The sequence below is a fragment of the Carassius carassius genome, chromosome 22 (assembly GCF_963082965.1).
Source record: "Carassius carassius chromosome 22, fCarCar2.1, whole genome shotgun sequence".
In the NCBI taxonomy this organism is placed as follows: Eukaryota; Metazoa; Chordata; class Actinopteri; order Cypriniformes; family Cyprinidae; genus Carassius; species Carassius carassius.
In genome coordinates, this window is record NC_081776.1 from 10,635,557 (window position 1) to 10,923,914 (window position 288,358).

The 288,358-nt window shown below is 37.7% G+C and overlaps 16 protein-coding genes and 1 long non-coding RNA gene across 45 annotated transcripts in view; 6 read left to right on the top strand and 11 right to left on the bottom strand.

Annotated features, from left to right (window-relative positions):
* Positions 1-1,155: 1,155 nt before the first annotated feature.
* Positions 1,156-7,542, bottom strand: LOC132098918 (protein BTG1-like). Its single transcript, XM_059505205.1, has 2 exons — positions 7,147-7,542; positions 1,156-2,038 (listed from the first exon to the last, which is right to left on the bottom strand). Exons 1-2 carry the CDS (start codon positions 7,289-7,291, stop codon positions 1,635-1,637), a joined length of 549 nt encoding a protein of 182 aa, XP_059361188.1. The 5' UTR covers positions 7,292-7,542; the 3' UTR covers positions 1,156-1,634.
* Positions 7,543-36,310: 28,768 nt separating this feature from the next.
* LOC132098919 (caprin-2-like) lies at positions 36,311-45,843 on the bottom strand. Its single transcript, XM_059505206.1, has 21 exons — positions 45,665-45,843; positions 44,270-44,513; positions 44,119-44,181; positions 43,951-44,037; positions 43,642-43,880; positions 43,072-43,154; positions 42,295-42,432; positions 42,168-42,208; positions 41,812-42,063; positions 41,337-41,378; positions 41,131-41,250; positions 40,902-40,986; positions 40,495-40,547; positions 40,297-40,407; positions 40,111-40,197; positions 39,812-39,928; positions 39,534-39,708; positions 39,200-39,310; positions 38,736-38,842; positions 38,370-38,430; positions 36,311-37,518 (listed from the first exon to the last, which is right to left on the bottom strand). Exons 1-21 carry the CDS (start codon positions 45,667-45,669, stop codon positions 36,956-36,958), a joined length of 2,784 nt encoding a protein of 927 aa, XP_059361189.1. The 5' UTR covers positions 45,670-45,843; the 3' UTR covers positions 36,311-36,955.
* Positions 45,844-48,839: 2,996 nt separating this feature from the next.
* LOC132098920 (SIN3-HDAC complex-associated factor-like) lies at positions 48,840-54,670 on the bottom strand. Of its 2 annotated transcripts, none has more exons than XM_059505207.1 (6): positions 54,472-54,670; positions 51,961-52,088; positions 51,642-51,741; positions 50,415-50,538; positions 50,146-50,296; positions 48,840-50,039 (listed from the first exon to the last, which is right to left on the bottom strand). In XM_059505207.1, the coding sequence occupies exons 2-6, from the start codon at positions 52,086-52,088 to the stop codon at positions 49,793-49,795; spliced, it is 750 nt and encodes a 249-aa protein (XP_059361190.1). In that variant the 5' UTR covers positions 54,472-54,670; the 3' UTR covers positions 48,840-49,792. The 2 variants fall into 2 exon arrangements, with proteins under 2 accessions (XP_059361190.1, XP_059361191.1); XM_059505208.1 differs by lacking the exon at positions 54,472-54,670 and adding an exon at positions 53,388-53,767.
* A 2,609-nt stretch (positions 54,671-57,279) lies between these two features.
* LOC132098929 (DENN domain-containing protein 5B-like) lies at positions 57,280-91,326 on the bottom strand. 5 transcript variants are annotated; one of them, XM_059505225.1, is made up of 24 exons: positions 90,950-91,326; positions 80,906-80,965; positions 76,400-76,509; positions 73,690-74,422; positions 70,612-70,799; positions 68,157-68,732; positions 67,846-68,077; positions 66,020-66,170; positions 65,720-65,810; positions 64,835-64,942; positions 64,312-64,443; positions 63,022-63,174; positions 62,853-62,931; positions 62,286-62,367; positions 61,935-62,063; positions 61,624-61,745; positions 61,099-61,244; positions 60,170-60,211; positions 59,673-59,791; positions 59,406-59,593; positions 58,944-59,026; positions 58,733-58,859; positions 57,981-58,155; positions 57,280-57,880 (listed from the first exon to the last, which is right to left on the bottom strand). In XM_059505225.1, exons 1-24 carry the CDS (start codon positions 91,056-91,058, stop codon positions 57,697-57,699), a joined length of 4,119 nt encoding a protein of 1,372 aa, XP_059361208.1. In that variant the 5' UTR covers positions 91,059-91,326; the 3' UTR covers positions 57,280-57,696. The 5 variants fall into 5 exon arrangements, with proteins under 5 accessions (XP_059361208.1, XP_059361204.1, XP_059361206.1 ...); XM_059505221.1 differs by lacking the exon at positions 64,835-64,942 and having other exon boundaries at positions 90,950-91,325; XM_059505223.1 differs by lacking the exons at positions 64,835-64,942; positions 80,906-80,965 and having other exon boundaries at positions 90,950-91,325.
* On the top strand, positions 58,298-113,340 carry LOC132098936 (short transmembrane mitochondrial protein 1-like). Its single transcript, XM_059505246.1, has 4 exons — positions 58,298-58,308; positions 112,424-112,555; positions 112,754-112,807; positions 112,986-113,340. The coding sequence occupies exons 2-4, from the start codon at positions 112,541-112,543 to the stop codon at positions 113,055-113,057; spliced, it is 141 nt and encodes a 46-aa protein (XP_059361229.1). The 5' UTR covers positions 58,298-58,308; positions 112,424-112,540; the 3' UTR covers positions 113,058-113,340.
* Positions 94,967-104,583, top strand: LOC132098922 (plakophilin-2-like). The gene is given in 14 exon segments (XM_059505209.1): positions 94,967-95,169; positions 95,171-95,384; positions 96,108-96,181; positions 96,503-97,113; positions 98,102-98,246; positions 99,379-99,586; positions 99,772-99,949; positions 100,930-101,047; positions 101,503-101,667; positions 102,533-102,709; positions 102,804-102,957; positions 103,042-103,234; positions 103,347-103,434; positions 104,390-104,583. Coding segments are annotated over 14 exon segments (2,457 nt in total). The 5' UTR covers positions 94,967-95,106; the 3' UTR covers positions 104,459-104,583.
* On the top strand, positions 105,595-112,144 carry LOC132098934 (T-complex protein 11-like protein 2). 3 transcript variants are annotated; one of them, XM_059505243.1, is made up of 11 exons: positions 105,613-105,713; positions 106,329-106,406; positions 107,419-107,603; positions 108,047-108,175; positions 108,418-108,538; positions 108,623-108,846; positions 109,175-109,311; positions 109,585-109,772; positions 109,881-110,062; positions 110,193-110,365; positions 110,678-112,144. In XM_059505243.1, exons 3-11 carry the CDS (start codon positions 107,428-107,430, stop codon positions 110,947-110,949), a joined length of 1,602 nt encoding a protein of 533 aa, XP_059361226.1. In that variant the 5' UTR covers positions 105,613-105,713; positions 106,329-106,406; positions 107,419-107,427; the 3' UTR covers positions 110,950-112,144. The 3 variants fall into 3 exon arrangements, with proteins under 3 accessions (XP_059361224.1, XP_059361223.1, XP_059361226.1); XM_059505241.1 differs by lacking the exon at positions 106,329-106,406 and having other exon boundaries at positions 105,595-105,713; XM_059505240.1 differs by lacking the exon at positions 106,329-106,406 and having other exon boundaries at positions 105,595-105,713; positions 107,419-107,599; positions 108,043-108,175.
* Positions 113,341-115,891: 2,551 nt separating the features above from the next.
* Positions 115,892-120,502, top strand: LOC132098923 (vesicle transport protein GOT1B-like). 4 transcript variants are annotated; one of them, XR_009422994.1, is made up of 6 exons: positions 115,892-116,021; positions 116,345-116,436; positions 116,882-117,060; positions 117,342-117,423; positions 119,727-119,788; positions 119,941-120,502. XR_009422994.1 is itself a non-coding variant. In XM_059505211.1 (6 exons), the coding sequence occupies exons 1-5, from the start codon at positions 115,997-115,999 to the stop codon at positions 119,733-119,735; spliced, it is 387 nt and encodes a 128-aa protein (XP_059361194.1). In that variant the 5' UTR covers positions 115,892-115,996; the 3' UTR covers positions 119,736-119,761; positions 119,941-120,502. The 4 variants fall into 4 exon arrangements, 3 of the variants coding, with proteins under 3 accessions (XP_059361194.1, XP_059361193.1, XP_059361195.1); XM_059505211.1 differs by having other exon boundaries at positions 119,727-119,761; XM_059505210.1 differs by lacking the exon at positions 119,727-119,788.
* Positions 120,503-121,107: 605 nt separating this feature from the next.
* LOC132098935 (spexin prohormone 1-like) lies at positions 121,108-123,273 on the top strand. Of its 2 annotated transcripts, XM_059505245.1 has the most exons (5): positions 121,108-121,789; positions 122,023-122,103; positions 122,247-122,304; positions 122,411-122,473; positions 122,670-123,273. In XM_059505245.1, the coding sequence occupies exons 1-5, from the start codon at positions 121,784-121,786 to the stop codon at positions 122,768-122,770; spliced, it is 309 nt and encodes a 102-aa protein (XP_059361228.1). In that variant the 5' UTR covers positions 121,108-121,783; the 3' UTR covers positions 122,771-123,273. The 2 variants fall into 2 exon arrangements, with proteins under 2 accessions (XP_059361228.1, XP_059361227.1); XM_059505244.1 differs by having other exon boundaries at positions 121,108-122,103.
* On the bottom strand, positions 123,022-140,915 carry LOC132098933 (glycogen [starch] synthase, liver-like). Its single transcript, XM_059505239.1, has 16 exons — positions 140,604-140,915; positions 139,626-139,807; positions 139,066-139,257; positions 138,658-138,843; positions 137,409-137,553; positions 137,200-137,317; positions 136,978-137,098; positions 136,758-136,864; positions 136,451-136,510; positions 136,051-136,129; positions 132,979-133,092; positions 132,637-132,763; positions 130,578-130,673; positions 128,969-129,132; positions 128,792-128,872; positions 123,022-123,964 (listed from the first exon to the last, which is right to left on the bottom strand). Exons 1-16 carry the CDS (start codon positions 140,722-140,724, stop codon positions 123,779-123,781), a joined length of 2,079 nt encoding a protein of 692 aa, XP_059361222.1. The 5' UTR covers positions 140,725-140,915; the 3' UTR covers positions 123,022-123,778.
* An 8,673-nt stretch (positions 140,916-149,588) lies between these two features.
* Positions 149,589-156,145, bottom strand: LOC132098924 (L-lactate dehydrogenase B-A chain-like). Of its 2 annotated transcripts, XM_059505213.1 has the most exons (8): positions 155,877-155,893; positions 154,237-154,372; positions 153,796-153,913; positions 151,782-151,955; positions 151,388-151,561; positions 151,087-151,204; positions 150,345-150,468; positions 149,589-150,208 (listed from the first exon to the last, which is right to left on the bottom strand). In XM_059505213.1, exons 2-8 carry the CDS (start codon positions 154,363-154,365, stop codon positions 150,041-150,043), a joined length of 1,005 nt encoding a protein of 334 aa, XP_059361196.1. In that variant the 5' UTR covers positions 154,366-154,372; positions 155,877-155,893; the 3' UTR covers positions 149,589-150,040. The 2 variants fall into 2 exon arrangements, with proteins under 2 accessions (XP_059361196.1, XP_059361197.1); XM_059505214.1 differs by lacking the exons at positions 149,589-150,208; positions 150,345-150,468; positions 155,877-155,893 and adding an exon at positions 156,084-156,145 and having other exon boundaries at positions 151,083-151,204.
* A 4,462-nt stretch (positions 156,146-160,607) lies between these two features.
* On the bottom strand, positions 160,608-164,748 carry LOC132098925 (solute carrier family 25 member 3-like). 2 transcript variants are annotated; one of them, XM_059505216.1, is made up of 8 exons: positions 164,464-164,748; positions 164,197-164,341; positions 163,263-163,390; positions 162,962-163,141; positions 162,635-162,816; positions 161,878-162,050; positions 161,622-161,732; positions 160,608-160,979 (listed from the first exon to the last, which is right to left on the bottom strand). In XM_059505216.1, exons 2-8 carry the CDS (start codon positions 164,324-164,326, stop codon positions 160,816-160,818), a joined length of 1,068 nt encoding a protein of 355 aa, XP_059361199.1. In that variant the 5' UTR covers positions 164,327-164,341; positions 164,464-164,748; the 3' UTR covers positions 160,608-160,815. The 2 variants fall into 2 exon arrangements, with proteins under 2 accessions (XP_059361199.1, XP_059361198.1); XM_059505215.1 differs by having other exon boundaries at positions 164,197-164,344.
* Positions 164,749-165,411: 663 nt separating this feature from the next.
* On the bottom strand, positions 165,412-177,947 carry LOC132098926 (lamina-associated polypeptide 2, isoforms beta/gamma-like). The gene is made up of 6 exons (XM_059505217.1): positions 177,658-177,947; positions 173,712-173,829; positions 172,201-172,350; positions 171,976-172,118; positions 167,181-167,284; positions 165,412-166,211 (listed from the first exon to the last, which is right to left on the bottom strand). The coding sequence occupies exons 1-6, from the start codon at positions 177,892-177,894 to the stop codon at positions 165,863-165,865; spliced, it is 1,101 nt and encodes a 366-aa protein (XP_059361200.1). The 5' UTR covers positions 177,895-177,947; the 3' UTR covers positions 165,412-165,862.
* A 619-nt stretch (positions 177,948-178,566) lies between these two features.
* On the bottom strand, positions 178,567-183,126 carry LOC132098928 (serine-threonine kinase receptor-associated protein-like). The gene is made up of 10 exons (XM_059505220.1): positions 182,915-183,126; positions 182,632-182,756; positions 182,368-182,503; positions 182,183-182,264; positions 181,537-181,609; positions 181,328-181,427; positions 181,044-181,181; positions 180,797-180,933; positions 180,518-180,667; positions 178,567-179,270 (listed from the first exon to the last, which is right to left on the bottom strand). Exons 2-10 carry the CDS (start codon positions 182,741-182,743, stop codon positions 179,209-179,211), a joined length of 990 nt encoding a protein of 329 aa, XP_059361203.1. The 5' UTR covers positions 182,744-182,756; positions 182,915-183,126; the 3' UTR covers positions 178,567-179,208.
* A 1,723-nt stretch (positions 183,127-184,849) lies between these two features.
* LOC132098927 (ethanolamine kinase 1-like) lies at positions 184,850-201,625 on the top strand. Of its 3 annotated transcripts, XM_059505218.1 has the most exons (8): positions 184,856-185,095; positions 192,504-192,763; positions 193,540-193,680; positions 194,718-194,860; positions 198,218-198,301; positions 198,392-198,552; positions 201,012-201,085; positions 201,182-201,625. In XM_059505218.1, the coding sequence occupies exons 1-8, from the start codon at positions 184,949-184,951 to the stop codon at positions 201,252-201,254; spliced, it is 1,083 nt and encodes a 360-aa protein (XP_059361201.1). In that variant the 5' UTR covers positions 184,856-184,948; the 3' UTR covers positions 201,255-201,625. The 3 variants fall into 3 exon arrangements, 2 of the variants coding, with proteins under 2 accessions (XP_059361202.1, XP_059361201.1); XM_059505219.1 differs by lacking the exons at positions 201,012-201,085; positions 201,182-201,625 and adding an exon at positions 196,504-196,598 and having other exon boundaries at positions 184,851-185,095; positions 198,392-198,528; XR_009422995.1 differs by lacking the exons at positions 201,012-201,085; positions 201,182-201,625 and having other exon boundaries at positions 184,850-185,095; positions 196,504-198,301; positions 198,392-198,457.
* Positions 201,626-232,765: 31,140 nt separating this feature from the next.
* On the bottom strand, positions 232,766-234,754 carry LOC132098373 (uncharacterized). Of its 2 annotated transcripts, XR_009422893.1 has the most exons (5): positions 234,648-234,754; positions 234,492-234,547; positions 234,010-234,106; positions 233,235-233,318; positions 232,766-232,869 (listed from the first exon to the last, which is right to left on the bottom strand). It is a non-coding gene; the product is annotated as an uncharacterized LOC132098373 (long non-coding RNA). The 2 variants fall into 2 exon arrangements; XR_009422892.1 differs by having other exon boundaries at positions 233,235-234,106.
* A 22,682-nt stretch (positions 234,755-257,436) lies between these two features.
* Positions 257,437-288,358, bottom strand: part of LOC132098931 (transcription factor SOX-5-like) — a 219,239-nt gene continuing 188,317 nt past the window's right edge. For 8 of the 13 annotated variants that reach the window (XM_059505235.1, XM_059505234.1, XM_059505232.1 and 5 more), the window contains 9 exons: positions 285,542-285,668; positions 283,205-283,269; positions 277,474-277,623; positions 272,594-272,765; positions 269,142-269,314; positions 261,486-261,588; positions 260,703-260,876; positions 259,300-259,516; positions 257,437-258,818 (listed from right to left, as the gene is read on the bottom strand). In XM_059505235.1, the coding sequence (XP_059361218.1) occupies positions 258,524-258,818; positions 259,300-259,516; positions 260,703-260,876; positions 261,486-261,588; positions 269,142-269,314; positions 272,594-272,765; positions 277,474-277,623; positions 283,205-283,269; positions 285,542-285,668 (1,476 nt within the window). In that variant the 3' untranslated portion in view covers positions 257,437-258,523. The remainder of the gene's footprint in view (positions 258,819-259,299; positions 259,517-260,702; positions 260,877-261,485; positions 261,589-269,141; positions 269,315-272,593; positions 272,766-277,473; positions 277,624-283,204; positions 283,270-285,541; positions 285,669-288,358) is intronic. The other 5 variants (XM_059505238.1, XM_059505227.1, XM_059505230.1 and 2 more) reach the window with 3 other exon arrangements.

Here is a 288,358-nt window from a genome sequence, read left to right on the forward strand (position 1 = left end):
ATAAAGGGACAGCAGTGCATCGACAACCCGCCGTAACCAATGGTCCTCTAGAGTCGAATGTATTAGCACACATTGGACTTATTATCAGCACCTTGTCTCTGCAGTTTAGCGGCTAAGGCAAGAGCAGTCCGTTGCACACATACAGGCACACAAAGCCTGCAATCAGCTTATTTCCGCACCTCGTGCCAATGTAAACAGAATCGGCCAGAACCAGGAGCACACCTTATGTCTCTTCCCGTCCCAACTCATCCCTGTACGTAAGGCTCAGTAGGTTTTGGAGTGCGCTCGGTATGTATGCTGGCATAAAAACTCTCCTGCAGACTGCAAGAAGGGGGCCGGATAGGATTGTAGCTGCCCTGATGTGAGGGTCCTACCCCCTCCTTTGACATGCTTAGAGAGGGAGGTGATATGTTTTGACTGCGCACTCCTAGTTAAGACTGAGACCGGTGACGAAAGCTGGAAAGTGAGTCGGGAGACCCTCTGTAATAAGCGAGCATCACTGGCCCTGCGATTCTGCGAGAAGATGGGCAACATTGGTCCGTTTTTTTGATGCCGTTTCTTGCTGGTCGGTTGTCTATTGCCATTTACTGGCTTTAAATTGAGTCCTACAGATAGAGAACTAATTTCTTTGTGCAGAGCGCAAACATAGAGAGAGCGAATTACGACAACTGAATGAGAAGGTATGCATTGGAATGCAGTTGGGTCGAATCGAAATGTCATCCCACACAGTCTAAAATGTCAAAGTGCATTCAACGTCCTTTCTAAATCAAGCAGAAAGTAAAGACCACATCTGCTCAAAGTAAAAAAAAACAACAACTTTGCTGCATCTTTTATTTTGGTATGTCGAGGGGTTTAAATAATTCAAATGTTTAGTCTGCATTAGATTTTTCTCTCTCTTTTTTGTTAGAAATTACATTCGTCCAGGAGGGAGCCCCAGAAAAAGCTACAAGCATGAGAACCTTTGCATCACAATGCCATCAACGGCTAGCGCAGGTAACAGTATGACACAGGTATTCCACCGCGGCAGTGTACAGGACGGAGGCTGTTTGAAACTGGTTCATGTCGACCTGAAGCTCAAAATAAGGCCCGGTTGCATACCAGACAATGAGAAGAGTGACAAAAGTGCTGCTTTGTGTTCCAAAAAAGTGATGTGAAAAAAAAAAAAAAAAAAAAAAAAAGGACGCTTGTAAGCGGATACTCAAGGCTGGCACAGTTGCCGGTGTGTCTGGGCTTCAGCTCGACAGTGAACGGTGAAATGATAAAACAGGATTCTGTGACTAATTCCTTAACATTTTAGAGGGAGTTTGCGTTTGTGCGATAACATAAACAGTGAAAGAAAAGTGCAAAGTCAACATCGGCAGAAGATGGTGGAAAAAGCACCCCCAGGACCGCCAACATGGGAGTGAGCAAGTCTCTGTGAGCTGGGGGGCCGGGCGATGTTTCAGGTCTTCATTAGCTGCCCCAGGGTCAAGCCTCTGGTAGATCCAACACAATAACAGAACAGACAACCAAACGAGTGAAAATTAAACCTACGAGGTTTCCATCACCTGGATGATAGGACACATCCTGTTTTTTTTCTTCTCCTCCTTCTCCTTTCTCTTTTTTATTTTTTAAAAATGACTTCTGTGACCAATTTAGCTGGACACAGTCATCAGGTAGGGTTTAGTGGAGCTGGTGCGGCCCATAACCAGTAGTTCCTCCTTGCAGCTGATGTGACTGTCCACCATTGGGGATACCTGGGTGACAGAAGAGGCAGGGTTGCTGTTTCCAGTGGTGATGCTGGGGTTTCCGTTGGTGCTGGGGTGTGACTCATAGAGCACACAAATCGAGCCGTCCTCTCCGATGCGGTAGGACACTTCAAATGGGTCGACCCACAATGTCAGCTCACTGGGAAGCAGCAGGTAGAGTTGCTGGATGCTCAGGCCAATGCGCTGGCCGGCCTGTCCTACCAGAGGGTCCATCTTGTGGTTGATGCGTATGCATCGATAACCAGAACCTTTGTTGGGACGGTCTGGGAACCAGTGGTGCTTGTATTGCTCTGTAAGAGAGAGATGGAGCTGTTTTTGTAATCTTGCATATATGAAATAATAAATAAAATGCATTGACAAATAAAACAACAAACAAAAAAAGAACAGACAACACGTATAATAACATTATAATATAACATATAATAAAACTCATTTGTTTGACTGAAATGCTGTTTTTTTTACTCTGTTACAGATGCACAGACATTAAAATTTTGGATGAAAATCACGGCCAGTATTACGCTCCTGTTAGTTTTTGTTGTTGATGTTCTTAAAAACCATTTGAACGATTAAATAAAAATTATTAATTGTAATGTACATTAAAAGACATTAATTTTAAGATCTGTTAAAAAAGATGTTATTGAAGAACACTATTATCAAGTTTCATATTTGATATAAAATATAAAAGCAAATACACTTAACTCCGTTGAGGACGCACCAATATTAAAACTGGCTGAAAAGATTATACTAATATTTATGTCATATAGGCATCATAAAAAAATCTGTCAGTTTGTCTCAATGATTTAAAATTAAATCAATTGTTTTAAATTGTCAATTATAATCTACATTACATATTCATTTTTTATGTTTAAGTAGATTAGACTAACTTGAGTATAATTAATTATTAGTGTAATTAAAAGCACACTATCATTAACTAAGTGCTTGCTAGATGTAAAATTAAGTGGAAACGAACATGCATTTTTAAATATCCAATATCAACCAATAATATTCAGGTATTATTACTAACATTGGCAGATAGGTGACATGTCCAATAAACAAATATTACAATTTATGTAGTCGTTATATGCATCCTTAACTACACTAAAACAATGGTTATAGTTTTTGAATCCATCAAAAATTAATTTGTTATTCTAGCAATAAAAGTAAACGTGGATGCAATGCAAGTAAGGACAGACGAATTATTGCATTTAGAAAAGGAAAACAAATAAATACTACTTATCTGCCCACACATACCATAACCATAAATTAATAAATTAAGCATGGTTTAAAAAAAGAAAATAAAAATTCTGATAGTTCGGCCTTGTATTGCAGCAAATGTAACAGTAGAAAAGGGACGAGGGTCTAGAAAGTAGGGCTGGACGATTAATCGAAAAGTAATCGAAACCGAAATTTAGAACCTCTAACCAACGTAATTTTCCCATGTCGGTTATTTCGGTTATTTCCTGTTAATACTTCCCCCTTAAAAGCGTGTGTAGCCACATGATTCTGCCAGTCAGTGGCATAAAAGCAAAACACGGAGGTGAACGCCGGTTCAACACATAGTGATGGCGCGCGAGCGGTGAGCCTTGAGTCTTCACTAAACTTTGTCAGTTGTATTTGTTTTATGGTTTGGACGTTCAAGCGATTAGACGATCGGATGTGTATTATTTATATCGAGCTACCATGTTCACGCCAGCTGCATTGTGGCACGAAAACTCATAGCTGTGAAGATCGCGCGCACAGAGGAACGCAGTTGTTAGCGCTGTCCTGTGATTTATCACTAAAGTATCTTAGAATCTCAAAACTTTTTATAGCATATTTTCCTACTTTTGTAGGAACTAGGCTATTTACAACCCCCAGCTTCACAATAATATATAGACGGTATGACTAATTCACACACAATCACTCGTACTGGTACTGTTTACCTTTAATCTTTATTTATCTCTTACACCGAGCAATAATATGTAAGAAATGTTACGAACATAAATAAAATAACTGCTGATAGTGAGCTATGATCGCTCTTTCAATAGGAAATAATATCCCACCTTTAATAGTCGATCTCAACCGTCTGGCTGAGGCCAGTCTAAAAAGACGCTCAGGACAGTTGACAGAACGCTGCTGCGTCGACACGAAAGCGTATCATTTTCACGTGTTATTAAGCCTTGCCACTTGCAAATGTAACCATTCAAAAGACTTTAAAGCATTCAAAACATTCAAGCGTTACTCGCACGCTGTGCTCGGTGGGCACCCGGAGAGAGAGCCGCGTCTCAGAGAAAGCAATACTGAACCGACCTCTCGTTTGCAAAGTTCTCCTTTAAGTTCCTCCGGCACCTCAACGAACAAAAACAAATCGCAGTTTAAACAAACAGAAAAGGATGTGTAAGAGCCCACTTCAGCACCGCGGTGTTCTGGTGTTCAGGGCTCACGCAGAAAGAGGTGTCTCAAAACACTTGAACACCGAATTTGTCTGTTTTTGCTCTTATACCGACAAGTACATGAAAAATATGTGAAAATACCCGTCTTGGATAGGATGTTCGAAAAAACTGTCAGTTATGTCTTAAGTTAAAGTAAACAGTTGAGAAAAAAATCGTATGTGTATTATATTGGATGCATTCATTGTCTCTTAAAGTGACCGCGCCTATTAGGGCTTGGTGGCCGCGTTGCATTCTTGGACGTGGCGGGCATGTTGATGAACAAATAAATAGAACGAACATACAAATTAAACACTTTCAAACAGGGCCCACTGGTACAACCTTCACCGGGGCCCCGCAAACCCCAACTTTGGCCCTGTTTACAGTACAAACCTTGTAAGTGAACTATTAGGGCAAAAAAACAAAACAGAAACAAAATAATCGTTCATTAATCGTAATCGAGGTAAAATGTCCAATTAATCGAGGTTTTGACTTTAGGCCATAATCGTCCAGCCCTACTAGAAAGGATGTTTTTCACAGAGTGAAATGATAGTTGGTAGAACGCAGATAAACAACCATTAACCATCTGTGTCAGAGGCCTACGTGACAGAGAGAGAGCCAGAGAGAGAATCATTTGATTACACAATCCCCTTTCTGACTCATAAAGTTTTCAAACACAACGAGACCAAAAGGGTGAAGTCCTGGCAGACCATCTAGAGGGGGAGGGACAATCCTCTTAAAGCCAAAGTGTCCCATTTAGGCAATATGATTTCATTATTTCATGGGTCAAATGGATCAGCTTTGCTTTTTGCAAGTAGGTGATGTTTTTTGTCAATATCTTTTGGGATAATTCATTAATAATAGTGGCGACTCCAAACATCAAATCATGACTTTTCAAAAGTGCCAAGTTACACCCTGCACAAAGGACTCGTCTTCCAAAAAGAAAAAGACTTCTCGCAAATGCTTTTTCGTTCCCTTCTGGCTCTATTGGGTGACAGGTGGAGAACAGGAGACAGAAGGATGGGTCTCAAGCCTCTTTGTGCGGCTCTGAAATAGGCCAGGCCCCCGCAGGCCACCTGTAGACTTAGATAATGCCGCCTGTGATGTGACGTCCCATTCTCCTGGAAAACCACCCACAACTCTGGACTGAGCCCAAACCGCAACAATGCACGTACTTCACATAAAAATGTTCAATGAAATGAAAATGTTGGTTGTCGTTGTCCAAATAGCCTTTTGGTCGCTGTATTATAAAGTCTTATTTGTGAAACAAGGCCTGCTGTGAGGTTAAGAAAATTAGGACAAATCCATGACAAACATTTATTTAGTAATGTGATTAGAGAACAGGAAGCAGAAAAACTGATTTTCAGATTGATCTTATACAAGAACTGTTTTCAATGTGGCAGTCCTTTCTCAAATGCACATTTTCATTGTGAAGAAGGAACTAACCCACTTTTTTCTACCCTATGGGGATTATGAGCAGTCTTTGTTCTATTGTGTGGACATATGTTGGGCTGAGAATGCTGGGAAGGGAAGGAGAAAAACTAAACACATCCTCTACAACAGTAATATGCGATGTGAAACTAGCACATCCTCCCTTCCACCACTGACGGCCATTTTGTCGGACTGGGGCCCCAACTCCATTTGTTTACAAACAGCATTTAGTGACTGCCTGTTCCCATCAAAAATGGGAACTATAATACTATACTATGTTATAATACTATAAATATATACATAATCATAAGTTGGATTGTTATTCAACTGCTTAACCACATCATTTTTATTCTAATTCATTGTTTTTGTTTTCTGAATCTGAACAAAGGGCCTAACAAAATGCTGGTCCATAAAAGAAATACGGAAAATGATGGGTGGTTAAAACAAAACCAGGAAAGGACAACAACATTAAAAGAACAACGGAATAATAATTAATTGACTTCACTTCTGTCTTTACACCTTTTTTCTTTTATATGATTACATGCTTGGTTAGTAAAAACTAACATAAAGTGTAGAGGCCTGTGATGCAATTAAAAATGATTAAGTGAAAATTGTATTTTAACACAAAACAGCTTAAACGCTATTCAGTTGTCTATTTAATTTGTGGCGGTCATTGCTAGTACGCTGCGTACTTACATGTTCATTATAATGATGCACAGGCACAGTGTGCATTACATGCACTATTACCCGTATGCAAAAGAGATGAAACATCAACCCTAGATCTGATATCTTAGACATTCAGACTTGCTGTGCATTACGTAATTTACTGCCTACACCATATGGCAAGCCATTTAAACATTCATTCCATAAAACTATTTAGTATCTAACTGAATTACTACCAATCAATTTAATATTAATTACATTTTCTCAATTTCACTAGTAACCAACAGTAGTAGTAGTAGAATAGGTACTAGCAACATAAAATACAAACTAAAAAACAGTCTATATAAAACAGAAGAACATGACAATAAGATTGCTTACAAGATACTAGTAAGTTAAGAATAAGTAATATTGACTTAATAAATGGAGACAACAATACTGGAATAATTGTTAATGAATAGTAGTCACTCTTAGAATAGTTACTAGTTAGATAGCATTCACTACGTGATGATATACATAATTTTAATGGGGAAAAAACGGTAGTTTTAAGGAATTACGGCTTGCCACTTAAAATCCATTTATTTTTAACTACACTAACAACCAGTCAGTTAACTGGACGTTTAATTACGAGATCATGTAAACGATTACATCTATAAATATCTATATATTTTGGCATTTTTTCCGTTTTCTTTTAGCATCGCTGTTTTTGTCGAAAGGTTTCGACTGTTTATGTTTGTGCGCAACGCTTCCGCGCGCTTCCGCCTATGTGGCCAAGCACATACATTAGCTCGTAAACAAAGAGATCGGTGTTTTCCCACATTTTTAACAAACAAACGATACATATAAATAGAAAGTGGATATAACGAAGTTCATATTCTTCTGTAAATACTGATACTTACCTGCCAGGATGTCCTGTAGAGTCTGGTTGAACGTCTGGAGCTGTCTGTCGTTCATATGTCCTTTAATCCGCAGGAATCTCGACAGAAACCCGACGGCGGCGCTTATCTCTGGTTTCATCGTTCCTCGGGCACAGAGGGTATGCATTGAGAAGCTCCGTGCTCTGTATGGCCAATGCGCTTTTGTTTCCGTTTGCAAAATGATCCTTGTTTTTCGCGTGTTTTATTTCTCTGATCCCTATGCTGAGCATTTATTTGTCGAGGCAGGAAAATTTCGGAGAGTACTACGTTTTCCAGGACGGTTTAGTGCTATGACTTGGGTTGTTTCGTCCGAGAAGACACATAGAGGTGTACTCCACCCTCCTCCGTCACTGTCCTCCAGTAAAGTAGACCGTTCCGAGAGCGAGCAGCGATTATGTAATGCCCCCTCCGCTACCAGCAGCAACAACAACGAGCCAATCACGACGCTGAGACGAGGTGACGTATACGCGGAGGAGTGGGCCCATTACGTCACAACTCTAGAAATAAACAGAGCATGTGAAAAAGAGGCTGGATGAAGGTTTTTAACCCTTTCATCAGAAAACCAACAACGTTACAGAGAGGTCAGTGTCATGCACAGCATTGATATACAGACGTATAATAATAAGGGCTCGCGCTGTCATTTAAGAAATGTAGTTACTTCTGCATTCCGTATCCTCTGCACTGATATTTGGAACCTCCCGCTCTCTTCAAGGGGAAGACCCGAGGTTTAGTGTACTATTAGTGGCTTTATAAACTCACACATGAACATCCCACACAACCACACGTTCCTGACCAAACAGAATGTGTTTTTTAAAGGAAGATAATATATATTTAAAAAAATGATTTGTTTTTTTTGCACAATATTTACATGAGATGACACTGGCTTTTGAACACTGTTGGGAACTATGCAGGGGCGTAGCCATCTTTTCAGAAGTGAGGGGGACAGAAATTACACACACACACACACACACACACACACACAGACAGACATATATATTTCTTTAAATTGATCAAAAGTGATGATAAAAGACATTATTTTATATATATATATATATATATATATATATATATATATATATATATATATATATATATATATATATATTAGCAGCAAATCAGTATATCAAAATTATTTCTGAAGGATCGTGTGACTGGAGTGATGATGCAAAAAAAAATCAGCTTTGAAATCTCAATAAAGTACATTTTGAAATATATTCAAATAGAAAACAGCTATTTTAAATAGGCTAGTAAAAATAGAGACTTCTTTAAAAATACATTAACAAGCTTACTGTTCAAAAACATTTGACTGGTAGTGGATACTATAGGCAACTTAAATTTTTCTCTAAATTCTAACTTTTAATTGGCTTACAAATATATAACTGCTGGACAAATAATAATGATTTGTTTATATACTACAGACACTTTTTATCACATAATAAGGCAGAATAGTTTATATACTGTAATACATGCTATGTCAATTAGCACTGCATTGTTCATATACTTTATTTATCACCTGCTGGAGATTTTTTTGGACTTGGAAAAAACAAACCTAAAAACAACTGTTTTCATACAGCAATAGCTGGACGCAGTTGTCCATATTAGGAGTTTCCTGGTATGACTTTCTGCGCGAGAGCGCCCTCCGGCTTCGAGTATGAATGAAACACACACACACACACACACACACACACACACACACACTGCAGGAGAGTTTAGCACTCCGTGATGTTCATTTCGCCTTCTGGGTCCGAAAAAAACATCAGGTCATTCGCAGACTATCCTGTATCTTTGAGTTTAAATCTATATTCACACCAGCTCTTGAAAACCTCTATACGAACACACCTGCCCGAAAAAGTGTGGGGGACGAATTTCCGTGATGATAAAAGTGGGGGGGACACGTCCCCTGCGTAATCTACGCCCCTGGAACTGTGTGTGTGTATATATATATATATATATATATATATATATATATATATAGTGGGAATAAACCGCGGTAAGGTGTTTCAAATGGACTACAAGGAACACCCTGACCTAATTCTGTTGCTTTTTCTGTTGTGTCCAAAGGCAAATTACCTCTGAACTACCATGTGCTGACTCAAGGATCAACATGACCTGTCCTGCGCACTTATTCAATTACCCTGACATCTTGGTTGCTCCAATAGCTTATATCAGTATTAAAGTAAATAACTATTCCGAGATTGTTAGGTCTCAGGCATGGTCAACTCTACGAATCCCTTTATAACGTCAGTGTCAAAAAAATATGTGCATGTCACTGTTTAGTTGGCAGTATTTAGGAGGCACTTTTTGAACATTCTTCTCATTTAAAACTATAAAAGTAGCATTAGGCCCCGTTTACACTAGTGTGTTTCCGTTTTAAAATGAAAACGATCTGTCTACACTTGCATTTTCACTTCATTTAAGAAATTATCTCGGTCCACACTACACAACCAAAAACGCATGTCACATGACCATTCATACAGGTACAACCATAGATATATATATACGTAGATTCATCTGTTTATATAGGCCGCTATACGTAAGACGTTTGCCATATTGGAATGGTCAACTTGATGTTATTCACCGTAGCAATCAATGAATATTTGAAAGATGCCACGATCCTGCACAGAACGGCTCAGCGGCTCTGTGTGATCCTACAGTAAGGTGAATGACGTCAAGTTGACCATTCCAAGATGGCGGCTGCTTCTATGTGCCTGGATCGGCAAAATGGGGCATCTATCCGTATCTATGGGTACAACAATAAACATGTATGTTTACACTGAAATGCAACCCCAGAGTTTTCAAACTAAAACGGGGTCTGCAGCATTTTTGAAAGTCTCCGTTTTCGAGGGTCGAAAATGCTGGAGTAATGTAAATGACATAACCGTGGCTAAAGTTATGTGTTTTAAAACGAAAATGCACTAGTGTAAACGTAGCCTTAGGCTATCATTTAGACTGGCTCAAATGAGCAAAATATGGAAGCCTGACATTCTCACAATTATGAGTTCATATCTCATCATTCTAACTTTCTCACAATTCTGACTTGCAAAATATAACCTCAGAGTTGTGAAATAAACTGTCAATTCTAAGAAAAAGTCATAATTGCGAGTTACCAACTGTCAATTGTGAGAATAAAAGTCAGAATTGTGAGATATAAACTTGAAATCATGAGAAAAAAAGTCAGAACTAGGATAATTTGTTTAATATAATTAACTATTATATTATTATTAATATTAATATTATAACTGAGTCAAAATTGCAAGATTTAATCAGAACTTTGGGGGGGGGGCAATTTCAAGATATAAACCCGGATTTCTGAGATGTAAACTCAAAATTGTGAGAAAAAAAAAAAGAATTCTAAGCTGCTGTCATGCAATTATGTGTTCAGGACTGCAAAAAAACCTGAATTGTGAGGAAAAAAAGTTGGCTTTTTTATATACTTTTATTCCATGGCAGATACAGGCTTCCCTAACTTCCATAGGCTATATTTGAATCACAATATGTTAAATTAAGTCCATGAAACCTTATTTCATGGTTAATAATCAATCATTCTCCAGGGGTGTTTCAGAGTTGACCGAATTGAAGCCTCAGGTGAACACGGCAGCCAGGCAGAGCATAGCGGAATCAACATTCTCATATGATGATTTATTATCAATCTTGGAAACAGTAAATCCTGAAAAAGTATCAAAGTTACCCAAAAAAAAAAAATTCTGCTTTGCCACCACAGAAATAAATGATAGTTTACAGTATATTAAAACAGGAAAATATTATATTAAGTTGTAATAATAGTGTTCATTGTTACATTTTTTTTCTGTATTTTTGATCAAATAAATGCAGCTTTCATGAGCATAAAAAACAATACTGAAACTATAAAATCTTACCAATAGTGAACTTTTAAACAGCAGTGTAATATAGCAGATTATATATATATATATATATATATATATATATATATACAGCACTGTGACTGCAGTGGAGTCATTCAGGTTCCTAGGCACCACTATCTCTCAGGACCTGAAGTGGGACATTCACATTGACTCCATTGTGAAAAAGGCCCAGCAGAGGTTGTACTTCCTTCGCCAGCTGAGGAAGTTTAACCTGCCACAGGATCTGCTTAAACAGTTCTACTCCACCATCATCGAATCCATCCTCTGCACTTCAGTAACTGTCTGGTTCAGCTCAGCTTCTAAATCTGACCTCAGAAGACTACAGAGGGTAGTCCGGACTGCTGAGCGAATTATCGGTACAACCCTCCCATCTATTCAAGAACTGTACTTATCCAGAGTGAGCAAAAGGGCTGTTAAAATCACTCTGGACCCCTCACATCCAGCACACTCCCTCTTTGAACTGTTGCCATCTGGTCGACGCTACAGAGCACTGAGCACCAGAACGACCAGACACAGGAACAGTTTCTTCCCTCAGGCAATCCATCTTATGAACAGCTGATAATAACTGTGGGACACACTACACTATTTATATTTATATACACTACACTTTTTATCCAACACACATACTTAGCGTACACTTAAATCTTTTGCACATAATATACATGTACATACATGGAACACACTACACTACTTATATTTATATTTATATACACATACACTTATTTATCCAACACACATACTTAGCGTACAGTTAAAACTTTTCCACATAATATACATGTACATACATAAATGCTCATTTTAATATACCTGCCATACATTGTCAATTTGTATATTGTCAATCCTTACCCACCTATTTGTATTTTTTTGTATTTTTATTCCTTATTGTGTTTTTTGTTCTGTCGCTGTTATGTTGCACTGCGGAGCTCTGTCACGAAAACAAATTCCTCGTATGTGTGAACATACCTGGCAATAAAGCTCATTCTGATTCTGATTCTGATTCTATATATGAAGAGTTCAGATGCAAAAGCCTCTACGTGCCATCTGAAATTTTCATCTAAAATTAGGATTTTTATCAAGCTCCTATGCTTAGATTGAGTCATTTTACTTTAATGGCAATGTGCAGGTCCTTTTCCAGGCTATTAAAGTGAAATAACTGAACATAAATATAGGAGCCTGATAAAAATCCTAACTGTAGATGAAAATTTCAGATGGCACTTAGAGGCTTTTGCATCTGAACTCTTCATATATATATATATATATATATATATATATATATATATATATATATATATATATATATATATATATATATATACACACACACACACACACACACACACACACACACATAACTGAATGACATTTTAAATTAAACACACTGTATTCCACAGCCATCACACAGACACATATTACACACATTACACATACAGAGTATAATTTTCATTGGACTGAGAATGACTGTGATGTTTGGGCTGTGTCTCTGATTCATAGTTCTGATTCAAACTAGAAACACACTTGAGAGAAAAAAAACATACTAGTTTGCACACTTAATTGATACTGTTGATCATTGTATTTAAGTCTCTTAGGTAAAAAAAAAAGAGTGTTAAAACTGGCTTATGAATAAACTGCTGATGGTATATAACTAGGTGTCCAAATAAAACCTCCAAACCCCTCCATGACTCATCTCCCTCTCTTTCCTCTAGTTCTAATCCAGGAAGTATGGCAGTGCTCTTTTTAACGGTTGGAAGTAAAAAACCCAACTGTGTGGTTTGGCCATGGCTTCCACATGCAGAACATTCCACTGGAAATTCAACCTCTTTTTTGGCTCAAAAACCTTCACACACTTCCCATTCATTTCCACAAGCTCTAAAAACACGTTTTTGAAACACTAACAGGAAACGACATTCAGGAACAAATATGGTATTTTATAAAGTCACATTAATGTGTATGGCCCTTGTTAACCTCCAAACTGATCCTAACCAACCTCACAGGCCTTGGCTCTATTAATAGGGGTGTTAATCTGTGCTCCTCACACTCCGTATCTGTCCATATCTCCCATAGTTGCCAGGCTGGTATGATTTTATTTTTAGAGGTGAAGGAGAAGAGGAACCCATTCAAGAATTTCATCAGAAGCCCACGGCTCCATCAGATACTCAGGAATAAAATATTGTGTAACTTTGCTGAGACATACATGCTGGGCTTAGCATTTTTACAGTTTGTTGGTTGGTTAGTTTTTTAGCCATCATGTCTTTTGAAAAAGAAATCCTTTGAATTTTGTATTTGGCCATGCCATATGCACGTGATGCACATTTAGCCATGATGCACATTTCGATCCCATCTTTATTGATTAAATTAAAAAAATGCCATTTGTTAACAAACATTTTCACTGACAAGATCAACTCTATCCTCAATAGAGTCGTCAGAGTCAACAGATTTTGTTGAACTAGAAATCTACCACCTACACCAAATGCAAATATGAAAATATAATTTTGTGAGAAGCCCATAGGGAGGTAGGGGGTTTGAGGAACATCAGCAACATTCTGAGCTGTACTTCTGCGGTTTTGCCTTAAATGAGGTGTAGCAGAGCAGGGCTGATCCAGCTCTCTGAAGTCATGGAACATAGTCTGGCGGTGGGAGGAATGTTACGGGTTTAGGCTTGAAGTCACTTCAGCTGCTTCGTACATATGCTGTGGGTGTTATTTTAATCACACAACCCAGCATCATATCAAAATGTCCATCCTTGTTCAGCCTTTACCAGCCTGCCAAGTGTGCGTGTGTCCGAGTCCTTGTGGTTTTGCCAAGTACTATCTGTTTCTTTGTGAGTCTCTGTGTGTGAGGACACCTTCAAGAGCTCATATGGACGTCTTCCAGGTTTTCGTCTCAGCTGAAACACATATTCACCATCCTGTGAGTCACATCCGGCTGCAGGTCTGTGTTTGTGTGCATTTTAACATGTGCCTGAACACACTAAAAACTCTCTCTCCTGTCACTGAATTCATAAAGAGAGTTCTACAGTAATGTATTATTTCGATTTTTTATTTGATTTGATGTGATATTTCCATATGGTTATTGTTATTATTAATTCTAAAATAACATATAAAGTAATACTCAAAATACAATAAGACGACAACAAAGTAGTCGTAGTAGTAGTAGTATACTGAAATAAATGTCCGGAGATATGAAAGAGCATCCTCTAGCCAATAAAATTTTCATATCAGCCCCGAGATTGATTTGTCTTGTCCAAAATACAGTTTTTAGAAAGTATGGATTTTTATATCATGCATTTTGCAAGATAATTAGGATCCATCTCACATCTAAAAACACAAAATGTCACATTGAATAGCACACCACCAGAAAAAAATTGTCATAACAGTGCAAGCAACTCCAGTCTGCTCTGTACACACTGATCTCAGGCACGTCTCAGACTACAAATGGCAAATAGATGACACAGCTCCTAAGGATTTAAAAGGGTGTGTGTGTGTGTGTGTGTGTGTGTGTGTGTGTGTGTGTGTGTGTGTGTGACAGCTAACAGTGAGTCATTCTCTAACCAGCTCAGCAGTTGCTGCCTTATCAGATAAGGCAGAAACCCGTCACATATGCACAAGAAACAAACATTCACTCACAAACAACTAATACCTGTTTTACAACTTTCTATTAAAACGCTACTTCATTAAAACAGACCATATTTTATTTCCTGGTACATCTGAGGACGTTTTCTGCTTTTCTGAGTTGATAGTAAAATAATAACTTAATTATTACAAAAAGGAAAATATCCTCCTTCCAGAATCACTAAACTCGTAGTATCACAAAAAATAAGTGATGACATTAAATACAGCAGATAAGACAGACTGCTACCTGTCTGATTATTTATTAATCAAGGATAAAAAGTCATTCATTATCGAACATTGATGCATTTCCAGGGTCAGCTTGAGGTCAGGGTGTAAATGGACATGATAAAACTGGGTTTAATATATGTCTACAGTATTTAAAGGGGTCATGTGATGTTGCTAAAAAGAACATTATTTTGTGTATTTGATGTAATGAAATGGGTTTATGCGGTTTAAGGTAAAAAAAAAAAAAAAGTACAGTATTTTCCACATACTGTACATTATTGTTTCTCCTCTATGCCCCACCTTCTGAAACGTGTCGTTTTTTACAAAGCTCAACTGTCTGAAAAGCAAGGTGTGCTCTGATTGGCCAGCTATCCAGTGCTTTTGTGATTGGCCAAGCGTGTGATGGAAATGTTACGGCACTCACCATACTGTGATGCGTGTCCTGGTCAGAACACCGGGGTGACAAGACAATAACAATAAAACACATTAGAAACCAGGCATTTGTTGCATTCAGTGGGGACATAATTACAGGTTATAATGACTTAAACTGTTTTTTTATGCATTGCATCGCACCGCGTAAACAATGTTTGCATTTTTGATCAGAGATTGAGCGGTTCTAAATTCCAGTCCTCGCACCCCCCAGCTCTGCATATTTTGTATGTCTCTCTTTGTTGACAGATTCATATAATTAATTTTAAATAAATAATATTTAAATTCACATCTCGCACACTTCAATGCACTTTGATATACGTTCCCTCGAACTGGAATCATGGCAGAATATCCTGTGATGTCCACTTCACAGGGCACTTACATTCGAATATGACAAAAGTCTGAAGGCTTAAGAGAAACATACAAAATGTGCAGATCAGGGGAGATCGAGGACTGGAATTGAGAACCACTGCTCTAAACTGATCAAAACGTGCGTTTGAATCATCAGTGGCAAATCCTTTCAATATGAGTCAGAAGCACTGGCATTGTAATCTTCTCTCCCAGGATCAGGAAACAGTCCTCCATAAAATGTGCTGAACACATCTGAATATTTGGGTTGAACTGTTCTGGAACAGTGTTGTAAAAACAACTTAACCACTGATTTCTAGTTGTGTCCTCTTCTGGAAGGCCAAACAAAGTAGTTCCGTTTTCACAATGAAACGGCGTCTCCACAACATGGCGCCAGCGGTAACAGCGAGAATCAAAGGTTACGCCTTCTTTCTTTGTGTGAACATTTGGGCGCTGTTACACAAATCTTCCCACATCAAGACATAAACATGTAGGGGTGTTTTTAAAAGATGCACTTTTGGGGGGCGTGAACGAGTCTTAACTTTTATAAAGACTATCTCTTTGGTTTTGAGACTTTAGTCTTTGCAACTTTACAGATCTTCTTTATGCACCAAGACCTTGTAACACTCCAAAGAGAAAGGAAACATTTTAATCGCATCATATGACCCCTTTAAGGCTGTGATGTTGGTTCGATGTGTGTTGACTCTTTGCTTAAGGTTGCGTTGTGGTTGCAGTTTTAGAGATTAGGCCTCTGATCTGTTTTCAGTAAATAGGAGCCGCTTTCACACAATCAAGAGACACACACACACACAAAAACAACACTTTCCCCACTCTCGACCTCCTCACATCCCCCTCACAAGCTATTTAAAGACCCGTCTTGCAAATATGTAGGCTATGTGTTTGTGTGTTGGGGGAGTTTGTACAGAAGCTGATGCTAAAATAATCTAAAACAAGAAAAAACACTTAAGATATGTAATATGTACAGTGTCCATCACTGACACACTAAATCTGACATACCAGTGACAAAATTCATTATAACAGGTTAAGATGTGCTCATTAACTGTTATAATTGTTATAATAACTATTCGAACATGGATTACTTTTATAATTTATTTACATCTAATGTGCACCTATTAACATTTCACATAGGATTAAATTATGTAGTAATTTAAAATGTATTTCTAAAAGTAAAAACATTACATTCTTTTGAAATGGCTGATAAAATTTTTACAGTAAAAAAAAAAAAAAGTATGTTCTCCTGATTGATTTATCTTGGGATATTTGAACCATGAACTTATATTTTACCCTCAAATTTGGCAAAAAGATTTGAATCGATAATTTACAATCACATCTAAATCCCACTTCCAGGCAGAATAAATAAAACTAAAAGAAATCAATCAATAAAAATTAAAATTAAAATAAATTGAAAATAAATACATACACACAAAATTTAATCCACATGCAAAGGATCATTCATTTACAATGTACAATTAAATATATATTTTTAAATGTTATATAGAGTGTATTTCAATACATGTATAATGAATGTTAATGCAAGTATTTTATATATATCATTTATTTTATTGGTGTTATGTGAGAAAAACAAAGACATGTTTTTCTCAGAATTAAAATAGCAAAACATATCTGTAAACCTCAACCTAACGTCCTCAGGGGAAACTAGTCCCATCCAACCAGTGCAGTAAGTCAACGATCACTCAGACGTGGGTATTTGTTGGGACATGTACCTGTACCTAAAATGGCTGATGTGAGGTGAACTTAGTGACTTCAACAGCCAAACAGACAAGAAACTCTAGTCAAACCTCCACAGGTTTATCAGTTTTCACTTAATCCTCATCACCTGGAATCAACAGATGCTCAGGAGGCCCTGGAGCCTCATGCCAATTTTAATAACTGGAAACTTTATTTATTTTTAACAGTAATTGAGAATGCTTTACAAGAAAATTAAATTCTAAACCATTTTTTTTTTCAGTCTACAGAAAATGCTGCCTATTGCCAGAGTCCTCGGAAAATACAGCAGAAAACAAACTGCTTGAGTGTGGAGTGCTTGTTGCTATGGCAATCTTGAGGTGATCTTGTCAATGGGAGTAATGTATAAATTGTGTACGCTGATGGGGAAAAATGGCAGCTTTAAAGATGTACACAATATCACTAAGGTTCAGTTGTATAAACATTTTTCTAAAAGTAAAAAAAAAAACATTCATACTAAAAGGTATATTTCTCACAAAACGATGGAACAAAACCTGTTGAACAGGTTTAAGATGACTGGCAGAGAAGATCCACACTGATGCCATATGTATGAATAAAGCCATACGATTAACCTTTTGTGCTCGTTATTGTCCAAAAGAGACAGTCACAATGTTCTGTTTGGCTACAAACCTGTGACATGGTTAAGAAATGTATATTATGTACATTTTATTTTGGAAAGATATGTTTTGACATTAGACAGGACCTAAAAAATAAATAAAAAAGCACTTCTCTTCATCTGTGCGGATACACATATTAATTAACTGGATTCTATTAAAAGGTTCTATCAGTCTTAATATATGATTCTTTATGTGTGTGGATAGACAAATTAAAATTATGTTCTACATTTTAACTGGAAAATTAGACGGGATATGCAATAATGAGGAACCTTAAAGGGTCTGTTCCCTCTCCCTCATGTCGTTCCAAACCAGTAAGACCTTTGATCATCTTCAGAATACATATAAAAATATTTTTGGTGAAATCCGAGAGCTTTCTGACCCTCCATAGACTGCAACACTACTGACACATTCGATGCTTAGAAAGATAGTAAGTACATTGTTAAAATAGTCTGTGTCATCAGTGGTTAAACTTTCATTTTATAAAGCTATGAGAAAACTTTTTTTTCTACATAAAGATAACCAATATAATGACTTTATTCAACAATTTCTTCTCTTCCATGTCAGTCTTTGGCACGTTCACGAGAGTAGCACGACGCATGCCTGTGGTGCTGCTGACACAGGAGCCTGCTTTCTGATGTAGAACGTCCATCTTTCCTAGTTCATTATATTCTGGTTCGAATAAGTAAGGCTGGGCAGAAAAAATTGCCATGACAAATGTTGACAAAAGTCATCTTCTGTCTTCAGACAGGTTTACGGAGACGGTTTAAATGTACAGCATCCGTCTTCCTCTGCCTGTAAACAAGGCGCAGCACATATAGACAGACAGTGTGTCCCACAAAGTCACACATTTCTTTAGCTCAATTTTCAACAACAGCACTCAAGAAATTACTACATGCACAGACATGTGTGTATATTTGTGTGTGTGTGTGTGTGTGTGTGTGTGTGTGTGTGTGTGTCTGCTTGCCTGTGTCTGTCTCTCTGTCTGTCTGTAGAATAGATGATAGAGTTGAGCCCTTAAACCCAGAAGTTTTAAATGAAAGCCCATCAATGCATATTGTTTCGAAGCATCATTTAAAATGAGATGGCACTATGCTGAGGGGTCCCAGAGAGAGATAAGGCTGACTGTGGGAAATTCAGCTGATGTCTGAGATAAAGATAGCAGCAGAAACACAGAGCGCCTACTACATACATAATCAAACATCTGTAAGATTCATATCTCCCTTCATAGACAATCTCAGACTAATGAGGACTCAAAACACCCACGAGTGAAACACCATCAGAAGGACAGAGTGAAAAGGGAGATGGGGGAAAGATAAGAAGAATGAAAGGGACTGAATAGAGAAGGAAGAAACTAATGTAATTTAATCTTGAAATCTTATTTCAGATTGGATCTTCACCCAGCTGAAAGTAGAGGTGTGTGTTTGGCTCAAATCAGATTTCAGCTGGTAAATTGTTCTTTGTTCAGGCACTGTTCTCAGTCTAACAGCTGCCCAACAAAGTTAACTGGCTGTTTTGTTTTAATGCTTCATAATAAGAGCTTAATTTGTCTGTGTCCTTTGCTTTAAAGGGTTCATAGACAACGTTTTATATTACATTCTTCCCCAGTAGGTTCACATTTTTGTCATTATATAAACTTTATTTGGTTTTCATGACCAATTTCCACCCTCTCGCTGACCCTTTAAATGTAAACTTTTTTGTGGGTTTTTTTGCTTTAAGACGACAGGGCTACATATATGGTTTACAAGATAATTTGCATTAAAATGTGTCATTCACACTGCTAAAATTGGACTGAAAAGACCACAGTTTTGTTTTTTTAAATCTGCGGTCCTTCAGAATAATGTGCAGAGCTGTAGGGGCTACACACACCCATTAACAACATAATTCACAGACTTTCCAACACTTTAATGTTAATTTTAGTTGTTCTGTTGTACAACAGTATTTATCCTGTATTTATCCTGCTTCTACTTTACAACTTCATCATGACTGCATGGGCTAAACTCTTGAACACTCAATATGCATCTTCTACGTTAAAATGGTTATGGTATTTTGATAATGTTCAGTTGTCTGAATCAGAACTTTTAGCACAATGAAGACAGTAGTGGTAGTCTGGCATAAGCTGTCTATGCAACTTTTCAACTAAGTTTCAAAAATGCTCTTTTTGGACAGGACAGGTGTTCAAAAGTTCTTATAATTACAGTATGCTTCATAATAAATCAAGTTCTTTTATCTCAAAATGTCAAGAAATTAGACTCCTGATGATAAGGAGGACCATGCAATATTTTTAAAGAGAGGACGGTCACCTTCTCTTTCTAGAAGTGGAGTTTTGTATGGAAGGCTACTTCAGCCCTATTGTAAAAAAAAAAAAAAGAAAATAGAAAATTTATTATATTAATGATAATGATAATAATAAGTTTGACGTTGTATCTCACAGTCTTACTTTTCTCATTATTACTACTGTAGAACTCCAAAAATAACTTTTTTTTTTAAGTCAACATAATTCAATTACCTTTTTTATCTTTTACTCCGAGGCGAAAACAGGCTTCTATAGTTTTGCATTCACCCTTCAGACAGTAATCTCTCATGTCAACAAAAAATTTAACTGAAGGATATTTGAGGCCAAGAAAACAAATTAGATGGCCTAACAGGGAAAAAAAATGGATTTAGGACCCCACAGCCTGCAGCACTTTTGGTCTTTTGTTTCATGTAACTGCTACCTTTCTCTTTTTCTCTCTCTCCTTTTATCACTCACACATTGTTCTTCTCTCTGACCCCAGCCCACAGGAACCCACCCAAAATCCTTAAATACACCAAAAAGGTTAAAGTTCCTACATTATGGTGCTTTTGTTCCAGAGTTTCGTGAGAAAGAGAGTCGTGGAAACCAGGCTGGACACGTCAGATCAGTGTGTATGCCGTCACACTGACCTCAGGTCAGCACTAACGAGAGGTCAAGCCTGGCTGAGGAGCCCTGCCTGTGGCTCAATCTGATTACAAAGAAGGGAGAAGAGAAATGAGCTCCAACATGTTTTGACCACAATGGCCAGTAAAGTGCAAGTGGCATTACTATCAGAGATTTGTATATGAGAAGAAAGCCAGTTGTCCATTTAATAAAATATATGGGCCTTCTGGGAAGAGTTTAGTATGGTTTAAACTAAGATAGCATTGTCAGCTTCTTATAGTTGGGTCAATGATGTGACGCTCATTTTTTCTGGACTTTTTTTTTTGTTGGTTTAATATATATATATATATATATATATATATATATATATATAGAACCCCCTGCTAGATGAACTTCTTTTAACATGCTAACTGAAGAGGGCTTTGAAGATTAAGAGCTGTTTATGGTTAGATTGTGTGTTGGTTTTGCTCTGGGTTTGATAAAGCTCTCATGGTCTGCTAAAACAGGAGGTAGCCATGGCTTCTTTGAAGATATGTGGGCATACCGCTTATCAAAGTCAAAAATAAGATTCAAAAGAAGTACTGGCATTCCTGGTAAAATTACAATGAAAGGGTGCAAGATAAAGGCGGGAGGGCAAAGCAATTCTGTGAAATCAGATTCAAAGGATGGAATTGTTTTGGATTCTTGTAAGAGGATAAAATGCAAAGCAGCACTTGATGAGATTATGGGGGGAAAACCATGATTTCCAAATGCCTCGAGTCTCTCTGTGGCACCAATCTGAATATTATAATACACAAAACCCAATCCTTCAGCCATTCAAGACCATTCATAATTAGAATTCATTAAAATTCAGTATTCAGCTCTGATATCGATTGTCAGCTAAAGAGCTTTTGTCATTTCAAAAAAGCCAAAGGATTTCCATTTGAACCCAATCTATTCTGGTTCATCATACCTTACAAATTATTTTGTAATTATCAGTTTTTGTACTTTTAGGTTTTCCATCTACTTATATCGATGACTTTTTAACAAAATGTTATAGGTATTTTGGCAGGATCTTACTGGTAACAGGTAACACACTCATTCACTGTATCCCATACAATCACTAGCACATATGCTAACTCAGTCATTACCAGTCCAACTGAAGTTTGTTTAGATTTTCCCTTGTATTGGATGCATACAATTAGGCCACACTATGTGAATAACTAGCACAAGCTGCCAGTGATATCACAGTTGAAGCTAGACATTCCCAAGAGTACTATGTGATAATGGCTTGTTTATGATGGGTACCCTGTTTTTATACAGTCTATGTGGGTATCCCATTAATTGACAAAAAATTAACTCCTTTCCAACTCTTCATACTGGACCGTTCCACTTTTTCTGTTCTGTATGAATACTGCCAACTTATCAGACATCATCAGCTAATGAACTGCTAAACATTGTTCATTTAATATCAGACAAAGCATCGAATCAAATGCTATAAACACAAACACAATGATCTCATGGAGGAACTGTGATCCATTCTGCTTGAGTTAAATAACAGAAACAAAGAAGCACATGTTATTAGTATTGAGCCTCTCTTCCACTTGCACAATGCAAACACGTGCATAATATGAATATACACGTCCATAATAAACAATAACACAGTATATTTATCACTTATGTATATTGTGTATCATGAAGATACACAAATTCCTACAGAACATGCATCCACTGACACAGGCAAACAAAGCAGTGACTGACATGTTAAAAAACATGTTTTGAAAATGCTTGTCCACCGTATTTCAACCCAAATCAAGCCACATGTTCCGGTGGAACTGAATTTCGAGGTTAAAGTTGCTGAAAACTATTTTTCTTTTTTGAATACTATTCATGTAATGCCATAACATCCAGGTCAAAAATGTGAAACATATGGCTTTAAAAGACTTGGAATATAGGGCATGTTGTTTAAAATGCTTTAATCCCTTTGAGTGTTTGACAGCTCCAGTCACCATTCTCTATAATTACATGGAAGAGTGCATTGTGTACATTCTTCACAATATCTTCTTTTGTGTTCCACAGAAGAAAGTCAGTCATACAGCTATGGATTGACAGTTAGTTTGTTTTCATTTATGAACAAACTAAATGTAAATCTAAAAGAGATACTGAAAAACAATCATCCGTCCTATAAAAACACACTCACTCTCACATTGTCCCATTCCCAAAATGTCCTGCACAGGAAATGCATTAAAGGAGACAGTGATGTCATGCTGTGGATCGATATGATGGAGGTCTTAATGTAATTCAGCTGGAATGGTACACGTAGCACTGAAGGGTGTATTTGACTGCAGCTGCAGCGTTCCCATTATTAAAACACACACAAACACACCGTCTCATGTGCCCAAAGCTGGTCGGGGTCATGTATCTGAGTGCAGTGGCCTGATTGCTTGATGATTTCAACTCTAAGGTCTTCAATAAAAGATAGCACAAAGAATGGTCACTGAAGTGTGGGTGTGTGTATTAGCATGTGGGTTTGGTGTTTCAATACACCAGAGTATTAAAAATTGCATGCAATCCAAAGCACTTTATTCTACCGTCATCATAAAAGACACTGGTTATGGCAAGTGCATACTCTCTTACTCATCCTCTCTTGCTCATCATAAGATCACCTACTTCAAATATTTATTAACATGTTTGTCACCATAGCCAGCAACCAGCATACATCTGTAAAAGAGGGACTGTGTCAAAGTAAAAAAGTACAGAAAGCAAAGCCAAGTTAAAAATCATATTGTTTGTGCTTTCTATTTGAAAGAGCTTTCGTTTCAGCAGTTTTCGATGCGCAACATGCTGTCTATGTAAGTAGCTCACAAGCTTTTAAAGCAAAGCAACTGTTTATGGAGTAGGCGTTAAAGGAATAGAAAAAGCAGCATGTGTTCTTGCTTTCGGCATTAAAAGATTGTGGTTTCTCTTTCATAGCCATTGCTTACCTGATTGCTCCGTTCCAGTTGATGCACCCTACATATAATACGCTTTCTCATGCCATTTACATTAGAGGAAAACCGTAGGTGGAGGGGTGGGGGGGGGAGGGTAACTGGAAATGAGCTTCATGCTGTCAGGCAGCAATAAGACAGCTGCTGTTTTCCATAGCACAAACATAAGCTGCACTACAGATAAAACAAGTCATGGCGCTCCATAAAATTTTGTATTGAGTTAGGAAGTCAAAATTATGTTGTCAGGTGTCTTGAATTCACTGTGATCAGAGCAAGACGGTGATGCCTCTTTACTACAGAAAGTACAGCAAGAATTGTACTTCTACAAAATGATGACTAAAGAATGTGCATCGGTAGTTTTTGAGCTTTTTCTATTATTTTTATACAAAATTCATGAATGTGCTTTGCACTAAATTGCTGGATTATTATAGTTCAAAATATTGTATTTTGTACACGCTGCATGGCTAGTTTTCTTGTAAATGAAACCAAACTGGAGAACTCTGGGATCATGAAAATCCTGAGTTAAAAAAATTACGCCGTTCATTTGCATTTAACTTGATCTTCTTGTCATGACGTGAACGCACCATTAAACCAGCTTAAGCTTGCAGGTCTGGAGACTGGCTAGTTAATAAGTGACCAGCTTAAATGGGTTTAAAATTTTGATGTTGCTAAACTAATAAATAGTAAGGCTAATAAACATGCAAAATACACTCATGAATACTAGGTAAAAGTCTAAGTTAAATTAAAAATGTGTAAAACATTACAGATATAAAAGCATAGGACCAATATGAGAGCATATTATTTAAAGGCCACATCAACTAACATTCCAGCTTAGTTGTTTAAAATGTTTTTTTTGTTTTTTTCAGGATGGATTCAGCCGGAGCTATAAACATTTTTAAGAGGGGTGGCTGATGGTCTTTGTCATCGTCCTCAAAAGAGATCTCGTGCCCTGCCATTTGAAAGCACTTTCTTCAGCCAGTGGCAGGAGAAACCATGTCTGTGTCACATCATTCTTCCCTGCCCAAAAGCCAGCTCTCAACTCAACAAGCCTTGAGCCAAGAGACATGAAAAGACCCTATCAAAAGAACAGGGTTACAGTCCAGAGCATCAGAACCTGCTAGAGGTTTTCATTGACCATTGCAGCAGACAACAACAATGACTGTCTGTTACTCCAAAACACCCTCCCCCTTTCTTTTACGGCCTCCACATTTGCGTAGTCCATGTCCCCGAGCGCGTGCACACACACATCTGTATTAACAAAGACTTGCTTTTCTCATGGCCCCCACGTTTGATTGCATCTCTCAATAGCCTGGTTATACCAGCAGCCAAATACCAACCTCCAAATAGTACATTCACACTCACACACACACACACACAAACAGCTGTCTGATAACCCAGCACAGCTGGCACTCGGGAAAAAAATCCACAGGCATGTGAGACCCTTCCCACCAAAATCATATTGTGACTAACACACAAAAAACTGAGAGCAGAACAGCCTACTCATCATCATATTAGCATTTGGGATCAGGAATTATTCATGAAACGGGATGAAAAAAGAGAAATACAGAGGCAGAAAGCTAATAGCTAACAGCTAACCATGCTAGTTCTTGTCTCACCTAAGGACACTGTAAATTTGAAGATTGACAAAAACTTCTCTACAAAGTGTATAGAAAAAGTCAAGCTCGTTTGCAAGGGGAATTAAGACATAAAGCAGATACTTTCAGTTCCTTGTTTGTCGTTACAACATTCACGTGAAGAAACACAAACCTTAGCCTTAGCATAACAAAAAACGTAGAAACCTGAGATCTAGGGGAGTGAACATGCACATTAACTGACATTTGTTATCTTTCCTTGTCATCCCAAACCCTGTGTTAGCTGACTTGCGTTAATGCAAAGTTTGTTTTGGCTGATATTATCATCTCTGTTTGCATCTAGGTCAAGACCTGCAACACAGAGTTGAAAAAAAGCCTGAGGGCTTCAACCACAACCCTGTTCCAAACACACCCACTCGTACGCTTTCTACAGCCCTACAGAATAAACAACATAATAATAACATCTCCATAAGAGGCAGAAAATGGTGAAAAACACCAACTTTCAGTTATTGAGCCCACACAGGCCTCGTCTTAAAGCAGAAAATGCAGTTATTTGTTTGGTGCATAAGTCACATATGGCCCATATTGAGCACATTAAAGGCTCATCCCTGCTTAAAAAAAAACATGCTTAAACCAGCCTAAACTAACCAGTTTGTTAGTCTTATCTGGTTCTAGATGGTATAAGCTGGTCTAAATATCGTAAAAGTGCTCCCAAAACTCTAAAACCAGTTGGCAAACACGTTTACGCTGGTTTAGATGTTTATTTCAACAACATAGTTTTTCTGGGCATTAGCTTTTCTTTTTTTCTCATGCATGTCCATACGATAAGTATAGCACTACCAGGATGTAAGGTCATACAACAGGTCTTTTGCAAAAACAAGCCCCTAAGGACAAACACCACTATGTGAGGACTGCACATCTGTTGTGAGTGTGATACATTTTCCAGATTTTATTTTGACATACAAAAAGCTGCCTAAAAACATCATCAGATAATTGATAGCCGAGCTGTCTACGTTTCTTGTGTTGCCTGGACACTGTGGGGTGTGGTAGCCCTGTCTGTGCTTGTATATCACAAACCAGAGGGATGAACAGGGATGATAAATGGGTTTGCATAGCTCAAACAGTTCTGCACAATACAAGCAATACAAAAAAATTACAGGAAGATATGTGTTTTTTTCTATGGGATATTTTCAGGGTGTTAGAGCTGCTGAATTGCTTTCTGTGGAAAATGTAAAGTTTCAGAGGTCTGTTGATCGCACCGGCCTTCCTCCGTTGTGGACTAGTTGCTATTTAAAGTGGTGGTGAGGTGAGAAGACTCTGAAAGTATTTTGAAGATGAAAATATCCACCCCCGAGTGTGAGTCATTTCAGATGTGTGACAGACAGCTGGAACGAGCAGCTGTTCTTCCAGGAGCTCTGCAAACTTATTCATGTGGCTGTGCACACACACATACGAGCTCCGTTCTACTGTGGAGCTACAGTTTTGTTTTGTTGCAAAGTGTCAACTTGCAATTTGTCACCTTTAAAGAGCTACTGCTACTTTGATTTAACCCATAAAATGTAGTTTTGTTGTTATAAATGAATGCATTAAGTTTCCTTTTTTATGTTATTTATTTATTTATTTATTTATTTTAAGTATAGAGATCTCATGCCTCAGAGTTGGATGTTTATTATTACGACATGTCTTGCATTTAAAAGTCGGACACATAACCTAAAGTGAAGTAGCCTAAATAACAGAAATATATTGTGAACAATATACCCAAATAACTATATACATCTGAATTCAAAATGATGAAATTAACTTTACACTTGTTTTCTATTACTGTAGCTGTTCAGTATGTCACACCTTTAATTAAAGGACATGTCAAAGGACATGTATTTTAATTTACTACAGAATGGTTTTTCGCTCACTCATCTCTAGATTATAATATAGATATGACATTATCAATAGATCAGTGTTTGCACAATGCTTCAAATCAGTGGAGCTTTTTTTGGCAACTCAAGTTTGATCTAGAATTCCTTGTTTCCCCACTCATAAATATGACTTCACTCAGTCATGCATGTGCTTTGAACTCATATTATGATATTTCCGACTACACTTGAATGGCATACGTTTCGAACCTATAAAAGTTTTGAAAACCACACAGAGGTTTGCTATTGGTCAGTGCTGCAAATTTGCTTGTCAAATTTACCTACTTAAACAGACACAAAATTCATACAGGGTAATTTCTTTGCCACCACAAATCCATCAGATAAAATGTTAATTGTGACAATTCTTATCGAAACTACTATATTTAACTCACAAACGTGATGACAACTTAAGACAGTATCCTAACTAAAGTTAATCAAAGGCGATGCTCTGGATTGCTCTAAATAGGCAGCATTTTGAGCGCATCTCCCTGACTTTAAATAGGGAGTGGTCCAACTGAACAGAGACACTCTCAGAGCCCTGTAAGATGACATTTGACCTTCTGCAATGCTGATAAAGCAGAGACTGCTTTGGTAAGTTATCTGGTAATTACCATTTCACAGTACTTGAGAGAAATGCAGGGCGATAAAAAAAATGTATGTGGAAAAACACATTCAGCAAGAAACTAGTAAAAGTTTCCTTTATCAATACTTCTGGCAGGCACATTCATAATCGTTCAACTCCACAGCACACAGATTCAGGTCTAGAGATTTTGGGGCTTTTATATCACATTTCACAATGTGTAATGAGGCAACCATGCACACTTGTAATAAATTATTGTTGTTGATAGAGTGTGAGTAGTTTGTGGTTAAAACCACCTAAGTATTTATAGTCACACATATTTTCTTACAGTTATAAATATGATGATAACAAGAACTGGCCATCTCCCCAATTTTCTAGTTGTTATTACTGCTAGATAGAACTGTACTTTTCCAATCTGCTGGATGGATCCTACTCAGACTTGACACCATTCTGTTGTGCATCAGCACTCAGACATGCTGTGAACACACCTGTCATGACTGCTCCAAAACAGAGAAAATAAATGTAAGTGAATCAGCACGAAGGCAAGAAAAAAGCATAAACATCCTCACATGCAAGCAAGCAGACCTGCTGGAACGCCGACATGCCCTCTTAGCCCCAGACGATTCCAGGAAAACAGCACTTCCGGGCTTTGTTGCTACATCACTTAGATGGTCCATAGCCTCTCCCTAAACTGGCCCCAAAACAATTATAATACAGACAGGCACGCACATACTGGTCTACAAGCTATATTTATTTTATGCAACTCTTTGCTTAATGGGTGCAGAAGGTATTCTGTAGAAATACTACAATTGAAATGTACAAAATATACAGTTTAATAAAATGTGAGTATTAAAAACACTCAAGTTACTTATACAAAAGTAAAATATATACTTCATACAAACTTCTTTCATAACATATAGAAAATCTGTCTGTGTTGCCATTTCACTGCAGGGCTCAATACGATAGATAAAAGATGAATGCAGGAGCTAATAATCATCAGCCGTACATGAATGCATCATAAAGAAGTGGCTTAGAGACGGGACAGCTTCCATTTGTTATTCAGGTCATGCAATATCACTGTGTGGCCTCCGATCAGTTATTTGGGCCTTTGTGGGGAATTTTTTTTATATTAAGTGTTTATATATACACATTCAAACTAAATATTAAGGCTGTATGTTTATAAATACACATACACATATACATACATGGCAGTGGCCAAATTTTTTTGATGACATTTAATGATAGCACACCTTTCTTCTGCATACACCATACACACAACAAAATCCATCTGTAAAGTCAACTGCAGTCCAGTAAACAGCTCTTGCACAACAGATTTAATGCTTCAGTCACCATAGTGAGGTACAATCCGCAGAAGTTGTTAATGGCTGCAGTAAGGGTGGGGATGGGTGGTTACAGTTAATAACCGGGGAATGGTTTACATCGCCTACAAAAGCCTATACAAACATCCCAAACTGATATAAAAGGTGGTCCTTTTTTATTCTTCCTTTCTTTGTCTATCTTCCTGCACCTGGTGTGCCTAATATAATGCTGCTATGACATGGGACACGAAAGTCACAATCAGCATCAGATGCCCATATGTTTGTTATTGTTCACTGGCCCTACAAAAGCCTCCAGCAATGATTGATTGGATAATAAAATAAAAACAGCTATTCTCAGTTGTCTTGTTTTCAAGGTCAACAAAAATAAAACAAGGTTGCTTAAAGTCTTAGCGGTAGCTTGTATTTCTCTCCACACGGCCAACTGGATCAAACATTAAAGGATGAAAAAATATATATATATATCCAAATTTGAACCAACAGCTGAAACCCTATCATTTTGTTATAACCATCAAATCATCAAAACGGTCCACACTATTCCTACTCATCCCTCAAATCATGAGCCTGTCTTCAATTACAATCAATAAAACACAAATATTTAAAAAAAAAAAAAAAAAACACTCAAAATAAATATGCTGTCATATATAACAGCTTAACTTATTTTCATGAAATTCATTGAGGGGACAATAAGAAAGCACTGTGGTACGAAGGTATCTGTTACATGAACAGCAAATTTAAAGAATGTATTATCACAATACATAATCCTGGGGTGAACTCCGATTCATCATGAAGCAAAATGAGAAACTTAAATAATCTAAACAACATGAAGTGCAGCAGCCATACCAGTATGATATGGGCACAAACACAATGAAAAGGAATGTGCAGTTGTTTTTCAGCAGGTTTCGACAGCGCCAAACTATTCCTGTAAATTTCTGTGTGATGCAGCGTGGTTTGTGCCAACCCCCTGAGAAAGAGATGAGCTCAGAGGCTTTGTGTGCATGAATGATTAACATCGGTTCTGGATAATTTACACGTGATAAACAACTATAATGTAAACCAGTCTGGCCCATTGCTGTGGTTCTGAAAACTCTCACGCATACATCTCCATACACACCCCCACGGCTACATAAATCCCTAAAGGACACAGGCAGCACCTCGTCCCTTGCATTACATAACACACTCAGAGACACAGACTAATTTAAGATCAAGAAAATGCAGATTTCACATTGCATAAGGCTGTTAGTTTGAGATGAACTGTTTAAATTGTCAATGAATATGGAATCTATTCCACACTGAATGTATTGGAGAGAAGAATGCAGAACATGGAAACATCTCACCATTCAGACTAAAAGAACTTGTTTACCTCACACTTTCTCCACACAGCATAGCACTGTTAGTGGGCCCAAAGGGGCCTTCATGGAGGCATAATTTCCCAAAAGCTATAATTATCCTTCTAGTGCAGCAAATGATGAAAGAGAACAAGATGAAGACGGAGCAATACTTCAATGAATAAGAAATGGAGGCCTACAATGACAAACAAGGCATTCTGGAAAAACTACTACAGTGTTAGCATGTTAGCCAAAATGGAATTTGTGTTGTTTTATGTAAACATTACCAATTAGTTTCTTTTTAACATGTGAAAACATAATGAGACTTGTCAGCCTTCTCGGTGTGTTCGAGGTTAACATTGCTTAAAGAGAGATTGACAGAGACTGTAAAAGGTTGTCATGTTCAGAATGGAATGTTTATTTACTACTCACTGCATACTAGGCTGTATATAATGGATTTTGTGTTGTTGTACATACCTCATACCTGTATTCAGTACAGTGTGATCTGCTGCATATTACATATTTAAGCAAATGGGGTCATCTGGGTTTACTTAAATTTGCAAACTGTGCACACAATGCTTACTATACACTGTAGTAGTAAGAATAGTATGCTATTCTGAACATAGCAAAGACTGAAAACAAAAGGACAAGTCAAGAGCATAGTATTAGTAGGGCTTCCATTCACATATTTTTATGCAAATTTTGATACTACAAAAAAATAGTGGATGGATGGGGATAAAAATAGGCATGCACGTACAATACAATGTAACTAGCTGCATATTTGGATAGAAATAAGGGTATTCTGCGCATACATTCAATTTGCATACTAGGCACACAATACATTCTATATACTGCAGGTGTTTTAAGCATAGTATGCTAATCTGAATTTAGCAAATAAGACAGCATAAGTCAAGTTTCCATTCACATGTTTTTATGCAAATTTGGATTTTGCATAAAAATGCTGGATAGATGGATTAAATTTCCAAAATGTGCATAATTTATCCAGTGAGATTATATAAATGTGAAATACAACAGAACCACATTAAAACAAATTCCTAGATTTGATTTTTTTTGTGTATATATGCATACAGTATATGTATATATATATATATATATATATATATATATATATATATATATATATATATATATATGGCATTTAATATAACCTATAGAGAGCATCTGACATGTCACTTCCAGAAATATGGCAAGATTAGTTCACTGCAACATGAAGTGTTTTTTTTTTTTTTTTGCACACTTCTGGCTTCTCCAGCAACTACAGCTTCCTTCTTCATTTTGTATCAGTTTCCCCTGAATTGAAGATCTTGTTGAAATATTTTATATTTTGGCAATATTCATAAATTATTTGTATTATTAATATAAACACAGCATACTATTATATACATTATATCTTGGTAAATGTTGTAGTTCATCTATACTGCCACTGGCATGTTGATATTGAATGGGGGAGTAAGGAGGATGTTTAGGGAAAAAAAGTTTAGGGAAGAAATGATAGGGTGCAGAAACCTCTGAATTCTGTCCCAGGAATGAGAAAACATTCACTCTGTTGGCTGTTTGGGCCTCTTTTACATTCTGCATGAGTCTCTGCAATAGATTTCTGCAGATCCCCATAAACTAGCAATCCAGATGTTTTCAATTTACTAGTTGTTATGAGAAGATGTTTATCGGTGGGATTAAAACAACAGCGCAGGACTGGCACAATCAGACACAAATCTTATCACAGCCCTATTGCTGCTTACGGAGTTTAATTCCTGGGTGGAAAATAGGATATTTGTCACATCCCATCATGCACTGCAGATTGCAACAATGCAAGACTCCCTGTAAATGTGTTGGACTGGACTTCTAAAAGGGGATTTCCTTATATGTTATGCTGAGAATTTATGCCGCACTATTTTGCACACAGCCTTTCCCTGCTAAGGAATTGTTTTATTTTTTGAGAATGTCAAATGATGAGAAAAGAGAAGTAAATGCAAAATAGTAAAATGATAAAAGCCAACATGAATTATCTCTAAATTCTGACAATAGGAGATCCAAGTAATCTTAATTCATCATCCACAGTGAACATTTTTTACAGCAATATAACATCTCTAAATATTACAACAATACTCTGTTATATATATACAATAATATATACAACAATACAAGTCTGTCACCAGTCCAACCAACAACACAAACTTATCAATTGACAAGTCCTTTTCATGGAAAATAATTCTAAAATATCCCTTATTACACAGAGGCAAGTCACAAAAAGTTGTTATGATAGGAAACGCGTAAAACATTGCCACAGTTTTGGCAAGACTATGGGCACAGTGTTTAGGACTTTAATGCAAAACTATGACACCACACTCAGATCAGGGTGCAAATACGCAAATGTTCATTTTGCTGTTTTGCCGACACAAACAGTCAGTTTGCAGTTTTTGCAAGTCAAATGCTACGCATGCATTAGCCTAATAACAAAAACCAGTGCTAAACATATTCATTTTTCAGTCAAAAACAAGCGAAAGAATACCATGGCAATTCACAGTCAGACAGCAGACTGATGGGGTCTGCTGCATGAAAGCTGATTTATTAGGCTACTGATCTGACTGGAAAGACATGATCGCTTGTGAATGTACATCAATTTAAAAAAAATACAAAAATGTAATTGCTAATCATTTAAGGAGTAATTAAAAAGTCTATTGAATTACATTGTCAATATAAATGCTTGAAACAGTAGCAGGAGCGTCGTACGAGGACAGGCAGGCATTACAACAACGACCCATTTTCATACAACTGTTGTACAAGATGACTAAATACATTAAAAATCTCTGCTAAAGACACGGTCACCAGCCCTTTTGTTCTCAAGCTACACCTAGTTTCTCTCAGAAAAGATATTATGGCAGAGGACAAATCACCAGCATTAAGTTTAAAGGCAGGACATGACTCAAACATTTAACAGCTTGTGTGAATACACCATTTAGCTGCTGTCTTACACAGATAAATGGCTTCCAGGTATTATTTTGAGGGGATTTGCAAACCATGCAGACCACTGTTGGTAATTTCACTGTTGTCTTTTAGTTAGGCTATGCCAGTAATCTCAGGGATATAACACAGGATATGGTGTCTTCCCAAACCAACGCTTTCTCTGAATATGACTCATGATCTCAATATTATTATGAACTCAAAAGCAGAAAAGCCTCATGATGAGCCTAGAAAAAGAGAACTGGGAATTTTATACTTGGTATTTACACTCCAAGACTCTGTTCCCCATAAAAGCTAAAAGCAAAGTGACAACATGTTTGTTAAGAACAGTTTGTCCAAAGGACACAATAAACAGTATAGTCTGCTTTTCCAAAGTTCAGCAAAAAAATAAAAAATTCTCCAGACCATGGCATGCAAGAAGACAGCTGACCATCCCAGCCATCCTGGGATATTTGCAGAAAACATGAGGTGGTGTAAATGTATCAAGGAGGAGCAGCAGTGGGTTTACATAGGACATGACCTAATAAAGGGGGGTAAACTAGGTTTAATAAGGGGAGGGCAATATATGAACAAATCTGGGCAAGTCAGATGCAGACAGACTTTCCCTACAGACCAGCAGGAGGTTACAATTAATTCTCCCAGAATTTTGATTTGCTTCCAACATGTCAAACTGGTCAGACTGAATCTTTCTAGATCAGCTCAACTGAGGTGACAAAACAGTCTACAAAGAAACATATGTTTGCAAAAGACCAATATACAGAAAGAGGTCAACATATTAACCAAAGTTGATATTTCCATTTCATTTTATTCCATACAATTGAAGCCGATGCCTACCTTTAACATTCTTCAAAACATCATGGTTTGTGTGCAACAGTAGAAAGAAACTCGCCCAGATTTGGAACGACTTTTGGGTGAGTGACGTAGCCTAGCTTAAATAACAGAATTTTCGTTTGAACTGTTCCTTTAAAAAGCTATCGGGAAATAGCATTATTTTCTGGCATTCACATTAGAAAGGCATTCACAGAAAGCCAAATGAACAAACACTCTCGGCTGTTAAAGATGAGCAGTGGAAAATAAGCATTTGTGCATTGTGACATTCATCGCCACTGCCAGGCCTTCTTATGTTAGCTTACGTGATCCAAGACAAGTAGAAGCCCTCGCGGGAAATCCTGCTGAACGAAGAATATGTCCGTGTTTCCATTACGCTGCGTAGCCTGAAGTGATCAATGAGTAGGACAACAGCGGCCTCTTGTGTTCATCTCAAAACACTTTAAAACGACTTGTTCAATGTCCTCTCGATTAAATTGAAAACAACAGATTTTTTTTGATTTTACATGTCAAGGTGACACAAATATCTTGCTTTTTAATTTGCAAGCGACATTCTCTTATAACATAACGGAGTTTCTTTATAACTTGTATGTCGCAGACAATACATTTTAAACGAAGTCTTGCATAAAAACAGGAGTTACAAGTTTAAATGCAAGATTAATAAATCTGTTTTTGCTGTATTTCTACTAAAGCTGTAAGTGTATCATATAATTGCAATTTTATCAAAGCGTTAAAATATTTTGCATATAGGAATGATAGGTCTATTCCAAAAACGTGTTTAAAATGTGAAATATATTCCAATTTATTTTTTTAAGGCACAAAAACACTTTTACAAATCAGTTACAAATCACTTGAAATGTGATAAATCGATTTTTGTTTTGTTTATATAATATTTGACAACTAAAATCAAATTGACATTGACAACAAAAAAAAAAAGATTACCACCTTACCTGAAGTGTGTGGACAGTTCAAGAAACACCCATAAAGACCCACGCACCAACATGTTCTCTTCAAAATTAACATTTTTATCAGACACCTAGGCTTCTTCGTATGTGTTTCTGTACAAGTACTGTACTTCTAAATGGGCTGAGATCTAGCTGGTTTGAAATTATCAAGTATTTGTGTAGATTACGTAGAGAGAATTCACTATATAGATGTCGTTAGCTCAGGTTTAACAAATGTGACTTTTAGAGGTTTTTGTATCAGACGTGTTGGAAGTTTTAGTTTTTTTCAGAAATGGCCCATTTTTATTTAGAACCACAATCATACACACAACCACACACACCATACATTTTGCACACATATCCCTGCACTCATACAGTATATGCCTACACTTTATGACCCAATAAATAAATATAGACTAACCACTGAAATCAAATCTGAAGACTAATATTTATGTTTAGTAAAAATATTTAAGGCTCACAGTTTTAACTAAAACAATCAAATCAGGGGACTGTCTCTCGATGTTATATACACACACACAATAGACATAATATACCCTTTGGTACATTACGTCCTCTGGAGTAGACAGATATTTTCTTAAAAATAAAAAAAAGTGTATCTGACATCCTATTTAGCTGAAATTTCATTTTTCACTTGTTTGGTTTTCTGAGAATAAACGGATTTTACATTCATTCCTGAGGTAACTGGTTCATCTCTTCCCTCCGCCTTTTTGAATTTATGATGAGTTCTTAAAAAAAAAAAAAAAAAAAAACACAATTAAATGGAATCGTAGACCGTGCTTTGGGGGTTCACCCATAGACGGTTCACCACTTGACTTTCCAAACATCAGTCCACTCCAGTGGACACCATGCATGAAATGGTTAATGCACAAACGACACAATCACAGACGTTAACTGCACATTTTTATTTCAGGCACAAGAGGGAGCAATTTAGGCCTAAACGCCTTCTCTTCAAGAGATCACCACTCACAGTATATTTCACAGACAAACACAGATTAACACGCATACACCCCAAAACCCCAAGGCGGCCACTGAGTCCCTTTTTTAAAGTGCTTGACATGTCAAGTATTACCAGAAAATAAATCTTCCATTCCATTCGTGTTCAGCAACCCCACAAAAAAAAAATAGAAAGGCACCATTTTGCGAACTCCCACATGGCTGGAAAACCTCTCTCCCTCTCATCTAAAATTAGCAGATGAGCAACAGGGCCATTAACTGAACACCAGAAGATGCTTCTGAATGTTGGGTTTTCAATTTAGTGCAAACTAAATGCAGCTACTTTGGGTTAGAGGTATCCAAGTACACAGTAAATACTCTCAAAACTGAAAGGAAATTGGAAATAATAAAAACCTTTGTAAACTTTCACCAGCAAACATCTAACATTAGCTTTAACACTGACTATACTATTGAACATGATCTTTCCAACATGCAATTGCACCATGCTTAACCGAAAGCGCAATAAAGTGCAGAGTAACTTTCAAAAAACATCCAAAATGCCCCATTCTCCCTTTTTGTGCCCATTTAGAAATAGATGTTCAGTCCTGGTACAACAGGAAACCAGAAAAGGTGCTGTACTTCCAGCTACTGCCATAGATGGCTCCACGGTGCAGTCGCAGCCACACTTGGTCGCCCTGGAACAGCTGGAGGATAGCGTGATTGCTGCCGGTCTCATGGTCAGGAGCACCATCGTTGGCATAAGCAGACACCATCACCTCTTCGTTACGCATGAGGTTGATGTACAAGGGTACGCTGATGGCTAGCTTCAGGATGTGGAAGATGAAGACGTAAGCACCGGCAGCGGGACAGGTGAAGCGCCCGGTGGTGGTGTCAAACATGTTGCCAAGGTTGGTGTGCAGCAGGTCAAAGGAGATCGGCTGATCCAGAGTGCCGGGGGCGAAGTTCGCCGTGCGGGCGGCAGAGAAGGCCACGCGGAGTTGGGTGACCGGGTACAAGTGTACGGGCATCAGAGTGTGCTGGCCCTGGGGCGTGATGGGCACTTCCATTGACGGGATGGAGAGTGTGTCACTGATTCCTGAGTCGAGGGGATACGCACCCTCCCGGTCTGGGCTGCTCACCTGAGAGGAGTCACTCCAACCCGCTAAAGAGGTGAGGAGATACAAAGACCGACCACACAGTTAAAGGGATACTCCACCCTAAATTAAAATTGTCATTAAATCACTTACTCCCATGAGAGTACCATGTCGTTCCAAACCCGTAAAAGCTTGTTTGTCTTCAGAACAATGCAAGATATTTTGGATGAAAACTGGGAGGCTTGTGTAACTTACTTGGCAGTCTATGAAAAAGTCCAGAAAAGTATGTAAGGCGTCATTAGAATAGTCCATCTGCCATCAGTGGTTCAACTGTAACGTTATGAAGCAACGAGAATACTTCTTGTACACGAACAAAAGTAACTACTTTATTCAACAATTCTTCTGTTTCTTTCCACAACCAACGGCGCCACTTTTTTCAAATACACCAAAAAAAAAAAAAAAATCCTTGTGGCACCGCTGATATGGAAGAGAATACGCTGCATGTGTTCAGCTCATAATCTCCAAAATGGTGCTATGGAGATGTGGAAAAAAAAACAGGAGAAGAATTGATGAATAAAGTAGTTACTTTTTTCTTTGAGTACAAAAAGTATTCTTGTCACTTCATGTTATAGTTAAACCACTGATGGCAGATTGACCATTCTGACAATGTCTTTCATATTTTTCTGGACTTTGACAGTGTAACTTACTTGGCAGTCTATGGGACAGTAAAAAGCCTGCCAAAACTTTAAGTTGTGTTCCGTAGACAAACAAAACTTTTAAGGGTTTGCAATGACATTAAGAGCCATTCCTCATCTTAACTTGTTTTCAACCGAGAACATTCTTTTTAAAATAAATATCAGTATTATAAATAGTTTTATATATATATGTATAATATATATGAATGAGTGATGGCTCATACCATTGCTCCTTTGAGTTGCTGTGCCTCCACCTCGTTTGAAGTTCTGGTGATACCCGTTTTCCTGTTGGCAAGAACAAAAAAAAAAAAAAAAAAAACCCACCTGAAAATCTAGTCGGTATTTAAAATCTAGACAATAACACTAACCCAAAATAATATACATAAATAAAGTGACAAACCGTAAATCTGATCTACTTAAAGCGCAGAACTGACCAGCTTTTCATTTAAAGCTAAATGAAAACATTAACTCAATATAATGTAACCGAATACCTAAAACGCTTGATAAATATAAAATTAAAGAAAATAAATACACACTTAGTGACATTAATCAGTCAAGTAAACCAATAAATGAAGTAAAAACAAACTTACTCTGGACACATAGAGGGCAGATCCAGGGTCTCGGTGTGGTGTGTGGGTCTGGGATATGAAGCCTCCTCCTGGGGAACGCATATTCACTCTGTATGCCTCATAACCACCTGTCAATCGGCAAAAAAAAATATATATATATATATATATATATATATATATATATATATATATATATATATATATATAAAAATAAAAATACCCCACACACGACTAATCAAGGTCTTCTCCAAACCGCAAAATGCAAAGATCCAATAGCACAGGTTAATACAGTTTGTGCAAGGACGACAGTACACCGTATGTTTCAGATGACCAAAAATAAATAACACCACTATAACGTGATCGGCACACTATTCAAATGTAAAGGTGAAAGATTAACAGAAAGTGAAGGAGACCGAGGAAGATACCTCTGTAGCCACCAGGTGATCTGTATGAGTGACCCAAACCCCTGCCTGTACGCGTCATACCTCTCGCTGTACCGCGGGGGAAGCACGACTGACCCAGACGAGACTGTGGCTGAGTGCCTGAAAACACGTGACCACCTGCACTGACCGGACACTCCAGCTGGTACTGGCCTTCTGCAAAGACACGCAAGAATAAGAGAGAACAGGCCTTTTTACCAGAACATTATGAAACTTACCAGAAATTATAACTCTTAATTTCATATCACCATTCGGAAAAACATGAGAAACTGATTATGAGTGTGAGGGGGAAGTTTGCCTACATTTGATTGAGGACTAAACAGAAATAAGTGACTTTTCTTTTTTTTGGAATAAAAGTAGACGCTGGTGCTTGTTTTACCAATCTGTTGGTCATCTTCGGGTAGGTTGAGCTCAGGAGGTGTCTGGGTGCTGGTGGTGGAGCAATTCTGGGTTTTGGCTGATGTGTAACTCAGATGCATGGACTCAGAGAAACCGCTTTCATCTGACTTCATCGCTGAGCTCTCACTGATGGGCAAAGATGCCATATTAAACACCTGATGAGGAGACGGAAGTTCAGATCATATGTTCTGCATTAGGATTTAAATAAGTGGAACTGATGTTAGGGACTTTGGATGCATGAGGGCAAAACATTCTCACAGAGTGAATGTTGTGGAAGGCGTTTTCTGCACTGATGGATCGGTGACTAGGTGGGGTGGAAAACGTCTGTGCAGACACAGTGGTTGATGCTCCATTGCATAACATTTGCTTTCCTGCCTGACACACAAACAAAGTCAATCCCAAACACATGGTTTTAAGACGCAGGATAACAAAACGGGCATTTTCTCCAGTAATTTCACTTTCCACTTATAAAAGCTCACGGTCACAAAACGAGCTCCATTTATGCATGCAATTAAAAAAAAAAAAAGTTATGTTTTTTTTTTTCATCCAGTACATACCTGTACAGTGCTCTGGTTTTCTAATGAGACTGAGATGGAGGATCCCCTGCGGTACAGTGGAGGAGAGTTGAAGCCCTCACCTTGTTTCTACAAACAACAGTTACCATTAGAGAATATTTATTACAAGCTTATGTGAAAGCTGCTTTTGGCAACATTAATACCTGTACCATAACAAAAAAACCTTACGTGCGGCTTCTCTTCATGGTGTAGATCAAGGTCCGAGGTGTTTATGGAGCGGTCTCCATTCGACAGACAGCCTTTAGCCTCTCCAGACAGCAGAATCCGTAATGGAGTGCTCTACCATTAGACAGCCACAGGAAAGAGTGACCACACGGTGTTATCCATATACACAAAATAAGCTCTCATCAAGTCAAACATACTCACCTGCTGGGATTGAGGCAGAATATCTGATGGGCTTTTCATTAAGTTCCTCTGTGCTGCATGTTGAAAGAAACAGACTGTCAGTCTTAGTTTAAAAGGAATGTACTTAGCCTCAGGCCATCAAAGGTGTATATTCTTCATGGGAACAGATTTCAGAATTTATATCACTTGCTCTCCAATGGATCCTCTGCAGGGAATGGGTGCCATCAGAATGAGTCCAAACAGCTTGTGTGAATTGTGATGTTTTGATCATCTGTGGTTTGGACTCATTCTGAAGGCTCAGACTTATTTAAATCTTGTATAGCCTCAGGGTTATAGGGAGTTGTTTGATAAATTCTAATTTTATTAGAAACCATTTAAATGCCATTCTACACTTAGTGTAACTCATTTAATATGTAGTACTCCTGTACCAAGAGGAGTAGACGAGCCTGGAGATGGACGGCATCTCTTTGTTTGACTGGTTATGGGTGATGTTTCTCCATCCAGAAGAGACTCCTGCAAACAGAAAAAAAAAAGTTCTGTAAACACTTTCTGAAAGTTCTGTTTTGACAAAAATAGGAAAATTAAAAATTGTACTACTGCAATTTAGTTGTATTGTCACAATTTATTTCTTTTTTGCAAAACTTTTAAAATGCATGCCTGCATGAAGCTGAAGGATCCTGAGATCTGGTCCATCAGAGACTCCAACTGCTGTTTGCGCTGAACAGGGTCTTTTGGTAATGGAGACGGAGAGCTAAAGACTTCCACTGCGACAGGCGTCTTTAAGTACACAGCATAAAAAAAAAATTTACAACATTTTTACTGCTTTGATATACTAAAGAGTTTACGATGAATGTATAACCCACCGGTTTAGAGTCCTGCTCCCCCTTGCTCTTTCTTTGACATTTCTAGAAACACACAACATTAATGTGAAGAGAGAAAAACTGGCCTCATTACATTTCAAATGGCATGAAATTTAAGTCATTTAAGAGATTTTAAAACTAGGGACCACAAGAAGGTACTAGGAGTATACAAATAAGAAATTGAATGTGCAATGCATAAAATATTTTGTATTATAAAATTCTAATATTGGATTGGGGGGGGGGGGGGGGTTGTACTTTGTATGGTGTCAGTATAAATGAAAATGCTGCTTTTAAAAAAAAGGTAGCTCATCATATTTGGGGGTCCTTGAAATAAAGAATAAATGAATACAATTAAAATAAAAAAGGAAAAATGTAACAATTTTTACAAACATCTTGGGAATGACATTGGAAAATACCCCAATTTCCTATTCCGGTCTACTGAAATGGCACTTGGGGTGACATGTTAGAGACGTTTCACCTCCTTTGGGTCAACCGTAGGTCTCTTCGCAATGTCTGCAGTCTTCGGAATCAATCCTGCCGCTCCTTTCCATGGCTTCTGTATGGGGGACTGAGAGGATGCAGGAGGATCAGAAAACTCCATTTCCCATGAGTCTGGCGGCTCCCTTTCCTTCATGGCTAAAAACTCCTCCTTCCAACTACGGGGCGACGCGTTCTCATCCTGTCTGCGCTCAGTTACATCCGTTTCAGGCAGGTATTGTCTGTTAAGAAACTGCCATCATTCAGAAGTTACTGAAATGCTTGAGTTTCTCCAAAACACAGTTTATAGCACTTGATGACTTAAAGATCATTGTGTTTGAGACGTCACGTTCTTACCTCTTTGGAAGGCACTTCTTTTGAGCTCAGCTTCACCAGTGCTTAAATGCAGAAATATAAATGACACATTTAAGTAAACTAGCTGCTTTTTAGACAGATTTGAAGTTCTATTTGAATGAAATCTCACTGGATAGGCCACAAGGCCTAGATTGAGGGTCCGCCTTTAGGGTCTCAGTTTTCTCTTGACAGTCAACTTTAGGAAGTGGTATGTGATCAAAAAAGCCACAGTCCACTAGCCGAAGTAGCTTTTCCTTCATGTGCTTATCTGTGGAAGAATGACAGGGGTCCAATAAGACCGTTTTTGTCTTTGTATCCCATCAGTAGGACTCAATCCCTCATCACCAAAATAGAAGTGGGATCCTTTTGCTTAATTTCCCCAAAAAGGGCATACATATAAAACACACATTTTTATTTATTCTGTAATGTTTGCCCTTGAATAATAATGATGCATAATGTATTAGTGTAATATATTTATAGAGTTACATCTATTGTTCATGATACAACTGAAATGAAAGGGCATACATTACATAATTCTAATACCTATTTACATGCATTTGTTATCAATATAAAAAAAAATTATAAGAGAAAATTACATTTACTTTGTGAAATGCATTAGGCCATATTGTATTTGTTTTACACATTTCTCTTTACATGCATCTCAATACAAAAAAGGGCATATTGGATTTTGTTTAATGTATTTATACATGTTTGTGCTTAATATAAAAGACATTACAATTATATATTTAGAATTATTACTCCTACATTTGCAGCAAATGCATCTATAATTGCTATATAATGGTTAACCTATATAATATTTGATGAAAAACAACAACAAAAATCCTAGCTCAGATAACTGTAAAGCTAACAAATTAATTTCACAACCAAAGAAACTCTAGAAACTCACATGTCGAGCCAGCAACTGGGCTTTCGTTCCCTTCCAGAAGCTCCCCGTAAACAATAGCAGCCTGTTCCATCTGATCCTCTAAACTAGTGCATGAAACACAAAAGATCATGCCACATCAACAGGCTAAAAACACCAAATACAGCAATGTAAGAGAATCAAAAATAACAAGCAAGCACCCATGCCAGGGACAACACAGTTAGCAATTATTGCAAAATCCATCAGATCTTTTGGATCATTCCAAAGGAGTTTGTTTTTGTGATCCCATTTATCCCACTTACATAATTTTGCTTAGGTGCGTAATATTTCCCCATCATGTACATAAATTACTGAAGTGCTATAACACACAATGCAATGTAGGAAATCAGTACCACTAATTTTAAAGTTAGCAAAAAAACTTTAAAAAAAACAAACAAACAGAATGTGTTTGACCAATCAGAAGAAAGAATTCCAGACAGCCATGTAAAATGACACTGACAAGTCCTTCATAATAAAAATGAAACTAAATGTACAAACACCATAAAAACACAGACCTACTACGGCACAGAAGACCGTATCAGGTGCAGCACAAACCTCATCCTATGGTTTCTTTTGCATCCCGATAATGAGGCCAGATCCAGCAAGCTCTCAATGTCCTGTGTGGACAGGTAACAGGAATGTTGTCTTGCGTTGCAGAAGTTCCTCCGGACGTCCTCTCTCTGCAGACTGTGGAGGACATACTGCACCTGGAGTATCAAGCTCAGACGTTTCCTCTCTTCTTCAATCCTCATCAACTTCTCTTGTCGAGCAGCTTTCCGCTGAGCCTTCAATAACTATGGAGAAGATCTAGTGAAATATGCAGGACTAATTTTGCACTGTACTTTATCAATGCATGAACCTTACATCTTGTGTGAGGGCACCAATGGTCTTCTGGAGCTCTTTGGCAAATGTAAGATTGTGGATCACCTCGTCATACTTCCCCACAGCTTCCTACAACATTACCACACATCTGTCATGCTGAAACGATCCCCATTTCCCAAGATTCGGCACATAAAATAAAAGAATGATTACCAGTTGGTCTGGATTTAGTTTGTCCCCCTTCTTCATCCTCTCACTGTAGCTCTCCAGTTTCAGCTGTATGAATAAAAAGTAGCTTTGTTTTACACACACAGACAGGAGTGAAGCACATTAGGGTTCCACCTAAACAACATAATAAAGGCACCTTCTTTTTCTCAATGTTGCGGATCTTGTGCTTGAGGCAGATGAGGCTATCCTCAATGTATTGCTCATAACCGTAATAGGTGGTCGTGGTGGTGGGGTTAAAGGTGAGCTGGAGGGCTGTAAGCACTCGAGGGGACTCCGATTTAGGGCTGCCCTGGTCATCTTCCTTCGCCACGGTCAACTCTGACGGAGTTAATGTCTCTATAGTCCGAGATGGTGACAGCTGAACCATGATCTTAGTCTCTCTGAAGCAGAGGGGAAAATGAACAGAAAGGTCACACTATTATGGAACTAAAAATTTTTATAGCCATGCTCAAGACAAAAGTATATAATTCGCGTTGCAATTAAAAAAAAACAAACAAAACAACTTTCCATACCACAGTAGTCATACAGGGACACGAACTCAAATACATGTGCAGGTATCTTTAAAAGTAATTCCACAACCAAAAGAGTCTAATAATATGGGGTCATGTAATGAAGCGACTTTCACTGGGCAATGTAGAATAAAACTACCAGTAGCTAACGCTAAATTTAAGATTACCAATTAGGTCCAATTATAAGTAAATATTTTTATATTATGCTTTTATTTTTATATAGGCCTAATTATTTCCCTAAACACTTTTCTATTTTTTATGTGATTTAAAGATATACATTTAAATGTCGATTTGCTTTTTATATATTAAATTATATTATATTATATTATATTATATTATATTAATACACACCTGTGCTATATAAATACTTCCTTCGCCTTTAAGCTAAAAGCATGCATAAGGCATTGGACTGTATCCTGGTTCAGTTCAGTCAACAAAACTGACAGTGGCAATTAAAGTATCTCAGCACAAAAGGGATGAAAAGAAAATCTCAGCACACATATAGGCTACTGTAAAGTTAAACAAAAAGCACAGCCTAAACAGTGATTAGCTTAATTATATAAGCTAAAATCTTCCCTTGTGTCTGGACATTCGCCAGTGCTCACCATGACATGGCGTTTACATGCTGGAATACAAATGCAACATTAAAAAGCGAATTAACCGCAGAAATCACCATGTAACATTAAAACCGTAGTCGTGTATTGTCATCCATTTACAAATGACGTCCAAAGCAATTCTGTCGTTCTTAAACATCGGCTATGCATCAAGTTGATCTTCAAATGAAGCTATAACAACTTGCATTTGAAAAACAGCAGTTAAAATGCAACTTTTAAAGACTTTATCCGACTCGAGTTTAATGCCTTTCAAAATAACCCTGCCCAAACAGCGTTGATGCGGTGCCACCGCCCAAAAACACGCGCAGAGAACGCAAATATGTTGCTAGAGGACGAATAAAGCCACAGATGCATGTGACAACATAACACAGGTGCACTGAGCAAAGCATCCGCAGAAACCTCACCGACCTCATGCGTCTCTGGCGGTGTGTGTGTTTGCTGCGTTTCAGATCGTTAAGATGACTTGGGTGGCAAGGCTTCTCATTTAGAGTCAACGCAAACGAGGTAGCCTTTCGATGAGCTGGTGGAAAGACGACATAAAGCGGCGGGGAAACAGAAAGGACAGACCACAGCCGCCTCTCATCTTTTTATGCCCTCAGAGCACAGGAAACCCATCAGCTGGCGAGGCAATCATGACGTCACAGCCAAACACAGGACAGTCCCCGCGCGCAGCCTCAGCACACACACTCTCTCTCACGCTCTCATCTATCTGTCTAACATTTACATTACAAAATAATATATTCAAATAACTTTTCCAGAATTGGTAACAGGGTTGAATGAGTAACAGGGTTGCAAATTTAGTCTGTCATTCAAGGGGCTTACAAATGTGGTACTAAATAATGGTTTTAATGGTTAGTAGTTACTGAGAATATGTAAATGATTCAGCTTGACGTTTGCAGTTTACACTACATTTTCGTGTAAAAAGTGAGAATTTAAATTGGTAATTTCATGGTAAATAGTTCATTACAATAGTTCAAACATGTCTAATAGGCATCTAATAGGCAAAATAAATAAATAAATAAAACCACCTTCCTGAACAAACATTTTGTATTATCTGTTAAAAAGATCTTAAAGTCATAGCCTTATATGTTGCATGCACTGCAAAAAATTATTTATGCCTTGCTATTTTGAGAAATTATGTTTAAAACAAGAACAAATATCTGCTGATGGTGTCAGAAAATTAAACTTGTTTTCCCTTTGAATTAAATGTATTTCTCTGAGCCCACTGGCAGATATTTGTTCTTGTTCACTTCATTTTAAAGAATTTCTTTGTGTCCCCTTAAAAGTCTTTAATTTACCTTCATAAAAACTGCAGAAAACCTCTTATTAGTATATGCTGAAAACAGACGTTTAATATTTTTGTGAAAACTGTGATAATTTTGTCAGAACTGAAAAGGTCAAAAGAACAGCATTTACTTGAAACAGAAATGTTTTGTAACATCATAAAAGTGTTTACTGCTCAATTCAATGTGTCCTTGCTGAATGAAAGTATTAATTTCTTTTTACTGACCAAAAAAATGGTAGCCTATTTTTCACCCCTAGGAATTGAACCCACAACCTTGGTGTTGCAAGCACCAAAAACACCAGCCATTCTCTATCTATTACTCTATATAGCTCATTTAATGTGCTGGCATGACCTAACTATGTGCATGTTCCTGTAGCTCAAACAGAATCATGGCACTGGCCATAGGTCATAGGTTCAATTCCCAAGGATAGTAAAATATTAATGCATGTGGTTGTCAAATGCATACATATTTACACCAATGCACAAAACAAACCATCACAAGTTACATTTATTGAGGAACAAGTAAAAAGTACAATATGTAAAAAAATACAAAACCTGCTTCATATATCTCTAGTAATGTGAATACAAAGTGCATAGCTACCATACATGCCTGTAGCACTACAACTAAAGGACTAGTCTAAGGAAAGGTATTCGGGCATTAGAAACCTCAAACAAAGGTAAAAAAAAAAAAAAAAAAAAATCAAATAGCTGTACTTAACATAAACAAAAAAAATAAAACATTTAAAAAGTCTGTTTTTACAGCTGTCCATTCCTGAAGTTCTCCATAACGTTTAGTACATCTCGGTTGACAATCTGTGATGTGTAAAAGCGTTTTCAGTCCATATTGCAGTGTTGTTAGGACAGTTTAGTCCTAGATGAGACTTTAAAAGAAAAGACCACAAGAAAAATAAATATAAAATAAATAAGAGTATTCATAATAACTGTTGTTCAGACTTAAACATCTTATATTTACAAAAAAAGGCCGTCATAGAGATGACACAAATCCCCATGTAGGCGATTCACCTGAACAGATGTTACCACAAATACAGTAATTGTTCATGGCATTCTGCGATGTGGCATATTTACACTAAAGCCACAAGCTGCCACCATCAAAATACCAATTTCTAAATGGAGCATATATTAGAGATAAGAATTAAAATTCATGTACAATGGAGTATTTTCTGTGAAACAAATGAGCTCTCTAGCGCCACCCCTTGGAATTAAACAGAAGTATGTGTGCGTCAATGTCATTTCTACAATCCAAGACAGCCAAGGCTATCATAAACAACAAAATTATAAAGAAACTGGCAGGACACACTATCTGAAACAAAGGGGAAACCTTGGGATATTTAGTATGAATACTCCGTATATGTAGATTTATTCTAGATTTATAATGAAAATGTACAAGCTGACATTGGTTTAGACTTTCAGTTTTTTAAAAATGTTTTCCCTTGCATAAAACGGCAAAAGGCAAAAAAAAAAAAATGTAAATAAAAAAATAACACCAAAAAATTCAGAACATGTGCTAATTTCTTTAATGACAGTTAAAAAGGAGTAGTATCGGTCATTGTGAAAACACAGTATTTACACATGTATATAAGATGATTGAATAAATAGCAAAAATGTTGGGCTTTTTGGCTTTGAATGAGACAATATTGAAAATATCCAATTTTTAAAAATAGCTGAGGACAAGTAAATCCCTGTATTAATTAAAAAACACTGACATCTTGAGATGTCACATTGTAGTCAAAGCCTGATTTCATTTTTGTTATTTTCTTGCATTTATCTACAAAAATATATTGTGACTGTCTCAAAATGTGCCTTAATTATTATTACATTATGTTGCAACATGGTTGCAAATCAAATAAAAAATAAATAAAAATCTTCTTAAAACGCCATGCAAAATTCATGCAAAATTTCATCAATACGATAGTTTCCTTAGCGTTCATGCTCTTTTCCATAAACCTGGAATCAAATCTACACTTTTGGATATCTACATTAGTACACTGAATACAGGAGTGTTGATAGCCAGGCATTATTTTTGGTTGGCCATGCCCAGTCTGCCTCAGCACCACAGAATGCTGTCTGGAGAAACGTTTGCAGTAAAATACTATAAGTTGAGTTAGTTGCCTATTAGAGGCTGAACACAGACAACAACTGAAATCAGGGTTTAAAAGTGACAGTTCACCCTAAAACAACAAATCTGTTGTCGTTAACTCACCTTCACATCATTACACTTCACTTTCCTTACATAAAATCAAAAAATTAGTTTTTCCAAGAATATCATGCAGTATCTTTTCTGTATTGTAAAAGTGAAGGGGACCTGAAGCAGACAAGCTCCAAAATGACAAAAAGCACTGTAAAAATTTCTCAAATGTAGTCCATATGACATAAACTTTGGTTTATCGCTATCATATGGCTATAAAAGACTTGGAGCTTAGAGCAAGGCTCAATTTTTAAGATACTTTTGGGTTGCTTTAGTGACTTTGGAGCTTGACAGCTCCAGTCCCCATTCACTTCCATTATTTTGAATAAAGCAACTAGATGATCTTCAAAAACTAACTTTTTTTGTTCCACAAAAAAAAGAAAGAAATTGAAAGAGGTTTGGAACAGCATAAGGGTTAACGACAGAATGACGACACTTTAAATAAAACCGAGAGGAAAAAATCAGAGTACACCTTAACGATAAAGACAAAGACAGAAAAAATAAATATATAAAAGGCAAAGATCTTCCCTAAATAATGGTTATATCCCAGCAAAGTGGGCTACAATTTAGCAGATGCCGCTTGCTGTACACTAAATACTGTACACTAAGTGCAGAGAGACTCCCCTAAGGAAGGGCAGAATGGTGTTCAAGGAGTGACAGCGTAGCATTGTGGTCACTGTCTAGATTTCTATGCATGATGTATGTAGATCCAGCATTCTGTGTTTTGAGTGGGATAGCAAAAAATGAAACTAATTTTCTCTGGTCTACAAAAAAACAAAAATCCTCATAGGAAAGGGAACAGTGTGGTACCAGGCACTGGCAAACAAGGACGTCAGTTCAATTTGATAAATAAAGGTTGATTTGACTGTGGAGGAAATGAAAGAGACACATTCTCAACAAGGAAGAAGGAAACAGGAAAATGAACAAAGATCCAGCTGCTCTTGAATCGAAGGCAATCCGAGAAAACGTCTTTGAGAGTGTCAGAGGGGTTTCGACTCTCGAAGGCTTCCTAAGAATGCCACATCAGTACTGTGGGAATGTGGCATCACCACTCCTCGTCTACTTCCTGCTCCATTTTTATTTGAGGAGAGGAGTCCGGTTGAATGGACGAGAGAATTTCTTGACTGCTCTGCACCTCCTCTTTCTCAAGATCGCCGTCCTCCTCCTCTTCCTCCTCCTCCTCTTCTTCCTCTTGCTCCTGTTTTTTCTGACAGCAGGGCTTGTAGAGATGAGGGTCAATCAGAACCTCCCCAAAGCGACCTTTATAGATGATGCCACAACATACCCGCTGCCTAGAGGGAATTGTAAATGAACTCATTTAACTTAAAAAGTATAAATTATGATGAAAAACAAAAGATCAAACTCATAAATCAGACCAATTTAAAGTAAGGTAAAGACCTTTTCCAGTATGTCAGGTCCAAGAAGGAAAAGACTGGAGAGCGGGCGGAGCCAGGAGTCAACTCAGAGTCAGAGCCTTCATCTGATTGGTTACTGTAGCTGGGTGACTGGGCGGGGCTTGTGCTGGATGTGGTGCTGTGAGCATCTGAATCTGTTAACAGAGACATTTTGCCAAAATGATCATGTTAAAGAAATTATTTAATAAGGAACATGTTAAGAACATGCAATTCATGTTGTTTTGTAATTGAAGTATGTGATTGTGTCCTCACTGTGTCTCTTCAGTTCCTTCTGAACTCTGCTGAGCTGGTTCGGTCGGATCCGTGTGGACAGGGATTTGACTTTCTTTGTCTTCACTGTAGTTTTCAGACTGGGTCCCCCTCGCGCATCAACCACCTGATAACAATTGATAACAATAATAACCCTCAGACTATGATGGAAATGTATTTGTTTATAGTTATGTAATTTATTTTCATATAATTTATTATATTAGTTACAAGCAAAGCAGTAAATATATATTCATTTATCTATAGATATTATAGGGCAGGTTCGTTGATTATTCATTTATTTATTATATAATTGATTTTATATCTGTTCTAAACAAAACAATAAATGCATTTACTGTATATTAATTTGTATTTTTAGGCAATATATTATATTAGATCACAGGTCACGTTTATAACCATTGTTATTTATTTACTGTCATTTAATATAATGCCTAAAACACAAATTAATATAAATGGTTTTGTTTAGAACTCAAAAAAATATATTATATTGGTCAGAACTGAAGTTTGCATTATTGATTCTGTTGTTTTGCTTTATTACTATGAAGCTGCTTTGAAACTATGTTTTATAGAAAGCAAGACTTTAGCCATTTACTTATTATGTGTTATATTATAAAATACTATAGGTCAGTTTTATAATTTGTTATGCATTTATTGCCATATAATACAATTTATTATATTAGTTATAAACAAGACAATAAATAATAATGATGATAATAATAAATATATTATTAATATTAAATTGTATAAATATATATTATTGTATAATTGTATAAATATATATTATTCATATAAATTAATTATCTAGATAAACCAATACAGGTTATCTGTAATCAGTGGGCCCAAATATGAACTGCATTAGCTTTCATTCAAAGTAGTGACTACTACCATATTAAACTATGTAGTAATACTATTATTATGAATACTGTTGCATCTGTTTAAATAATTTGTGCATGTATGACATTGTTTAAATATGTTATTCTGAGGATGCGGGCTTCCCCAGATGGTCCTCAGTTCCTCCAAAGGTTTCCTCCTCATCTACTTTAACATCTTAGGGAGTTGCCACTGCAGCTACAGTTCACTTGTTCACTAAGGGTGTTTCTGTGTAAGGCTGTTTTGGAACAATGTGTATTGAACTGAAAAGACTTCACTGTGCTAAATAAGAGGCTGTGTGAGTGTGCATATGAACAGCCCGGTGAATTTGACGTGGCTTACATGATTCCAGTTCTTCTTGGAACCGACGGGAAGCTTCTTCCAGCGTTTGACCAGCAGAACACAAGCATTGCAGATTTCACCAGAGCGAGTCTCCCCTAAACTGCAGAAGTATCCCATTGTATATCATTGTAATAGGAGAATGCATATGAAGTTCTCACATTAAAAAAAGCATTATTTCTTCCACTTTATTCTAAAAGAAAAAGTCTGAATGCTTGACTAGAGATACATTATACAAATCCTCACTGTTATTGGACCGGGCAGATGTCAATATCATGTTATTACAGAGGAACCACAAGCACACAACGGATACCCAACTCACCCAAAGCAGCTCTGAAAGTCTCTCTCATAGCGTTTGCTGTCAGTGAAACGAGAGCTGGAGGATTTTGCCCTGCAGATGCAGCATCCATCAAGGCTGCGGTACATCTTCGGCTTATGAAAGCCAAACATCTGTAACACATAAATAACACAGAAGTAAAACTACTTTCTATTTGGTACTTCTGCTGGTTCAATGATTTTACACAAGATTTAAAGCGCATCTGGAATTTAATTTGCCGCAAAAAGTATACCATGGTAAGCACAAACAACTTCATTTACCGATACACACAGTTCTAATGATAATAATAAGAAGAAATGTTCCTTGAGATAAATCAGCACATTAGAATGATTTCTGAAGGGTGACACTGAAGTAATGGCTACTGAAAATTCGGCTTTGCCATCACAGGAATAAATTACACTTTAAAATATATTTAAATTGAAAACAGTTATTTTAAATTGTAATAATGTTTCAGAATATTACTGTTTTTTTATCAATTAAACTCAGCCTTTGTGTGCATAAGAGACTTCTTTCAAAATCATTTATGAAAATATTGACTTTTTAATGTTCTGTCATTTTAATCAGAGTATTTTCATAATTGCTCTTTATACATTTTATATATTTGTATACACATACACACACAGGCCTTTAGTAAATTTATAGTGTTAATACGTGGATTACTTAATATTACTTACATAACTAATAGGCTAATAGATTATATTAGAGACAAGCGCGAGAGCGAGAAATTAAATATGGGTTATCAATCATCATCGCGTCAGTGGCATAAAGCATAATGGAAACAGTGCTCGGTCTTATATAAGCTCGGTGGTGATAGAGCCCGGACACCGGTGGCCTCGCGCGTCGACACTGATCGGTGACAGCAGCGGTGCCCTCGCGAGGCATCAAATTCATACATTAAAACTGGGTCAATACAGAAGGCACATCTGTCCGATGTCTATCGGAAGCCTCTGGGTTTTCATTTTTAATTACAGCCTATACATGTACATTAATATTTCATCATATTTCTAAAATTATGCACTGTACATAGTGCGAGAGTTGAACTTGCGCTTATATATTCTGCCTCTGACGCAATTCAAATATGGCAACGCGTTTGAGAGGAGAGGAGGGGCAGAAAATGGGGGCAAGAAAGCAAAGCAATGCCATCTCGGAAACAGCGACGATGAGTGCCATTAACACATCTAAATGTGTCGTCTAAAGTTATCCAGATGACATTATCAGTGTCACGCGGTGTTTAAATGTTCAGCCGTTCGCACACTGCGGTGAAATGGTGCGTGTCCCGCCGTATTCACCGCCCACCAGCTCGCGCGGAAGCATGGCACGCCACATTGCATCTTTTAAACAGACACATTCAGCATCTTTTCCTCGGAGTTTCACCGAAAACGACTTCCGCTTGGTGCGAGAAACTAATTGACCCGTTTTCGTTGATGTCAGTGGTGCTCATCGAAGAAAGACGGTTGCATTTAGTCGAACTGCTCGTCCGCTGCTCTTTGTTTTCCGCGCGACTCTGCGTCAGAGGCTCGTGCGACTCCATGCTTTGCGCTCGAGACTGTAAACACATGCTATCCGCGCAACAACTTCGCTCAAGAGCGTTGAGCCTTACAATTTTTTCTTAACGAGGCAATATAAGACACTTTTAAAACAGTCCACAGGAATACTAAAATAAAAACATCGATTTTATTAGCTCCGTGTTTAAATGCGTCAGTGACACCGCCTCCATACCACATGCAATGGGATCTTTTTACAGCAACACAGCTCTAATCGTTATACAAACGTTGAACTTCTGGAGTTGGTGAAGCAGAAGTTTGAAAACGTTGAGGGGCTTGTGAAAATGCGCGTTTGTTTTGAAGCACACCCACCAACAGCCGAGTTAAGAGACCACACACGGTCAAGATGGACAGCCCATTACCGCATGCTCAAAACGAGAAGAAACCGCTAAACTGGGGTTCAGTGCATGCATATAACACCAAATATACATATAAATGATAATGCATGTTCCCTATCATAGTTTTCACCATTATAGTTATCACCTAGGGCTAGTTCAACCAGTTCACGAATGCAACTTGCTTAATTTAAAATGTAAAATTGATAATTTCTTTTAAAACACAAGTGTAAAACGCATTTTAATTTACGTCTGCTCGGATAAGTGTAATAGAAATCTATTTCGGCTTCAAATGAATCAATTCTGTTATCAAACACTTATCAGCGATCATCGGCAAAGGATGCGAGCGCCCTGAAATGTGATGCGCTGTTTGAGGAGCAGCCTCCTCAAGTGTAAACTTATCGCACGCTTTTATACTGAAGTAAAAATGTAAAACAATTTCAACAAGCCTCAAAAGTGATCTTACTGCTACGTTTCTAACGAATGCGACAGCTTCCAGCCGGGCAGCGCACTGTCACACAACTTCTTAAAGGGGCATTTCGGAAGGCGAATATAACATCTTCTGCACACACAAAAACTGTTAAGTCGCTTTTAAGAAAAAGCCATTTTTTTCTTACCTCGACTTGGAGCAGTTAGAGTCAAATCACACAGCGAAATCCAAGAGTTACAGGCGTTACTCATTTAACAATGCGCCACTCGTTACTGTCTCACTTTCTGTCTGAGTATAGTAAAATGTTTACGCATGCGCCGAGCCCCATCCACCATTTTCTGAATTTCTTCAATCAACCTCATTTGCATACGCGACTGACGTCGGACTGCGTCTGGCATTCTATTGCCCATATAAGGAAGAGAAAATTACGCGGGAAACGTGGGCGGGTCCGTTTGCCAGGGCAGCAGCCCTGCGATCCCGGTGGGCGGAGTCACGCTCTACTACTACGAGGACAGCAGATGTCTGAACAAACGCAGCACATCTTCTTTGCTCCCTGTCCGTTAGCCATGAGCACATGGTACTTCATCATGGAAATAGTTCGAGAGAGCCGTTTTGGGGCCCCCTGTAGAATACATTTAATAGGTTGAAAAAGATAAACGACATTAGACTTTATAAATGTAACATTTTAAACCAAAATTTAGATCGGTAAACGTTTAATTGCCTCACTCATATTTATAGGGAAAACTGGGAAGTGTAATTTTTTTATTTAGTTTGTAGCTCCCAGTCTCCCTCAAACTTTGATGTAACATTCCTATATTTGTTCGCTACTAATTAGAAAATGGCATTGTCAGATAAGTAGCTTTTGTTTCACCACTAAATTGGGTGGGTTATAATACTGATAGAAAACATGGACAATAGAAAACATTAAAATGTTGTACATTAAATGATTGTTAATCGAGTTTACTTTTATTTCAACTTTACATTTTGTCTGAAATCACTGTTATGCCATCACAATCACTAACTATAATTTCATGTTTAGCTACTATTTGTCATAATTATGAAGGTTTATATAAAAAAAGGGTCAATGTATACCACTTTAATTCAAAACCAGAAAATTAAATGGGAAGCCATACAGTAACTGTAATTTAACTCTAATTTGGAATCACAAAACAATATAATTTTACTCAACTTTTTGCCCTGTAAATCCTTTCTATTTTTGCAGCTTCTGCGGTCATCTCAGGAGCTTGGTGCTTATACTTTTGTCATGGAAAAAAATAGATACAAAATCTGTTTTCAAAAGATACTAATATCATTTAATAAGTAGACTGTAGGTAATATGTAATTTTAAGGTAGGACTACTAATATGCACTCTATGTGGGTAAATAAGGTTTTTAAAAAAGGTACTGCTTTTTGTACCTTTATTTAATGAATGAACAAGCTAGTTTGTAACTGGTTAAATTGTCATATTACAACACTCCCCACTTTCTGAGAAATCTCAGGTTTCTACTATAAAAACACATAATTGACGCCGATGTCTGTGAGTCATTTGTTTCACAGATGCCATCAGCATGTCCCTAAACTAAAAATAATGCTCTGTGAACAGTGACTCTTCATAGAGGAATGTTCTCTAGGACCTGAGCGCTGTCCTGGAATACCATTCATGCAGACCGCATCTTAAAATAATGTCCCGTCTGCACACACCGTTCACAAGATGACAAAAAAGTTCACAGAGGACACAGATATGGACGAAGGGAGCTATTTTAATGAGTCGCTTCACAAGTATAAACATGGAGGATCCAACTCATTTTAGTCAAAGAGCTTTTTATAACATGACCGATATTTAGAAGCTTTCATTATAGGAAAAAAACAGATGGAATGAGACGAGATCTAGAAGAGGAACTAATTCATTTACAGCAACAGTCCTTCTCCAAGATCTAAAACATGTTGCATGCATCAGAACCGCAAACAAAGGGACAGTTCCTGCGGTTTCCTCATCTTTCCAGCGAGAGTTTTCTGGGATTTCAGCAACTTTTGGCGTCTAAAACGAAGTCGACTTTTACACATGATGGACATTCCATATTATACAAAGCTTGAAATCAGATTTACTAAAAATAAATAAATGATACAGTGTCAGCTAACTGCATAAATCACCCCAAGATTGCGTCAATCCAAACTCAACCAGTGTCACAAAAGCATCATCCTAAAATAAATACATACAAATGATCCGAGTCAATAAGAAAGAAAGAAAATACACAGGTTGACGAGCTACCATACACAGCTTTTAGATTAAATGCTGAGAGTCTTAAAAACCAAAACTTAAGTAACATTAAGTGATTCAAACTGTGTTTATCTGTAAATACTACTTTTCTCTCAGCAGGGTTTGTTTTTAAAACTGATGCATGAAAGAACAAACATAAAGGGTAATTTAAGGAAAATACTTAAGCAACGTGCAAGTACTGCAGTAATCAGACATGGCTTTACAAAGTAATTGCTGCATTTAGACCTTCAATTAGTGGTAAAAACTAGGGTTTAAACTTTATATTTAAAGCACCCCCACAAGTCACTGTAAGGATTAAGATTTGAGAGATTTTAACGGTGACTATTTATTGCTTTACGTCGATTTCCAGTGTTTCTTTCTTAAAAGTAAAAAAATGAAATCAAACATGATACTGAATTAAGTTAATACTCATTGGAAAAATAAACATCTTCCCAAATGTTAATCTGATAAACCAGTCACACACACGCAACATTACTATCACACATAAACGCGTCTTGTAACATACAACGATTCGGATAATGTTGGAATGTCCCTTTTCTCTGAAAATTCATTTGACAGGCTTTTTTTAATCTAAGAATGTTTCAAATTAATCCAGTATCAAGAATCTTTCTTCCAAACTGACAGCCAATCAGAACACTGATAGCATTGGTTTAAACACCCAGACAAATTCAAGTCATTAGAAACACTTGATGTCTAAATACGGTAATCATTTTGCCTGTCAAATGATGGTTGTTGCATCTGTTGGACATTTAATCTGTCAGTACTAAAGCTCCTCTGTATCTCGACACACTTTGCAAAAAACAGTGCTTTCTAAAGACAACACATGATCTAAAGCAGAAATGTTAGCAGATTAGACGCCCAGACGGATGTCTATGGAAATGACCACAGGTTTGGAAGCAAAATCCACAGGAAAAAAAGTTGAAATCTTCTCAATGAAGCCATCAACGCCTTCGTTAGAAAGAGCACAACTCCAAATACTGCTACAAAACAGACTTCTGAGTTAATTTGTGTGGAGGTGCAGGAGTCAGTCATGTTGAGAGGTGCTTTGATAAGTCCTCAGTCATTCCCTGGCCAGCTTCGGCCCGGAGGGTGGCAGCATGGGGAACAGTCTCAATTTGACCTCAGGATGAGGAGTTACAGCTCAACACTTTTAGTTAGAGAGCTCTCCAGTGTGATGGGGAAGTCATGCAGCGTTTCCAGAACTGCGATGAGAGAGCTGACGGTGAGTTTGTCTCGCAGTAACGCGTTCTCCTCATACATGCGTGTGATGATGGAGCATTCGGCCAATAGAGGGAGCCACTGCGGCAACAACCGGTCTCTGTTAGAGTGGGATACACATGCAGACAACTCTTGAGCACATTTGGTTTATTAAAAAATAAGAAAATAAGCTTTTAAGAAGCATGTGTGTGTGTTCTCACCTCGCCCCGAGGCAAACTAGCAGCTGGAACTTGCCATCCTTGCCAATGTTGCGTGGCATACTGTTAATGGCGTTGACGTATCGAAAGAAAGATTCACTATTCAGGCCTAGAGGCTCTGGTGTTTCTTGCAGGTCTCCAAACTGATCTGCATTCTCCACAAATGCTACTGCCCTCTCTGTAAAACACACAGACATTATAAACTTATATTACATTATATATTTGAAGAAACACATTTTATATATTTTTAAGCAGCATAACAATAAAACGGTTGTTTTTTATCACTTGTCAAGTACTGTTGGTGGACATAAGTCTGTTTCCTACATTGTTGATACATCAGCATATTAGGAGGATTTCTGACGGATCATCTGACACTGAAGGCTGGAGTAATGACTGCTGAAAATTCTGCTTTGCATCACAGGAATAAATTATATTTATAAATATTTTAGAATAGAAAACCCATTATTTTAAATTGCAATAATATTTAAAAATATTGCCGGGGGGGGGGGTCCTGTATTTTTGATCAAATGCAGCCTTGATGAGCATAAGAGCATGTTAAACATATATCTTAGTGATCCAAAACTTTTGAATGGCAGTATATATATATATATATATATAGATATATGTATATAGTAATTTTTCATATTGTGTAAGATTTAAGCTCTATACGTATATTAATGTGTATAAATAAACTAGATCTATACACATTTCTCTCTTTTACTCTAACAGCGAAACATTTAATAAGCTAAGCTTACCATAGAAATCCCATACAAAGACATTTTTCTGGAAGATTCGAGCTGAGCGGAATCCATGATGAAAGAACTGCTCCAGAGCCCAAACAAGACCACCTTCTCCACACAGCAGGACCGTAAGACTGCCCCTCTGAAAACACAGACAAATCTTTAGATTAAACAAAGCTTACAAGGATAACAAAAGTGACAATATTCATAAGAGGGCATGTCATACCTCTTTTTCTGGTTTGTGGAAATGCTTTATAATATTGTTGACTGCTTCACCGATGGATTCCTGTATCTGTACGGTTGTTGGTTCTGAAGAGAGAAGGATTGCATTCAAAACATTTATTCAAAAGATACACCTAATTAAATTAATATGACATTAAATATCCTTAAAAAAAAAGTTTATAATATACATTCACATTAGATGAAGGCAATCATATCCAGTAGCCTAATAAAAGCTGATTTTAAATACAAGGGTCTCTTCATGGAGGCGGAATTTTTGAGATCACATTATGAATATAACCCACAATATCAGACACTTATAAAAACGGTTACTGAATACTAAGAGCATTTCTACAATGTCACTGACAACTAAAAACAATGACATTTGTGCAGTGTCACATTCTAACCACCAGGTGTCAGTTTAAGTCCAAGATGACCGCCAGCAACAAATCAAAACGTGGAAACTTACTGTTTCCACGTCCTGTAAGCGATGTGATGCTGATTCGTCGAATCTGGGAAGGTGATCGCTGAAGGGGCGGAGTCCTAGACCCTCGGCCTCCGTCATCATCACTAGACGGAACTACAAACTCCCCAATCAGGACTCGCTCAAGACTGCCATCATCCACACCCTTTCCCAACCATCTGCCGCACGGGAACCTGGAAAGGACGACGAGTAAATAGCAAGAAAACCATAAAAGGAACAAGATGAATGGCAAGAGACTAAAGTAGGCTGTACTTGTATGTGTGGCCGGTGATCTCATTGCGGACCATGACACAATCCACCAGCCACTTGGCAAGCAAGCCAGAATTATCATGACCCAGCTGCACTGTGGTCAACTTCCCGAGGTTCTGGCGCTGTAAAACACGCATACAAAACAGAGGCATTAAGAGGCTGACTGAGAATAACTGAACAACACGTGAGGGTGTGAGCATTGGAAGGACACCAAGACAGTGAAAGTCTATAATACACCATCGCTGGTTTAGACCATAGTGAACCCACGGCTCTAAAAACATCCTAGAATTTACCTACTGTAAATGCAAGTGAACAAATAGTCCAAAATTAACACCATATAAGCTCCAAATACTAGACCTGAACCATCAAAAATCGGAGGAACCCAGGAACCCAAAAGAGAAGAAGAGAAGATCTCTCCAAGTACAGAAGTAGAAAAATAGAGAGATGGATGAATGGAGGGAGTGGGAGGGAGGAATAAAATGGAGGGATGTGCACCTAACCTTGAAAGTGATGGAGATGTGCGTGTGAGGCCTAAAGGCAGACTGCGAGAGGACACAGAATGAGTTAGAACATGATGGGTGATTGACAGCAAGACAAATGACAGTGACTGGATCTATGAGGAGGGATGTAAGAGTAATATCTCCTTCCTCAAAGTTATAGATTCATGGAAGTGCATAAATACAGAGGTTTTGATCACTCATGCATGAATCACCATTTCAGTTTGGGGCGGAAAAAAAAGAAATAATCTGGACATCAAGAGAATCATTTCAGTAGTGAGAGAAGAGAGACTAAAGCAAAGAAAATTTCACAACCGTTTTTCCCACTCCAAAAAAAAGAGAACTTTTACTTAAAAATGTTTTATGACGGTTTAGATATTGCGCAAATATTTGCAATTTAATCATTTTAATAATTATATTAATAATTTAATAAAATATGTACAGGAGATTATATTTATATTCCTCAAATCTTAGTGCAAAAATTTTAATTGTCAACAATGTATACTTTACAGTAGTATTTTGTTGTACTGCCTCTCTAAATTTGCGTTGTCAGTTGAAATAAAGGTCACAGTTTTACAAGTACATAGTATTTATTCCATTAAGCACAATATGTTTGGATGAATTATGGTAATGAGAAAAAAATGCTTAAAATATTACTATAAAAGATTAAAATATAATGTGAAAATGTGACAATGTTATCTTGAGATTTATCATTTTTTTTCCCTTAGATATTTTGTTCAGCTACTGTAGATTGCTGTCATTTCCATAAATAGTTTAGCTCTAACAGATGTACGAAAGACCTGCAAGCACACTCAATCATGCAAGTGGCAGGATGGATGATTTTTTTAGTCGCACAGGGAAAACAAACTCAAAATAAACTGCCGTATCAGTTTCGGAGCAGAACAGCTGGAGCGTGATGTCATGGCACTCACGTCAAACGTCATTTCCAGAACGTTCTTCGTGATCTGCAGGATGCCAGAGTCGCCCAGCTCACCCGACACACACAGCCAAGGGTTGGACGTCGTCATTGCGTTACTAAGCTTCTTGATGGGAATGATAACGGCCCTGTATGGAATCACTTAGAGAAAAAAATGTATCTAATTAGGCTGTAACTAAACAGCATTATACAGAAAGACAGAACATTTTATTTATAATGAATAAAAAATATATTCTAAGATGCTATGCATCATCCTTGCTGTGCAGCATAAATCTGAATTTTTCATGCCTTGGTGAATCAATCAATCTGTCCCACAGCATCAAATCAATATCAAGTACGGGATTATGCTGGCTGCAACGAAATGCTCTTCCCTGCTGTTACGTACAAGCGTTTTTACACGTTACCAGATATCCAAGATTTGGGGGAACAAATGCAACATTTTAACCCACATTAACTCTATAGATACAGTCCCGATTTGCATATCTGCACATCTGTGCGTCTCTCTTTCTCTGGGACGTACTTATGGTGGTGAAGACGCTGGTAAAGCAGAAGTAGTCCACGGCATTCAGGCTCAGGAGATGAAAGAGAAACTGCTCTTTTTCCTCTTCGCAGCGCAAGAAAGCATAACGCTTGTACAGCTTCCTGTGGGAACATCACATACTTAATAACAGGTGCGCTTACTTGAAACGGGTCAGTGTGCGTGTGCTTGTTTGCAACACTCATCACAATTCTTGTAGTTCTTTTAGTGTGTATGTGGGAGTCTGAAAGCCTGCAGGTGTGTGTGTGAGGGTAGATGGGAGTATGGATGTGTGTGTCAAGTATTGCACGTACTTGGTTAAAGCCTGGTTAGACAGCAGCTGTTTGAGATGCTGGGAAAGTAGTTTTTTCTCTAGGGAAAGACGGATCCAGGCACGTGCTCGACCTACATCTGTTTTAATCTCTCCCATGTTCTGGATGTGTCTGAGAAGTCGAAAGAGAAAGGATGATGAAGAAAGAGAGAAAATTAAAAGCAACAGTGTAATTCTCTTTATGTGGGTTGAAGAGGCCACAAGCAATTGAACCTTGTGGGTGTAAATCAATCTCTTTTTTAAAAAAACACAATCGTCAACTGAATTATTATACAACCAACAAAGTACGCACTACTGTATACAACATTTCATGGTCCTCAGGCAATAAACACACCTCATATCCTGTATGAGTGATACAGGTAATGCAGAAAGACCAACACTTGATTCTATCTTGCGTTTTTCCTGGCCATTAGACACTGCGGAGCAAGAAACAAACAGTTTTAGTAATTAAACAGAAGTTTTTGAAGAAAGGAAATCAGAATTTCAAATCCTTTCATGAGGCGCTGTTAGCCTGTTATCATACCCAAAATGATGAAAAACAAAAGCTTGTGGTCTTAAAAAAAAGCATATTGTTTTTTGCGTACAAATATATTTACACTTCAATGTGATTCTGTAATGTTAAATGTTAGCAATACCATTTGCAATCAGTATCAAGCAAGTACTTTATCAAATCCTACCTTGATCACTTTACATATGATAAATAGATCGCAAACAAGGTTTAGTATTTTGTTTTTACATAACTGAGTTCAGCTTACTGTGATAGAGGCACCAAGTGACAATTTATGTTGTGCGAGATGAGCCTCAGCTAAATGCAGCCTTATAGAAACTAACACCTCTGAAAGTCATTCTAGAGTTGGCACAGATTTGATTAATGTAGTTTCTGGTCTTATGAACTCTTTACCTGGAGACTCTGACAGCTGTTCGTTTTTCTCTTCTCTCGCCTGGTAGTGCAATAAATGAGACCACAGAGCAGACTTTCCCTACAAACCAGAATGACAGCACACATGATTCCCAGCGTTAAGTTGTAGGTATTATAATGTTAAATCCATTTCAATTTGTTTATGTCTTACCTGTTTGACCTGTAGACCGTGGCTCCATATTCTCTCCAGCAGATCACACAGACTGGCTATGAGTGTGTTCTCCTCCAGGCCAGTGATGTTTGCCTCTCCATGGCCCAGCTCAACAGCCTCTCTGCCCATTTTCTCCACCAGCATACGCTTGGTCTGAACATCCATTGATTGACATCATTAAAAACTACATTTAAATCTTGTTTGAGTCTGAAGTCGGGTCAGACTAGTAATTATCCATGTACTAAGAACCGGGTTCCCACACTTCTTAACCAATGCATCTTTATGATTTTTACATGACCTGTCCATTGGTTCATGATTACTAGAAAAGGATATTAAAATTCATTACACAGATTGCTGGGGCAGATTTCTATTTGTGTGTCAAGTATCAAGCTTTTGAATTAATAAATGCATGCAATTATACTTCTTAATTTACAACTGTCTCCAATGAGACTCTCTGACAGACTGATATTATGACAGTGGCCGGCATTACAGAATATAAAGAATAATGCCTAATCAAGTATGTGTTATGCCTTAGCCCATAACCAATAAATGTCCAATATTATGATTTAATTATTGTGCCATTATGAATTTTTGTTTTCAATTTTGTCATTTTGTAAAACATTTTTTTTTTTAATGCTAGTAAATTGAGGCATCACAATATTATAACGCACAGTATCAAAAATGGTTCAATTCATTTGAAGATTTGCTAAATATGAAGGATTTAAAAACACTGTAAAATGTAGCGTTTTTAACGAATAATTTTAAGTGATCTTTAAGAGATCAAAGCAAATGTAACTGAATATAAAAAGACATGAAATTAGCTTATGTAATTAAAGAGCCAATATCATCAATGCCAATAAAAAAACAACAACAACTCCTATATCAATTGAAAAGCCACATTCTTAATTTCCAGGTTTTCCCTGGCAGCAGGAACCTTATTAAAACACACTAACACACACACACACGTTTGTTTTTGTGAAAAGTGGGTTCATCCCATGTATATTCTATCGCCCTACACCAACCCTACACCTAACCCTCACAGGAAACTTTGTGCATTTTTACTTTCTCATAAAAAACTCATTCTGTATGATTTATAAGCGTTTTTAAAAATGGGGACATGGGTTATGTCCTCATAAGTCACCTTCTCCTTGTAATACCTGTGTCATACCCATGTCATTATACAGAGTTGTGTCCTGATATGTCACAAAAACAAGAGCACACACACACACACACACACACACACACACAATTACAAATACATCCATCTGTGCATATTAAACTCATCCTGACCTTCATTTTGCATTCTTTCAGTAAACCCTCCACAAACTTCCAGTTGGTCTGAGCGATGACCGCAGGGGACAGGTCTGATAGTTTGGGTTGTCTCAGGTTCTTCCCCAGGTTGCGGGCCTCCTGCATGTACTTCTATACAGAGAGATCAGGACACAGACATTTAAATAACAAACACATTTCAAAAGGTTTGAATACAGCTTGCTTGTTTTACTGTGTATCAACTCATTGTTTTTAACAGAAAAGCAAGATTAAATTATTCCGCAACAGGGGGTTTATTATAAAGCAAATGTTTATTTTTTTGGTGGGGTTCTGTGGGGTTTATGATTGCTGAGTGACTGGGTCGGTAAGCACTCTCTAAAGAAACTCTGCTTTATAAGAGCGTTTGGGAACATCCAGGGGTAGGATTGTGTGTGGCAGTGTTCAAAGGTCACTGTGTGTCTGAGAGGAGGGGCTTCGAGGAATTCTGACATCTGGTAGGAGTTTGTTAGGAAAGTCAGTCATATAATGGCAGGCCTCCACATACCAGACAGCAGGCTGAGAAGGACTTTTTAGGTGGTTTAATAGGTGGGGGTGGCACCTGATCCCACTCCCAGAAAGCCATAGAGTTCTGCAGGAGCAGACACCCCTCCACCTGACGTGAGGTGGTACAGCCCACACAGCACACAAACACAAAGAAACGATGGAGAAACAATAGTAAAGGAAAGAAAAAAGCAGCATGCACATGAATGTGAGGCAGTTAGACAAGAAAAGGAAAGCGAGAAGACACTTGAAGAAAACGCAGGCTCAGAAGTAAAAGAAAACGGAGACAAATTAAGAAATGAGAACAGGCATTGAGCATGATTCATCAGGAACCATTTACAAGTCAAATTTCATGTAAAAAAATTGTTTTCATCTAATATTTATATTTTAGCTTTATTTCAATTACTGAAACTTTTTTTTCATAGTTCTAAAATTTATTTTTTGAACATTTTTGTAAAGAGTAAAAAAAAACAGCATTACAGCATTTGTTACTTTTATGGTGTTTTTTGCACAGTTTAAGCTTTAACATGTTTCCTATTTATTGTAATTGCATGGAAAAAGAGCAACATCGTCTTTTGTGTTCCATGGAAGAAAGGAAGCCTTATGGTTTTGAAACAACGTAAGGGTGAGTTAATGAAACTGAAACATTTTGGGATAAACTACCTTTTATTTCCTTTGTGATCTGCCAACAATCAGCTTAATCTACCATCTGACAAATAAGGTCATATGAAAGCACCAATATAAACGAGATGCTGCAAGAAAAAAAAGACTCAAGATGGAAGGAATTACATAAAAAAGTCTGAGCTAATCAAGGGCTGCACACGGAACAAGATGAAAAGAAAAAGAACGGAGGAGAGAAGCTGAAGAGGAACAAATGCTGCAGTCTCACCTCTTTGAGCTCATTGTCCAGCACAAGATGGTCATTCTGCGGTCTGTGACGGTCCACTCTGCGCTGAGTCGAGCATGTGCGATTGGACCACCTGATCAGAGGGTTTACATTATTAGATCTTTACACAATCACACACACACACACACACTGATACAAGCTTTAAAGAGTTTAATTAAGTGGGGTTTTCTCTTGTCACAGAGTAAACAAAGCTTAAACTACTACTGCCACTAAAGTGTTACATGTCCCACACTGAATGGTCAATCTCTCATAACTGTGTCATGTGCCATAAAGAGGACTCACTTGTTATTGGTGGGCCCTGAGGCGAGCACATCAGCCTGCAGTTTGGGGAAGAATCCCTGCTGGTATTTTCCTTGGCCAATCTTCATATCCAGCAGGTGAGGATGGATGGCTGTGTGGTCGATCTTTCTCAGCCGCTGCTCTATGGCCTGTGCTGGAAAGGAGAATCACAGCTCAGGTGAGAGGGGTTAGACATTGTGTCCTGACTGCTTGAGACTTGAGTCTTGAAAAGTGTTGAATGTTCAATGTTCAGCAATAATGGAGCAAAAAGCTGTAAGCTCGAGGCTAGACTTCCACAACAGTAAAAGAAAAGTAGTTGATAATAAACTAACGTAATTTTTACATGGATTATTTTAAGAATACAATTTTACAAATGAACTTCAAATCATGAAATCTGAGCAGCAGAGTGATAATAAATGAAATAAATTTAAAAAAATTAAAAAACCTGCTCCATTTGAAAGCAGGTGATGGCAATTTAGCGGTAATCACGGAACCAGATTTACTCACTAGATGTGCATGATCATATCGTTAGATATATCGCCCAGCCCTTCTGTGCAACAGATATAACAATTACATGTCATCACGTCCATAGTGCATTTTGTTTTTGTTTTTTAAATGTTGGGCAACTCATATAAGGCATCTGTGGGCAGTGTGCCATTTCAAAAGCAATTTTTTCAAGCCAGCAGCATCCATCTCCTAATAGTGACCTTCAGTGTGACAAGAGGTTATGGACCTAACAATGGCACTGAGGGCTTAGCGAGCAGACGCACACTCAACAATATTCAGCACACAGACACACACAGGCTTCCCAAGATGGCACAATACAGCGCCAGGCGCCCGTTCTTTACTTTTCAGCATTTGGCAGCCTTTCAAATGCAATCCATTCATATGACACTCTTCAGTTCTTTCATTCTGTGCTCCTCTCCTCATTATTTAACCACTTCTGCTGTTTCTCTTTCTCCCCCCATCTGCCCTCTTGAACTGTCACTCTCTATAATCATCTGGGAACATAATCGGCAGCATTTTTTTTTTTTTTTTGACACAGGCTTCATTAAAATTGAAACACACAATTTGGAGTGACAGAGCAATGACTGGGGAATAACCATCGGTTTAGAAAAAGAATGATGAAAGGTGCTCTGCTGAGGACGTGATTGCACAAAACTCAGTAAGGCATTAAATAAGACATTTTCAATGCAGCAAAACACAATGATTTCCGAAATCCGTTTAAAGAGGCAAAAACCACCAAACACAACAAAAACCACCCAACAGTAAAAAAAAAAATAATTTCAAAGACCTCAATTTAAATTTACATAATGAAGATGCATTAAATTGTTTAAAAGTGACAGTATATACATTTATTTTACAAAAGATTTCGATGTTAAATAAATGCTGTTTATTTGAATGCCATTTTCTACATTGAAAATGATCATTAATATTTCTTGAGCACCAAATCAGCATAGTAGAATGATTTCTGATTACATCTTTTATAATTTGTAATAATAGTTCTGTTTTTTTAAATACAGCTGTGGTGAAATTTCTTTCAAAAACAGACAAAAAAAATCTTTGTGAAGTCATCCATATCTTACCACTCCATACAAACATTTTCTTTGGAATGACATTTTGAACAAATTCAGAAAGTAAATAGGGTAAATTTTGATGTCATGTTACTTCGAAAGCCTGGGCCAAGTAAAATGAACTTTTTTCCATAGCAATGTTTTGACTTAACTTAAAATTTCTTAAATGACATAAACACTCTGCACATTAAACTGCAATAATACATTAAATACATTTTACTATATTATGAAAAACAAATCTCAATTAAGTCTTACCTGATTCTTTGAGAAAAGTGCATTTCTGGTAAACAGATGAGCGCAAGCTGGGTGCGCGAACATTGTAGAGTCGGGCCTTCTCAATGCGTCCGTCAAACACTCGTAGGAGGGTTTCTTTCTCCTCCCACTGAGACATGATCTTGTTGTCGATGAAGGTGGCAAACATTTGCGTTTCGATGAAATGCGACAAGAAGGGCAAGTACGGTTCCGGCTGATCAGAAAGGAATGAGGCCTGAAGAGAAATCAAATGAAAGAACTTTTGATGCAACCCCTTGAAATCTGATTTGTTAAGTGTTTAACAGATCAGTTACCTTGTCAAAGTTGTGCATTTGCTCTCTATTGGTCAGCCAGGACTCCAAATCTGGAGAGTTCTGAATCACAAACGACTCGTAGTCTGCAAACATTGTTGCGAAACGCGCAGCAAACACCTCCCTCAGCTGCACATTCAGTTTAGCGTTCCTCAGCTCCTCTTCCTCAGCTGGAGACCTTCCTCCCACACCCTCCTCCACTAAAGCCTTCCGCCCTGCTGCCAATGCCTCCAAACGGGCCACTTTCACCCCAGTCCTTTTGGCCAGAGCCTGCAGACGCTCCAGAGTCGGGTTGCCCTGAAGAAGCTCCAGCACGTCCAGCGCCTCTCCACCGAGGTTGCCGTTCCTCCTGTCATCCACTAACTCACTCAGTGATGTGCTCTTCAGCTCCTTCTCCAGCGTGGAGGTCTGCAAGCTCACAGCTGGTTCAGAGGAGGTGCTGCCCCCCTCAGGAGACAGACCAAAACTTAGCAATACCTCACTGAGTTCCTGGATGAATTCGGTCTTGTTGGGGAACTGAGGGAATTCTTCAGGCAGCTCGATGCAGTGGTTGTCAATGTCAACAAAACACAGGTTCGCCTGAGGAGAGAAAAGAGCCATGCAAATGAACTTTTTTATGCTTTAAGCCACACATTTAAATCTGAAAAGGTAAGATTCAGGTTTTTCTGCACAACACTTTTGTTTTATTAAATGTCATCAGGCTGATTTTTGTGTAAGTATACTTTAACCTGTAGAAGAACTCAATAACCAATAATGCTGTGACAAAGGATATTTATGTTTGTGTTTGACACATATGTTGGTTTTAAAAGCAGAACATTTCGGATCTCGGTAAAAAAAAAAAAAAAAAAAAAAAAAGTAATCCAAAATAATAGCCTAGCAAAATAATCACTTCATTAACATGTAGATTACATTATAAGCCAACTTCATTCTGATGTGTCAAACAAAGCACTGGTCCAAAACACAAATTAATGCAGGGAAATTATTAAAGTAATCAAACACACACGCACTGATCCAAAGCTGCAATAGCATATCATCAGCTGTACTGACCTAATAACCAAACCCAATATCTGGAATCAGGTCAAATCAATCCAGTGTATCATCACAAATCTCAGTGTGTGACACATTTCTGTTCAGTCACATGCAGTGCAGCTCATACAGTGAAAATGCCCTCCAGAGAGAGTGTGTGTGAGCGTGACCTTGTTGCTGTAAAAATAAATCAGTCAAGCAGATCTAACTGTCCGTTCTGTCAGGCCACAATGCTGACAGCCTGTCAGAAAGAAGCATTTAGGCCAGCATGCACATGTTTGACCTAGCTAAATAAAAATGACATCTTTTTTCCTATTAATTAACAATTTGGGTTCGTCTTTACAACTGTCTTCATCTCATATGAGTGCATGTAATTTTAAAATGTGTGTCTGATTTCTTTCATTTTTTAATGTCTGCTTTAACACTGCTACAAAAACATGAGCAAGCCCATACGGGTTTGTGCACATGCACGTCTGTTTGTGTTATACTGCATACACCCATCCAACACTCATTACATACTAATAGCTACGGTTCCCGGTCAGAAAGATCCTGATCTGAAATGGGCAAAGACCATGGACAGGAGCTGAAGCATAATAATTTAACTAAATATCACTGTGAGCCATCCTCGGAGTGCTGTTATACAAGGCATATACATATTATTTATAATCATTTATTATATAACTCAATATGTCTGTGCTGTGCATTTTAAAAGTTTTATTAGAGTATTATTTCTAGAGTTTCTACACTACTATTCAAGTTTGTTTTTAAAGAAAGAATTTCATACTTTTATTAAGCATGGATGCATTCAAATAAATGCAGCCTTTGTGAACAAACATTTTTTCCAAAAATATTTTAGAATCTTAGGGACCCCAAACTTTTAAACATTAGTTTATATACACAAACAGAAACATAATAATGAATTCAGTAAAAAGGAAACCCCTGCTGTTTTTCCAAAATGAGCCATCTCCTCTATTGTTCCCCTTCGGCCTCGCTCTCGTTGTCATTAGTCTTTTTTTTCTGGGTCAGAGTGACTTCAAAGAGAATGCATAGCGGGGAAACTGAATGTTGAGTTACGGAAAATGGGATTTAGAGATGAGGATATAGGGAAGCCTTGCAGCATCCAGACGGACAAACCATGAATAATTCACCTCTGCTAAGAATTCTGATACAGCACGACACAAAGAAACGAAGGCTCTGAAGCTAATGATACAAGTCAATCATGGAAGCACTGTATTCCTGCATCCCTTTAAGAAATAAGAGGGAAACCAGGATTGTAAAAGAAGAGCCTCATACTGGTCAGACTGTTTTCAGCAGAGGCCTCTGGTGCTTTTTTAAGGCATTGAGGGTGTTCTCATATGCAGATGATCCATCGTCACGAACCAATCAATCTAAGTGGCTGTGACGAGATAAAATGTGTGAATGTGCAGATTACCTCTTGAGGCAGCTCTAGCTTGGAGCGGTCCGTGCCCTCTTTGGACTGCAGGCCCATGAGATACGGCACAGGGGCGTCCAGGAAGTGCAGAAGAGAAGCGGGAAGGATGGGCACGAACACATGCTGCCACTGGAATGGGAACAGCAATGTTGTGATTCCCTCCGCAACCACCATGAGCCTCTGGTAATCTAGCCATACACCGACAAAAAAAAAAACAAATATATATATATATCAACAACTTCAATTGACAAAATAAATGAATATAAGAAATCATTATACGAGTTTGTTGAAATGAGGCTGTAAAATAACATTTCTGCCACTTGCAAGTTAATTATTTAAACAAAATGTACCTTAAAAGTCTTAAAACATTAAACAATTAGGTACTATGGAAAAAGAACAATAAAACAAATATAAAAAATATATATATTTGTTTCTAAAGCTACTTTTGGTAATAACTATTTGAAGCTTTTCTCGTGTAACGTAATAATGGCTTTTGTGGGTAATATCTCAGACAGATCTGATGTGAGATTAATTTGTGATTAATTAGATTAATTAATCACCAAATTGTGCAATTAATTAGATTAAATGTAGTATTAATACAGCCCCACAGCCTTAGTATAAATATTTTATTTTTGTCAATATAAAAACTTAATTATCTAGTTGTCTTTCCCTACTATACTTGCATACATATATGAAACACATGAGTGAAGGTTTTAATGAACCAGACATTTCAACTTGCATTTGGCACTTCACAATGGTTCAATTTGGATCCTGGGATCCAAGTTAAGTTAGATGAAAGGCAACGTATCACGTAATACTGTATGGTGGACTTACTAAAAGAGGGCAATGTGATTATTAATAGATGTTTCTCAGAAATCTCATCATTTGTTTATATGGAGAACAGTCAGAGGAATTAATTAGCAGGTGTATCAGCTTGTGTTTGCTGAAAAGCATATGTGCTGCAGCAGGGTAATGTAATATTCATTAGGCTCCTCCACATTCATTTAGTCTCCACATCAAAGTCCCTGCAAAGATGCACTTTCCAGCATCAGAACTTAAATTTAAATGCTTAAATATGAGCATTTCTGCATAGTCAAGACTGAAGTCATCAGTGGTGCAAATTCAAACACAAATAGTCTGTAAGCTTGATATAAAAGTAGGGCTTGTCAATCGGTTAATACATTTAAAACTGCATTTGATTAATTATTAAACCACAAAATTATTGCATTAAGACATTTAATCATTAGATTAGAAGGCATTGCAATTCCAAAAATTAAATATATTGTTTGGAAACACTACATTACTGTAATAAATAAATATATATTTATTTCTAAACATATTTGTATTTGCTTTATAATTGAATATTTGTAACAAATAATACAAGCAAAAGTGAAACAAACAAGAAAACACACTAGGGCTGTAGCTATCAAATATTTTAGTAATCGAGTATTCTACCAAAAATTCCATTGATTAATCGGATAAAATGTGTTTTTGCCTAATTAAAGTGCAATATTAATTATGCAAGAGAAAATAAAATGAACAAATAAAGTTTCCTTTTTTAGAAAAAAATATTTTTACTTTTTAAATGCATAGAATGCAATGCATACATCAAAAATAAACATTTAATTATTACCCATTGTTTCTCTGTCTGTACTTACTGTGCACAATGACAATAAAGTTGACAGATGAATTAAGTGCATTTAAGTGCCATTCAGTTGGGGTTTTAAATAAAGCATTTTCTGAGATGCACATTAAACATTAAACACATAAAACATTAATTTAATTTATCTTTTAATTATTGAAAATTAAGCAAACTTAACTTTTTGGTAAACAAAGGGGATTTACTATTAAAAATAAAACATAAGAAATGTTGTGTGATTAAACTTAAAAAAAAAAATAATGTAGTAATGTAGTAGTAGGCTATGTACATTCTGCTGAACAATAGTAATACATCTCTGGCAAATACTTGTCTTTAAACTAAACCGGACATTTATTTTGATGGGTTGACGTAACTTTACAGTTCTGTGTATGTGATGCTAGTTTTACTCCAATCAAACGGTCAAATGCTCATGAAGTGTCTGTCAGAGCAGTTCTGGAGATGTTGTTCATGTGTTCACGTCCTTATTCAGTGAGACAGCAGAAGCTGAAATCACCCGAGCGTCAACCGCGCTTCAGTATGTGTTAATAAAGGAAGACGCGCTTCTGCTCCATTCATTAACAGAGACACGCAGAACATGCAGGATTCATATTTAAATAGACTGTTCCGGCTCAATATTTACAGATATTAGTCCATATCGTGATTTGATGTAAGTGCAATGACCTATTTTTGATTAATTCATTCATAATTTGGCAAATTTCCGCGCCATTTAACTGTAAAACCAGTTTTTATGACTGGATTCCGCGATTCCTTCCATGTTTTCTGCATCGCGGAAATCATAGGGCCCTAGTAGAGGTATGCCAGCTCTATCTTGCAATGGACACACGCCATGACGTTCTCTTTACGTTTGCCCGCGCCCTCAAATCAAAACACTGCTGACTCCTTGCAGTATGCGATCTCTGAGGCAGCGCTTGTGTCTCCTTCCGCTTTGTGGGTGACGTAAACGAGTTGTGTCACATTAAAAAAAATCATTGCGAAAGAACCTGACGTGAGATTTAAAATAAATTAAAAGAGGCTTGGAGGCAGAGGAATTTGCCTCGATCATTTTTTGAAATCGAGTCACTCGTGGAATCGTTTCAGCCCTAAAACACACCCAAGCGAAACCAAATGAATATGAACAAAAACTAAAGCAAACGAAACTGAAAAACCAAACAAAATACCAAAAAGTGATTAAAGCTAAATCAAACGAAAACAAAGCCAAGCGAAACAGGCAAAACCAAAAGAAAGCAAACAAAACACAAACGTGACCAAACAAATACGAACAAGACAAATTAAAAGCAAACAAAACCAAAATGAAACAAAACTAAATGGAAGCCAGCAAAAGTGGATTAATCTGGACTAGGCAGGCACAAACAAAAAACAAAATGGAAAAACAAAAACAAAAACACACATTTCCCAAGCTAAAATTCTAGATTTCTTACCCTGTGAGTAGAGGAGGATCTGCATCTCTAGTAGGACACAAGTAAAAATCTGCACCAGATTTTCCACTCCCAACAAATGGAAGGCTTCACTCAGAGGGAAATCAGCCAACGGCAGCTCCCCGACACCAGGCCTCTGGCACAGGACAGGTTCATACACTCCGTGGAACTTTAAAGAGCGTCCGGGCGGGGGCAAAGGTACTTCATAGAGGATGTTGTAGATGTAGCTTTCCAAAGGTAGTGGGGGCGGCTGATGGGAGATGACAGCACGGTGTACTTGGGACAGGAATCTTTTACAGGCGTGCATGAAGGGCATGGGCGTGATTAGACACATAGCTTTGGACACATACAGAGTGTCGCGAACAGAGTCGTAGCCTTCGCCAGAGCAGCCACTGCTCCTGCGGCCCCCTTGTGAGGAGGAAGTTGAGGAGGGAGACTCAACTTCATCCAGGCTGCTGGCTAAAGAGTCCATACTAGAGGAGGAGGATGAGGATGAGGATGAGGATGAGGACGACGATGAAGGGCAGTTGTGGGCAGATGCATTATGCTCCGCTTGGTGCATCTGGTGTAGCGTCTGCATGGCGGAGCAGATCTGAGGGCTGGTCACCTCCTCGTAGTAGGTGTGAACAAAACCATAAGTGCGAGATCCATCTTCTCTTGTGATGAGGAAAGAGTGGAACTGTGGGGTGCGATTGTCACGCTGTGTCCGGAATGACAGACCTTTGGGCATGCAGAGCTGGAGAGAAAGAGAGAGAAAATGACTTATTGCTTCAGTAACTACATATTTCTTAATGTTGCCTTCATTGTGCAATTTGATATATGTAGGGAGTCTATTCTTTACATTTCCAGCAGCCACATAAAACGAAGTGAACCGTAGCACTTTATTTTCCTAGACTTATATTTGTAATATATGATCTCCAACATTAGCCATTAAATCAAATCAATCATTTAAATGTCATTATTATTTTATTTGAAGAAGCTGTTGGCACTAAAACAAAAGATAGACAGACGATCATATTATATGCTCTGGATGATGGCTTTTTCTCTTACTCTGAATTACTTTAATGAAAGTACAGTGAGAAATGACACGTCATAAGTTGGATGTTCAATTTGTTAAAAACATGCAGTTCATTCCTCAAGATTTTACACACATTTAGATGAGGGAAACGTTTTAGTCAGTCACATCATATGTGGCAGTATGATTTGAACTCCAAAGTGCATTTGACCTGACTACATTGATTTAAACTGGATGGCTTAATGATAAACCACTGAACTTTAACTGTTCTTTTGACATCTACTTAATAAACAGACAGATTCAAAGATGCACACACACAACTGATATACGCAAAATAAATACCAGAGGAAGAGAATACAGCCTATTTTAAACAGATTTACGAAACAGAAAGTGTCTACATGCATGCAGAGCATTTCACTTTATTATTTACTATGTAAAAGATTATAAATGGCAAAATATTGTGTTGATAAATAGGTGTACAGTACATTTTCAGCACGTTTCCTACACTACCGAATGCAATGCACCTATGCTTCCACTTTGCTCTTAATTTATGCAGCACTGTGCTGCCTGCACATGCATTATGAGTTAACATGGTCACCAAAATAAAGTGTCATTAGTGTGCCGTCTGGAAGAGTCGAGTTATGAAGAGAGATAGAAATGGAGGGAGAGAGAGAAAGGACAGAGAACAAAAGAGTGCAGGACTGGAAAGATGATTAGCCAGAAGTGGAATTGAAAAATGAAAACAATCACTAGGAGAATTTAATCCAGGCCAAGGAGGATTGAGAACTACTGTAAAATGGAGTTCTTCTGTGATTGCAAGCTGTCGTTCAAGCACTTCTAATGTGTGTGGGTGGATATTTTTATGTGCACATCTCTGCAGATAAGAGACTGGCCTTGAAAATGACTCAACAGAAACGTTAATGTTTTAGTTTTTTCCTCAAATGATGTGATGGCATCATGACTGGCAGCGCTGAACACTTCAGGTGTTTCTTTATAGAGCGAGAACACAAACAATGTGCCATTTCCATGCCGAGGTAAGCAGAGAGCCAGGGTTAAATAATTGATGCTGGTGTCACTACCACTAAGCTTCCGTTTACGTTTGCTGATGGAAAAAAAACTACTTTACAGCATGGGAACAATAGGTCAGAGGTTTTCGTTATCACTGCATGCTCTGGGACGGTAACACAAACCCTTCAGCTGATCACTGCATGCAACCACAGAGTGAGTGAGAGGCTGCATGTACACTTTATGGCACTCCAAATCAATACAGATACAGATCTAACTTATGACTAATATGAGAAACAGTGAGACTGTGTGGAAACATTTATTTGAAACGGAAATCAAACAAGTTTAGATGTTTTGGATATGATAAATTTGTCATAAAATTTCACCCTAGTCATCAAGCCTCAGCATGCTCCGAAACGTCTCAAATACACTTCAAACAAAAGCCAAAAAATTAAACAAAACAAAAGCACAACACAACAAAACAACACAAGTGCACAAAGCATATAAACAATACAAAACTCAAATCAAAATAGAATATAAACAAAACCTTAAAACAAAAGAATGAAAAAACACAAACTAAACAAGTGCAAAACAAATAGAATGATACAAAAAAGAATTATAAAAAAAAAAAAAGGTAATAAATCAAAGGTGTAAACCAAACAGGTAAAAGTGTCAAGTATTGAAGTCACTTACCATGTTAACAGCATCCTGGTCAAACGGGCTGCACTCGATGTTCTTTGGGTAGTGGGCAAGCACTTTGGATTTGAAGGTCCTTTTGAGAGGGCTCTGATCAAAGTTTTCTCCTGCAGAGAGGAAAGGAATAGGTATTGAAAAGAGTAAAGGGCTGAAACATCTTTTAAAATATGCATAAGCTTTAAAATACAAAAGCATCTATGACTGTCTGAATTTTTATTCATGGTCATAAATAAGAAGAGGTTTGTCACGCGTCTCACTTACATTGCATTAAACTGATAAACTGAGTAACTCGAGGCCTTTTGAGAGGATGATACTGTACTATGGAGGCATCATGTGAAAAAGTTGCAAAGGATTTCAGTCTTTACATCTACTTCGTTGTGATGAGACTTTCTGTTAGATGTTTACTTAAACAGTTCATTTTTTATTCACAATTTCACACCTTCCTTTGATAACTTAACTTGTTAAAACAAACATTGCCGTGACATGATTACTACAACACACCCACATCTGGGTTTGTTCACTATGTTCAGCAGCATTCATTTACCCCCTCATACACCCCAAAATAAGAATGTCATGATTGACTGACAGACAGATCAATCAACTAAATACATTTTAGTAAATGTGTAAAAACGGATGCACAATGTTTAGGATATCATTCTTTTGAGATATAACATTTATTTTAGTGAATCACAAGCAGGGAATTACTTCAATAGTTTGTGGTTTTGCTTTAATAATATTGAATATTATTCATATTTCAGTTTTATACTTTGGTTATCCACTTTATTTTTCACGTTAGAACTTTATTCATTCAATTTATTCATTTATAATGTGTCTGGCTTCTGGTCTCATTCGCTTATTATTTTTTTAGCTGTACAAAACAGCTCGTTATGCTGCTTGAAACTGCAAACTGGTATTTTTTTTCCATATTATTTCTAGATCTTAATCATAAAAGCACTGGTTTGTAGAGCACAAAGTTTTTACTGTTCACTGCACTTTGATATTCTTCTTGTCCCTATAGCGGCTTCTCAATCGGATGTCTCACACGTTCACAGAAACGTTGAACATTCTACATTGTTACTCAATTAAATCAAATAAAAAAATGATTGATTGATTGTCAAAATAGTAAAACTGGGATTTTCACACTTTCAAATCATGAAAGTCACGATTCATTTATAAATGTTGGCACACAATGATGGGCTAAAAACAACAGGGAGGCATTGTGTTTTGTGTTGCTTTCTACCATCATGAATGCAACAGTTTCTTGAGACACAATTGCTTTTCTGGCTCAGTGCATTTTAGGGTGTCTCAAACAGGCCAACACATGCAAAATGAACACAGCGTAGCTTTGACAGCAGAAAACACAAGCTGGAACATAGATTGGAAAAGTGCCATGAATGCCACAACAGTGCAGATTACAGGAACAGACAGTATGTCATGCAGGATTTGGATCTGAAAGTTAAAAAAGCAGATCTAAACTGAATGGATGTGAAGCAAACAAGATAAGACAACTAACTGATGAAATTGATGTTACAGGTAAGATGAAAACAGCAGTCAGTCACTCTGAATGAGGCAAGGTAATTAATACAGAGTCTAATTAACCATCTAGCTCATGTTTTGTCATGTATGAAATTGTTTTACAGTGGGAGTCTGTGCTGTGGGGTGAACTAGCAGTGATTTGGCAGGAGAGTATGTGACAGCCCTAGGCATTAACTAACAGGAAGGGACAGGGAGGAGGAGAAATCTACTTAAGCCCTTTATAACACAGAGAATCTGAGGCCCCAGGCATACATGTGAGAAACAGAGAGAATGAAGCAAACAAGGGATAGCAGGAAGACAAGGAGGGAATAAGAGCCAGTGAGGGTTGCAAGTGAACAGAAACCGATTTAAAACAACAAGCTGGGGCAAATGACCCACATTTAACCAGGAAAAAAAGGGAGGAAGTAGGACTGAAAGCTAAATGAAAACAATGTTTTCTGTCTTGCTTCATTCTGATATGTAGCACCATTTAATCTATCCTTGATGGATATAATAAGTCCCGTACATTTTTCATAACTGAACAGCCCATTTCCCTCAGAAATACATCAAATTAAAGAAACAAAATAGCTTGCAATTCACATTAATTTATTCTAAATTATATAAAAATACTATTAATCAAACATTTAACATTATATAATTAAATACTTAATAATAATGAAATAAATAATTTTAAAATTCAAAAATGTTTTAAATTGGGTAAAAACGTTAAAAAAAAAACTTTTCTAAATCATTAAAAAGAAATATACATTTAATCAAATACTACAATAAAATAATATTAAATAATCTTTACAATTCAAACTGAAATCTTAAAATAATTAAACTAATTTTAATTACAAGTGAATTTAAGTGACAGTATTAAAATGTACACCATGAAATGTGGATATTAATTTTGAGATTGTGACTAGTTTAATATCTGGTAGAGGTTATTAGTTGTTGGTAATCGTTTTCACTTTTTTGTGCTTTATCCATTATGCAGTAATGCACTGATGCAGTAAGCATTGTCACAGAATCAGAGACCCTCTCCTCAAAATCTATAGAAGTAGACACAGGGGATACATTTGGGAAGCATATAGAGCATCACAGTGACACCCACAGCCCGAGAGAGCTTTGGTGCCGGAAGTAAATTTCCCATTCATTTCTCCCATTGACTTTCGGAAAAAAATCTGTATCTAAAGAGTTTTAGAGCATGTCTGAGGATAACCAGCTACGGCTGAACTCATAAGCATATAATTTCTATATAATATAACATAGAAATATATATAATATAATATCATTTCGAGTGAAAAAATTAAGAGAAAATCCAAAAAAAGTAAAAGATACAAGACCGTGTACATCTTTTCATTTAGAGCAAAGGAACTACTTATCCCATAAACCCCCGCGCCTCTGACTGAAGCCACAACCGCGAACGAGCCTTTTGAGCCAATCTGACTTTGCTGCATCCTGGAATTGAACTACTGGCCCCCCAACTGAGCCTGGTTTCTCCCAAGGTTTTTTACTCCATTCTGTCACCGATGGAGTTTCGGTTCCTTGCCGCTGTCGCCTCTGGCTTGCTTAGTTGGGGTCACTTCATCTACAGCGATATCATTGACTTGATTGCAAATAAATGCACAGACACTATTTAACTGAACAGAGATGACATAACTGAATTCAATGATGAACTGCCTTTAACTATCATTTTTGCATTATTGACACTGTTTTCCTAATGAATGTTGTTCAGTTGCTTTGACGCAATGTATTTTGTTTAAAGCGCTATATAAATAAAGGTGACTTGACTTGAGCGACTTCCAAATCTGACGACGACCGCGTGAACTTTTTCCTCCAGTGAATCTTATTTTATATAGTGAATGTGCCGTAGTAGCAGTTATTTCAGTATTAATTGTGTAAATAGTGTTTTATATTGGTATTGTGTATTGATTTTTATATTTATCATCGTGTATTTTATATATTGTGTGCGCGTGTGTGAAAGCGGTCAACGATAACGTCAGCAACATGGTGCAGTGCTTTGTACTTGACTGCAATCACCGCTCAGTCGTCAACACATGTCGTTGCCATTACACAAATGTTCAGTAAATGCACAAAAAGGTATGCCTAGGCTAAATATTGTTTTGACAGTGGCATTATAAAATGCTTGATATGACTCATACCGTATGAAGGCTACAGTAGCCTAGCTAAAGTCGACGATAATGCTAACTAACGTTACCAACCTCCCTGCAAAACTCACCAAAACTTTGTAGGTCTTGTCCCTCATGCTGGCCCTTACAAACCCCACAAGCTGACCCTCGGACATGCTACTCTCAACTAACGTTACATGACCCTATCTGAAGTGGTTTTCACCCCTTTGAACACTTTTGTTTTCCTCCTTCAAAAAAGCCATTATGGCAGCCAAGGAGATCATGACTGCACTGATAAGTCTACCATGCAAAAACGCAACAGGTTTTTATTTTATTTTTTTATTAATGATCTTCAGTCTTCACTGACCTTTGCGGGGTTTAACCAGACGGTTACACGAGTTCCACCAATCAGATGCATCACTGTGGGATTGTTCAGGATTGTGGGTAATGAAGTACTTATCCAAGACATCGCTAATAAAAAGCATTTATCTCAAAACAAGGTTAGTGCCCCATGAACCTTTGGCGTTTATATGAGCATAATATACTATTGCATAGTACAGCCGTAGCTGGTTTTAAGTCTACCATGTATGGTTAAGTTTTTATGGCTTATACCCCAACTGTGAATGCAGAAATTGTATTGAATTTTTACTTCCGGCACCGGCTGTGGGCGTGACTGTGATGCTTTTTAAACATGAGGTTTAAAGAGCAATCCCTCTTGCCTGACCGCTTGAGATCAGATCATTTGAGGTGGATCTTAATACCAGGTGTAATCAGGGCCAAAAGAACGAAGGACTGGAAATAAAAATGGATGAATTTAGGGAAGCTTAGCAGTGAGGGAGTTAATGATGATGTTTACCTGCTGCCACGGCTTCTGGGTCCCTGCCCTGACGATCGGCCTCTAGCCATAGGTACAAAGCTGAGATGGCAAACACACGAACACATGAACAGACAAACAGAAAGCAAAAATGTCAAACCAAACAGAGAAATGGAGAAGCAAACATGGATGCATGACTGAATCCAAAGTGCAATGGCTTTGCAGACACAGACAGGCTGAGCAGTGATGGAGGTGAAGTGAGACATGTTTCACAGCCTCTACTTTGGTGAGCAGCTTGACTGTAGGACACAGTCTCTTCTGGGACGGAGACATCACGTTGTGCATGACCTGAAAGCCCTCAACGAATATCTTATTGGTGGGTGTTAAAGGAACACAACGAGGTGGGTAAGAAATATCTACATGTGCAACCCACACACACAGGCACATACAGTACACACACAGCCTTCAATGCCTGGCTAGCAAGTCATCTTCGATTTGGCCTCAAATAGTCTGGATCATCAATGCTGGATGTAAGTTTGATCCATTTCTTAGACAAGACATTTAATAGACACTTTTGAAAATCATAAAACCCTGTCAAAAACTTGTTTGGGTCTATAAATAAAAGGCAATTTTTTTACATAAAAAATATGAATATATAGGACAAGAAATAATTACCCTTTCTCCCCTCGCAGCCTTCAATAATAATAATAATAAATAAAAACAAAATACAATTTGTACCATATCCCAGTACTTTTTGGGTAAAAAACTAAAAGTAAATAAATATACAAATAAATAAATAAAAACACCACATTAGATAAGTAATATACTTAAATGTCATGTACACAATGTTAAAATGCAATAAATAAATAGTTCTAAGAATATGTTTATTTTTTTATAAAAAAAATATACATATTTATTTTAGAGAGAAAAACAAGCCAGACATGCAGTTCTTGAGATTCACCCACACAGGAAGCGACTGCTGTGTGTGCACTGTTATGAACTGTATTTTCAGGATGACTCAGCCGGTGAGTTTCGGACAAACGTCACTGCTGGCTGAACAGGAATCGAACACTCTTTAAACTAAGATCATAACTACCTCTGCAATCTGTTAAATCCAGCACCTGCCAAAGTCTTCCTCACTTAATTAACCCATATCACACATTTCCAAAGATGGTGAATGTTAAATGCAAGTCTGCTACTTTAACTCCTACAAAAAGGACCACGCCATGATTTTTGTTCCACGATATTTCTGCATCTTCGAGTGCCAATATGCTAATCGAGTTCCATATTGTGTGTACTGCATATTAGAATCAAAATCATCGATGCAGCATTTTTCAAGTGTCCATAAAAACAGACCTTTTTCTCCATTAACCCCTGGCTGCAGCGGATAAGAGTATTGGATTTGTGATATTGAGCTTCAGAGATCAAAATCACTGGCCTTGCTCTGAGCACCATTCATTTTCAAAGTGCTGATGGAAGACCGAGAATAAGCAAGGGACACCACACAATGTCTCCTGGAGAGACTTTGTCCATCCTCAACAGCGTTACGTAACTGAGCTCTAGCGATGTATTTGTGTGTGTGTTTTAAATGCTGAGCGAGCACATTGTGAGCACGAAACATTGGGGTCATTTTCCTTCTCGCTGGGTTTGGGCAGTGAGCACAGCTCCACTGTCAGACTCATGACACATTTATAGCACAGCTGTAATCCACAAGTCCAGGCTTGAGATCTTACTGCATCATAGAGTTAAGCAAGAAAAACATTCACTTACATGGTTAGGTATCGAAATTTTGCTTGATACGAGTTGAAAGCAAGCGAAAGGATGGAACAAGTAGCAAAACATGAGTCTTTCATCTTTAAGTTAATTAATAAGATGATATCAATGTTTTATTAAGAAGAGAGCCTTATAACAGAAAACAATCATTCAAATACGCACAAACAACAAAGCAGACTTTTTCAGGGCATGACAAATGACACAAGGCTGTCAAGATCATTTGTAACTCATATCAGCCTGTAGCAGACATTCAGGTCAAAGTTCACCGAGAACAAAACAATTTGTGTTTTTACGTTCACTTTAAAATTTCTAAATCTGACTAAAATCATATCAGTCTGGTTTTTGTGAAATCGGACTATAACAGACAATTATTGTGATCTCATTCAGACGATTTAGAAACAAATGCTACTACATACATCCTGGTGTACTAAACTTCTAAAGCACAGTTTATGGGATGACAATACTGATATCTAAAAGTGTAAAACTGTATAATTACTATAAAACACTACCATTAAAAAAGTTAAACTATCAAATGAGCCTTCATATTTAACATACAAATCTGAGCTAAAGAAGCATATGAATCACACTTAGCTGAAATCAAACAGTCACATGGTGTTTAATAAATCTTATCTGAGGGCACAGGTTACCGATGAGCTGGAACTTAGTCAGTGAACAAAGTCAACATGACCGTTTCATGGTCTCATTCGTCGTCACACACATAGTGAAGCAGATTCAATTGAACAACCTTTTTGAACAGTTTGAGACCCTAGATCTGCATTTCAGCCCGTCTAATGCTTGCAACGATACCTTTGTAGTGGAGAAATTCAAAGCAACCAGAGACATCACATATCCAGAGCTGCATCCATCTACTCTCTGACTATTAAAAGTAAAGCATTTATATAATAAAAAAACACAGCTTTTACTTTAAAAGCTGCACACCATCTATTTTGCTCTGCAGTCCACACACACAAAAACATACATTTACATGATGAAGGATTCTGAATGGCCCTACCTCAGTTGTAATTCTATTAGGATGAAGGCCACGTAGTAAAGATGTTACGTAACTGGATTTTGCACCTGTGACATAACTCAAAAAGATGACAAATATTGCCTATTTGGCACTATGCAAGCTTCTATGCAGAGTGCTTTAAACAGCTCTCATCTAAAGCAATGATACTTATGATATTCACCCAAAAGATATCACCCCTAATGCCTTTAAAAGTACTTGACTGACATAACTATACCATATATGAAACATGCATGAGCATCGGAATCACTGTATGTGGATGGGACAACAAGACCCACCCTCTTTTTAAGACCAATGATATTGGACCCACTCCCTTTTACCATCTCTTACTTTTCAGAGCACCAACAGTCAAATAAACCCAAATAAACTAAACTCCATTCCATGTTTTACCTACAGCCTTGACTTGCACACTGCTGCTTCCTCAAATCCATTCCACTTGGCTCATTCAGAGTCCACATAAGGAGTCCAGTGACAAACCAAAGTAAACTAAGCATCTTCAAAAAACAAATTAAAACAAATGTCAATGCATCTAGAAAATATTGTAAATGTCACCACTAAAATATTTTTACACAGTGCAATTACAGGCTAAGATAATGATTACAGGTAATTACAGTACAAGTGGTGAAAATATGAGTCTTGTGTTGGCATTACACAGCACTACACTTGAAATTAAGTACTGAGTCTCTGAGTAGATTACACTAACAGGCTTACAGACCCCCCGCCCACAATCTTTGATAATAATAAGCAGTCTAAAACGTCCTGGGGAGAGTACAAGACTTTGAACTGCTTCACTTTTTTCTAAATAATGCATGATTAAAGAGTAGATAAAACATTAGAACCTGAAAAGTAGGCATATGAAAATGATAAAACATTGAGAAAATACCCAAGCCTGGACAAAGAATTGAAAAAAGGGACGGAAGAGGAAAGGTTCACCTACACAGTACTAGCATTCGAACCGTTTTCCCCCAATTCAGGCTTATTCAGAAAAAGAAAAAAAAAATCATTTGGAAGTGTTGCGACATTGGCATAGCCACGGTCCACACATCCCCACTGGTGCTCACAGACAGATGGTCCAGGAACCAGTGCCCTTTATGGCTGTCCACTAGTGCCGTGTGTCTCTGACTGCAGTCACAATACGAGCTGGCCAGCGTCATTAAGAAACAATGAACTGAGACATGTCATGCAGCCAATGTAACAATACACCTCTTGACGCCCAGGTTTTGGAAGTCTTGACACTGTCGAGACACTGTCAATTCACTGTTAATGCCCCTTCAAGGTGTAAAATCCTCAGTAAATTAAGGTAATTCAAGAGACATATCCCCTCTTTAGGTAGAGGTGTGAATGATGGAGACAGGCTAGTACATCAAAGATTGAAATATCTTCCACTGCCAAAACCGGAAAACCCATTTTGTTGATGCATGGCACATCATGTAAGAAATGAGATGAGATAAAGGTCTGTAGGCACGGCATGGCACGTTTTGTAGGGAACTGAAATCATGATAAAAGTGCAGCGCTTAAAGATGTGTGCGTGTGCAAGACTGTGATTCAAATCTTGTTTCACGTTTTCATTTTCACTGGTTATTTTTGTTCAAAATCACAATACGACAAATACAGAGGGAACTGCATGCAAAGCAATTTCTTTCTGACATGTAGCAATCCTGTTCTCACAAGAGGCCTGTTTACAAGCTTTATTTTTATCCCACTGAGAGGACATACATGTCATCCTTAGGCCTGGAATATGTGCCTAGAAAGTGTTTGACAAGCCCTCTAAGAAACTGAAAGCAACCAGAGTTGAGCAAGATGGGAGAGAGACACTGACTAATGAGAAAGAGTCAGAAAAATAAACAGAGTGAAAGATGGCCAGTAGTGCAGCATTGTTGTGAATATATATGAAGACATGAAGCTGAAGTATGAGATAAAAAGTCATAAACTATAAGAAATAAAGTCACTCTGTGATATGAAAATCACTTTGCGTGATAAGTCACATCATGAGATATAAAGTTGCAGTTATGAGAAATAAAGTCACCATGCACAATTAGGAGAAACAAAGTTGCACTGCAATGGATAAAGTTCCAATTACAAGACAAAAATGCAATAATGAGAAATAAAGTTACAATTATTAGAAATAAAGTCACCATGCACAATTAGGAGAAACAAAGTTGCATCACAAGTAATAAAAAGTCGCCTTGCATTACAAAGTCACATGTTGAGAAAGTCACATCTACAAAAAACAAGTTACCTTAAGAGATATAAAGTTACACTTACAGGAGATAAGTCACATTGCGAGAGATCGTTGCATCGCTAGAAAAAAAAGTTGCAATTATGAGAAGCCTTCAGGTCACCTTGAAGGTCACACTGTGAGATACAGTATAAAGGTCCAAATAAAAGAAACAAAGTTGCCTTACGAGATGTAAAGTGACAATTATGAGATAGAAAACTGCACTGCGCAAAAAAATCACTTCGCTAGATAAAAGGTTGCAATGCAAGATGTAAGGATGTAACGAGAAGATACAGTCACATTGTGAGATATAAATTTGCAATTACGAGAAATAAAACCACGTATGCTGCAAGACATAAAGATGCAATAACATTCTTTTAATATTGTGAGGTGGAAACGGTCTTCTATAATAGGATGACAAGCTGACTCAAAAAATGGCAAATGCAGTAATCAGTGGAGCACAACCACCTCATTAACAAGTCTCCGCCATCAAGGAAAGTAGGCATGTCAACTCAAAATGACACCAATCGAGGGGCCACAGTGCATTTATGTGACAAAAGATCACTTCAATTAACCTTGACACAGTCAAAACAACCTCTTAAATTAAAACAAGAAACAGACAGTACACAGACAGTCCAGTGAAAGGGCAACCAGCAGTGATGATTATGCGGAAAAGCCCAGGGAAGGGGGAGATCGGTCGTATGAGCACAGGGCTCCTCTGGGATTGGACGGCAGTGCATTCAGTCATGCAGAAACACACGGAGGTATCCAGCAGGAAATGGGTGTTTTGAACAATGGAAGCTAGGAAACAGGGCCAGGAATATATCAGGAATACCATCTCTCACTCTTTCCATCTTCAAATGGTTTGAATTACAAATGAGTGTTCTCATGTACTTACAGGAGGTGCAACCAAATCTAAACTTTAGAAATTAGGCCAGCAGAGAACACAAGTGCTATGGGGAGGGGCGAGTGGGCTGTTCAAAACACTCAACATTGATCGAACATGAACAGTAGGATAATCTTCAACAATGTTGTACATGGATCTCACATTAAGCATCTCACAATGCTACACACAGTGCGAGTTCACATGGCTTATCTGAGCAACCCGGGGAGCTGATAAGATCTAAGCCCTCGTGACACTGGACAGACACGCTGGTAAATTAATCAAGCTCAAATGGTTTAATCATGATGAACTTTATCTGGGAAACCAGACCAGTCTCACAGTGAAAAGTTTAACATTTTCTCTGAACAATTATTGCAAACCAAATATTTAGATATTCTTGAGTGGTGCTACTATGATTTTAAGATGCTGTTGCCAAGGCTCCAAGGTGTCTAATCCGAAGTCAATAGGTGTGTCTCAATTGTGTGGTAAAACTATTACAAATAATTATCTTTAGAGGAAATAAGATGTAATGAAATGAAATAAAATATACATATTAAATGAACAGCTTAAATGAAAATTATAGGGGTGCACGATGAATACCGGCCGATAATTAATGCACATCACAGCAGTAAAGCCGGTTCTCTAGTCAGTGGTAAATTTAGTCAGGTGTGTGATTTCACGTTGATAATGAACATGGATAACCGGCTTTACTGACGAGATGCGTATTAATTATCGACCGATATTTAACATGCACCCCTAGAATATAACTAAAATAGCATCAATTGAAGTTGGCATACTAAATTTACTTAAACTGTGAAAAATGAAAAAACTAAGCAGGAAAAGGCTTTTTTTTTCGTAATACAAATGTGAAAAATCACCTAAAACAATTAACATAAAATGAAAAATATATAAATAAAAGAATATTTAAAATGATGACTAAATTACATAATAGTATTTAAATTATACTAAAATAATATGGTCTCAGTTTCCAGCGTCTTTTTTTTCTTTAATACTGGTCAACTTTGGATATTAAACTGTGCATAACCTCTTTCTGTTTTTACTAGGGGTGAAACGGTATCTGTATTCGTACCGGACCATTTCGGTACAGGGCTTTCGGTACGGTGCACGTGTGTACCGAATGCAATATTTTGTTTGTGGAACATAGGTACATTTTCGTGTTTCCACACGAACATATTAAGTGGCGGAAGTCTCCACGTTCAGTGCAAATCCCGCCTTGCAGCTGATTCTAAAGTTTTCAAAAGGCATCGCGCGAGTGTGAACATCACTACAACTAGTAAAAAAAAAACGACCGTAATTCAAATGCAGCTGCCGTCGGCATTTAAACAGACCTTTGCTCTTAATTCCGATCGGGCCAATGCTATAACGAAATCTGAGCATGTCTAAAAACTGAAACTGTTGTTGCTGCACTTTACACTTTGGAAAAGTTATATATATATATATATATATATTAAATATGAGCAGGCCTACAAGCTGGGATTGGTAATGCTGCACTGTAATCATAGTTATTTATTTATATTTTTCATTATATTTTATTATGTGATATTGTTTTGAGACGGAGTATTTTATTTAGTGGAGAACTTTGCAGCAATATTTTATTTCCTATTCTTTTTTTTATTATAAAACATTAAATATTTTATTGTATTTTATTAAAAAGAGTTAAAAAAAAAAGTGTAAACAAATTGTTAAGGTTTATAGTAATAAACAACCTGCAGTTTAATGTTTGCATTTCTTTCCCTTACTGTACCGAAAATTAACCAACCGTGGCTTTAAAACCGAGGTACGTACCGAACTGTGATTTTTGCGTACCGTTACACCCCTAGTTTTTACATTTATAATAATTATGCCATCATCTAATATTCAAAGCATTAAAACCTAGGCGTAATCTTTAAAAACCATAACACTGCTAAATGTAACCTTTTAGAAAGTCTAAAAAAAGAATAATGTACATTATTATGTTGCAATGATGCTATGATTTAAAACACTTTAGTTTTAAGTCTTTTTTTAATATAAAGATACACACAAAATAGTACAGAATTTGATTGTTGGCCATTAATCAGTTAGCCCCTGATTGTTTTAAGTATTATTGTATTAGCCACAACTTCAACTTTAACTTCCAGGACGGACATTCCTTTAATTGCACAGGCTTATTTTATAGATTTTTACAAGCAGAACTAAACATCTCTCTTAAAATCTCTGTTGAAAGCAAAAATTGCTCCTACATGGCCTGCTCTGCACTCTCTCAGTTTAAAGCAACACATCTAATCCACGGGAGCATCACGCACATGCAGAATAGCTCTTGGCACAGTTCACCAGTAGTCTGTTAAACTGTGCCAGGCCTTAAAAAGGTAGAGCAATCAGAACATCTGTTAAAACAAGGTCAGACAAAGATTGGGGGGAAAAAAACAGGGTAAGAACACACAGACTGGCTGCTGGGATTACAAGTAGTTGTTTTTGGTAGCCGTGTTTTCTCTAACAATAACACTTATCCTCTTGGCAAAAGCTTTTGTGCTTTCAAATCAGGTAACAAGAAATGTGCATATCGCATATGAGACAATTAGTGCAAACACAGCGCTCATGGTGCCAAAAACACCACAGCACAACCTACATAATATCATATACAAGCCAAGCAGAACAAGACATCTGAGAGTCATCTGTTGATACCAATCACAGTACGAGTGATTGAAATCAAAATGATCAGTAGTGAAAGCCACGTGAGCTGGCCAGCACTGATTGCTCAATGCAAGCTAACATGTGGCACATTGAGCTGCGGTGCACTGTGATATCTTTTAAAACCTTTCAAGTTCAATAACCTATAAGATGAATGTCTGTTATGAGACCAATATGATAATGTCAATCAAACCAACCACCATCTCTCAAAAACACAAGTTTACATAAATAGTGTGTATGTATGTATATATATTTTTTGAGTCCTCAAACCTGTCGGTTTTAGCTTTCTCCCCTCAGTGATCTCTCTATTCATTCATGTAAAGCTACATCAGATGCTCCCACACGATGCCAGCAAGACAATTAAGCCAATAAATACAGAAATAAACAGATACCAGGCCAGGATCTGACACCACTTTCAAACATTCAAAATTATGCAGACAATCAATCAATAGACGAGGATGATGATGATGATGATTGTTTTTATTGATTCTTTGAGGCTCAATGCTGATGACTCCATCTTTAAAAACAGAATTGATCCGAACCCTCCTTTAACAGATACAGCGGGTTTCAAAGACCATTGGGTGATCGGGAACAGAATTGATTTCACATTCTTTTCTTAATTTAGTTAATCAGGTAATAAATTGACTTATCTATAATCATTCAGTATCATCTATTGTACATCCATCGGTCTATCTATCTCTACATAAATCTGTACCTAATTAAATATTATGATATTTCTGTGCTGTTAAATAAGGTTAAACAGACTTTCTCTTTCATAATTGAAAGTAATTTTGCTCATATTTTCTGTCAGAACCAACAAATGTCAGCCCTGTCACACAAAATGCAATATTTGGGATTTTAAATACTTTTCCTCATCTTCTAGCAGCCAGCAACATCAGAAAAACAAAATGGCTTCTGCATTTAATAAATGTGTGATAAGTAAAAATTATATTTTTATTTTTTTCAGCAAGCCTTGTCTGATTAAATGTGGCGAAAATTCAATATGAAACCACCTTGTGGTCTCAGTACATTGCATTACATTTGTCAGCTATAAAGAATGTGGCACATTATTGTTTTTAAATCTTCTGATTAATTGAGTGGTTATGTGCTAGGAAAAACACAAATCTTATAAGAAATCTGAAGATTGAACACAAACTCCGGTGAAAACCTCTGAACATGTTGAACATATTAATCCAATACAATTCTCTGATATAAACACAAGAATCTGTAGCATGTTCTGTCCCATCATGTCTCAAAAAATCAGTGCAATTCTCTAATTTCCGATACTATCTTGTCAAATTCGAGCCTGCTGTTCAAAACCAAGTATATTAACACACCAAATGTATTTGAATGCCTAATATTCAGAGGATAATGGGATTCAAGCAGTCTGGCTTATAAGAAAATCAGTGCATGCACGCCAGCTCGTGTTTATTATACCTGCTGCCAGTGCGTTTACAAATCAAGCTACAATGTCTAATACACATTACATAGTCTTACCTGCCAAAGCATCGGGCTCTAGACCCGTTTCGTTGTCTATTCCGCATATAACGAAGTAATGTGCGAAGCGGCAGGGCGCTGACCCAGAGCCACTCATATTCGCGCTCATCTCGGCTCGAGCTGATCCGCTTTGTCCGCGTCTGCTATACAGACCCGACCAGCTCCATATCCAGCAGCCTCACGCGAATGAAATAAACCAAAGCGCCGTTTTAATAAAAGCTGATTGCTAAGATTTCGTGCAGTGAGCCTCTGAGAGCGGTCTGTGTAGAAATGATTAGGTTTGAAGAGCGTTAGCTGCTGTGGTCGTGAGTTGTAGCAGCTTTCAGGAGCTGACTGACGCAGCGCTTCAGCTGATCACACTCAGCCAATCGAGACCTAGCAAACCTTTCACAACTGTTTGCTTGAGATGGAGCGTGCATTGATGTAAGCCGTGTCTTTTAAATGGTGTCATGATAAATAAGCAAATATTGTCGTACATCAAATAGGATTTTAGAAATATTATTGCTTCAGATCGTCTATGAAAACCATTTAGACTATCAGCTGTTTTGTTTCCTGTCCATGTCTGATTGGTTTCACAATAATTACAATAAATATGTAAAACTGTTTGTTCATGCTCACGATGGTGAGATAAAAGCAAATTAAGTTTTAATTAAACAAAATGCCACATACAAATATATATATAGTAATAATCTTAGTTGTGTGAAAACATTTTTTTACCATTCACACAAATTAGACATTCATTTTCTACTGCTTATAGTTATAGTATAGCTGTTATTGATTATTTTATTATGATTTTTGCTGTGATATAGCACGCTTTGAATATCCTTGTTTAGGTTTAGTTATCAAAGCAGCATATTGCAATATCCCCCTCTGTTGGTTCATCCTATGTATTGCTAGTGCCTCTGTATTTGTGTGTTGAATGATCCATTAAAGTGACGTGACATACAGCCAAGTAGGGCATACTCAGAATTCGTGCTCTGCATTTAACCCGTCCAAAGTGCACACACACACCGTGAACCCGGAGCAGTGGGCATCCATTTATGCTGTAGCGCCCGGGCTCCAGTGGGCTAAAACTAATTAAAATTATAATAAATGAAATAAAATTAAATCACAATATATAAACTCTATCACTGACACAATCAATAAAAAAGCACAAATATAAATAAATAAGAGATAAATAAATACAATTTTAAGTGGTGAACTCTCTTCAGGGATACCTCTCAATTCAATAAATGAATGTACATGGCTTTTCCAGTCATACTTGATTTACTGGTTAAGAATTAAAAAGAGATAAAGATAATCTTTAAATAAAGATTAGGCGTATATATGTATGTATATATGTGTGTGTGTGTGTGTGTGTGTGTGTGTGTGTGTGTGTGTGTGTGTGTGTGTGTGTGTGTGTGTGTGTGTGTGTAGACATCTGACAGCAGTTAGCGCTAAACTGAAGAAGAGGCAGCAGTTACCCTGGAAACCACATAAATAAAGCAGCTGCACCACTTTCTAAAACATATTTCAATAATTTTAAATAGCCATTCAGATTTGAGTATTCACTATGGTGTTCATCACAGCGCCAAACACTTATGCTATTTATTGTCAAACTTTTTTTTTCCCATTTCAATCTGGACTATAACATGCCCTAGATATTGTAAAAGTGTTTTGAATATTTATTGTTCATTCACACTTTACATTAGGGCTTCATTAGTTAACATTAGTTAATTCATTAGTTAACATAAACTGCCAATGAAAAATTCTTCTGAACATTCATTAATTTCAGGTATTACAATATTTAACGTTGTGAAAGTTGCAGCTGTGTTATTTAATGAGCTAACATGAACTAAGACTTGTATTTTTTAACAAAAATTAATAACTTCTGTAGCAAATGTAGCTATTGCTCATTGTGAATGTTAATGCGCTAACTAAGGTTAACTAATGAGGTCTTATTGTAAAGTGATACAGATTGGTCTTTATAGTTCTTTTGCACTTTAATCTGTGTAAAACTTTTAACTATATATTTTTCTGAATTTCTTTAATGTATTTAAATGTTGTTATTTTTGTTATAAGAAAAAAGTTATTTAACCTGTTATCCTGTATTATGACCACTTTTTTAAAACTAAATATCAATATCGTGATATATACAAATTAAAATACTTCATAAGACCAATAAAAAAAAGTAATAAAAAAAAATTGTGAATTGTTGGCCTTCTGGAAAGTATGTTAATTTACTGTACATGTACTCAATACTTGGTAGGGGTTCCTTTTGCTTTAATTACTGCCTCAGTTCAGTGTGGCATGGAGGTGCTCAGTTTGTGGCACTGCTGAGTGGAAGGGCTTTCTTTGACAGTGGGCTTCAGCTCATCTGCATTACAGCATCTTCAAAAAGCTGGTCAGCAGAAGGAAGCATGAAGTGCTCCAAGATTTCTTGGTAAATGGGTGCAGTGATTTTTAAAAAACACTGTGGTAACTTAACACTTGACTTCAAGCAACTTGGGCTATGAGCTTCTGCACCCTTCCTCCAGACTCTAGGACCTTGGTTTCCAAATTAAATACAAAACTTGCTATCATCTGAAAAGAGGACTTTGGACCACTGGGCAACAGTCAAGTTCTTCTTCTCCTTAGCCCAGGTAAGACGCCTCTGACATCTGGTTTAGGAATGGCTTAACAAGAGGAATATGACAACTGTAGCCAAATTCCTTGACACGTCGGTATGCCTTGATCCCAGCCTCAGTCCATTCCTTGTGAAGTTCACTCAAATTCTTGAATCTATTTTGCTTGACAATCCTCATAAGGCTGTGGTTCTCTCGGTTGGTTGTGCATTTTTTTTCTTCCACACTTTTTCCTTCCACTCAACTTTCTGTTAACATGCTTGGATACAGCACTCTGAACAGCCAGCTTCTTTGGCAATGAATGTTTGTGGCTTCCCCTCCTTGTGAAGGGTGTCAATTATTGTCTTATGGACAACTGACAGAACAGCAGTCTTCCCCATGATTGTGTAGTGAACCAAACTGAGAGACCATTTTGAAGGCTCAGGAAACCTTTGCAGGTGTTTTGAGTTGATTAGCTGATTGGCATGTCACTATATTCTAATTTGTTGAGAGTGAATTGGTGGGTTTTTGTTAAATGTGAGACAAAATCTTCACAATTAAATGAACCAAAGACTTAAACTACTTCAGTCTGTGTGCATTTAATTTATTCGATACTGAATTACTGAAATAAATTAACTTTTCCACGACATTCTAATTTATTGAGATGCGCCTGTATGTATGTATGTATATATATATATATATATATATATATATATATATATATATATATATATATGAACCACATTTTGTTGCTTTGCAGCCTGAAATTAAGGCTGTATTTTCCAGCTGTATTTACTCAGTTCAGCATATAACATCCAAGTGAAAGATGTAACACAAACAGAATCTTTTCTATTTCCACTCTATATATAAAGATAAGGATTAATATATATTTATTTCAATTATTATTTTTATACTTATTTCTATTTATATATAAACATTAGGATATATATATATATATATATATATATATATATATATATATATATATATATATATAGATATATATATATATATATATATATATATATATATAATACAAATAACAATTTTAGAGCTTGGCATGACTAGAAAAAAAATATTCTTTATAAAAATGCATGCCCATGGAATTTTACAATTTTATTCAGTTTACATTTTAGAGGAACTTAATTAAAATATTATATTTAATTAATTATAATTAATTAGATCCACGCATAACAATATTCAGGACAACAGCCATTTTTTGTTGTTAGTAAACCATAACAGTGGATAATAAATACCGTATCAATAAAACTGTGGTATAACAATAACTGCTGAATGTTGGCAGAAATTGTTACCATGGTAGTATTTCACCTATACAAACTTTCAATTATGACGTAGCTGTTGTGGGAGGAGCGTTGTGGGACCTTGCGATACAATTATTAATATAGTTTTTTTGCGCTACAGTGAAGAATGCTGAGTCAACACTTTCCCTACCAAGAGTCAACCATTCTCCAGCTTTGGGTCAGTCCCATCCGCAGTGAAAGTGTTCGTCCACCTCCACGAGCGCAGGTGCTCAGCTGATGAAAATACAGAAACACGATCTGTGTGAGGTGACGCATGTTAAAACCACACCCTGAACACAAAGAACAGCGCTTCTACACGCCCAACAGAGACTCAAGCACCTGACGCTTCAGCTGCACGAGTCCCGATGGCGGAGGAGGCAGACTTTATACGCTCTGTGTTGCCCGTTCACGGCGCTTTTCACTCGGTGGATTCATCTTTAGCTCTACCGCAGGCGGACAAGCTCGCTCTCGCGGACGCACACCGGCTGAAACGACTACAGCAACAAGTGCAGCTCACTCTCTCTCGGAAAAGAAAGAAACCAAAACCGACAGGTATGTGGGATGAAACTGCATGAAATAAAATATTAATTTTTTTTTTTTTAAAAACATTGTAAAAAAAAAAAATACAGATAGAATACAGGTGTAGGCTATTAGGCAAAATGCTTATATTTCTTGAAAAATTACAGGATCTCAGTCAAATGTTTATGGTCAGCTTTCATTGGTCCTTTGTTCTTAACTCTGTCCTTTGGTTATTTTATTTTACATTTTATTTGTGTGTAAAATAACATGCAAAAACATATTTATTAATTCCTTCATTTTTTAAATATATATTCTTTACAAAAATAATTTGGTTCTACCATAGTATCAGTGTGATATCAAAGTGACTTTGATGTATAACACGGTACTGAATAATTATTATACATAATTTATTTTCATGTAGCATAATATTTACATAGTACTTCTAGGAACTTCAAACAATATCTTAAGTCGAAATACCTATACATATATATATATATATATATATATATATATATATAGATATAGATATAGATAGATAGATTAAAAAATTATATAATATAATAACTATGTAATATAACAATGTTACAAATAAACACATTCGGTAACTTTTTGTGAGTTGAGAAAAGTGAACCCTTCCTTAGTTTGTCAGAACTCATTCAGACCTATTTTGTAGGATCTGCAAGTGATCATGAAGAGTATGCTTTCCATTGTGTTGTATTGTATGCAGTCCAACTGTGTGTGTTTTGGGCGTTGCAGAGTCATCTCTCTCAGACAGTCTATCCAGCTGTCATATTTCAAGTAGTACATCTTTAGGAAGTCTACACCTGAAGGTAAAAACAATTTTCCAGTGGGATAAATTTGTTCTTAATGCAAAATTTTTAATTCTGTCATCATTTGGTGCCATACAATGGAACTGAATGGTAACTAGAGCTTTCTGGTTTCAAAAAAAATGACAAAAGCACCTTACAATTTGTATAAAAGTATTTCGTATGATTTGTGCCCTATATTGTATGTCTTCTGAAGCTGTTTGATGGGTTTCTGTCAGAAATGGACTATATATTAGTTTATATCCATGCTTTTTTGGGTAAACTAATCCTTTAATATTTCTAACTTGATTCACTTGAGATAATGGTATACGTCATACTTTGCAGCGGACGTTCACTGTCATTCATGAAGCCACAAGGTTGTCACGGATGGTTGATCGATCTCAGTGGTCAAGTACCGAGCCACCTCGATTTCACAGAGGCTATGGAAGCTTTCGTTACAACACTAAACAGCTGGCTTTATGCTGGGGGTCTACTTCTCTCACTCTCCCCTCTGTCCCTACAGTCAACCGTTTCCATATGAACAAACAAACTTTACATTATGCCCACTCCGAGGTTTTGCGAAGCCCGAAGTTCACAGGCCTGTCGGCTGTCACTCAGCTCCCCATTAAGCCTGTGTATGAGAACAATGACATAGATGATACAGATGACGTGTTTTTACCCAACCCCCTAAACAATGCAGAGAGAAACAGGATGGAGTTACAGAAGCACACCCTTCAGAAGACCCTCTGCAGCCCGAGAGAGGGGGGTTTTGGTGTTCAGGAACAATCAGAGAACGTGTCCTGGCAGATCCGAATACGGAAGCCAAGCCTGGAGTTTGTTGCAGGAAGACGACCCTCCCAACCTGGCTCACTGATCAGCATGCAGGAGCAGTCTGGAAGTTTAGGGAGGATAGAGAAGCTGGAGGTCACACAACATGCAAGGACAGCATCAGCAAAGTATGCCAGTAGTTTATATATTTTAGCTGCTTAATCACACTTAATCACCCATATGGTTTGACAGGGTTATTGAACCATTATTATGTTATTTTATTATCACAGAGAGATTAATTTAGTTTGTTGTTTGCAATTTGCACTTCATAATATAAATATGTTTTATATATATATATATATATATATATATATATATATATATATATATATATATATATATATATTGACTGTTTTAGTCATACTTTACCTAGTAGTCATAATAAAGTATAAATACACACACACAAGCACATGTGTGTTTATAAAAATAAAAAAATAAATAAATTGTAAATAAAGATAAAATTTATAATTATATAGATTGCATATATTAAATTATTAAATTATATTAAATTAAATTAATTATATATTATAAATAGAAATTATATACATTTTATAGCATTTATACAAGTATTAGTTTGCTAGTAATTATACTTTGCAACAATGACATTAGCTATAGATTGCCCTAAAATTTACAAAAATCTTTTCACAATTTGGTTCAATTATTATTATTATTATTAGTAGTAGTAGACTTAAATTATATAATACTGAATATAAATTAAACCTACATTAAATTAGTGTTGAAATAGTATATTATACTTTACAAAGATTGGCCTGCACTCTAAAATTGTTTACATTTAAGTTGCATTTCGGCTATCTGACTTCATCAGTTTAAAAATTCTTGTTTCTCAATGATTATATAGAAAACGACAAGCATCAGGTGACCATAATCAGTCCACAGACTCCAGTTTAACATCTGAAACAAATTAATGGGAGCAATAACAGGCAAAAAATTTTGTTCTTTAAAATTGTACCCATAATAAAAATGGATATGGAAAAACATTAGACATTAGCTTATACATTGGTCAAAGACATACAAAAGTTTGGGCACAACTTGGTCTGAACTATTTTAGATGGAATGAACTCTGCTATATTTCTGCTGTTTGTCTGTTTGTTGAAGGAAGGGCAGACAAACTGAACTAGGTCCAGGGATGACACTAAAAGAGGCTGTAAATCTCCTTGAACCAGATAATATGGAAACACAAATCACCGCGGCCAACTTTATACAGAACCAGTGCTTTAACAGTCCTGATGCCAAAAAAAAGGTAAGTAATACTTTACTCTCAAATGACTAGAATGAAATGCTGATATGCTAGTATGATCCACCCCAAAATTATGACATATCTCGCACAGTCCTCAAAGTCTAGCCTCTATGGTTGCATTGATAACAAACACCTTGGGCAAAATGAAACAATGAGTCATAGTACTACATGGTGAGCTGGCACTTTAATTAAGTGGAAAACGGCTGTGGAAGAAAGTAAGGAATGTATTTAGTGTTGTATTTACAGTGCAGTCGAACAGTAAATTATTAGGATGACAACATTTCATTTACTTTTTAAGTTACGTTTCTGCTGTTCATTTTCCGTAGTACTTGACCTTCACAAATTTGACTTTAAAACATTACAACAGACATTCAAAGGAAAATTCATATAAAAAAAGGAGTGGTGTAATGTAGGGGTTTAAGATACAAGCTAGACAATTCATGATCTATCACCACTGAATCCTTGAGCAAAGGCACTTAAACACAGGAAGCTCCAAGGGGATTTCCTGCATTCACTTTGAACCCAAGAATAGCCGAAATTAAAACGGTATCTGAATAAATACAGCCCAAATCCACCCTTATCATTTCTGAAAGCTAACCTGCAATTTATTCTGAATGATCGTGGTTGTGACATTATTACTGTTAGCACATGCACACATGGCCGCCCATGTTTACATATCAACAATGATTCAGTGCTCAGCAACTGTCCTGCGCCTGTCCTGCTGAAAGACGGTGTGAACTGGTATCCAGAGGTTAACCAATTATAAAAGGTCAATTACATATACCACCATTCAAAAGTTTTGGGTCAGTTAGTTAATCCTGAAAAAAACAAGGTTTCTACAAAAAAACAGCACAAGTGTTTTCAACATTGATAATAATAAGAAATGTTTCTTGACCAAATCAGCATATTAGAATGATTTCTGAAGGATCATGTGACACTGAAGACTGAAAATACAGTTTTGTATCACAGGAATAAATTACATTTTAAAATATGTTTACATGTTGGTACAAGAACCTCGACTACACTAACAGAAATGGACTTTACGGGGAGAAAAAAAAAGAAAAGATACAAAATTCTAGAATATGACACGTTTCAACGTTGAAGTTCCTTATTTTAGCATGTTCCATCTGCTCAGGTACTTTATCTTCAAGGCATCCCCAAATTGCTGAAGCTCATGCAGAATGAGAGCGAGGAGCTCCAACAGGCTGCTGTCAGCGCACTCCGAAATATTGTTTTCGAAAACAATGAGAACAAAATGGAAGTCAAAGAGTGTGAGGGGCTCCCAGTGATCCTAACACTGCTCAAGAAAAACCGAGACATCGAGACCCGACAGCAGCTCACTGGTAAGGCATCCATTTAGTGTATTTAAGCTTTGCTGCATTTACATTTCATTACTCAGTCAAACTTGACTTCACTTTAGCTGATCCAGCTAAAACTCAAACCATGTCTCCACCTAAAAAACCTTCCAGATCTTGAACGTGTGATCTCTAGCCTGTCGCTAACCTTCCAGATGTTATTCTCTCTCCAGGGCTGCTGTGGAATCTGTCTTCTCATGACCTCCTGAAAGAGCAGCTTGCTAGAGAAGCGGCCAAACCTCTCACAGATAGTGTGCTGGTGCCCTGCTCAGGCATTTTGGAAGGGGAAGACCCCAAGTTGGAGATCCTTGCTGACCCTGACATTTTCTACAATGCTACTGGTTGCTTGAGGTATTATGAACGGAAAGAGAAAATACAACAGGTTTTAAATGCAGATTTATTTTGATAATCCAAGCCATCCTTAGAGCTACAAATGCCGAAGTTATACATATACATTATTCTAATATGTGACCATGGACTACAAAACCAAATTTTATGTGTCAATTTTTTAAAATTGAGATTAATACATCATCTGAAAGTTGAATAAATAAGCTTTACATTGATGTGTGGTTTGTTAGGTTATAACAATATTTGAAACAACTATTTGAAAATCTGGAATCTGAGGGTGCAACAAAAAATTGAAATAATGAGAAAATCACCTTTGAAGTTGTCCAAATTAAGTTCTTAGCAATGCACATCACTAATCAAAAATGAAGTTTTAATATATTTGCAGTAGGAAATTTACAAAATATTTTAATGGAACATGATCTTTAATTAATGTCCTAATGATTTTGGCATAAAAGAAAAATCAATCATTTTGACCCAAACAATGTTTTTTTGGCTATTGCTACAAATAAACCCCGGCGACTTAAGACTGGTTTTGTGGTCCAGGGTTACACTACAGTTCAAACATTTGGGGACAGGTAGGTTTTATTTATTTATTTATTTATTTATTTTTTTTTATGAATACTTGTATTCACCAAGGCAGCTTTAAACACATATATACAATTACATATAATATTACAAAAGATTTTTAAAAGATTACCAAATCAGCATATCAGAATGATTTGTGAAGGATCATATGACACTGAAGACTGGAGTAATGGCTGCTGAAAAATCAGCTATGTCATCATAACTGTTTATATTACATTTTAAAATATACTAAAACAAAACATGGTTATTTTAATTTAGAATAATATTTACAGTTTTTTCTGGTTTATTTATTTATTTTTATTAAAACCATTGGTGGGCATAATTGAGTAGATATTTTTATATTTATCTTGCATTGCATAAATAGTGTTATTAAATAAACCTTTTTTTTTATTTTTTAGAAATTTAAGTTCAGCTGGTCCAGATGGACGTAAAGCCTTGCGGGACTGTGAGGGTCTCATTGAGTGCATCATCTATTATATCCGTGGTACCATTGCAGACTACAAACCTGATGATAAGGTAAAGAGCTACTCACATTAAATCCCCATCTTTATCAACAGCAACAGTAAGTCTTTCATTTAAGTCTAATAATTAAAGGAGTCATATCACAAGGAATCAAATGTTCCTTGATCTTTGAAGAAAAAGAGCTTGATGTTCCTGTACAATGAAAACTTTTAGATAGCTTTCATAACACAGAATGTCCTTCCCAGTGAGGAAATAGAAAGTTTATTCAAACTAAGCTCTTAAAATGACTCATTCTAAATGCTCAGAACTTTGTGACACAGATAAAATATGTAAGGGTGTGACTGTCTACATTTACGTCAGTGATACCTATTGGGTGATAAGAATCTGTGCTGCTCAGCCTCCTTGGGGTAGTTAAGAGAAAGCTGTTATATTATCTAATATTATCCGGAGTGATTATTCCGACTGGTGAACAATTCATAATAATTGAATTATTAATTCTTATTTTCCAGGCCACAGAAAACTGTGTGTGCATCCTGCACAATCTTTCTTATCGGTTTGATTGTGAGTTACCTCGTGTGGATTCCCCGGTGGTACAACAGCCCATACAAAATCACAATGCAGAAACTAGCAACCCTGGCTGTTTCATCCTCAATAGTCCCAAAAACACTGAGGAGGTTAGTGTTACACCGTAAATTGAGTTTGCACCCTCAGGCCATCCAAGAGGTAGATGAGTTTGCCTCTTCATCAGAACAGATTTAGAGATGCATTGCATCACCAATGGATTTGGAGAAATGCAGCATTATATCAGTTGTTCCCGAATGAATCCTCTGCAGTGAATGGGTGCCGTCAGAATGAGAACCCAAACAGCTGATATTACAATAATCCACAAGTTATTTAAATGACTCCAGTCCATCAACAAGCATCTTGTAAAGTGAAAGGTTGCATATTTGTAATAATGAAATCCATCATTATAGCATTTTAACTTTAAACCATTGCTTCGAGTCTATAATCCATAATAACACTTCCTCTAGTGAAAGAGTCCATCTCTTGTTGTTCTCTCACATCCAAATACACTAATTTATTTGGGCAGTTATTTGTAAATGTGCTTGATCTGCGCATATTTCTCTCCTTATTCAGACAAGATTACTTTTTTTTACTGGAGAAAGCAATATTACACATAGAGGACTTTTCGCTTTATTAATGGATTGGGATTGTGTTGAATTGGTTGTGGATTATTGTGATGTTTTTATCAGCTGTTTGGACTCTCATCCTGACGGCACCCATTCACTGTAGAGGACCCAGTGGTGGGCAAGTGATGTAATGCTACATTTCTCCATATATGTTCCAGTGTTGAATCAAACTCATCAATATCTTGGATGACTTGAGAGTGGATGAATTATAAGCATTTTGTTTATTTTTTGGTGATATAATATTCTAGCTGATTCCTGTTGAGTTTTCAGACTGACCAAAAAGCCATCTCTAATGCAAATGTAGTGGTGTGGAACACAAATTGACCTCATATGTTGTGTCTCACCTCAGGAAGCAGATGCAGACTATCCCTTACTCGAAGAGAACGGAAGCCCTCACGATGTGGAGTGGCTCTGGAGCGCCATTACTGTCCGCATGTATCTCTCTCTCATTGCTGTCAGCACAAACCAACACACAAAGGAGGCATCCATTGGAGCACTGCAAAACCTCACAGCTTTCTCTGGAGAGGTATATATATATATAAAAGCAGCATTGGCTTCAAATGACATTCATGCTTAGATGAATCAAAATGACATGAATTAATGTCTTTTATCTCCATTAGATGTCTCAAGCAATCGCACACTTCATTGTGCAAAAAGAGGGAGGCCTATCTCAGGTGAAGAAGATGCTACAAGAAGGAGAGAAGGAGGGGATTAGAATATCTGTGTCACTGCTTAAAAACATTTCTCATTACCGAGAACTGCACAAAGATATTGGTAAGCTGCCAGTATACACAATAACAGCATGGTTGTGTCAAGGCAGAAAAAGGGAGTAAACAAATGTGTTTTACATCTCTACAGTTAAACAGGTTTTACCGGAGCTGGTTGCCATCCTGCCAAACTCTGACCGAAGTGTAGAGCAGCCTATAGAGGTCACCGTGACAATATGTCGCATTCTCATCAATCTGAGCCATGCATCTGTACCCAACACATGTGCCATCATAAACCAAGGAGCGTTACCCAAGATCATCAGCATTAGCACTAAAGACAACGGGTATGGTTTCATTTTCAGGAACTTCCAGTAATGGGGCGTCTAATAAAACTCACAATAAAAGTGATTTATGTGGCTTATTTAATTCATACATTTAATTATCATTTCAATCTAGGTTTGGCCCCACACGGGCGGGCCAGGCGGCTTGTATTTTACTTCATACCCTATGGAGGCATTCAGAGCTGCATAGCAATTTTAAAAAGGTGAGATGTTTTGCAATATGTTTGTATCCTTCAGTCATGAAGTAATAAAGTGTTATTACTTACTATTTTGGGGGACAGATAAATAAACAAGCAGTACATTATCACCAAGAGTCAAAGATGCAGGTCAGTTTAGGGCAGCTACTCAAGATATTAAGAGTGTTAACAAAGAAGTAATTAATGCAGTTAACTGTGGGAAGGCATGAAGAAACTAATAGAACAAAACTTTGTAGTTAGTGTTCATATATGTTGATTTGTGGCACTAATGCAGTGAAGCAAATTTGTGACCTTACACATCATTTCCTGATCTCATTATTCTGCCTCACCTTCTCCTGATCATTTGTGCCTCATTCGCTCTCTCTCCCATAAAAGTGGCAAAAAGGCCAACAATTAGATAGTACGTGTAATGTGAGAAATGGTCAGAAAGACGCAAAGATTGAATAATATTAGAAAACATTTGAACACAATAACAACAAAAGTGCTCCTATATATTTTTGAAAATGTATTGATTTATTTTTAATCAAGTTCTAGCCAATAAAATATTTTATAGATAGGCATGATTAAAAAAAAAAATTATATCAGTAATAAAGATACCTATAATTAACAAAAATATGGTGTTTTATTATATAATTAATTTGCATAACTTTCCCAGGTCTGGAAATAACTCTTTTAACTCATATATCTCAATTTTCAATGGGAAACCTGATTTTTCAAAGGTGTGAGGGAGTGTGTTAAAATTGGAAATATTTAGATTTTTATTGTTTTTGTTTATTTTTAAAGCACGTTTTGTCTTAAATAATTTTAAATCCTCATGTAGCTTCCTTGGAATTTTGCAGACTCCAGGGTTAGAACTACTGATCTAAAGTACTCAAAAACTAATTCACATGTTTTAGAATTTGCTTTCATTGCATGCATATTAACTCTTGTCATTGTTTTTTTTTTGGTAAATCTATGGCAGGCCGGTTACAGGAAAACCGACTTCATTAACAACAGGACAGTAAAGGCTGTGAATTCAGTTCGTGATTAATGGGATCCAGAAAAACACCACGATGATCAAGGCTTTTCACCTGCTTTTTTAGGATATATTAAAAAATGGTGCTAATGACATGGCTTTGGTCTGTGCTTGTGTGTATGTATATATATATATATATATATATATATATATATATATATATATATATATATATATATATATATATATATATATATGCCATTTTGTCTTAATTTAATGCTTTAATAATTGACTTTGTGTTTTAATTAAATTATAATAGTTATGTCTGTCAAAGTATTTATTTTTCACTGAACTTTTTAATATTGTTACTTCCTCGTGTCTATTTAAATAGCAATATTAAAGCATTTTCATCAAAAAATATATCTTTTTGTGTATTTTTTTATTTATTTTGCAGTGAGTAAAGCCACTTCCTAGCATTGTGTAGCAAAACAGTGTCGATTTTTTTCAAATAAACTACAGTATTTTCTCCCGTCGCTGCATGTTTATTTATGTTTGTTTAGTTACCATGGTTCTGTTTGAGTACAGTCTGCTCTCAACGCTCTACAAACACGGTTTGAATTTAAAGCATATAGCATTAATAAAAACCTCAAAGGAAATTGACATTATACTTTAATCGTGATGTTTCTGTAATTTGAGAATCACGCTAAAGGTCCACGAAATGATTTGAAATCTTTTGAATAATAACAAATAATCATAATTCTCGGTGGGAGGGATTAAGCGAAAGATCGAAGTCCCTTTACGTTAGCGACAGAATCAAAACGCTCGGATGAAACAGACACATACATTCCTCGACAATATATTACGAATGTTTTATGCTTTGTTACTTTTTACAGTAGCTCGCTTTGTCCAGAAAGCATGTTTTAATGTTATTTTACGTCACATCCGTAAACAAAGAAGCTCATGAGAGCTGGACTGTGCCATTGTGTTACAAGGGGGTAATTGATAATCCTGTACAAAGCATATTGTCGACATTTTTTGTAGTTTTATAATAAAACAACAGTTTCGTTTCTATTTTATATTTAGACATCTCTTTGCGTCAGTTATGTGTTAACTTCTCTTATTAGCTTTACTTCGTAAATCCAAGGCAAAATATCGACACCCCTATAACGGGGGAATAATAAATTCTCCCTGTTTCACAAAACACTAGCCAAGTGTTGTTTTAAAGAGCCCTTTAAAGTCCTAAGGAAGGAAGTAGCATTCTGCAAAACGAGGATAAACTCGGTTGTCCACTGTTGTTTGCCAAGTCCTCACTTTCGAGGACTTGACTCAGGTAACTGTTACATAGTTTTAATCGTCTAGAGTTTATAAATATATATAAGTTATATATAAAGGTTATAAATATATATATTGGAGAGCATGACATTGGTTATGTTTGCATAATATACTCACTAAATGAATTGCATGACTAAACAATTTATTATAAGACACTGGAAAATTAAATAGAACACGTACGTCTTTGTCGTGTTCGCTTTATTAAATGTGCTGGCGCGCGCTCACTGTCTTATTTATTAATATTTATGTTACATCCGAATCATAAAGTGACTGTTTACTAATTTAACGTTGCTAATCTTTAAACGGGTTGGGGGTTGCATGATCTAGAAAGTCCAGTTCGGCTGCTCATTTGCTTTGACAGTTTGCTCGTGTTTTGTCCTTGTTTGTGTGCTGAAGATAAGGTCACGTGTGCAGAGCAGCTGAGCGCTGTGTGTGTGTGTGTGTGTGTGTGTCTGTTACAGCACCTCCTTTTAGGGCCCAGAGCTGCAGAAGCTGTAACCAGTGCCAGTGGTGCTGTTATCTGTCCTTCCTAATTTAAACCTGACTGAAGATGTGCATGTGCATGGGTTTCTGTTTTTACCACCACAATGCTTTTTTCCTATCCTCAACATAGACACTCTCTTCTGGGAGTAACAAGAATGGAAGGGCTTGAACATGTGGTCTTTCTTTTGTAACCAGGCTCCAAATACAGGTAGAAATACTGGTATTTGTAACTGCTAGAAACTGTTCGTGGGCAAGTTGAGGTACACAGTTCATAGTAGTGCCCTATCATGCATAGTGAAGTCAACATTATTGTTTTTAGAAATTATAACAACACTAAATAACTATAATGTTGAATAAATAAAGCCAAATGTGAGCATTTGAATGCAAAAGGAAATCTTTTTTTTCCACACAAAGTAAATAGTGACTGAGATTGTGTTCCACAGAAGTACGAAATTAATACAGGTTTGGAACGACCTGAGAGTGAAGAAATTATGAAAGAATTAAAATTTTAGGTTTAACTATTCCTTTAACTCTCAGAATGTGCAGAGAATCAATGCGATTTCAAATTCTTGTTGTTTTCAAGTAGCACTGGGAGAAAAAAGTGATATTTCTGTTGTGACAGATACTAATTACAAGATAGTTTAAATAAACAAGCAGTTTTGTCAGAGCATTAAGAATAATAGGTAGGATTAGTTGCTAACTTACTATATGAATGCATTTTTATTAATTAATGAAGGTCATTGTTAACTTTTTTTGTTACTGATGCTGACTCAACTTCCTGAAAGACAAGCAGTTAGTCTGTTACATTAGGAAACAGGTGTGTAGTGAAGCCTATAAAGGCAGAGGGGTGTAACGAGATAGGTTTGCTTTTAAAACTCACGCTGCTATCTGGTGTTATTTGTTACCCAAGAGACAGCACCTAAAGCATTTAAAATACAATGTCCCTTTGTGGGTCACATGAATATCATTGAGGCCTATTGTTACCCATTTATTTTCCCCCTTGTCTTTGCAAGTCAGTTTTCTTTGTCAACAAAGCTTTATGTCCTTGTGGAATTTTCCAGTACGGAAAGTGTGCCAGCTTTTAACTTTATCCTATTGTCATGTAAGTGTTGCCCCATTTCCACTAAAAGCATCAGCTTTAAGTTTGTCTCTAAAAACAAAACGTAATTTTAGACACAAGATTCTCCTCAATACCTTTTTTTTTTCATAATCAGCACCAGCCCCTCACAATGCCACGGAACGATGAACGTCCCACCTCCACATCTACGGTGGCCAGCGAGGACCAGAACAGTGACACCGAGTCATCGGAAAGGTGCGACAGTTTGACCTCGTCTAGCGATGTGGACTGTTCTCGCCAGAGCTTCACCAGCGATTCATCCAGCAAACACAACTCTCCTTCTTGTAGGTGTCCTACTAACATGCAAATGCAAAAAAAAAAAAAAAGTAGTTTAGCATTTAATTCAGTTAGAATATAATATCATTTTAGTATCATTTATATGCAATTGTAGTATTTATTAATAAATAAATAATGTTATTATTTGTTAACATTTTAGTTATTTTTATGTGGAATTATAAGTCATATTTGTATTGATTTAAAGATGTATTCTATGTAGTTTTTAATTTATTTTTATTTTGGTTTAGCAATTTAGTACAACTTATTTTACTAAAGTTGTCAGTAAAACAACATGTCAAGTTTTCATTTAAGTCTTTCTGTGTTATTTCAGATTTATTTCAGTGAACAAAAACAGTTTTAATAGTTAACAGTAACAACCCTTATCTAAACATATTTAGTTGTATTGAAGATTCTGTTGGTCTTTTAATCTGTATTGCTACTGTATTCTCAGGCAGCCCACCAAAAACCCTAACGCTTGATGAGGTCATGGCCTCGGCTCGGGACCTTTCTAATCTGAGCCTGGCTCATGAGATCGTAGTCAACCAGAACTTCCACCTAGAGCCTCCGGATCTACCTCAAAATAGGTACTAAACTGTTGTTAAATAATTGCCATCTCTAGATCTGGGTCCCACTTGATGTCCAGTGTCCTTGGTAACTGTTTATAACTATAGACATGGGTCAAGAACAAGTTAAGGGTGATGATCAAGAAAAGATATACAACTAAAATATACAAAAGACAATGTTTAGGCAATTTGCTTTCAATTTTGCTTTTTTACTTATATATATATATAGCACAATTGAATCCAAACCATTTATTTTTTTCAAGCCTGGAGAAGAAAGTTAAGGATATGGTGCACAAGGCCTTCTGGGACTGTCTTGAATCTGAGCTGAATGATGACCCTCCTGAGTACAATTATGCCATCAAACTTCTGGATGAGATCAGAGATGTAAGTTACACATTTAATCTGACACAATGATGAAAAGCAGTCTGATGGCAAATGACTTCTACATCTTTTTTTCTATCATCAAAGACCCTGCTGTCCTTCCTGAACCCCGGGGCCAATCGCCTGCGTACTCAGATCATGGAGGTTCTGGACATGGACCTGATCCGCCAGCAGGCTGACAACAATGCGGTTGATATCCAGGGCCTTGTGTCTTACATCATCAATACTATGGGCAAGTTCTGTGCACCGGTCCGAGACGATGAAATCAAGAAGCTCAAGGAGAACTCGGCCAACTTAGTGACACTGTTCAAGTACGTTATTAAGGTTTCTTCTTTTATAGCTTTGTAGAACTACATCAGTTTCACTTTAGCACCCATTGGCTGATGCAGTATCATGTAAATAATGCGGTTCATTCTCATTCAAATTTGTGCATGAAATCTGTGTACAGGTACCAACATTTTTTTTAAAGGGGAAGTTGTCTTGTTCATACAAATATGAATAATCCAGTCAATTATTAGTAAATGTGATGCAGTAATTGAGAGGGATGAGGGACACAGATCTTCACTAACAGCCATTTGTTGCGAACAGTCACCTGAGGCAAAGTATTTGACTTGGAAATGATCACTTGTGTGTGAACAGGGAGATCTTCCGGGTGCTGGACCTGATGAAAATGGACATGGTGAATTTTACCATCCAGAGCCTCAGGCCAGAGCTTCAGAGGCAGTCAGTAGAGTATGAGAGAGCCAAATTCCAGAGCATTCTGGAAAGAACTCCCAGTAAGTCCACAAAACAAAATTCATAAACGAAAATCATTGAAAATTATTTCACATAAATTTCTTTCACCCATTTTCATACTGTGAAACACAAATGATGCTTAGACTGTTTTTGTTCAACATTGGACACCACTGAAGTTAATTGTATTGAAAAAAAAAAAAAACACTGAGAAAGATTTTCTGAATATCTCCTCGGAAGTAATAAAGTCATACAGGTTTGGAATGACATCAGTATAGTTCAACCAAAAGTATCTGGACTCTTTTTAATTCTCCCAGGTGCTTTGGACCACACAAACGAGTGGATCAAATTTTCAATTGAGGAGGCCACTCAAATCATGCCACCATTAGACAAGAGCAGCGATTCTGGGCAGAGCGGCAAACCCTTACCGGGCCCAACGTTGGTGCTAAATACAGCCTACATCAGACTGCTCACTTGGGACGAGAGCAAGGGCCCGTTGCCTGAGGTTGGAGAACACACACATATTTAAACTCAATCTGAGCTTTGATATCAAACTCAAAATGCACCTTTAAGAGTGTTTTATGACCTGACAGTCCCAATTTTGCACTTGCAGACCCTGATGACGGATGAAGTGAGGTTGCAGGAGATGCAGCGGTCTCTTCAGCTCTATCAAGTGGTCGCGTCTGTTCTGCTGATAGTCTACAGCTCAATAGGAGGGGCTGTGTCAGGACTGCCCACTCTTGTTGAGCGACTTAAGAAGATGACAGCAGTGCTGCTGGAGGGCATGCACAGCGCGTACGTCCTATCTCTGTCCTTCTCTGCTCAGGCTAACCCATGCACATGTCACACACATACTTCTACATAAACATAATAATGAACATCTGTCGGCTTTGTTTTCTTTTTTTTTCCCCCGTTTGGCTTACAGCGATTTTAATCTCACTGAAGCTCTTGGAAACATCAGCGCTCAAATCTGCTGTGAGGTCAACAAGTCTCTGGCTGAAAGAAACTTCCCAGCTCTCCCGGCTGAACTGCAGGAAACCTTAAAGGGCCAGATCTGCGACATTACCCAGGAAAACAACCCAATACGCACTCTTGTTGGTAAGGAAAATGCAAAAGAATATTAGAGTCCAACAGCACTTGCGACACTGCAAAAAATGACTTTTTTTTATTCTTTTTTGTCTTGTTTACCAGTACAAATATCTAAACAAACATTCTTAAATCAAGACACAATTACCTGAGAAGCAAAATGGATCATATTTAATAATATATATGTTAAATTCTTGTTTTATGCAGTGGAAATACATTTCTGTGATAATCAACATTATGACACAAATGCCGTCAGTTGAACTTACCTAGTACTGAACTCGTAATATTGACTTCGTGTTTTAATGTCCCTTTTCCGTCCCACAGAAGGGAGGGTACAGCAGTACTTTAGGGTGGTTCTGGCCTCTACCAGCTCTCACAGGGCGCCCCCTCCCGTACCACCAGGCTTGGGTCTGATTCAGTCAGAGCTCATAGGGCTTGGGGTCAGTTTTGTCAACCTTGTCAACTTCAACAAAAAGGTTTACGGTCCTTTCTATGTGAGCATCCTGAAGAATCTACTTTTCATCGACATGCCAGCGCCAGCTCTGCAGAATGGGATCGTAAAGGGGCCACCCAGCAGTCCACTGCAGTCCAAATAAACCAGGATGCATCATTTACTTGATCCATTACTATCACCAGACATTTCACTCATGTGTTTCTCTCGTATGAATTATTTGAGGCTTGATTCAAGGGAGTTACTACAGTACGAAGAGGACTGAAGAACAACAGTGTGTTATGGTACTTAAAACGGGAAATTATGGATTGGGGGGCGTTGTTGCTGTTTATAATGTTTCAAAGAATCTATATTCCATGCCAAGTAATATTTTTAGCATCTCTCTAACTGTGGTTTTCACTTGACAGTGTTACTGCAATAGAAATGCAGTCATTACGAACAGTATATTGACCATGTTTAGGTGCAAGGCAGAAACTTTTCTATATTTACAGTTGTTAAAGATATAGCCAAAAATAGGCTAATATATTTACATAGATCATTTACATGACTTTTGAGAATATGTTCTATTCGTGTAGAGATATATCAGTGTTGTTGTTTCCCACGCCAATTTTCTAGATCATTAAAAAAAAAAAGTGTTCATTGGATCATACTGAAATCCATCAGCAACAAAGTAAAATTGTGCTTTGTTTGCTACACATTATTTTGAAAGTATTGTATTACAATTGTTGACTGTATTTATACGTAAATATTGTCTGTTTCGTATTCATCATAATTTGGAATGTCAGGAACGTGAAATTATATAAAGAGGGAGAAAAAGAACTCCGGGAAGATCAAAATGAACAATATTTTTACATTATTTTTTTATTTATTTTTTGGTCCTGGTAGTGCATTTTATATGCCTATAGATATGACTGGAGAATCATCTGTTGTCCTTTTTTATTTTTAAGAAATCAAGATTTTTGTTAGTTCTGTATGCTGTTAGTATATCATTGTGCTTTGTAACAGGCATGTTTGTTTTATTACTGTTGTTAATGAAAATTAAGGCAATTGTCTTAAATAATGTTTGTGCTCTAACATTGAGTTATATTAATAGTTTTATTTTAACTGTTACCAAACCGCATAGATCACGCCCCTTGTTTTGCTGGTGATTATTTTTTGCCGTTGTGACAAGCGAATGAATCACATCTTTGTGTGGAAAGCCATTGTTTCAACATGACAGACCTTCAGTTTAACCGTTTTGCAATAGCCTATGTGTTGTTTGTTTCAAGATGTAAGAACCCTTGTAACAACAAAATATGTGCAGTGTGACACTCACTAAAAAAATAAATAAATAAAAGAAAGTATGAAAACTAGTTCATTTTCGTTTCTTTTAAACCTGTTTCTGCATTCAGTATTTCAATATTAATTTGTTACATTTAAAAAAAAAAACTATTACATTTTAATTTAATTACTGTATATGGGATAAAATTAAAGTAATAGCTACATCACAAACTGGTCTATAATTAATTTCTCGTAGCGCAATTAATCTGTGCCCTTTACTTCATAAACAAGACTCTTATTTTGCAAGAACACTACTTCCGGTGTGTGGCTGTCACACTGATGTAATATCAAGCTAGTTCAAGGCTAGACGTGTGTTAAACCAAAGTCCTCTCTCTGGTTAAACTCACAAGAATCCTAGCTTTCGAGACCTGTGCCACTGTTATTTAGTTTCTTTTCATCATTTCAAAGTTTTAATCATGATGCAATTCATAGTAAGTACATATATATATATATATATATATATATATATACACCTGATCGTGAGATTGTAAACGTGCGTTTATTCGCTTGCTAAGTAACGTTAACTAGCTGATCAAATGGTTTAATTTGAACTAAACAAACATTTAATATAGAACAATGTATCTATATGTCATATAAGTTTGTTTATAGAGCATCTCGTGTTTTTGCAGCTCGGCTTCACTCTGGGGAATGTGGTTGGCATGTATCTGGCACAGAATTACGAGGTTATAAAAACCATATTTATTCACATATTAACTGATTTAATCTGTGGTTTGATAATAATTTAACTGATTTAGATTTTAAGACTGAAATAAATAACATTAGTCTTGAAATAAGATTCAACAGCTCTACTGTTTAGCGATCAATGTCTGAAATAATTTCTTTGTTTACACCGTTTTCAAGGTTCCCAATATTTCAAAGAAAATCGATGCCATTAAGAAGGACGTGGAGGCCAAGAAGAAACCCCCAGAATGAGGGACAGGAGACCAGCCCTGTGGGGAAATATGGATAGTTGTAATTAACTAAAGATGGACATTAAAGAACAAGAATATGTAATCTAATATGTGTTAAAATATGGAAATTAGCCCTCAAGGTGCACAGTATATTCCTTGTGTCAAATAGTGCTTCAAAATCTAATTGTTTTGAAAGTTGACATGTTATGCATTTTGCATTGTACTCTCTCTCTCTCTTTCATTCTAACTCAGGGTAAATTTGTTTACACCTGATTTATTTGCTGTTAGATTTGGGATATATAATGGATTATTGTTTTTCTCTTTTAGATTACATACTAATAAAATGTCTGTTTTAAGTTGGGTACCAATATTGTTGTTTATTGTTAGAAATACTTACTAAATAAATGCCACATTTAAATGTATCAACTGAAACAAAAAGCTACACATGCCATTTGTGTTAACTAAATTTAGGTAAGACTCAAGAGCTGCAATGATCAAAATAAAACTTTATACTTTCATGCTATATATATATAAATATATACAAACCCGATTCCAAAAAAGTTGGGACACTACAAATTGTGAGTAAAAAAGGGATGGAATAATTGAAAAATCTCATAAATTTACATTATAATAGAATATAGATAACATATCAAATGTTGAAAGTGAAGTGAATGTTGAAATGTCATGCCAAATATTGGCTCATTTTAGATTTCATGAGAGCTACACATTCCAAAAAAGTTGGGACAGGTAGCAATAAGAGGCTGGAAAAGTTAAATGTACATATAAGGAACAGCTGGAGGACCAATTTGCAACTTATTAGGTCAATTGGCAACATGATTGGGTATAAAAAAGAACCTCTCAGAGTGGCAGTGTCTCTCAGAAGTCAAGATGGGCAGAGGATCACCAATTCACCCAATGTTGCGGCGAAAAATAGTGGAGCACTATCAGAAAGGAGAAAAATTGTAAAGAGTTTGAAGTTATCATCATCATCTTCAGTGCATAATATCATCCAAAGATTCAGAGAATCTGGAACAATATCTGTACATAAGGGTGAAGGCTGGAAAACCATACTGGATGCCCTTGATCTTCGGGCCTTTAGACGGCACTGAATCACATACAGGAATGCTACTGTAATGGAAATCACAACATGGGCTCAGGAATACTTCCAGAAAACTTTGTCGTGAACACAATCCACCGTGCCATTCGCCGTTGCCAGCTAAAACTCTATAGGTCAAAAAAGAAGCCATATCTAAAACGCAGGCGTTTTCTCTGGGCCAAGGTTCATTTAAAATGGACTGTGGCAAAGTTGAAAACTGTTCTGTAGTCAGACGGATCAAAATTTAAAGTTCTTTTTGGAAAACTGGGACACCAGGTCAACCGCACTAAAGAGGACAAGGACAACTCAAGTTGTTATCAGCGCTCAGTTCAGAACCCTGCATCTCTGATGGTATGGGGTTGCATAAGTGCGTGAGGCATGGGCAGCTTACACATCTGGAAAGGCACCATCAATGCTGAAAGGTATATCCAAGTTCTAGAACAACATATGCTCCCATCCAGACGTCGTCTCTTTCAGGGAAGACCTTGCATTTACCAACATGACAATGCAAGACCACATACTGCATCAATTACAACATCATGGTTGCGTAGAAGAAGGATCTGGGTACTGAAATGGTCAGCCTGCAGTCCAGATCTTTCACCCATAGAAAACATTTGGCGCATTATAAAGAGGAAGATGCAACAAAGAAGACTTAAGACAGTTGAGCAACTAGAAGCCTGTATTAGACAAGAATGGGATGACAACATTCCTATTCCTAAACTTCAGCAACTTGTCTCCTCCGTCCCTAGATGTTTGCAAACCGTTATAAAAAGAGGGGATGCCACAAAATGGTAAACATGGCCTTGTCCCAACTTTTTTTGAGATGTGTTGATGCCATGAAATTTAAAATGGAATCGGGTTTGTGTATGTGTGTACATACATACATACATACATATATATATATATATAGCTCTATATATATATATATATATATAGCATATATATATATATATTATCTTAGCTGATAAATTGTTTGTCTAAAATACACCAGAGAAACATAATAAACATAATGGGACACAGACTGACACCTTATTAATGGAAAATTCCAAAAACATCCACTTAAGATTATTCATTATATATGAAAGTATACATTAGATAAAAGCTTACACTTAGGCTGATGATACACTCACTGGGCAACTTTAGGCAATGTTGCAGTCAACGGGGCAACCAGGTGAGACACGGGGCTCACAACCGATCTAAAGTATCCAGATTGAAATTTGTAATCCATAAAGCAAAATAGCTTTAAAAAAGTTGCCAGGCAACATTGCTCAAAAAGTTGATGCAATTTTTTAATTGATGTGTGAATGGTGCTGGTTAAAAGACGGACCTCTTTGCCTGTGTGCACAGACTGAGCGTTTATGTATTTACTGGGAAAGTCGTTCCGGTAATTTTACTGCAATTTATTGGTTGTGTCCTGTTAAAAGTGTGCAGTTGTAAGTAAGTTTTGACCGGCAGGTGGCACACGGAAATAAACAACTTTATCCGTACGTTATTCCAAATTTTACAGTTGCATCTGTGTGTACATTTATCAAGGTTATTCTGGTTAAAATTATGTATGTAAAATAATACATATTAACAGTTACTATATCTTTTTTGTATATGGTCTAGTATTTACTAAAGTGCCTTTTATTACGTCATCACTGGGCACGCAAAAACAAATTAAATGTCTTAAACATGCTTTAGATTTGTTAAACGTAACGTTAGTACTTATTCAAAAAAGCAATTATTCAGAATATTAAATCAATACGAGATGTATCAGGTTTGTAAAAGTGAATCGGGGAAAGTTTCTCCGGAAGCTGAAAGAGAGTGTTTCCGGTACGCGTGGCCGCCGCTCCGGTGTCAGCTGTCGAGCGAAACAAGCCAAGATGATCTCCCTCACCGACTCCCAGAGTAAGATCAACATAACCTGTCCGTCTCACTGACAGCGTCTAGAGTCAGTGCTATCACAAAACCTGCGGTCTTTATTATTTCGCCTCTCTTCTGTGTGTTTATGCGTTTATATAACGTTAACCCCCACTTTAATTTTGACAGTGAACTGCACCAGACGTAATGCATAAAGACAGAACAGTCCTATAAACACAGTTTCATGCTTCCGATCATCATAATCAATAAATCACATATTCGCATGCTATTAAATGCATTTGTGTGTGTGTGTGTGTGTATGTATATATATATATATATGTTTAATTTTATGGCTTTCCATCTCTCAACAGAAATTGGAATAGGGCTAATGGGATTTGGTGTATTTTTCCTGTTTTTTGGGATGATCCTGTTTTTTGATAAAGCTCTCCTTGCCATAGGAAATGTGAGTGTTCTCATGTTGTCATATATATATATATATATATATATATATATATATATATATATATATATATATAAACACAGATGTATACACATTCAAATGTATACATTTTAATATTCAAATATATTCCTATCTAAAAATGTCTTAAGTATTTAATTTATGTATCAAAGTTTAATAATGTAATATATTTACTAGTTTCTGATTAGTTTCTTTTGTTGTAAATAGAATCTACACATTGATTTACTACGGATTTCTACTTACATTTTCATCATATTCTTCATTATGCTGCTTCTACAGTTTCCTGCTATCAAGTGTCTTCTCGTAATAGCTCAAGCTCAATTTTTATATAAATTTATAGCACAAGTGCACTGAGACACATAAGCACAGATGCCTCCACCCAATGCCAGATTTCCTCTCTCACCTCTCTCTTGGTCTTCATTTGTCTCAGATCTTTTTTGTTGTCGGGCTGGCATTTGTGATTGGGCTGGAGAGGACCTTCAGGTTCTTCTTTCAGAAGCACAAAATGAAAGCCACAATCTTCTTTCTAGGAGGTGTCTTCATAGTGCTGATTGGGTGGCCCATCATCGGAGTGATTCTAGAGTTTTATGGCTTCTTTCTGTTATTCAGGTATTGTTGGAAAATTATGCAGCTATACATAGCTCTAAGTAGAGATGTTAGATTCAACTGGTTTTTAATAGATACAGATTGGCTAAAGGCAGATATAGATATTATATACGCATATACAGTACAGATAAATTATACAATTTAACAGTAAATGAGAAATTTAAATGAACTATTTGACACAATGTTAAGTAAAACGATTATATTATTTAAATATAAAATGTGCATTAATCTCAAAATGATTCCAGTAATTCCTAATAATATATCTTGTTTCTCTTCATGTGTAGGGGATTCTTTCCAGCGGTCGTAGGCTTTATCAGGAGGATTCCTGTGCTGGGATACTTGCTGAATCTTCCCTTTATTAGTGGGGTAAGTTTTACTCAGCAGGGTGATGAAGAAGAGGAGATCGTGAGCTGGTCTTTTTATTTCCATATAAGGATCCCCTAAGATTGCAGTGAAGTCAACCCGTGTCCTAACCAGGCATTATGCAATAAATGACAAATAACAAACATGGAAAAAAAGAAGAGTGTAAATGAGCTGTCAAACCATTAAACAAGTACGTTCTGATTGAATGTGATTGTGTTAACATTTGCACTGTGATCAGTGTGAACAGACACAATACTTATCAATATCAGCTTATAACATCATATCTGTTTAGGACATGGTCTTAAAATAAATTCAAAAGCTTTTGCTTCTTTAGGAGCTATGAGACTAACATGCTTTTCCACTAAATGGAATACAAATCAAAAGAGGCATCTTTGAAAACATGTCATACGTTTGTTCAGATATATTCGGAAATTTAATGTTAATATTAAGAGCTTTGTGAAATAGCAGTATTTTTCCTTAGTTTTTACAAATATCATCCTAGTACAAGCTAATTCTATTTATTGTAGAATAAAACTGAATATCTGAAATGTACAGAGGTTCTAAGCGGCCATGCATTATTATTTTTTTCCTTCTTATAATGATAATGAGAAAATTAAGTCGCTATAACGAGAAAACAACTTTCGTTGTCGAGATAACAAGAAAATTAAGTCATTATAACGAGAAAACAACTTTCGTTATGTCGAGATAATGAGAAAATTAAGTTGTCATAACGAGAAAACAACTTTCGTTATGTCGAGATGAGAAAATTAAGTCGCTATAACGAGAAAACAACTTTCGTTGTCGAGATAACAAGAAAACAACTTTCGTTATGTCGAGATAATGAGAAAATTAAGTCGCCATAACGAGAAAACAACTTTCGTCATGTCGAGATGAGAAAATTAAGTCGCTATAACGAGAAAACAACTTTCGTTGTCGAGATAACAAGAAAATTAAGTCATTATAACGAGAAAACAACTTTCGTTATGTCGAGATAATGAGAAAATTAAGTCGTCATAACGAGAAAACAACTTTCGTTATGTCGAGATGAGAAAATTAAGTCGCTATAACGAGAAAACAACTTTCGTTGTCGAGATAACAAGAAAATTAAGTCATTATAACGAGAAAACAACTTTCGTTATGTCGAGATAATGAGAAAATTAAGTCGTCATAACGAGAAAACAACTTTCGTTATGTCGAGATATGAAAATTAAGTCGCTATAACGAGAAAACAACTTTCGTTGTCGAGATAACAAGAAAATTAAGTCATTATAACGAGAAAACAACTTTCGTTATGTCGAGATAATGAGAAAATTAAGTCATCATAACGAGAAAACAACTTTCGTCATGTCGAGATGAGAAAATTAAGTCGCTATAACGAGAAAACAACTTTCGTTGTCGAGATAACAAGAAAATTAAGTCATTATAACGAGAAAACAACTTTCGTTATGTCGAGATAATGAGAAAATTAAGTCGTCATAACGAGAAAACAACTTTTGTTATGTCGAGATAATGAGAAAATTAAGTCGTCATAACGAGAAAACAACTTTCGTCATGTCGAGATAAGAAAATTAAGTCGCTATAACGAGAAAACAACTTTCGTTGTCGAGATAACGAAAAAATTAAGTCATTATAGTGAGAAAACAAGAAGGAAAAAAATTATAATGCATGGCCGATTAGAACTTACGTAGAAATGACATACACTTCTGTTTGAAAGTTTGTGGTCAGTATTTAAAAAATAAACACATAAATAAATAAGCAAGGATGCTTTAAATGAATCAAAAGTGACATTAAAGACATTTATAATATTATAATATCCTGAAAATATTCAAATATGTCACTAATGTTTTTTTACTAATAATGTATTAAGCAGCACAACTGTTTTAAGCATTGATAATAATATTAATAATAATACGTAGAGGAATAGTCTCTTGAGCACTAACTCAGCATATTAGAATGATTTCTGAAGGATCACTTCAGTGACACTGAAGACTGAAGAGTAATGATGCTGAAATTTCAGCTTTGCCTTCACAGGAATAAATTATATTTTATAATGTATTTAAAAAAGAAAACGGGTATTTTAAATAGTCTTTCACTGTATTGTTGTTTTACTGTATTTGTGAGCATAGGAGACTCCTTTCAAAATCTTTTGAATGGTAGTGCATCAAGAACATAACCTGAACTGACGGTAGCACTCAGCTAGTGGCTAACACAAACATTTAGATGAACACTTGGATTGCCACCTGTTTTCACCTTTCAAACGGTCTCTTGCAAGTGTCTTTCAACATGTGTTTGTTGTTCTTTTAAAGCCTTCCTAAGGCTGAGTGGACAGTCAGCTATCTTGGTCAGTCACTGCTAATTCTGTGCGCATGTGAGCATGAATCATGCCGTCCTTTGTGCACTAATTATTTTAAGTGATAAATGTATCATCAATCAGATTAGATCTAATTGTAATTTCATATCTATAAAAATCTAGAAAATTCCTTGAAAGTGTCCTAATCCTTTTTTTTTCCGTTTCTTTAGTATGTGGACAAAGTGAGTGAAAGCAACAACATGGTTTAAAAGACTCCGCTTATTTATGATGTTTTTTCTAAAGCATTACTATAAAACAGCCATGAGAAGTATAGAGGTCGTATTACTGAAGCTTTATATTCAGACATGTTTCCATTGCAAGGAGGTCTGAGTGATATTTACATCAGTGAGAAGCAAACTGTGCAGCGTGGAAGAGAAGCCACTCCTTCGTCAGCCGTTTGCCAAAGCAAAGCCATCTATAGAGCTGCGTCACAACATCCAGCATCGCTGAAGAACTGTGGCCTGCTTTATATATACGCAAACTTCATGAAGTTGAAGAAGAGGATCCTCTCATCAGGAACGTTTGTTTGAATGTGTAAAAGCGACTTCTGAAAGTCTATTCTGTTACAACATTACCTTTTTACATGGTTGTGTCTATATTTGTATTTTAAAGCGGGAGGAGAGCTTGATGACTCTTAATTTCTGGATTTTTTTTTTTTATGACACCTGCTGAAGTGTGATATTAACACTTTCTGGTAAAATTAAACTGTTTTTAATCAGACTGGCATATAGAGATGTTGTTCTTGTTATTAGTATTATTATAATTATTTATTATTATTATTATTATTATTATTATTATTAAATATTTTGTTCTTTTTCTGTCTTCAAAAATGTATCTCAATTTCTTAATCACTGTCAGATTGCACTGGAATTTCAAAATGGTTCTGCTGCCACAAACATTTAAAAATATATTTAAAAACCTGATATGAGGTCAGTGTCATTATTATTATTAGTAGTAGTATTATTGCTTCATTAGGTACTGAGGGTATAGAGTAAAAATGAAAAAAAGTGCAATAGACATTTTTTGGGTTCCTCAAAAAGGGTATTTAAAAAGTTTTTTTTAAATATAATATTACAAAATAGTATTAAAATATTTTAATTCATTTTATTTGATAAAATATGTATGAATTAATTATCACCAAAAGCAATAATTAATAGTACATTTCTATCTATATGCACACAATTTCTATAAATTATTTTATATATTATTCTGATAAAAAAAATGAGATTTTTATTGTTGTTCTTGTTGATACAAATAATTTTTTTATTAAATTCATTTTATTCTTTTTTTAAAATAATTGTTTTATACACACACACACACACACACTGCATTTTTTTGTTTGTCTTTTCCTCTGTTGACCTGAAAAATGACAAACTATGTCTCAAGTATATTGAGGAATTGTTTTCTTCTTCTACCTAATTTTTACTCTGCCATGATTTGTTTTTTTTGTAATCTATTTCAGAGGCCATATGCATTTAAGGCTGTTTCTTATCCATTATTCCCTTCGAGAAGTGACATAAATTGCAAGTAATTTAGAGGCAGAGCCCAACAGGTATTTATATATGTAGAGTTCATTCACTGTTCATTCATAAAAAACGATTAGCTGGTGTATTTGAGACGCTTCATTGCTGAAGGTGCAAACATATCAATACTTTCCCCCCACTTCTTTTCATTAGTTAGCTATTAAAAGTGCGCACGAATGGAAATTTCCCTTCAGTAGTGCTAGAACGCATCCTAGCTAACAGATGTAAATGTAACCAGCCCTGCGAGTGTGTCTTCAAACGTCATAGCAGAAAAGTAGCCTTATTATTTTTAAAGGAAGGGTTAACTAATAGCTCCGAAAGGTTCATGGTCCGGCCCCGTTGTGAATCAATGGGACTTGACCTATAGCCGAAGACTAATTCATTCAACATTCCCCCACCCTGATGATTATAAATATCGAGGACACACTTCACAGTCTTCACTCTTGATCTCGCCTCTGAGACTCAACAGTTGAAGAGAACGTCTGACACTATGAAAGTAAGTCCACGTTCATGCCTTCACTGACTAGACAGAATAAAAAAAGAGAGAAGCTGATGTGACCACCAGGAATTTAGTCATTTTAAATAGTAGAAATCTTGTTTAGATACTTTTGTGCATAATGTAATTAACAATGAAGAGAAAAGAGACTGATATACAGTGTTGTAAAAGGCTGATTGCAATGCTCTTGCACATGGGAAATGATATATTTTAACATGACTTCATCTTTTCAGGATTTAAGGACTCTTGCGGCTTATGCACTTGTGCTGTTACTTCTGGCAACATTTGTGTCCCATTCCTGGTGTGCACCCAAGGTATGATTTAATATTATTTGTTTAAACATTTACTATTTAAAAATTTAATTATTCGGAATTATTAGATATTTTAATAATGTTCTATATCAACGTGCAAATAACTTTCTGAAATCTGTTCTTTTTTCTTTAATATATAATTAAAGGGCAGTTTTCAGCGTCGGAATTGGACGCCTCAAGCCATGTTATATCTGAAGGGCACACGTATGTTCCTGCTGTTTGTCAACCATATTTGTGTCTAAAACTGCTTATATGATTACTTTTGTTCTGTACAATTTTGAATGAAGTAGTTTTTTATTGTTTCTAATAGAGGGACGGCGCTTTGTGACAGAAGACAGAAATGACGGGGACTTGTATGACACAATACGCTTGGGTACGAATTAAAAAGAAAATCTCACAGTTTTTGACTTTTGTACTCTAAACCATTATTTATGCTAGCTGAGACTTTAGTGTTCATATTGCATGCAAGTGGGAATCTATTTGTTTAATACTAAGGAAGTGTAATACTAATTGTAAGCTTGTAAACAGATATTAGTATTAATATGTAAACTCATATGTAAACTCCACAGAGTCACGCAGCCAAAACACAGAAAACCTGAGGATCTCTAAAGCGGCTGCATTTCTCTTAAATGTTCTCCAGCAAGCCAGAGACGAGGATGAGGCTTACTGAAACTTGCTCAAAGAGCGCCAACAACTCCCTCTTTCATCTTCCTGCTTTGTGAGCCATTTGGAATTGAATGTTTTCAAGTTTTCATCCTCTGCAACAGTGATGCCCGTGTTTGAGATCTCTGAAGGTTCATCACTTACTGGTCAACACTATTACAGTCAGATTTGAGTAATGTAGAGTTATGTGTGTCTCCAGATTGTTTGAATCATTCCACTTGGACTGCTCATTTAAAAAACAAAAGACTGATAGTAAGATATTTTTATTTCTTTTATTTCTTTCAGGGGAAATAATGGGTGTTTTTTTCAAGACATATCATCTTGGAAAAGAGACTATTTATGATGATTGGAATTCTGTGTAATATATAATTAACTGTACAGATTTTTTTTTTTTTTGTCCTTTTAATTTTCTCATGTTTAATCAACATGTGAATTGACTGGTCTGTAAAATACATATTTGCGAATGTGTGAACATTTTCTCAATTAATTAAACTGAATTTGCACTGATAACCGCTACTGTGAGTGAGACTTTTTAATAAAACATGGATATAGGATACATATTTGCACATTATGGGGTTGAACTTTGCTAATCATTAATAATTGTTTTTCAACATTAATACACAAATTAATAATATATGCCAAATTTGATGTCTAATGTGGTTTAAAACACCAAAAGAGATGTGTTTTTAGTACCAAATTTATATCCAAAAGTCTACTTGAGTCAAACTTGATGAGAGTGTCTTGAGCTTCAACAAAAGCTACAATCATCTGTACAAATGAGTCCACATGGTTCAGTTATCATTTAGTTTAAATGGGTTATTAAATCCCAGATTTTCAGGATCATCTTAGACTTTTGAATGCCACTATATGTTATCTTCTCATTCATACATTGAAGATACTTCATCAATAATCCGTCCAAAGGCTGCAGGCAGATGAATGTAGCACATTCTCAGAGGGCAGGGGGTGTAAATATTTCTGAAAGAGTCTGAACTACAGCAGCAGGTGGTTGCAGATCTTACTTCCCTTTTTTCATTTCACCCAGAGTGAATGGTGCCTTGATGTTCTGCCTGTCCCTCTCAGCCTCCTCCTCTTCGTCATAGCTGTCGTCATCTTCCTCATCGCTGTGGTGAGGGGTGGAGTGGAGGGAAGCCGATGGGGATGGAGGGACGGAAGAGGGTCGGGGGTAACGGAAGCCTTGTGTCTGTGGAAACATAAAGATTTCGATTTAGTCACACTAACTCAAATAGAGTCAGAATTACATTAGAGACTTCTTTATTCATTTATTTCATAAAATGGCAGGTTTATCTGTCACTTTAATTTTATTTGCGTGTGTGTGGTTTTAGTAAAGTGTATGTGTAGATCAGCTGTGAGTGAGACTGTGGGGATCCCCACAGTTCGAATGGAAATCAAGTCATCTTCCTGTGCATGTAAATGTTATCCTGTCAATTAAACTCGAGAACGAAGCTCAGTTCATCCTCATCGCTCTGGAGTGTTACGTCACACATACATTCAATAACACTCGGATTAGGAAAGAGATGAGGTGGAACAAAGTGGATAGAAAGTACTTGCTCCACATCAGCATGAAAATTATTTTATTTATTGTCTTTGATTTCTATAAATTATGTCATATAAACCTGACTTTCAGGACAAGGTGTATTTGAGTGATTTTCTATTTTTATGGAAAATGTTTTTTAAAGAAGTCTATTATGCTCATCAAGGCTGCATTTATTTGATCAAAAATAAAGAAAAAAAAATAATCTTGCAAAATGTTATTTCAATATAAAATAATGGTTTCTATTTTAATATCATTTAAAATATCATTTATTTCTGTGATGCAAATCTGAATTTTCATCAGCCATTACACAAGTATAAAGTGTCACATCCTTCAGAATTCATTCTAACATGCTGATTTATTATTAGAATTATCAATGTTGGCAACAGTTAAATATTTTTTTGGAAACTGCAATACTTTTTTCAGGATTCTTGAGAATTAAAAATTTAAAAGAACAGTATTCAAAATATGAATCTTTGCTGTTGCCTTGTTTTAAATTCAAAAAGAATAAAAATGTACTCCAAAATGGACTCCAAACCTTTGAACTGTAGGGTATATTGTTAGAAAATATTTTTATTTTAAATAAATGCTCTTCTTTTTAACTTCATCAAAGAATCCTGAAAAAAAGTATCATAGGTTCCAAAAAAATATTTAGCAGCACAGCATGTTTACAGCGCTGTTAATCAATCAGCATATTATTAGAATGATTTCTGAAGGATCATGTGACACACTGAAGACTGGAGTAATGATGCTGAAAATTCAGCTTTGCATCACAGGAATAAATTAAATTTTAATGTATATTTATATATATATATATATATATATATATATATATCTCCATCCATCCATCATCCTCCGCTTATCCGGGGCCGGGTCACGGGGGCAACAGTCTAAGCAGAGACGCCCAGACTTCCCTCTCCCTAGCCACTTCTTCCAGCTCTTCCGGGGGGACCCCGAGGCATTCCCAGGCCAGCCGGGAGACATAGTCCCTCCAGCGTATCCTATGTCTTCCCCGGGGCCTCCTCCCGGTGAGACGTGCCTGGAACATCTCCCTGGGAAGGCGTCCAGGAGGCATCCGAAATAGATGCCCGAGCCACCTCAGCTGGCTCCTCTCGATTTTGAGGAGCAACGGCCCTACTCTGAGCTCCTCCCGAGTGACCGAGCTTCTCACCCTATCTCTAAGGGAGCGCCCAGCCACCCGACGAAGAAAGCTCATTTCGGCCGCCTGTATCCGGGATCTTGTCCTTTCGGTCATGACCCACAGCTCATGACCATAGGTGAGAGTAGGAACGTAGATTGACCGGTAAATCAAGAGCTTTGCCTTACAGCTCAGCTCCTTCTTCACCACGACAGACCGGTACAGCGACCACATTACTGCAGAAGCTGCACCAATCCGTCTGTCAATCTCACGTTCCATCCTTCCCTCACTCGTGAACAAGACCCCAAGATACCTGAACTCCTCCACTTGAGGCAGGAACTCTCCACCAACCTGAAGTGGGCAGTCCACCCTTTTCCGAATGAGAACCATGGCCTCGGACTTGGAGGTGCTGATTCTCATCCCAGCCGCTTCACACTCGGCTGCAAACCGTCCCAGTGCACACTGAAGGTCCTGGTCTGAGGAGGCCAACACGACAACATCATCCGCAAAAAGCAGCGACGAAATCGCATGGTCAAAATCGAAATCGAAACCCAAACCGGACACTCTCCGGCCCTTGGCTGTGCCTAAAAATTCTGTCCATAAAAATTATGAACAGAACCGGTGACAAAGGGCAGCCCTGCCGGAGTCCAATATGCACCGGGAACAGGTCTGACTTACTGCCGGCAATGCGAACTAAGCTCTTGCTCCGGTCGTACAGGGACCGAACAGCCCTAAGCAGGGGGCCGCCGACCCCATACTCCCAGAGCACCCTCCACAGGATGTCGCGAGGAACACGGTCGAATGCCTTCTCCAAATCCACAAAACACATGTGGACTGGTTGGGCAAACTCCCATGAACCCCTCCAGCACCCTGGAAAGGGTATAGAGCTGGTCCAGTGTTCCACGACCGGGACGAAAACCACACTGTTCCTCCTGAAGCCGAGGTTCCACTATCGGCAGAATTCTCCTCTCCAATACCCTGGCATAGACTTTCCCGGGGAGGCTGAGAAGTGTGATCCCCCTATAGTTGGAACACACTCTCCGGTCCCCCTTTTTGAAAAGAGGGACCACCACCCCGGTCTGCCAGTCCAGAGGTACTGCCCCCAACCGCCATGCGATGTTGCAGAGGCGTGTCAGCCAAGACAGCCCCACAACATCCAGAGACTTGAGGTACTCGGGCGGATCTCATCTACCCCCGGTGCCTTGCCACCGAGGAGCTTTTTAACTACCTCGATGACTTCAGCCCGAGTGATGGACGAGTCCCCAGCCACTGCTTCCTCAACGGAACACAAGTCGGTGGGATTGAGGAGATCCTCGAAGTATTCCTTCCACCGCCCGATGATATCCCCAGTTGAGGTCAACAGGTGCCCATCTCCACTGTAAACAGTGTTGGTAGGGCACTGCTTCCCCCTCCTGAGGCGTCGAACAGTTTGCCAGAATCTCTTCGAGGCCAACACCTCCCGACCTCCCGTCTTTCTCCATGGCCTCACCGAACTCCTCCCAGGCCCGATTTTTTGCCTCCACGACTACCCGGGCTGCAGTCCGCTTGGCCTGCCGGTACCTGTCAGCTGCCTCCGGAGTCCCACAAGCCATCCAGGCCCGATAGGACTCCTTCTTCAGCTTGACGGCATCCCTTCCGGTGTCCACCTCCGGGTACGGGGATTGCCACCTCAACAGGCAACGGAGACCTTACGGCCACAGCTCCGAGCAGCCGCAGCGACAATGGAGGTGGAGAACATGGTCCACTCGGACTCAATATCTCCAGACTCCCTCGGGATCCGGTCGAAGCTCTGCCGGAGGTGGAAGTTGAAGATCTCTCTGACAGGGGGCTCGGCCAAACGTTCCCAACAGACCCTCACAGTACGCTTGGGTTTGCCGAGTCTGTCCAGCTTCCTTTCCCCGCCATCGGATCCAACTCACCACCAGGTGGTGATCAGTTGACAGCTCCGCCCCTCTCTTCACCCGAGTGTCCAAGACATATGGCCGAAGGTCTGATGACATGACCACAAAATCGATCATCGACCTCCGGCCTCTGGCCTAGGGTGTCCTGGTGCCACGTGCACTGATGGACACCCTTATGCTTGAACATGGTTTTCGTTATGGACAAATAGTGGTTAGCACAGAAATCCAATAACAGAACACCGCTCGGGTTCAGGTCAGGTGGGCCGTTCCTCCCAATCACGCCCCTCCAGGTGTCACTGTCACTGCCCACGTGAGCGTTGAAGTCCCCTAGTAGAACGACGGAGTCTCCAGTCGGAGCACTTTCCAGCACCCCTCCCAGAGACTCCAAGAGGGCCGGGTAGAGGACCCCCTTTCGTTCACCGGGGTGAACTCCAACATATGGCGGCTGAGCTGGGGGGCTATAAGCAAACCCACTCCAGCCCTCCGCCTCTCACCATGGGCAACTCCAGAGTGGTAGAGAGTCCAGCCTCTCTCAAGAAGTGTGGTTCCAGAGCCCAAGCTGTGCGTGGAGGTGAGCCCGACTATCTCTAGTCGGTACCTCTCGACCTCCCGCACAAGGTCAGGCTCCTTCCCCGCCAACGAGGTGACATTCCACGTCCCTAAAGCCAGATTCCCTGTCCAGAGATCGGGTCGTCGGGGGTCTCGCCTTCGACTGTCGCCCGATCCACTATGCACCGGCCCCTTATGCTCCATCCTGCAGGTGGTGAACCCACAGGAGGGCGGCCCCACGTCACTTCTTCGGGCTGAGCCCGGCCGGGCCCCATGAGGGAAGGCCCGGCCACCAGGCACTCGCATACGAGCCCCAACCCCGGGCCTGGCTCCAGGGTGGGGCCCCGGCTGCGCCATGCCGGGCGACGTCTCGGTCCTTGATGTAAATGTTAACATGAGGGGTTTGTGAACTGTTCTTAGTCTGGCCCGTCACCAAGGACCTGTTTACCTTGGGAGACCCTACCAGGAGCATATAGCCCCAGACAACATAGCTCCCAGGATCATTCGGGTACTCAAACCTCTCCACCACGATAAGGTGACAGTTCAAGGAGAGGCTTATATATATATATAAAACTTTATTTTACATAATAAATTTCACAATATAAGTTTTTTATCAAATAAATGCAGCCCTGATGAGCAAAAGAAACTCCTGTAAAAAATCTTTCTGATCCCAAATTTTTGACTGGTAGTGTATATACACACACACATATATCATTTTACATTTTATTAATGATATATTAACATCCTTGCTCTAGGGTCATACATTGAAAATAAGCACACAGCTTGCATGGAGTGCAGCACTCCATTGAGTTGTCATTGTCAGTGACAGAGGGACATGACAAGCAATGAACATGCATCTGAGAGAGTGTGAGTGTTAGCAGGGCTCACCGGTGCAATGTTAAGATGGTCCATTTTGAATTTACTAGGGAAGGATCTGCTGAGGGACAGATGCCGGGCGTACATGTAGAACTAAGCAGAGAGAAACCCAGGTCAACACCATATTAACCAAATGAACAAAAGTGAAACACACCTGAATGCTCAGAGAAAAGCTGAGATGACACCCACCCGTCCGAGGTATCTCCAGTCTAGCAGGTCAGAGAGTCTCTCTGTGCGGTTGCGTTGGATTATTTGCTGTCTACGTGACTGCTGGCAAAATGAAAACAGGAACTGAGTCAGCTGGTTACACGACCCCTCCGCAGAACGGAACCGCCGGTCCAAAATGTAGATTCCTACAGCACATATGGAGACAGATTCAATGTGTTATATCAAATACACTCCTGAACAAAATCTTAAGACCGGGGGATGCGTTGCAAGTTTTACACATTTCACACTAGTGGATCATAACTGGGTTGTAAGTGCTGCTTCAAAATGCCAAAAGAAGAAACAGGAGCAAGAGACAAAAAATAGAGTATAGGTTATTTATTGAAAACTGCATTAAAACTCAAACAGGCTGTTCATCAGCTGATCCACTGATCCACGGTCTGGAACTGACGTCCGTTTTTGTAAACTTCCCTTGCCATCCATCCCCAAATGTTCTCAATGGGATTTAGATCAGGGGAACACGCAGGATGGTCCAAAAGAGCAACGTTATTCTCCTGTAAGACGTCCTTCGTCAGGCGGGCGTTGTGAATTGCAGCGTTGTCCTGTTGAAAGACCCAGTTATTAGTGCACAGACGGGGGCCCTCAGTCAAGAGGGATGCCCGCTGCAACAGATCCACATAGCCAGTCGCCGTTTGATGCCCCCTGCACAATCTGAAGCTCCATTTTCCCATTGAAGGAAAAAGCACCCCAGATCATGATAGAGCCTCCTCTGCTGTGCCGCGTAGAAAACATCTCAGGTGGGATCTCCTTGTCATGCCAGTAACGTTGGAAGCCATCAGGACTGTCCAGGTAAAATTTTTCTCGTCAGAGAATAAAACTTTCTTCCACCTTTCAATGATCCATGTTTGGTGCTCCCTTGCAAATTCCAAACGGGCAAGCTTGTGTCGTGGGAGGAGACATGGCCTTTGAAGACGTTTTTTGAAGCCCTTCTCTAGCAGTCAGCATCAGTAAGGGCCTTAATTTGGGTCGAGGATCAACCTGTGTCTTCACGGACAACCCGTCGGATCCTGCGGCTCAGTGCAGGTGAAATCTTTTTGGGTCTACCACTTGACTTTTTTGTCCTATAACTCTCAGGATTTTTAAAGAAATGTAAAATGACTGTCTTACTACGTCCAACCTCAGCAGCGATGGGGGGTTGCGAGAGGCCTTGCTTGTGCAGCTCAACAATCCTGCCACGTTCAAAGAGAGAAAGCCTTTTTGCCTTTGCCATAAGGAGATCTTGACAGTTTGACTGCTTGATGAACAATGACATGAAAGCCATATTTTTGTGTAGATTTGACCTTTTTGTGGCTATGGTCTTAAACTTTTGATCAGCTGATGAACAGCCTGTTTGAGTTTAAATGCAGTTTTCAATAAATTACCTATACTCTATTTTTTGTCTCTTGCTCCTGTTTCTTCCTTTGGCATTTTGAAGCAGCACTTACAACCCGGTTATGATCCACTAGTGTGAAATGTGTCAAACTTGCAATGCATCCCCCGGTCTTAAGATTTTGTTCAGGAGTGTATGAAGTGTAATTGAAATAAAGTGATAATGCAAATAAATAAATGATTAAGCAGTGACTTATTCACTCACCATATTCAGAAGGGTCAGATACATGCTCCTCCATGAAACAGCCAAACCCAGACAGATTGGTGGTTACGCTGGGGATGCCCATGACGGTACACTCACCTGAACACATCACATTACAAAAAATGATCACTAAGAGTCGCATAACGCAATATACATGATGCAAAAATTATATTATTTCATTATATAAGATCATAGATCCTATGCATAAAAAAAATCTACATTTTAAATAACATTTATTTATATGTATATATATATATATATATATATATATATATATATACAGTCATGGCCAAAAGTTTTGAGAATTACATAAATATTGGAAATTGGAAAAGTTGCTGCTTAAGTTTTTATAATAGCAATTTGCATATACTCCAGAGCGTTATGAAGAGTGATCAGATGAATTGCATAGTCCTTCTTTGCCATGAAAATTAACTTAATCCCAAAAAAACCTTTCCACTGCATTTCATTGCTGTCATTAAAGGACCTGCTGAGACCATTTCAGTAATCGTCTTGTTAACTCAGGTGAGAATGTTGACGAGCACAAGGCTGGAGATCATTATGTCAGGCTGATTGGGTTAGAATGGCAGACTTGACATGTTAAAAGGAGGGTGATGCTTGAAATCATTGTTCTTCCATTGTTAACCATGGTGACCTGCAAAGAAACACGTGCAGCCATCATTGCGTTGCATAAAAATGGCTTCACAGGCAAGGATATTGTGGCTACTAAGATTGCACCTAAATCAACAATTTATAGGATCGTCAAGAACTTCAAGGAAAGAGGTTCAATTCTTGTAAAGAAGGCTTCAGGGCATCCAAGAAAGTCCAGCAAGCGCCAGGATCGTCTCCTAAAGAGGATTCAGCTGCGGGATCGGAGTGCCACCAGTGCAGAGCTTGCTCAGGAATGGCAGCAGGCAGGTGTGAGCGCATCTGCACGCACAGTGAGGCCAAGACTTTTGGAAGATGCCCTGGTGTCAAGAAGGGCAGCAAAGAAGCCACTTCTCTCCAAAAAAAACATCAGGGACAGATTGATCTTCTGCAGAAAGTATAGTGAATGGACTGCTGAGGACTGGGGCAAAGTCATATTCTCCGATGAAGCCCCTTTCAGATTGTTTGGGGCATCTGGAAAAAGGCTTGTCCGTAGAAGAAAAGGTGAGCGCTACCATCAGTCCTGTGTCATGCCAACAGTAAAGCATCCTGACACCATTCATGTGTGGGGTTGCTTCTCATCCAAGGGAGTGGGCTCACTCACAATTCTGCCCAAAAACACAGCCATGAATAAAGAATGGTACCAAAACACCCTCCAACAGCAACTTCTTCCAACAATCCAACAACAGTTTGGTGAAGAACAATGCATTTTCCAGCACGATGGAGCACCGTGCCATAAGGCAAAAGTGATAACTAAGTGGCTCGGGGACCAGAATGTTGAAATTTTGGGTCCATGGCCTGGAAACTCCCCAGATCTTAATCCCATTGAGAACTTGTGGTCAATCCTCAAGAGGCGGGTGGACAGACAAAAACCCACTAATTCTGACAAACTCCAAGAAGTGATTATGAAAGAATGGGTTGCTATCAGTCAGGATTTGGCCCAGAAGTTGATTGAGAGCATGCCCAGTCGAATTGCAGAGGTCCTGAAAAAGAAGGGCCAACACTGCAAATACTGACTCTTTGCATAAATGTCATGTAATTGTCGATAAAAGCCTTTGAAACATATGAAGTGCTTGTAATTATTTTCCAGTACATCACAGAAACAACTGAAACAAAGATCTAAAAGCAGTTTAGCAGCTAACCTTTTGAAAACTAATATTTATGTAATTCTCAAAACTTTTGGCCACGACTGTACAGTACACAAATGAACAAGATATTATTAAATATTATTAAGCTAAGTAGTCATTTTATTCCTTTTTTTCCCCTAAACCCTTTAAAATTGGACCCACATTAATAAATAATCCATCAAATCAAGTTCAAAATTTTTATTAAAATTGAATATGCTGAGAAGGTAATAAAATGGAAATGTGTGTGTGTGTGTGTGTGTGTTTGTGTGTGCATGCGTTCTGTGTGAAACCTGGAGTGTAGCCCCATGGTTCATAGTAGGATGGAAACACTCCCAGATGGCAGCCGCGCACAAACTCCTCATATTCCATGGGCAGCAAGGGGCTGGTGGAGGACAGGAACTCCGGATGGAACACAATCTGACATAAAAACAATGAATGCATTCATAATTTATCATGAGAAATTATAATTCGATTAAGTAAAGTACATAATTTTTATGCAACAGTGTCATGGTAAAACATTACAAATCTTAAATTCAAATACAACTGGGCAAATGTGAAAAAAAGATTTTAAAAAAAGTAAATAGCTGCTTTTAATTAAAGTATACTGGCATCCGCCATAGTAAACTACACACCTTCACTCTGTCATTGCGTCCATTGAAGAGGCCGATTCTGCGGATGTTGCTCAGGATGGGGTCTGTGGAGTCGTCCAGCATGTTGTGAGTTGTAACTGGAGGAAGAGAGTGTCTCTGTGGAGAACAAACGCATGGATGTAATTACATGCGAGTCTATGACAAAAGGAACTGTACTGAAAATTGGAATAATAAAAACAGCAATCCATAAGCAGTCGTTTAATGAAAAATCATGAGATTAAAAATGTAATCATGTATTTCCATTCCATTTAATTTCAGTAATAATAATAAATCCTAATCTTACTATAGAAATTGGCTGGCTGCTCTGCTTCTGTGTTTCTGCTTGCACAATTTTAACGCTTTCTATACATTACTTTTGCCATTAAATTCCAGAGTCTAGGTCACTCATATGAAAAACGTAAATGGACTTTCCCTTTAGAAATATTAGACACATTTCTTACTCTTATTCCTTCTTATAAACAAACACCAACGCTAACAGATCAATATCTCTCCCCGAAATATTGATACCCAGATAAATCTAACCGGAGTAGCTGTATATTGACTGGCTGCTCATAACACTGCCATTAAAAAGCTGTAGAATAAATCTCAGTAACACATTCAATCGATTGACTGCAGACAGTCAGCAAATGCAGTTAAATACGTCACTAAGCTCTGTAACACAAGTAATCCAGCAGAGCGATGCAGGGGTTTCCACCTCAGATTTACAGAGGCGTAGTATGTCAATATTCACTACAACCTAAGCCTGACCTTTGATTAGAGCCTATTCATAAAAAACCATGCAGGGGAATGAAACCCCCCTGAGAATGCTTATTTATTAGTTCTGAGATGTTCATCTTCAGACCCATATCCTCGTTTGACGTGTAGCCAAGTATGGTGGCCCATACTTGGAATTGGTGCTCTGCATTTATCCCATCTAAGTGCACACACACAGCAGTGAGAAGTGTACAAGCACACACACACACACACACACACACTGTAAACAAACACCTGGAGCATTTTGGGGTCCGTTGCCTTGCCCAAGGGTCTCACGTCAGTCATATTGAGGATGGAAGAGAGGGTGAGTGTGATTTCAACAAGTACAACATGTTCCTGGATCAACGTTCCAATTGACCAATCAGAATTGAGATATAACTTATCAGGAAATATCAGTTTTAGGCTTACAATCTGGGTTAGGTGCTTCTTACACCCTTGTTAATGAGCTATCATTTCCAACTGATTTTAGGAATAAATTATTGGTAGGGTTATGTTTAGGGGTAGGAATTAGGTTAATTCTATATTTTTGGACATTAACGTTGGTTCATCAAAAGATGTTGCTTGCTTGGCAAAATCACGGTGACCGAAAGAGAGCACTGTACATTTACTCACCCTCACCTACAATTCCAACCGATACCAAAACTAAAACCCGCAACCTATAGTTTACAAATCTGACTCCCTAACCATTAGGCCACGACTGCCCCAAAGAGATGATGACAAAAAAAGAAATATTAACTAGATTTTATTTTTATCACATTCAATAAAAACTAGATGTTAACTAGTATGTTAAGTTTATTACAAAAGGGATAACGAAGGGGTTACAAAAAATATATTAATGTAATAATTCAAAAATAAAAATGACATAAATATGAATTTACTTTACTAGTTATAGCACAAAATAAACATGAATGAACATCAGAAGGTATCTTGTTTCAACCACAGAAAGACATAAATACACACGTCTTCACGTGATGCGAATTTGCAGATCAGAGTTAATCAAACTTGAACTTTGGAACGCAGCGAAATGTGAAATTTTTGGCATGAGGGGGCGGTCACAATGCACTTTTCGTTCCATTTACTTCCATTCATACGCATACGAATGCAAGTGGATATAACTGCAGACCGGAGATCTCCAAAATGGGGCGTTAACTCCAAAAGTGGGCAGAACCTCCAAAATGGGGCGGGTCTCCTTTCGCAAAGACTTTCACCATTGGTTGTGGCTTCAGCCAATAGTTTCTGACTTACATTTCAAAATAAAACTTTATAAATTAAACATTGTTTCTAGTTCATCTAAAATAAAATATGCTACATTAAATAACTATTCTCCATTAGAGCAGAGCCCAAAGCCTGTGGCCAGTGGGTATTTTACTCTTATCGTTTTATTCCAAGCAATGGGGCCGTCCCGGGACACGAAATTCGCAGGCTAGGAGGGGGTAGATATGCATATCGCATAATCTTATTAACTGTTTATCTCCTGAACTGCAACTTTTTTACCACACTATTCAGCACCAATCCCGCCATTCAGTCAATTTCACTGGTTAATGTAAGGTGTGGGGTAGGGTTGGGGGTTAGCATTTTTTTTGTTGCATAGTGTAGGAAACTAACTGACACAACCAATAAAAACAGAATCAGAATCAGCTGTGGGGCGGAGTTTGCACTGAAGTGGAGGGGGGGGTTGCATGTGTGTCATGCGCCTGTTTGTCAATGAGAGGAAGCCACGCCCTATTTTGGAGCTCCCACCCCATTTTGGAGTTCATGCCCCTATTTGGAGATCTCCAGGCTGCAGTTATACCCTTCTCTACAAATGTGTCAGACCGGAAACGCAAGCTCATGCGAAAAATTTTGCATTTCGCTGCGTTCCAAAGTTCAAGTTTGGTGAACTTAGACCTGTGAATTCGCATCATGTGAAGATCTGGGACCAGTAGAACATTGATACGTCACTATGTGACCTCTCTATAGAGAGATTCAAAATTTAAGTAAGCACTAATTTTAGCCATAGCGCAGCATCCTATTTTATATAATACACCTTTAAAAGATTATAAAAATAAAATAAAAAAAGAAGCTGCATGGTTCACAGTGTCAATGCAAACAGGAACAGATGGTACATTTGAATGGGGACACATTTTATAATGCCGTTATGATTGGTCAGATCAACTGTCAATTTTTTTATTTTTTTATTACAAATTGCATTTCTTTTAAAAATGCCCTTGAACAGTTTAAATGTAATAACTATTTTTAAATATGTCTATTAATTAGAAAAGTAATTTTTCTATGTAAATTTTTTTTTACATTTTGTCTAACCTGTGTTGCAAAAATGGCCCTCTTCATGATTGTGAAAGCATCTCTGTCCAGGATTTTGCTCATGTCTGGGATCTCACCCCTGTGAACGCAGAAGAGCTTCATTAGAGGAGATTCTATCTGAATATAAACTCAGTTTATATACTCAAGCCTCAACTCATGGGAAATGACCCAATGACATCACACAATGTCATTATGAATATCCTATAATCTGACAACTCCCTGGGGAAGTGCAGCGCACTCAATCAACACCTGGATAACGCTGTGAAATATCAACACAGCCACTCCAGTTTATGACATCAGATTTTCATACTTCCTGTTCATTAACATATACTGACAACATTTACTGTCATATCAATTTTGAGCCCTGTTATGACAGGTCTGAATGAGGAAAATCACCAACCTTAACAAACTCTCATAAAGCCTTTTGCCAAATTTCTCCTTCACGAACTGAGCAGTGTCCCTAAGAAACAGACGAAAGACATTTTTAAGAAGTCTTATACACTAAAGCCATCTAAAAATAAGAGCCATTTCTGGATCGGGGCTTCCTTTCATTGCTTAATATACAATATTAGTATAGCTAAGGAAACGCTGATCCAGTATTAGGGCTCTACTAGTTGTACATATAAAAAAATTAACAAACAAAATGAATTTCATTAATATCCTGGAGACTTGTAATGCTAAGGTTATGCATTCAAGCAGTTACGCACCACAGCTGCTTGCGTACAGCCTGTCCTTTAAGAGACTCCACGTTGAAGTTGTTGGTTTTGGCAGGCATGATGAAAAACACAACCACTGTAACATCACTCTTATGAACCTAAACACACAATTACATATGAAAATCTTTGCTTTGATTGTTGCTAGATTATTATTACATTTTATTAAAAAAACTATAAGTGTTTTCTTAAGTATAGCAGTGACTGTTCATACCCTCAGCAAGTAGTTTAATCTGGACAGAGACTCTAGCAGCAGGTCTGCTCCTTTATTCGAAAACTCATATCGTCCTGCGGTGAAAAAGAACAGGGTCTTTTCCAGATTGAAGTCCAGATGGCTGCCAATGAGAACATTTTTTTTATTATTATTATTATAACAAGTACTATTTTTTGTAAGTGCACAAGTATGTGTTATTGTGCAGACAGAGATAGCTCTAACCCGTAGAAGTGACCCCTAACAAACTCCTGGATCTTGGCTTTGTTCATGGAGTGGAGGTTCTGGAACTCATGCATGGCTGAGAACTTCCTAACATTCAGGCCGTTTGGGGTGACGACATCTGCAAAGGCCATAAATATAAACATGAACTTTTAACGTGATATATCCAGAAGTCAATAATTAGAAGAGGTGCTTTGTAATGCAGATGAAACCTGGTTGTCTATGGACCATGTGATTGGCCTCCACAGCTGTGATCTGTGACACTGTGGTGAAGACATGTGCACAGTGTACCGCAGTTCTCTCCAAACAGTACCGGTGGTAGATCTGTCTCTCTCCTGCCTCTCTGTCTATGTTAAACTGCATGAAATAGAGAATAAAAATGACCAGTTTGAAGGGAAAGACTATGGACTAATGTTATTCAGAGTTCATTTTTTCAACCTTCACTTTCCCTTATCAGCAACTGAAGGAAGTCTCTGTGGAACCAGAAGGCAATCGCATCAGCTGGTAAATCATAAGTTGGTGTCAATTACTCTTCAATCAACCCCTGCAACCTTCAGGCATGATGACCTTTATGCTCCTTACTCCAGGCCCAATTATCACTGCATGCACTCACACCTGCTCAGTTCCACCTATAGGTGTTCACTACACAAGCCAACTTGACTGATTTCTGTGGGTCACACTTTAAATAGTAAAAAATGTGGGATGTTGTCTTATGTCTTTTAAATTGTAATATTTTGTAACATTGACCCCCACCCCCCAATTTATAAAATTTTTATTTTATTTTAGACCATATATATATATATATATATATATATATATATATAATTTTTTTAATTTATGTGTATTTTTAAAGATAATGATAGGAGGTGCAGGATGGCTTATGTTATACTATAATTAATCAAATAATGAATTCACATTATATATTAAATACATAATAGAAATATTATGCATCTATTAATATTGTTATTAATAATAATATATATAATATATATTTTTTTTCAATATTTTTACATTTTAAAATGCTAAACAAAATCTAATAAAATCATGAAATGAACCGAGAAATCATATTTACCCCTATATCTATTCTTTCTTTTTTTTTTGAAGTGCAAACAGTTCTTGAAACTTCTGAAATGAGGTTAAATTAATCCACCTATATCAACACCTATATATCCTCAGGGATGGGCCATGCATTTGTGGGGCCCCAGGCAAAATCATTAAATCAGGGGCCATTTTCATGATCTTATCAATACTGACATTTAATTCACACTACATAACGGACGCAAGCATGAATAAAATCACTAAAAATAAGCAGACTGTGGGTTGATGACAAACATCCTGTATGTCCTGTATTCAGGTTTTGTATATTCTAGGCATATAAAAGTAGTAGACACAATATGTAAGGGGCCTTTTAATATTGTTGGACAGTGAGGGTACAGTGTACAGCATCAAAACAATCTTCACCTTTTCCAGGTTGTTGTAGAAGTCTGCATTGCCAGCACACAGGTACCGCCCCAGTAGGGTGGCATGTGTGGTAAAAATGGTTGCCAAGGGAATCTTTTGGGAGCGGCTTAGTAGAAGTCCTGTCCCAGCCTGCCACTCATGGAAATGAGCAATTATGCTCTGCTTGTCCTGTAGTTGGTCTGTTAACTGCAGAGGAAGAAATGCGGGTTTAACATCACCGGCACATTACTCCATCAAACCTTCAAAGTTTCATCCCACAAAGTTACCATACACTAAATTATTCATATTACAGCTATGATGGACTAGAAAAGTTCAAGCGAAACTACAAAAATAATCCATGCAGTGTGTTCTAGGCAAGCAAAATCAGATGGTTTCTTAGTGTGAAGTTTACTAAAGGGATTTCTTCACCTCCTTGAAGAACCAGGCCACAAGAGAACCAAAGATGAGTGAGTCGTTGGCCTCTCTGTCATGATAGGGCAGCCCGATGTTGCACACTTTCCACAGATCCCCCTTCCAGCGGTCCAGGTTCCAGGCCGATGCCCCAATATCAAAGAGGATGACGTATGGACTACCCTCAATCAACCAGCGGCCAAAGTGCACCTGTATTTAGAGAGAAAGTAAAGGCCAAAAATGCTACTAATAAATAAAAAAATGTGGGTGGTGTGAAGATGTTGACCCTTTTATTTCTATTCTTGTTGAAATCTGTAAAATCAAAAGCATCAGAAAAAGAATTTGAGAATTATTTATTTTAATCTCTTCCCTCTTTAAAGTGACACTCTAGCATCATCTGCTGGTCAGAAATGGTCAAAATGACACCAAGGCAAAAAAAATAAAAAAGGGTGTAAGTTTTTGCCAGCTTCGAAGCATTTTTTTTAATTGGTCAAATGACTAACTAACTCAATGAACCTGATCATACCAGGTCTACATATAATATGTGGACCTTGTGATAGGAAATCACCAATAACCACCTGGGAACCGTTGTTAATCAAGGAATCCATGGCAGCTTTGATGGCTGGGTTTGGGGGTTCACATTTCTCCACCTGGGTCTTGAAGTTGTGTTCGTAGTAAGGTCCCATCATGATGTAGTTCTCTCCCCATTCGTCCGCTGTGATCTTTGCTTTAGTCTGAATAACAGTGTATATACCCCCAACTGGAGACAGACACACAGTTGTAAATATAAATTTTGTAAATGAGAAACAGAGAAGATAAACAAAATAAGAACGTTGCTGAAAGTGAAACTTAAAAGTATTAATTTGGACATTGTGTAGTTTCAAAAGCAATTTTGTATCATCAAGATTACATTTAATATGATAAATAACATACCCACAAACACACATCAGTTGTTATCTTATAAAACATTCCAAAAGATTTAAGCCTCAAAAATCTGGCTATTGATCTGAAGCTTAATATTTAACCTGCTATACAGCCCCACTGATACAAGACTGTATGAATTCTGCACACATGAAAACATTTGCCTAAATGACAACTCTGTCTTGTTCAACTATTTTCAAGCCTTCTGATAATAGGATGAACAGTCTTGAGGTAAAATGCACTTCCAGGGGTCAAACTCACAACTACCTTCTAGCTAAAGTTAGAAAATAAATGTAAAAAAAACATGCAAGCTTGGTAATGAGAAATTATAGAATAAAAAAAAAAAAAAGTGATTTTACAGTTCAAGACACTTTTGGCCTAATGTACTTTTAGAAAAGGCATCATAGGCAACATATAGGAAGTATCAAAGCAAATAATAATTATGGAATTCAACGACCTACACATTTGTCTGGCAAAGGTTAAACTCATAGCTAGCATTTTATGTATCATAAATAAAATCAAATATTATTTTCATATATGTTTTCATAAATTATTTGCATATATGTTATGTTAACATATTACATAAATTAAAACTTTGTAACACACTTAAAACATAAAGTGTCGGAAGTTCTTACCCTTATTTGTGACTTCCCACGAGACCTCAAAAAGCAAGAGATCTTGCACAGGTAGACTTTCCTCTTCCCATAGCGGAAGCCCACTTAATGACGATATTGACAAAGACCTGGACAGTCGCATCTCACAGAGTCTTACAAATAGTTTTTATCTGTCAACTGAAGTTGCAAATGTGCAATGAGCCAAATTACTATTATTACTAGTAAAGAACCTAAAACCATCAGCCAACAGCCACCAATACAACAAATGTTGTTTCTCTTATAGGTAATGGAGCGCCTGGAGGTCCTAGACACACTGTGAACTGTTGCTCAATCTCTTCCTCTAACCTTTAGTGGTCTAAAAAAAAATTGTGATTGCATATCTGATGTCCACACATATCAAGGTCAAAGGTTTAGCCAGGACAGCAGGAGCACGCACACCACATAGTGCTATTTTTATATATTTATTACTTTTCTATAACGTATTGCATACCCCAAGGGGTTTATCATGAATTGGGGTTTTTTTCACATCAGTATTACTAGTCAAAAATAAATTAAATACATAAAATATAAAAAATGATGACAGTTAAGATTAAGATAAGTTATGACAAGTTATGACACACGTCTATGTGTGTTTGACATTTAACTGCTGAACTACAACATTTGTCATTTATTTTTATGGAGAAAGTCCATTAAAGTTTATATACAAAATTCTGAATTAAGCTCTATAGGTATAAAACTATCTATCTACTGTATCTATATATCTATAGATCGATCGATATAGATAGATAGATTAGAAATATTAGATGAGTAGATGCTAACAGCAGGTGGGGGTCCACTAGCCAATGGCGGCGCCCAGGGGTGCTTCAAAAAAATATGAAACCCTGCCCCCCTGCGTGAACTCAGCTGGCAGAAATGGTCACGTGAGACATCCCCCCCAAGTCTGTTTAATACTGATGTCAGCATTTGGAAATCACCCAGGACTTTTATATGTCCAACCCTGTTCAACACTACTAGTACTGCCCTATGGGAGGGCCTTTATACACCTGACCCACTTCATGACATCCAGTATTTGGGAATAACTCAGCATATTGATCAGTATATTGCTTTCTTTCATAGTTATGCATAATATTATAAGGAAGATAATACCATATTTAGTAAATAACATACAATAACACATTTGTATTGAGTAATAGCAAAGAATAACACAATAATAGATAGATAGATAGATAGATAGATGATAGATGGATAGATGGATAGATAGATAGATAGATAGATAGATAGATAGATAGATAGATAGATAGATAGAGACAGATAGACAGATTCTAAAAATGGCTGGGTTAAAAATAACCCAGTTGGCAACCCAGCACTGTAGAGTCTTGAAGACCTCCCCTGTGATTCACGGCTTCTGGTTTGCCCAGACAGTGATGGTTTTTGTAACTGTTACATCATCAATACACTTGTTATATAGGCAGTGACAGTCTCTGAGTACTCCTGGAGGTCACAGCTGTTATTGTATGTGGCAGCCTGCTTAAACATATTCCAGTCAGTTGTGTCAAAGCAGTCTTGAAGAACCTCTGCTGATCCTTCTGGCCACACTTGAATCTGTTTTTGAACTGGTTTGGCGACTTTAATGAGCGGTCTGTATGCAGGCATTAGCATTACAGTAATGTGGTCTGCGGCACCAAGGTGGGGGAGGGGGAGGGCTTTTTTTAAGCTCCTCTCTGTGTGGTGTAAACAAAGTCTAAAATGTTATTACCTCCTGTTGGAAAGTGTATATGTAGGTGTATTTTTGGAAACACTCTTTAAGTCAGCATGTTTGAAATCCCCAGCTATGATGAGAAAAGCATCAGGGTGTGCTGTCTGCTGCTCACTGATGTGCTGGTACATTTAGTGCATCGTTCAGGTTGCAGTTGATGTTCAGGGGAATGTAAACCGAAACAAGCAGTATGGCAGTATATTACCTCGACAGATAGAATGGCCGGCACTTGATAATCATAACCAAGCAGGGGTGAGCAGTGTTTGCAGATCACAACAGCATCGCGGCATCAGATGCTAGTTGAGAAATTGAAGTTACATATTTATCTATTGCCACAGCTGATAGATGTATTATGTTTTTAAACAGTGCAGTAACTTGCCCCTTATTGGCATTATTCACCTAATTTATTATATATATACAGTCGTGGCCAAAAGTTTTGAGAATTACATAAATATTAGTTTTCAAAAAGTTTGCTGCTAAACTGCTTTTAGATGTTTGTTTCAGTTGTTTCTGTGATGTACTGAAATATAATTACAAGCACTTCATACATTTCAAAGGCTTTTATAGACAATTACATGACATTTATGCAAAGAGTCAGTATTTGCAGTGTTGGCCCTTCTTTTTCAGGACCTCTGCAATTCGACTGGGCATGCTCTCAATCAACTTCTGGGCCAAATCCTGACTGATAGCAACCCATTCTTTCATAATTACTTCTTGGAGTTTGTCAGAATTAGTGGGTTTTTGTCTGTCCACCCGCCTCTTGAGGATTGACCACAAGTTCTCAATGGGATTAAGATCTGGGGAGTTTCCAGGCCATGGACCCAAAATTTCAACATTCTGGTCCCCGAGCCACTTAGTTATCACTTTTGCCTTATGGCACAAAGTGCTCCATCGTGCTGGAAAATGCATTGTTCTTCACCAAACTGTTGTTGGATTGTTGGAAGAAGTTGCTGTTGGAGGGTGTTTTGGTACCATTCTTTATTCATGGCTGTGTTTTTGGGCAGAATTGTGAGCAAGCCCACTCCCTTGGATGAGAAGCAACCCCACACATGAATGGTGTCAGGATGCTTTACTGTTGGCATGACACAGGACTGATGGTAGCGCTCACCTTTTCTTCTCCGGACAAGCCTTTTTCCAGATGCCCCAAACAATCGGAAAGGGGCTTCATCGGAGAATATGACTTTGCCCCAGTCCTCAGCAGTCCATTCACTATACTTTCTGCAGAAGATCAATTTCTCCCTGATGTTTTTTTTGGAGAGAAGTGGCTTCTTTGCCGCCCCTTCTTGACACCAGGCCATCTTTCAAAAGTCTTGGCCTCACTGTGCTTGCAGATGTGCTCACACCTGCCTGCTGCCATTCCTGAGCAAGCTCTGCACTGGTGGCACTCTGATCCCGCAGCTGAATCCTCTTAAGGAGACGATCCTGGCGCTTGCTGGACTTTCTTGGACGCCCTAAAGCCTTCTTTACAAGAATTGAACCTCTTTCCTTGAAGTTCTTGATGATCCTATAAATTGTTGATTTAGGTGCAATCTTAGTAGCCACAATATCCTTGCCTGTGAAGCCATTTTTATGCAACGCAATGATGGCTGCACGCGTTTCTTTGCAGGTCACCATGGTTAACAATGCAAGAACAATGATTTCAAGCATCACCCTCCTTTTAAAATGTAACTAAACCCCTGCTCAGAGCCTGACTCCGCCCACTGACAATATTTGAAAAATGCTGAAAAGTGGGCAGATCACCGCGGAGATAGAGGGGACGAACCTAGGGCTGAGCGAGTGCGGCGTGATCCTGAGACTCGCAGTGACGGATTGATTGACAGCTGCTGTCAGAGACGCTAAAATGGAGAGTGACTGTAATGACGCAAGTAGCTTTGCAACAGAGCGATCATTTGAAGTAGAGGACTTTTCTCACCTACCTTCACCTGAAGTGGAGGGTGTCGAGGTGTCTGTTCATATCAATTCGAGCTGCTGGCTCAAACTGCGGTCTTACCTTTTCAGCGCGAGCTGTGTGGAGAAGCCCATTTCCACCTCCATTGCATTGGAGAAGCAATCCCGTGTAAAACGCAGTTTGCACACTCGAGCTCTAGGCGGGAACTTGCAGTCTTCCAGGCCAAGTGCATGCAACCACTGGCGCTTAATTTTAAAGTCTGCTGGTAAACTATGCAGTCCAGCAGTGCTGTCACAACCAGCAACACACCACCGTACCATCCTGACCACTGTACTAAATACAGATAAATCTACGCTAACTTGAAGATCTAAATAACTATATAATTGCTATGCTAAATAGATGCTATAATAGTCTATTCTGGTCGTTACCAATACTCGCAATTCCAGCTCCTGACTCACTACAGTGATTTTGATGGTTTTATACTGCCAAGGGCGTGGTAGCTCGTACCAAGGGGCGTGGTGAGCTGGAAACTGCTTACGTCACCTGCCACCGCTTACGTCACTTGCCACCGCAACATCCAATAGGAAAAATCAACTGCAGTAGCCACCGTTCAACCTGAAGAGGGCAGCACTCAGACGTTTTTACACCATATATTGTAGAATTAAAACACTTAATACTCAAATGTCAAAAAAGTTACTCGAATCAATGAACAGCACTAATAAAGCCCCATTCTTACAGATCATTAACTAAAAAAAAGTTGGTTTAGGGTTTAGTTACTCTTTAACATGTCAAGTCTGCCATTCTAACCCAATCAGCCTGACATAATGATCTCCAGCCTTGTGCTCGTCAACATTCTCACCTGAGTTAACAAGACGATTACTGAAATGATCTCAGCAGGTCCTTTAATGACAGCTATGAAATGCAGTGGAAAGGTTTTTTTGGGATTAAGTTAATTTTCATGGCAAAGAAGGACTATGCAATTCATCTGATCACTCTTTATAACATTCCGGAGTATATGCAAATTGCTATTATAAAAACTTTAGCAGCAACTTTTCCAATTTCCAATATTCATGTAATTCTCAAAACTTTTGGCCACGACTGTATATTAGTGTTGTCAAAAGACCCGGTACTAGTAATTTCTGCATCTGCCTTCCCAGTGAGGACATAAATATATCAACAAAATCATCAGTTCTGTTTTGGGTCACTTCACAAGCATTTTACCGTTTCATTTGAGTAAAAGCAGTGTCAATTTAAAGGTATTCACGGCAACCCGTCAAAACAACCCTCTACATTTCGAGTAAATCACTCGCATATGTGACAAAATTTTACTCTGAGCGACTAAATGATGTCTATTGTAAGCCATTGGCTAATAAATTCTTATATTTTACTCGCCAGTGTGTGTGTGTTCAAGGCTATTATAAGATTAGCACATTTTCACTCGCTGAACACTGAATTCTGACTCTTCATCAGGTTACCTGTATTATTTCAGTTCATCTCACTCTCACAGAGAGAGAGAGAGAGAGAGAGAGAGAGAGAGAGAGAGAGAGAGAGAGAGACTTACCACGCTGAATCGACGCGCTACATGTTAACCATATTCTTTGTTGTCTTCTCCTGTCAAAATAATGGAGTTTATTTAGAATTATTCAGCTTTTTAGAACAAGCTGAAGATAAGCCGGTTTCTTCGGTAGTGCGCGGGGCTGATGCACAAATAGCAATTTCATTGGCTGGCGCCGATCTATTAGCCTCTCTGTTTTGATTTCAGCAAATCAGTTCGACCGAACGCAGACAACGTGATTAATATTCATGAACCCAGCAGCTCATCAATCCATAGTGCATTGTATATTGTTAGTATGGTAGTATAATTAGTTGTAGTATTATCCTTTAATAATAATTAATGTGATCTATTACTATGTTTTTTTTACAGAAACCCTCAATGACCAAAAATATCTTAAGCATCACCACCAGTCTTAAGTTCAGTTAAAATGACAAATATGCATTCATTAAAAGTTCATTTTTACATAAAGGCATTGTGCTAGAAATATTACTATTATTTAGTCAAATGTATGTGATACTGCTACTACTGTTGAAAAAATTAATAAAACTTTATTTTTTAAAGAAATAAATCATACAATATTCTTCCATGTTTTCAATTTAATAGCAAATCCCCTTTATTTACCAAAAAATAAAATGTGTTTAAATTTCATAAATTAAAAGACAAATTAAACTTTGGTGAAACTTGTTTACTGTTTTTCATAATTATATTACTTGTAGAAAAACTTTATACAATTGTAAATAAGTATAAAAAAATGGCATTGGTTTTATTTTTAGTGATAAAAAGTTTTTTTTAATTAGCATATTTTTGTGTTTTGCTTTGGTTCCGAAATTGGTACCGAGAACCGTGGATTTTCACTGGTATCGGTACTGAATACTGAAATTTTGGTACCGTGACAACACTAATATATATGTTATTGAGTTCCCAAAAGTTTCACTAATTTTGTTGTTGTCATCTGGATGTGTTTACTAGGCAGTTCAAAACCTTTTCATGGCCTCGGTTGCATAACAGAGATTACCCTTCATGCAGTTCCAACTACTCCATTGGGCAACTAACATCACAAAACTTTAACTGTAATATTTAACTTTGCATCGTGCTGACTGGGATACATCTCTACTGTAACCTGCCAAAACTCAAATGGAATCCCAATTACCTTAGCATCTGAATTTCCAATGCCTGACATGGAAACCTTTCAATCCGTGTCAAGGGTGGGACAATAATATGGGGCTTGTTTGTATTGGGAGGTGACGTCAAATGCTTTTGCATTTACACTATGTCACAATTTATGCGTCCACATGTGGAAAAATGCGATTAAATATACAATTGCAATTCCTTGTAAAAAATTGTCCAGAATATCCTTACCTGTCCGTTGATTATGATCAATGCCTGAGAGATCTGCTGGCATTTTTACATCACCATGACAAACGGATGGGGGTTTTGTGGACTCTCCTCGGTTAAGAAAATCCATGTTTGTTATTTTATCTAACCTGCAAAATAAAGTAAAAAAAACATTGTTTTAATAACAGTGATTCAATTCAATGAACTGTGTGAAGTTCATCATGAAATTGAGTTCATCATGATTATTAGTTAAATTCACAGGTCTACAGAAGCTCAAAATATATTAAATGGCTATATCGATACATACATTCAGAGTCACTGGCACACAGATATGGGAGATCACGCTGCATATGTACACACAGACATTTCTATGACAGGCCACACATGTACTGGGTTACTCCACAGCTTTAAAATAGTACATAGGTTATATAAACACTTAGGTGTACCAAAAATGCGATTTGGAAAAATGGGCATATGATGTATTCGCTCATTATAAATTCTGAACATTACGAACACAAAGTTACAAAGTGCATCTTTAACTTTAGCACAAAACAAAATTATATGTGCGTTTAGTTACTTTATAAACCACACAAGTATCAAATCACCTCACTACGGCGGCCTATGGCACTCACTGTGCGTGCACGCACCAATACCACTTTCGAGGCCCTGAGATGTCGATTCTTTTCCATGGATGGATGGATGGATAGATTTTTATGTTACGCTAAGTTATGTTTGTAGCATTACAAAAAATAAATAAAACTTGAAGGCTGAGGGTAAAAAGCTTTTTATCTGTGCACCATCACAAATGTGCTGTACCAAAAAACCATCCTACATTTGCATTATTCATACTCACACCATGTAAGATAATGTTGTATGCCAGGAATATTTTCTTCTTGTTATGATATCCAGGCATGACCGTATGCTGAATGCTGAAGACAAGATTACAATGAAAGCTTACGATGTTCTTCCACAAGTTACAGAAAATGACAATGATTGTGCACCATTATGGTGGCTTCATTCATGATTCCCTATAACAAGCCCTTATTTTACTTTCATATCATGTTTTCCCTGGCAACAAATGAGAGTCAACTCAAATTCAAATGTGTATAAAAACACACATAATGTGCTTTGGTGGGATCTGCAGAAATATCTGAATAATCACAGTGGATTTCAGTGTACAATTTATCACGAAATAAAACATGTGAACAAAACGCTCTGGGTGAGGCTACAGGGAGGTCCTATTTGCCAGAGACACTCATACATGTAAAATAAGGTCAGAGGATGTCAGCAGCAAAGCTTTATATTAAAGCAGGACAGCAGAGCATGGGTTTGTTCACTGAAGAAAGAAAGGCTCAGCTGTGCTCCATAAGCTTTCCTATTCAGCAGCATGAAAATCAAGGCACTGATTCTCTTCATGTCTGCAATGATCTGTAAGTCCACAGCTATGAGAGCACCATTCACTGACATGGATATATCTGATTCTGAGCCCATTCCAGGTAAGATGATGCATTGCAATCGAAACGCTTGATAAATAATTAAAATAAAATCTTGTTAAAGAGTGCTTTGAAAAGCCTATATTACTTTCCAGACTCCAAGCAGCACTATCTCTCAGTGGAGCAGAGGCAGTTTGACGAGCCCAGTTCTTCAGACGACGCAAGCCTTTGTTTTTTCTTCCAAGAAAAAGACGAATCGAGACATATTTCCTGCAAACATCGATTACCACGCAGTAAATTCAACTACAACCCGTTTGGGCTGCGATTTGGGAAGCGAAATGAAGCGCCAACTGACAGACCCAAACACAAGCACCTGCTGCCAATGATGCTTTACCTGAGAAAACAGTCAGAAACTTCTTGAAAATCACATTTCTGTCAGTCTTCATCAGATGGAAAACTGTGGGTAATTTTTTCAGGCACGCCTTGCCTCTTATTATGCTTTTTTTTTATTTCCCAGTCATGGAATTTTATGGCGCGCTAGTTTCAATCAGTAATTGTATTTGTGCAATAAACGTTTTATATTGTTTGATGGCTTCATTAAGTAAATCAAATGTATTTGATTGTTGACAGGGTGCGAATTGGGAGTTGAATAATTTAAAGTTGAATTATTTTTTTTTAACAAATCGGTACATATTCTTTTTAATGCGTTTCAAACATTTTAATAACAGCTTTAGGTTTACAAGTATTTTTAGAGCGAGTATTTTCACCTGGCCGTTTGCTGCAGATCACTTTTATTCAATTCAGAACATTGACAAAAATACTTAAATTTCAGTTTTTCAAACATTTTTTAAATCGTTTTCAAAACTGTTTGCTTAATGTGAAATGGCGCAAACAAAAAAAAACGAGAAAAACCGTTTTAAAATTATTATTGTTTAATTTGCACTTACTGTTTAAAAGTTATACCTCTGAATTTAACCACAGAAAGGTACAAAATATTTGTATTAGTGCATGAAGATGACAAAAACAGCCAACAGACAGATTTGAAAAGATTTATTTATTAACTTCTAATACACACTCCTATGATCGACACTTACAACATGATTCAGAAGAATGAATACATTTGTATCTATTTCACTTCAGTCCCTTCTCCTCTTGAGTTTAACAGAAAGCCACAAGAATGATCCCTTCCCTAACGATCACACTAAATGATGTCCAGACAAGAGAGGTGTTGGTTCTTTCTTCACTGCCCACGCAGAATGACTTGGTTAACAAGTGCAAGTGTGAAGAACCAAAGATCTTTCCCTCTGATCATTCTCTTTAGAAGAAACATTCCACATTTTGGATTATTACGCCTACACTAGCCACCATGAAAAAAAAGCAATCGTGTCCAAAAGTAAGTGAGAAGAAGGAACCCACATAGAGAGCGTGTAAAGATACAGAGGGAGTGTGAACAGAGTTGGGGGAAGCGGTGCAAGGTGTCCAGCGGTTGATCTACAGGTCCTTCAGGTCTTTCTGGATGCCCCACAGAGTGTCTGCACTCTTCTTCAGCTGAGCGATCTCTTTGTCGGTCAGGGTCATGTTGATGACGCTGCCCACTCCACTGCTGTTCAGCACACAGGGCAGGCTCAGGAACACCTCCTCACCAATATCATACATGCCCTGCAGAAGACACAATAGGAAACACGTGAAGTGATCACTAATAATAATAAAAAAAAAAGGATGTTTACACATTTCATCTGTGCAGTTCTGTGACATGGAGGATCATGATTCTACTGCTACTGTAAACTCCGCTCACCTTCACCATGGTGGAGACAGGGTGGACCCTGTTCAGGTTCTTCACCAGGGTCTCAGTCAGGTCGGCCACACTGAGGCCGATGGCCCAGTTAGTGTATCCCTTCAGCCTGATCACTTCATAGGCACTAAGGGAAGATAGCAGCAACTAATTAAGAATAGATATTTATTTTCATTATTTAAGCATGTCATGCAGTTTCAATCCTCGCAGCTGCCATTTCTTTGTTTTTGAACACAAATGGAACATTTGGAATACAAACCCTGCATCCAAATATACTATAGTATTTTGAAAACAGTAGGCGAAAAGTACCCAGATGAGATGAAGATTCTGAAGTGCATTTCTGATTAACATTTTACCATCCCATAAGGTCATGGATTTGAGATGCAAGGTGCTGGTAGGTCATGTGACAATGGCAAAATGGGAGATATTGTATATAGAACCAACTTTTTAAAGTTTAAATCTAAACGTAGTACCTACTAGAAAGTACATGATTTTGGTTGCGTCTTTTTGGAGCTATACAGATGTGGTCACAGTGTAAACTTTGAGTTTTAGTGTAAGAAATACTTCACAAAACCTCCTTTAGTGTTCAAATAATAATAATAAAAAAAGAGACTTCATAAGGGTTTGAACATTAAAATGTGTCTGAAAATTATTTTACCTTCTCAACAGCACTGTGGTCATCTAAAATGCACTGATATATATTCCCAATCAGTAAGAGGACAAAAAAAAAAAAAAAGTGCCCTACCTGTCCACAACCATCTTGTGAACTTCCTTCCAGTTCTCGCTGTCTTTATCTGTGCCGATGTCAGGGTTGAGTTTCTGCAGGCTCACTCCAGCCACATTTACTCCACTCCATACAGGCACTGTTAAACACAAAAACAGCACTTTACGCCGTGACTGACTGAAATCACGCCACATCATGCAGCAGTTCACATTCATCCATCTTATTCTTTCGACCAGCCCTTCATCCTCTTCCTCTGGTTACTCGTTTCCCTCTCAACACCCTATAGCTCATATTTTCCTCTTCATCCAGCTCCCCCTCTCACCGCTGGAGTCTCCGTGCTCTCCCAGGATGTAACCGTTGAAGCTGCTGGAGTGGATGCCCAGTTTCTCAGCCATGATGTGGCGGAAACGAGCAGAGTCCAGGTTGGTCCCGCTGCCGATGACACGGTGCTTTGGCAGACCGCTCAGCTTCCATGTCACGTAGGTCAAAACATCCACTGTATGAACAGACATCCGTAGTTACTATAAATACAGCACAGGAGTCGGAAATGGACATTTTTTTAGAATTTTGCATTCTTGATCTCATTAGGAGCTGCACTATATCTGGGGCTAATATATTATTTGCCATTAACTATGAAAACATATACTGGTATTTCTTCACATTGGTGGTTGTGCTGCACAGCAAAATGTATGTGTGGAGTGTGTTTGTTTGCTCACCTGGATTGGACACCACAATGAGGGTGCAGTCAGGACTGTATTTGACAATCTGAGGGATGATGTGTTTGAAAATGTTGACGTTCCTCTGCACCAGGTTCAATCTGCTCTCACCCTCCTGTTGACGCACTCCGGCCGTCACCACCACGATACGAGAGTTAGCAGTCACAGAGTAGTCTGTCAGCCAAATACAAATCATAAACATACACTGCCATTCAAAACTTTAGATACCTCTATTGAAATAAATATATACCTTCAAGCATTTCAGCATGAAGGCACAGTCCCATTTACCACTCACTGTTCACGGGCAAAATCTAGTCATTTCACTAGATATACATGTGATCTGGAATTTTGTGTCAGGGTGAAAGATAACCCCATGCTGATTTTGCAAGGAGTTCAAGTTGCTTGAGCAGAAGCTGCTTGGTTATGAGTTATTTTTTTTGAGAGAGATGTGCTTCATGGGTCACTACACTATTGACAATAAAAAAACAACAACTGACATTTGTCTAAAATTTCACTATTGTGACCACACCTTATAACTTTAGCTCAAAAATCATAAGGTAATGAGTGGAAAAAATGAGTCCAGGGTTTCCCATACATTCATTAATTTGTGGCGGCCCGCCACAATATCAACGCTGACCGCCACGGATTGATTCTTAAACTATTTAATATGGGTACAATTGTATTTTATTGTAGAGCTGCGCGCTGCTTGCTCCCTCCCTCTCACAAACTGACAACGGAGGCACGCACGACTAGCCCCTCCTCTTCAAACACGATCTGAATCAAAACCTTTATACAGTCTATGATCAAAACATGAGCATGCGTTAGTTAGAGGACGGATTGTTGCCGGTGCTTAATGCTTATTCCCCCAGCGAAGATTACAGATTCCCGCAAAACATTTGTGTTTTTTTTTCCTAAATATCGATAAACAACTATTGCGAAATGACGGCATTTCCATTAACCGATGTTAAGCGACTAAAACGTCATTCTTTTCCTCTCGCGATCAGTCATTCCAAAAATCATGGCAACGGACGTTGGTAGGTTTATATACATCACAGCCACCAGACTAGACATTATATTATTATTATCTCAAGGTTCAAGTTGGTGTGTGTTGGTTTTTGTCCACCTCAATCTCCAGGTTTGTGTGTGTGTCAGAGTCTGTGTGTGTCCACCTCCAGGTCCAGTTTGGTGTGTGTGAGCCTGTGTGTGTGCGTCTTTTTGAATGTTTGAGTGTGTGAGCCTGTGTTTGAGTGTGTCAGTAAGTTTGTGAGTTTGAGTGTGTGTGTGTGTGTGTGTGTGTCCATCTCCAGGTCCAGGTTTGTGTGTGTGTGTGTGTGTGTGTGAGAGCAAAATTTGCAACAAGAAGTCTGTGGAGCAGTCATAGCATAGAAAGTGTAGCAATTGCATAGCAATGTAGCAATAGCAATGTCTTTAAAGGGATAATTCACCCAAAAATGAAAATTCTATCATCGTTTACTCACCCTCAAGTTGTTCCAAACCTGTATGAGTTTCTTTGTTCTGCTGAACACAAAGGAAGATATTTGGAAGAATGTTTGTAACCAAACAGATCTCGGTCCCCATTGACTACCATAGTATATATTTTTTCCTACTATGGAAGTCAATGGGGACCAAGATCTGTTTGATTCTGTCATTCTTCCAAATATCTTCCTTTGTGTTCAACAGAACAAAGAAACTCATACAGGTTTTGAACAACTTGAGGGTGAGTAAACGATGATAGAATTTTCATTTTTGGGTGAACTATCCCTTTAAGGTATCTGACACTAAGTGTTGGCAATGGAAATGTGTACTTGTCACTAAAAATATATGGTATATTTATGATATATTTAACTTAATCCCCCCCCTTACCGGTCCCCAAACACCACACCACCGCAAATAGAATCTAATTCTGTGGCAAACACTGTAGTCCATCTAAACTTAATAAAAATTAATATATCATTTATGATAATCAGATTTTTAACAGTAAGAGTTAGCCCGATGCAATGGAAGTGTGATCCACCCTTATCAGCCACAATCTTAGGGGTCTTGAGGAAAAGGCTGCCATGTTGCAGATCCAGCATCTCGCCCTTCAGTCTATCCTCCACAACATCCACCAGAGCCAGTTCATCTGTAAGCTCCTACAAGACAGAGAACAAAGTGTATGGAACATTATACTAGATTAAATACCTGACACAATAGTATAAAGGTGTGGTCTTGCATGTGAGTGAAATCTGCACAAGGAACGTTTTTGCCATCAAGTGAAACTCCTGATTGCACAGATTTCTATTGCAACCACTGGATTTTGCCAGTGGAACTTCACCAAGCAAAGGTAAATGGGATTCAATGTGATATATTTCAAAATATAAAAGCTTAAAATAACAAAAAAAAAAAAAAAAAAAAAAAGTACTTTGCTCAATACACAAATAAACCTTCATTGGTGATTAAGATGAAGGTCTCTTACCCGGAGCAAGATGCTGACGGCACATGCCATGCCCACCTGCCCCACGCCAACAATTGTGACTTTGTTCCTGGGGGGCTCAGCGGGGCCGCTGGCCAGAGGGGTGATCAGCTTCTCCATTACTGAGGCCATGATCACGCTGGAAGAATGGGACAGATCATGTTCACAATGTAAACTATTAAGAGTGTACAAAAATAGAAAAAGAAAAGTTCAGAGAAAACCACAGTAATCAGTGGGGTAAACCGTAAATGTTAACTAGGTAGAAGTTTCAGTTGGTCAGGCACCAAAGCTGGGTCAACGATACAAGGTCATCCTCACTGTGTAAACCATTACTCCATACTGAGAAAATTACCATATCCTGAATTGCAAGCAGAGGCCCACACAGTAAAATAATTAGCCACTGGAGTAAGGTCACTCTGCCCACCTTTGCTAAATCTAGACAAACTGAAGGAGTGTTTCTACACATACATACAAGATTATTTAGGCAATGTGTGCTCACTTTAGTCAATGACCATTTTTTGTTCATTACAAGCACAAAAGGAAAAGTAAAAATGTATATTATTTAGACTGTTAGAATTCCATCCAATCAAGTTTATTACAGTTGACTAGACAGCTTATGAGCTTGCAAACTCTGACACACACAGCCTTCACGTGAGAAACTAATCCTCAATGGGCTCATGAGGATTATGTCAGACATTAGATATATTCAAGAAAACGTCATATATTGCCACAATAAAATGTGCATCTCTCCCTGGCCATAACACGGTCGTGTGCTTTTATAATCACCCAAGATAAACCTTATCTTGGAATGCTGGCACTGCTTAACTCACTTAATGAACGGAGAGCCGATCATGAGTGGATGCTGATAGCTCTTACAATTTAATTATAACAACAACATATAACGTTACATACATACATACAAACATACACACACACTTCAATTTTGTTATAGTTCAATTATTTTGATATGCATTCAAAACAAGCATAAAATAAATTTTAGATTAAAATGTACACATTTTCTTAAAAAGTTAAAGAAAAAATACTGTATAATTCAAATAAATATATGCTCCTTTTGGATACAATAATAATAGATAGTTTGTTGCAATTTCGTATACAACAGAAAATCACAAATGGTTAAAACTCTTAAGGAGAAAGTATTAAAACTTAATTTGGCGCTATTATGACGCAACCGTCCATACGATTCGGATGCAACGATTGCGTTTGAAAACAAACGGTAAATTGTAAAATCATATCGGTAATCGATCTGCTCTTATTTTAAGCGTCTCGAGTTAATCACACATTCACAGTTAGGCCTCATCCATCAGATCTTTCTAACAAGTCCAAAGTCAAGTTTAGCTTGCTCTGGATTCCTCCATGTTCATGCGTGCACCACATATTCGTCCTTGGCTGCTCATCTAACAATTCGGAATGGAAAAACGATTGTGGCTTCACTTGTAATGCAACAAAAAAACTTTAAACCTCGAGATGTGGTGCACGGAAGTGTTGCATTCATCACTGAACCGCCGATTATCCGCCACTCTTCAATGTCAACGACACTGGTTTAACGTAATGCTAATCGAGAGAATTTATTTAGATGAGACATATGCGAAGCAATAAAACAGTAATTCAAATCATATACATACATTTGTAGCAGGAATATTAAATAAGTATCCTTAGCTGGAGGAAGGGCAGTGAGAGCCGCTGTGCACCGGTGAGAGAGTGCGTGCGCGTTCGCGTGACTCGTGGAGGAGCAGAATTTGAGCGTGCGGCGTTACGCAGAGAGCGTATGATCTTCTGCTACAAGTGCATGCGAAGCCCTTGATGATATGAGGAATATGAAAACAACAGACCGGCCCACTTTCTCATTGGATAGTTGTGTCAAGGATTTCACTACCATCATCATACAAATACTTCCTCTTCACTGACCTTGGTCTTCAATGGCAACTGTTCTAATGCAATATTTGCCACATTAGAGATGTATCCCAGTCAGCACGATGCAAAGTTAAATATTAGAGTTCAAGTTTTGTGATCTTGGTTGCCCAATGGAGAAGGTGGAATTGCATGAAGGGTTATCTCTGTTATGCAACCGAGGCCATGAAAAGGTTTTGAACTGCCTAGTAAACACATCCAGATGACAACAACAAAATTAGTGAAACTTGTGGGAACTCAATTGTAATATATATATAATTAAATATTATAATTATATATATATATATATATATATATAATTATATATATATTTCTTTCTTTTTTCTTTTTTTTAATGCTTGGCTATTTTATGTAAAGAGGGCATATAAGAAACCAAATGTTGAAATACACATGCATGTATGTACATAAACATGCTCTAATTTTTAAAACTCAAAAACTGTTTGATAAAAAATTGTGTTTAAAATGGTTTTATTTAATTTTTAAAATAATTAAGTTGGAGCCATATAAATGTTTACTAAAGAGTGATGTCTATTATAGACAGACAGACAGAAGATAGATAGATAGATAGATAGATAGATAGATAGATAGATAGATAGATAGATAGATAGATAGATAGATAGATAGATAGATAGATAGATAGATGGTTTTATTTAATTTTGGAGTCATATAAATGTTTACTAAAGAGTGATGTTAATTATAGACAGACAGAAGATAGATAGATAGATCAATGCGTTTGTGCTATGGCACCCCAGCAACACAGTTTGCCTTCACATAAACAAACAATATTTCCTTTACTCCTAAATATAATGGGGACCAATGAGGCTCCTGTTCCTCCCACTGGCTTGTCCAATAAGAGCATTTATCAGTCAGTGACATTTGAGCAGCATTAAGGGCTTTGTCATTATTTGCTAAAAGGAAGAATGTGTGTCATACTTTAAAAAAGGGAAAAATATGAAAGATAAATGGAGAAAGATGAAAAGGAAAAGAGGAAGAGAGAAGACATGGAGCTGTGTTTGTGTGTGTGTGTGTGTGTGTCGGGGGGAATATGGGACACGTTGCTGTCTACTTAGTGCTGGGTTTTGTGTAAAGATTGTGTAATAGTGTGTATGGTGTCACAATAAAAAATTTGGAAATTTAACATTTCTATCATTATTTACTCTCCTTCATATGCTCCAAACTCATTTTTCTAAAATGGTTGATTTCTCAAAAATGTCTTGTGTGCCACAAAATAAAGAAAGTCATACAGTTTGGAATGACAGAAGGGTGATTAAATAATGACTGAATATTTATTTATGTGTGTTTACTATTCCTTTATGGCAATCAAACTGCCAAAGAACACTTAAGCATGGTTATCTCACATTCTTTTTATCTAAACTGTGTCAATCCTGCTAAATTTAGATTTTTGTAGACACTAAAAATGACACTTGACACAATGACACAAAATATCCAAGGACAAATACAACCTGTCATGTCACTGAAGTTAGTTATCAGATGCTAGTTAAGAAATTTAAGATAAATATTTATCTATTGCCATGGCTGATAAATGTTTTATGTTTAAACAGTGCAGTAACTGTACACCTCATGGGTTTGCCCCTTACTGACATAATTTACCTAATTTTTTTCTCTCCAGTCAGTGAACCAGTAACCAATCACTGCAGAGTGAGAGAGAGAGAGAGAGAGAGAGAGAGAGAGAGAGCGAGAGACTGTTCTTCATGAGGGTAATGAAGACAGCTGGAACATGAGATATGTATAGGATTCTTCCATGAGTTCTGACTATGAGCTGGCTCTTCAATCTCTCTTATGGAATATTACAGCGGCTGCCAATCCTTTGGTTATTAATAAACCTGTGAGACCCGGTGATAGGACTGCATGCTATTTCAGACTGACCTTTATGAGACAAGGGTTGTGACAATAAAGAGAGACAGACACATTAACTCACACTCATGTGCACAAATACATAGAGTATGGAATTTGCCCACACTATTCTCTTGTTAAGCTGTACTGGTTTTGATCTCTTCTTCTGGCCTAAATGTTCTGCGTCAGCCTTTATTATAAACTATTATAAATGTGGTAAAACTTTACAAAAAGAGTTTCTTTTGTTTACATACGTTATGAATGAAAAATTCTTCTAAAGTATTTATTAATCTTAGCTGATTCCAACATTTACTAATACTTTATTCAAATTAAAAGTTGTATCTATTAATTTTAGTTAATGGATGTGAGCTAACATGGACTAACAATGAACAGTTGAATTTTTATTAACTAATGTTAATACCAATTGATATATACTGTAACAAATGTACTGCTGATTGCTAGTCCATGCATTAAATACAGTTAACAAATGGAACCTTACTGTAAAGTGTAACCATAAATGTATACAAACAGTACCAAATCATTAAAGTTGTAAATTAAACAAAGATAACTGGAGTATATTTCAGTTTTTCTACTTCAAAAAGTCATGTTTATTTAATTGTTACTTGCTGTTACTTCTTAATTGTTTGTGAAAACAGTTGATCAGTTTATTGATATTCTATTGTAGATAGCAGTTTTAATTGTTTATTGTTTTATACACATATACACACACACACACACTTATAAGTAAAAATAAGTTTATACTATTTTATATTTTAAGTTTATATTTTTATCTTATTTCAAGCCTATAATAATTCTGTTTCTAATGTTCTAATTAATTAACTTTCTAATTAAATGTTTCATCCAAACACTGCTGCTTTTCAATTTTTCAAGCCATGACAAACTGAAGTCTAACAGTCAAATTGAACTTGTGTAATTTTACTGCACATGATCACAAGAGCTTCACAAATAGCTGTTGGAACCCTCTATGCACGTGCGTTCACTAAAAATAGTAAAAAACAGTATTTTGCACTCATGTGGGGTTTGATTTATTCATTCATTCCAGTTTGTATGATTTGTAAAACTAAAGTTCGGTTATATACCAAAGGCACAGTGAAATCATGTGCTTTTAACGCACTTTGGATGCTGCATTACTCACTAGGGAGGTGAAGTGGAGCCATTACAGAATGAATGCATTAGTGGCAAAAAAGGTTACACTGAAATGCAACTCAGAATCCCATAACCTTTGACCCTCAGCACCAGTGGCTTAGTGAGAAAATCAGAGAGCATTCGTTTCTCAGAATTCAACTTCAGAGGCCTGCCACTGCAAACCACATTAACAAGACAAACCAAATGGGATATAATGACAAAAATGGAGCACACAGACTATCCCCATCCACACTTATATGTGAACACCCATTCCCTCGCTCTCAAAACTCATACACTCTCATACAGACGACCCAAATGTAGGCACACTCTGTGAAGTGAATGACCCCTCTCTGCTTGGTGTTCCTCTGATAGGATCTCTCTTTGAGAGCTGCACTGAGGTCATGGGTCATCATATTCCTGTTGCTTACATCAAGCTGATGATGATAGAAGAGGAGAGAGAATCCAGGGGCATTGTGACATTATAGTGAGACTGAGCAATCGAGACTCTGTGGATACCACATCTCTTAATGTGACTGAAAAATGCTATAAAACATTCATAAATGAAACTAATTAAAGGTGAATTCAAATGATAATCCAGAGCAGGAGTTTGAATCTTGTTTGCCTTTTGTTAGCAGAACTGGTATGACCTAAAATGTGTACTTGACGTAATGCTTACCTTTCGGAAAATGTCATAACAGCTTCACATGTAATTATTATTATTTATTTAATTATTAAAAATTTTAATAGCTTTTAAAGATCATGTTCTTGTTTTTTTTTTTAATTCTTTAATTTTATGTTTTTGTTTTAATGATAAACTTTTATTTAATAGATCTTTGCATAAGCATTTCTATCACAATCTCATATAGTTTTTTGTATTTTTTTGTATTATGTATATACTATTCTAGAATTTTGAATTAGCCTTTATTAATATAATACATAATAAAATATAATCATTTATATTCTAGTTTTCATTTTTTATATGCTTTTGTCTTTTATTAGTATTTTTTCATTTTTAATTAAATGTTTATTGCGTTATTCGTTTTATTTTCAGTAATTCTAATATTTCAGCTTAAACTTACAGTATTTTATTTCAGTTGGGTGCCACAGCAACATTTGTAATTTTCATTTTTTGTGTTAATATTGTATTAGCTTTATTTCAATTAACAAAAACTTTTAATTCTTTTTAGTTAACGATAAAAACAACGAAACCCTGTTTTAATGCATGCAAATAAGACTATATAATTAAACTACATATAAAATACGTGCATACCAATATTACCTAATTATAGAAAAGTTTTCTATATATAATGTGGAAACACACAATGTCTACAATAATGTCAATAATACCCAAAATTATATTTCCAGTAGATAAATACATTACTCTTTGTGGTTTTAGTTACCTAATGAGAGCAAAACAGTTTGACAAAACACACAGGAGTCACATAAAAATCAACAGATGTTTAGTGTGTGATTGACTTTACTCTAATATTCATACAGGCACACAATGACCCTGGGAGAACCTAATGATAATTAAATACTGCCTTCAACACTGATAAACACTTCAGGGACTGGAGTTTTTTTTGCAAGTGGTGAATGTGGAAAAAATCTCTGACTTTGTTTAGTTACTCAGGATACTGCTGATGAGAGAAAAGTCTAGCAGTCCAGGAGACCCATCTTCCTCTTAAGGGACTCGGGCATCTCAGGGGGCGGTGGACGAGGCAGACGGAAGTACACCTTCACTGAGTCGTAGATGAACCACTGTAGAGCGGTCAGTGTGCCAATCATAATGATTCGAGCAAAAAGACCCTTCCACACACCTGTGGGAAAAACAGTGGCCACATGAACATTCGTTTACACACAGAGTGACTAGACCGCTAATCTATACCTCTTATCTGATGTCATGACACTTAAACATGCCAATAATTAATCAACTGAGATAAAAGAACAAAATGAACTGGTCATTGTTCATTTCTAATGAGATCCCTATTCTAATGGGAATAAACATTAGAACAACAGCCTCCTCTTTTGGTAATAAAGAGTATCACATCCCACTGCAACCTCAGTGAAAAGGTGCTTCAAGGTCTTTTATGAACAATATAATAACAATAAACATGTATAAACAGTTTTTAATCAAATAAAAAAAATGAGAAGGTGAATAAACAATGTTATACAAGATGTATAAATCAAATAGCTTTCGATTTTTTGTTTGAGGGCAAAATTGATTCAGTATAATGTATTACTTATTTTTTAAATACCAAAAAGAATGGGTTCTTTCCTGAGAACTTGCATTCATCCATAAACAATTTAGCCTTCACGAGATATATATACATATATATATATATATATATATATATATATATATATATATATATATATACTCATCTGTATCTTTGATCAGCAAAGTATTTATCTGATCAACTGCTGTTGACTATTATGTTTTATATATGTGTCTGACTCACCTGCGGGGCCCAGCCTTTTCAGCACCTCAACAGCTGAACTGCCTCTCTCTTTATTCAGTACAGACACCACAGAGTCAGCGGGATGGGACACCACAGCACAGAACACGCCAGCTGAGAACAGACATTCAACTTCTATCTCTATTGATGCAAACTTGAGCCAGTTCTCTTTTCAGATATATATATAGCATGCTAACCTGTAGGTCTAAATATTTCTAAATTGTACCTAAGGGCCTAACCACTTTTAAAGTTAACTTACCAATATAACCAGCAACGAAGGTCACCACCAGCTGCTCAGGTTTGGAGCACTCACTACGCGGTTTTGGTACTATGTACTTGTACAGCGTCTCCACGGTTCGCTCGAAACAGGCAAACTTCATCATGGTGTAGGGAATCTGCCTCAGCCACAAGGGAAAAACACCTTTATAGAACCTGCACAGACAATAACACCCACAATCAGGACTCCAGCATGTTTTTATCTACTAAAGAACCTTTAGGTTCTCCACGTAACTAATGGTGTTGATTAAAATGCCTTCATTTTTATGAATGTAATGCAGTCAATGACTCACATTTTGTACAGTTTGGTTAGCCTTAACACTCTAGATATCTTTTTAAAGAAATAAATACATAAACTGTGCTTGATGCATTATGTTTATTCAAATACAAAACCTAATAAAAGTTAGTAATTATATCTGAAAATATTATGTTATATATAAATGTGTGTGTGTATTACATATATAAAGAATACCTTTATTTATACAATATATAGCCCTGTATAAACATTTAGAAGATACATTTGCCTCATTTTAACTATAATTGGAAATAATGAATTTTTGTATAGAAAAGGTAAATATGGCCTAGATTCATGAAATCTTATTAAAGAATAAATATTACTGAAATAAAATGTAGCATTCACTTCATTAACAAAAAAAGTTTATTTGGTATGTTATTGACCTTCGGGGAATGCAAGTGTGGCCCCTGAGTGACGAGTACCAGAGGGTTAAGGATCTACTCACGCTTTTAGCCCCTCCTCAGCATGCATTTTGGGGGCGCACTCTCTCAGGGTGTTAGCATAGCCGGGCTGCGTCTGGATACGCACTTTACATGCTTCCATAGGAGCCAGTGCAATATCAGCAAAAAATTCAGCACTGGCAGATGCGGCCAGATACACTGAAGTCCTCCACAAATAAGCATTCTCCTGCTCACCAGACCAAAAAACAAACAAACCAAAAATGACAGCAGTTAGCTGGTGATCTATCACAAATGAATGTGCAAAAATATGTCAAATTAAGCATTTTGGAATGATATTTGCAGGTTGTCTTTGTATCCCAAAGACGACTTACCTCTCCAAGCATGTCATTGTAAAGGACTTTAAAGACTTCATAGAAACCAAACTTGCAAAGGCCTTGCATGGAGTAACCAATGAATGTAGGAGCCCACCCTTTGCCCAGCCCCCTCAAGCCATCCTCTCTCAGGGTGACTGAAAAACCATTGAAAATAGACTTGTACTTAACCGGGTCCACCTGGAGGAGAATAGAAATGATGCATTTGCCCAAATCAGGTTACACAGTCAGTCAAAACATGTTGGTAACTTCTCTAATGTAACATTAAAACATCTTGAAACTAAAGAAGTAAAACAGACACCTGTATGCGGCATTTAATGAGGTCGAGGGGCACGACTGCTGTGTGTGTGAGACCACAGCTCAAAACCCCACCGAAACCGCAGAGGGCGTAATATTTATTTGACCCATATTCACAGCTCACATCTGCATCTGAGGGACAAAAACACACATTTAACAACAAAACTGCTCACCAACATCAATACTGTGTGTGATAAAACAGAGGACAAAATTGTTTGAATTAAGAAAAAAAATTGTGAGTTTCAGTCCGATCCAAATTATATATTTCTGAACCGGATATTGTGCCTTTCTCGAGTTCAACTCACTAATTCAGTGAACTGTTTGCAGCAGTTACCAGTGAATAACTGAATAAATTGAGTTTGTCACACAAAACTATGATACGACTGCAGAAGAGTTCCATTATTTATATAAATTTTATATTCTTTACAAACCATTTGAACTACAATCATGATGATTTTGCAAGCTTTGTCCTCACTTATTGCAATTGCATATAGAAACCCATCAGCACAAAAATGTCTTCTTTTGTGTCCCGTGGAAGGAGAAACAGGAATATAATGATATTTGGGGTCAACTATTCTTTTAACAGGAAATAGGCGTCCTACATATTCAAATGCAATATTTTCTTGAGAAAAAGGGTCTAGGAATTAACAGGCAATCATGACAAGGTAAAGTCTATTAGCCAGACATGTAATCCTTGTGGAGGAGGTGAATTCTTTACGAATGGAATGACGAGCATTCTGACAGTCAGAGTTCACTTTAAATATAGTAGTATATTTCCACTCGGCATCATCACAATGCCAGCTAGCCAAAAATTTTACAACACATAATAACTACCATAAAAACAATAAAATTATCTATTTTGCACAAAAGTCATATTTCATGTCTACTACTTTCTGCAACCAACTTTCCAATTCAGAAGACAAAGAAGAACTTCTTACCAGCATAAGCTGCTGCAGCAAGTTTGCGTTTTATCTGTCGGCTCTCTTGTTGCTGATCTGGTTTCATGAGAAACAGAGGAGTCTGGAAAGGATTCGACCGTGCCAGATGTGTAAGGGTGGTTGGGTACATTTTCACCAGGGTTTACTGCTAAAACAGACAGGTGACAATTCAAATCAAACAAAACTAAGCCGATTGCTTAGAAACAAAGCATTTATCTCTCATTGACATAGTTGAGAAATTCATATTGAAAGAAACAGTCCACTCACTTGGTTGTAAAGAAACGTTGCCTCCTGGGTGCATCAGCGGCGAGCGAATCTAAGACATCCGATGACCTCGGACTTAATCCCCCTGACCTTCTGTGACGTCATCACACTGAGAACGAACATCAATTCATTTCAAAGAGGAATTATGGGCCTAACTAGCATTCATAAAAATGAACAAAAAAATACAAATACACCACTTTATTGGTGTAAATATGTGTCCAGCTAAATTATAGTAACTGATGGCTAAGTCACAATGCAAACTTCAGCTCATGGTAGCGTGTGTGAGCTTATTACGCACAGCAGTGGCTGGTGTAAGGCGATTAAACTCAATGAGACGGTCTATTCCTGGACCTTGCAGTTATATCCTCCTTACGTATCCCAGATCAAAGTAAGGTCAGCCTTTCCAGTGTCTCTGTGAAGAACTGCAGCAAACCCATTCGCTCAACCTGAAGACAATGCATTAAGTAGAGGAAAGTGCTAATAAATGAGGTCAAACATATACACGCACTTATCCAAATAAACCAGCCAACTGAGACGTAGCTGATATGAGGTAAACTGATTTATTAAACCATATTCTGGCATATACATAAAAAGTACCTGAAAGCTCCCAGCTTTCTCTCATAAATCTACAGCACCTTGTCATGAAAATTAAGTACATTTTCAGAATATTGAATCGTTAATGCATCAGTCTTAAAAGCAGAGTAAAGGGCATAACGGTGGCCATTCTACTCATTGTCCAGTTCTACAAATGTAACATCAAGTATCAGGACCTTACAATGTCACTTAAACTTAAAGAGTATATTTAAGTATATTTATATTAAACTCTCAGTTAGCGTTTAGGTTGTTCAGATTAATTGACATTTTATAAAACTGCTTGTAACTCCAAGATCCTGAAAATTATTCAAATGATAATAAAAATATTAAAATGGCCTTCCATTGCAAAACAATTTATTGAAAATATTTGTATTTCAACAACATACACAAATACTACAAGGGCCTTCAATGGTAAGATATGGCACCTATAAAGAGCTACATGTGAAAATTAATTGCAAAAATACTGTCACAAGTAGACACTAAATGTAGTTTACAAACAATTTGTATTTAGCCAACACCTTCAGCACTTCTACACGTATTCATGGACAGCACCAACATTTATCTGTAAAATAATGTACAAATGAAACGCACACACACACACACACACACAAAGGCAAGAAAAGTGACTGTTAAAATTAAAGCCAGGCTTCATTTGGAAGGAGGTATGAACAGACATGATGCAAAATCTGGGGTTTTCTGTCTTTGTATGAATCTATAAAGATCGCAGATAAAAGTCTACGGCTGCGGAATCAGCAGAGACGTACTGGCGTACGATAAAGAGGGAAGAGTGGGGTGATCTGCGAAACATTCATTTGCTGGTGCTATCATCTGCTCCGCTCTGCTTGAAGAGTCCAATCTCATTAGTCTCCATGGCCTGGTAGACAAAGAACAGGAATCCAGCGACTGCACTGAGCAGCAGAAGCTGCACCCACACTGGCAGGCTGCGCCGCGCTCTGCTCTTCACAGCAGGGGGCGCCACGGGCTTGGAAGCGGTTAGAGGGACTGCGGTCACACGCGGGACAGATCGGGTCTCAGTGTAAGTGGAGGAGGAGCTGGTTTCTCTGAGCTCCTTAAGATGGAGACGGGATTCATCCAACCATGAGTCACCGACCAGGGGCCGGCCAGCTGCTCCTCTGATTGGTCGGCGACAGGTGGCACTAAAAATATATTTGAAAAATTAACTTGATTTAATTTTTCGGAATAAAAAATAAAAAAAATTACTAATAAAAACACTAAGAAAATTTACCTTGTTTTTAAAGATATTTTATATATATATATATGTATAGTACAGACCAAAAGTTTGGACACACCTTCTCATTCAAAGAGTTTTCTTTATTTTCATGACTATGAAAATTGTAGAGTCACACTGAAGGCATCAAGGGCTATTTGACCAAGGAGGAGAGTGATGGAGTGCTGCACCAAAGCAGTAATCAAAGCAAAAGGTGGCTACTTTGAAGAACCTAGATTATGACATTTTCAGTCGTTTCACACCTTTTTGTTATGTATATAATTCCATATATAATTCCACACGTGTTTATTCATAGTTTTGATGCCTTCAGTGTGACTCTACAATTTTCATAGTCATGAAAATAAAGAAAACTCTTTGAATGAGAAGGTGTGTCCAAACTTTTGGTCTGTACTATATATATAAATAAAAACAAGACAAAAATAGACAATTTCCTAAACATACTTTTACTTTGTCTGTACGTCTTAAAAATGTTGGTTTACAGTTGTTTCTTTGCAATCTTTTGGTATTTTTAAAGATTAGCTGAAATCACCGGTTGTTTGTGTATATAAAAATTCAGTTTTAAAGTTCACAACACTCATTTGGCTCAGTTATTTTACCCAAAAAATAAAATGAATGCAACTCATGCCTACAATCACTTGAATAAACCTCTATTATAAGCATGTTAATATTTTTTGGTAGACAAAGTCAGTGTGATACAACTAGTATCCACAATCTTTTATTATTTAAAAATAATAATAATTTGATATTTTATAATTATTTTTTTCTTTCTTTACATTTGTCTAAGTTTAAAGAGAGTTTAAAAACAGATTTTTAAAGACATGGACACACTTCTTTCTGTTTGATCAGTGCAAGTGCTAGAAACCTCTTCCCTCCGTACCTGATTCCAGTCGGAGTGCCGAGGTTTTCACTGGGAAAGATCTCTTTAAGCACATCTCTCTCTACCGTCCTCGGGGTCTGATCAATAGCCGACACCTTTTCAACCTGCGCACAAAGACAGCCACAAAGATGTGAACACTGGTGCGGGATATAACATCACCACAAACATTGCAATGCTGAAGATCCATGTTTCAGGTTTCATTTTTAAAACAAGAGAAACTGGTTTCATCACACCAAAGCCGTGCATAACCGTAGTGTCTCTAAAATCCCAAAGTTTCCCTCATTACCTTTACACACCTGTGGAGCCAAAAACCATAAAGCTCATGAAATTACCATTGGTGTCTTTGGCGTCTCTGTCTGGCTGCTATCAAGTCCTTGGACAGAAGTGATTTGGGGGGGGGGGGGGTAAGCCAGAGCTCTCCTGATAAACCAACAATGTAAATTACAACTTGAAATTCATGTAACATTGTAACCTATTACTGAGTGACACGCACACACACACACACCAGGGATGGAAATTAGCACCGCCACCAGCCAAATGCGGGTGTGTTTGTGTTGTGGCGGGTAAACTCGCTTCACCTACCGGCCACCGTGGCGGGTAAATAAAAATAGCATACCGTTTTACCCGGTCGGTAGACAAAAAAGAAGAAGTTAATTTTCATCCCTGGTATGTGTACAACACCATCAGAAGCAGCTCCGTGGACAAGGGCGGTGTAAACCGGGCTCAAAACGGCGGCGTTGTTCCCAGTACAGTGTTTGCAGCTGAAGTTAGTGCCGCCGGCGGAGTGACATATTTGTTGGTTATTTACTGTACGTTTTATAGCACGCGCTCATGATATACAACATCGCGTGAAGAGTTGAATTTGTTATCGCGCACAAGTTTCCGCATAATGTCACGTCTCTGTCAGAGTAAATCACTCTCATATGCGACTAAATCTTCCTTCTGGCTACTAAATGATGTCTAATATTAATATTAATAAATTATTTAATTTTACTCGCCAGTGTGTTAGTTGGAGGCTAAGTTTAGCACAGATATTTTCACTCGCGAACACACTCTGGCTCTCCGTCAGACGATCTGTGCTTTTTTCCTCAATGGATCCGCAGCGCATCTGTATAGCCTAATGTACCGTGTACTATAGTGTTAATGAGGAGCACAAATCGCCGTCGCTTTCTCTCACACTCACATAGAGAACGAGAGAGAGGGGATTGACGTGCTATATTTAAACAATATTATTTGTTGTATTTTCCTGTCAAAATAACGGCGTTCCTATGGAAGACTTCAGCTTTTAAGAACAGCCAGGTTTTCCGGTAGTGGGTGGAGTTAATGAGTGAACGGCAATCTCATTGGCTGGCGCTCACCTATTATCGTCCATTTTTTGATTTCAGTAAAACAGTTCGAGGGAACACACAAAACCTAATTAATTTTCATGAATCCAGCAGCTCATTAATCCTAAGTGCGTTTTATGGTTTTTATTAGTATGAATCGTATTATTATTATTATCTTATCAGGAGTTTTGTACATTTTTTTTTACAGAAACACTGAATGACCAAAAAAGCACCACCACCAGTCCAGTTAAAACAACTAATAAGCATTCAAACATGGTTATCAAGTTTACTTCTAATTACTAAAGTTCTATTCTTAAATGATACTTGATTATTATAAAGCTTGACTGACTGGCGAGTAAACTAAAAATTAAAATTAAATTAAAATTATTGTTATTATTAATTACTAGCCAATGGCGATCAGATGGCGATTCAATTGCCAAGGTGTCCATAGAGGGTTGTAAGTTGTTATGTAGAAACAACATTGTACCGCTAAACATGTTTGACACCTCTGGCATGACAAGACGCGTAAAAAAAGATTTTTACTTGAAAAAGTAAAAAAGTATTACTTGAGATTAAATAAACTGCTTAAGTATTGTAGATCTTGTAGTATTAATTTTCACATGCAGTTACACATGGTCAGTTAAAAACAAGAAAGTGGCTGGTAAAAAACATTGAGTGGCTGGTAGATTTTGAAATTAAAAAAAAGTTAATTTCCATTCCTGACACACACCAATTTCCAACTCAATTAAATGTGATGCTTTCATTCTCAAGTTGATACCTTGTCAGCAGAAGTGGCACAGTATAAACCAGATATGGTTGACTGGTAAGGAGTTGTGATGTTTTAGTGATTCTGCACAATCAGTTGCAGACATATAGGAGCACTCTGAGGGTTTGGGATCCTTTGGCTCTACCTTTAATGACACCATTAAAATTTTTTTAAAAAACACTGTGGCACTAGAAAATGAGCTGCATCATGTTCATGTGTGAGGTTTATTCTGGAACTACCAAAGGTTGTGCTTTCACCCTCACCTGAGGAATAAAGACCTCCTTCAATACTAAGGGCTCAGAGCAATCCTAAGAGACATGACTTCCAAACCTGTATGAATATTTCTTCTGTTGAACACAAAAGATGATATTTTGAAGAATGTTGGTAACCAAATGCTGGTAGCCATCAACTTCCACAGTATTTTTCCATACTATAGAAGTCACTGAAAACCTATTTACAGTAGTTGCCAACGGTCTTCAAAACACCATCTTTTGTGTTCAACAGAAGAAACTCACTCACAGATTTAGAACAACTTGCAAGTGAGTAAATTATATAATTTCATTGATAACTTTATTTGTTTTGCCTTTTATGTCAAATTTAGATCTCAGACAAGGGCTTTTAAGCAGGAAGACACCTCATCAGTAACAGGAGCCTCATTCAAATTAGTCTTAGATGAGAGCTTTGACATCTTATCTGTGAGCAAAGATAAGATTCTTTGTTGGCTTGAATATAAAGGACAAAAGCATGTTCATAAAGCAAGGATGATATTTTAGACAGTTGGCACTAGGCCAGTTTCATGGCCACCTACCACAAGTCCTGTTCTTCTCCTGTCTTGAGTAACATGATGAGAGCTCAGAGTTCTCCTGAAAACGCCACACATGCATACAAACCTCATTAACCATTGAGTAATAAAGTATATATCAGCTTTGGCTCATTTGTGGAGCAAATAGGAGCTCAACCAAACCCTGTACACCCGTGTGCAAACCCAAATAGTTTTTTAACTTTAATTACCACACACAGAAACCTAGTGATGCACATTAATATCATAACAACAAATTATGTTACAATGTCGTTGCTTGCAGGAACTAACTGATCCAGCCTTTGAGAAGATCTCTGCAACTTTCTCTTTATGTTGAATACTGGAAAATCCTCCTCCTGCTTATGTGCCTCATCCTCCTACACATCACACAATGAAAGGTCTAGAGTTTTCCATACATGAACAAATGGCGTATCTAAATTCTTACAGCAGGTATGACAACATTCAGATGTGGAGCAGTCAATGTGAAAATATGCAGGAAGGAATATCACATGGGGAAAAAAATTGCAACCCAGTACTAGAGACAAAAAATATATATATATATATATTTTTTAAATAGTAAAAGCTTTGTTGGGAGCATATTATTAGCTATTTGTTTACAACTGACTTGAACAAGTCTACACAGAAATGCAAAACCTTCACACAGGAATGAGAAAGTAAAGTGCGCCTGGAGGAAGGGAGGGAGGAAGAAGATAAACTGGATTAAAGTCTGGGCCAAGTTGAAGTTAAAGTGAAAGAGAGAAGGGATATGAAATGGTAGGAGTGCTAGCTGTAATTGAGATCATGTGAACATATCTTCAGTCTGCAGAGTTTGCTTCATTTGCCACATACGCACAACTTCTGCCAGACTGATCAAATCGGCCTTAGACTAATCATTTACTCCTGTAACCAGATGCATTTCTGAATAAAATAACATCAATATATTAATGACAAAGGCAAAACATTACTTTATACACCAGGAATTGTTTAAACTGTGAAAAGTAGCCATTATATACCAGAATTAAGCCCAACTAAATGAAAAGTTAAAATCAATGCCAAAATGGCTGTCATACAGAAAAAAAAAGGTTTTAAACATTCATTAAAGGTGCTCTAAGTGATGTCACACATCTTTTAGGCCAAAACATTTTTTGTCACATCCAGCAAACATCTCCTCACTATCTGCATGTCCCCTGAACACACTGTAAAAAAAACGTGGTCTCTCTAGACACCACAGGCTCCACAAACAACAAGAAAAACAAACTGGGCTCACCCACACCACAAAACATAAGAAACTGTTACAGCCAGTAACCGACAAGAAAGATTTGGGGATGGGGTTTGGGGGGTTAGTGCACGGATGAGGAGGAGGGAGGGTCTAGCTAGCCTCCGTTTAGTTTGACAACAATTTGAACGTCAACAAGAAGTTACGACTCCCGGCATTGCTTCGAGCACCTTTAAATATTACAAATATCATTTTATCTTTATTTTGGAATAAAAGAGCAATGATGAAGTGTTCACAATAAGACTATGTGTTAAAGTAAATGTGATTTTGACTTCATATGGAGTTGATTAATAGAAATTTTTACACTGCCGTTCAAAAGGGTTTAGGATTAGTGTGTTTTTTTTATGACTAAAGAAGCCTCTTATGGTCACCAAAGCTGAATTTATTTGATGACAAACGGTAATTTGTGCAATATTATCACGATTTCAAACAATCGTTTTCTATTTGAATACATTTAAAATGCAATTTACTCCTGTGATGGTAAAGCTACATTTTCAACAGCCATTAACACCAGTTTTGTATATGAACAGTAGTGTAGTGTAGTGCCACCTCAGTCCCTAGATACCAACAGCTAGAGCTCGACCACCCAAAAGGCAAGGAAAAGCACAATGCACAAGCTTGCTCCTCACCTTGTTGTGCTGGCCACTGCGTGTTCTGCTGGTCACTGGGGTTTTCCCTCTGCTCCGGGTTGGTCTCTCCACAACTGGGATCGGCTCGGCCTCTACATCCGGTTCAGGTTGGGGCACAAACACAGGAGCTTGAGCTATGGTTTCTGACAAATAGGCAAAGGAGCATTTTTTTACATTTATTTCTATAAGTATGTGCCTAAATAAAGGGATCTTTTGGCCCATTACCTTCCTCCTTGTCGCTGTACTGGTCTGAGTCTGTGTTGCCATTCGGGCTGCCGTCTGTCTGTGATGTCTCTGATGGAGGGGCCAAAGTCTGAGGAGGACCTTGATCCAACAGCTTCTGAAGCCTCTTCTCGTAAATCTTCCGAGTGGACGCTGATGAGAAGACATTGGTCAATGTCAGTGTCAGTAGAGTTCTTCGGAGCATGACAGACAACGCTGCTGAAAAATATCGTCTGATTTAGATGAAAATTTCTTTGCCTATTCAAAACGAGCAGTGAGAAAGTCAGCTGCTTTATCGTAGGAGCTTTCCAACATCCATTTAAGGACATTATAACTATTCAGGCCAGAGTTGGATAAACACGCAAAGCTGGATGCTAGGTGAAACTGCCGATTTAGGACCACAATTTTTTTGTTGCTTGTTTTGCGCTGTGACAAAAGACAATGTGTGCATATTACATTTCATGATGTTTTTATAGTATTATATTAGATTTCATGTCCACACATGTAAAAATAAATGTATTTCATGCCTTCTTTATGCTTACAGTTCATTGTACTTTTTTCTGGCAACATTTATTTCATTATACATTTAATTTAGTCTGTTAAACCCCCCCATATATATATATATATATATATATATATAAAGAGGAATAAAAAACATTTCAGTACATATCTTAAAATATCTTATATCAAACAAATGCTGTTTATCATACAGTGGCACCATTTATTGCAGTTACTTTTAAGCAACTGTTCCCAGGTTTTTTTTATTTTAAGGAATATACGAAGCCAGTTCTCATTCAACAAGTGTAGTTCACACACACCCCAACTTTTATGCTGTATTCATTGCGTCACATGCCACTTGGTTTGACATGGTTTTAACACAATGATGTAGGGCTGCAACTAAAGATTATTTTGATAATCGATCAGTTGGTCGATTAATCGGATGAAAACTCCTATTTTCTTTATTTAATTTTTACTGACAAAAACACTATTCCACATTCTTCCCAATGTCCTTAAAACAAATGTGCCAACTGAATGCCATGAAAACATACAGTGCTTAATTTATTAGATCACCTGTCATAAGACAAAGCAAATATTTTAGGAATCTGTCAAAATTCTAAAAATGTTATTTTAATTTTTGTAATAAGAGGGCCTTCTTTGCCTTTGATAACTGCTCACATGCTTGCTGGCATTGTTTAGGGCAGCTTGGATCACATACTTTTCCAGCAGGAGCTCATTCTGTTTCCTCCAATATTTGTAGATGCGTTTTGTCCATAGAAATGCGTTATTCATTGCTGTAATTTGATGCAACCGGCTCCAGTTGTACGTGCACTGTGGGCAGACCCCGACTAATTGACAATGAGAATCATCGAATTCAAATAATCAAATTTTATTGATTAGTTGTTGCAGCCCTACAATTATGCTCGGTGTAAGTGCCCAAATACTTACGGTTGAAATGATACATTATGTGCAATATTTACACTTTACAGGGAGTTTGAATGTAATAAACGGCTCACCAACAATGGGTCCAGTGATCAGGCCATACTTCAGTAACAGATCTTTCAAAGCCTCGTTGCTCAATTCAGTGACATCAACATCCTCTGGACGAACTTTGTCTGTTTTCCTGGTGGCTTTCTGTGAAGATGATTCAGTGAAGAATCAGTTCTGTGACTTATCATTTTCAGCTTAATATTCACATACACTTTGCAAAAAAATGAGAAAATATATATATATATATATATATATATATATATATTGGCATGAAGGTAAAGTATCGGCGCTTGTTAAGCAATAGGTGTCTGCCTGACAGGCTCCTGATTACACACTGAAACAAGACGTGAGCGAAACAAGTGCCCTGCCTGCTCTGAAATGCAAGGTAGTTTCAAAGGAAAATGAGAGTACATTCATTACATCCCCAGACCATAAACATACTATACACACTATTACCTTTTTGAGAAACTCAGGAGCTCAGCGCCAACTGGGTGGAGCTTAAAACAAGCCCTATTGAGAAAACACGCCTATCATGTAAGTACAGGAGCAAATGTTCATTTGAATAAACCAATCAAGTTAAATTAGGCAGTGAAAAGAAAAAAAAAAAATCAATAATGCTTATGCAAAGTTCCATAGAGATAGTGGCATTAGAGACTGAAGGCATTGCAAACAGACTTTGAGTGGGACAAAGCACGAACAATGAAAATCCAGCCACATTCCCTTGTGTCGAGCCCCGCTCCACAAACACGACCATGTGACCGAGGAGAAATGGTGAAAACAGAGAGGAGGAGGAGAGAATGTGTTACGAGGAGCAGGAGATCGTGAAGGCGCATGAGCTTCAGGAAGGGGCCTTCAGAGGAGCTGATCTGGAACACTGCCTACTCAAAAAAAAAAACTTTCATAATCACAGCATTCCAGCAGGATGGAGGGAGAAAAACCTTTCCTTTGTCCATGGACAACACCCTCATGCCTACAAAATGTTGTACATACAGTGACTTTTTTATATTTTGCAGTAATTTGTCAGATTAAGCTTTTGCTTTTCTGACATTTCTGGTTCCAAGTTTAAGATCAGCAAGATTTATGGGCCATTGCAGAGCTGGTTTTTCACAAAAGCATAATCTAGTCCAGATACTTTTACAATGGATTGAAGAGGTCGAACATGAGATCAAACGACCGAATTCTAAAAATTGAGAATGATGTACACTATTGTGCGTTAATAAAAAAACATGCCAAAGAGGAGCGTCTTGCACGTTTCTGAAACTACTATCTGAGAGACAGTAACTTCAAAGAGGAATGCATCACACACATCTGGCAACCGAAGCAGAAATTCCTCTTCACAAGAAAGTATTTCCTCAATAAAGGGACCAAACCCACTATAAAAACAGCCTTGTCATACTCTCATCTTATTCTTATATTAGTTCCCATTCGATCAAGTCAGGTGTTTTCAAAATAAGGTCCAGGGACCCCCAGTGGGGGGGGGGACAATAAGTGTTTTTCTGTACCATAGTGAGTACGGAAAAACATTATTTTTATATTTGTAATATTAATGTTCAAAGTAAATTGCATCTTTATACATGACAGGCACACACAGAGATATATACTATACACACAAGAGCTGCCATTTAAATTTTGAAATCCAAAATCCCCGATTTAAGCGATTTGTTTACCAGCTGAACTTAGAGTAGTCTTTCATACCTGATAAATACTTACTGGCATATTATTGCTAAAGAAAAATATCTTGGCAGGCAAGATGAAGAGGGGGTTAATGACAGAGAAACTCTCATTCAGGAAGAGTTCACAATGACAGGCCACACTACCTCATTCACTAGCACTGGAGTAGAGAGAGGTGCCTTTAACATCAGACATCTAACCTTATGTTAAAACATAAAAGGACTCTGTGTAGTTGTCTGGGTGGAGGGTTGAGGTAATCTGGTTCTCAGAACAACTTGAAACTAAACATTTATACACATTTTTAAATAATGGAAACAATAGACACACCCTTACCTGGTAGAAAAACTAAAGTTTATTCAAGAACAGTCTGGCTTTATTTTGCGTTTATGAAATTGCTATTGGTATTAAAACATGAGCAACAAATATAGAGAAGTGAAGGGGGGAAATGCTCTCACTTCTCTAAGACCAGGTGTTTAATTACTTCAGTGGTATTTATGAAATCACCAGATTTAGATGCAGATCAAAACAAAACCGTGTGCGTTCTTTAAAATTACCATGGTACGCTAGGTAAGAATTACGTACAAATTTCCACAGTATGGATCTTCCCTGAAGTGTACGTTTCATGTGACTTGTATTGACACGCCTGAAAGCAATAATGTGGAACTGATTAGGTAACATATAGCGGAGTAAGATTCACAACAACTTAAAATCTCTGCAAAGTCATGCATTTATGATTTTAAACACTTCAATCAATTAAATCAGACCGACGCACTTACGCGGGAAATAGGAAGTCTGAGTAGCGTTCGAATCGGTTCTTTCAAACGGTTAGCTTGAAACCCCTGCTCTAAAAATGATTATTTTAAGACACCACGTAAAAGCGTACCTGATATTTCTGCACGACATGTTATTACAATAAGCGTTCAAATAAAGCGATAAATACATTTAGCTGTTCAGACTACATTTGTCGTTAAATGTGTTAACTAACATGAGTTTTGATTATATCTTAAAGTGTTAGTTCACACAAATAGCAAAATTATGTAAATTAATAACTTACCCTCATGTTGATCCGAAAACCGATGCAACCGGTTCTTGACTCGTGAACGAGTCAGTCTATTGTTCGCTATCTGGCTCGGCTCGGTGTTCATCTTCAGTTCTCTCTTCACAGCAGTTCAGTCAGTGTACTGTTTGAGTGCATGCATTACTCCGGGATATTGGTTTGTTTGAACTCAGAGGGAGTGTCAGCCACATTAAAAAAGTTAACAGCTTAAGTCATTTGTGGATTAATGCGTATTAGAGATGCGAACCGTTTAAAACGATTCAGTTCGATTTGGTGAACTGAATGATTCGTTCGCGAACCGGATATCCAGACTGCTTTGTTTTGAACTCTCTCACACAACAGACACGGAAGAAGACAATGCTGAATAAAGTCGTCGTTTTTGCTATTTTTGGACCAAAAATGTATTTTCGATGCTTCAAAAAAATTCTAAAAGACCCTCTGATGTCACATGGACTACTTTGATGATGTTTTTCTTACCTTTCTGTACATGGACAGTATACCGTACACACAGCTTCAATGGAGGGACTGAGAGCTCTCGGACTAAATCTAAAATATCTTAAACTGTGTTCCAAAGATAAACGGAGGTCTTATGGGTTTGAAACAACATGAGGGTAAGTTATTAATTACATAATTTTGCTATCTGGGTGAACTAACCCGTTAATGGCGTAACGTTACTATGAGCCCAAGTTGGGTTAGCTATGATTCAACCTATAAAAAGTCATTCTGAACCAAAATATTATTTGCATTTACGTGAATCAATGGTAAAAACATGATCAAATATTGTCAATGTATTACTGCATGTTTAATCTAATATTATTCCATTAAATATATGTTGTGAGTGTGATAAAATTACATATATTTATAACATTTATGTTGTGTAACACTTCTATTCTACTAATTCACTGTTTGTAAACGTTCTTTCAGACATTTTTTGTAATATAGCTCAATTGATTCACTGAAATGATCCAACTCAAAATAACGATTCGTTCACGAATCGGCCACCATTAGTAAAAGTTGCCGTGCCATGCCGGTTTGTTTTCATTTGTGAGACATGCATTGGCAAACCGGACACTTTTGACATGCATTAAACTTACTCTAACCTCGAGCATCTTTTTGATTTAACTGATAAAAATCGCAACTGCGAATTGCATCAAATTCTGGTTCGTTTTATATGGAAATCAAATAACCAGACAAAAAAAGCAAGCATTTTCAAACCAAGTCAGATCAACGATCAACCAACCCACCCTGCCAGAGCGGCTCCTGTTGGAGACCACGGGGGCTGGAGGCAGTTCCTCGTCGCTGGAGAAGACATCCGGAGAGCCGCTGCTCTTTTTGTTTTGCGCGGTCAGATTCTTTAAGTACAGCTGCACGTACACGTCCTTCTTCTGGTCACCGTTCGGCAGAGCCACATTATGGGCCAGCAGTGCACTTTTAAGCTTATCTTTAGTGAGCACAGACGGGTCCTCCAGAAATTCCGACATGTCTGTTAGCTTGACCAGGACACAATCGCTGGCTGAGAGACTGATTTATTTTATGGGATCAGTGACCATCTTAGAAAAGAGACCCCTATTGGACGCGTTCTGCAGAAAGAAGCGCTCTGATTGGTTGTTAGACTATTTAAACTCACTGGCGATAAATAGACGGGTTGAACCACTTGTTTATAAAAGATAGATCAATTAAGATTTGATTAGAACTAGAAAAGTGGACTGGTTGGCATTTGAAGAGCAGAATATCACAGCATTACGTTATTTGTAATATAACGCTTTGGAATTAAAACTTTTATATTATCTGATAAATAAAAACTAGTGCTGTCAAATGATTTATCGCGATTAATCGCATCCGAAATAAAAGTTTTTCTTTACAAAATATATAAGTGTGTACTGTGTATATTTATTATATACATATCACATGCATGTATATATTTAAGAAATATTTTATGTTTATATATTATATTCATATATAATATACAATATATAAATGTTTATACATGTAAATATTTCCAAAATATATACTGTATGTGTGTTTATTTCTATATACATAATAAATAAACAGCACACATACATATATTACATAAACAAAAACTTATTTGGATGTGATTAATCGCGATTAATCGTTTGACAGCACTAATAAAAATACAAATACAAAGAAAAATGTTCCATTTGATAAAGGTACGTCGTCATTTTATTGGCCAAATTATACAACTTGTTGCAACCAAAGACAAAATTATTAAAGAACTTAAGTCACTTTTTAACATATTTCCCAGGCTGTCGCGGAAAATATTTACCACAAATTCACACTACTTTTGATAAACACTTAAATAACACGTTCCTCAGGAGCACTTCCGCTGAGAGATGATATCAACCCAACATTGAACTCATTAACAAACAAAATGTACTGAAAGCACATGTTGTAACACCAAAAACAAAAAGAAGAAAAATAAAAAATCTTAACGAAAGTGATCACAGTGCTGCAGAAATGGACCGCTTGTGAAGGAGCTGACTAGTGCATCATGGGTATCAAAGAAAGAGCAGGCAGCTGGAGGATTAGCATCTGAACTAGCGCTCTCAGCTCAACCGCCGTCTCCTGATGCTCATTTCAACAATGTGTATATGCGTGATGGTTTATCTCCACGCTCAAAAGTCATGCTCGGCAGTGCGGTCCGTCTCATGTGAAGAAGGGTGGTGGCACAGCACTCTGCTGGGGTGTGGTTTCTTTGACCCATCCCGTCCCCTGACCTCTCCCTCTCCTGTGATCTCTCCTCCTTTGCCTCATTGTCTCCCTCTTTCTCTCCCAACTCAGGCCTTGATCTCTGCTGGAGGGCAGTACAGGACTTCAGAATTCTCTGATGACAGCTCCTCTGAAAGGGACAGAGAGATTTTAGTGTAGGATACATGATCTGATACAGAAGGCCACATATGAAGCCTATTCCTGACCTATGAGGCACTTCAAATAGTCACAAAAAAAATCACTGATACCCAAATAACTTAATATTGAATTACTGATGAGCAGGCATTTGATTTGTTCTCATTCAGCTATAATCATGCCAGAATAATAATCATGACACAATAACAGACCGTGTGTAAAACTCTTAGATGTATTTAAAAGATTCTATGCTGCGAAGTTTAAATATTTCACATACTTTTGAAAATCCAGCATTCAGCTGATCCTGATAAGCGCTCATAACAGCTTTCTTCTAACATAAGGGGGTTTGACGTCACAGCATATTTGTTTCTAGGCGGAACGCCAAAGAATGTGATATGCACATCTCCCGGAAATCTTGTATAATTCAACCAATCCGATGACGACTTTGAAACTCCCAAAGTGTTTTCAATTTTGTGAGCCATATGCATCAGACGTTCAGCCAGCGGTCCATGAGCGTGACGTCTGAGGCTGAGACTAAGGCAGTGACATCTGTCATCAGCCTTTCAAATCTAATGACAGTGCTGCAATTCTGCTGGACTTAGTGCTTATAATATAGCATTGTTATATTTTCTATATTGCAAGCTTTTCTTTTGGTCAATTAATAGAAGCGTATTAGACTGATAATGTACGTTTAGTTTAGACTTTCAGAAATAAAGTGTACATCTTTTTACATTTTTGTGATGTTGACACTGGTGACAAAAAATATGAAATTTCTATGGTATCAAACATTTTGATATCATGAAGACCTCATTTAAAGCAAAAATAACTATATTGTGGTATATACCGTTACTGTGAAATAAAATTACTCCTATACTCCATCCCTAAACTGTAAAATAAAAGTATAGGAGCACTGAGGATAAACATACTGATACTACTAATAAGTGTTTTTTTTTTATTAAAGTCTTAAAGTCTTTATTTAAGTCTTAATTTCTTTATTTTAAAATGTTAAACCACCAAGCTTTCACTTCAGTGGAAAACCCTGCAGAGAACCCTTAAAACGTCTGTTTTGTTGACAACAGTTGGATTATAAGCAGCACAAGTTCTCATTACATTACATACACGTGTTAAGTGACCCAAGCTCAGAGTAGCATTTACTGCAAACTGAGCTGCTCAGAGACACCTTTTGCAGCCTGACATACTAACATTCTTGACAGTATCTTCACAGTATCTTTGTAAACTTACCAGGCAGGACACATTTCCACAGGCCGTATGTTTTCCCTACAGCTGTCTGCCACAGACGCAGAGTGCCATCCTCTGAGCCACTGGCATACAGCTCTCCATCAGGGCTAAACCGCACACAGTGTATGGGTCCGAAATGACCCTTATATGACTCTGAAAGAGAGACAAACTTAATGTCAAGCATGAAGAAATGAGTATAAATTCATGAGCCTGTCTATAATAATAAGCTTTGTTTTTTAAATAATGTAGTTAATTACATTAACTCAGGAACTTTATTCCTACCCATTTCCTCTTTGGTGGTGTAGTCATATTTATAAAGCTTGAAGTCATCTCCTCCTGCCACAAAGAAGTCTTTCTCAGGATGCAGTGAGGCAGAGTGAATGGAAGCAGGGGCATCAACAGTCTTAATCAGATCCAAACTGAAGAAAACAGAAACCGTTCGACTTTCAGTTCTTGATGCATTTTAATTGCATGTTTTTTTAGCCCCTAAAGTAATATTTGCATGATTTGACCAATTGTAGCCATCTACCTGTGGGCTTTGTAGAAAGCAATGGTCCTCCCGTACGTGATGACAAGGATCTCCCCATCAGGAATGTACTCCATGCTGCTAACTGAGGCATCAAACGACAGAGTCTTCACTGCCTCCTTTGTGTTCTTGTCCCAAAGTCTACACATGAAAGACAACACACACTCAGAATCAGACACTCATACATAAACCGACATATATAGACATACTGTAAAATATCTGTCTGCAAAAAAAAGTATCTACTGTAAAATTCAAAGACTTCATCCATTACCATTTTGGCCACTTACCGGACAGTTTTGTCATCAGCAGCTGAGAGAATCTGTTGGTCATTGTTACACCACAGAGCTTTCTTTATGGCAGAGGTGTGGCCTGCAATCTCCTGGGGTTCTGCATTACAAATGCCATTTAGCTGAACATGTCAATTTATCTTTAAGCAGTTATGACTGGGAATTGGATTTTGAGAATCAAAACAAATCAAAAATGTCACTTTACATACCTGCTTCAGGTTTGCTGAGATCATAGATGCGCAGCACTTTATCATTCCCACCAGTCAGGAGACAGTTACTGTCCTGTTGATTTAACAAATGCAGATAAAAATCTCTTCATTTAAAAAAAACGACTCCGCCCAATTAACAGTGTTTGAAAATATGATATGATGTGACATCATTAGAACTGAGAAAATAAATTTTAATATCGTTCAGCCTTAGATCTCAACATTTTTGTATTTGAAAACTGTTTTCATTGCTTTGAGTAGATTTTAAATATTTAATGCAATAAGTAAACTAATAAATAAGTAATATATTTAAAATTAAGTATTTCACTTACATAAGAATTTTGTAAGTACACTATTGTTTCTAAAAGTTGGGGTCTGATTTTTTTAATGCTTTAAATGCTCACAAAGGCTGCATTTTTTATTTTTGACAAAAAAATGTCATGAAACATTATAATTTATAGTAACTTGCTACTATTTGAATTATTGAAAAGGAAAGTAACTTTTCTATTTTAATTAATTTTGAAATGTAATTTACTCCAGCGGTGACAAATCTGAATTTCCAGTAGCGATTACTCTTCAGGTGTCACACAATCCTTTAGAACCATTCCAATACGCTGATTTAGTGTGGGCTCTCTGCATCATGTCTTACCTGTGTGAAGTTCACAGATTTTACAATGTGCTTGTGTGCCAGTGTGAGGACCTCATCACCAGTGACAGCGTCCCATACCTTTCTGCCAGATTCCAATAAATAAAAGGTAAAATAACGTTTCACCAACATTACTTAACCCATATCATTAATTTTTAAAATTTTTTTTTGCTATTGCTTGTACTTACGCTGTAAAATCTGCTGCGGCTGTAGCTGCTTTTGTAGCATCTTTATTTAAGGTGGCACCCCAGACAGCACCCTTGTGACCCAAGAACGTCCCGATCCAGTCCCCTGTGTCTCCCTGGCGCAACATAGGTTTGCCATCTGCAATAGTCATTGCAATTAATCTATAGACAGACTTTAAACAAATTGTTACTCTACATGCTCAATGCCCAGCAAGCACACCATGTTTTCTTTTAAGGGTTGGTTTTAAGATTTCATAACACACCTACCTTTACAAGCGCTAATGAGGAAATATCCATAAGGAGTTATTCCACTGAACGCCAGATCCACAACAGGTCTGGTGTGACCAGAGCAGGTGAGAGGAGTCTGTCTCATAGCCATACTCACTGGAGACCTAACAAAAAATAAATAAAAAACAATTACAGGGTACATTTGGGATTTTACTCAAAAACAGCTACACGTGTATGTCTGAAAACAAGGTATTTAACAGGACAGGACAGAGCAGATGTGCTGGCTAACACAGGCTTGGCTAGCTAGGAAACCAATCATTACCTTGCAAAGACAGCAAAACAACGACACACACCAGTACTTTGTGGCCAAATTACGTATCGGGGGGGACCGTGGAGCTCAGAGCTGCACTCCCAGCTACAGTGCTGTGCCACCAGCTACACGAGGTGTGTGTGAGTGTGAAAGCTATACTCAAGCCCTCGCTATCGCTACAGGAACATAATGGAAGCACTAGCGTGAAAACCGGCCATCATTTCCGGCCCGCGGCGCCACGGGATTGGTCAGAATCTTGTCACGTGGAGTGCTATAGAGTCCTTTTTCTAACACCAAGCGCATACAACATGCTTGCTAACGCGTATGGTCAAATGTTAATTATGTAATATACAAAAGAAGAAAAGCCTATAAGGGAAGCTTATAGCCGTGTATATGAGAACATTTATTTTCATTATTATGAGGTACGAGCTCAAAAATGACGAGAACGTTGTTATTATTAGGCCGTACGGAATTATAAAGAGAAAGCGTTTCAATATTATTTAATTATTGTCTTAATAAGAAACGCATTTTAAACAGAAAATTTACTTTCAATCCTTAAAGTAAACTTTTTGAGCCATGGAGCGCCCTCCATTCCTAAAATTTGAACTATGCTGCCCATTTTCTTTTTTAATTTCTTTTTATAAATACAGTGGTCACGAGATGTAGGCTGTTACACATAAACAGGTATCGGAGGGAAGTGTTTTACATACAAAGATTCAGGTGCAAACGTTGTTTTAAAATTAGGTAACATCTAGTGATGCTTTATTATTATTAATGCTCAGAAACCGCATAGAAACAATAATACACAACTACCAACTAATAAAATGATAAACAATGGCAACAAAATAAAATAAAGAAAGAATAAAAAAAAAGGGGGGGGGGGGGGGGTTAAATACATTAACCTGGAGATGAAATGTACCTGCCATCACAGAGTTACAAACAGATAACGTTTTTTTTAAGACAATTGGATCAATGAAAGGTATAGCTCAAATTCTTTAAAGAAAACAAAAAGTTGTATTCTGTGATGTCATGATAATGCCAGGGTCATTACCTGTTTTAAAGGCAGGGGAGAAATTTCTGGATAGACTCCCATAACATACTGGATGGATAGATATATAGCTAAATATAATGATAAAGTATTATTAACTTGACAAATAAATGTGCATTTATTCACCAATCAATCCGTACATATTTATATGGTTTATTTATAGTCTAAGTCCTTTGTTACATTTATATTACGTCAATCTGAAACTGTAATGCTTGTGATTGCCATTAATCACAGGTTGCTTGCTACACCTTAGATTATTTTATCTCGCTAAAAGCTATTCAAAATGAACGACAGTGAGCACACATTTTCATGACTCGAAAACAGTAAAGCAAACACGAAAGCCTTTCTACCTTAAGCATTATCTTAGTGACACAGTAACGCTGTAGATGTAAAGCATTGTGAGTGTGAGTCATATAGTACCAGCATGCACTGCGAGAGTCTCTGAAAGCACCGGTTTGGGATCACCGCACTGAGAAATCGAATCACTTTAGCGAATCGGTTCGTTCGCACTGTTCACTTGAATGAACCGGTTCAAAAACCAATTTACTCATTTCCATTAATCATCGCTCATGTTAAACATTTCGTTAAATACTTATGTTTATATTTCCAGTGTACAGATGACACCAAATTTATTCACAGCAACATTCCCCCAGACTTTCAGACAGCCCCAAGTTTTTATTTGACAGCACGTCTTTACATCTTTTTTAATATGTTGTGTCCCGCGTAAGAAATGTACACAGGTTTGGAGCTATACAAGATAAATAATCATACAATTTTCACATTTAAGAGAACCGTCCGCTCAAAACGCTCTGCGAATCGGTTCAGTTGAATCGCGTAAAAGAAGAACCGAGTGGTAAGAACGCTTGATTCGCGAATCGAACATCCCCACTGGAGGCGTAACCGTGCAGAACCTGAGCTTAAATCCGCACCCTGCTTTACTTTATCGCATTCACTGAATCTTCTCCGTCTCAGAGCAGTACCAGCAAGCGTATAAAGCAATGGCCAATTACATTCACGTCCCAGAAGGCGCGCCTTTGGTTCCTAAATTAGACGTGATTCTAGACGAGCACGATTACAGAGCCGGAGCGCTGAAACTCATCAAAACGTTGAGACCCCACTGGAAACCTTCGGAGGTCAAAATGAAGGTAATTCTCGTGTCTCATTTTTCTTTGCCTACGATTCAGGTGCTCGCACGCTAGCTCTAACCGATGCACAAAGTCTGCATTCACCAACAGCAGCCCATTTGACGCCTTATATAATGCATAAAAGCGAAGTTAAGCGTGTTTCGCCTTCAAATCTTGAGCTGCGTCACCAGATGGACCCGTCGGCACCATGGCGCTTAGCAGAGACACGGCTGCCAATGCGAGCTGTCAAAGCACTTATGTTGTAACACTCTCATTCATAAAAATATATTGCTCTTCGCTTTAATGTATTTAATGCACCATTACGAGAAAATTAAAGCAACAGTATGAATGTAAAGTAAAACTGCAAGGGGAAGAACGTGGGTGGTGGATCTTTGGATGTAATTACTATTTAAAAAATTACTAATTATATTCCAATAATGAGTGGTTACTTTTTTTTACAATTCGTAATTCGTAGCCTACTTATTTTTTGAGATACTAGTACTAATTACATGAATCCTAATAGTGACTAGTAATTGTTATGGTTAACAAATTGAAATTTTTTGCCTTTAAATTCTACACTGTAAAAAGTGGTAACCTTAATTGGTACCTTAAAGAGGTATTACGTAGTTTTGTTGGTTTAAATGGTGTATTTAGGTTGATTCAGGGATTAATAAATAATATTTCTCACTTGAATAAAACCAATTAATTTAAAGGTTACTATTTTGCTCAGTGTATGGAGAACTATTCACTTTCAGCTAGTATTACAATAGTTGCTGGTGTCTATTATAGTTGTACTAGTCACAAGGTGTAGGTACTCGGTTACTAAGGTGTAAGTAATTGAAACTAGTTAATAGTAGGGATGCATGATACCATTTTTTTTTCAGAACCAGTCTGATCCCAAAAATTTTGTCTGATCCCAAAAATTTTGAGTATCGGCCGATACCGATACTAGCACTTAAAAAAAAAATCAATGTAGAATATCTATGTCTCTGTGTTATCATCCCTGATTCTTGTGTTAAATACAGTCTCATAAATATAGAGAACTTCATTATACAGAAAAATAACAAATGAAAAAATATACAATTATAATCTATGACAAAAATACTATTATAATCTAGGTAAATGGATAATTCAGCAGCAAAGGTTACTCTAGAAAAATGGTCAGTGCACAATACTTTTATAAAATCTAAACATTTAGTGAAAAAATACATTATTTAGTAAGGGAACAAATAAAAGTGAATATGTGTAGGACTAAAACTGGTAAAATGTTATATATTGCTCTTTGTATTGTTGTAAAATACATTAATTTAAATTTCAGTTACTGTGCGTGTGAGAGAACAATTCACTGTGCTCACTACTCTGGTTTTGTGATCAAACAGACACCCGGTAGAAAGTAACATGATTTAGAGACCGCACTAAACTCTAGCAAGATAAAGTCGTTTCTGGCAAAACCATTGATCTTTTATCTACAGATCAAGTATAATAATAGGAACATTGAATAATCTTGGAGAGAGTTTCATTGTGGTTAACACCTGACACACAGTTTGAATACTGACTGAAAGATGACAGACAGCTGCAGTGGAGAGACAAGTTTATGCAAACTTGAATTTAACATTAAAGAATGGAACAGCTTCAGAAGAATTGGAATATAGTGCATGTAAACTTTATGGTGCTTTATAATGTTTTTATGCCTTTCGTGGGGCTTAACGATAACACGGAATACTATTAGGGCTGGACGATTAATAGAAAAATAATCAAAACCGAAATTCATAACCTCTAACCGACGTAATTTTCCCATGTCGGTTATTTCGGTTTTTTAATCCTGTTAATACTTCCCCCTTAAAAGCATACTAGAGCGTGTGTAGCCACGTGACTCTGCTCTCCAGTCAGTGGCATAAAAGCAAAACACGGAGGTGAACGCAGTGTTCGAATTGAGGGGGGGCTGGGGGGGTCCGGGACCCCCCATAAGCATCAAGGGACCCCCCATAAGGCCCAAAAAAATGACCTTGGGGGGTCCCCTGGTTTTTCATTAAAACTAAAATAGAAACAATATTTGACATAGCCCTATCTATCTATTTTTTACCAAAGTATTGCGCTGCCGCTCCATAGACTGTAAAAAGTGCCGCTCCCATAAAAAGCTACTTCAAATTAGATGTGCATCTGAAAATACGCTCAAGTGCGCCACACGCTGTTTTCTGAAGGAATTTACAGACTGCGGGCGCGACGTCACTGTGTGATTGGCTGACAGAGTGATCCTTCGTCATTATTTTACCTCACGATAACGGTAAGATAATATTTCTTTGTTTTATGATTGTTTGGTACACCTAATTTATTGCTACTGAATAAGTGTTTATCTTAGAATCAGAGAGTCACTTATAATCTTGGTCTGTCAATAGTTGTTTTTTTTATCTTATGATGCTAGCTCACTATCGGCTTGTTAGTTGTAATTAGCCATCTAACGTAATTCTGAGAAAAATAGAATCTTGTTTGGAGCTAGCATTGCACCCATTCTGAATTAAACAAATCATTTTAAATCTAGTAACCTTAACTGCTCAAAAACAGTGTTAATTTAATTAAGGACATTATTACTGATGAAAATGTTCATCAGGTGAAGGCTTTTTTTGTGTCAACGATGATAAAGCAGGGTTGCTAACTCTCACGAATTGTGCGTGAGACACAAATGCATTGATTATTACGCCGAAGACAAACATGCAGATCAACCGTTTTTGTTATGAATTGTATCCTATTTTCCATTATTATGTATAGCCTAATACAATTAGTGTAGTATTTAAGGTTAAGTGGAGAAAAGGATTTTAAATTCAATGCAAAGAGGCAAATTAAAGTCATTTTGTGGCCAGAAAAATAATAATTTCCATTTGCAATGCCATTGTTTACCCACTCTAATAAATATACATACTCTAGTTGTTCAAAAGAGTATTGCAGGTCATAACTGCTTACTTATTTTTAGGTTTTGCATTTAAATAAATATTTAGACATGATCAAACACTAGATTATACATTTTAAAAAGATACTCGTATAAGCACACACAAGTGAATATTAATTAATGCAAGAAAATACTGAGTTTAACCCAAGAAAAGTAAGTACAGTAGGCCTATTCATGTGAATTGATAGTGAATCAAGAGATCAAAATTGATTAATGGTCATCAGCATCGTAATCGTATCAAATTATTTCTATTTTTCCCTCTTGTAGAAACACTATTGTGACAAAACATATATTTAAACATATACTCTCATTCACCACTATAGAAGTTTACCCAACTATGACAACTTCTGCTTGAAAATATGAAAGGGTTATGTAACTACATTCAAGATAAATTAGTTTTTTTAATGAAATAAAATGCCTACATGTGCACTGTTCAAAGTATATCACCATTAATAACCTTAATAAGTAGCATGAATAACATGGAGTGCTTTCTTAAATATATTCACAGTAACGACAACAAATATAATATTACAACTTACATCTTACATTATTTTCTCAGATATGGACAAGGGAAAGAAGAGAAGAGCCATCTTGTTATTTCATAGATTTTTATTTAATTTTACATAGTAAATGCTCAGCTGCAAAAACATGTTATGAAACACACAAAGTAAATTAGATTCACAAGTAAAGTAAAGTAAATTATATTATTATATGAAATAAATAAATACAAATATGTATATTATTAGTTGTTTTTTTTGGGGGGGGGGGTTGGGGGACCCCCCAAGAGCTTTGACTCAATTCGAACACTGGGTGAACGTCGGTTCAACATATACTGATGGCGCGTGAGCGGTGAGCATTGCGTCTTCACTAAAATTTGTCAGTTGTATTTGTTTTATGGTTTGGACATTCAAGCGATTAGATGAACGGATGTGTATTCTTATATCTAGCTACCATGTTCGCGCAGCTGAATTGTGGCACGGGCACTCATATAAACATATCTATGAAGATCGCGCGCACAGAGGAACGCAGAAACTAGTTGTCAGCGCTTTCCTGTGATATATCACTAAATGGCTTAGAATCGCAAAACTTATTATAGCATGTTTGTGTGCAGCGCACATGAAGCACACGCGCGTGCACAGAGAGCAGCGGTCGGCGGAAGCGCTGCGGGTTCCCGGTTTGTGTCCGTTCTTGGACTGTTTTGTGTATTTTAACTGTAGAAACGGTTGTTCCGAGTCGAAACTACGATGCAGAAAACTACATCAGTATATCATAATCGCAGCCGTTTTTGTCTTACGTGAACATAAACAGATGAGAAAGAAAACACACATGTACAGTATTTTTGCTTAAAGAGACAACAGCCTAATAAACGCGCTGTCTATCATTAATGTTAATCAAAGAACAAAAGAAAATCATTCACTGATCTTGACTGAAAATATTTAATAACTTTACTTGATTAATTTTTATTTTATTTATAAAAAGAAAACTATTGCAGTGTTTTTAAACTTTTAATTACAGTTTCTGTACCTGAAATTTAGTTTAGTTGTATTTATTTATGATATTGCTAATTGATTTGTTTGTTCCTTTCTTATTACTGACCTATCTTATTACTTGTCTTTAACACTTTAATATTTGAAATTTATATTAATATAGTTGTTTTTGCGATGGTATTATTTTTTTTGTCACAGGCAAAATTCATCTTGCAATGTTTTGTAGGCTGCTGATTTTTGCTCATTATTCAGCTGCAACAGAATGCTTTGTAAAAATGTTTGACATCTAAATGTTTGGCTTAATTTTTTTTACATTGGATTTTTTATCTTATTGGAATCGAAACTAGGAATCGATAAGAATCGATAAAATTCAAACAATACCCAACCCTAGTAAGAAATGTTACGAGATAAAATAACTGCTGATAGTCAATCATATTTACAGTACAAACCTTGTCAGTGAACTATGAGGGCAAAAAACAAAAACAAAACCGAAACACAATAATCGTTCATTAATCGTAATCGAGGTAAAATGTTCAATTAATCGAGGTTTTGATTTTAGGCCATAATCGTCCAGCCCTAAATACTATACACACAATATTGGATTTGGATCGGTCTCCTCTTACCGATACCCGATCCGGCAGAAAATGGAAGTATCGGAGCCGATACCTACCGATACCTTGGTTCGGATCGGCACATTACTAGTTAATGGTGTCTATAAAGGTTTAATTAGAACTTATCGGATATTAGATCCAATTTATGAGACCTGAAGGCACTGGAAAAGGTATATAAGACTTTTTTTTTTAAAACTTTTGAATTACCGTTCACTGATGCTTTGTTGAATTATATAATGTAATATAATTATATAATGTAGATGTCATTTACTGTTCTGACAGATGAATGAAGTATAAGGACATTTTCTACCTGCGTTAGTGCCTTATGGTCATACAGCATTCCTCATTTTTAAAATGGCTCAAAGTCAATATTTGTGTAGGATAGTCAGTGTCAAGGCATTTGTTTGCTATCCAGTCAAATTACTATAACACTATAGGTGTGTGTTTTCAGCTGACATGGAAAGACGACTGTGACGGTGACATTACACTGCTCTGTTCATCCCAGAGCACTCTGCATTCATTACGGCTGGGACAATAAATCGATGCAGAATCGATTCGTGGATCGATTCTGAGATTTTCAAAATGCATCGCGATTCCTCTGGTATCGATTCTGAGTTTAGATTTTAACAGCAGATGGCGCTCTAATCTACTCTCAAATGCTCATGAAGAAGAGTGCTAAAGAGCGCTTGTGCATTCGGCTGAATCATGTAACGTTAATTTAGACTCAGCTCAGAATGCTTTTTTGATGCAAGATTAATGTAAACACAGCCCACTCTGAACACCCTTGTAATTCGCTTCAACCCTTTCGAATTTTATGAATTATTTTGGGTTCAAGTGTGTGTAAGGATTTGGAAACGAGCAGAGTACGGCTTTTTCTAAAAAGCATGCAGTGCCATCTGCTATTCAAAACTAAGCCCAGGATCAACTCAAGAAAGAATCGTGATGTATTTGGAAAATTTTAGAAATGATGCTTAATAATCTCTCGATTCGAGATTCATCGATTTATTTTCTCAGCCCTAGCATTCATAGATGATTAATACTGAGATGGGCGGAATCGAGAACAGTGGAGTTATCTATACACAAAGCCAAAATCTTCTTTAATGATTGAACAAGGCATTTCACAGAAATGCTTTTTCCAAGAACAAACATATTTCACTTGACTACTCCTTCTCCAAGAAGTTTTCAGCCTTTCCAGGCAAGCAGAATTTCAAGTAGTTTCTTAGAAACGTGGTGTGTACGGAGTCAGTTTCACTGATTACAGAACCGACATGTATTGACTATTGACTACAGCATTAACAATGTTTATTGTGATGGTTCAGGTTTCCGTTGCCTTGGTGTTGTTTAGTAATGTGAAGATAGGAATCTTTTCTTTAGCTGGGCACCAGGGGAGACACCTTGAATCAAGTTTTTCAAGTGCTACTACAGGCATTGAATCGAATACTCCCCGCATTTGGGATTGCGAAAGGCCGAATGGACGTTTCCATGAAGACATTGGTAAATTATTGATGATTTTACCACAGAAGTTCACAACTGAAGAGATTTTGAAGGATATCTGAAAAACATTGGAACTCACGGACAAAACATATACAGAAACCCGAGATGTTCTTCAAAACATCTTCGTTGGTGTTGGACAGATAAAAAAGAAACTCATACACACTTTGGAGTGACATGAAGTTATAAATGATTACAGAATAAATGATTACAGAATTTTAATCCTGGGCATTTTAAAACCATATAAGAACTCACTTCCTCATTACAGTGTAAACCCAAACATCCGAAGCCTCCATCCGGATAAAAAGTCGGCAGTCTGTAATTATATATTAGTAAACTGAAGACTGTTTAGCCTAAGGTGTGGAACAGTGTTTCCTTGTATAAATAGAGTTGGTAGGGGTGTGTCACATCGGGAAACCAGATATGTATTGGGTTGTTTTCATCAACTTTGAAACAAAATTGAGTGCTCAGCACATGCCAGACCACTCTGACACTGGCAGAAATCAAATTCCAGACGTTTCGCCCACTGCCCGTCAATCCCAAATAGTACAGATGATTGTGGCCTGGAATGCTTGGCGTCCCAAACACGTTCCTTTTTTACATAAGTGGACAATGTTAATTTGTTCAACTCTGTCACCCTGAATACACCCACTTTTGATTCAAAATAAACTAAAAGTAATTTAGTTGTTTTGCTACACTAAGTTTGGTGATCAGTCGTTTATACATCTTAATATGAAGTTTCTCTTCAACTTATGTAGTGGAAAAAGGAACTGGAGGCATGTGATGCTGATCTTAACAATTCGTTTTTTAATGAACATCACTAAAGGTTAACCTCAAGCCATCTGAGCGAGCTGAAAGCGATGACCTCTCCGCTTGTTTTCTTCCTCTTTCTGCAGTCTTTCACCGACGGTATCACAAACAAGCTGATTGGCTGTTACGTCGGCGGGTCCATGCAGGACGTGGTCCTGGTTCGGGTCTACGGGAACAAGACAGAACTGTTTGTGGACCGTGAGAACGAAGTGAAGAGCTTCCGTGTCCTGCAGGCCCACCGATGTGCTCCACGCCTCTACTGCACCTTCAACAATGGCCTGTGCTATGAGTTCCTGCAGGGAGTGGCACTGGAGCCCGAGCACATCCGTAGCCCTGCCATGTTCAGGTGAGAAACTGATGGGATGATCATCCAATCATCCTTTATAATACTGAGCTAATTGATTCAGGATGGCGCGACGGGGTGGAGATACCAGGGTTGATCTCCAACTAGCCAGACACTTGTCACACAACCCCAAACTTTACCCAGTAATCCCTTAAGACATGAATGACGCACTATGCTTTCTCTCTCGAACTCTGACCCAGGCCTCCCGCCAATACTTGTCGGGTCTCAGACAGTTATGAAAGAACAAGGCTACTGTGTTAGCAAGCCAGTGACTAAAGTGTTGGCATTTAAATGCACTACTGCTCAGAAGTTTGCAGGAAAAAAATTAATACTTTTATTCAGCAATGCTGCATTAAAGCAAAAAAGACATTTATAAAGTTACAAAGTTTTTTATTTTAAATAAATGTAATTATTTAGGACTTTCCAGTGGTTTTTCACATTGATAATAAGAAATGTTTCTTTAGCACCAAATCAGCATATTTAGATGATTTCTGAAAGATTATGTCTCACTGATGACTGGAGTAATGATGTTAGAGATTCGACTTTGCCTTTACAGTACATTTAAAAAAAGATTATACAAGATAACAATTTGCAATAATATTTCACAATATAATACTTATTTTTGATCAGATAATTGCAGCTATGGTGAGCATAAGAGACTTTAAAAAGTCTTAAAAAATCCCAAAATTTTGAACGGTTTGTAAGTATACTAGATACTGTAGAGCCACTCTAAAAATCCAATCTAAACCTGAAAATAAGACATTTTTATTTGTTTACAGGCACATTGCGAGGCAGATGGCAAAGTACCATGCCATACATGCCCACAACGGCTGGGTGCCCCAATCAGACCTCTGGCTGAAGATGAGCAAGTTCTTTTCTCTTGTTCCTACACACTTTGAAGACCCTGAGAAGGACCAGAGGTGAGCTTAAATTTTAAGGATTGCATTGTGTTTTATGGTCTGATTGTGTTTTGACATGTTTTTTTTTTTTAAGCAAAGCAGATTATGTAGAGTAACACACCCTTCGAGTATAATGTCTCTGGGCGATGTTAAAGCTGTCAGTACAGGGAGGTTCAGATCTCAGCTTCACTTGCGTAGACGAACAGAAAGTCCCACAGGTTCTTTAGATGCATGCTGTTTCTCTTCATATTCAAAGCATATTCCATTCAATATGCTTTGCTTACATTGTGGTTTGAAAATCCTCCCAATGTTACAATGTTGCATGACGTGACTCCTCATGGCACGGAAAAATGTGTTCGCACAGAGTTGAGAACAACATGGTCTATCTGGGTTTTTTCTTTTTTATTATTATTATTATTGTTTCTACAAATTATTTTAGCAGAAATGCTCTTTAATAAAAACAGACAAAGAAAAATAGATTCTTAAAGTGCTTTACATAAGATGACAATAATCCTTATGTCTTATTTATAGAACAATATTAACATCAATATCAAAAGGAATATATTATTATTAATAAAATAACAAAATTAAACAGTCAAGCAGGGTGTTTGGAAATACTTTACCATTAGATTTAAATATATATTCAGTAAAAATATCTATTGTAAAAAAATTTTTGCAGGTGCAACTAAATTTGTACATTGTCTGAAGGGAATGTGAGTGGTTTTACATGCAAAACTGAGACATGGAGAATGTTGCTATGTGGATTGCTAGAGTGTCTGTCCTAGTCAAGTCTGAGTAAAAGTAATCGTTCAGGTATGTTTGAATTTAGGTATGTTTATTTTAGAGGCACTAAAAGTTATTGCGTGACAACTGCTGGAAACAAATCAAACACCCATAAGTGTCTGTGCAGTTTGTTTGCTATTTATAGATAGCTGTTTTAAGATGTTTATCTTATTGAGTGAAGCAGGTTTGTGTACAATGTGCCTTATTTGAATCACACTGGAACAGAAGAGCGCATTTGTGTTTTCTGAATGCATGTATGTGTCGTCTGTTTCCAGGCTGAACAGTGAGGTGCCCAGCACCGCGTGTCTTAGAGACGAGATGATCTGGCTTCAGCAGAACCTTTCTAAACTGGGTTCCCCAGTCGTTCTGTGTCACAACGATCTGCTCTGTAAGAACATCATCTACAAACAACAGGAAGGTGAGTACAACAAACCCCACTGGTTTCCTTCAGCCACAGCGTATGTTTTCCCAACCCCCCCTGCCTAAGGTAGGCTTAAATTTAGTGTTTTCACCTCTGAAATATAGCATGGATGCCCTTTCCTAAAGGGTAGTACAATTAAATGATCATCCGATTTTAATCAAGGCATCAGGAGAATCCACTGGTTTCCATAAAATGTGTTTTCTGTTCTTGAAATCAAAAGCAAATGTGTGTTTGTGTTTGCTTTGGGGAATGTTGTTGAATGCTGTGATGCTGTTTACTATCTTCATGATGTACAGACTGGCGACCGTCTGCCGCTACCTGGCCCACAGGATGGAGAGTGAATGCCAGTGTGACATTCCTGTTATGCAGAATGTTTTCAGTTCGTTCCTTTCTGCAAATATATTTATGAAATGAGGAAGTTTTTCTATAAAACACAGTATCAGACTTTCATAAATATGCCCAGCTCAGGCCAAGGCACTTCAGCTTTATTTATACAATGACAAGAAAATAGAAGGAAGGAAATTCAAAGCCTAATTTGAATAAAAGCAAGTCATTTGATCATTTTGAAGTTTCAGGAATACAGTATTTATTTATTACATGTGAATTAGACTAGGAAAATAAAAAGTAATTTCTCTTTGGTTTGAGTGGATTTTTTTTTTGTCATGTTCTCAGGTGCCAAACCTAAAATAAAGTACAATATTTTAATATAATAAATTATATTTATAAATAATATAATGAATAATTAATTATATATTTATTATATTACATATTTAGATATTTTTCATATATGATACTGTAGTTGTTATTTAAAAATGTATATAATATCTCCACATTATTAATTAAAATTCACTCAAAATCATCAGCATAACAGGAATGACCCACTTTGAAGAGTAAGAGCATGAGAAAATGTTTGCTCTGCCACAGCAGTAGTGTGAGAATGTAGTTCCTGTCTCTCACTTTTTTTTTCTTTTTTTTTTTTTTTAAGTGGCTGCAACAGTCAAACTGATTACCAGCAGCACGTATCGGTTGCCCTAAAGGTATCACTTGCCCTTAAAAACTGTTCTTGAAGCTGTAAATAATTGACAACAAGTGATTAAAGATTGGATCATGGAAATCTGCTTCGAGAACAGGGTTTGGAGGCAGCTGCAACCTTGGGCACTTAAACTTAGAGAGAGGAAGGAGGCTCTGTTTTCAGAAAAAAAGCCAAGCCACTTCCTCCAACTCGCTTTTAGCACACAAACCAAGGGGTGGGAGGAAGTTTTCACAGTAAAATGTTTAAGTTTTTGACATTCCTGCTCACTCAGCCCCCTCCCCTTCCCGGTGAGACCTATAGAAGACAAGAACAGGAGTGTTATGCAATAGGCCAGCCTTCCGAGCTCGTACCTGTTTTTGTTTTTCTTGCCTTTCGTTGACACTTAGGGAGTCAGATAAGTCTGAGAGTCCCACAGGCTCGACCTGCACAGGAAGCCACTGTGGCATTTGCATAGAGCCAGTAACTTGGGTCCTCACTGGCTGGCTAATGGACCAATGGGGATGCTGTGTGGTGGGGGTGTGCGTTTATGAGATGAGCCGTGTTTGTTCTTAACGGGGGAGGCGCCCAATGGCCTCTCTGCAGTGAAGCTGTGTGTGTTCTGTGACAGATGTGAGTTTGCCCAAATCTCTTCATCTGCTGCACAGGGCTATAGCCACTGACTGGAGGTGTTCAGTGTGTCCCGCTAGGACGCCACCGGGTCCGGTAACCACCTCACGTGTCTCTTTCTGTAGACCAACACTTCTGTCCAATATCAGTCAACCTTTTTTCTTCACACCAGAAGCTCTAGAGCACTGGGAATGCAAGGCAACGTAAAGTCAAACACACATTAGGTGCAATAATGTTCATGTAACAAACTAGGCAGTGATTTGTCATATATTATACTGTATTTGTATACATATATATATATATATATATACATACACACGCATTACACATATGTAGAGTAAGTGGAGTAAGGCTTTGTTTTCAACACTGTCTACATCACCTGACTGATCAAGTCACTGCTTGTTAGACTACTGCTATTCAGACTATGTGCCATTAGATGGCAACATTGCCCATTTTCTCTCCTTTACCTCCTCTGTCCTTCCAACCCTGTGGTTTTACAGTACAGCCGTCTCTTTTTTTTTTTTTTTGCATTTGCATTTTGTAAAGCTGTCAACTCTTATCTTACCTGATTTGTTTATCCATTTTTGCTCTATTCACTTTTATTTTACTCTCTTTTTACTTTTACTGTTTCCTGAATATTGTTTATGCGAGGTGCTCTTTCTGTCACCAGTAATGAGATTTCCTGGAAAACTTGGAATAACTTTGCCCACTCACTAATAATTTGTATTCAAGCAGGAATCATTGTTTGTTTTCAGTTGAAATATATATATATAAAAAAAAAAATACAAATTTTACTTTAAACGAAAAAAATCAAAGAAAGTTGCAAGTTTTCCACTTTTCTTCTCAGCAGACTCATGTAAATGGTGATTCATCAATTAGATAAACTTTTATTTTTTTTAAATTGATAACATAAGTAATTTCATTTTGAAAAGATGATCATAGTTTGTATATTATAAAAACTTCAAACATATCGTTTTTAATTGCTTGTGTTGAAATATTGCACTTTTCAGAATATAGAATCAATTTCATTTACCCCATACACTTAAAACCTTCTAATACATTATTGAATTATTAAAATCATGAAATGATGATCATGATTTTGATGGTCATGTTTAGTTATGATGGAAATGATTCATGATGTGGTAACATGGGTATAGTGAACATCAAAATTATAATGAAGAATGTTGCATCATGATCTGAAAGTAGGTTTTTTGACATCATTACCAGAATGGTTAGTATCAGAGAATTTTAATCCAGAAACAGTATCTTTTCAACCGTTCAAAAGTTAATTGAGTGCAATGTTGTGTCCACACACACAAAATCAAAACCTATCATTAGAGGATGTGAAAAATATTTTACATGAAATGAAACCATGTGATAGTTTCATTTTTCAAAGTGACCCTAATTGAAGAATCACCCATATATAACATGCTGTTTTTTCCACATGCATGCTATAAGTGCATGAAATCTGTCCCCGTGTCTTGTTCACTTTCTCATTTGTTTATTCTTTCTCGTCTTGCACCAGAATGCAAATCCTTACTCCTTTTTTCCACATTTGATTTGATAAGTCACTTAAATTGCAGATAATGCCCATTGTAGTGTTGGTTTGCTAATACAGGCAATAGATTGTTACAGTAAAAAAGAACAAGGGTTATTAAGAAGACAATACCCGTGTGCTTTTCTAAACAAATTGCTATTTGTTTCCCCTCCTGCAGGAAATGTCAAATTCATTGACTACGAATATGCTGGGTACAATTATCAAGCCTATGATATTGGCAATCACTTCAATGAATTTGCAGGTAATGCTCTATGAACACAAATTAAGCCATTGGATAGAAGAGTAAAGAACCTGCTTAACCAAGTGGGTGTGGCCTTCTTGTGATTGACAGGTCTGAATGAGGTGGACTACACGCTGTATCCTGGGCGAGAGCTCCAGTTGCAATGGCTCCAGGCCTATCTGGAGGCCTACAAGGAGTACAAATCCCAGGGCACACAGGTGTCCAACACTGAAGTGGAGGTGCTGTACGTGCAAGTCAACCGCTTCGCCTTGGTGAGTTGAAACTGGATTCATCTGCCACAATCTGGAATCGTGACGCATTTCCATCCATCTGCACCCTGCCAAATTAAACATCAGACATTTGTTTTTTCAATGTAATTACTTTCTTTAATGACACGCAGCATTTTACAAAGTAAACTGGAACATCGTGAGCAGTTTAACTATTTAGCAGGTAGATCGTCTGCATTAGGGCCAGTGGAGACGAAGGTATGAATAGTGATTGGAAGTTGTCAGGGAAGAAGCCTTGACATCCTTGCAGGCGTCGACCTCTGGGTGTTTGTGTGTGCACAGGTCATTCTTCCACAATCAAGTAGCACACCTGCCCTTTCTTGACAATGATATTTACTTTCAGAGGAAAACTAATTTAATATCTAGTTTACTCTCACAGTTCAGTCTTTTGTGATCAGTAGATGTGTTAAAAGCAGGGCAGACATTTTTTAATTTCCAGTCTGTTAGGGGAAGAAGAGAAAGAGAAAACAAAATCATCCTCTGGCTCTCGGTTACGGGGGCTCAGTTTTCTCTCCTGTCCCCGAGAGGGACCTTGAGAGACGCTAAAACAAACACCAGAGGAATGCCACAGTGTGGGGCTTAATGATAACAGATGTGCATTGCCTTGTTGAAGTTGAAGGCAGCTGGCGTAGCTTTTAATAATCAAAATGTTATATTCTGATCATTCATTTATATCTATATTATATAATGTAGATGATATAATAGTAAACAAAGGTGATTCTGAATAATATCAGATACAGTTGTGAAAGTTACAAAGATGAAATCAATAGAAAATTGCCAGAAACTGTTTATACAATAAGTTATAAGTTTGCACACCAAAGTTGAGTCAGTAAAAGTATTTTTTTTACAATAAAAATGAATACATTTAATCAGCAAGGATGCATACAGTTGACCAAAAGTGACACTAAAGACTTTGTTTATCAGAGAATCCTGAAAAACTGTTTCCACAGAAATATTAAGCAGCTGTTTTCAACATTGATGATGATAATAAGAAAAGTTTCATGAGCAGCAAATTATTTCCGAAGGATCATGTTACACTGATGACTGAAGTAATGGTGCTGAAAAAACAGCTTTACTATCACAGGAATAAATTATGTTATGTAATAACTATATTATATGGAAATAGAATACAGTAATTTTAAATAATGTTTCAAACAGTAATTTCGATCAAACGAAATGCAGCCTTGGTGAGGATAATGGACTTCGTTCAAAAACACTAGAAAATCTTACCCAGACTTTTGAACAGTAGTGCATTTTACATCAATTTATAACTGTATAAAGTAATAATTTAATTGAGTTTATTGAACTAATATTTCCCCCCCAAAAATCTCTATATATTTCAAGGACTATACATTCATTTTAGATAGACTTGGGTGTGTGGCGCCCACTGAAGCTCTGCTTTATTATGTTTGCACACCATCCTCACATGCCTAGCCAGGAGACTTTTATAAAAGATGGTCTGAATATACTCAGAGATTGTGTCTGAGGGGGTTCAGCACCCTTGGCTCTGGCAGAGGCAAACATTTATTCTGTGCAGTTGAGCAAAAAACACAGAGCATAGAGACTTTATTATAGGCCAGCAGACCAATGATCTTTACTCACATGATGGCAGGAGTGATTCAGTCTCTTCAGAGGGCTTTTATATAAATGCCACATTTTATAAGCTTTTACATCACTGTCAGTGATCCAGAATCAACAGATAACTTCCATGAAGTTATCGTTTTTTCCTTTTTTTAATGGGTCCACTAAAAGGAAGCCGTCTTTGCTTAGAAAGGCGTGGGTCAAATGTTTCCAAGCAACAATACAACATGCAATCTGTCCCAGTTAACTCCAGTGTCAAGGTGAATCTCACAGAGCCTGTCGAGAATATTCCTTAGTCCTTTTTATCCCTGAAATCAAAATAGAAAATTAAGAGCATTTGGTGTTTATTAAAGGAACCCTCTTTTTTTGGGAACATTGAGATCTGGGCATTGAGAGATTATTTTTATAACAGTTAAGCATCTGCCTCCTCTTCTCAGTTATGCAATGTATATCAAATTTGCATTAATGTAATCAGAACAAATTATATATTTATAGATCATTTGAAATATGAATACATTAAGGCAGTATTTGTTGCACTACATTTAAATTACACTGATTCTAATCAAAATAAATATGCCTGGTTTGTGATTTTGAGGATAGATTTTCCAATGATTTATTTATTTATATATAGACACAGAGTCACTGGAAATAGGCTTCTTTCATATACATTCACCTTAGTCAAAATTAAAATAAAATATGAAAACTGAATATGAAAACTAAAAATAAAACTGATATGAATATATATATATATATATATATATATATATATATATATATATATCTCAAAGGTGATTCTGAAAAGTAAAAAAAAAAACCATTGTCCTAATTTTTCCTCATGGTCTTTGTTTTTTTATTCTCCCCAGGCATCTCATTTCTTTTGGGGACTGTGGGCATTAATCCAGGCTCAGTACTCCACTATCGACTTTGACTTCTTGGGGTAAGTTTTCACTTTTGAACAACAACAAACAACATCCATATAATCAAGATTGAAACTATGTATGCTCATTCTTGGCCACCATATTTGTTTTTGCAGATATGCAGTTCTCCGTTTCAACCAGTACTTCAAGATGAAACCAGAGGTGATGTCACTGCTCCTTCCAGAATAATCTCTCAGGTCATGGCTTGTGCTACTCTAGAGAAGGCCTCCCCCTGGTGGACACAAGAACTAGCTGGAGACCTCTTCAATTTGTAGACTGAACACTGCACTTACTTGTCTGAACACATTATATTAGATAAGCCCCATCTCTGAACTCAAAGTTGGTTCAGCTTTTTAGAAAATCAAGCACTTAAGCCCCCCTCCTCTCTTTAATGTGGCGATCAAGAGAGAGGGACACCCCTGTGCCCTAGTCCATTTTAGTGATATTGCCAATAGAGGAAGCAAAAACTGACACACAGATGGCTTACTCTGGAGCCTCCACTTGCCAATGTATGTGAAGAGCGAGCCCTGGAGAATTTCAAATAAAGAAAAGCTCCCAGATACCGGTCCTCCAAGGACAGGGAACCTCCCTCAACAACAATTATTATCTGAAGTCAGAGAGGAGGGCTGCTGGGTCTGTTCCCAGCAACTAACTGTTCTCACCCTAAAGGTCATTCCTGCTTGTTTACACACCTTTTAATGAGAGAAATCAGTGTACTGTAAGATCATGTAGGGTTTACTGTATGGATAGTCACTGATTCGGTCTAAACGGGGAACTTCTGGTGATTCTGTCTAAACGGGGAACTTCTGGTCTGTCTGTTCCTATAAGTGTTGTTCCTGGCACAGCCACAGTATGATGCGTAATTCGGGGACCAATAGAAGCTTCGTTGTTCGTTTCTGGCAGATGATTCCTCCCCCGTCCTGTCACTGTGAACCACTGTATAGCGCATTCATAAAGTTTTTCATTGTTTTCTCAGCGTGGTGCTTGAAGAAAGTAGACGAACTGTAGCCAAGGCTACAATGAGCTGGTAAATAATCTGAAGCCCACACCAAAGTGCTGATATTTCTTGGTTGTACATTACAGACAGTGTATTTTTCCACATTAGAAATAACGTGGTAATATTTACGTCAAATGGTGGTTTTGTACTTATTTAAGTGGCGCTGTTAAAGAAGTCACTCTTTTTCTGGGAGGTATCCCTGAACTTTTTGTAATGGATGTATTTCCTGGAAGCCTTAATGATGGTATCGCTTTCTGAATGCACTACTAAAGCTTTTGTATTCATACTCCCCATCCACATAGCTAAATGACAGGCCTTTTTGCACAAACTGACTGCTTTAAGAACAAAACCAGTCCTCAGATCACCTTGCGATGGGCCGCTCTTTCTGCTTTAGGACTAGTTTTAACTGCACATGGTGAGAGTAGAGATAATGCTTTATTTAGCAGGGTCCCTCCATATATATATATATATATATATATATATATTACACCACTGTTCAAAAGTTTGGAGTCAATGAGATTTTATTGATTTCTTTATTTATTTTAGAAAGACATTAATACTTTTATTCCGTTCTTTCCTTTTTATTCATTAAAGAATCCTGAAAGTAAATCAGTTTTCACAAAAATATTTAGCATCACAACTGGGTTTAACGTTTATAATAAGAAATGTTTCCTGAGCACCAAAATATTATATTAGACTGATTTCTGAAGGATCATGTAACACTGAAGACTGGAGTAATGGCTGCTGAAAAGTCATGGTTATGGTTTCTACATTCTGATCAAATAAATGTCGCCTTCGTGAGATTGAATCTTCTTTTAAAACTGTTAGAAAATCTTACTGACCCCAAACCTTTCAACATTTGGTTTCATAATATTTTATTCTAGGCTGATCTAGTGTTGTGTTTAGACGCCATGGTGACCACTTCAATCAACTGATTCATTTAAATTATTTGACAAAATATCTTGGAGAAAAAAAAATAGCCATCATGAATATAAAAAAATGCCACTGAAATCAATTCCAGTTAGTTTCAGATTATGCTCAGTACACTTGAGCAATGTAGTGTAAAGTGTGACCAACCTTTTTTTTTTTCTCCCAAAATTTCTGGTGCAAACCTTGGCCACCCTCATTTACCTCAGTTTCCTGTGTCAGTTTGCCTATACTACAAACAACCATGTATAATTCTGTAAATACTAGAAACTGTGAATTTCAGGTTGTTTTATAGTATTTTGATGTATGCTTCTTTTTCTATGCCAGTTCTTTTGTAACTGTCAAGGTTGCACCTTGATCATGTTTTTGAACTGTCAAAGACCACACAGAATGCTACATTTTCCTTTTTTCCTTTGTTTTTTTAATTTTTATTTAATACACCAGAAATGTTCATCAAACATCTAGTGGAAAAACTCACTCTTTTAACAGTCTATGAAGATTAACTGATTTGCACTCTTTAGCATTTGTAGAAAACCGAAAGTGATGCGTGGTTCCAACTTTCAGGCAATGAAGTGCTTCTGGTGAACATCAAACGTAAAGGACTGCCTCATGCAAGCATCTACTGGCACTTTTTAATGTAGGTGTATGTACAACTGTAAACATACTGTAAAAGAAAATCTTGGCTTATTATTAAACAATGCCTGTTGTCAAGAACTAAACAGAGATAGTCTTTTTCTAAGAAGAACTGTTAAGTAGATTTAATAATAATCCGGGGATTCAATCCTGAAGTGTAGCATAGATTCTGTAACAAATATCAGTAGAAATAAAATTGAGTGAAATTAAAATGTTCTTGTCTTGATTTCCCATTCTGCTTACAAGAAAGAGTTTGCGTCATAAAAAGAAAAATGTAATGTGGTTAACCTTCATGTTGTAGTTGGATCATTTTGGACTTGGAACACCAAATTAATTTAGGGAAAGGATTTTCAGCACAGCACAACGATTAAAACTGTAAAGTTACACTGAGTGATGGATTAAGCCACCATTTTTTTCATTCACAAAGGTATTTAATGGCAGCGATTTGGGGGAAAAAAACCATGCCTGTGTTTTATGCTACGGAGTGTTTCAGAAAGAAATAATTATAACAGTGCTCCAGTTCAGACTGTAATTGAATTAGTTCCGGTCCCTCCAGCGACTTCCACCAAGAGCTCTGCATTAATTACCAAATTCAATATCTGTATTCGTGCCTCAACTTATTTCCATTTTACAAAGGTCAAATTACAAACACTGAAATATTTACAAGTGTGCGAGAGGCACAACATATCGACATATTAGGACAATTCTTGTGCCTAGTTTACATAAAATAATATAAGCAAAAACATAGTTTGTTCCCTACAAACACCTCGACAATCGTTTGTCATTAAAAGCAAGATGCATCAAACAAAAAAAGCCCATGCACACTGCACACATCTATTCATCCCTCTGATTTTTTTCCACAACAGGTGGTAGACATGGACTAAATGACTGAAAAAGCTTTAAAGCAGCTGAAGGCGGAACAGACCAGACAAAGCTTGCATTCACAACATCTCTTTTAACACACCGCAGGAGGGTGTAATAAAGCCATACACAGTTATGGGAGCGTGTCTCATAGAGACAAGGTCATGATACAGTTTGAGGAATAAAGATGTAAAAGCCGCTGGGTTTGTGAGTCAAACAATGTGCAGTGGGTCAGGGCGTTCATTCATCTTGATTAGATGTGCCAACCTAATTACAAGCAGAGGAAACAGTAATTATAGCACAAGTCTCATCTCGTTTATCACAAAAGACTTCTTCAGTCTATTTTTATCTGATTAATGGCTCTTTAAACATGGGGTGGGGTATATAGATTTGGGGTAATTGTACTCAGCTTGCACGATCTAGTTTTATTTCACTTTAACCTCATTAGTTTTCATTGTTTAATGGGATCTCTTCACAATGAGAAGACTGCAACAGGCCGATCTGATGTTTTGAGGATGTTAATGAAGACTGTTTCGTTTATGGCTAGCAGCATGAATATACATATTGAATATACAGGTCACATATGGCTGTGTGTCAAAGCTAAATCACATTATGTGGATTCATGACTACTAAAAATTATTAAGATAGGAATGACATGGAGTAAAACTTAATAGATAACACCTTACTAAGCTGATAAGTCACAGTACATTAAGACAGTTGTTTTGTATGAAAACTTTTTGGAAATGGTATGTTTAAATAAATGTGCACAAATTTGCTTATATTTCCAGAACAGAATTCTGAACCTAAATAAACCCCGGTTCAAAGTTCTTGGTTCATTTTGTTGACATATTAAAGTTTTATGACCCCAAAAAATGCCAATGATATATGAGCAAGTCCCTCTGGAAAAACCTTTTGTGGAAAAAGAACTGTAATGTTTGGTGTAAATACTGTAAGTGCTACTGAGGTGAAGACTTCTGACTCAGCCAAAACAGATGACTGACATCTATAGACGCAACTAGATAAAGTGTAATAAAAATGTCCACTAGACTAAAAGGAAACATAACCTAAAATCTAAAAAAAAAAACAAAGAACATGGATTTGCCAGTAATGTTTTGCCTTAAAACAAATGGTGTTAATGCTTTAAAGGGACAATGTATATAATGTAGTCACCCTCATGTCTGCTTTATTTGTTCTGTGCAACACCAAAGAAGATATTCTGAAGAATGTTTATGATTTTGAACATACAATTAAAGTCAGTGGGGTCCAAACAAACATTTTTGGACCCCATTTACTTTCATTGTATTGAAAGAAAAAAAACCCCATCAAAGTGCCTTTCATAAGTCATACAGGAAAAGCATGACGGTGAGTAAATGATGACAGAAATTTAATTCTCGGTGATCTATCCCCTTAAATGAATATGGTTTGATCCTATCCAGGTGCATTATGACAAATAATTTTCATCAAAGCACTCAAAGTCATTGTTGTCAACTAATAAATAAGTCATTGTACAATGAAAGCAGCGGAGAAACATCTGGCAACAGCAGGCCGCTGGAGTGTTTGTGTACAGATGTGGAACAGTTCCAGCTCAGATTTACAACAAAGATGCAATATGCGGCGTAATGGCCCGGATCAAAGCCCTAAATTGAGAAGCTAAAGATCACGAATCAGATTAACTACTCTCGCACAACACGGACAGCTGTTCGTAACCATGAGAGCTAAAGATATTCCCTCAGATTAACAGCGATGACAATGCCAGCAGCTGCTGCTAGAGCGGATAATAACAATAGACGGGCGAGCGGACTAAGAAGAAGGAGAGAAACATGTGCTATCATGACAAAGGGGTTGACAGACTCAAACGCTTTATATCCCACAATCCCTGAGGATCAAACAGGCTTTGTATCAGCGCGCCGCTTACGAGAAAGCTCCAATACTAATCTTGCCGTTGCTTTTCTCTGAGCAAATCCTGACTGTGATAGTGTTGTTACAGGCCTGCTGTCTGTGAAACGAAAATGATGGAGTGAACGCCATTAATTGTCAGTTCACAAAGCAGGAACAAATCAGCCTCTGACAATGTCAGTGTTCAGTTAAGCACTGTCGACAATGGGAAGCTTCCTGTGTGGTCTCCACTGATAGAATTACTGTTGTTATCAATAGTTCGGTCAATTGATAATGTTTTACTCACATTATACTGTACAGTAGCCTATATCCGATGCATCACAAGCACAATATATGCAGACCAAGTCTTTTCATTTCTATGAGATTATCGGACTAGCTTGTTTTCTTTATTGTATTTTATACTGTAAAAAGGATTCTTTAAAGTTGTAAATAAAACCAATATTATTGGAGCACATTTTACAAAAAACTATTTCAGTCATTCTACTTCAAAGATTTCATGTTTAATTTCATGTGTTACTTGATGTTTCTTTAGTAGCAGTTTCTGAGAGTAAATAGTTTAAAGGAATTTCTATTAGTGTTTTGTACACTCAAAAAAATGATTCAAGGCTTAGGTATGACACATTTCAATTGTGTTCACTTTATTTAAATATAGCTAATTGGGAATAATACATATATATATTTAATAAGTCTAACGTAAAAATGTATAAATAGTGGTTAACTCAAATTTGGTTAACTCAAATTAATTTGGCTTCGGAGCGCGCCATTCTGCAAAATTCTGTGTTAGACCAGTCTAACGATTCAGAATGTGCCTGTAACTGTACAAATTTGGTTCTTAACTAATTGGCTTGATATCTGAATTGATATATCCGTCATAAAATGAATTGGAGGCTTGCGATCGCCGCGATTGTTTCGGCGCCGAGTCTATTTTTTGCTGCGTCACTAACGCTGAATTGGCCACAGTGCATTGTTCTTGATCAAATTTGACCTGCCTAGCATGAAAAATAAGACATTTCCCCATAAAATCCATGCCCATGGTAAATCAGAGCAAGTGACAGACAGGGGTTAGCCTACATCAGAACTAGGAGTGGAACGGTACATGTATTCGTATTGAACCGAAATGATACGGGCGTAACTGTTCGGTGCATGAATATACACGGAGAATACACGGTATAAAAATTAATAAAACCTGTGTGGGTTTTACACAAAGGAAGATATATGTTAAAGAATATGGGAAACTGAACTGTTCTGGGCCACCATTGATTCCATAGTTGTTGTTTTTTTCTTCCTACTATGGAAGTCAGTGGTGGCCCAGAACTGTTCAGTCTCCCATATTCTTTAACATATATCTTCCTTTGTGTTCAACAGAATAAAGACATTTGTACATGTTTGGAACAACCTGAGGATGAGTAAATGAGGCCAAAATTTTCATTTATCCCTTTTAAAGTTCACCCAGATATTAAAATTATGTCATTAATGATTCACCCTCATGTCGTTCCAAACCCGTAAGACCTCCGTTTATCTTTGGAACACAGTTTAAGATATTTTAGATTTAGTCCGAGAGCTCTCAGTCCCTCCATTGAAGCTGTGTGTACTGTATACTGTCCATGTCCAGAAAGGTAAGAAAAACATCATCAAAGTAGTCCATGTGACATCAGAGGGTCAGTTAGAATTTTTTGAAGCATCGAAATAAAAATCTCAATCAAGATTTGTCTCTTGTCTTTATGGGGTGCAAAAGAAGGATTTCCTAATTGATTTTTCAATTAAATGTTTTAAGTTTAAGAAGCATAAAACAAATTTTATAAATGTATCCATTTCATCTTAACTATTTGGTCAAAATTGAGTTTGACCAACTTGATTACATTTCATTGCATTAATTCGTTTTTTATGAGTTGGGTCTACACATATTTATTGGATGGGAATCCTGCCCTCAATTAAATTGAGTTTGTCCAATGAGTTATTTTTTTTGAGTGTATTGTGTTTTTTCTAATGGACCTTGAGTCTGGAAATAAAGTTTAATGAATGAACTTTTTTTCTAGTAAATTTCACAAGTAATTATGAAGAAACAGCAAGTAAACAATAAATGTGTACTTTTAAAAATATTTTTACAGTGAAAATATACACATTTACACACACACACACACGTTTGTTTTTGTGAAAAGTGGGGACATCCCATAGGCGTAATGGTTTTTATACTGTACAAACTGTATATTCTATTGCCCTAACCCTAACCCTCACAGGAAACTTTGTGCATTTTTACTTAAAAAAAAACTAATTCTGTATGATTTATAAGGGTTTTGAAAAATGGGGACATGGGTTATGTCTTCATAAATCACCCTCTCCTTGTAATACCTGTGTCATACCCATGTCATTATACAGAGTTGTGTCCTGATATGTCACAAAAACAAGAGCACACACACACACACACACACACACACACACACACACACTTTTTTCTATCATGTTGGAGACTTTCCACTGACTTATATTATTTCCATCCCAAAACCTAACCCTCACTGGAAACATTTTGCATAGTATTTTCATCAGACATCATTTTGTATGCTAATTAAGTAATTTTCCTTGATGTAGGTTTAGGTTTAACTGTACTCGAGGGACATTCGACTCACACTAAAAATGCAACATCTAACCCAAACACACTAGAATATGAGACAAACGCCATTTTCTCCTGATACTCCACATGCAAATGCTCCATTCATGACTGCAGACCAGGAGTCATGTGCTTGACCTTTATTTCCTAATGTTCCTAATGACATTACCTTTGGGGTCAGAGGTCATCAGAGACAGGTCTATGGGCTGTCAGTAACGTTGTGCAGTGGGTCATTAATTATGATCATGCAAGCTTCCTACCAGAAATGTAGTAAAGGTCAATTTCAAAACATTCGAATTTTTTTATTTAGGTTTTTTTTTTTTGCTGTTTGTGTATTTTTAACTCCAGAGAAGCCTGGAGTCATTTGTATCGCCGTCTATAAAGGGTAAGTTTTTTTTTAGTTTATTAATCATTCTGTCTCAAATCAGCATACATTTCAAACTCAAATAGATAGGATAAAACTGGATGATGAATGCTGACTATTTAAAGCAGACTATATTGTTATAAACATAATAATTTAATGGATGGCGCATGCGTTTCTGCGCCACAAAAAAAGACCAACAGATGGCAGCAGTGTGCTGTCCATGGCTTAGAGTTAAAAAGGGCCTCTTTTTAAGATGATAACAATGCTCTGTGGTATATGACTTTCAGCTACAGTAACTGCAAGATCTGCAATTGCTTATGTAATATAAGTTATGTTAAAATGAGCAGCTGGATGGCAGTAGAACTGAGGCGAGTTTCTTCTGTATAATCATGATCGAGCAAAAATAAAATTAATATTTGTGTTTTAAAGTAAGAAATATAAACAGCTTATATATGTTCAGCAGTGTTCAGTACAGTATTTATTTCTAGTTTGCTATGCAGTTTTTAAGACCTCAGAAATTTTTGAAAATACAATTAGAAAATTATTTGTCATTCCACAGGACCATTAAAGTAATAAATAATATTCATTTATTTTACAATAATATTCATTATGACAAAAATATTAATGTCATTTGTTAATTCCTTTATATTTTATTCATTCTTTTAAAAGGTGATTAAAACACTATTCAAGCTTTTATTATTATTTTGCAAAAGACTATACTAATTTATGTGGTAAACACATGCAAACATTTTGAATGTCTTGACAATTTACATAACACATTTTATAATTGATATAGTACATCATACTGTTTTAATCATTTTTGCATTTAATTAAATGCATTTGAATTGTAAATTGGATATAATATTTTCATCATACTGTCATATACAGCAATTTATCTGTAATTCAGAATATGCTTTCCCGCTCTTATGAAAAAAATATATAATTTGATGTAGTTCATAATTATATATTATTAGGCCATATTAAAGGGAGATGTTTACATTTTCCTCCCTCCAGGTATTTAACACATTAAATGAAGAATGAAGTCATTCTTGAAGCAGGAAAACACTGTTGTATTATTACAGCAATGTGTTTAGTCTCTGTAGCTGAAAGTGACAGAGTTTTTCGGAGGTGTTACAGTACGACTTGTGTGCTTTGCGAGTCAGTGGGACAATAGGTCATCTGTACCCCACACAAGAGGGCGGAGACGTCATCGCCAGGGAGACTAAACTTCCCACCTGATTGGCTGAATTGGGGTTCTGAATCGTTTACTCTGGACTGACTCTGGTGTAAGATTTTGTTCTCAATTAAATGTGGAATGCAGAGTTTTTTGGGGGTTGCCGGTGTGTATATGTGCCCTTTCTTTTCATTTATAGGCAAATATAATGGTCCCTTTAGAGAGGTTTGTTGAGTGAGCGAGAGTGATATCACATAATCCAAAGTCTTTTTAGCGATCTGATTTTACTCTAGTTTTGTCAAAGTGTTTCTGCTATATACGAAAATACACGAGAGACACTTTAAATCTTTTTTGTTGTTGCTTTTCTTCTCACCTTTCTTCTTCTTCTTCTTTTTGGCTTAGAATAAACTTATAAAATGCAGGAAAGGCTATTCCTGCATTACTGAAGTAGAGTTTGTTTGGTTTGAATGTAAAAAAGTGCATTTAACGCAAGGGATATTTAAGCTTTAATGAACCTACATTAGAACAAACACTTCGACAACTTTGAAATGTGTCTCTCTAGTGTTCATACGCAGAGAAAACATAAAAGTCTAAGCAATCTTAGACGACACAAAGACGAGCTTTATTCTGAGCATGAAAATCAGGCTGATCTAAAATAATTAATATGTCCTTGAGAAAAACAAAGGGCCCTCACAAAGCAAGAGACGGAGCTATAGAGATAGGAAAGATGGCTGATAATGTTTTCAAGTCCTAGGCTATCTGTAAATGAGTTTGTTGTGCTGAAAACACTGTTTCCTGTCTTTTATACAGCTCCCAGTTTTTTTTTCTTTCTTTCTACTGCTTGCCTTTGTCTCCTGTCATCTCAGCTCTCATATTTACTGTCTCCCTGGCTTTCATGGAGCTCCCGGTGCAAATTCTTTTGTGTACCAGGCTTTTAACATCTTTGGCCGGCTATTTATTTCTCCTCTCTGCTTTCACCCCAGACTTTGAATCTGTGCAACAGAAGACATTTTACCTCAGCTTTTATTGGTAATTAGGCGATGTCCTCCCTCACCCCAGTGACCCCTGTGAGATGCATCAGGATCACAGAGTAAACAAGCACAGAAGGGCCTCACGCTGCACGCACAGAGATGGTTTGTGTTCAGTGTTTATGTATTTCCTACGTTATCTCAGTGCAAATATTCTGAAACAGTCTGCAGTATTTGGTTGCACATTTGTTCAAAATGAAGTGTTGATATCAAATGCTTTTCCACTAAAATCAATATTTTTTTTAGCTATATGATTTATATACTTATATAATTGTTATATTCATTATATATATATATATATATATATAATAGATAATAATATAATATAGATATATAATAGAAAAAATAGTAAATTGAATGAATTTCAAACAAATTACAATGAACAATAAAAAAACAATGTGAGCAATCAAGAAAAAAAACAATGTAGGAAACGTCATTGTCAGGAATGGAGCGTTGGGTCTGCAGCAGTTGCAAAAAAAAGATTAAATAAAGAGTAACAAAGCTGCATTAGACCAACAAGCCTTTAAAAAAATATATATAACACAGTTTGCATCTCTGCAGAGCTGAAAATAAGTGCTTGCAGCCTTTATGTGGTGTGAAAAGAAAACAGGTGACTGCTTGATAACCTTCCACGAGAGACTGGCTCGTTTCATTTTTAAAAATAACTGAGGTTGTTTTGTGGTCAACATTTCAATTGAATCTGAGACATCATCCCACGATTTTCAAACACGGAGACTGGGACAAGTTGCAAATCGTTTACAAAACGTTTCAGTGATCCAGGGTTCACCATTAGTCTTGGTAAGGTCATGTGAGCTCTCATGTGGCCCATCCTTCGGGTCCCCACCCCCACAATACACTCACATTTTCCACAAAGTGGGCTCGGGGGAACAAGGTTTCCCTAGACGCATCTCCAGACTTCACTCATTCTGACAGACGAATGCTGGTTATACATAGCCCTATTTGCAATGCAAGTTTCATTAAATCCCAGAGTGTCATTACAGTTCATATTCTTAATTATATCGCAAATTTCCCTCAGGGAACTTTGTGGAGGCCACTTCTCCCCACGATCTGTCCATATGGTGTTTAATTAAAAGTTTTCTTAAAGAGTAAATTGCATTCAATTCAATTAAAACTGTAATGTCATAGCCAAATAATGGGCTCAGCCAGTGTGGAGGAAAAGGCAATATCATTTCACAATATTTGCGGAAAAAAAGTGCATATCTTTTTTTTTCCGTTCTCTTTCTTAAAAATGAAAAAAGAAAAAGAAAAGAAAAAAAATCCCTGAACAAAATATGCAAGAGGCAAATATCACTAAAAACCTCCTACATGTTATCAGGCCTCAGGCACTGCACATTAACATTGCTGGAGCTATTTCTAGATTCCACTCTTGGATTTCATACCATGACAAATGAAGCGTTGGAGTTTGGAATTCCTATTTATCTGCAATGAACAGAGGCACCTCTTTGGGGGAGAAGAATGGATGCTTTAAGAGCGAGAGAAAAAAATCCATTTTCCAGGATAAATAAAAAAATAAAAAAATAGATGGCATTGTGTTTTGGAAGGTAAACTGGCGTGATCGCGTCTGGTGAGAGGGCGGCACGGTGCTGGTGTCAAAACATTTCTATCGGCCCAGCAGTGCCAGACTGTTCTCTATGCAGAGTTTAATAATGTGAGGGCAGATACAGTCCTGAGGGCAGAGTGGGTGACCACAGAACATCTTTAAATGGGGGGAATTACAACCATCTGCTGGGACTGAGGTGTCTTCTTTTTTTAATTCGTAAAAACCTCTAAATCGCCATGGAAAGTAGAAGATAAGTTCTCGTCTCCCTCCTCCTCTCTGCCGTTCTCACATGTCTGAACAGTGGAGGCCCCTGAAGCATAAACAAAGCCCAGTGTATTTCCTCTGTGAGTGGAGGGAAATGGACTGCAGAATGTTGGCTCCATGTAGCCTCTTGCTAATGGACTGCACCACAGTGTTCACCCCCTCCCCCCACCACACGACACATGCAAGACAAGGCCAAAGACTCTCACACACGAACTGATACCCAATCCCTTCCAGATCAATGGATTCAAGAGAAGTTACTGGGATCTTTATGAATGTTAAGTAATCTACACTGATGTCAGCATGCTGTTCTGGGCAAGATATCTCAAATCTTCACAAAGCCATTAAAGCACATGCTCAGTACAGTATAATATTAGTGGGGGATAAAATCTATTTTGTATTAAGATAACACCACCGTTTTCCATTATAAATTGTTCCTCTTTTACTTTAATGACAGCAGCATTTGAGCTGCATGATCTCTACAAGTTTGTGTGAAACGTAATGATAATGTTCTCCAGCATGATTTGAAACGATCCAAAGAATATCTGACTGTATAAAGGAGTCACATGATCAATGTCACGAATGAGCTTATTTGAATTTTTTAAAAAAAATTCAGAATCAGAAATATTTCTTATTGATTATTTGTTTTACATTTTACAATCCTAAAACTTTCTGCGTGTTTTCAGGTTAAAATGAGATTTTAAATATCATATTATCAACGTGGCAACAGTCTTTTGAACCCCACTGAATAATATAAAAAATATAATGTGCTTATATTAAAAAAATCTCCTTATTATTGATTTTATTCATTTATATGTTTACTTACAGCAAATTAACATATTCACCATAGCGCTGGTAGTGGACTAATGATTAAGGATCTGGATTTCTAAACCTAAAGCTTGATGGTTCAGACCTTAGCTGGGTTAATGCAGAAATGTTTAATTCCATATATGAATGTATATCTGCTCATCATGAATATACAATAAAGGAGAATTACACTTCCAAAATAAAAATAAAAAAACTAAGCAGTTGTGACGTCGAGCTAGTGCAAGATGAGCATTTGTGGTTAAAAAGTATATACATTTTTATTAATTCTTTTAGAAAATGACCAATTGTTTTGCTAGAGAAGACCCATATTCCTTGGCTGGGATCTTGTAGAGCCCTCTGAAGCTGAATTGGACCTTCAACCCGGTGATCCCCATTGAAGTCCACTATATGTATATATACTAAATCCTTGAATGTTTTCCTCATAAACCTTCATTTCTTATTGAATGAAGAAAGTTATGAATGCATAAGTCATGAATATCTATGACATGGGGTGAGTAAATTATCAGGATTTTTATTCTCCAAGGTCTTCCACTGTCCTCAACAAAATTTGAAGCCCCCATGGCTTTTCCAGTTACTTATGATGGTTTGTGCATGACAAAATATTTTAGAGCTTCGAATAGGCTTACTAGAAAAAAATTATATTCTTAAAATGTATTAAAATGCCAAGATTGTAATAATTTTAATTACCAGGTCTTGAAATCACACTTTTAAAAAAACAGGCATATATCAAGGTATCTCTTAAAAAAACAAAAAAACAATGGGGTGAACTGGAGTGAGGGGTTAGGTCTTCCTTGGAAGTTTGACTGACATGTATTTCACTTTACTTTTTTTCTCCTAATTGTCAAGTTCTCAAATGTATTTTGAACGTTAATGTTTCTTCTACATTTTTTTTTCAATTAATAATTTTGCTAAACTAAATATATACTACATATTTTTAAATGTTCCCTTCTACATTTCTGATTTTTCATGAAATTTGTTTAATAATTCTCTTACAATTTGCATTTGTGCTTAAAATAGTTTCAGAGTGGACTCTTGACTGAACGTTTATTTCATACTCTTATTACAGCGTTCACCTGACACATTCATATTTAGGCTATTGCATTCAAAAAACTCCTCTCTGTTTGTCCATTTCAAGTCCTTGGCACTAAGCTAAACAAGGCAGCCAAAGGCTCTTGAGATCCCAACATTGTCACCGAACTTCTCATCTCCATGTATTTATCAAGCGACCGGGAACCAGTGGCGGCTCCAGACAATTGCTATTGTAGAAAAAAAAAATTGCGTCACATTTAAAATATCATTATATTTTAATTCATTTCTGAATTGTTTTTATTTTTATAATGATAATTCAGAGAATGAGAAAATCTGAATAAGCCTTACCAGTGTTGTGATAATTATTTTTAAGGCACTCAATGTGTTAAAAAATAAATAAGTACTGTAATATAATAAAAGTTTGGTCAAATAACATAAAAAAGACCAGACCCTTCGATGCCTGTGAAACTTTTCTCCCTCAAACAGCACGCTAGTGTTACTTCTACACTACAGGCTACACACAGCAATATAAACAACATATCTGCATGTTCTCACATCAAATCATTCTTGTAAAATAATAATAAGTAAATAAACATCAAAATAACTTCGCTGAGAATGAAACACCACTTACCAGCTGCAAAGGTGTTGAAAATATCCTCTAACAATTAAAAAATGCGCGAGCTGCATGAGGAATCATGCCGGTCGGATGAGGTCATCGTCGTCAGGTGAAAGGTCATCATGTTGGTCATTTAAGCCCTCGGTTTACCCACGCTTATAACATTAGCACAGAATCAGTCCAGAATCAATCACCAAAAGAATCAGTTCGGTTCAGACGCGCTGTGTGTCAGTCTGCTTCACGCTGAATCACACATGCGCAGTATCATCAGCTCCTCGGTTCTCGAATAGGACAGAAAAGGTTCTTCTTGGTTCAGTGTACGAATAAATGTCGAAATAATTATTATCTATTATTGTTCTGCGTAGTTTGTAGAGATTTTTTTTTAAATCTTTATACCGGATATATATATTTTTTAATCAGGAAGAGGATGGGGGGGAGGGGGAGTCAAAGCGTTTTTTTGCAGGGTCTTGAGACCCCCCAAGGCCCCCCCTGGTGCCGGGAACACAGAGCTCGCGGGCACTGTGAGGGGGGGGCGCGAGCGGGGTCCACCCATGAACTCGTCCGAAACTCGGAGAGGGACACATTCTTCACTTTTAATTGAGTGTCAAGAGTGGTCCACAGATTAACTCTGCTCCCATCACACAGATAAAGCAATGCTTCATTATTTGTTATTGGTAGGCTATTTACGGAGTGTCATCGCTTTTCGGATTAGAGTCCGAAAGCTGGCGGCTTATCGGGACGCTGAGAACCGTTCCCAAAAACCCGACACGGAAGAACTCCACGTCCACCCCTCGCAGAAACAATCACAGAGATTCCCCACCCCTGATGACATCCCTTTCAACAGCCTCTCAGGGAAAGAAAGTTGGGGGAAAGCGTGTAGTTCAGAGCGCGCAACATATGGAGGCGAAGGAAAGATGATGAGGGAACTGAAGAGAAATGGTTTCATGACATCAATTAAAAAACATTATCGATGTAGGAACTCAGTTTCGGTGAAAACATGGGTTTAAAAAAAAGTAAAAACACGTATTTTCTAAAAAAATAAAAATAATAATAATAACAATAATAATAATGACACCTTAATGAATGAATTAATCCGCATTCTCTCATGCAGATATTTGGACCCCACAGTCTAAAAACATATAAAAGGACAATACAATATAAAATACTTTTGCATTAGTTTCTAATTTGCTACAATTGTTTTTTAATGAATGAATAAATAAGCAAACAGGCAAACGTTAAACTTCAATGCAGATTAGTTCTAATACATTTAGTAGCCTATTTTTCGACTTCTATGTTTAATTGTTCAAGAATGTAGCCTAAACAAAGATTACATTTTTCAAGAATTGGGCACTGAAAAACTAATACTGATTTCCACTTTCAATGAGAGCCCTATTAAAACAAATAAATAAAATTACTTTCTTTCTGTTTTGTATCAGTATTTCAAGTGAGGCATAGAGCTATTTGCAGTCTTCCACTTGTTTCTCTGATTTTCTCAGGCGCTTTACACACTTCTAAATTAACACCAGTGCTCTCAAAACAAAGCACACCCACATCTGACCCACATCAAAAGAAATGTGTTATGTGAAAAGAATGTACTTCATTATACAGTGAAACTGTACAATGTTTTGGCAAATTAAGAGTCAGTTTCAGTCGCTATGTTAATTGTTTTGACAGCACTGACCTTAGTTTGGAGATTAAGACACTTAAAATGCTTGAAATGTCATTGAATTAAAACAAACAATAAAAAAAGAGAGAGATTAAAACAAATAATGCTAGATTATTGCTCGGAACTAAATTCACTTAATTGCAGATTCTTGAAAGTTTGACCCTCCAAAAGTGTTCTTGAACAAAATTCCTGAGCTTTTTTCCTTTCATGCAGTTTTGTTACACACTCCAAAGTGACTCTGTGTTCTGTCACTTCCCTCCATTGACGTATCTTCCCTGGTTTTCTTGTATTTTGGTATTTTTATCGCTCCGCTCCATCTACAGTCTCCATTCGAGTCGTCCTGCCACCGTCACTCCATCTTTCCTTCAACGTTTCAGCTTTTTTTCCTCTCTCGACTGCTCTGTACTGCCAGTTTTGCTGACAGACAGCCATGTTCCGATGGCATCTGCCTGCTGCTCTACAGCTTGTGTGTGTGATCAGCTGTCTCCAGCTTCTCAACTCTTCATCTCCTCTTCTTAGCGGGCCTCTTCTGAGCGCGTGCAGCTTGCGTGCCAGCTTCCAGCCTCCGTTAACTCCTATACCATCTTATGTACTGCCAAAGCAGATTGTGTTTGGAGGGCAAGCAATTAAGGGGTAGAAAAAAACTGTAATGTAATTTTGGCTGCAATATTTACAGGAATGGTAAAGCTTAAGCGCAGAAACATGACAAAGTCAACACTGTGGAGAATAATGATTTAGAGGCTGGCACATTCCTAATTACGCAAGGCCAAATGTCAAGCCTGCATGCTGTCAACGTGTTTCGTTACTGTTTTTTCTCCTGCTGCTTTTTTCTAGCAATTTCAGCCTTGTTTTATGAATCTCATTATAAGTCATTAAACTCCACTACACATCTCATGGGCTCCTCTCTTTGAGGCCTGTGCGAGAAGGAGTTTTTTCTTCTTCGACGAGTGCCTGCGAGCGCCCGTGTCCGTTTAATGGAATGAGGAAGGGCGAGAAATGACCACCATTAATTCACCTCTGCTCAGGGGCACCGATGCAGCAAACAGCGGTAAATGAATTAAGACACTCCACAACAAGACGTTTAGCCTGGAAGAAGTGAAATTATCATACTCAGAGCGTAATACAGTGTGTAATATCATCAAGCCCTCATGCTCTCCTCTCGGGAACGATCACCTGGGACCTCGATTACTGAGAGATAATTAAATAAACCTGTGGGGCTTTTGTCTGTTGTAAGAGCTAAAACATTCTGCTTTGGTCATGCATGCGCTTTCGCTCTTTACCAAAAGGATCTTCTTCTCTGCTATGTGCTCTTTTTTTTTCCCCTTCTCTGGATTAGAGTTTGTAGGGAATTAGTTTACATAGCCAGACATTTGACTTCCAGCATTAAGTCTAAGGTCAAGAACCGCTCACTCAGACAGCAAAAGATCATCTGACTGACATATAAAGCAGCCAGCCGCAGTTTGTTTTGTTTTTACGTGCCATTTAAAGGTGGGTTTATTTGAAAAGGTAACATTTGACAAAAATAGATAAGTTATTACTTATATATATTTAACACATAAAACACAATATGTATAAACACACACACACAAAATTAAGAACATTAGTATTAATATTATAAAATAATATAAAAATAATATATACAAAATAAAATAAAAATTATGTATATATATTTTTTTTAAATAATGGCACTAGCAGCAGAATGTGCCATAAAACACAGGTAAAAATTGTATAAGTATTAAATATATTTAATATTACTATTTATGTATACATTTAATTAAAACATTTAAAACAGAACTGTATACAGTATTAATATATTTAATATAATTTCTGCTAATAGAAATGATATCCATCTAAAATGATTAATGACCATTTCAAATATAAAAAAATTATAAAATAAAGTCTTATATAAATATATTTTATGATTAAGCATTAGTGATAAAAAAAAATGTGATTTTACAAAATGAAAAGCTGATTATACAGTTGTGCTAGTTGAAAAAAACTTTCATGCCACTAACCTTGCAAACCTTTGCAAATTCTTAACTATTTATTGTATCAGTCTGTACTATTTTAACATTTTAGGTGGACTAATACCACTTGTGTGCTTTTACTCCTGGAAGTAGCAAAGACAAGCCAGTTTGAACATAACTGGTGATTTCATCCATGTGATGTGCAGTATCCATCAGGTGGTCAGTTGACTGACTGTGGTCTCAGCCTAGTAGGGAACAAGCCCTCATCTTCTGTGCTTAAATGTGTGAGGATATGACAGGATATGTTTGTGCACTGCACGTATGTTGTGTGTGTGTGTATGTATGTGTGTGACTAGGCCGTGCGGGGGCCTGTGCTTTGGCAGTGGCTGGGTGTTAGCAGCGCTGCAGATGGTGAGCGCTCAGCACTGAAGGTGATAGGAGTGAAAGTGAGTGTGTATGTCTGTATGTGTGTGAGAGAGAGAGAAAGGTTGGCAAGGTGCACATTGCCAGAGAGAGCAAGGAGGCGTCAGCGGCGCGTGATATTGATGCCGCGCTGTCACCTCGAACCCCGCCGGCACCCTGTGACTTGGCGAGGGGTAAAACCAGGCCTGCGCGGGCGTGAGACACAACAATCCTCTCTGTTTGCGTGTGTGCGTGCACGCTTGAGCGAGTGTCAAAGTCACTTTTCACCTGTCTCCTGCATGTGATTTGCCCTAAAAAGTGGAGGTGGGGGGGGGGGGGGGGGGCTCTAAAAACAACTTTTTTTTAATCCAAGTATTGAGCCTTTGCCCGGAATCCTATTTTGAGTACCAATTCACTGTATTAACATCAGGCACATCAATACGTGCCTTGATACGGAGCAATTCAATGAACATTTGCCTGTCAAAAAAAAAACTGTTTGTCCAGAACTCGAGATGAAAGAAGTTAACAAGTGCAATTTAACCTTACAGCCGGAGTCAGCTGATGACCTCACCAGGGTGAACAGTCTGCAGGATGCTGTGGGTGACTTGAAACAGAGACCCGAAGAGATGGCAGGTATGTGTGATCTCAAACAAGAGTGTACTGAAGTTGACTAGCCACCATGTTGCCTGACCTTGAATGCTTGCTTATGCATAATGTGTCTCACATAAGAGGACCTATATGGGCTACAAGGAGCCCATTTGAAACAGACCAGTTTGTAAAATAAGAATGATGGAAGAAAACCAACTTTGGAGATAATGAAATGTAAAACAAGCCTTGAAAGCAATAATCAAAGCGCTCACTATTTAGGGGGAAGTGACCCTAATAAGTCCAAGTACAACAAAAACTCGTTCGTTCTCTTATTCCAAAACACAGAAAGCACAGCAAATGGACATGTTTCGTTAATTGTTAATCGTTGTGTTAGTTTTTGTTTGGAGCTGATTTTAAGTGTAGTTTTTGAGTCATTTCTAATCAAATGTTATTGTGTGACAGAAACTGTAGACAGACACGTCAAAATTTTGTTGTTGAATCTCCCCAAAGATGCTATTTTTCTAGATTCTGGTAACTAAATCGGCTGAGTATTGAGTAGAATTGAAAAAATTAAGATGTATTTTAAAGTTACATTGTGTATTTGAAAAGATGGATTTTATATCTGTGGCGTGCACAGTACACTGCCTGACAATTATTGATGCAGTAGAACAAAAAAAATGAATAAAAACTGTTGAAATTCACATTACAAAATTGAAGAATTATCTTGAGCCAAAGATTATCATAATGCTCTGTCTGTAATTATAATCCAGAAATAATATTTTGTTGAGTGAGCTTATTAGGATCATCTCACTGACCCCCTGTTATTCGTAATAAGCCCACTTAGCTGAGAACACAACAAACCTCATATAAAAAGCTTTAACTGAATTCATTGTGTTCAGAACACCTCATAAAATTTAGCCACTTAGATCATTAAAATGTGTGAAAAAAATAGAAACTGAGTAAAATAATCCACACTCTTAAAATTAAAGGTTCTTTATATTGTTCCATGAATAATATTTAACATATATGAAACCTCTCCATTGATCAAAAGGTTCTTTATAGCTGAAAAAAATATTTTAAGAACAGTTCAGTAAAAGGTTCTTTGGGGAACCCAGAATGGATCACTGTCAAACCCCCCTTTTGGAACCTTTATTTGTAAACATTTGTCCAGTTTGATCTTAAACTATTTAGGCCAATAAAATCAAATAAACACTTCAAGACTGAGAAAATGTGAAGCATTTATACATTTAAGTGCATAGAGTGGACTTATGTGGAACACGGGTGGACTAAAACAGTAAACATGCACCTTATAACCCCCCCACCCACTTATGACAAAACATTACATGTTCATGTTTGAATCTTCAATTTATTGCTCACTTTATGAGACTACTTAACTAGATTTGTCTGGGCTTATAGCAGAGTGATGATATCTCACCAAACACCAGTAATAAAATCCATTTTCATAAGAGTCCATTGGATCAGGCGGAGCATGTGTACTTCTGTCAGTCAAGAAATTCTCCACCCATTCAATTCAATTCAATTCAATTCAATTCAATTCAATTCAATTCAATTCAATTCAATTCAATTCAATTCAATTCAATTCAATTCAATTCAATTTTTGATTCAAACCCATTCTTGCACATCTGTGCTCTGTGATTGGTTAAGAGAAGAAAAAATGTCTCACACACGTCTCTTGCTCCAGGTGGAGTGAGGTACTCTGACAGCGCTTGACACCCGGCTCCACCTCTCTCACTCAGGGATGGACGGTGTGGGAAACCCCCACAGGGCTCAAGTGAACACACACACACACACACGCACACACACACACACACACACACACACACACACACACACACACACATGCACACACACACAGGCCCTGTGTGTATGACACTAAACCAGTCAGTGGAAAAGTCTTCACCTCTTTAACACAGGCTGGCAGGTGAAGCTAAGCTCTCCAGTCTCCACTGCTAACATGCTAGAGAAGCCAGCGTGCCAGCATGGCCTCCAATCAGGACTGTCAGAATAATAACGGGTTTTTTACTCAAGGGATGCACTCTTTTGAACCCTGATAAACATACACTGTGTGATCTAGACAGTCTGTGCACACATGCAAAGACGGACATGTTTCTGAGAGGGAGAATAGGCTCAGTTTCTAAAACCTAATTTATTTTCTCCAAAACCTGCGTACTTTTCCCATTAGCCTTTACCTTTACATTAAATCTCATAGTTACTGATAACTAGAATTGACTCCACGCAACACATAAATAGCACTCTGCACTGGAGACTCTAACAATTGATTGTAATAGAGTTTGATGTTAGCATGTTGCTAGGTAACAGCTTGATACTCTAATGAGCATTAGGTAAAATAATCTATTTTAATCACACTGGGCATTTTTAATGACGTTTTTTGGAATTGAACAGATTTATTAGCTATTAGTTATTAGTATTAGATGATAGCATGTTGCTAAGCTAATAGAATAATAAAAAATTATAAAAATCAGATATAATCATTAAATAGTACAAAAAATATCAGCACAAATAAAACCGTCAATTTCTATAGTGAACTATTTCACTGGCATCTGAACTTACAGTGGTTTTCAATAGTTAACTTCTAAAATATTGTGTAAAATAATATATTTTTAATTATACCAATATTTTTGACGTGTTTTGGAATTGGACAATACCTTGACATTTAATTGATTTTAGTAGAGTTTGCGAAGATAACAGTTTTGTACTCTAATTATCATAAAAAAAATAATATTAATATTAATTTTGTCCTGCAATTGATTTCAATAAAGTATATGATGTTAGCATTTTGCTAAGCTAATAACTTAGAATCAATTAATAAAATAAGAGAATAAAAATAGTATCGCTCATATTGACTTGTTACTGGTTTGTTAAAATGTGATCGTCAGTTGATTTTAATAGAGTCTCAGCAGCATAAAAATACATAAACATTAGGTAAAATAATCTACTTTTAATTACACTATACTGACCGACTCTTTTGAGACTTTTAAATATAGACATCTACAATCAGCATTTCTTTCACTCAATGGAATTATTCACTTTTGCTGCTTTAGAATTGTAAATAGTATCTTAAAAGGAAGGGTAATTGAGTTACACATTCCTTAAAGAGTAGAGCATGGTACTAGCAATGCAAAGGAATTATATAAATGCATACACTGAATGCAATGCAAGTTGTTTATAAAAGCATCTGCCAAATCCATAAATTTAAGTTACCTTTTGGAACTGTCTTCAGGAAAACATTCCATATTGACTTCTGTAGGCAGCTCACTCAGTGAATCTTAGCGTACACAATTGTGTGCAAACACCACAAAATGTACAAGTTTAGTGTGTCAGACAAACTTTAAATAAATAAACTCAGCTCTGCACATGAAATTACACTAATGCGAGCACCATATAACGAATACAAATGTTTCAGCAGCTAGAGACGGAGACAATCATGGAGAGTGAATGCCAAGCACAGGGTACATGCCCCTGAGGTTACAGGCTGCTTGGAGAAGGTGTCAGGTACGCTCCTCTCTCCCTCTCTCACACATACTCACACAAAAGCACTGCACACCCGGATAACAAATCACTGCCGGAAGGAGGTCTGTGAAGCTCTTCGGCTTTTCTAATAACATTTAGGAGACGCTTAAGCTGGTAAATTAGCGAATCTGGACCGCAGAGATATTATTTATGCTTGTCTGCGGTGGAGAATAAGGAGGCTTGATGGGTAAATTGTGTTTAATTCTTGGAAGGGGCCGTTTTTCTGCACCATAGCATGATGCGAGATTAATCCCTTGACAACCTTCAAATCATTCGCAAATGTCAGCGATGCAGATTTGCAGTGGGAGAAATGCAGATGGAGGGAACACAAAGATGGTCCGTCTACACAAATGTAAAACAATCTGGTGTCATATGCATCATGCATGCATACACATATGCAATACACTTAGAGATGGCTAAAAAGCAAAAAGACTTGGATCTTAAATATTTAAAAATTTGAAAGAAATGAACAAAATATTTTGTATTTTCCTGTTTTTCTAACTTTCCCTATAGATGCTGCATGTTTGATTTGCTGGTTTCAGTTTGAGGATGTTTCTACACTATGATTTTGTCTGTGTTATTAAGATTCAGACACTGTAATTATAAAAGACAAGGGCAAGAGTGAATCTCTCCCCTTGTCAAAAACAGTCTCAAACTGCTTTCCATTTGAAACAGGTTGTCAGCAACATGGAAATAATGTTATTCCGACATGTTGGGGGTGTTCCTTTGCTTACCCCCCCTATCTTTGGCACAAGGGGATCCCCAGTGCGCAAGGGTCTTATGTCACCCCTCCCTCATGTGTATTCAGCCCCGCAAGCTGTGGCACACAGGTTGTGTGTGTGCTTGTGAGACAGAGAGAGAGATGCCTCTTGGTCCCAAGTCAAAGCCCAGAGCATCTGGATCACTTTCAGGGGACAGAATCTCTGCATGACCTGCGGAACCAGAGACATTCCAACTGTCAACACACATCCATCCTCTCCCCCTTTCTCTCCATTAATTCTCTCATTCTCTCTTTCCCCCGCGTATGCTTTTCATCTCGAGCCGCTCCACAGCTGGGAGCTCCGGAGGGGAGCTGAACACAGACAGTAATTAGACTGTAAACACTTCCGGATATCAGAGGACTTTAAAGGGTCGAAAATCAACAAAACTGAGATTCCGAAACAAAAGACTGTTGACTTCTGTTTGTTTTCTTTCTTTTCTTTGAAAAAAGAAAAAGAAAGAAAGAAAATCCTATTAGAATGTGAAAGAGTTCAACTCCAACATAAACACATCCTCAAAACAAAGATGTTCTAATGCTGCATTGTAAATTGAGTGGCGGAAACTTTTTGCAAACATCTGACCACGGCAATCAAAACATAAAATGACACGGCGGCTGTTTCCACGGAACAAGTAATATCTGATAATTACTGTTATTTTCAATATTTCAGACACGCCAATTATGCTTGTCTAGAGAATTTTAATGTATTTCTGCTCTCAAAACAGATGTGTATGTGGACAGTGTGTATGAGATACAGAAATAATATTTTTTGATTAAAAGTAATGCTAAGAGCTATTTTTTCCTCATTTTAATTTCTTAATGTGTAGTTGGCTTTTTTATTTTCAACATCAATATTTCAGGTTACAATATATATTCTTTTTTTTTCTTTATGTATGTGTAGAAATTGTAACCTGAAATACTGATGTTGAAAATAAAAAACTTGAAAAGCCACTTCTTTGAACTATTTTATATATTCCCATTGAACATTATGGGTTGATGGTACTGACAAAAAAAAACACGAAAAAAAAAAAACAGAGATTTCTCAGCTTCAAGTGTCTGGTCTCTGCAAAGACAAACATGGCATGATGTCTGCACACCATCCTTTCTTCCATATAAGAGCATTCAACATATTTCTCCTTTCCAAATTCTTCAAGCTGATTTCATGTGACCTGTGATCTTTTATCAGAGCCGGAGTCTGGCTTGGCTCCTTGGACACATCTCTCAAATCACACGAGCGCTTGGGATGTTCTCATTGGAATCCTATTTTTTGTCACAACTTGGAAAAAATAGCGGGTTTGACTTGTGCTTTTGGCTTCAAAGAGATTTCTTTGAAAACATCATAATCCATAAGCCGATGATACATGCAGAAATACTTCATCCATGCGAGGATCTGCTCTCTCTGTCCATCAGCTTAAAAATAAAACAGAAAAAACAGGCTGTTCTCCATTTAACGCTTTTTTTTTAACTAAATTCTCTTGAGCTATCTAATAATATTCAAGACAAACTAACATTATGTCTGTGTGTACTGTGGCAAACTCCCTGGCAGTCAGGCGCAGTTTACAGGCCTGTAGTTTGTGGTGTGCAGTGTCCCCTTGCTCTTATTAAAGGACTAACCGCAGGACTAACAGACACCGCAGGATGACCCCACATCTGTTCGACAGGCCTGCTCTGCGCAAACAACGCTCCGCTCTCAAACAATTACACAACCCTGGGATTTATCTGGCCATGGTTAAATCCCCGTCACTCAGAATACTGTTTGTGCTCAACGCACTGTAATCCCCGGACACTGGCACAAATCCTGTCGATCTCATGGTCTCTGATGTCTCATCTGACCCTTCTCATCTCACTCTATCCTACTATTCATGGCAAAGGCAACTAATGTGTCCCTCATGCGAATAACATTAGCTGGGCTGTAAAACACCTACCCTTTCATCCCTGATGGACTTATTCTCCATGCCAGATGCTCCAACTTTAAGAGAATCAGTCATAATTAAAGCAGAGACATGCAATGGTTTTAGATGTTCAAGCTAACATGAAATCAAAATTGATCCTATTTACTTTTTTAAAGCATGCTCCTGGTTTTATTATGAATACTTCATTGGTGCACGTTGTTCTGGAGAATTACTTTGTAATCTTTAATTAAATGTAGAAATGTACAACTATTTCAGCTGACTTAACTACGTTCAATAGGCTGTTGGATAATGTTAATCATTTGCCAAATAGGCTTCATTTAGCATCATTTAGCATTTGGTCTGGTTATATTCTAGCACACTTTTCAAAATCATCTAAATCTAAATAAGTACTGATAGATAAAGTTTTGTCCTTATAATTTTTTTTCTCATTTAATATCTAAATAAATGATACATAATAAAGTACATTTTGGTCTGTCAAAGTTAATTGAATTTTTAGCATACTCGCTGAATTTGATTGTACTGAAGTTTAATTTGTCAGCATTTGAAAGACTGGTTGGAAATTCTGAGATTAATTGTAATTAAAATAAAGTATTTGTACACTAAGAAATAAAAGCCTGCACATAGTTTTGTTACAAATAATTTTGAATTAAAAATGTATCTCTGCAGGTTTATATCTTATTGTACTTTTTAAATGGTAGAAAAAAGATTTTGTTTAATTATTGACAATTTTCCACTTAATATTTAAATAATCTGCTTTGGCATCTGTGCAAAGACAATATTAAATCCAATTATTTCACTTTATAAACAACATACTCTCTCTATATCAAGTTAACTATTTTTCTCATACTACTGTCTTAAAAAAAAAAAGGGGATTATCAAATTTAGGGGGTCCATGGCATCCTAAAAACGTACTACTATCAGGTCTGTGTTCAGAAAATGGACCATTATAAATAATATTATTATAAACTACATGACTCAGGCTGCATTTATGCAATAATGAGGCTGTAACCCTTTGCTCTGAACGAGGGCACAGCATATAAAGAAGAGTGAATATTAAACAAATTTCAGCTACAAAGTCAACAGCTGGCAATAGCGGTCACCGCACCGAGGGCATGAGCAATGCTGCCCCAGATCATGCCAGTGGGGCCTCTCTCATTCTGGCAAATCAAAAACTAATATTTGCCAGAAAAAAACTACAACAAAACAAACAAACTTCGAGCACAGAGCTAATGGCGACCAGGGCAAATTAAAGATGCGCTCCAGTACACTGTCAGTGAAAGGGCAAAAACAAGTCTGAGATGGGGAAGGAGGTACTTTTCTTCGACTAGAGTGACAAAACCACTTCCTGAAGAGGTCAGCAGTGGGCTTTTGGAAACAAGGGGGCATATGGAGGTACAGGACACGGCTGCAATGTAGCCTAACTAAAGTCATTTTTCTTAATTGATGGCCTTTCAAAAATAGCTGTGTATTCTGACTAAATAAAATATAAGAATTCATACAGTCAGTTCATCAGTTTTATTTGGCTGAACAATGCACTTTAGCTTTCTGTAAATTTCATCGTTTTGCCAGTAGGTGACGACAAGTGACTTGTCTTTATGAGTGAGTCATTGAATCACTCGTTCAAACGATTCGTTCGAAACACTAACGTTAGTTCACTCAGGAATGCAGCTTGTTCCTCGCAGGCGCGTCCGCGACGGGTTGATTCTGTTGGTTGAACCAAATTTCACAACGGCAGACTGACAAAACTCTATCTAGAATGTAAGTTATGCAATATTAACTCATTGTTTTAATGACATTTAAATGGCACGACTAAAATTACACGAAAAAGAGTGCCGTTGGTCTACACATGGTCTGTTACTGCGCACGAGGCAGCGGCCAAATCACCGCAGTGCTAATGTTCGGGGAAAAAAACAGCCCTTTGCTAATTTGAAATTGGTTAATTTGATCGAAAACAGTGTAGTTCTGCCATTGAATCATATTTAATATATCTTATATTTCCCCCTGGGTTATAGATTCATAAAGCTGCAGGTCTGGTTCTCGTGCTGAAGATGGACGTTTGGAGACGCGCTCTGCAGATGAACGGCGGCGAGCTGTGTAAGTAATTAAGACATTAAAACGTGCATTAGTCATTACTTTTAAGGTCCTTTTGTTTAAATCCTCAACCAAAAAACAAACAAACAAACAAACAGAGAAACCATATGAAGAACTAAAACGGAGAACTTAAGTAAACTCCCAGATCGCAAACTGACATAGAATCAACGTCGAATCGACGTTGATCTCCGACGTCGATCCAACATCGTTTTGCTCATCGGGTTAATGTTGATCCAACGTCAGGCACGCCATTCAAAACTAACGGAAAATCTACGCAATTGGTTGCCTTACCTAACGTTGAATCGAAGTTGATTTTCAGTTGGTTGAAACGACGTCAGAGAATCAATACGTTTTCAACATAAAATCGATCTAATTGGTTTGCTTACCTAACGTTGAAACAACGTTGATGTCATTTGGGTAAAACTACTTTACTATTAACATTTTCTGCTTGTTTTAAAAATCTCACATACTTACTACTAAATAAATTAGCCTGTATAAGTAAAACTTTATTAAACAAATCACATTCAGTCATAATTTCTTTATTATTTATACAATACAGTTTATACACAGTTACAAATACATGTGTAGAGCACAAACCTTCTAAGTCTAGCAAAGAAAATGCTTTTACACACAAATACAGACACAAATAGGTATAAAGTATATTATAGGCTAATATAAATTGTGTCAAGTAACAAATTAAAAGCTATATTTACTGAATAATAAAAAAAAAGACCAAATGTGTTTGACTTATTTTCAGTGGGTCACAAAAGAAGATGCAAGGCAGAACCTTAAAAAACTGACAGCCGCAGTCACAGTTCACTATCATAACTTTTCTAAAGAAATAATACTAAAAAAAAAAAAAAAAAAAAATATATATATATATATATATATATATATATATATATATATATATATATATATATATATATATAAATATAAATAATGGTGACTGAGGCTGTCACTCTTTGCTTTTGTGTTCCATAAAATAAAAGATATGAGTGAGATGATGATTTATAAAGGAGACAGAGGTACATAGTAGATCAATCAATTTTCATTTGCAATCAAAACTTGAGTTGTTTGTAATATCAGGGATGTGACCTAATCAGGTCAGGTTTGATCATGTAGGCCACAATTAGACAAAGTTAATTTTTAGTTGATATATATATATATATGTATATGTATATATATATATATATGTCCTATGACTCCATGATTACATTTATCTAAAATTTGGGGGTAATTTCTTTTATCATGTGCCTTAAAAATATTATCTTTTGTATATTTTCATATAAAATGGCAACATTTGATGTAAATCATGTATTTCTTTTTATTACGTATATAAAATGTAAACAAAATGCCTTGTGTTATTTAGCATGTGCTATTTAACTAATTCGCTTTTAAAAACTCTTTGGATCTACACAAAACATGCAAATGATTTTTGGATTCAAAATGTCAATTTTTATTTAAAGGTGACAAGTTTGCATCCCCTGAATATTCAGTTGTTAATGTCCCTTTGTTATATTTGCATACAGTACATCTACTGTACATTCGAGACACTTTGTACATTATTATAACAAAATTGAGCACTTGTGACTGTGGAATTTGTATTTGTAGAGAATATTTCAATCATCAAGGAAATGTTTTTGGAGTTGCAAACTTGTATTTTGTTTCTTTCTCTCTCACAAACAACAAAACCTTCTCAAAATCTATATTACAGGTGCATGAATCCTATTCTATAAATTAACAAATTCACAGCCTCAGTTATACCATATTTATGCAGGGCTGCATTTCATTTAGCTGATATTATTGAATAATTTTTTCCTGAAATGTGTTTATTAGAACGGGATATATTTACAGACTTTATGAGAATAGTAGTATTTGTAGACAAGATCATGGTAGAATGACCTGCCTTTCTCAATTTGAGCAGCTGAGTCTTCAGCCATTTTCCAAAAGCACTTACCTTTTCTATTCAGTTCATTTCTATTCAATTTGCTCTAATTTGTAAAAAAATAAAATAATAATAAATAACTTATGTGTATTGTGCTAGACTAAAGCCCCTTTCACAATGCACGGTGGTCCCAAAAAATTGCCGGGTGTTTTAAAGGCAGATCAATGTTTGTGACGAAAAAATATGTGCAAACTGTAATGAAGCAGAGATCAGTATCCGTTCTGAAGCTGACATCGTTCGCCTGCTTAAGTGAAACAAAACACGTCACATGTACGGGATCTTTATGTTTTGCGTGTAAACGCAAAATGAACCAAAATCTAACGATCCGGGAACAATTGCCAGGACACATTACCCGTGTATTATCTAGAACCTCAGTGTGAAAGGGGCTAAAGTGAGCAATTGTATACTGTTGTTCTCTTATTTGTAGAATAGGATTTGTGCACCTCAGAATATGAAATGGTGTAACTGTTGTGCTGTGTTTGCTGGAGAGAATTAGTAAAAAAAAACATTGTTAGTACTAAAAAAATTTATCTGTGACTTTAAATTTACAAATATGCTTGTGTGACTATTCATTACAACATTTCCACTGTCACAGGTGCTAAGGTTTGCTATAATAATACCTTTCACAGAGCATAATAGTAGTAGTCAGCTATCCATGCAAAGAAGTCAGTGTGGTGTACTGTAGGTACAGCTGTCCAGGCCAACATCTGATGTGCTGATCTCTTCAACGGTCATCCCAGGAAACCTTCAATAAAAACAAAATCCATCATACATTACGAATATAACAGGGCTGTACAATCCTATTCCTGGAGATCTACCTACCTGCAGAATTCAGATCTGACCCTGATCCAACACACACGTCTGTAACTGTTAACTGCTTTCAAAGATGTGCTGTGAAGTAGATTTGCTGACAAGATCCTCCCTGAAAGTACAACGATAACACAGTGAAACTGTATTTTTGTAGAGGATCGTTTAATAAAGTCACAATATTACTGTAACAGCATACAAATTTCACAATCTCAGAAAGGGGGAGGCGGGAACCGGTGGACAATCAAACAAAGCTTTAATAATAAAATAAAGACAAAGCATCGCGCCAGTCTCTCGCGTACAAACAAAACTAAAACACAAAATAAAGCCCAGGCCTTGCCCTCTCTCGTCCTTCACTGTCGTCGCTCCTCTTTTATATCCTTCCGATCTCCTCCGTGGGACTCGAGACCGGTGGGTCGAGCAGGTGTCGTTCATTTCCAATCACTCCACCAGCCTCGCTCCGTTCCCAAGGCTCTCGGCCCCGCCCCACTCGTCACAATTACTTTTTTAATGATCTCAGTAATAACATTAAATATTAACATTGTATAAACATTGTTAACAAAATAAACATTGTTAAATTGTTAAAAATTAGCATTGCTAACAGGTGAGTGCTTACGAGAAAGGCATGCAACATCTTTTTATGTTCATTTACTGTCATTTACATTTGTATCATAAATACATAGGAGTACAAGCAGAAAATGTAGGAGCACACCTTAAATCATCCTGCAAACTAACCTTTGAAGGCAATGATTACAATATAAGGATTATTTAGCAGCTTGCATGTTCTTCATAGTTTCCATCATCTGAAATCTTTGTGAGGTCTGGCATCTTCTGAAGTCTCCACGCGCGAGGCTGGAGAAACAGGAAAACAAAAGGAGAAAGCATAGCTGTTCATATTTCACACAAAAGATGATTTATTTCATCACATTTAACAGAAGTGAAACATTATGAGATGTTTTCTTTGTGAACACATGTTAAAATGTAATTGAACGTTCACAGTGAGCTTGATTGACAGGTGTTCTGACCTATCATAATGCCATAACTGCCATCTTGCTTGACAAACAAAGTACCATAATTTCCTCACTGTAAGGCGCACCTAAAAGCCTTACATTTTCTAAAAAATCGGACATGCACCTGATAATTCGGTGCACCTTATGTGTACACTGAGCTTGACTGACTGTCGGACCATTTCCCGATGACACAGGGACGTAATACATACACTACGTATGCTGGCAGTGATCAACCATGATGAGAGGGAACCCGGCATGTTTAATGACGAAAGCTGTTCAAAAGCTGTTGCCCAGCTGTTCAATTCAGACACAGAAGATGAGGACTTAGAAGATTGATTAAAAAATAATGTGAGTGTATTGTTAAATAGTAGGATAAGGTTCAACTAAACTCACTGTTTTGCTTCTGTTACCTTTTTTTGTAGACCGTATGTTTTAGCATGCACATCATAATATGGTGCGCCTTATGTATGGGTTAAGTACAGAAATAGACCCCATAATTGAGACTGTGCCTTATAATCCGGTGCGCCTTATGGTGCAGATAGACAGGAGAGTAGATTAACTTCGGTGGACTTAAACTTGAAAAATGTTGTATAAAGACGTGTGACATCTTTTATTTTGTGCTTCAATTAAATATGAATCAATCGGTTCATGTGTGCTGCTTGAAATTTGAAATTTGAAAGTTGAGAACTTGTTTCATACCAGAAGTGACCTTCTCTGTCTTCTTCTGTCTCTGTGTCATCAGTTTCCTCTTTGGTCCACGATGTCTTTTTTGCTGTGTGAGAACAAGGTGTGTACTGTGAGAGCAGCATGGCTTGTCAGACATAGCAACAGTATTTAAGAAGGGTGGGTTGTTTTGCGAAGGGTCAATTGATTGCTATGATCAAAGCTGATTTTTCAGCATCATTACTTCAGTCTTTAGTGTCATATGATCCTCCAGAAATCATTATAATATGCTACTTTTTGCCAAAGAAACACTTCTGATAAATATGAATGTTAAAAAACAGCTCTGTTTTATATTTTTGTGTAAACAGTTTATAACATCATAGAGTTCATTTATTTATTTTAAAGCTTCATTGTTATTTAGACCCCAAACCATTAAATGGTAATGTACACTACATTTTTAAAAAGAAATTCATATTTTTATTCAGCAAGGACGCATGAAATTAATCAAAAGTGAGTGTCAAGAAGAAATTTCTATTTATCAAAGAATTCTAACACATTCATATATTGAGCAGCACAACTGTTTTCAACATTGATGATAATCAGAAATGTTTTTGAGCAGTAAATTATTATATTATTCTGATTTCTGAAGATCATGTAACACTGAAGACTGGAGTAATGATGATGAAAATACAGCTGCACATCACAGAAATAAATTACATTTCAAAGAAAACTGCTATTTTATATTGTAATATTATTTCAGAAATTGGTATGGATAGCATTAGTGTATGTTTGGGGTTAACCTGCTAGTCATATGGTTCAGTGTGCCTTGGAGATGTTGTTGGACAGGAGGCTGGCTCAGACTCTGGGATGCAGAAGGCCATCCAGCACTAGAAGAATCTAGAAATATTACAAGCAATCTGTCACAGAGCCAACAATATTCAGAATACAATGACAGTTTTATCACAAGGAACCAAGCTACTAGAAATGTAGAAAAGAGAAAGAATATGTATTTAAATAAATATCCTGAACAGTTTTTATCAATATTTGTTTATCATTAGACGAGATCAAAATGAGTTTGAACTGTAATGTAATGACGTCACTGATTAACGGTAACGTTAGTGTATATTTAGGTTAAATAAAAAAGCCTATTTTCAATCATCCATTGAAAAATGACCAGCAAATCTTTTACAGAACTGTCAGTGCCTCTCATCTACACATAAATGTGTTATTAAAATCCCAAACTCTTCATAAAAGCTCAGTCTATTGGGTTAGCATACATTACCTCCTCTGATAACAGTTAAGATTCTAACGGACTTGTTCGAAAACACTAAACCATTTCTATGAAGTAAATTCAACAGATGCGGGTCAAATACAAGAAAGAGAGATGTCAATAACAGTGACATATGATATTTGTGCAATTTTATTTTACTAAACTTACCAAAATCAGTGAAAACAGCAGGGAGACACGGAGCATGCAGCTGGCCAGTGTTGTCGATCGCCCCGTTTCCATGGCAACTCCCTCCGCTCCAGTGTTTGAATCTGAATGAACGCTACTCCAATGTTCTATTTGTTTTCTCACCGCTTGTTTCCTTCAAAAAAAAAAAAAAAAAAAATTCCACTTCAGACTTTAAGTAACTATAATATTCGATGGCAGACGGACAACCCACGAAGCTATATCAAATAATAAAGCTAAATACATTTAGTACCTCAATCTTTTTCTTTCTCTGAGAGTGCACTCGCAGATCTCCGATTCCTCTGATCAAGTTTCAACATAGATCCGACGTTATGATTTCGATCAGATGCGTCGGCTGATGAGTCTACGTGATTTCGACGTTGAATCGATGCTTTATTTTCCACTAAATAACGTTCTGATGTTCCGACCAAATAGTGAACGTTGATTCAACATCGAAATTTGATCGACGACCGATACTGACCTTTACAACCAAAAATCGACGTTGAATCAACGTCTGCTTGCTATCTGGGCTATCACTGGGTCTCATCTTATGCCCTAAATTCACGTAGGTTACTCTTTTATTAATGCAAAAGTCCATAATTTTGAGTGTGAAGCAGAAGAATAGACATGTTTTGTGACGTCTTTTCACCATTAAATGGCCTGTCAATCATCTTGTCACAGTCAAGGTCCTCATATACACACACACACTACACATTTCAGTTAGCTTAATTTACACTAAAAGCAGGGCGAGAAAAGAATCATGATGTGCCATTCGTAGGACTTTCACGGGAAAGACGCTCCTCATGTTTCTGCATAATGATGCATTTAAAAGTTAATGGCCAAACATGTCTTTAAAAGTTCATAATGCTGTAGCAGATGAATAAATATTTTTCATAAGGTTAAGTTAAGGTTATGATATTGATTATTAATCAGTCAAACCCCTTTATTTAAACCTCTTTAACTGTTTGTTTCACATGTCAGCCGTGTTTGTAGTTTTTTTGTTTAGTTTTACACTTTTATTGGTGTTTGTAGTTTTGAACTGAAGCCTTCTCAAAAGGGCAATGGATTGAGCATTAAATTAGTTGTTAGTTTTTTTTCCCACTGGAAGTAACAGACCATCCAGTTACCTTTGGGATACTCATTTCAATGCAAAATTTTGGGACACACTAATTCTAATTCTAAGTGCTGATTTTTATATTTAGAACAGATGCATGCAAATTGGGACTCAATACATTTTGTATCGATGCAGTCCATGCAGGTTAAGTTTTACACAGATCATGTTTTTGTATCCCTCTATGCTGTTTTCAATAGTTTTTCTGTGTGAACACAGACTAAACCAATGTTGCATTCACATCTTTTTGCAGTGTCTTGCGCATGACACGGCATTATACTTTTTAAAAGCGCATCTCTAGACCCTGGCTTTTCCCATTCCACTATCCTGCATCTCACATTTTTCATTCTGCTGCTTTTCCATCGTTTTCTAAGCATGTGGTAGACAGCCCACAGACTGTTGCCCTCATGTTGCCTTGCATCTTTTTCAGCGTGTTGCACTTGACACATCGTTCTAAAAATGCCACACTCAAATTAAAAGTAGTTCAACTTTAAAAATTAATCTCTATACCTAGCTTTTTTTCATTGCACTGCCATGTGTCTATTGTCATGTTCTGTGTGAATCACCTCTTATCCATTGACATGGATGAATGATATCCAGGACTGCAGCCTCACTTTTAATCACACATTTGTTTATTCTGATGAGTGGCTGACTGACCCCCCCCCCCCCTTCCCCCCTTGTGCGTTAACATGCAGCGCTGCTCCTGTAAGCTTTTAGAGATTTGTTTATTTGTGTTGCGGCTCGTTTTGCAGCTTGCGAGTGACCCCACCCAGTTTTAACAAGAGCTTCTGACAGCAGGCCTGCTTAGCAGCTCCCCTCTCAATTAACATACTATTAGCATAATATCAGCATGTGTGGATTTGGGTGTTAATGGCTGGAGAAAAATGCTTAAAAAATCAATTTGATAAATTATAAATGGAGGCCAGGGGGTGCAAGCGGTCTCTTCACATACCGCTTAGTCAAGCTGTTCTCCAGATAAAGCACAAACACAGTCAAACTGGCGGTACAAAATGTTAAGCGCTGTATCCAAAACTTTTAAAACTGCTGAAATTACAGTGGTGTTTTGATCATATCAGTGCTAATAATGACGCATGAATAAACAGAATCATCACCACAAAGAGTTTGTAACTCTGAGCTCATGTAGGTTTGTTTAGCTAAACATTTGACTTGCAGCATAACATCTGGAATTGTTAAATTGAAATTGGACAATTATCTATACTAAATTTAATATCACAGCAAAAAGTAAAACTAGGCTAACTAATATAAATAAAAAGTTCTCAAGTTTATGGAAGACACGGTAACAATCAGGAAAACAAGAACTAAGCAGCAAGCAGCAAACTACAAATTTGTTAAGTGTGAATATAAATTAAGTATAATGTCTAAATAACAGAAATTGAAAAATCAAATTCGTCACTCTATGAATTAAATGTACAATAATACTCATTGAATAAACAAAAGTTAAAGGTGCTGTATGTAATTGTTTGACTACTAAAATATAAAAATACCAAAATATTTATGCACATACTTAGAAAACGTGCTCTCCAATATTTTGAATGTGGACTGCAGTTCCCATTTTTACCGCAAGCTGTCAATATTAATCATTAATAGTGGTCGACCGATATTGGGTTTTTTGACAGTTGATGATGATGCTTTTATCTTGAAAAGCAGGGTGGCCGATAGCCAATAAAAAAGCAGATATATTATTATTATTATTATTATTAATATTCAAGAAATTTGAAATAATTTGACAATGGATTAAAAAATAAATGTGTGTAAGGGAAACAGGTCAATTTAGCTCAAAGGGAATCATTTAAGATTTTAAAGGGAATTTAAACAGAATTTCTGTTTCACGGCTGATCACTGAGATGCCCTGCGATTCACTGAACGAGCCGTTTAACATCAAATCTGCATTGGATATTAATATCCAAAGTATAGTGAAAACACTATCAATTAGCACAGTAACAAGATCGTAAGTTTAAGACATTAACTTGTAAGCACAACACAAGATACTTCTCTTTTCAATATGAATAAGGTTTTATTAGATAAATCTAAGACATATAAACTAATTAACACATAAACGCACGCACGCACACATTCACACAAGTTGCAGGAAGATCGAAAGTTAGGGAAAGATGAGTTTAAGAGAATGGAAATGTGGAATCCCAAGTTTACAGCAATACGTTAAATTGCATAGACATGAACAGCCATCAATCACTTAATTAACCCTCGCATTGAGTTCCTCAATGAGGTTAAAATTATATTAGATACACCAGTAAAGGTCACAGTCTGGAGGTAAAGTTACTTGCGTCTCCTGTGAAAAGGGAGTCCCCTTTGTTGTCGTTGAAAGGGGTGTCCTGATGTCGCTAATTGGCTGGAAGTTCAGTAGTCGTTGAAGTGACGTCTTGGGAAGCCCGTGGTTGGGCGTTGGCTGAAGATGCAGAGTTGTGTGGCTGGTTGAAGTTGAACTCGACGTTACAAAACTTAACTCAGAACATGAAACTCTCAAACGGAAAAGAAAAGTAGTAAAGTTTGACGAGACTAGGTGGTGTTTCTTCTCATCATGGCTAAGTAGCAGCAGGCGTGCAGGCTGAAGCCCGCTGGAACCGCTCTCAAAGAACAGTGATGACAAACAGCATGGCTAAAAGCTTAAGCTAAGAAGTAAAGCTAAAAGCAGGCATGACTGATAGCAAAAGCAGAGCTAAAACTAAAAGCATACATGACTAATAGCAGAGCAAAGCTAGAAGCTAAAAGCAGGCATGACTAGTAGCAGAAGCAAAGCTAACAACTAAAAGCAAGATTTTATGGTGTCCTAAGTATTTAAACTGGCCTGTTGGCCACACCTCAAATGTTGTCTTGACCAATCAGATATTGTCTTGGCTCAGGGGTATCATAAATCATGTTATCTTATCAAGCATGTGGTACGAATTTTCCCGCACTTGCAGGGCATAATTTTGGACATGATTCCTATAACAAGAATATGATACATTTGACAAATAACTGATGGTCAGGACTATTTCAAGCAAGCAGATTCAATCACACACATACCAAACATAATTATGAATCCTTAAGCTATCCCATAGTTATTAAAAGACATACACAATAAGTGATTATAACATGATAGTCAAATGTGTGGGTTACACATAAATGAATATGGAGTGAAGCGATGGACTGATATTAATTTATAAGTCCTTTTGAGTTCATTTTGGTCCATATATATGTAGAAAAGACAGTTTCTTTGCCATTCTCTTGACCAAGATTTCTGTGGAGACCAGAGGTCCAAAGGCCCCCCCCCTTAGGAATTTCAGTCTGGTTCTGCTGGGGGAAGTCAATGGAACTTGTGTAGTACTCTCATGGGTGTACACCATAGACTGTATAAAAACATGGACGTAGTGTCTGTGACGTCACCCGTAGACTCCTGAAGAGAGTTGTTGAAGCCTAAAGTGTGTAAAGCGGGCCGTCGCCATCTTGGCAGCGCGTTGCCGCGCGACTCTCCCAGACAATCAAACATGGGCAAAAAGGCGGGAGCTAGTTTCTGTAGCCACACCCACCTAGCACGACGGCAGTGTCAGCAGCGGCAATCCACCTGTCACTCAAGTGGCTACGCCCTTAATTATGCAGAACTTTAAGTCTTAATATAATTTAAACGGATGAGTTATAAAAAAATTCACCCCCCCCACAGTTGTCATGAAGGGCAAAATTAGCTATTTAGACCAAAATCATTTTTTGAACCAGGCTGTAAACATGTTTTTCCTGCTGTAAAGTTGGGCATTTTAACATGGGGAGTCTATGGGACTGACTCCCTTTTGCAGCCAGCCTCAAGCGGCCAGTCGATGAATTGCAGTTTTAGTCACTTCCTTATTGGCCTCACGAGAGAGAGCGGGAGGTTGGCGCTCGGTTTACATGTGATGTCCAGTGTTGCCTATCAAATACGAACAACAAATTTGACAATCTCTTCTCTGTATTGAAATTGTCAATAATTGTTCTAGTGGTGTTAATGTTGGAAGCTGTTCAGTGAAAGGGTTGGTTGGTCATCTTGCTTGGGACTTGTGGCACAGAATGTTTTATGACTTCCTGTTGCCTTTCTGAGGAATTTGGCTCATGTTTCAGCCATAGCCCTGATCGACTCTTTAATTTGTCTGGTTCGGGTCATTTCTGCTACATGTGCAAAATAAACATACTTATACTTTAGATCACAAAGTATTTTTCACAAATAAATATTTAATGAAAATATAATTAAAAAGGAAGTAAACACTGTAACCAAGAGGGCACTCAGTATTCTGGGAAGTTTGTGTTCACTGGGAATCATGTTTTTTAAATAAAGCAAAGGTAACACTCATTTTACATACAGCACACAGAGAAAATGACGTGAATATGACAGTGGGCAAATGCATAAAGTACAGCATAATTTGAAATCACGAGTTTAAAGTTTAAGGCATTAAATTCACACGGACCGAAAGTCACACAGAGAACACGCGATCATGCTGGATAAAAATACACACTTCACAAGATCTCACAGCTGCATTCGACTAAGTTTGCAAGGTTTGTGAAATTAAATGTTCATTCGTCATTCAAAGATTTATTTAAATTATTTAAATGCATATTTGCTTAATGCTGACAGTAAATGAGAAAATATTATAATGTTTGCCTTTCTATTACTAATCAGAGCCGGACAGTAATGGAGGACATTTACCGTATTTTCCGGACTATAAGTCGCACTTTTTTTCATAGTTTGGCTGGTCCTGCGACTTATAGTCAAGTACATTTAAAAGTCAAATATTGTACTCTTTACCCCGCTACATTTCTATCCATAACCGTAAGTACCCGTTACTTCTATATAAAAAAAAATAAAAAATTAAATCTTGCAAACCCTCCATTTGTTGTTTCTTTATCAAACGTGATTGGATTGTGCAGTCGCGACTGATTGGGACAGCCTATCAACAATCACCTTCAGCTTTCCACCAAAGACTTCATGACATTTCATTGAATTTAAGTACAGTACACACACACACACACACACACACAGAGTTGTTACACAGAGGGCCCTATTTTAACGATCTAAACGCAGTGTAAATCGTAAACGCAGGAGCACTCAGGGTTTGTCCAAATCCACTTATGCTTTTTTAACGATGGAAAAATGGTCCATGCGCCGGGTCGCATTTTTGGAATGGGTTGTCCCTATTCTCTTAAGTAATGGGCGTAACGTTCATCTCCCATTCCCTTAAGAGCGAGATGCGCTTGCCCCATGGCGGATCGCTATTTACATGGCGGAATTTGTTCATGTAGGTTTGTTTAGCTAAACATTTGACTTGCAGCATAACATCTGGAATTGTTAAATTGAAATTGGACAATTATCTATACTAAATTTAATATCACAGCAAAAAGTAAAACTAGGCTAACTAATATAAATAAAAAGTTCTCAAGTTTATGGAAGACACGGTAACAATCAGGAAAACAAGAACTAAGCAGCAAGCAGCAAACTACAAATTTGTTAAGTGTGAATATAAATTAAGTATAATGTCTAAATAACAGAAATTGAAAAATCAAATTCGTCACTCTATGAATTAAATGTACAATAATACTCATTGAATAAACAAAAGTTAAAGGTGCTGTATGTAATTGTTTGACTACTAAAATATAAAAATACCAAAATATTTATGCACATACTTAGAAAACGTGCTCTCCAATATTTTGAATGTGGACTGCAGTTCCCATTTTTACCGCAAGCTGTCAATATTAATCATTAATAGTGGTCGACCGATATTGGGTTTTTTGACAGTTGATGATGATGCTTTTATCTTGAAAAGCAGGGTGGCCGATAGCCAATAAAAAAGCAGATATATTATTATTATTATTATTATTAATATTCAAGAAATTTGAAATAATTTGACAATGGATTAAAAAATAAATGTGTGTAAGGGAAACAGGTCAATTTAGCTCAAAGGGAATCATTTAAGATTTTAAAGGGAATTTAAACAGAATTTCTGTTTCACGGCTGATCACTGAGATGCCCTGCGATTCACTGAACGAGCCGTTTAACATCAAATCTGCATTGGATATTAATATCCAAAGTATAGTGAAAACACTATCAATTAGCACAGTAACAAGATCGTAAGTTTAAGACATTAACTTGTAAGCACAACACAAGATACTTCTCTTTTCAATATGAATAAGGTTTTATTAGATAAATCTAAGACATATAAACTAATTAACACATAAACGCACGCACGCACACATTCACACAAGTTGCAGGAAGATCGAAAGTTAGGGAAAGATGAGTTTAAGAGAATGGAAATGTGGAATCCCAAGTTTACAGCAATACGTTAAATTGCATAGACATGAACAGCCATCAATCACTTAATTAACCCTCGCATTGAGTTCCTCAATGAGGTTAAAATTATATTAGATACACCAGTAAAGGTCACAGTCTGGAGGTAAAGTTACTTGCGTCTCCTGTGAAAAGGGAGTCCCCTTTGTTGTCGTTGAAAGGGGTGTCCTGATGTCGCTAATTGGCTGGAAGTTCAGTAGTCGTTGAAGTGACGTCTTGGGAAGCCCGTGGTTGGGCGTTGGCTGAAGATGCAGAGTTGTGTGGCTGGTTGAAGTTGAACTCGACGTTACAAAACTTAACTCAGAACATGAAACTCTCAAACGGAAAAGAAAAGTAGTAAAGTTTGACGAGACTAGGTGGTGTTTCTTCTCATCATGGCTAAGTAGCAGCAGGCGTGCAGGCTGAAGCCCGCTGGAACCGCTCTCAAAGAACAGTGATGACAAACAGCATGGCTAAAAGCTTAAGCTAAGAAGTAAAGCTAAAAGCAGGCATGACTGATAGCAAAAGCAGAGCTAAAACTAAAAGCATACATGACTAATAGCAGAGCAAAGCTAGAAGCTAAAAGCAGGCATGACTAGTAGCAGAAGCAAAGCTAACAACTAAAAGCAAGATTTTATGGTGTCCTAAGTATTTAAACTGGCCTGTTGGCCACACCTCAAATGTTGTCTTGACCAATCAGATATTGTCTTGGCTCAGGGGTATCATAAATCATGTTATCTTATCAAGCATGTGGTACGAATTTTCCCGCACTTGCAGGGCATAATTTTGGACATGATTCCTATAACAAGAATATGATACATTTGACAAATAACTGATGGTCAGGACTATTTCAAGCAAGCAGATTCAATCACACACATACCAAACATAATTATGAATCCTTAAGCTATCCCATAGTTATTAAAAGACATACACAATAAGTGATTATAACATGATAGTCAAATGTGTGGGTTACACATAAATGAATATGGAGTGAAGCGATGGACTGATATTAATTTATAAGTCCTTTTGAGTTCATTTTGGTCCATATATATGTAGAAAAGACAGTTTCTTTGCCATTCTCTTGACCAAGATTTCTGTGGAGACCAGAGGTCCAAAGGCCCCCCCCCTTAGGAATTTCAGTCTGGTTCTGCTGGGGGAAGTCAATGGAACTTGTGTAGTACTCTCATGGGTGTACACCATAGACTGTATAAAAACATGGACGTAGTGTCTGTGACGTCACCCGTAGACTCCTGAAGAGAGTTGTTGAAGCCTAAAGTGTGTAAAGCGGGCCGTCGCCATCTTGGCAGCGCGTTGCCGCGCGACTCTCCCAGACAATCAAACATGGGCAAAAAGGCGGGAGCTAGTTTCTGTAGCCACACCCACCTAGCACGACGGCAGTGTCAGCAGCGGCAATCCACCTGTCACTCAAGTGGCTACGCCCTTAATTATGCAGAACTTTAAGTCTTAATATAATTTAAACGGATGAGTTATAAAAAAATTCACCCCCCCCACAGTTGTCATGAAGGGCAAAATTAGCTATTTAGACCAAAATCATTTTTTGAACCAGGCTGTAAACATGTTTTTCCTGCTGTAAAGTTGGGCATTTTAACATGGGGAGTCTATGGGACTGACTCCCTTTTGCAGCCAGCCTCAAGCGGCCAGTCGATGAATTGCAGTTTTAGTCACTTCCTTATTGGCCTCACGAGAGAGAGCGGGAGGTTGGCGCTCGGTTTACATGTGATGTCCAGTGTTGCCTATCAAATACGAACAACAAATTTGACAATCTCTTCTCTGTATTGAAATTGTCAATAATTGTTCTAGTGGTGTTAATGTTGGAAGCTGTTCAGTGAAAGGGTTGGTTGGTCATCTTGCTTGGGACTTGTGGCACAGAATGTTTTATGACTTCCTGTTGCCTTTCTGAGGAATTTGGCTCATGTTTCAGCCATAGCCCTGATCGACTCTTTAATTTGTCTGGTTCGGGTCATTTCTGCTACATGTGCAAAATAAACATACTTATACTTTAGATCACAAAGTATTTTTCACAAATAAATATTTAATGAAAATATAATTAAAAAGGAAGTAAACACTGTAACCAAGAGGGCACTCAGTATTCTGGGAAGTTTGTGTTCACTGGGAATCATGTTTTTTAAATAAAGCAAAGGTAACACTCATTTTACATACAGCACACAGAGAAAATGACGTGAATATGACAGTGGGCAAATGCATAAAGTACAGCATAATTTGAAATCACGAGTTTAAAGTTTAAGGCATTAAATTCACACGGACCGAAAGTCACACAGAGAACACGCGATCATGCTGGATAAAAATACACACTTCACAAGATCTCACAGCTGCATTCGACTAAGTTTGCAAGGTTTGTGAAATTAAATGTTCATTCGTCATTCAAAGATTTATTTAAATTATTTAAATGCATATTTGCTTAATGCTGACAGTAAATGAGAAAATATTATAATGTTTGCCTTTCTATTACTAATCAGAGCCGGACAGTAATGGAGGACATTTACCGTATTTTCCGGACTATAAGTCGCACTTTTTTTCATAGTTTGGCTGGTCCTGCGACTTATAGTCAAGTACATTTAAAAGTCAAATATTGTACTCTTTACCCCGCTACATTTCTATCCATAACCGTAAGTACCCGTTACTTCTATATAAAAAAAAATAAAAAATTAAATCTTGCAAACCCTCCATTTGTTGTTTCTTTATCAAACGTGATTGGATTGTGCAGTCGCGACTGATTGGGACAGCCTATCAACAATCACCTTCAGCTTTCCACCAAAGACTTCATGACATTTCATTGAATTTAAGTACAGTACACACACACACACACACACACACAGAGTTGTTACACAGAGGGCCCTATTTTAACGATCTAAACGCAGTGTAAATCGTAAACGCAGGAGCACTCAGGGTTTGTCCAAATCCACTTATGCTTTTTTAACGATGGAAAAATGGTCCATGCGCCGGGTCGCATTTTTGGAATGGGTTGTCCCTATTCTCTTAAGTAATGGGCGTAACGTTCATCTCCCATTCCCTTAAGAGCGAGATGCGCTTGCCCCATGGCGGATCGCTATTTACATGGCGGAATTTGTTGGCGGAAAAGCTGAAAGCTTCTCAAGCGAAGAAACCGATCTGCTCGTGTGCGAAGTTAAAGCGTGCAAGCAGATCATCTATGGGACAAGCAGAAATCCACCAAAGCTCCGCGCGATGAGTCAGTTAATATTTATGTGTGTGTATTGGCACGATTGTTCAATTAATTAGCCAATTTCATTCATCATTGTAAGTAGTAATAGGCTGAATTGCAAATAGGCAGCCTAATTCTAATACATTCAAATGACTATCCATCATTACATTTTTATATTTATGTAGCCTACACAATAATATTCTTTTACACCGTAATCCTTTTGTTTTTAATATTTGGCATGTTTGTGTGATGCGCATTTCTGTGTGTAATAAGCAAAGTCAACGTGCATGGTGGACCCGCCAAGAGGCGCATTTTCTACCAACGCGCTCTTTAAATAACAAAAAAATATTGCAATCATCATTGTCTTTAGACTAGGTTTGAGTTGGTCTATGGCGCAGTCTATTTTCAGCTCCTTAAAATAGCAATGCGCCAGCAATGCGCCTGAACACACCTCTTTTTTAGACCAGCATGCCCATGGGCGCACAAATGGGCGCAAATGCATTTGCTAATTAAACAGCGTGGCGCTGGACAGGATAATGCGAACGGCGCCGGACTGAAACTAGCAAACACACTTGCGCTGCGCCTTGTCGCATTGCGCCAGAGCTGGTCGATATATCTAACAATATGATCATGCGCACCTAGTCAGTATATCCGGTTCCGTGATTACTGCTAAATCGCCACCACCTGCTTTCAAATGGAGCGGCATTTAATAGACAGAGCCGTAGATCACTGACAAGCTACGCAATATCGCATTCATTATCAAAAGCAATTCATCTTGGATCATGAACGAGATATTGCGTAGCTTGTCAGTGATCTACGGCTCTGTCCCCTTAACTGTCACCACCCCATTTTTTAAATAGGCATTAAAGTGCACTATCCAAACTTAAATTGCTATAATTTATGAACACTTTGGAATATAAACTAGGGCTGTTTTGTGAAAAAATCATTTTCGATTTTTAAGACATAAGTGTTCATTGTATCGATTGTAATATCCATTTTCCATGTCTAAAAAAAAAAGACATATGAGAAAAAATATATATGCAGAGGGGACGGCTGCCATAACAAAAGAAAAAGATCTCTGCAGGCTTCAACCCGGCTGCATTTATGATATAGGCAATTCAAAAATCTCCAGGATTATTTAAATAATGATTCAATCCATTTCAAACAACTGTTCGAAAAAATGAAACTTTAAATGGACTTGAGAACAGGCCATGTGTGTGTTTTCATTGAACGTAACCGACACTTAGGCTAGGCGGCACTAGGCAGTGATCAACATTTTCAGGGTCCAGAGCAGAGCGTTTTTTACTCACTATATGTCCAGCTGTTGAGAAGATATGCTCCGACCGCACTGATGTCCCAGGGACACTCCGGTACAGCTGCGCAAGGTGGGGGTATTACTGCCAACAAAAGCCGGTCGCTGTCAGCTTGCAATGGTCCTTTTCATAACTCAGAATCTCCTGTAACTAGATGCGCGAATGAGGCGAAAAAACAGAGAAACTCACATGTAGACACAATTGTTAGCTGAATTTTCTTTTCTGATATTACACAATTATGTAAGCTGAGCATTTGCTTTGATTTTCTTGAGTATGCGGTGTGTTTAACAGTCAGGTTCAAATGTGGGTGCAAAAAATCCATTAAAACTCTAGCAGAGGTTTCTCAGAGCGTTGCCATTGTGCTATTGCCTTGTGGGCAAGTGAGAAATGTTAAATAAAGCAACATGGTAAAAAAGATGAAAATGACTTGATTTTACTTTCAATTCCTTTTACATTTTCCAAGGTATTAACATTTTTCATAACTCCATGTAGGATGTTTCTGTACATAAATGTAAGCACTGTGGCAGTAGTAATGCAATATTTAGAAAATGTACTCTTGTACTCTTGATACTCAAGTACTTTTACTTAAGTAGACATCTGACTGTAATGTACTTGAGTAAAATTTAGCAAGGGGTATCTGTACTTTTACTCAAGTAATGAAGCTGTGAACTCTGTCCGCCTTTGTTACTAATAATATAAAAGCAACCGTTGTAATACTTTCTATATACATTACCTTTAACTGTTCTATCTGTATCTATCCATATTAGACAGAACTGTTAACAACGACAGTAAACGAGAGAGAGTGTGAGCACTGTGTGCTCAGACGCTGCCGCTCTCAGCACCATCAAAATAAGTCCTGCACATCAGCCAAGCAGAAAAAGTTGTCGGCCGATGCCAATATTTGAAAAATGCCAATCGGTCGACCAGTAATCATTAATCAATATTAATCTGTCAAGATTACATATTGCACCTTTAAAGAGTTAGTTCACCGAAAAATGAAAATTATGTCATTAATGACCCTTGTGTCGTTCCAAACCAGTGAGACCTATGTTCATCTTCGGAACACAGTTTAAGATATTTTAGATTTATTCCTAGAGCTTTCTGTCTAGGGCTGGACGATTATGGCCTAAAATGAAAACCTCGATTAACTGAACATTTTACCTCGATTACGATTAATGAATAATTATTTTGTTTTGGTTTTGTTTTTTTGCCCTCATAGTTCACTGACAAGGTTTGTACTGTAAATATGATTGACTATCAGCAGTTATTTTATCTATGTTCGTAACATTTATTACTAGGGTTGGGTATCGTTTGAATTTGATCGATTCCGATTCTTATCGCTTCCTAGTTTTGATTCTAATAAGATAAAAAATCCAATATAAAAAAATTAAGTCAAACATTTAGATGTCAAACATTTTTACAAAGCATTCTGTTGCAGCTGAATAACATGAGCAAAAATAAGCAGCCTACAAAACACTGCAAGAGGAATTTTGCCTGTGATAAAAAAAAAAAAAAAAAACATAGCAAAAACAACTAGATTGATATTAATTTCAAATATTAAAGTGTTAAAGGGGGGGTGAAATGCTCATTTTCACTCAGTCTCCTGTTAATCTTGAGTACCTATAGAGTAGTACTGCATTCTTCATATCTCCAAAAAGTCTTTAGTTTTATTATATTTATAAGAGAAAGATAGTCTGTACCCTTTTTTTTTCGGAAAAACATGAGCGGCTGGAGGCGTGACATGTGGGCGGAGCTAAAGAATCACGAGCACGAGTAGGCTTTTGCGTTGAGAGCGTCTGGAAGCTGTGACATTACCGTGAGGAAAAAACCATCATCCAAAACAAACCATGGCTAACAGTCAGATTCAGCCGTATATTTATGATCCAGAATCAGATCCCAAGGCTGAAATTGAACAAGAGCAGCAGCAGCAACGACTACAGCAGGACGTCTCTATGTGGTATGTATTGAAACTGTATATATTTGCTTAGCGGTTTTGGAAAATGACTAAGTTCCACTATGTCGTCTTTTTTTTATTTTATTTTTTCTTTAACGGTGTACATGTGGGAAGTGCAGTTTGATGCCAACATCGCATGTTGTTTGCTTGATGTGCTTACGCGCCGATAGTTAAGTTAACAACACAGAGATATTTAAAGCAGTTTTACTCACCGCCTGTGGTTCCAACACACGATCGTGACCCTTTCTCGTTGGGACTGCATCATCCTTAAGAAATAAACGATATGCAAATCCGGCTTCAAACTGCGCCTTGTTTGTAAAACAAGCATCTTCGAAATGCAGGGAATAAACAAAAACACTTGCACAACTCCGTTGATGCTCTGGAAAAATAAACTCCATCCACTAGTCCCTTAATGATGTTTTTTTTTTTTGGTAATCTGTGCAGGGTTGTTTTGCCCTGGCAACCAAAAACACACTTCTTTGGTGACATTTCGCTCTCTCGCTCTGGTCAGTGAATGTCTCTGCTCTGCTCTGCTCTACGGGCGCGCACGCGCGCGCTCTTCCGGGAGAAATGCCCTTAGGACCCATATAAGGAAATTCCACTCCATCTAACGTCACACGGACCCATACTTGAAAAAAACTTTCCGAAACTTGTGACAAACCGGAATACTCCTTCAAACTTACAACTTAATTTTTGAAACTTTGTCCATGTTTAGCATGGGAATCCAACTCTTTAACAGTGTAAAAAACTCAGTATGCATGAAATAGCATTTCACCCCCCCTTTAAAGATAAGTAATAAGATTGGACCAAACAAATCAATAAGCAATATCATAAATAAATACAACTAAACTAAATTTCAGGTACAGAAACTGTAATTAAAAGTTTAAAAACACTGCATAGTTTTCGTTTTATAAATAAAATAAAGATTAATCAAGTTACGGCTGCGTTTATGATGATACTGATGTAGTTTTCTGTATCGTAGTTTCGACTCGGAACAACCTTTATTACAGTTAAAATACACAGAAAAGTCCGAGAACGGACACAAACCGGGAACCCGCTGCGCGACCACCGACCGCTGCTCTCTATGCGCGCGCTTGTGCTTCATGTGCGCTGCACACAAACATGCTATAATAAGTTTTGAGATTCTAAGCTACTTTAGTGATAAATCACAGGACAGCGCTGACAACTAGTTTCTGTGTTCCTCTGTGCGCGCGATCTTCATAGCTACTGTTTATATGAGTGTTCGTGCCACAGTGCAGCTGCACGAACATGGTAGCTCGATATAAGAATACAGATCCGATCATCTAATCGCTTGAATGTCCAAACCATAAAACAAATACAACTGACAAAGTTTAGTGAAGATGCAAGGCTCACCGCTTGCGTGCCATCACTATGTGTTGAACCGGCGTTCACCTCCGTGTTTTGCTTTTATGCCACTGACTGGAGAGCAGAGTGGCTACACACGCGCTAGTATGCTTTTAAGGGGGAAGTGTTAACAGGATTAAAAAACCGAAATAACCGACACGGGAAAATTACGTCGGTTAGAGGTTATGAATTTCGGTTTTGATTATTTTTCGATTAATCGTCCAGCCCTACTTCTGTCCCTCCATTGAAACTGTGTGAACGGTATACTGTCCATGTCCAGAAAGGTAATAAAAACATCTAAGTAGTCCATGTGACATCAGAGGGTCAGTTAGAATTTTTTGAAGCATCGAAAATACATTTTGGTCCAAAAATAGCAAAAACTACGACTTTATTCAGCATTGTCTTCTCTTCCGTGTCTGTTGTGAGCGAGGTCAAAACACAACAGTTCAATGATATCCGGTTCGTGAACGAATCCCTCGATGTAACCGGATCTTCTTAAACCAGTTCACCAAAACGAACTGAATCGTTTGAAACGGTTAGCATCACCAATAAGCATTAATCCACAAATGACTTAAGCCGTTAACTTTTTTTAATGTGGCTGATACACATTTTTTCCTCTTAAATGTTTAATTTCACAGTCAAATACACGAGAGATGCAAGACAGGCAGACGTCTTTCAGAGACAAAATAATGATTTCATATGAATGAACATTGAAGGCCCAGCTGTTGATGAAGTCACTGAATGAGAACAAATGTAATGTGTCGTCTGTAAGGGGACATTATGTGTCAGAACTGATTGGACAGAGGCCTTAGGCTGTGCTGTTCCTCTCAATGCCATGCCTGTCTCTCACTCACTGCTAAACTGAAGCTAAATAGCAGAATAAACCATCTACAGCTGTGTTTGCAGGTCTAGAACATCCCCAGACCACACACTTTTTTATTATTAAAAATGTTTTAGTCTTTAAGCAATAATAATAATAAAAAAAGAAGATATAAAACCATCCAAGTCTGGAGTTATGCAAGGGTGAGTAAATGATGAGAGAATTTGAAACGTCTTTCCTCACAGAATAAATGAATCTGTGCTTACTGTGAATAGGCAATTTCTACAGTGGCATTGTTAACTGAAAGCTATTACTTTTGCATGAAGCACATTGTGTCAGAAAAGACTTTGCACCTTTAAAGGTGAAACTAAAGAGAGTAGCCCACATCCAAGTTTAAAATCTGATTATGGATAGACAGGATAGAGTTTTGCAAAAATGACAGAAAATACATTTATAATGTCACAAAATATTAACTTTTTTAAAATGAATTTTTCTATTCATTAAATAATCCTGAATGTATCATGGTTTTACAAAAATATTAAGCAGCACAACTGTTTTGAACATTGATAATAAGAAGTGTTTATCGAGCACCTTATCTGTATATGAGCATGATTTCTGAAGGATCATGTGACATTGAGGACTATAGTAATAGTTCCTGAAAATTCAGCTTTGTCATAACAGGAATAAATTACATTTTAATATATTTCAAGATAGAGAACAGTTGTTTTACATGTAATAATATTTCACTGTATTACTGCTTTTACTATACGTCCGATCAAACAAATGCAGCCTTGATGAGCATAAAAGACCGCTCTCAAAAATATATATATAAAAAATAACTGACTCCTAAACTTTTAAATGCATATAATTTTTTTAATTGTTTAGGCTTTTGTAATATCTTGTGGATGTTTAAAGTTCTACGTGTTGGGTGGTTGATGATTTTGTTTGGTTAGGTTTATGTTTAATGCTTAACCTGTTGTCTGACATTGGCTCTGATGGCAGCCGTATGTATTTGGCCCCTGTGATGTTGAATGGCATGCGTGTTAACATTTTGCCTTTGTAGTACAAGTGCAGATGCGTTTGGCTTTGGTCGCGCTGAGGTGTCGTATGCATACACATTTGTCTGTCATTGGTAATGTGTGTGTGAATGTCTGTGTGTGTGTTGGAGTTCTGAGTACTCGCTAATCCCCCCCTCTTCATGAATACATTAGCGGAGTGTCTTAAACTCAGCTTAGCTGGTGGCTCTGGAGGCACATCACATCCTATTACCTACTTTAAATCATTAATGTGACATCGTTTTCACTCAATCTCCAAACACCCACGCTTCAAATCTGCACATTTCACTGAGCTGTCACAGAAGCTCTCTGGAACTCTCTCTCTCACACACACACACACACACACACACACACACACACACACACACACAGACACACACACACAGACATATGCATCATGCATACAGACATGGTAACTGTAAAAAAATACATAAGCTAGCATGAGCTTACAAACATGTAAAAACAGTAAATACACACTCTGAATTATGCTAATTGCTTCCCTCAGATGATGCTGTTGCCTCGTGAAAACATCTTGCCCCCCCTTTTTCATTCAACACTCAGCAGAGACCGCAATACAGACAGCAGGAAAAATAATTCGAGGAATCAGATGTTTCTTTTCTGTACTTAGCCTCAGACTGAGCAGAAATGCACAAACACACTCTCTTAAAAAACACTCTATTCAGTATTAGCTACAGGCAAAAGAATCAAATATTTACAGTGCCTTGAGCTACGCTACTTCACTTAAAGACTTAAAGACTACATTTTCTAGCCCACTTTCCACTGCATTTAAACGAAAATTTGGAGTACTTAACTCCCTCTCAGACAAACACTCAAGACAGCAGCGCAAACCCACCGGAGAGGAAACACATTACAGGGCCAGAAAAGACAAGAGCACTGAACCCTGCAGCTTTTAGAAAAGTATTGACAATAACACAACTATCACATTTCATTATGTAAATCTTGTGTTTTTCAAAAGATAACCTTACCTTCACTTTCCTTTCTGTTGTTTCCATTTCACCGTGCTTGTTGTGGTTAATTAGATCAGCCGTTTGATTGGCATCTGGCTTTCTGATCGGTGGACAAATTGCGTGCACTGCTACCAAATTAGGTGTGTCTTTTTAGGCAGCCTTGGTTTCTGGAGTATTTTATTTATTTTCTCCAGAGGCATTTCAGACATTTCAGACAAACGTTATAAGCCTTGAAACCAAGTCAAACAGTCACAACATAAGGCTTGATTTGAAACATTAAAAAAGTATTTGAAAATTGGAAAAAAGTCAAAAGTACGCAACTGTCTCCTTTTAAAAAGGGAGTGAACTATATAAACAACAAAGTGTACAATATAACATTGAAAAGTTTATTGGACAATATTCAAGTATGTACAAAAATGTAAGGGTGACTTGGATTATGACATTCACAATGCTTGCTACCATTTCCATATTAACAGCAACTACTTTGTTAGAGCTCGCTTAAGGATTGTGGGAAATGTAGTACTTCACTTTTTAATGAACAAAAGTAGATGTGTACAATTGCTTAACTTTGATAGTCTTAATTTCACAAAAAACATGTATTTTTTAGAATATATATATATATATATATATATATATATATGTATATATATATATAGTACAGACCAAAAGTTTGGACACACCTTCTCATTCAAAGAGTTTTCTTTATTTTCATGACTATGAAAATTGTAGATTCACACTGAAGGCATCAAAACTATGAATTAACACGTGGAATTATATATGGAATTATATACATAACAAAAAAAAGTGTGAAACAACTGAAAATGTCATATTCTAGGTTCTTCAAAGTAGCCACCTTTTGCTTTGATTACTGCTTTGCACACTCTTGGCATTCTCTTGATGAGCTTCAAGAGGTAGTCACCTGAAATGGTCTTCCAACAGTCTTGAAGGAGTTCCCCGAGAGATGCTTAGCACTTGTTGGCCCTTTTGCCTTCTGTCTGCGGTCCAGCTCACCCCTAAACCATCTCGATTGGGTTCAGGTCCGGTGACTGTGGAGGCCAGGTCATCTGGCGCAGCACTCCATCACTCTCCTTCTTGGTCAAATAGCCCTTGATGCCTTCAGTGTGACTCTACAATTTTCATAGTCATGAAAATAAAGAAAACTCTTTGAATGAGAAGGTGTGTCCAAACTTTTGGTCTGTACTGTGTGTATATATATATATATATAAAATGAATGTGATTTTTACTTATGTAATAATACTGCTGTGCGCCTTTGAGGGCAAAAACATAGCCTTGTTATTTTTGACTAAAATCTAATTCAGACGTATTCTATGTGCACATAAAAGTGGTGTTTATATTGCTTTGGGGGCTGTAATTGTTTGATAACACTGGGCAGTTTTTATCTTTGTGTCACTAATTGGAATGTGTGGTTTAGAAAGTTTGGTTTGAAATATCTAATGTTAAAACATCTTGGACCATCTACTTGAGGGGGAGCAATCAAGACAAACCTTTAAGATTTGTTAACAAAACTGTAATTCATGAACATTCTTCTCCAAATATTTGTAACCTCAGCAGGTGTCCTACTGTCCGGTGTGACGTACTGTACATAATTCCAGACATATACAGTGACGTTCAGCACTGGGAATTCCCTTTGTTTGGCCAAATCTTGTAATTGCTTCATGTGTTGGCACATAACAGTAGACAGATAGTATTTAGTGTGCAGTGTGGTGCTTTTTGGCAGTTCTGGACTGCTAGAGTTTAATTATGGAGTTGGTGAGTTGCAGTAGGGCAGAAAAAGGAGCCACAGACACACAGTAGAGATACAGAACACGTCGCTGTTTTTATTTGAGCCTTGACTGGCAGTAATACTGAAAAACGTCAACTTAGAACAGATGGTGGTAACCCACAGCTTGCTTTTTTTTCTTTTTTTTCCCCATAAGAGTACAGTAACTCTTGCTTTTATTGTGGCATGAATAACATCAATAAAAGAGAAAGAAATATACAACTTATATTACACTGTTATGAACAAAATATAAATCTATAACTCTATGCTATATTTACATAATTATCTTTCTCGATTTTCAAGTTGAGATGGTAAGATAAGTTTCTAAGTACTTTTTTGTTTGATGTCATTGAACATTGTTTTGAGCTCCACACATGACTTTGATTGTCTTATCAATTATTGTTCATAATACAGGCCATCATCATCAGAGTATGTGTTCTAAAGACCATGAGGTTACCATGCAGACAGATAATTAGTTGACAGAACGTGACCTTGTGTGTTAAACAAGCCAGTCCTTCCTCCAGCATACGTGTCCCTATCAAATTATATGATTGTGGGAATTACTAGATTTGAAAGCATGGTCACATCAGATGGTGGCTCTTCTGTGATTGTGACTTTCATTATCTGACAAAGTGTGATTGTGATGTCACTACTGTGAGCTTGATTGACAGAGGGAAACTCTGTGTGTTTAGTGTGTGGAGCTAAAACAAATCAAGAGATAAAAACATCTGATATGGGCATTCAGTGGAGCTTCACTGGAATCAGACCGTTTGATCCTTTCAGAAAGTTTATGTCTTCTGATTAAAAGGAATTGGTTACCAGCCACTATCTTTCAAAACCCGTTTTACTTTTTTCTTCTGGGAAGCACATAAGATGTTTAGCAGAATGTCCACACTGCTCTTTTGCACATAATTAAAGCGAATGGTGACTTTAGTGCTCAAGCAAGATTTTCAGTGAATAATGACTTACATTTCAGAGCTATCATATGGCTTCAGGGGACTTATAGCACAGCTGTATGGACCTATTTTATGTTGCTTTTTTTATTTTTTTTTCAGAGGCCCTAGTCCCCATCCACTCTATTTGTTGGGAACGGAGCAGCTCGGACCATCTGCTAAATGTCTCCATTCGTGTTCTACAGAAGAAAGTAAGTCATATAAGTTTTGTCAGTTACATTTTTGGGGTGAACTATCCTTTTAAGGTTTAGGTGTTGTGCACTATAACTGTACTGTAATTTGACACAATAGGTAAACCAATGCATTCATTTAAACCAGTAATGTTCCAATGAAATGTAAGAGAGAGGATGACAAAAATTAGTAAACAAGAGCCACGCTCTTTCTGTTCAATAACAATCGGTGTGTAATATAGCCGTTTTCTTTATCTTCAGTAAAAGAAAAGGAGAATTAACAAATAGGAAACTTCACATTATACATAAACCATTACAAATAAAAATATTATGTTCTTCTTATGTTTGTCTCCGAATGTCCAGAGTGCTAGTGCTTTAAGAAATGTGTTTGGAGTTCATGAATGATGAAAATAAGGAGAAAATGAAGAAAAAAAAAAAAAAAAAAAAGAGAAATGTCTCTTTTCCTTCATATCAGCAGTTCACCGTGACCACTTTATATACCAGCGTCAGAACAGGATTAATCAACAAAAAAACGAACAAATAAAAAAAAGGAATATTGAACATAATTAAATCTAAATACCTACCCAGCTAAATATAATGCTTTATCAAGCGCAATTTCCATATGATCATAAAAAAAAGGAAAATAAATTATACTGTACATAACTTACTAAACTTAGGAAATGCTGCCTATTCTTATAATTATTGTTAATAATATTATTACACTAGAGGCAGTTTTAACAAAATAAAATACAGTAATTGCAAATACAAACTAAAACATTAACATGCAGAGTCTGAAATGGCTCCTCCCAACCTCAACAGCAGAGTGACGTTGACATGGAGGCAAAACACAAATACAAACATAAGACGGGACCTCGTCGAACCGAATAAACTAGACAAAGACGAACACGCAAAATGTGTTTGGTCATCACTTTGCTAGTGCTACAGGCATCGGAGTACCTTTAACATTTATCGTCAGAAAAAAATCTCAAGTAGGCCAGAGAATTCAAATATGTTATATGTTTGCATTCTGAATATATAATTTGATATGTATTGTGAATGGACGGCTTTTGGGTAGATGTACAGGGGAAAAAATGCATATTAATGGCTGGAGTCTGGCTGCTGTTCACCTAACAGTTTGTGTGTCTCTCTCATCCAGCTGGAGAGAGGCTGGCAGAGTAGTTACAGTTAGGGCAGCCGTCAATCAAACTCTGTTGCCGTGCCGACAGCAGCCAGACAGGTGCAGTAAGATGGAGTGGGTTAGTCAGAGCGGATGACTGATGGCACGGCTCAGAGACTCCTCTGCGCTGATAAACTGAGTGATAGATGGAAAAAAATGGGGGAAATAAAGAAGAGAAAGAGACCAAACACAAACCCCTGTAGAGGAATATAGATGTGAGATATATTAAGGGGCACTGATTGAAACGCACACTCGTGCTTGCCTTGTACGGAGATTCCTGGTTTCTCTCAGAGCAGTTCTTTGCAAACAGAGTGATGAGCACCGGGGCTTGTGGGAACTCTATTTTTCCTCCTTCAATACGCCATTCAAGCACAGACTCTTCTCTAGAGAGCTTTTCTCTCTGTGTCTCCTCTTTTTAGAATGAGGTTCAATGTTCCCTGCACCCAGCGATGACAAAAACAAGATGTTCAAGGAGACAATGAGAATGACCGGAAAAAAATTATAGGATAAAAAAAGGAAAAATTAAGACAAAAACTAACAAACAGATGATCGGATGAAAAAGATGCATATAAGGAATGCATAAATGCAGTGTTATTTAAAAAAAAATGTTTGGCTTGCTTCTGCATGGATCTGGCTGCTAGCATGAATCGTATGTATTGAATATTACTGTTTTTTCTTTCATAAATGTTCACATGACCAGCACATCAACTGTCTACATGTAATAAAAATTAACTTAAAGCCTAGAAAAAGGCGCATTCATTCACACACTCAAACAAAGAAATGTGCACGCGTACAATAATTCTTCTCAAGGAGTCACTCTCCACGATAACCATCACCATTGTCAGCTGTTAAACCAAACACAAAGTTTGTGCTATCTCGTAAAGTTGGTCTCCAGACCTGAGAGAGACGTCAACATCCTAAGTTCCCACAGAGGAGGGTTGGAGAAAGGAACAGTAAAAGCGTGTCAAGTGGAAAAGATGTGAGGAAGGAAGTATTGTCTGTCATCCAGCAGTGTCTGAACTCCTGAGTGAAGGGACGCAAATCTTCCCTTCCATCCTTTCTTCCAAAAGAAAAGACATCTTTGAGTGAGAGAACATGAGCGTGAAGATGAAAGAAAGCGATTCAGCTAATAGCACACCGAAGAGAAAAAAAATAGGAAATGTTTGTCGCTTTACTCCTGTCAGGTGCTTTAGGGTGAAGAGGAAAATAAACGTCTTTTTTCTCTATTAAAACTGTAACACAAAACAACAAAATCACATTCACAAGCCACTTGTTGGCACTGTGTACCTGAGTGAGTATTATCGAACTAAGAAAAAAATCTGTTTAAAAGTGTCTCTTTAGAAACAAACAGGTCCACCGTTTTAAAGTGTCTAGGACAGGTCCTTATTAATAAATGTCTCCATAACAAACTGGTTAAGGGTAATTTTTCCTATGTCGTCGTAGCTTACTCGTGATTCAATGTGAACCTGCCGTGGTACGTTCGCTCATTGGGAGTCAAGGCAAGAGTTTCACTTTACAAGACTCTCCTTTTGATGTAACAGTCGCTTTGATTGACAGGTCCTGTGCTTTGCTGTGGATATTGGGCTTGGCTCTGGAGGAGTCCTTATTGGACGGTGTATGGGGGGGCAGTTATGAAGTTTGCTTGTGTGAGATGCCAGGTGACTGGTGAGAAGGCTGTGATTGGCAGGTTTACTGAGTAATGTGATTCTCACTGTCACTGCCATAGTCCCCATCATCGTCTTCGTAGTCAAAGTCATCGTAGGCATCACCATTGCCGTCGTTCATTCGGAGCTCCTCCTCCTTCACACGAGGCTCCTCCCCCTTGTGTGTGAGGTAAGAGGGCTTGCTGGTGGGTGGGATTGGTTCGGGGCTACTAGACATGCTCGAGTGCTCAGAGGGCATCTGTGGAGAGGGCATTCCTGCCATAGAGAGCGCACCCGAGTACACAACGCCTGCTGAGGACAAGGGCAATTGGGCCTGCTGCCTGCAGTACAACAAACACACAGTCTGTTAGCAGGGCCTGGAAGAAAACATTCTTCTGATTGTTATTTCCTAAAAATGTACACTTTACAAACAGGCAGCTTGGGTTGTTAGTCAGTGATTGGTTCTATACATATTACTTGGATACAACTGTGTGTTAAAAATTTTAGCAAAACTGAAAATCAACCTGAAATGGCAACCTATTTTACTTATATAATGTGACATTACAGAGTGAAATTGGACATTTAACACAAAAAAATGTGGGGTGGGATCTAGATAGTGAAAAAGGGAAGGGTTGAAAAATTAAGAGGGCGTTGCAAAGGTGGAGAGAATTATTACTTTGGAATAATGTGCACTGTTCATGAATGCACTGATTGATCTTTCAGAGTAAGGAAAGGAATGTGTATTATGAAATTAAACGGGGTCAATTTGATGTTGACTTTAAAAGAATACCTTACTGGAAGGTGTTATATAACGAAACTTACCCTACTGTGAAGTACTGGCGTATTTCCTGTCTGCGGTTGCGCATGATGGCCTTATATTCTCCAATGCGCAGTTTTTTTCCGTCCACTAGGCAGGTGCGTTTGGGCCGTGGTTTGTATTTGTAGTCTGGGTATTTCTCTAGGTGTTGCTTACTAAGACGGGCCTGTTCTTCATAGTATGGCTGCTTTTCCAGGTTTGTCATGGACTTCCAACGAGAGCCTGCAGGAACAACATACAACATACATCATGCATGCACTCTTGTGATTCAGACAGTATGACAGGGATCGCTGCTACAGCCATAAATATTTAGGAAAAGCATGGCAGATTGGTGTCAGATGAACTCAAATAGACTAAATATACAGGGCTTCTCTTAAGATAGATTAAACGACTAATCGCTCAGGCAACCCAGTGACTATTCGATTTTTAAAATATGCAATTTTGCACATCTCTAATACACTCTTGCTTGCTCAGTACGGCTTTTAACTGCCTATTGTTAGCCTCAGAACTGGCACTTTGCACTAAGAGAGGGTTTTTGTTTGGTCTAATGAGTACCTTTGAGTGGAGCTGATGTCAAACTGAAGAATAGAGTGTGCTCTCTGCCCTCCAAAACACACACACACACATATACCGGTGACGTTTAACATTATTCCAGGTGACAGTGGGTTAAGTGGGCAACTAACACACTCCGTCTAATTATCAGAGCTCAACAGGCATACACAGGCCTGTGTGAACACACACACAAATGTGTACATACATCACGGTCCCAGAAACTCCAGCAAATGTGTGTTTGGGGTTTTACGTGTGTATATGTGAGTCTGTGTTGAATTTACACAGTCCTACTGTATGTTTAATGGGAAAAAGCTGTCTCCACTGGCCCTGACATGCACCCAGCACTGGAAAGGGGAAACTCCTCCTGTTAACAATTGAGTGAGCAGGGCCTTATTAAAACCAGATTTTCCAGCGTTATAAAATGCTTAGGAGCTCTTTAAAATGTCAAACACAATCCCAGAGGTCTGGAGAAAATGTCAGACAGACTGGAGAGCTGGTTTAATGCATAATGAATTATATCATCATTGTTGGAGTCGGCCCTCTAGAGCGATTCATTAGGCTGTGGTTATACAATGCAGTGCGGGAAAGGGCTGTGTGTGTGAAGAACAGAGGGGATTTTCTGTGGCTGGCTGCATAGTTTTTCCCGAAGGAGCCAGCCTTCAAGCTCCGCCCATATTTAATGTACCCACAAATCTCAGCCAATTAGGGAATACAGTGTGTGGCGAATCAAAGCTGGATGGAATATAAATCTATCAAAAGCCTTGATGGAAACGAGACGAAGCTAGTAAACCTGAAATGGTAAGATAAGTGGTTGGAGAGATTTACTAGCGCTGTCTCTGACTATTCTCTCTCTTACCGAGGATCTTGCTGATGTTTGAGTTATGCATGTCAGGGAAGGCCTGAAGGATCTTCCTCCTCTCATCTTTAGCCCAGACCATAAAGGCATTCATGGGCCGCTTGATGTGCGGTTCGCTGCTGCCACGCCCTCGAGCATCTCGGAAGATCCGTGAGTCTGACACACTTGGGCTTCCTGAAGAAAGAAAGGCAGGGAGTCACTGTTATTGTGGGGATAAACATACTTATATGTACAATACACACAAAATAAGACGTAAATGTAGAGTTGGATGTAATTTTATCTACTGAGAATCCATTGGATCATGAAAAAATGGAATGGAGCAAGATTAAAAGCCAGTTGGCAGTCGAAATTCTTATCCAAAAAAAAAAGGTGGAAACAATGAAGATTATAGGTAAGTAAATCAGGTCTATGCCATGGGTAATGTTAAAGTCAATTCAATCTTTTCTTTCATATTATGACATCAGAGTAAAACAGATTTTCCAAAAACTAAAATAAAAAAAGCACAAATCGAAAACTTATTTAACAAAAAATTAAGACTGGTTTAATCCTAGAAATGGTGTGGTATTTATGTAGACGAAATGACTTGAGCTGTTTTGTAATTTAAAAAAAAATTAAAATAAGGTCAAATATGAATAAAACGTATGCATGGATGAGTTGTTCACAGTAAGATCAATAAAAAGAAAATAAACATTTATTCCATGTGACTTTAAACTGAACTTTTTGATTACACAATAAAATCAATTGAGAGAGAAGTTTATGATGGGCTGTAAAAGAGTATCTTACCATCTGAATCGCCACTGATACCAAAGTCCATCATTGCATGAGTAAACTTGCTCTCTTCAGACTGTTTTAACTGTTGGCTCAGGCTTTCAAGAGCGGCTTTATCCTGTACACACATAAAATACAACCAATCCAGTTAGATTCATAATTGACAAATCAACAGATTTGTTACGATAAACACCAATGAACTGATAAATCAAGTGCATAGAAAAAGAAAATGAATGAAAACGTGAATTAATGTTTATCCATCAAAAACAAGTAGCCTGGATGCCACCTGCAATCTGTTTACACTTATTCTCTCCTCCTTTTAGTCACTCGATCTCTGTCTCCTTAAGGTCAGGGCATTATAGAGCACAAGTGCTCCAGAGATGAGAGTGGGGCTGGACTGCACAGCCTCCTGGGTATTTATTACACCCAATAAAAAGAGATTTACTATGCATTTACATGGCTAATGTAGCTGGGCTGCATATTTCAACACAACATCCCGGCTCACTCTAAACATGAACACCACCCCCCCCCCCCCCCCCAGAGCTGCATCTGGGGCTTAATTAGTCAATTAGACTCCATCCTACGTTTAAAACACACTCACAGACAGAGTCCTCACCATTAGAGAGTGACCTGGGCCTTATGCGACTCTGTAATGAAATGCATTACACCATTTCACAGCCATCGAGATTTAATTGTTCAGACTGAGTTAGTGAGTGGGGTGTAAATGAATATGTAATGGAGAGAGGATATCTCCCCAGAGAGACAAAGAGAGAGAGAGAAACAGAGGGATGATCAGGTTTGATAATTTGACAATATGAAAACTTAGGCTTTATATACAAGAAGGTCTGTAATATCTGGCAAAAGCTATCCATTAACACTCCTATTCATCTTAATTGCAAGTATATTTGGTATTTTTAAGAGCCCTAAAAAACAAACCGTTACTGTTAAAACATCAACTTGAACAAATTATATTTTGTCAGAATACATTGCTAAATTTGAATGGGCGTTAATTGAGAAAGATGCTTTTAAGCAGGTGTAGTCACAACTTGTACCAGCAGAGGCTAACTGGGCCATGCTAACCAGCTAAACCTGGTTTGGATTAATGGTAAAACTCCATCTCATAGACGATTGATTTTGTTCATCTCCCACTAACCATTATGTGACACACAAGGGTAGGGCTGTCACAATAACAAATTTTGCTGGACGATAAATTGTACTAGAAATTATCACGATAAACCATAATTATATTATTTATATTGTAATGACGACTTGATAGCTAGGACTGTAACTGTAGCTAGTTGGGGATAAGTGACCGCTGTGGTGCATCGGTAAGAATGCAATTGGATGCTGTAAAACTCTTCGATGGGTTTATTGACAGTCAGCAGAGGATTATCTGTCTTCATGTATGTACAGTATGTGTGTGGTTCTACAATAAACAATAAAAGAAAATATCAGCATACAATTAAACAACAGTGCTGACAGAATTCAATTAGCAAAGCTAATAAATATAATAAATGTAATTATTATACATTTCCCTTTAAGTAGCTTTAGCTGCTTATACATATCAAATAACCAAATAAAATACCTGATAACACATTATCTTCTTATTGAATTAAAGAACAGCCTTCATACTGCTAGTTATCAATACAATCAACCCAAAAAACATAGTTCTCTACTTCTCAACCATAATTACATTCAGATAATAACTATACAGTGTCAAGTGAGAACACACATAAACACAATATTAATATAAAAACTAATATTAATAGGCATTAACATGATGCTAGCGAACTTTATGCTAACATACTGCATTTCAATAGAGTATCTCAGAATAAACTCTTAACAACCCGATGCACCGAAATACACATACATGTGGGTGATTCTATAATTGGAGATACATTTTGCATTTCAATTAAAAAAAAAAAAAAAAAGGTTGTCATACAGAACCATTGTTTAAGAATTACCTTGAAAACACTTTAAAGTTTATATATTCAGTGCTATACAAATACAGATAGTTTATTATTTTCTCTATTTTATCAAAATATCACCTGTTCATAGTTTTTCTCGTCAATTCTGTTACGGACGAACAACCAAATATATAGAAGTAACAGTACATCAAAAAATGATAAATCTTTTTAGTTTCATCTGTCATGTAGTCCTTTTATTCAGGCCTTTAAAACAGATATTAAATGTTATATTTATACAACTTCAAAATTAGATTCACCCCCAGGCCATAGTGGATTAACCAAAGGGTGCACTTGTTTTTTTTTATCAAATTACTTGAAAATTACAGGGTAGAGATAAAACTATAACATATATCTTACTCTTGCACAATATAAAAATAACAATATTAAGTAGTTTGATATTTCAATGTATTATCTCATTTAGAGCTGAAACAATGAATCGATTTAATCGATAAAAATCGATTATTAAAATAGTTGTCAACTAATTTAGTCATCGATTCGTTGCTAAATAACTTATTTGCCGTAAGCGGCTCATTTCGTGCATATTTCAAATCTGCGGTGACCAAAGTGTGGCGGTAATGAGCCACCGGAGGTTTTACTCAGCCAGTACAGCAGGAGAAGTAGCGAATAGCCAATAGCTGGCCTCGTTTTATGTCACGTGCTTCCCGAACAGCGTCTCTGCAGCATTTAGCGGGATGTGGGAGACTGGGAGTACTTTACTTTGAGCCTTCAAAAAAGAAGAGTAACCTGTAAACTCTGCACTACTGAACTGTTTAAGGGGACGTTCACATATCGCGTCTTTTGCGCGCTCAAGTTCGTTATTTCCAACACCGCACCGCATCGAGTTAAAAACATCTCAACTTTTCAGAATGCTGCAAGCGCATCGCGGGTCATGTGACAAGAACTAACCAATCAGCTTCATCCTTTCCCGTAACAACGTTAAAAGCTCAGTCAAGATGAAAGGAACAGCTGATCATAGTTGTATATGGATTTCCATTTTGAAATAAATTTAGTAGCAGAGCTACTGCAAGCTATTTTTTGAGCTGCAAATCCATTTATCCTTTGCTGAAATTTCCGCGTCTTCATGGAGAGAGCACGTCATGGTTGCTTATCAAAGGCAGACGCCTCAGGGGCGCTTCTGCCCGAGCGCTTTGGAAAGAAGGAGAAAGCGGCGCGCCTAGCGTTTTCCACGCGTTTTCCACGCGTTTTTAGGCACGATATGTGAACGGCCCCTAAGACTTTTATTTGTGCAGATTCTCCAGTACAATGTTGTTTGCAAATGTTTAGTCGTAAAAGCTGATAACATTGCTTTTTAACAGTTAACATTTAAAGCTTTAAAAACATGTTGATCAGTTTGTCGTTTACCAGTTCAAAATTCAGTCGTGCAGCCTAATTATGACTGAATGAGAGAGGTAAATGTTTAAAGATATTTGAAATGCACTTTTTTTCTAAGTATTCACTGCTCTTTTTCACACAGCAGGTTTTTTGTGTGTGACTGTCCATTTTTTTTTTCTGGACAACCTTCTGATGGATTTTACGTTAAATTGTGAGTTCCATTCAGTTTTCATGCCACTGGCACTTTATTCGAAGGATTGTTTACAATTTCACAGCAAAAGCTGTTTCCCAGTAAATAATAAAATACAATGCACTGCAATTTTATTCTGTTTTATCCTTATTCTTCGTGAAAATATGTTCTGAAAGATTCCTTAATAAGCTTCGTTCGGGGTGTTAAACTACTTTAGGAGCTCTAAGGACTGCCATGGTGAAAACATTATTTTAAATCTCCTTGTGAAATTTGCTAGAGTATGGGTCAGTGTTCTGATTGCAGAAGAGTTCGACAAAGGATTACACAACTCCAGGTATATTTTTGATTAGGATATGACAGTGCAAAATGGTTAAAATCTCTTAAAAATCTATGCTGAAGGATAAAGACCATTTATTAATAATTTACTTGGGGAAAAAATGGAAAAAACTAAAATATAAGTACATAAACCGATTAATCGATTAATCGTAAAAATAATCGACAGATTAATCGATTATCAAAATAATCGTTAGTTGCAGCCCTAATCTCATTAATATTCAAGATGAAAGACTAAAAACAGAATTGACACATCTGGCAACAGAATTGACGGGGGTAACAGAATTGACCCAAACCAACCAGAACATGCCTATAACAAGAAAATAATTGCTGAGTTATTGAGAAATACTCGACCAGATATCCCTTTGGATCTCTACATGCCGTGTCGCAACCTTGGTCGGGGGTGGAATTAATCTGAAGATGTCCTCAAGTGGGTACCAATGAACATCTTCACGACCAGGCCAAAAGAATCTATTTTTCCTATTTGGTGCATGCACTTGACCCTCACATGAGTCTCATTGACCTCCAGGATGGTACCAGGATAGATATAATGGTTATATGTGAGGACACACCATTGTCCAACCACATCCTGGCTCTCCCAGTGTATGTCTGTCTGTTGGTCTTCATCTCTCTCTTCAACGGCTCTCTCTTCTCCAACGGCTCTCTCTTCTCCAACGGTTCTCTCTTCTCCAACGGCTCTCTCTTCTCCAACGGCTCTCTCTTCTCCAACGGCTCTCTCTTCTCCAACGGCTCTCTCTTCTCCAATGGCTCTCTCTTCTCCAACAGCTCTCTCTTGTCCAACTCTCTGCTTTCCATTTAATGTGAGAGGATCAGCAGGGAACTTGAATGTCTTTGTTTGGTGGCACTGGCACACCAACTTTTGCTGAGTGGAACAGGAGCACATCACATCCCGTTAAATTAGCTGATATGGGAAGACCGTGACCACTTGGTGGATTTTCATGGTGAAGGCTACGACAGGAAGTGACTTTGGTAGCATGTACGGTAGCATGACAAATAACCACACATGCTTGGGTGGATGGTGCATGTGTGTGTCTGTGTGTGTGTTGAAATCCTCTGATCATGGTAGAATAACCCAATTGATCAGTGTGTATCTGTGTGTGTGTGTGTGGCTATAAACACACATTATGCATTTTTGTGTGATTGTAACCAAGGCAGGGGCAGTGTGAAAACCAAGAGATGGACATTGGTCAATTCTGTTACCGTACCTTGGTAACAGAATTGACAGTAACAGAGTTGACATTTTTAGCATTTTTTACTAATAGCACCACATGCTAGCATAAAGGCTAATAGCACATGGCCTGATACTAAAGATGATTTTAAAAACTTTTAATACCTCCTTTTGTTAATATCTTTGAACTTTGCTTTCCCTATGAGATTGTTGAAACAGTTTTGACATGTTATATAATAACTCTTGGTGCAAGTTCCTGTTAGATTACATGGCTTCAGAGAGAACAAAACATATACCTCCTAGTTCTTCAGAGTTTAATACCAAAAGGGAAGTGACATCATCTTGCGTTGCTTAGGATACTGATGCGACAAATAAGCATAATTTAAAGAGACAATAACATGTAGTAACAGAATTGACACAGGATTTGTGGATTGGTATTTTTCAACAATAAAAGTTACTTTTAAACAAATTAATTTAGCATAATTTGGAAACTGTCACCAATAATAATTTATAAACAAAAATAATTAAAACCCCAAACTGAAATTTTTAATTTAAAACATGTTTAATGCATATTTTACCCTTGTTTGTAAAAAGTACCACCCACTATCATGATTTTCAACATCATGAAATAGCTTTTAAAATAAAATATTTTCTAGTTTTACACTCTAACATTTTGTGACTCTTAAAAAGAATTAAAATAAAATGTGTTTTTGGAGTAAAATTTTGGTAAAGCTGTTAAAAATAAATGGCTTCGGACTTCAAATGTATCTCCAATTAAAGAATCACTCATAAACATTTACACCAGGGTACTCGCATCTCTCTGAACGCACACATGCACAGATATCGACACGGACTATTCACCTCTGAGCTATTCACCTCAGTAATATCTACAATGTGTTTAACGGCCAATCTCACGACCAACTCAAAACGAAACTAAAAACTGTCAGCGCTAAAACTGTGTTCTCTCTGTGACCCCGAAACGAAGCCGCTGATTGGCTAATCCCCGTAACAGCAAGTCCTTCTTCACATATATATAAATAATTATTTCTAAATAATTGTGTGTGTGTGTTCATGGTGTGTTCACTTCTCACTGCTGTGTGTGCGCACTTGGATGGGTTAAATGCAGAGCACCAATTCCGAGTATGGTCTAACCAAGCTTTTCAAATTTCACGACTTTCACTTTCACTTTTTCACTTTCATAATATTGTTGTTCTAAGACCAGTTTCAACTTATATAAGGATAATGGCATAATACCGAAGGTATGCCTTTTCAAAGATCAATAAACTTTTATTTTGTTTTAAGGCAGATTCAGAGCAAGAAATACCAACATGTTGACTTTGTGTGGCTTAAAATTAATACATTTTGTATATTATGTTTATATGCCAGTTAGGGATGCTCATATTGACCGTTTAACCGTTAACTGAAAGTAAACATTTTGACCGATGAAGGGGCCGTTCACATATCACGTCTTTTTTTGTGCTCAAGTTCGTTATTTCAAATGCGGTATGCACGCTCAAAATGGAAGAGACGTGGTGCGACGCGATCATTTTTTCCAGTCCCGTCCGCACCGCATCTAGTTAAAAACATCTCACATCAACATCAAAATGGGGTGCACCCAAACACTGCAGAGTTTTTTTACTTTTTAAAATAAATCTTGTAGCAGAGTTACAGCAAGGGTTTTTCGGTGGTGGAGATCCATTGCTGAAATTTCCTTGTTGTAACGGAGATCGCAGCTGATGGATGCTTAGGAACGACAGACGCCTCAGGAGGAAAGGAGAAAACGGCGCGTGCGTGCGTGTGTGCGCTCAAGACTAACCCCACATCATGACGTGTTACATTTTTTAAATAAAAATGTAAAAAAGAAATTCTCGCGGCAGAAAAATTTAACCCCTTTGTACTCTATACGTGTGCACAAGTGCAGTGTGGAAGGTGGTGTGTGTAAGGGTGTAAAGCTATGGTCAGGGTAAAGTGCAGCTGATCTGTGGTCAATCATAATAAGGATTGAGTGTATGGGAGATTATTCCTAATGCACCTTCATTAACCTAGTAGCAATCAGCACAGCCACTAAGCCTGGTCGAGAGAAGAAGAAAAAAAAATACCTTGTGTATATACAAGCGTCTTTTGCTGATGTGCACAATCACGCCATTAGAGATGGATGAGGCAAAACTGTCCATAATTCAATGCTTGTATGCAAATTCCTCGGAAAATGAGTGTGTTTTATTATCTGTGGTCGAAGGCATTTCCTGTGCTGTGGCTCGTGGACCAGCTGACTCCAGTGTGTTTAGAAAACAAGCCCAATTTAGCTGCACAGGCAAGGAGTCCCTACAGTCACTTCACATTAGCATCAGCTACGCCATTAAAATTAGTGTCCCGTTCACTGCGCCCTGCCTGCCCTCAGCCTGCCTCTCAGACACAACCATTGTGTACAACAAAAGAGCTTTCAGATCTTAGTCACCTTCACTGCTCCTCCTCACAAGAACAGCTTTGGGAAATTGCTTTGTTACACATTCTGTTGTAATTAACGCTTCTGTTTGTGTTGTTTTGCCTGTTTTAAACTTCACTTCATTGGTGATGAGCAGGATGAGATCTGCAGAGTTTTTTTCCTTCACAAATTTAAAGAACGAGTGAATCTGTAAATGCAAGACCTGAGTTAATCGAACCTTCTCTGATCGACCGTTGTTGAGGCTCAGGCTGTTGACTGCCGCTACTTTGGCGTCCAGAACCTGCTGTTCTCTCTTTAGCTGCTCCTTCATCTGTCGGGCCTCCTGGAAAGCTTTGGTCACAGCCTCGTGGTCATTCAGGTAGCCTCCGGAGGTTATGGACGACAGCAGGTCTGAAAGCATGACAGGTATGAGTGAGACAGAGCACTGGCATAAGACAATAGACTGTAAGAGAACTGACAGGTAAAGCATAAATGTCTTTATGTAAAGCAGTAGGGATGTAACGATTCACTCAACTCACGATTCGATTCACGATTTTGATGTCACTTTTTGATTTTCCAACAATTAAAAAAAAAAAATTGATTAGATTTAAGACATTATTCAGTATGTTGTTTTATTAAGTTATTGCTGCACGTCTCTTTGTGAAATTGAAATAACACAAATAAAAGTTTGTTACACAAATAAAAGAAATCTCTTAATTTGAACAAACTTTGTCTGTGCTCTTTCCATTTAAAATCAGAGGCAACCACTGGATTTTAATCATGATTCAAACAAAGATGCAGTATACATGTAGCATGAGTAGTTTTTAATTTAAATTAGACTGTATAATTTCAAAATTTGAAGCAAAAACAGAATGGTCTGAGTTTTGTGAAAATATGCTCCATAAAACATATCTGAACGAAACCGCAGACTGAATGAGACGCAGATTCACTCTCTGAGAGCAGGTGCCGCTTATAGAACAGCAGCAATACAGCGTTTCCTTGGTTACCACTATAAACAAAGCAGAGCTGTGCTAATGTACACTACTTTAATATGCTTTGTTCAGAGGCAAGATGAAAAGAAAATACCACGTAAAAGACAGTTGGTCCCCCTTAGAGATGCATTCATCTAAATTCCTACTCCAATTGTATCACGATTTTGTTTGGCATCTCAACCGATTTGAATCGGCACATATTTGAGTTAATTTACAACCGGCTCATGGTTAATCGTTACATCCCTATAAAGCAGAAATTTTCAAATGGTTCTTGCATTTACCAAATCGTCAGTTTCCATTCCTGTAACCAATTTTACAATGAGCATAATAATTTCATGGTAATTTCAATTTCAGTGTTTGATTTTTAACACATTTCTGTTCATATTTGTAAAAGAAACAATTTTGGCACTTATCAGTTGAATCAAAACTAGTCAAAACTCACTGAAATAAAGTGTATTGATTTCAACATAAGGACTTAAAGTGAAGCCACCCAATACTAAAACACTGCTGGCTCTCCTGAGGTCACCTACCATACTCGCACTGACCATTTGACTGCCAGCTCTGTGACTCAGCTTGGCTCTCTCACAACCAGCTCTTAACATTCACTCATAGAAAATAGATTTTTAAGAGATTTATTTTCCTTTAAACATGGAGTGCTAGAATAATGAAAACTGGTTGAAGATCAGTGGTTAAGTAGCCTAATGTCTTTAAATATAATATGATGATGTGGGAAAGCTAAACATAAAATCTGAATTTTTATTTAAAGCAGATAATGTTACCAGATTCCTGACACCAGGCTGTATAATTAAGGTGCCTACCTTTTGAGATAGCCTTTGCTTTAAAATGTTGCCTCTGTTGGCAGCCTACTAGGTTTGGAAAAGAGCAATACTCTCACACACAACTAAAAGATAAGAGATCCAGTTGAAAACTGGTGATTTTCACTGAGAGGTTTGTTAAAAATTTACAATTTGTCTTATATCCCAGATATATAAATGCAGTCTCTCCCTCTTTCTCTCTGTCTGCTATTCTGTGGCCTTTTATTCTGACCAAAGCTCATGTAAATCTTAAAAGAAAAAAAAAAGAGAGGAGATTACTTATATTAAAGCCATAAGCGGCCTAATTTGGCCCATTCTACAACATCTGCCTTCGAGCATATCAAAGATGTTTCCAACCATCTTTTCATGGCTATTATTTGTATTATTCTCAGCAGCTTAACTGCCCAAGCTGTTAGCCGCATTTGTTGGCTAGTGTATGTGTGTGGTGCAGCATTATCTTGCCAGGATAGAGCTAACAAAGACCTATGATAGATTATGAGTCTTTATCTGCCCTAATCCAGTCACTAATGCTGGATAGGATGGATTAAATGCTTTCATTTGAAATGACAGAGTAGGGAACTCCTAAGTCATATCTGCCAGGAATCTGAAAGTGGCCACAGGTCGGGTCGAGTCGGGAGCCAGCACACTCCCTGACAGTCAATTTAATAGGGGGTCAAAAAATGTCTGGAGTGTTAATTGAGAGCACTGACCCCACTAAAGAGAGATGGTTATGATATTTTCTTACATTAAAAATGGCTTGTTTAATGAAGAGATGACTAACACAAAACATAAACAGTGTATCACACTTAACATTAAAGTGACCTGAAGAGTGAAACTTTCTTTTTGTCTTTGAGGAAAAGCAAGGCAGAGTCATGGCTTTAGAGGAGATAGTCCTTGACAGCCCCTGTTGTGTTTTCGTGGTGACAGTGACACAAAAAGAAAGGGACGCATGGGGTCGGGGATGCTGTAAAGTCTCAGGACAGATGTCACTTTGCAAGGTCAAAAAGATAAACAAGGATGATGGAAAGATGAGGAAATAGCACAGAAAAGGGCGTGCAAAGGGATCTGTCTTTTAATATAATATTAATATACATCCAGATAAACACATACACTTACAAACAGAATAAGTGGGGCTCTGAATTCATCTTTGATATCACAAGACTTTGTGGCCCCTTAAAGATGTGCATCAGATGGAATAATCATGGGACATACGGCACTCTCAAATTTAATGATCTAAAAGAACCGCTCACAGCATCATGTTCCAAAGGATTCCAGTGAAAACTTCCTAATCCATTTGTCAGAACAAAAAACATCTGGGCGGCAAATCCACTAATCTGCTATTAAATCCCAGGATTTGTTGAAAAACACTGTGATTACAGGGAAGAAGTCTGAAATGGCTAACTGTTGTGAGGAGGGGACGAAAGGGGAGGGGAAATATTGCTTTATTGTGTTATTAATGTATGTTGTTTGAGCTGTGGGTGGTAACAGTTGTGTAAGAGTCTAATCTCTGCGCCTGTCAGGAAAGCTTGTGTTGCTCTATTCAGCATCTCTAAACAACAGAAATAAGCGCTGCTAAACCTTCCCATCCGCTGTCTTGCTCTCGTTCGCTTCCAAACACAGCTGCTTAACAAGCTCTCCCCCACCATTTAGACTAATAAATGTTTGACAATGTGCCCTTCAGGCAAAATTTAATTCTACAAACCTAAAAATTTAACATCAATTACTGTCTCATACAAGAGTCTGTACCAGTAGAAAAACATATCTAGGGAGTAGGAAATGCTCTTGAGAGATACATTCAGGGCAATATGCAATAACATTAAGCAGGTTATGCTGCGATTTGTGTGTGTTTATTGAATTGCAATGAACTGTGGAGGTGTGGGTACCTATGGAGCTGAGTCTGGATGGCGGTCCTCCAATGCTGGAGTGGGCGCTGTGCTTCAGGGACCCGGGGCCCAGCTTCAGGGCAGGGACCTGTGGGGAAGCGGGGGAGGTGGGTGACTTGCTCTCGGATGCCTTAGGCTTGGACGACAGATTCAAGGGCTGAGCGCCCTCGTCCTGCAAAACAGCAACACGTTTGGCCTGGTGTGATTTTTTTTTTTTTTCTCCTCAGAGTCTGGGGACCCAATCAAATGTCCCAGCAGGGGTCAAATCAGCTGACCACACATTGAAATGTTGGTTTTCAGGCCACAAGGAAATGTAAGAGTAATTGTGGTTGCACGGGCCAGTTGAAAAACTTGCCAGCATCGGATTGACGTTGAACAGTGCCATGGCACAATAAACATGCAGCACACCAATGCTCAGTCAAACGAGAACAGGGACAAAGCGAGCAAATCATGTAAAGAAACATGCTTAAGTGAGAAGATTCACACACATTTACCAAACATGTTGCGCACCGAGAAGAAAAAATATACAAGCATACAAACGAACACAGAATGGCCAAGTATTCCATTAATGTAAGCACGAATAATAATTTTATGCACACATTCCAGCTTCAAATGTTTAAAGATGTCAATTAGACAATTACATAATTAATAAAACAACACTGCCTGTCTGCCTCCAGGTTACCAGTGGTAGACGTCTATTCATTTGTGCAAATGACTGGTACCCATACATCAACCTTGCTGAAATTGTAATCACATCAGAGAAGGCACCACAGAGCAAATTAGATCTCAGAACGACAGATGCTGCCCCATGCACATCAAAAGCACGTGGGAACACAGGCAGACCTCCAGGTTCTAATGACCTCACCAGTCCTCGCTCAAACCACAGCAGTCAATCAACCTCACCTGGCAGAGTGAGTCTCGGGTCACTATCATGCTCCCACTGTGGTGAGATCTTACATGTGCTAACATGAGGAGTGTGGCATCTGTACCGACACCTGTTTCTAGAGCTCTTCCATCTGTCATGAATGGCCAGAAACACAAAAGAATTTGCAGCAGCCATAGAGGACAACTACATCTCACAGAACCGTCTATCCTCATCTTGTGTCTGCAGTAGTGCGAGCAGACGTTCGCTCTCTTTCAGAAGCAGTAGGCAGCATGCTAGGTTTTGGAACAGAGCTTCTGAGGTCTGGACAGCTTGATTAAGACCTTTCCCTCACTGCTTGTGCTGTGATGGGCCATAACAGGATTGTCCTCATTAGCGCTGCTCTCAATGGAAAGGGAACCAGTGGGATGTGGACTCCATCATAAAAGGAGACACACAAAAGACCCTTCTCATTGAGAACACTAAGACGAGATTGAGGAGAATACTGTATCATGACCCATATTGTGTTGGGTGTGTAGCAATGCTGCATTGAAGAGGAAAACTGAATATTTATGACAGATAATGCCTTTCTCCCAAGATGGTGGATTGTTCTTCGAGAAGCAAATCCTTAGGTTGGTTGTTAGCCAAAGAGAATGAAGCTGGTGAAGGGAGAACTAATGAAGACTGGCAAAGCCATGTGAGAGAAGGAAAGCTAGCTTTAAGATTGGTCATACATTTTACAGGAGAAGACAACTCTAATACAAAATGCTTAAATCTCATATAAAATGACACATCACTTAGAAAAAAACAACAACATAGAAATTAACAATAACATTGTATCAATACTGGAAGTGACAGCTTGAAAGTGGTTACACTTGAAGTGTTAAAGGTCAGAATGTTAACCAACCATTCAGTTTAGCTGTAAGTATATGTATATATGTGTGTGTGTGTGTGTGTGTGTGTATATATATATATATATATATATATACATATATATATACACAAACAGTACAGACCAAAAGTTTGGACACACCTTCTCATTCAAAGAGTTTTCTTTATTTTCATGACTATGAAAATTTTTGTCACACTGAAGGCATCAAAACTATGAATTAACACATGCGGAATTATATACATAGCAAAAAAGTGTGAAACAACTGAAAATATGTCATATTGTAGGTTCTTCAAAGTAGCCACCTTTTGCTTTGATTACTGCTTTGCACACTCTTGGCATTCTCTTGATGAGCTTCAAGAGGTAGTCACCTGAAATGGTTTTCACTTCACAGGTGTGCCCTGTCAGGTTTAATAAGTGTGATTTCTTGCCTTATAAATGGGGTTGGGACCATCAGTTGTGCTGTGCAGAAGTCAGGTAAATACACAGCTGATAGTCCTACTGAATAGACTGTTAGAATTTGTATCATGGCAAGAAAAAAGCAGCTAAGTACAGGAAAACGAGTGGCCATCATTATTTTAAGAAATGAAGGTCAGTCAGTCCGAAAAATTGGGAAAACTTTGAAAGTGTCCCCAAGTGCAGTCACAAAAACCATCAAGTGCTACAAAGAAACTGACTCACATGCGGACCGCCCCAGGAAAGGAAGACCAAGAGTCACCTCTGCTGCAGAGGATAAGAAAAGGTGAACGGATTGACTCTACATGCCTGGTTCCCACCGTGAAGCATGGAGGAGTAGGTGTGATGGTGTGGGGATGCTTTGCTGGTGACACTGTTGGGGATTTATTCAAAATTGAAGGCATACTGAACCAGCATGGCTACCACAGCATCTTGCAGCGGCATGCTATTCCATCCGGTTTGCGTTTAGTTGGACCATCATTTATTTTTTTCAACAGGACAATGACCCCAAACACACCTCCAGGCTGTGTAAGGGCTATTTGACCAAGAAGGAGAGTGATGGAGTGCTGCGCCAGATGACCTGGCCTCCACAGTCACCGGACCTGAACCCAATCGAGATGGTTTGGGGTGAGATGGACCGCAGACTGAAGGCAAAAGGGCCAACAAGTGCTAAGCATCTCTGGGAACTCCTTCAAGACTGTTGGAAGACCATTTCAGGTGACTACCTCTTAAAGCTCATCAAGAGAATGCCAAGAGTGTGCAAAGCAGGAATCGTATATATATATATATATATATATATATATATATATATATATATATATATATATAACAATTTTAAGAGAAATCCTTAAGCCAACTGTGGCAGCACTGAGCCTGAGTGAAGGAATGAGGGTGTGAGGGTTTGGATGTGTGAATCTGAGTAGGTCACAGAGAGAAAACTGTGATATAGTGTCTGATGCACCTGAGTTGTAAGGCTTCACCCCGGGGGGTAAAGCACTTAAGCTTTGTACGCCTCAGTCCAACCAGCTGTCTGACACATGGCACACGTCATAATGAAAGAGTGGCAACTGCCCCAGGGCAGCAACCCTGAAATATACATGCTTTCCCCTTCATGATGACAAAAGCTTGCAGATGCAGAGAGAACGAGAGTCCCAATTGAGGAAATATTTGGAGTGAAACAAGAGGTAGAGAAAGAAAAAGGGAGGACTCTGACTCCACTTTGAGATACTTGGGGAATATGAGACAGAAAATATATATTTAAAGGTGCAATAGGTGATTGTCTTCAGAAATTTTTTTTGTTAGGCTGGTTGAAAGCCTCTTCACAACCCAATAGCAATTATTAAGTTAAATGGCAGACAAAAATCAACAACCCAATCTTCCTTCCTGGTATTGTGGTATTGTAGTTTTTTCTCCGGTGAATGACACATGATGTGGCCCAGCGGTTCCCAATTCCATTCCTTGCACACACATTTTGCATGTCTCGCTTGGTTAACACACCCGATTCAGATAACCAGCTCATTAGAAATGAGCAACGTGCATGAACTGTGTTCCGATCGATAAGATCCCTACACCATTTTCATTGCTCCTTACTCCCTGAGCAGGGGTTTACTTCACTTTGGAACATGGGCTGGAATTGGGACCAGCTGATGTAGCCTATTGTAGTAATGTTGTCTCTGGTATTCTGGTCTGTGTGTGTATATGCATTCAGGGGGCGTGGCTTTGGACAGCAATTGAAGGGAGGGTGGGACGTTTGCTTTCAGTGCTATCAGGCTAAAGTTAGCATTTTCCAAAATCTCCTACTGCACCATTAAGGAAAAGTTCATTTTCTCATGGCTCAGTAGCTGTGGAGGCCTAGCAGGTGCAGGCGACACTGCCAATTATCTGTATTATCCCTATCCCTCTTCTTTCACTTCATTTATTTGGTCATGTGACAACAAAGAACCAAATATTTGAGGAAACCAGCCTTCATTAGCCTTTGACACAGTGAGCTGCATGGGGCCAGACCCAATCGATGGGTACTGCCAAAGCTTTGCACCGAGATTGACGGATAGAAACAAATCCTGAGCCCTTCCTCTGTGCAACAGGCATGTGGTTGAGCTCCAGGTCTGTTCTCTTCCCTATCCAAACAAGCATCGGGCTCATCCGTGGCTCAAGGCCGGAGAGGGAGCGGGCAACAGGCCTTCACACATGTTTATCCAGCTTTGGCCACCCCACGGTCCAGCTATTGTACTGCTGAGTGGAACAGAATGGCTTGCAGGGGTGTCCAGGCGTCTAGAATGACCAGCCCAGCAGGAGGGAAGAGAGGCCAGACAGGCTGCTTTTATTTCTGCCCTGCCTGATATTCATGGAGCTTTATTCCGCTCAGATAGCTCTGGCCTCCTGCTGCCACGCTGGGCGGAAGGAAAGATACCTTCTCAGAGACTTATACGCAATTGGAAGAAGCACAGCACTGGTGGTAGCTAGAATTTGGTTCAAGGACATTTAGAAGCTGCCATAACAAAGCACTTGAAATGAAACAATGCAATGAGCCATAGTGCCAGCTTGCGCAAGTTATGGGTAACCAACCAAAAAAACAACATAAAAACCAGTGCATACGAAGACTATTAGCCATGTATGGTAAATTGACACAGTTGTTCAAGCCTAATACACATCCACAAAGCCACAAACACATACCTTGGGCTTTGGTGGTGGGGTGCTTCTGTTTTTCTCGCTCTGGCCGCTGGTGGGCGAGTGTGTTCCGGTTGCCAGGTTGGCCTGAGGCACTGTGCTGTGTTTGGCCCCCGGAGACACCTGCATGGCAGCTAGCTGAGCTGCATACAACTGCTGTTCAGAGACCGAGAGAGATACAGAGAGAAAAAAGAGAGGTCAGACAGAGGGACAAGGGACAGAAGAGTGGATGAAGAAGAGGGAAAGGTCCATGAATAAATGAATACATAGAATGCACAAACAAACAAAAAGAAAAAAAAGGCTAAAAAGCTGGTATGGCCATTAGTGGAGAGGGCTGATGGTTGTTTATGAGTGAGGGGACAGAGCTGTCACTTTATGTTCCACCATCCGGCCTCAAGGGGCTACGCTAACAGCTAGCAGATGCCTTGAGTGAGACATGTCCCCGCCAAGGTGCATCCTGGGAAAAAACACTCACCGTAAGGGTCATATTCACTAAGGAAAGAAAAGACTGAAAAAAGTGCCTCTCAAGGTGAAAAACTGGTGAATGTGTTTACATGAAGAGAAAAGTTGTGAATCTCTTTGCCACTGGGAGTGGAAATGAACACCAAACCCCCGGTGTTTCTATTGCTAGTTTAAGAACACACACCAGGACAGGAGGACTCACTCCAAAAAGCACTCTTAAAACTCAAAAACATATCTGCCAGCCATTGTTCAATGAAATGCAGCTTTTCCTGTTGTTTAAAATGAATTCATTAGTGACCAATATATAGGCTGATCTTTTGATTAAAGTAACTATGAGCACTTGACTAATAGTTTCATCAGTACAAAATCTTATTAGCTTCATCAACAGATAATGATTTGTTTTAAAAAATTTAATACTAAGCATAAATTTAAACATTTATTGTCATGCATATTCATATGTACATATAGATAATGTATTGGCTTCTCAGTTCTTTAGATACTGATATCTGCATTTCCCCTCAAACAAACATGTATTACTTAACCTCAAGCAGTAACATCTCCCACCTGTTAAACGCAGAGCTCAGTGATGTGCTCCTCAACAGTGTATTTGTGGACCAGAGCACGTGTTTCTACGGTAACAGGCAGACAGTACAGTGGCTGGACATCACGCAAAATATATTCCCAAAGCTGTTCGTACAATTCTTGCAATAAGTGAGTTTGTGCTGCTTTCATGTGCAATTTTGTGGACTTTGAGGAAAGCTAAGAAATAAGAAAGAGAGGGGCTTTTATTGTATTTGTGGGAAAAGATGAGGAACCAAATCTTTAAGAGTAGCAGCAGAGACGCGCTGTTTTTTTAATTGTATTTTTCTCTTTAAGGTTTGGAAGCGAGTGGCTGTTTGTGAGTAAAACTTCCGTCCTTCTGTTCGTCTCTGGCTGCCAGCCACCAGCAGGAAACAAAGACTGGTTTATGCAAATGTCCATGGCAGTTCTTTCTCTCTCTCAACCTCGACAGGACATTCTCCACAATCTTCTGTCGGCTGTATCTGCTAGAATTAAATATTTCTATCAGATGAGAACACACAGAGATTAACAAACCATCATGCTGAGAGACATATCTCTATACAGAACATCTCTGTCCACTCACACTGCCTAAATGTGCACCTCAGAGAGCTAATAATGTTAATAAGTACAGATTTTTTTTTCTGTATGCTTAAAAGTATGGGTATGTTAATATATATATAAAAAATCTCTGATATATATTCAGTTATTTATGTTATGGCCGTTTTTTTGTCTACAGTAAGTAAAATTAGATGGCTATAATAAGATTAGGCATTAACACAAGTAATTAAAATAACATTTCAGAAACCTTGCATAGAAACAATATGCTGTTTAAATTGAAGGATTATACACTGCTGGAATATTTCATGGTCAAATATTCACATAACATTTATTCCGCTGCTAAACTGTATAATCGGATTTTGTCCTACAATCATTTATTTCATTTATCTCGTTTCACTGTTTTAACAACAAAATAATTTCAGCTCAAATCTATACCTCGTTAAGTAATGAGTGAGCCACTGTACAGTCAGTCGGTTATTACCTATATTTTTATTCCTTACTCTGGTTGCACAGTTGTACACTACTTCAACACACACAATTTTTCTGGGCTTTGTCATCATGAGGTGACCTCAGTTGTGAGTTGTAGTCTGTGCAGGGGAGCAGGACATGAAATAAAGCTCTTCTAGGTCATTTCTGTTCAATTACTCCCACCAAGGCCCCTGGTTGTGTGTGTGCCTGAGCGTGACATACGGCCCCTGTCGGAGCGTGCTCTGCCTATGTGTGTGTGCATATGTGTGCACGAGAGGGCGAGATGCTCCCTGTCCAGTCCACTGCATCAGACTGCTTTATTTTCTCTCTGAATTGAGTTCTATTACAGGGCCAGCTCTTGTCAGTCATAACTGCTAGACCGACACACACATACACTACACTTCCAACAGGGGCTGCCACTGAACACGCTCAAAGCACTGCCATCCCGTTGTTAGCGTGAGCAAACAGGAAGTGACAGGACAATGCCCCTCAAGTGCCCATGGGCTCACGTATGCACACGCAGCGAGAATGGGGGATGAATGGGTGGCTGATCTCAAAAGTGGGGATGTAACAGAGGAATTTAAATGTCAGCCTTGCGCAAAAACACACACACGGAGGTGCTGAATGGGGGAGGGTGTATCTGTGAGGGATTTGATAGGAGTCTTGACTCCTTCAGTCAAGCTGTGTCCTTTTGAACTCTTAAAGCTTCTCCCCTTGCTTCTCTCACTCTCTCTCTTCACTAATCCTCACAGAGTAGTCTTAGGCCAGCTCTAATTCTCTTAACTAGAACTCTGAGTGTGTTTTTAAAGGCGACAAAGGTAAGAAAACACACTCTGTCAACACATAGGGAGGATGCACAAGAAAGATCACAATGGCAATGCAAGTCTGTTATGCTGCACCTGATTTCAGGCCTGTCCTATCTAGCAGATCAAATGTGACATAACTAAGTAATGTGTGTGTGTGTTTGTACGTGTGAATATGTAGGGCGACGGGAGGAGATAAATTGGCATTTGCGTTTTAACTCGTAAGGCTGATTGGAGAGTATTAGTGTTGGTGACACGTTTTAACAAAGCCACCACCCCATCCTCACTAAGCCCCCGTCCCCTCCCTGAGCACAGAAAGATGGGCTGCTGTCAGCGCTATCCGTCGGGAGTGGATCTGCGTGTCTTTATGTGGCTGAGCAGACATCGCTCGCTCTGCAGTAATCCCCTGCTTTACTCAGATTATTAGCTTATTTTTACATCTTGCTTTGTCAAAATGGAAGCAGTTTGGAGTGATCCTGTAAGCCATTGTCATTTTGGTCACCGCTGGCTATTGTGTGTCTCATGCTTTTTTTCTTTGTTGTCGTCATTTCTTCCTATTCTTGCCATAATTTTTTTTTTACTAAACTAAACACTGGCTGTCGAGTTCTGTGCCGTTTTGATTAGTGTGCCAGGCAGGATGAACTTCAGTTGCGTCTGACTGAAGCTGCTGCCAAGAAATCACCCTCCCTATGTGTCAATTAGTGCTAAAGCTAGTGCTTACAAAAATACAAAAGCCAAATTAGAATCCTTTTGTGAGGTAGGATAATTTCTCTCTTCTGCTAAATTTTTTGGGATTGTCAAGGATCAGTACTCAGTTCAGGTTTTAGATCTGCTTGTGAGAAGCTTTGAGTCAAAATAGCATTCCCATTGTGTGATAAACTGGGAAAGTTATGTAAAGTTATGTAACATGCCATGCTATCTATTAACAGTGTCTCTGACCTTAACGAGCTCGGACAATGCCACCAGATCGCTATCTAAAAGGAATTCACGGTACTTATCACTATGAATACACATGCAGCCCTCCAAGTATCCATCAAAAAAAAAATCACTGGGGGTTTGAACTACAAATGGAAATACATGTACTATTTCTTACGGCTGATAAAAGGCATTAAATACAGTCTCCCTCTTGATTTCTCTTTCTCACTCTCCTGTGTGCTGCAGTAATCCAATGCAATATGGTCTAACATCTGCCTCTACATATGATGGCTGACCTCCTCCATTGACCCACTTTATAACTCTTCAGTACTCTTTTCTCATCTTTCTCTATTCCCACATTTTCAACACAGTCATTGTCCCTGATTTTTAAGACAGTCCCTCAGCCTATGTGTGTGTGGTTTAGGTGGGTTACGCAGGTTAATTTAGCTGGTTATAGAATATTAGGCCAGTTAGAACTGTGGCCGCAGTTGTGAAAAGTGTTTTTGTGGCCAGGTTTAAAGACCGCTGCAGTGACTAATGGCAAACACTTTAATGATAGTGACCCCTGGTGCAATGACTACCTTAAACTCAGATGCACACAATTATAGGTCTTGTTTAATGCTAAGTGTGTAGGTGAGCAGTCTCACACAGATGTGACTGTCCATTTGGCCATTGCAGGTGTGTGAGTTATGTACAATACCTTAATCTCTATCTCTGTGAGTGTGTGTTGCAAGGAAGATTTGAGAATGCAATGAGAGAACAGTGGCACTGGATGATGTTGTTGTTGTTTCTTATTTCCCCCAGTTGTTTTTCTGGTGAAATCCAATTGTGGCTGACAAAGCGGTTCAATCAGGGATTTTTTTTAATCTTAACATGAAGGAACATATGGATACAAGCTTTGAAGCAGATAAAATCAGACAGGACAAGATTCTCGCAGTAATCCAGTCATACAGAGCACAGCGGGTGAGTGCACAGATTGTGAGGGTTGAAAAAAAAACAACCTGAAAAAAATATCCAGTTTTATTACCTGTTATCCAGAGGGCACCTGGGAATACCACCTGTTTCGATGCGAGTGCGTATGTGTGAGAGCCATTTATACCTCTTACATATGTTTAATCTGTGCTACAGATGTGCAGGTGTGTATCTTTGCATGTGTGTACTTATGTGCAATGCCCTTATAAAATTCACTCTAATGTGCATCTATTTTGGCTAATGGTGGCAGGGTGAGTTTTGGGGTCTTAGCCAGGCTCTTTAATGCCTGACGGAGGTAACAGAGAGGAAGGGCTGGCCCTAGACCCTGTCGGCCCTTAGGTTAATGCATCGCAAACACCTGGTGACAAGACGTTCAATGCAGCCAGTCCATACTGGGCCAGAGGGAATCAGTTTACAATATTTTCACACAAACACAGTATTGTAGCAGATGTGCACCTCTATTCCCCCTCAACTAGGTGATTTATGCTCCTTACCCCTCTCTTCGCCTTCTGCCAAAGAGCAAACTAAGGGAGGAAGAGAAAAAAAGGACAAACGTGGAGATGCATGTTTACTGCGTTTTCCATTTCGGAGCAGCTCAATGAGGCTGCATTAAGGTTTGACTCTATTCAGACAGCCCATAATATTTTTTTGTGTTTGCTCTGTTCAGTGTCCCTCTGTGCTCTTTCCCCCTTAACAACAGTTTCTATGGTACCCTTCGCTCCACAGTGAACAATATCAGCACCCCAGAGCCAGCAGTGCGGCATTCTCTCTCTGGGCTCTGGCCCCTCACAAAGGCCCATTTCTATGACAACTTGAAGTTGGCATGAGGAAAATAGTTGAGAACAGTGGGCATTGTTGTTCTCTATCGGGATCACAAAACAAAAAAGGGGGAAGAAAAAGATTTTGTTTGAAAGGTTGGGGAAAATGCACAGAGTCGCCACAGCAAATGGAAACACAGGACCATGCAGAAACGAGCAAAACTGCAAGATGGACCTTACCTGCAGTTGAAGAGGGCCGAGGCCAGGCGTTGCCGCAGGGATTAGCTGTAAAGGGTAAGGGTCACCTAAGGAAGAGATCATTATAGGTATGTCAGAATCTTTATATATTTTTTTTACACATCACCCATTCCTTTTCGTCTCCCCAGATTCTACCCAGGGTCTGGGCCACATCCCCCTCTCCTCTCCTTCAATGGAGCAACAGATTCGCTTTTTTTCTTCTGTCGGTAAAGACCTCCATTGTGAAGTCCCCCTCCAACTCCATTCTAATGAAAGGCTGATTGTGTGGCTGCAGCTCTAATACCCTGAGCACAATAGCAGTTGAGGGCTAAGGCATGATAAGGAGAGGATGTTAATTAACGAGGTAACGTCAGCGCTCAGTCTCCTCAGGCCACGCACAGGAGCCTCTGCACTGGAGAGATGAATCAGAACATGAGGAGTGAATAGCGAGAGTTATTAGCGTCCACCTGCAGATATGGTCTTTATAATTACACGACCGTGAGGTAAAGGTCAGTCCAGTTCGTCTAGAGGAGGCAGGGGGGTTATCAGCATTACGTTGAAAAGGGCTGTGACATGAGAAACCATGAGTGTGCTCTCAAATCTGTGCGGCAGTTTTTGGAAGTTCATAGTGTAATGAACAATGGAATAATGCTGGTTTAAAAGGGAGGAGAGGTTGGAAGAGGCGCTCTGAGAAAGAAGGGGAGAAGATGCATCTGCTCAATGTCTTGAATATATCAGATACAAGTGGCAGCATAATTCTGTTATTCTTGAAGAATCAATGATTTTTTGATTGTGTGTCTGGTCATGTTTTGAAGCAAGTATTGATGTGCCCTTCACCTATGATATACCACCCTTCTGTGCATGCAGTTTGGCAGCTGGTGGAAAGAATAAATATGGCATCTGATGGGAGTATTTTAAAATGACTTGCATCTTTCCTACTAGATTTAATTACTACATTCCTGCTTTAATCCAACTGAAATGTATCTTTTAAACCGCATGTAAATGCACTTGTTGATTGGGCAGCACTTTTGGATGCAATCCTGGGCTGTACAGTATCTGTACAAGGGGTTTGTTGAGGAAATCATAACTTGTCTCAGTAAGCTATAAACCAGACACTCCTATCAGTGTGTCCAAAACCTTTTTCCCATACACTGCTTCCCTTCACCCAAAATACTCATCCACTAGGTTAGAGATTGCCCTGGACCCGGTTCAAGGATGTATTCTGGGGAGATTGCGTTTTGTCTTTTTTTTCCTCATCTTTTTTTCAGTCCCTAAACAAACACAAATATTCCAACAATTTTATGTCTCTCCCGGGTACAGCTGTAACAAAAGAGCAAAACTAAGGAAAGCAAATATGTTGCTGTTGGCTAGAAGGCAGCATCCTCAGACTGACTGGAAGAGCTCCGTGGCCTGGCTCCGTGGAGCAATGGGTGGGAACTAGCATCCCCTTAGGCGAGACCATGCGACCGGAGGGATTTCATCCCCCTTTTTTCTGCTCTGGTTATAAAGGGTTCAAACGATGGCTTCCTCCCTCATGAAGAGGCTCTGTATTGGTAACTAAATGACATGCGTAATTGAAATTTTGGGCAGGGTTTGATGGTGCTGCTGACTGTACTTGAAATAGAGGGTGTATGGTTGGGAGATGGGGGGCATTTAGGAGGAGGAAGAGGGAGGGGGGACTTGTTTGGGAAACTGTGAAGCGCAGGGGGCGGAGCTGGAGATGTGGACCGGTCCGTCTCACATGGGAGATGTACATGTATGAGTGTGTATGAGTGTGCAATCTATGTGATGTGTGTGTGCACGCGTACAGTTGGAGAGGAGTTGGAGGCGTGTGCGAGGCGTATTGGACGTGTGTTCTGGCGGCCGCCCGTGTTAATGTGAAGAAACCTGGGGCAGGTCACTCTACCCCCCTGTGAGAGCGCAAGCGTTCTGCTGCTGCGCTGCTGGCACTTGCCGCCTCGTTTCTCGCGGTAAACAACACATTGCTTCACAGTTGGACTGCTACGGCCAAAAACACAAACCCCAGAGGAAGTTTTCTTTTTTTTTTTTACTTTTTTTTTTTTACTTTTTTTTTTTTCTGTTCCTACTTTTGAACAAGAAATACAAAGACAAAAAAAGCAAGTGAGTTTGTCTAGTCCGAGAGTCTGTCATGTGCGGGAGATGACATCAGTGGTGTTGGCTGATCTTAACAACACACCAGACAGGAGGGAGATGCTGCCCAACATTGGGTTGAAGACTCCGCTTTCAGCAATCTGGTTTGAAATCTCTAGTGTGAACAATAAACTGGACTGAAGTCTTTTATTTTACAATCTACCACTGAAATGCTGCTTTAATACTCACTGCAGCCTGGTTTGTAGTTGAACCCTGGAGGAAGCAGAAATCCTTGTTGTGCAGCAGCGGCTGCCAGAGTTCTCTGATCTGGAGGGAACACCGGTATCATCAGTGGAGGCAACTGACCCTGGACCTGCTGAAGAGATAGGAAGAATACAATGAATATGTTGGTCACAAACAAAGAGTCTAGCCAAAACGGATAAACTATTAAGAAATATGATCAACCAAAGTCCTTCAGATCACACAGTTTGATTATTGACCATTCTGATGCCATATTAGACAGGAATTGGTTGCATGCATTTCATATTTTCTTCAATTAAACAATTTATGAATGCAGATAGACTTGTGGTTGGTTGCTATACATGTCAGTTAGACTTCCTGTCTAAATGGATGTTTTATGGCTAGAATAAATTGCAAGGCAGACCACACTTTGTCTGGTTACAATATGGCCCTTACTAGCGAGTTCACTTCTAGGGCGAGTTTAAACGGGTGGCAATTGGGATAGTTGGTCCCATTGATTATTGTAATTTGAAGGAGCTTCTTCATACTGGCAACAGCTGGCCTCCATTTCTGCAGAGGACCATGCTCGGCAACTCGCCACACAACTTCACAAGGTTTCCAGGATTATAAAATGCAGGAAGGAGAGAGAAAAAAAACACAAGCCAGAGACTTTGGCAAAGGGAGAGTCTTGAGACACACAGGCTCAAAGAAGTAGAGGACAGATGGTTCTACTGACAAGAAAAACACAAAAGCGACAATACTGTAGATATGAAAATGACATGCTCTGAGAGAAGTGGAGGTGCATTATCACAACAGTCGCATGTTAAGATAAACAGAGGCTGAGGGTTTTTGTTTTTGAATTACAACCAGAGCAATCATTCCCTCATTTTGGTTAACCACATACGGCAGGCCTCCTGTTCCCAGATCAGAAGGCAGTGTTTTGTTATTGTTGCATTTTGACTAGAGCCCGACCGATATATCGGCCGGCCGATATTATCGGCCGATATAAGCTAATTGCATTTAAATCGGCATCAGCATTTATAACGGCCGATGAAACATGAGAAACAGAGTCTCATGCTTCACTCATGTTATGAGTGTTGCATAGTGTGCCCACCAGAGGGAGCTCTGCAGCTCCAGAGTTAACAACAGCGCCAGAAGTCCACTACAGAAGAAAGCGATCAGCCAAGCCACGGAGATGTAACTTACTGTTTTGACGGTGAGTCTGTCGTTCGTCATGTGAAATGATTGTAGATTTAGTTCATACCCTGTATATAAAAACTGTGTGGTAGTTCTAGCTAACAGTCCTATCATTATCACTTCTAAATATTCTGTAACATCACCTACAGCCGCTAATGCATTGCTATATTAGATTAGCCACAAAGCTAATACCATGTTTATCAGTGGAAGAGCGCGAACGTTAATAGGAGGTCAAACTATAACGTTAGCGTTTAACTTATTCTTATTCTATTGCGGTGTGTTTCCCACATAATGACCGCGTAATTGGGCCTTTCACACAGGACACGGTATGCACGGCGCTTGCCGCTGGGTTCAGCGTTGCCCTTCAGATACAACGCGATTTGCGCTATGGCGTAGGCGGGGTTTTAAAAACTTTTAGCGGGAGCTCTTTCATAGTCTGTTCCTCCTCCTTTCGGTCAGCAGCAAACATGTATCTGTCCCGTTGTAAGAAGCGAGCGATAGCGCTAGTCCTGCTGATGAGAATTAAGAGAGAAGCAAGGAAGAAGAGGCTACCCTCAGGTCCAGAGAACAATTTGGTGAATTCAGGCTGGTTACGTTACTCTAACGCTAATAGCTTCCTTTTTAGCAGGCCCCTTAAATGCTTGCTATTAACTTGTTTGAAGGTGGTTCTTCTCAAAATTGACAGCGGTGTGTTCATGACACTAACGTTAACCATTCAACTTCGAATTGATTCCGTAATCTTTCGGTAATAGTAGGCAAGACGATGTTCTGTGAGAGCAAATATAGTGTAGTTACAGTAACTACAGTAGGTGCGTCAGAAATGATTAAACCAGGGGGGACATGTAAATAAATGTGAGCTGAACAAGCGCTTTTTTTTTTTTTACATATTGTTTCAAAGCAGCTTTACAGACATAACAGGAAAATGTTGAAATAATATTGTTAAATATAAGTAGGTAATACCTATTGCTTGACAAATTTATATTTAAGCAATATAATAAAATATTGCTTGACATTTTTGCCTATGTAGGAGATCCCAGTTTATTATTATTATAATTCTAATGATGACATGAGTAATGATACATGGTGATAATATTAATACACATGCTTATTCTTTCTCTGTCTCTCTTTCTGCCTACAGATGGCTGAAAAAGGTGAATGCTGTAGCAGCAAAGTGTGGGACTACTTCTGCAAATACTTTAACTTTAGTATTATAATTTATTTACAGTACACACACAGACTGTTAAAACCAGCTTCAACTGGAAGAAAGTAAAAGTGTTAAATGTTTAAAACCAGACTGTTTTTTGATCATTAAAAAATATATACTTTTGATTTGCAATTGTTTAGTCATTGAGATTGTAATCTAAGGCTTTTTTTTAACATAGTCCATTCTGGAAAATGGTTTATACAGCCCACATACATAGAACAGGCAGATATTTTGCTATTGAATGTTGTGTAAGTGCAGTTTATAGGAAATGGGTCTAATATCCAGATTATTTTTAAAATCAAAATATCGGCTTATAAATCGGCTCTTTTCGAGTTAATATCGGCATCGGCCCCCAAAAATCCATATCGGTCGGGCTCTAATTTTGACAGGACCCCCCATGGGCTGGTGCGACTCTTAACTTCCAG

Bases quoted from the DNA above. Each gene is read 5' to 3' on its own strand.
- LOC132098918 (XM_059505205.1), bottom strand. From the start codon at position 7,291: ATGCATACCCTCTGTGCCCGAGGAACGATGAAACCAGAGATAAGCGCC. The intron at 2,039-7,146 runs GTAAGTATCAGT...TCTCTCTTACAG, and splicing joins TCTACAGGACATCCTGGCAG to AGCAATACAAGCACCACTGG.
- LOC132098919 (XM_059505206.1), bottom strand. The intron at 42,064-42,167 runs GTAAGAACGTGA...GAATGATGGCAG, and splicing joins AAGAAGTGCCTTCCAAAGAG to TTTCTTAACAGACAATACCT. The intron at 37,519-38,369 runs GTATGAGCCATC...TCACCTCTTTAG, and splicing joins AGCAACTCAAAGGAGCAATG to CGGGTTGGAGTGACTCCTCT.
- LOC132098920 (XM_059505207.1), bottom strand. From the start codon at position 52,088: ATGTTTGGCTTTCATAAGCCGAAGATGTACCGCAGCCTTGATGGATGC. The intron at 50,539-51,641 runs GTAAGCCACGTC...AATTGTTATCAG, and splicing joins CCAAGAAGAACTGGAATCAT to GTGGTTGATGCGCGAGGGGG. The intron at 50,297-50,414 runs GTGAGGACACAA...CTCTGTTAACAG, and splicing joins GAAGGAACTGAAGAGACACA to ATTCAGATGCTCACAGCACC.
- LOC132098929 (XM_059505225.1), bottom strand. From the start codon at position 91,058: ATGAGCGCGAATATGAGTGGCTCTGGGTCAGCGCCCTGCCGCTTCGCA. The intron at 80,966-90,949 runs GTAAGACTATGT...TTGCCATCTCAG, and splicing joins AGAGCCCGATGCTTTGGCAG to CTTTGTACCTATGGCTAGAG. The intron at 64,444-64,834 runs GTATGTGGAGGC...CTCTCTGTATAG, and splicing joins CCTTCTCAGCCTGCTGTCTG to AAGTACATGCAGGAGGCCCG.
- LOC132098934 (XM_059505241.1), top strand. From the start codon at position 107,428: ATGCCACGGAACGATGAACGTCCCACCTCCACATCTACGGTGGCCAGC. The intron at 107,604-108,046 runs GTGTCCTACTAA...ATTCTCAGGCAG, and splicing joins CACAACTCTCCTTCTTGTAG to CCCACCAAAAACCCTAACGC. The intron at 109,773-109,880 runs GTTGGAGAACAC...TTGCACTTGCAG, and splicing joins GCAAGGGCCCGTTGCCTGAG to ACCCTGATGACGGATGAAGT.
- LOC132098936 (XM_059505246.1), top strand. The intron at 112,808-112,985 runs GTTATAAAAACC...ACCGTTTTCAAG, and splicing joins ATCTGGCACAGAATTACGAG to GTTCCCAATATTTCAAAGAA.
- LOC132098923 (XM_059505210.1), top strand. From the start codon at position 115,997: ATGATCTCCCTCACCGACTCCCAGA. The intron at 116,022-116,344 runs GTAAGATCAACA...ATCTCTCAACAG, and splicing joins CTCCCTCACCGACTCCCAGA to AAATTGGAATAGGGCTAATG. The intron at 117,061-117,341 runs GTATTGTTGGAA...CTTCATGTGTAG, and splicing joins GGCTTCTTTCTGTTATTCAG to GGGATTCTTTCCAGCGGTCG.
- LOC132098935 (XM_059505244.1), top strand. From the start codon at position 121,990: ATGATATATTTTAACATGACTTCATCTTTTCAGGATTTAAGGACTCTT. The intron at 122,104-122,246 runs GTATGATTTAAT...ATATAATTAAAG, and splicing joins ATTCCTGGTGTGCACCCAAG to GGCAGTTTTCAGCGTCGGAA. The intron at 122,305-122,410 runs GTATGTTCCTGC...TGTTTCTAATAG, and splicing joins GTTATATCTGAAGGGCACAC to AGGGACGGCGCTTTGTGACA.
- LOC132098933 (XM_059505239.1), bottom strand. From the start codon at position 140,724: ATGCGACTGTCCAGGTCTTTGTCAATATCGTCATTAAGTGGGCTTCCG. The intron at 128,873-128,968 runs GTGGGTGTCATC...CTCTCTGCTTAG, and splicing joins ACTGGAGATACCTCGGACGG to TTCTACATGTACGCCCGGCA. The intron at 123,965-128,791 runs GTGAGCCCTGCT...ATGTTTCCACAG, and splicing joins ACCATCTTAACATTGCACCG to ACACAAGGCTTCCGTTACCC.
- LOC132098924 (XM_059505213.1), bottom strand. From the start codon at position 154,365: ATGGCCTCAGTAATGGAGAAGCTGATCACCCCTCTGGCCAGCGGCCCC. The intron at 151,562-151,781 runs GTGAGCAAACAA...CTGTTCATACAG, and splicing joins CATTGTGGTGTCCAATCCAG to TGGATGTTTTGACCTACGTG. The intron at 150,209-150,344 runs GTGAGCGGAGTT...TGTCTTCTGCAG, and splicing joins CTGTCTCCACCATGGTGAAG to GGCATGTATGATATTGGTGA.
- LOC132098925 (XM_059505216.1), bottom strand. From the start codon at position 164,326: ATGTACCCAACCACCCTTACACATCTGGCACGGTCGAATCCTTTCCAG. The intron at 163,142-163,262 runs GTGTCTGTTTTA...ATTCTCCTCCAG, and splicing joins TCATTAAATGCCGCATACAG to GTGGACCCGGTTAAGTACAA. The intron at 161,733-161,877 runs GTAAGTTAACTT...GTCTGTTCTCAG, and splicing joins CTTCGTTGCTGGTTATATTG to CTGGCGTGTTCTGTGCTGTG.
- LOC132098926 (XM_059505217.1), bottom strand. From the start codon at position 177,894: ATGTCGGAATTTCTGGAGGACCCGTCTGTGCTCACTAAAGATAAGCTT. The intron at 172,351-173,711 runs GTGAGCCGTTTA...TCTTCTCATCAG, and splicing joins GATCACTGGACCCATTGTTG to CGTCCACTCGGAAGATTTAC. The intron at 167,285-171,975 runs GTGAGGAGCAAG...CTTTGTGCGCAG, and splicing joins GCAGTGGCCAGCACAACAAG to GTTGAAAAGGTGTCGGCTAT.
- LOC132098928 (XM_059505220.1), bottom strand. From the start codon at position 182,743: ATGGCTATGAGACAGACTCCTCTCACCTGCTCTGGTCACACCAGACCT. The intron at 181,182-181,327 runs GTAAGTGGCCAA...TTTCATGTGTAG, and splicing joins GCTGATGACAAAACTGTCCG to ACTTTGGGACAAGAACACAA. The intron at 180,934-181,043 runs GTAGATGGCTAC...TGTTTTCTTCAG, and splicing joins GCTTTCTACAAAGCCCACAG to TTTGGATCTGATTAAGACTG.
- LOC132098927 (XM_059505218.1), top strand. From the start codon at position 184,949: ATGGCCAATTACATTCACGTCCCAGAAGGCGCGCCTTTGGTTCCTAAA. The intron at 185,096-192,503 runs GTAATTCTCGTG...CTCTTTCTGCAG, and splicing joins CTTCGGAGGTCAAAATGAAG to TCTTTCACCGACGGTATCAC. The intron at 198,302-198,391 runs GTAATGCTCTAT...TGTGATTGACAG, and splicing joins TCACTTCAATGAATTTGCAG to GTCTGAATGAGGTGGACTAC.